General features: G+C 34.8%; 4 protein-coding genes and 2 long non-coding RNA genes across 12 annotated transcripts; 2 read left to right on the forward strand and 4 right to left on the reverse strand.

Moving 5' to 3' along the window:
- Positions 1-39,080: 39,080 nt before the first annotated feature.
- LOC141448255 (uncharacterized) lies at positions 39,081-55,081 on the reverse strand. Of its 2 annotated transcripts, XR_012454925.1 has the most exons (4): positions 54,541-55,081; positions 48,084-49,690; positions 44,039-45,664; positions 39,081-39,193 (listed from the first exon to the last, which is right to left on the reverse strand). It is a non-coding gene; the product is annotated as an uncharacterized lncRNA (long non-coding RNA). The 2 variants fall into 2 exon arrangements; XR_012454924.1 differs by lacking the exon at positions 48,084-49,690.
- A 16,965-nt stretch (positions 55,082-72,046) lies between these two features.
- On the forward strand, positions 72,047-158,564 carry CycH (cyclin H). Of its 3 annotated transcripts, XM_074116503.1 has the most exons (7): positions 72,047-72,126; positions 154,285-154,477; positions 154,554-154,747; positions 154,836-155,037; positions 155,607-155,835; positions 157,546-157,657; positions 158,173-158,564. In XM_074116503.1, the coding sequence occupies exons 2-7, from the start codon at positions 154,361-154,363 to the stop codon at positions 158,324-158,326; spliced, it is 1,008 nt and encodes a 335-aa protein (XP_073972604.1). In that variant the 5' UTR covers positions 72,047-72,126; positions 154,285-154,360; the 3' UTR covers positions 158,327-158,564. The 3 variants fall into 3 exon arrangements, with proteins under 3 accessions (XP_073972604.1, XP_073972602.1, XP_073972605.1); XM_074116501.1 differs by lacking the exon at positions 72,047-72,126 and having other exon boundaries at positions 154,231-154,477; XM_074116504.1 differs by lacking the exon at positions 72,047-72,126 and having other exon boundaries at positions 154,233-154,477; positions 158,191-158,564.
- Positions 124,921-139,675, reverse strand: LOC141448257 (uncharacterized). Its single transcript, XR_012454926.1, has 2 exons — positions 139,067-139,675; positions 124,921-127,234 (listed from the first exon to the last, which is right to left on the reverse strand). It is a non-coding gene; the product is annotated as an uncharacterized lncRNA (long non-coding RNA).
- A 6,653-nt stretch (positions 158,565-165,217) lies between the features above and the next one.
- Positions 165,218-183,949, reverse strand: LOC141447918 (homeobox protein HMX3-like). The gene is made up of 5 exons (XM_074115849.1): positions 183,702-183,949; positions 181,855-181,967; positions 170,850-171,004; positions 165,854-165,990; positions 165,218-165,774 (listed from the first exon to the last, which is right to left on the reverse strand). Exons 1-5 carry the CDS (start codon positions 183,947-183,949, stop codon positions 165,555-165,557), a joined length of 873 nt encoding a protein of 290 aa, XP_073971950.1. The 3' UTR covers positions 165,218-165,554.
- A 1,576-nt stretch (positions 183,950-185,525) lies between these two features.
- LOC141448272 (dynein regulatory complex protein 9) lies at positions 185,526-192,633 on the forward strand. The gene is made up of 10 exons (XM_074116556.1): positions 185,526-185,541; positions 185,912-186,023; positions 186,182-186,270; positions 186,812-186,981; positions 187,068-187,169; positions 187,454-187,582; positions 187,661-187,772; positions 188,982-189,188; positions 190,602-190,733; positions 191,298-192,633. Exons 3-10 carry the CDS (start codon positions 186,235-186,237, stop codon positions 191,499-191,501), a joined length of 1,092 nt encoding a protein of 363 aa, XP_073972657.1. The 5' UTR covers positions 185,526-185,541; positions 185,912-186,023; positions 186,182-186,234; the 3' UTR covers positions 191,502-192,633.
- Positions 192,634-192,907: 274 nt separating this feature from the next.
- Positions 192,908-242,159, reverse strand: LOC141448259 (uncharacterized). Of its 4 annotated transcripts, XM_074116510.1 has the most exons (30): positions 241,931-242,156; positions 241,524-241,673; positions 241,064-241,184; positions 239,827-239,921; positions 239,598-239,710; positions 239,161-239,308; positions 238,436-238,567; positions 237,892-238,056; positions 237,301-237,444; positions 237,089-237,220; positions 236,679-236,796; positions 236,420-236,601; positions 236,262-236,331; positions 235,917-236,122; positions 235,677-235,816; positions 203,773-203,900; positions 202,448-202,679; positions 201,666-201,782; positions 200,113-200,420; positions 199,813-199,928; positions 199,611-199,727; positions 199,454-199,533; positions 199,235-199,370; positions 197,796-197,914; positions 197,524-197,701; positions 196,609-196,876; positions 196,073-196,417; positions 194,777-195,054; positions 194,227-194,346; positions 192,908-193,357 (listed from the first exon to the last, which is right to left on the reverse strand). In XM_074116510.1, exons 3-30 carry the CDS (start codon positions 241,077-241,079, stop codon positions 193,121-193,123), a joined length of 4,440 nt encoding a protein of 1,479 aa, XP_073972611.1. In that variant the 5' UTR covers positions 241,080-241,184; positions 241,524-241,673; positions 241,931-242,156; the 3' UTR covers positions 192,908-193,120. The 4 variants fall into 4 exon arrangements, with proteins under 4 accessions (XP_073972611.1, XP_073972610.1, XP_073972609.1 ...); XM_074116509.1 differs by lacking the exon at positions 241,064-241,184 and having other exon boundaries at positions 197,524-197,686; XM_074116508.1 differs by lacking the exon at positions 241,064-241,184.
- Positions 242,160-243,793: the final 1,634 nt, after the last annotated feature.

Below are 243,793 nucleotides of genomic sequence, written 5' to 3' on the forward strand. Positions count from 1 at the left end.
GCGATAAATCAGAACAGTAGCAAACTCCTTGAAAGCGGAGTATTGATCCGACTAATTTTAGGAGCTTTTTTACCGCGGCTAAACTGATGCGTGTTCACAGGCAGTTCCATTAGGGCAACTGGAACTATTCGAGCCGCAGACATATACTTAGCTTCCTGTAAGAGGGAGTCGTCAGGATGGTAACTTCCTCCGACAACTAGACTTCCTCTGGCCCAACTGGATCCTCGTAGGGGGTAGAAGCACACCACCCCCTCGGTATCGTGGTAGGGCGTGGTACGGCCATTCTAATGCCAACGGCTACTCCCAGATCTCAGAGGCGATATGGATCGCCAGACGAACTATTATCAACTACTCGCCATCAGCTCAATAGAGACAAGGAAAGCAATACATCATGTCATGTTGTTGGACTGCCTCGCCGAATACATTACAGCGAAAAGCACAGCGGTTGTACTAAGAGCGGTTCGCCTCGTTTGCATTATTATATGGTATCTAGGTCTGTTTGATTCAGCTTCACTATTTTTTGGTCTTCTATAATTGAGCTTCTATCGATATATTTTGAGCATTGTTGTGGTCAGCTCTATTGTTCCGGTCCTGAGAAGAAGTACATGGAAGGAACTTCCGCAGAAGTACATGTTTTAAGTTCCTCTATTTCAAAGTTCAATTTATGTCTGTGTGTTGGTAGGTAGATATGTGTGGATGTAAATAACGTTGTTATGACTACGCTTGTCCCATGTCACTTGTATCTCCTGAGGGTTATGGTTTATAATAACTGAAATCAGCTGATCTTGTTTCTCTTCAAACTGACCTAATTAACCATCTTGCTCTAGAATATTGATGTCTAAGGAGCCAATTATCGCCACTCAGTGTTCAGCTCTCACTTCCAGGCAAGACAATTGGCCGGCGATTATGCAGAACAGCTGGCACCCTCCCTTTGAGAATACAAAAGTTTTTTTGTGCTGCTACATTTTTCAGATCCCTGTCTCAGGTATTGTTTGTCTCAGCCAAGTTTTTTATCTTCTCAATAACAGATGCGCCCACAGTGTAATAATTTCTGAACTAATATATTTAATTGTTGGTGTTTAACTGCAGACAGGAAGGAAGCAGCTCCATTTGGATGGGCGACTCTCTTATTAATTATCCACTAATATCTGGAGTGGCCCTACACCCTAGACCTATAGTTTATAGTTTAGGGCCATAGTTTTGTGTTTATTTTCTAAAAAATAATGAGAGTGGCATTCTCAAGAGAGGGGTTGTCTTCAATAACTTCCTGACAAGACGATCAATTCTGTGGAGGCCGTCGAACATTCGATAGACTTGTGTAGATAAACAGAGAGACTTCTAACATTAGGGCAAATCTAATGTGACACCACTTCCGCTATCTGCATTCTACTTCCTGCATACCCTTCTAGCGGTGCCAATTCTCTTCAAAGCAAATACTAACCTAATCCAGCCTGAAACAATACACTTCTCCAGCATCTTAGTCTAATTGCCTCCTTCTTGAGGTCTTCGTGAGAGGAAAGTTTTAGTTTAGGTAAACTAAAAGCAACATTAAATTTGTTATAATTTTTTATTTAGATATCTAATTGTTTATTTTTAGGTTTTAAACGTGGAGCACTTAGTAATCACTGTTCGATGTAAATAAATACCGATATATAATGTATGGATAAATAATTTATAGCGAAAGGCGGAGAGTGGGGGGCTACTATTGCCCAGGGACATGAGGCACAAACCAGCCTACATACTGGCTGGAGGTTACAACATGTCTACACATGATGAGGCAGTCGGAGAAGGGAAGTTTATTATTGGTCGGCCAGCAGAAGGTTATCTATCTCTTTCTCTCTTCTTGAGAGAGGTTCATGTATTGGAATTTATTTATAAGGCCATGTTGGGCGCTTTGGTATGCCAGCTGTGCTCGTCCGTTCGGCAGCCTTGTACACATGTTGGGTGCGTGCATTGTGTGGCACCGCGCACGTATGCACGACGCAAGTAAGTATGAGTTAATTATATGAGCCAGGTAGGTAGATATGTACGTTCAGGGGCGGTGCTGCCAGACTGCGCCATCTTGGAGCTACACACAACACAGAGAAAAATAACTTCTTTTTTCCTTATATATTTTTACATATATATATATATTTCTTCTTCTTTTTTTTATTTCCTAATACATGAAGGCGTAGAGACGATAGAGACTGTAGCTTCATCTGACTGTCCAAGCACGCTTCCAAATCCACCACCGCAGATAGTATCTCTCTCCTCAGGTATTATTACTTATTTTAAGAGCTCTTGTTTGGTAGAAACTTATCAAGTAACCAAGAAGATTATCTAATATGAATCCTCCGTCGAGAAATACTATATAGAAATCTAACTTGTCTAAACTTATGACTAAAAAATGTTTTCTACTCAACTAGAAGTGAATGTTACCCCACCAAAGTGGTCCAATTGGGCTGGGATGTACCGACAACCGAACCAAGGCCTTAAAATATACCGGAAATAAATAACGATGAGACTCACACGATTTACTTCTCTCGCAGTACATTTATTAGGATTTCTGAAATTTGCGGATCTCTCTAAAAATCTGTTAACCTTAACCAACCCTAGGTTCACTTCATGTTGTATATGTTCAATGGCATAAGAATGTATATACGAGTATATGTATACATATAGAACAGTTTTGTATGATTAAAAGGAACATGAGGTTACAGCTCCCCATGAACCCCCTCTTTAATATTCACAGAGCTGAAGTATTAACCAAAGTGAATGAGATGAAATTCCTGGTTCAGGAAAGCGCCACTTCCGGCTGAAATTGTACAAAACTTTATTATGGTATCCTCTAATGATGCCTGAATAAATGATCGAATTTGAACTTTCAGCGATTTTTCATTTTGGAGGGACGATGACGCACAAAATCACTTCTTCTTCTCCTTGTCTAGGAATCCTCAGGAATGGTTGTTCTCAGGGAAAACCAATTACAACAGATTCTGTCCCGGATTCTCTGTAAAACTTATCCAGACATTTCATCAAGTTCATTTCATTACGACGTGGCTAACTTGGCCCCAAGAATTTTTGGAAATTATGAAATTCGGCTGGGTAACTGCCATCATGACCAGTCACACCCGTTTTGAAAACTTCTAACAAATATGTTTACGTAGACATAAATATTCAATTAATTCAACAAAATTTGCAAAAGATCCTGAATTAAGGAAAAACAATAAAGCCAACTGTGAGTGCTGAACAATACAGAACATTAGTCCAAAACCATTCACGTGTAGGATATCAATCGATCTATAAATAGGATCGATTTATTTTTAATGCTCCCCACTTCATGAATGCTTCATACGTAATTGAAAAGAGAGAGTTGAGTTCAAATAAGAAAGACGATGTTCTATAATCGCCTACAATACCTCTTCATTGGTACGCCACACACGGAATCCGTAATGTGGTTTTTCATCGGCACCGTTTGTAGCAGTGAATGTGGTGAATTATTGAAGCAACAATACGATCCATTTCCTTCATCATAAATATCCTTAGATGAACTTCAAACTAAAAATTAAAAATAGTTATCTCCGAATTTGAATTTCGGAGTACAACTTAAGTTTCTTAGTGTTAGATTTCTGAATCTTTAACTGTCCTGGTACTCTTAGAAGGATATCACGAAGGGGCGTCAGAAAGTTGAAATCAGCAGCATTGGTCTTGTCCACAGATGGAGATGACGGCTCTAGTCCCTGAGCAGACTAAGATCCAGACCTTACCAGGGGTTGTATTTGTTGGACGATCAGGGGCAGGGTACAGGGCGACTTGGTGAACTCAATGTTCTAATGTAGTTCAATCAATGCTACTCATTCAAGAAACCCAGAGCTGGATATAAGAGGACTTTAAGAGAGACTCACTTACAGGAATCGTGCACTCCCATGAAAGATTGTGTAACAGGCGCAACCAGGAGCCCCAACTTAAAATGAGATTGTTTGGGATGTTTCTTTTAGAAGAAAGAACCTGTAAATAAGTCCAGTGATCGTCCTTGATCCACTTTTTTTCCAAAAATATGAGTTCGTACTGGAATCTCAAAGTACTCCTTCTTCACAGAGCCTCCATGAGAGATGTTTCTCAAAGCTCAGGAGCTCTACAGTAAATTTGTATAAAATGGTGCGCTTAAAATATTAGGAGTTCAGTTATTCTCAAGGTGGTCAAATTACCACCCTATCAGCACTCGACCTTATTTTGTAAGGTTCTAGACTGGAGTCTAGACTAAGGTTAGAGTTTTGTTGCCAGGCAATGCAGCCAAAAGAGGAGTGTGGAACATCCCAACCTCACAACAACACACTGTGCAGACACCCCTGACATTCGTACGATACACACAGGAGAGAACTTCCCCTTATTTTACGCGGTTCTGGGTTTCGTCACGGATAGTTTTTGCATCGTTCCAGAAGTATGTATCAAATCACAAACCAGTACCAGGCGCTATAGAAGAACTGTTATCATTGGACTTTTAATTGTGCAATTCCTTAAGGCAATCAACAACCTTTCATCTGTCGCTGATCGCTTACAGAACGTTGGAGCATCGAGCAAACCAACATGGAGAGTTTGGGTGAACAGGGCCTGACATCATGAGGTCATTCTGGATTCTCTCAAGAATTCTATCGTCTCATCACATACCTCTCTAGATGATGCAAAGACATAAATATACACAACACGTGTGTATTAACACAAATGGAAGAAGAGGAATTCCAGAGAAACCAATAATTTAAAATCGATTATAGATTTTTTCTGCAACCAGAATCAAACTACACCTGATAATGAAGTGTATAACATTTCTTTAAAGGCGAATAGGGAACTGTCGGTGAGACTGCACAACGTGGCCTTCAATGCATTCTGCTTTTTATACTGCTATCTTTGTAAAGTATCTAGCGCTAGTGATAGATTCAGTGACTGAACAGATCAGAGATTGGAGAATGTTTTATTTATAGTTAGTTGCGGTCATTTGTCTCACCTTTGACCTTAATGTTATACAAAAGTTAAATATTGCCCTTATATTTCACAGGACGGTCATGATTACCACACCAGCTTAAAAGCTCGAACACCGCAGGTTCATCCAGATCATCAGATCAGAGACTGGGAATCGAAAAGATCTAGTTCTAAAACTCAACATATTCGTGACTCCACCAAAAGTCACGGGTCGCGGAGATTACCCTACATTCAGCCTATTATTCGTCTTTCGTTTCCTTAACTTGGGTGGTAGATCTGTAAGATGGATGGAAACGACACTCTGGGGGCATAACTAAATTAACCTCCTCGTCAGAACACCATTAAATTATTATTTGTACTTATAATATCAACAACCTGAACTGTCTCAAGTGAAAGAGTTCACATTAAATCAACTATATTAAGTGGCTCTCTCTAATTAAGAAAACTCCTTGGAAATATAGTAAAAAGGCCTAATTTTTATTTCTTCAAATTCATGCGGTCTTTAATTAATGTATGAAATGAAACGAAAGAGCACTACTCGCTAATAATTGGTTACGCTGCATTGCCAACATACGTAGCTGCAATCTGTAGTGAAATTTAAATAATGTTTAAAAATAAAACTGCAATCCATTAATATGTTCCCGCAGGATGCAAATACATGAGGAGGTTAATTAATACAGTTTGTGAAGCCGCCAGAGTGCATTTAGAACAACTTTATGTTCTCTCGCTTGTCTTGATTCATCTGATCAATTTATGCCAATCGTTTATACGCGCAATCTATGATTTTATTTCAGAATTAATGAAAGTCGAAATGGCCAGTTTTCTTTCGCTTCGAAATTCCATATCGATTATCAGTTTATACAAATAAAATTTAGAAAAAAAGAAGATTTATGATGGGAAATATTTCCAAACCAGAAGATAGTAACCAAACCAGTCTAGTCCCTGAGACATAGAAACTCAAAATTCAGTGAGTTTTGATGAATTCTGATCAGTTATTTAAATTCACAAATATCTGCAAATTAAAGAACTCTCGTAGTCGAACTGAATTATTTACACATCTCACTCTTCTCAAGTGTTACACGATTCTCTTTCGGCAAGTTTCGGTTTCAATCTTGCTTTACTTGCTGAGAGTGAGAGTGTATGTGTTAGTAAACTAGAAACATACAGCTTCTGAAAAGAAGTTTCAATTTTAGCTTTTAATTTGGATATTGTACCAGAAACAGATGCACGGTTAGCCCATCTTCCTAGAAGTAAGCTCGAATGGAAATACAGCATCATTTTTCAGGAGCCTAATTGCGAGAATTCAGGGGCAAAGTTGTGAAAAACCAGAATTTCCGTTTTCAGATACAGGGCTTTCGTCAGTTTTTCTTATTTTTAAAAAAAAATAGCAAATAAAGGGAAAAGTCCCGAGTGGATTTTGAACAAAAAAACATTGTCAAAGTTTGAAGGTTCTTTATGGAAACCATCAGATCCATGCCCGGAAATAGGGCGATTCTAACTCCAACGAGATAAGAAGTTATCTCTAGATTGTTCCATAGTTTTAAATCATCTAACTGTACCAAAACCAATTAAAGGATCTTATCCAAAGTTTTATCCTTCTCAGGACTCAAATTTGGGCTTCAAGTTGAACTTCAATCAATGTAGCCCAATAGTGGCAACTTTACCCTAATTATTTGCTGAATAGTTTCCTCCAAAATCCTTGGCAATAAGACGAACTTGAATTCCAGGTTCCTTGGTGGAGATTAACTTTACCAAACAAGAAGATACATTGCCACTATTAGGTTATACGTATAAGGTATTTTTCGTTAACATTATTGAGTCCGGATGGTCTTCGGCAGGCAGAAAAACTAAACACCATTCTCCATGAGTAATTTCCAAAATAGAGGCGCTGTAATTTAGTAATAAATAGGTGGGACAAGTGTAGGGTCGCTAGTTTTAAAATAGAAATAGAAAGGGCTGCTCTAACATACATTAAATAATTTAAGGAGGTAGTCTATTTGAAATTAATTGGATATCGATTAGTTTAATCGATTTTTTGCCTAGAAAAATAACTTGTGTACATCTGCGAATAGTTTTTAAACTTCTCTTCATATTTTGGAGTTAATTTGAGGGTTACTTCCTGTATTTCGCTACCCAGGCGCTTCCTTTAAAAAAAGGCTCGCCGAAATATTAACATATTTTTTGTGTTTGTAGTGACACACACACACACAAACACCTAAAAACAAAAGAATACGGTGGCGCCACCCGAGAGCACAGTAGATCGAGGGGGGCCGAGGTGGCCGGCGTGATAATAGCTCCCAGACCCTCATTACTCCAGCGATATCTTACCCTCGATGGCCAATTATTTAAATGCTCTCCCAGTTCGGAGAGAACAAAAAACCATGGGCCGAGATTAAAACAAAACAAGTCAATAATAGTCAACACTGGTACCCCTTTTTCAACCGAACAGAAATAATTTTCTTTTATTATTTTAACTTGTACTAAAGAGGAGAACTAAGTAATATTTATGTAAATATTGTCAGAGTAGAGATTTAGGTATCTTTTGCGATGACACCGGAAGCCAGCTGTTCTGTAAAAACTAGACGCTGCAGCAGCACAGCAGCCCAAGTACATCTTCTTGTATTTATTGGCACCGTAACCATGCCAAGTCCAAGGCTCAACTGGCGTTACCTACAGTTTCTGAATCTTTACTAAGAATTGTGAAGAAATGTCTAATAATTAAGGCGTCTGGAATATCCATTTACCAAATTAGGAGTCGTGGACAAGCAACGATAAAACGTATTTTACTACAAAAAAAAATCTTTAAAATACTAACTATAATCGAATGGTTAGGCCGGGAATCAAACCCAATACCACTTAGCATTGATTGTCCGCCTCTAACCGCTTGGCTGCCGTGGCTTCTCGGATTGGCATAGACATTGCCACATTCTCTTCATCGTCTAGAAAAACTCCAAATCCAAATCAGTGTCTCAGTTCAATGTTGAAATGAATCGGAAAAAAACGTGACCAATGTTTTAGACGCTCCTTTTTTTCTCTTTTATAATATGAAGCTATGAGTGTGATTGTGTACAGCAACTAAGCGAGATTACCTTCCTCAATAATCCACTGCCTTGCTGATTGTGTTCAGCAACTTCATTACTGATAAAAGACTGTTAAGTTGTAAATGAAAATTATGCCAATAACTCATCAATATGACAATAAAGAACAAATCGCACTAGGCCAAGTCACCCCACGTCAGAAATAAACTTCTAGCATCCTCTAAAGATGTCGACTGCGTAGTACTGCGGTCTTTGGGACAACTATTCTCGTGTTTAGTATCATTTTGCAAGCATGCAGTTTGTAGATTGCATGTATTGAGCCTATTTTCTTGTGGTTAGAGCTGTCGTTCTCGGTCGGAACCTGATTTCTTAAAGTCACCCCAATTCTTGAGTGTTTAGTGGCGCTGAAGGTCGGCATTTTTAAGAACTTTTTCTATTTTTGAGATTAAATAGCTTCTAGTACAAGAATGATGAGAATTTATTTTTAATTGAGAATCTCAGCGACTAGAATGCACACCAGTTTCATCTAAAATTAGTGGATAGCAAGAACTCGTAGACATGCAGCGTGCATTTCTGCAAGAACAGAACTGCAGACAAGGCCATCACTGAAGATACTAACAATTGATTCTATGCTTTTACTCTTATACTATTGATTGTATGCTTCATTTTGAATTAAATCATGACACGTGTGTGACCAACGAACATGGAATTGTTAATAGCGGAAATTCTAATTATTAAAACATTAAGTCATTAGGTTTATGTATAAAAGAAATCAATGTTTAATAATTGTGTTCAATGTATTTTGTAATTACATGTGTAATTCTTACATAATAATAAAGCTAAATAACAAAAACAAAAAAATCATTACTCGCATAATGAATATCCATTAATCGAAGTCGATGTTGATGTTCGACGTAATTGCAGTGGTCGATCCTCCCACAGATAGACATGTGGATTTAATTAAAGCTCTAATTAAGTATTAGTCTTTAAATAACTCGTTGGGTTTTGCTTTTATCTATCACTTCAACTGCAATTCGACAGTGCATTCAATATTAGCGCTTTATTTTATTTTCCAAGCTAAAATATTTTCTATCAATAAAAGAATATTATTTTTCAATTTTCATTAATTTAAATGCGGGAAGTAGAATCTCCTTTATTTCCATTTTCGTAGTGCCAAGAAGAGCTAGCACTGACTAAGGTTTCTGGTCTGGTAATGTCTGATAACTAAATTAGAATTAGAGTCTAATTATGGTGTAATGAAATCCTGCTTGGCGGCACTTCTGTATTACTCCTAGCCGACGCAAAAGAATGGCACAGAATTGTGGGTGTTCGGAGAGCTTTTTAGAGTGTTCGCTTCAAGTCGGCGGCACCCAAAATCGCCTATTCTAACGTAGGAGTTAAATTTTTAGTCCCCGTTGATTTGAGGAAGGAAAACAAAATTTTTCAATTAAAATGTAATTAATTTAGAGTCAGTGTGCGTTTTTCTTTGTCAAAATCACTCCAAACATGTATTTCCGATTACTAACCTGAATGAGGAAGTAGTAAGATCAAGAAAATTTGAAATGGGTACAGTATCGCTGAGGGCAGTCTAACTCCCAAAACAAGGACGAGTTTTATTTGGTAAAAATGGAGAGTTAGTCTAAATGAGATTCCAGAGATAAAATGGAGTAATGGTCGGTAATGGAGTAGTTTGGCTTGCGATAGTCTTAGTTTACATTCTCCTCGATGGATCGCAGAGAAGGCGCCCCAGCTAACAGGGAGGTAACTATCGGGCAAACTAACCTTCCTCTCCCAACCTGTCCGTGCAGGTTAGCAAAGTACTTCAGACTACAACGATCTTAGTTCTCTCAAAACTATAATCAAACTAATAGCTTGTTGATCATACACAAGAAGATCCTCGTCCTTATTTATTCCCGTAAGCAGCTGAAAACAAAAAAAAAAAGCTGCTTTACCAGTTGAGTAAAGCTATCCAAGCTTGCACACCTTCTAAACAACCACTAACTCCAATTACACTGATGTTATTATCAAACTATCTCTTTGTGTATGTGTCCGACCACAACATTTTACTCCAAAAGATCGATCTACGCTGCTTTTACAAATTATATATATAAATATATATCGATTTACCATGTATTTAGTGTGGGTGTAGTTACGCCTCTCCCCTCAACTACTTCGGCCGCTATGATTACAGCCGAGGACAGTGCGGAGTGTTCTTTAAACAGCACATCTACCTTTCTCTGTAACAATCACTGTTACCTTACTTTAGCTGATCGGCAAATATCGACTTCGTCATCCTTGCATTCTCTGACTGCAGTAAGCTGAAGCATTTAGACCGAGTCAAATTTTCCGGAAATTTGTTTTGATTTGAAATACAAGTTAGGAAGTCCGATAGATCTAAGAAATGTTTTAGTACAAGATCGGTAAGTGTTGCACTTCCAAAATCCCTGTAATAGTGTCTAAATCTGGAGCATTTTCCCAAGAACATTATCCTGGAGTTCCGAATAGGTGGAGAGATCAAGTTTCTCTCAGAAGTGTAAGTTAGGTGCAAAATGCGGCCTCATTTTCTCTTGTAGCAAAGCCATTTCTGTGCAGACCGAGACTTTTCACCTTGTTCCATTAGAGGGTCGTGGTATCCTGTTGAAAATGTTTTCATATTATTAAGCTGGGATACCCGCAAAGTTGCCAAGTCCTTTGAAGAAATAGTTGGTCCACTTCCTCTACTAATCGGCTGTTAACCGCTTTATTATCAGCAAAATTAATTCGGTGTAGTCATTTAAATATAACATAATAATCGATTGTTACGAAGCGATTATGTTATTAAATGTTTATGTAATTAGTAAAGGCAAATATAACATTATCATTAGACCATAATTAATGCTGATTAAGCTCAATAATTATAGTAATGAAGTCTATAAATCTTAAGTATAACTAACATATAACATAAGTAATGCTTAATTATTATGTATTTTGACTGCTAGGTTCCTACAGTTGTTTGCCATGAGCGGGCCAAAGTTGTTGAGATTTTATTAGGTGCCATTGGAGGAAGGGAGTTTCGGCAGAAATGCATGGAGACGACAGCTACTGTCTTCAGGTCTTCTCGGTTCTGGAGTCTGCTCATGCTCAATTAAAAATAGTGAGTTAGAGCAAAGATCTGTTGTGAACACGACTTTCTCAAGATTCGAGCTCACTCAGCCTATTTAATCTCGGAACTGAGTTCAGGTTTGAGCTCACACAGCCTCTTCAATCTGTAATCGATAACCTGCGAAAGCTGTTATAATCAGTGGCCATTATACATCTAGCGGCTCTGTTAGAATGGATTACACTTTGACGAACAAGTCTTACCCACATCCTAGAGGCTTCTATCATTTTCAGCCTCTGTGATATTCATTACGTCTTCCAGTGATACGCATTACTATTTGAGATCCTCATCAGCTACTTGTGCAGGAACTAAGTGCAAAGTAATGGATGAAGATACCGTAATCTTGTGAACTAATTATCACAGAGTGCACAAGACGCTATTACTTTCTGCCTTACAGCTAGAGTTGATTACAAAACAATATGGAGCATTAGTATTCTAACCTTTATGCTTTTGAGTGCAAAGAGTTATAACCTACCACCACGAATAGAGAGAAGGTAATGGCAGCCCCATTAACTAGTTATATCCATAGAATAGTTTACGGACCGTTCGCCATTAGTTAAACTGCTATGATACTAAATTGGTGCGTCTGTCCACAGTTCACGATTCACTTGAAAAGCCAATTCGGTATAACTTCCTCTTTCTGTAATTAGAACCATCTATTTCAGATATCTTCTAGTACTTGGCTTCTTGACTGACCACTGCGAGCCCAAGGTTTTAACTAACTTGCAATGTTTGTTTGCAGAAATGGCTGTAGTAGGCTTGCCTCTAAGGTTTCAGTTTAGTTCATTGCATCCTTCTACCACTTACATAATATTGACATAGGTTATGGCGAGCGTCCAAACACCAAGTTTAACAACATCGCTTGACTGGAAACGTTAATCTACTGAAAGACTTCTACTTCATGTAGATTTTCATCGTTTTGAGACCCTTTAAATACGAAAAAGTTGTTTGACGACTTGAGCCCTCCGCGACTCAAGAAACTGAGACTTTAAAATGGATGTTCATCCAAGTTTCTGCGTGGGACGCAGTACAAACTTCACTGATCCACTTCTAGAGATTGCCTCGAATACGGCTCTTACAGTTTCCTCTATCCTGGTAGTACCCAGGTAGAGATATAACTTTTATTTGGAACATCTTGCAGAGAAAATTCTGGGCGAGAGAGCCCTTCCGTTCAAAGTACTCCTTTAGTATAAAGTATGGAACTACCACTTCCCCGCCTGATGTGGATTGAGTGTGTTGGCTCTGATCCCATGTTTCCAAAAAATCCAAATTAGTACCTCTTGCAAGAGGAAGCGTGCGAAAAGGTACCTATTCACTGGGATCCTTTTAGAGGTTCTCAGTGGTTGACACAAGTTAGTGTGGGTCAGCAAAACACAAAAACGGATAATCGGAGAGAGTTGAAATTGCCAAGACACGAGCCGGTAGTGAGGTTTCCGATAAAATGATCAAACTAAAAAGTACCATTTAACTGAATCATTTTTTAATGTTTTGGGTTTCCAACGAATTCTAAACGATTCTTATCCTGTCAGACTGAAGCTTGTGTACGGCCGAGAGATCGGCTCTTGGGGAAGAAAAACGCAGACATTCCAGCTTTATCGGGGGGGGGGGGGGGGGTCACTATCCAACTTTACTCTAATAATGCGGACAGGACTAGAGGGATGATTCAACTAGGGCTTTTCACGACACATTTTCTGAATCGAAGTGATATAGGCTGGTGGACTCCCACGGGAACTAATCTAAACTAAGTCCAGTATTTAGATTAGAGGATGCAGATAAGAGATGGAGCATGTTTTCATTGAAGTGTGCGCTACTGGTCATGCTCTGTCCAGGTACCAAGAGATGAGAGACCTCTCTCAGGTGTGGTTTAAATTGGTTTTATTATTCTTATTTCGTTGGCTGAATTAATTAAAAATGGAAGTATTCAAATAGAAGGAGTTTAATAGCCTATTGTTGATCACATCTCTATTGGAGCATTGGATAAAATATTAACTCTTATAATAATAATAAAATTAAAAATAAAACAATGTCTCTCCCCTCCTCTTGCTTTACATATACACGAACATATTACATATATTAAGGCGGGGCTTTAATGTATTGCAGGGCATGGGCGCAACCAGGTGGGGTCTGAAGAAAGTCAAGATGGCCTCCTTGCCGACCGACCGAGCAACAGGAAGTCCTGTTTAACATTCGGCCACTCGTCAAGCTCAAACGGAAATCCACGGCTAGCCAATCAAATTTCTGCATCTGGGATTTTTATTTTTGCCTATTTGGATTTCCTGTCTTTTGACTGAGAAGTGCACATGTCTTTTTGATTTTAATAAATCTTCAAAAAGTATTTTCTTGAAATTAGTTTGATAAATGAAAATAAGAAGTGAAAATTCCAAGTCGTTGGTAAAAGTGTCGTGTCCATGCAAAAGGGAAATACGAGTATATTTTGTTTCCGGACAACCTTGACTCGACTCTCGTTAGCGGTCACTCCATGGATGTCTAAAGATTATTAAAATTAAACCACTTGTGAGGACCATATTCCGGTTACGGATGTTCAATTTACTAACAAATCAAGTCGTTTCCGGTAAAACCTCATATTTAACCAATTTCCTGTGAGCAACTCCTATTGCATTTATTTTAGAGAATATCGAATTTCTTTTAATCTTAATCGATCTTCAGCGATGGGGAAAAACGTTAGCCATTTAAATAGTGGTTTAATCTTTGAAGACCCACTTTCTACATTTTTACTTCATTTTCTTAAAAAAGATACTTTTTTTACAGACCCCCAAAGCATAAAGAACGGAAAGGAGTAAAAGAAGGTTCAATTTATTTAAATTTTGAAAGGACAAGTATAAACCACCAATTTGTGTAGGTTTTTTTTAGATTTTTAGATTTCATCTTTGCTTGATGTGGGCGTGGCTAGCTATAACTAGCTGGCTTCCTATTGGCCCCAAAAAAGTCTCCATTTCACAACTTCATTTCTTCACTCTGATTTGACAATTTTTCAGGCACTATTCTCCCTAAATACACTTCAAAACATTTTTTTAAACAATTTTCCCCCCCTAGGTATTTGATGAATTTTCAGAATATGTAATAAAAATAATTCACCAAAAGTCAAGATTTTGCTTAGTTCATATTTTCTGATTTGTGTGATTAATGCAAGCGGAAATGGAAAAGTTAGAGAATATTAATTATTACATCGTAAAATAAAAAATAAACCTAAGCATCTTGATGACTTGCAAAACCGCCAATGTCAAAGACTATTTGCATTTGGCTGCCATTTAACTAAACTAAATTGGTTGTGTAGCTGTTCACTCCTAGTTAGAAACATTTAGATCTATCAGCTGTTAGATGAACAATTAAATGAAATCTAGGGTGAACTTGCGATGAATGGTCCAGATGGAAAAACAGCTGCTTTCTTCCCGTACGATAATGTTTTTTTTTTAAAAAAAATATTTTCCAATTAATGCGACATAATGTTGAGCTTGCTTTTATTTCTACGCAAGCGTTTTATTAGCCATTGAAATCATACCATTTATAATATTGCTTACCCACTAATTATTTAGAACTGAAGTTATTATTTCATGTTTAAAACATTGTCCTTAAATGATTACCCCAATTTTAGCCGAGCTATAGTCTATAGTTGTTGCGCGATGGCGTTAAGACTGCGAGCTACCTGACCAGGTAGACAACGGCTAAAAGTTTAATGAGATAAGCGAGCAGAATCTAGAATTACTTCCGTGCCTAGTAGATAATGATTCATTACTCATTATTTAATAATTGCATTGGGCGACCGCAGAGCTATCTGCTGCCCAAATTGTTCACTAATGATTACCCATACTGTTTACTAGCACACTATAAATCAAGGTGTAATTTAGTTCGCTTTGCCAGTGTAGTAGTATTACTATTCTAACTAGACAGGAGTGTGTAATACGTACATCAGACTGTTCGGTGCAATATAATTTTCGCGCGATTATTACATTAACGAAATTGCAGCTGTTCCAAACTGCTATCATTGTAATGTGTACTGTTGTAGTTATTATAGTTGGTAATTTCACCAAACTATTGCCTTTAAAAACTACATTTACACCGGCTCTGTTTTGTTGTTTACACATTTAATGTAATGTAATTACACATTTTTATTCGTAATTCACTGGTTCATTCATGGAATCGTTACGAGTCTGGGGTGGGATTGCTTACAAATTTATTTCAGTATTAAATTATACTATTCGGATGTAGCCTAAAGAATGTCCTTTAACTTAGGTCCTTTAACTTTAACACGTCCAGTAACTTATTTAGTAGTAAAGTCACTGCCCTTATAATCTAGCGTTCATCGTCTAGTTCCTGCAATAACTCAGTCGGAAATGAATATCTTTGCTTTCACATACATAGTCTTCTTAATGGATGTTGGCTCCTCCCAAATAGTCATTAAATGTATTTTTGTGTTTTCATTAGGAACGATTGGAATCTATTGGGGGGGCCACTTGTACCGTGGGAAGATTTCCAATAACAAGAAGTTATCTGGCGGTTTTGCTGCTTAAGTTGAACTCAGCTGATGCTTATTTCATTCATATCTCGCCTGTTATGTTTATTTCTCTGTAGAGACGGCTTAAACCATGCTCCCGAAGCCAAAGCTAAATCCATGGTAGAAATCCAGGTCCGAATTGAATCCATTTGAAACTGGTACACTGCCGAAGCTCCACTGACGTCATCTCGTCACACCTTAAACCAGCCGTCATCAGATGGGATGTCTGGAAGACTATGTATGTATGCCCTGTGACGTTGTGCTGTCCTTAAACCAGGGCTCCAACCCGTGGTCTGAGAGAGGACCGTCACAGATAAAGCCTCGTCAGCCTTGTCTCTAATCAGCTCTGTAGATCGTCGCCCACCAGCTGAACTCTATAAGAGCCCTAAATGATAATTCTGTCAAAATGTTCTTTGCAAACTTATAGATAAAAAAATAGATAAGAGTTTCAATGCAAATTTTATTTCATTTATTTATTTATATTTTATTTGCTATGGTAGGAAATTTATTCTGAAAATACTGTATCTTTGGCAACAAAATATTTTTCATTTGTGAAATCGACAGCGATGGGCGATTACTTTGCTGTAATGGGTGAATATAGGCAATAATTGGAGAAGTCCCGAGGGCCTAGCTAGGCAGAGCTCAAGCACAGTCGGGCTTTGTTCTCCCAGCACTGCAATTACCTGGCTGGTGAATCGCACATCTAAATGCATCCGCGACACGCACAGCAGATCAATCAGAGGCATGCTCTAGCTGCACAAAGCGCTGTCCACGTTAATGTCCCAACAACAGTAGTGAGTATGAGTGGTTTTGTCATATAATTATTGATAGTATTCGAAGATAATTCGGCACAGAGAACATTGAACGTATCTCTGGAAGAACCTGTTCGCGTGTATTTCAGAGGGATTTGGCTGAGTTCAGACGGGCACAAGTATTAAATCAATCTTCAACTGGAAAGACTAACTGTGAAATAGTTTGAAGAATATGAAGGTGGTGTTTATAAAAATAGGCTCATCGAGCGATGGAGGGAGGTAATGGAGGAAGGGGTTGGTTCAGGGATCATGATGAACTTCCGTGCAGAGATTGTAATGTTGTATGGTACCTGGACCAAGCAAGCAGAAAGGATCTAGATGATCGACTATCCTTAATCCCTTTTTATTTGGGCTGGAGACTGGTGTTCCATCGGTGTGCCCAAATATCGCGATGTAATCGTCCACACAAAATCAATGTATCGATTGCAAAAAAAAAAAAGAGTTTTTCATTTACCTTCTCTAGCGGTGACTTTAGGAATGATACATATGGTCGCAGACTAGGCCGTCCGAATGCACATTGTAAAAGGGGGAACGAGTCCAGCATGCAGATTTTTGTTAATTCTGACTGCAGGAAAGTATCTGTCGCGAATATGTGCATTTAACGTAAGTTGCATTTCCTTCCTTTACTCGCAAATTTATTTACATTGGAATGGTCTTACTAAAAAGCCATTGGGGTTTTTACTCGGGAAACATTTCTTTCCTTTAAATCGTGAATGCAGCAGACTAGTCTGTACGTCACATCCGTCGTGAAGTAAACCCTAATAAGTAGGAACCTCGAGCTTCTACCTGGCATTCGCATAATTGAATAGATTATTGCTGGGCAAAAAAGCTGGTATTTTGGGCCGTTCAGTAAGAGTGTCCCATCTAAGTGGCCGGCCGACTGCTGCTACAGCTGCTGTTACCTGCACTTTGTCACCAACCTGCTTGGCTTCATCAAGGCAGGCTCATATTATACCCCTCCTCCGCTAGTGTCTCCTCTACTGAATTCGCTCTTCTGAAAACTGTCTCCAAGTTTTGGACGAACTGTACCTTCACTTGGAGTCCTCCTTGGCTTGGTCGGTCGTACGTCCTCTTTTACCAGGCTAATGGCAGGGAACACAGAGAGATGACCTTCATATCAATGAAATTTAGTTTTTTGGTTGTTCACAAGTCAGTAATAAATTTAAAGATCAATTTGATTTGAAGTATAGTTTTTTAAGTGTTGTATATTTCATAGAGATGGGTAATTTTTGATTACATTTCATTACATTTTACGGTTTGGATGGAACGGAAATTCCTCTAAAGGGAGTGAAGGTGCACATAAATGTAAAAGTAACCCCAAGAAAAATAACATTGTAGTTCTAGCCTTAGTTTCCCGTAAGAAGATCTCGAAATCGAGTCCCGTTGTCTATTCGAGGATTATTTTTGTCTCCCTTCAATTAAAAGGAAACCCTAATGAATACAAAGGAAGGGAACCTCATGAATAAGTTCTAAACAAATGCTAAAGCTTTTAGCCCTTGTGCATTGCCGTAGATTTGATCACTGGAGGAGGGAATTATTGTTGTGAGGACTAGGGTAAAGGCCAGCCAGGCTGGACCTCAGACTATTGTTCTAGCTAGAAAGACTAGTAAGATGAAGTGGTTTGCCCTGAGAGTGCGCTGAAGTAAGAAGTGGGCTGCAGACTGACACAGAGGTTAGAAAGGCCAGTTACTCTGACGGTGATGAGGTAGAGACTCCTCGAGTAGCCTTCCCTGAATACTAATCAGCATCACATTGGAGTATCCCAGAGTTCTTCCCCTCCCCTCGGCAAGTGTGAGAACCTCTGACCACCACACCCTCAGTTCCCCTTTTCTCTTGGTTTCTCTATTTATTATTTCTCCATAAACATTTTACCCAGCCCCACTTCATCCTCTTCACCATCTCAAGTAATCATGTAGATTGCATTAAGGTAACATTCTACCTCACATCACATCTCAAAGATACCATTGATACAATTGTCGTTCTGGCTATTTCTGTTCTGTGTTCGCTCTCATCCTGCCTCCTTCAGGTGTCCTTAGCAAGAATCAAAACTTAAAAAAGAAACGATAAACTCTAGAAATACTACTCGTATCACATAGAATGTGACCCATACATTCTAAAGGAAATCGCTAGTTGGAGGTTAAGCCCTGCCTGAAAAAAATAGGCGATTACTTCACTCTATATAAAGTAAAATTAAAGTAATCGCCTACTTTTCCAGGCGGGGCTTAACGTCCAATTAGGTGTAATTTTTGTTGAGTGAGCAATTATTTCCCGTCTATGAAATCAAATAAAACGGCATACAGATCAAGATTGACTGGCTAAACATCTATCTACCTTAAAGAAGAAGATTGTCTGTTCTCAGTCTCTGAGTATCCAGATAATGGAAAACTAGGAAAATTTTGTAAATATGTTGTGGTGCGAGAGAATCTTGCCTGTTGCACCAAGTGGCCCGTGGTTTAATTGAGTTTGACACCCCTCTAGTGACTAGACCAACACTCCTCCCTCTACATATTAACTGGTCTTAACAAAATTATTATTAATTTTAAACAACTAATTTAATAAAATTGATTTGAATTCAGTAATTTATGTAGAATTAAGTGATTTTAATTTAAATTTATTTGGACAAGGAATACTGTATGATTACGTAGTGTATAAATTAGAATGACTTTGTGGCCAATTTGTTGATACTTGTAACTCAATGGAGTTACAAACCGGGTGAGGGGGTGCCCAAACTCAGGGCAAGGCGGGGTGCGGCCATCTTCTAAAAACTCTCACAATAGTAACCAGAAAGTGACAAAGTTTCTGCTCATTCTAAACTCCGTTATCTTGGAGTATGCGCCATACTGTATCTCCGTCATCTTGTTCCTCTTTGCGTTCGTATGTGCTTCGTTTTCCGGTTTTGCGCTCCGGATGGCGGCAATAATCTAATAGAATACACGAACTTGTGTGTTATTTCCACCACCCCCTCTTTTCCTCCTCTGTTAAAGAGAAAACAACGAGTAAGAGCGAATGAGAACTGATGCAGACATTTAGATAGTTCCGAAACAAAATTAGTCTCCATTTCATAGCCCTGCCGCCATCATTAACTGTTATTGTTCACTGTTCCTGCTTGTCCATCAGAAATAAAATAACAAAAAGTAACAAAGCAAATGTCAGAGTTTATTTAGTGTGCGTTCAATAAATTAGCCATCACTGCCAGCCATTGTAGTTATAGTTATGAGTAGATAATTTCAAATTTATATTTCATTTTCATGGCGCCCCACATGGCGGGAAAATTAGTGAATCCCATGATTAAGTTGTCACACATGTCGCTGGAGAGCTGCGTATTAAATAAAAAGTAATTTTATCTTCAGGGCGTCTTTGTTTATACGAAATATCGTAAATGTCGCCACTTTTAGAATTGTTCATTTCAGTTTTCCAAAAATACCCTCAGCTGTCCTTGGCTTTCTGTTTCCACTACAATAAAGAAGTATCACAAATTTTTGTAAGGAATTTACCACTCAAAGTAGGAGAGGATGGAGTGATTTGATGGGAGAAATAGTGGGAAGAGAACCAGGAGGTTAAAGTGGCTGAAGGATGGGTGACCACCCAAAGGTGGCTATTTAGGCTTTCTGAAGTTCGAAAAGAAGAGGATGACTGTTATAATGAAAATTATTGGGGCAGATAAGGCTGCAATTTGACCCTTGAAGATCTAGCAAGAGCTTGAAGTGAGTCCACGTCGGAGAAGTAGAGGGTAGTTTTCTTGAGTAGAGCGGTGAAGATGATTTACCAAACAGTAAATAGTGACCAGAAAGAACAAGATTTTGGAATACATGGGGAGAAAATTAAATTAAGAGTTCAAGAAGTGAGAATTGGATATGCACTTCTCGTCAGATAATCGTCACCGGTGGAGGGAAATGCACTTAGGACCTGCAGAGGAAGTTGAGGTTAAACTGCAGGGGTTTAGTGAACCAAAAGGTGAACTCTAGCCAATCAGCACACACCCTCACTAACGCATTTATCTTACCTCATCCCAAAGTAAACATCGGAACCCTAAAATACCGGAGGGATATAGCGAGGGATCTACCTTTCAACAACATTAAGACTTTTCCGTACGGAACTTGAAGTTGGTGGGATAGAAGTGCTTTCTTAATTTTAATTCTTTTTAAAAATTACCATTTCAAAATGTTTATTAATTTAGTTTTGTGAAAAGTTAAAAACTAAAACTTTAATTTTGGACTAAAATACAAATTTTGGAATAACCCAAATCTTTGAAGAAACGCAAACATTCTTCTGCGTAGAAATAAATTCTCAAACTCATACCGGAAGGAAATGAACCAGTAGATTTTTACCACATTGCCACTTTCACGCCTACAAAAGGGCCAAAGAGTAACTGACCCAAGATCGGAACTAGAGGTAATAGAAAGATGAGGTCATGGCTGTGAACCGACGGAAAAATCGGTTCAAAATGTTTTACTAGGTTTCCCTAGAAGAAAAAGAAAACCTTAAAGGGTGAAAGTCGCCTTGTTCCGGACGGAAGGTTGTCGTGGAGGGCACCGTCTTCTTCACCAATTAGTAAAATATTAAATAAATGGCTGTTTCATAGTTGATTAGGCCCTTAAATAACGAAATAAAGTCGAGGTAAAAAGGCAGAACGGACATTAGAGCAGGATCTGGGGACGAGGGTTGAGTTGGAAGGGGAAGGAAAGTGGTTGCCATGGAGACCTGTCCCAGTCTTTATTGATCACCCCAATCTTCTAGTTTGTGCGCGGCACCCCTCACAAGTCCTACACAGACTGACAGAATGACGAATATTGTTATTGATGGCATTTACCCGTGTTTATGTATCTCTAACACGCTTTCTGCAACTACATCTGTAATACCGCCATTAACAGGTCAAGGAGTCTGCCTGTTCAACCGCGCGCCAAAATGTGTCCAAAACTAACTTCCATCTCAATATCTCACATAAATACACCATGCTTATATCCTGTTTCTAAATGAAATGCCGGAAATGGTTTAAATACTCGAGATGAACTGTCATCGAACTGCTAAGATCTTAAAGAAGAAGAATGGTATTGTGAGAAACAATTTAAGTTACCCAAAAGTTTCTGATGGTTTTAGTCACTTGCTCCCTAGATACTGCAGCCAAATCGACCCTTGGAAGGATTAGTATCCCGAGGGACTCGATGTATTTTGCGAAGTACCTCTTTTGTTTTAAAGCACTATCTTAAATTACAAAACAGGATATTAGGGTTCGTTTTCTGCTCCCCAAAATTGCAGTATGCACCCCTTAACACATCCTTGGTGGGTTATGACTGTAAGAGCGAGGAGGTGGGTTATGGACAGGAAAATGAAGAAAAGACGCTTCAATGAGTCGCTGCGAAGAGCCGGTAGAGTTCAGAGATCGACTCTTTGAGGGAACGAAACTCCAGTCTTTCAGTCAGTTTGGAATGGTGACGCAGATCCGGCGGTAAGCTTACTGTCGTGCGTACAAATGGAGCTGGTTGCGTGTGCCACATCACAATAATTATCTATTGTTTTACTTTAGTCAAGTCTAGCTTTCTTTAACTCGGACAAACTACATAATAATGGACGATTTGTACTAATAAAACAGTAGTAATTTGTAAGGCCATGCTCTCCCTTGTATAATAATCCTCCCCCATAATTCTACGGTAAAAAAAAAAAAACAAAATAGAGAGGCTCCCGCAAAATAACAGCTGTTTTCATTAACATTTTGCCGCGCAATTGTCTTCCGTTCTTTGTGTAGTTTTCTTGTCAGCTTCCGTTTAGTTATGAATTCTTATCCTGCGGTTTGATTTTCTGTGTTTTTGTGGAAGGTAATTTTGCCCTCTGAATCTATCCACAGAATTATTATTATTATTATTATTGAAGAAGAACAATGTGATTATTCAGCACAAGAAACACAATAGCAAACTAATTAATGTAGAACTGAGTTGCGGTTTTACATTCTGCTGTTGCAGTACGTACTTTAGTACTTTGTTTAGAATGGCACGTTTCGTGTGAGGTTCGTAATTACCACACTTCTCACCAGCTGGGCGTCCTTGCTTGTACACGAGATATGTATAATCATTAACAAACATTCAGGCTAGTTGCATCTCAAGTGCAATAGTGCAATGTGGCCGTGAACAATGGAAAAACCTACGGACCCACACACAGATGCTCCGACATGTCATTCCTTCCTGTGAAGATGGAGATGCTGGTATCGATCGAAACTGCATTCCTGCATTTCGTCATCAATTACACCACTCTGAAGTGGCGATAATGACAGCGATTGTGGTTTCGCTTACTTCTAACCACCTGTTTTTATTTTCCAAGAGAGTAAATGCAGCAAGATCTTGAAGAAGTATAAAGAAAAACCTTTCATCGTTCAACAACCGTACCCAGCCATAATCGATGAAGAAATTTCTAACCAGCACGTCAATACTCTCTATGCTTCAAGGATTAAGAAATGCTGCGAGAATCACCAGCAGCAGAATTGATGAAGTCTCCTAGTGATGATCATGATCATGAGCTCCAGACTCACAATTAACGTCTAGCAAGAGAAGACGACCTTCTGTTCCAAAAATAAACCTACAACCTTGATTGAACCACCTTCAAAGAATTGATGTTAACAGAGAAAAATAGACGAGAGAGTTATTTGGACTCCACAATTAAGGACTTCCACAAGATAACAATCTGAGGTATCAGTTTTTCGTTGTAAAAAGTCAGTGCAATCAAAGAATCTATCTTTTGGCCAGGACGTATTCAACTCTGAGTGAAAAGGTTGAATTGGACCAAAGGGAAAGAGACAGAGTAATGGTGGTGCTCAAAATGAACATCTCATTGCAAGCGTTACTTTTTTCTTCATAATAGAAACTTCAGTTGTGCTTCGATTTCACTTTTTGATTAAGATCTTGGAATTATTTAAAACACCGATTGGGGATTGATGCAGAAAGGGAGCTTTTCGAATTCGATTGAATGTAGACACAGTTTGGCCGCTGAAGGGGAGAGATTGAATATAGTATTGAATTAATAATTGAATACGAATATCGATGTTTGCCCGCGATCTGGACAAACTTACACACACACACACACACACACACACTAGTCCCTAGTATTTATTCATAAATCGATTACCATTTCATTGTACATTTGTTCCTATTTTGAAAGTTATTTATGCAAATCATATGTTATTAAAAACAGTTCAACGATAAGACCAGAAAGATAGTAATATTATGGTGAGCCTGTGTCTTTCATGGTCTTAGATTTATGAAAAAAACAGAATTTAATTTGAATTGTAAAGGCTTTTGCAGATGGAGAATATTACGAGAGATGTTGTTACAATGAAAGATATTCAAAGGACTTTCTCTTTGACGAAATGAAGGACTAAACGAGAATCGCTGCGCCGAACAAATATCAGAGATTCGACCAATGGCTGGTTTTAAACCTCTTCATCATGTCTCGAATTTTGATCACGCTCAGCATATTTGGCTCAGTAACACGCGAATTGTGCACTGTGAAGCACTTGAAGATCAACAGGTAAATGTACTCGAAGTGAAGAGGAAATCGTAGGAACGTTCCAGTAACCACTCTTTCGAACAACCGGAAGCTCGAAATCAAATAGATTTAGGATCAAATAGGCTGTGATAGTAGAAAAGGTATAAGACGCTATCAGCTTCGAAATTCAGTAGGTTTTCAGAAAGAAAAGGTCTCGAACTCCACGACTATTTGGTGTCGGCCACGAGAGTTTTTAAAGTTTTTCTGCGCTCCTAGCAGACATTTTGTTGTTTCATTAAGAAGAAAAGTGAAAAATGCCGTCCGAGGAGGAGGAGGAGGAGGTGAGTAGAGGAAGTAGAATGGGTGGTTACTAAGGAGAATGTTCCTTTATAATCTTGGACTGCTCTTATCGTCCAGAGAAGAGGAGGGGCCAACAGGCTCTCACTCGGTGTGTACGTGGACCACAACTCCAGCGCAGAGCTGTAATCATGTGTGCCGAGTGGATCATGCACTCTGTATCGGCTGGATCTCTCCGCAACAACATGGAGCCGGAGGAAACAGGATAGGGGCATAATAATAGGGATGCAGAGATCGTGTCTCGCAGCCTCCTTGCTCTGCAGAGGCCCGCGGCTCCACAACCGCACCAAACGGATGTATTCACTCTCTTTAGCTTTCCCTCCTTCTTTCACCAACTTCCTCTCTGTCAGCTTTGACGCGCCTTTATCACTATCAAAAAAAAAACTTGTGCGTACATTAAAATAAAATCTTCAAACCCAAAGAGTTATAGCCACAACAACACTAACCAGGTGGTATCTCCTCTATCTCCTCAGTCTGATGAAACAGCCCAAAATAACTAAACTAACCCTCCTCCCTACCATCTACTTTTTTACTTCACGAAAGTTCGTACAATAATGTAACAATTATGTGCATATTTGGTACAGAAACACGCGAATTGTGCACTGTGAAGCACCTGAAGGTCAACAGGTACAATGTAAAAAGAAATTGCACAATATGAGCCTTAATTAATATTTGTTTAGTTATATTTAATAAGCAATGGTATAAAGTTATAGTATAATAAGGGTTTGAGGGAAATAAGGGGTATCACTGGAGAAGAGTAGCATGAATGCTAAAAGGCTTGAAAGAGTGAGAATGGAAGAAATAAAAAAGAAAAAGAACGTTTCGAAAAAATTTGCTGCTGAAGGTGCAAGAATGGAAGATGGAAGCATGGCTGAAGAGATGAAAAGATCAAAATCTCCAAAATCCTGGAAAGCCGAAGGAAGAGGAAGAAAGGGAAGACCTAAAGAAAAGTGGTTAGATGGCGTTCGAAAAAGCCTCCACGGTCACGGACTGAGAGAGGAGGATATCTGGGATAGATCCAGTTGGAAGCTGAAATTAAGAGGATTACCTGGTTGAAGAAATCCTCAGCATTGAGGAACTCCTAAAAAAACTATTTTGCCAATGTACCAATGTACCATATTTTGAGTGCACATTTTTGCACTCAATTCTTTTTTTTTTTTTTTTTTTTATTCCGGGTAGTTTACAACCTATGCGGTCATATTCCCGATACCCAATAGCCAGCGCTCTCTATCTTCCCAGTCTCCCTCTCTCAATCCCCTCGCTGCCATCGCCTGTTCCACACCCTCCATCCACCGCCTCCTAGGTCGGCCCCGTTTCCTCCTTTCCTGTGGAGTGAAGCTGTGGATTCTCCTGGGCCAGCGATCTTCATCCATCCGCATTAGGTGGCCATACCATTTCAGTCTTTTGGTCTCTATTGTATAGAGAATGGTCTTTTCGACTTTGGCTTTCTCCCTAATTTCGGAGTTGGGAACTCGCTGGAGCCTGGATACACCACAACTCCTCCTCCAAAAGTCCATTTCCAGGGCTAACAGGCTACCTTCAGCTCTTCTGGACAACGTCCAGTTTTCTGCTGCGTATGTGGCTACACTTTCCACAAATGAGTGGTAAATTTTCCTTTTTGTTTTTATTCCTATTTCCTTGCTCCAGAGGGTCGCGTTTAATGCATTCATAATTTTCTTGCCATTATTTACTTTGTGTTCAATGTCTGTCTCACTTGTTCCTGTAGATGACAGCAAGTACTCAAGATATTTAAATTCCTTACTTGGATATAGCATCCAGCCGTCTATCTCTACCGGAACGGGAGGAGCATTGAACACCATGTATTCAGTTTTCTTTTTGCTAACGCTTAGTCCCCATCTGGAATACTCGGCTATTAACTTCCTAAACATGTAGCTCACATCCTCTGCCTCTGACGCTATTATTACCTGGTCATCGGCGTATTGGAGGGAGTGGATAAACTTATCACGAACAGGTACACCCATTTTGCAGCAGGATCTTTTCCAGTGTTTGAGCGCTTGTTCTACATATATGTTGAAAAGAAGAAGAGGGGATAAACAGCAACCCTGCTTCAGTCCCTTATTTACCGGGAAACTTGCGGAGATCCGCCCACCTACTTTTACTGCTCCACTTGCATTCTTATATAGCCCTTGAATTGCTCTAATGAGGTAACTTTTGACTCCTACATTATGAAGAGCATCCCACAATTTGGCTAGTGGCACAGTATCATAGGCCTTCTGCAAATCCACGAAGATCATGTGGAGTTCCCGATCACAGGCTAATCTTTTTTCGATGAGCATTTTGAGGCTGAAGATATGATCGATACATAATCTACCAGCTCGAAAACCTGCCTGCTCTTCGCTAATAACATCCTTAACTTCTTCCTCAAGTCTGCTGTTAAGGATGCGCCCGTATATCCTGCTAAGAGAGCTTGTTACTGTGATTCCCCTGTGGTTGGAGCAGTCTTTCCTTTGCCCCTTCTTAAACACTGGGGTTATAAGTCCCATCCTCCACTCTATTGGAGCTTCTTTTCCTTTCAAGAGTTCGGACATGTATTCTGCAAGCTTAGTTTTTAAGCTAATTGGTCCTGCCTTAATCAGTTCTATGTAGATAGATCCGGGGCCAGGAGACTTTCCATTCTTCATTCCCTTAAGTGCTGAGTCTACTTCTTCAATAGAAACCGTAGGGATTTCCTCACCGTCCAGTTCTGTAAAATAGTCGGAGTTCGTAATAAAATCTGGTCTGTCCTCACTAAACAAATCTGAGAAATAATCAACCCACTCTTGTTCCTTAATTACTGGAAAGCTGTTTCTCACTTTTGATCCTTTCATTCTCTTAAGGGTACGCCAAGCTTCACTAGTTTTTTGCCCATCGATGTAGGTGTCTATATATTTACAAGAGTTTTCCCAGTAGATCTTCAATGCCTTTCCTCTTTCTTTTTTAACTTTCCTTGAGGCCGTTCTATACTTTTTTAAATTCACCTCATCTCTGCAGCTCAGCCAATTATTATATAGTCTTTTTTTCTCCCTGACAGCTTCTTCCACTTCTTCGTTCCACCAGTATTTGTAACCGGTGCATCTTTCTTTTGTCGTAATTCCGACTGCTTCGGAAGCCGCTGCGTGGATATTTTTACATATCTGCTCATATGGGTCTCCATTGTCAATACAATCTAAACTTTTCAATTTCTCTTCTAGCCTGTTACTGTACAATGTTTTGACTGAGTCTTGATGTTGCATGCTTTCAATTGAATAGTGAACTATTTCTTGTGGATTATTACTCTTTTTGGGATTTCCGGGGTTTTTAGACGAGTGGTTATATTTAAATCGAAACTTTCCTTTTAGAAGAAAGTGGTCAGATCCACATTCTGCTCCCCTCATCACCCTGACATCTTCCACTTTTACCTTACCAGTTTTCCTCAACGTAATATAATCAATTATTGATTTTAACTTCTTAGTTGGTTGGTGCCAGGTATATTTGTGAATTTCTTTGTGACTGTAAAAACCATTTAATATACTCATATTTAACTGTTCACATAGACTTATTAATCTACAGCCGTTATCATTCTTAACATCCTCTCCGAAATCACCAACCGTCTTATCCCCATTTCTCCTTCCAACTCGTCCATTAAAGTCTCCCATACAAACAACAACCTTACGATCTGGTATTTTCTCAAGCACATCGCACAAACTGTCAAAAAAGGTTTCCTTTTCCGATTGCCTAGAATCATCTGTTGGAGCATAAATCCCAATAATTTCAGTCTCCTGTCCAAACATCTTCATTTCTACTTTAATAATTCTTTCGTTTATACACTCATAGTTACACAAATAGCGCTTTAACTTTTTATGAATCAATATTGCAACACCAGCTTTAGCTCGTTCACCTTTATCCACTCCACTGTATATGTGCAAGTAATCTCCCACGGTCTCACTGTAGGTTCCCTTAATTTTGGTTTCTGTAAGGACTGCAACACCTAATTTTTGTTTTTGCATTTCTTCAAGCACTTCTTGTTTTTTTGTGCTCAAACCTTGGACATTCCACGTGCCAAAAAATACTATCCGTTTCCGCGCCTTTAGTCGTTGCCGATTAAAACCATCCAGCTTATTTCTATTGGATCCGAATATCTTCTATTCTATTGGAGAAATTTCTATTGAAATTTTAATTCTAATAAAATTGCTAATTTTGTTTTAAGAACGTGATTCATACAAAGGATCTCTAGGTGTAACTGGTTCCGAAATTCCTCGCGCCAAAGTTCATTCATGTGACGAACACACGATTGCTATGTTTCCTCAATAATTGTTTCCATTTTGACATTAATCATGGAAACAAATACTCGTCGTCGTGGTGTAGAGTGGAAATGTGGCCGGCTTGTTCACGCTGCATTTTCCGGAAAGAAAATTTAAATAAATCCTCTGTTTATGAACTTGTAGCTTTAATGTTTTACTGCCATTAGATATATGTACATATATATATGTTAATGTAGGCAGCCAATGGAAAATTATGAATGAAGTAATTACAGAGTTGGCTGAGCCTGGGCAAGTGTGATTCTCGGCGCCATTAGTGTTCTTGTCTTTACCGAACAGTCCGCAAATTAATTGCTTTCATGCATACGATTATTGAGGACAAAGAAGCCACGAAATCAGCCAGGAATGGTTTTTATTTTATTTAATTAAAACGAGATACACAGATCGTTCCACTCTTTACAAAATGGCCGATTTTTTTACTAAACGATCATGGAAACTTTTCATTTATGGTTGTCAAAACGATTTAGTAAGAGGAACAAAGTAAAAGATTTCTAGTCCGCAGTTAATCTTTTGCAATCTAAATCATATTTCAAGCCTATAAATAACAACAAATGGAAATTATTTTGTTTGGAGTCTGAAATTGTGCGTAATGACTAAGGAACGGATTTTTATGTATTTAAAAATTCCAAATATTTAATTAAAATATGCATTTATTTTCGTCAATTATGTGGAAAATATGTGATTTTCTTAAAATATTTTCTGGAATATTTAAGTAAAATGGACATTTTTTTTATGAAAATGGATTTTTTTTGGGGGGGGGCCAGTTATAATTATTTATACAAGAAAAGAACATTTTTACAATTTATAATAATTTATTAGGAACAAAATAATTTGTTTTTACAAGTTATAATGATTTATACAACAAAGAACATTTATACTATTTATAAAAAGATGTGTTAAATTTTCAATTTTGGAAACTTCACTCTTCGAAATTGTTTGCAACCACATGAAATTTCAAATGTTGGAACGTAAAGTGACGACGATCTGGGACTTGTAACGACTAAAAGACCGTTCAACATCTACAGATGTTATAGGTGCCTTGCTGAAAGAAGTTATCTCGTTGGTTGTAAAGGGTACACGATGTTCTGAGGTGACTTCTGTTCCACTGATAATATCAGAAATCTGGCAGATGGTCTCCCACCCTTTGTTCTTGCTCAGTACTCTACCAGTTTTGATCTGATCAGATCTCCCTTACTCCCAGGTATTCCTTCCACCTTTTCGATGACTTTTTTAACGTTGGACACGTTTTCTGTCAGTCGAACATTTTGGGACTCAAGTTGGGTAATGGCTTGTGCAAGAAATATGCAATTGTCAGAATTGAATGCAAGGTCGTTCCTTAAATTAGGTTTCTCGAATAAAGACTTGGCTGTATTTATCGCTACTGCTTCGTCTTCGAGATGTGAAAGGACATTCTTGATTTTATTGTAGTTTTCATAGTAATACTGAGCTGCTTCCAGCCAAGTACCCCATCTTGTCAATATTGGTTCTGGTGGAAGGCACAAGTCTGGATAGAGATCTTTTAGCATTTTAATGCGACTTGGTGCTTTTAAGAACACTTTTTTAACCGAGGAGATTAAGGAATCTACGTCACTGAACAAAGATCGGACAGTTTCTGCTACTCGATGCAAGGCATGAGCAATACACGTCACATGAATTATCTTAGGATAAAATACCTGAATAGATTGCCCAGCCTTGACCATGTTGGGGGCAGCATCAGAGAGAACTTTTTCGTTCAAAACTCCACTGGGCCATAGGATATGCATTGAGGCATCGAAGAATCGTGAAATGGTAGAATGATTGCATTTTTCGAGAACCGCACAGTTCAAAAGGAATGGCTTTGAATCCACATCAGCATCACTGTCAAGTTTTCCAATAACTGCATTGGCAATATACCTGCCCTCAACGTCAGTGGTTTCATCAATTGACACCCAAATCGGTCCATCTTTGATATGTTCTCGAATTTTGGTTAGTGTATCTTTATAGATATCTTCCAGGTAGTTTTTCCGCAGAGTGCTCTCGTCAGGCATTTTTTCCCCAATATAGGTCTCTAAGAATACTTTGAAATGAGGATTTTTAAGTTTGTGGAAAGGGATATCTGCTCTAACCAAAGCCCGACACAGATCTGTACTCAGAGTAGACTTACTTGATGATGGAGATGTAAGGAAGGCTTGATAGGACGTCCTCTCTTTCTTTCTGTTTTTATTCTCTATGTGCGATCCGGTGGCAATATGTTGGGTGACTTGGGAACGTCACAAGCAAGAAACGCGCTTGTCACAAGCTGTGCAGTACAAAATGTCTCCATCACTTCGAAAAAGTTCTGCTGGAAACTCGCGAAGATATTTAGCAACCAGTTGTTTGTTTGAGGCCGATGTTCGTGGCATTTCACCCAAAAAAGAATACACTAAGTGACCGAACGAAATGAATTGGACACTTCAACGAACGAGCTGAAAGAACAGACAACGTCAGACAACTTCAAAGAACTAACAAGTGCCCGTCACTGTTTAGCAGCATTCTGTGTAAATTACAATAACCATTGTACCCACTGTGATTCACAGCCCTACAGTCTGTGGTTCACAGTTCCTGTCAACCACCTCCCAATTATGAAAATATGCCCAAAATGAAAAATATGAAAAAATATGTACATATTTTGATTAAATATGTAGAAATATTTATTTATTTTAATCAAATATGTATTAATATGCGATAACATCCAAATATGTGGAAATATGTGAAATAAAAGTAGACTCAAACGGCTTAAAAAGTGTCAGTATGAATACTTCTAGTTGAAAAACGTCTGTAAATTGCCTAGAAAAAAATATGTAAATACATACGAATCGTTCCCTAGTAATGACTGATATTTTGGTGCAGGTGGACCATCCTCGGACAGTACGTATTCATACTATGCTGATATTTTGGTCAGCAAAAAGAAAAATCTGCTGGAACATCTGAAAACCGTACATTGAGTTCGGATAAAGAAAAGCCAGCCAATTCCCTTCTTTTTAGAAGTATTAATGGAGTTTCACTAAAGTTTTAGCCTCCTGTTCGGAGGCTAGTGTTAAATAAAGAAATACAAGTTCTGTGTCAAATATTGAAGAGAATAAATAATTGATAAACAGTAATTCTACCGCCATTCTTTTACTCTAAATCTGCGCGGGAATCAGCTGTCAAGCGACCGTTTCTTCCCACGCCGAAACCGCCGACATGCCCGGACATGATCAGTCTTACCACCCTCAATCCCCATTGTCTAGAAATTAACAATTTATTACGCATGACTAGTTGTTGAATATTTTTATGAAAACCAGTAAATCGTCTTTATTGAATCTATCATGATAAGGGGGTCAACTAGTGTCACAAATTGATTGAAAAATTACCAGCACCAACAACATTGACGGCGACTTCATGACCAGCGGTGGACGTCAGCGACGCCAGCCAACTACTGTTCGGGGAGAGGATATTTCAGCATTGAGAACTTGATTTAGAAGGCCTGAACTCGTGAGTATCTACCATTGCTAAGTAATAACCTGCGCAAATTGGCGGTGCCTCTAGTCCTATCTTCTTCTTCGTTTCTAACAATTCTAACACCTAATTAGGATCCCCTCTCCTTGAATAAGATATTCAAAGTGAGTTACGAATCAAGTGGGATAAATCTGTGAGAACGACTTTCTCTTGCCTAGTAAAATCTCCTCATTTAATACTTGGAATTTTTACTAAAAAGGATGTTGAAACTTCAATATGAGACCAATCCACTGCCTTCAATATCTAATGAAATGGTAGTTTGAAGAAAGTGTGCTCCTCCAGAATGCCACTAAACCCAAAGTTCTCTAAATAAAGATTCAAGCCAAATTTATAGGACTTAGGTACTTAGCTAAGCCCTGACACTCTGCCTTCTGTGCAGACAAAATTATGGCGATTTGAAAAATCTGTTACAAAAATTGGAAGTTGCTTATCTTTCATCTTCCGGAATTCCGGCAAAACATTTAATATTCAAGTAGATGCTGAAATGAACACAAAAGGAGCGTTTAAATTCTGCCCTTGACTTAGAATCAGACTTAAATGAGATTTCTCGGAACAATGGCCACATACCTCTATCTCTGTGGCGCAAACGAAGTGTAGACATCTAAACTTGAAAAGGAGCCGCAAAATAAGAAAATCTATTGAATATACCTAAAACTTTATTTTCTTTAATTTTGAAACTTCAGTGAAATATTAAATGTTTTTTTTAATCATTTATATTCAGCTACAATCTAGGCATTACGTTATAAGCAACAAGGGCAACAATAAGCTACATAGTCACATAAACATTCTGAATACCAAAAAAAAAAAAAATTGTCAATAAGATTTAAAATAATTATATTTAATGTAAATAAAAGATTGTTACGGTAGATCTTAGGCCAGTTTGCAATACAAAGGGCAGAGAATTTACTTAGCAAATATTTTATATAGGAGCTATGAATTTGCATGAATGCAAAGAGTATTCCGAGTTTAGAGGAGACCCTATGAAACCAGCGAGAGAACTAACTGGGCAGATTTTGTCCTGAAGCTTAACTTTGGGTTTCCAAAAATCATAGTTGGGATGCTAGAAGATTTACGGTTTTCCAGACTTGGAGTTATATTGAATTAATTACAGATTCTGCCTACAGAATAAATAGTTGCAAACAAGAAGTATGTTGATTACAACTTTTGATAACTTTCCCTGATAATTTTGATAACACTGGCTGGAGAAGGGACGAGAACTCCTTTTGGAAGTTTCAACTTCGGATCGTCTAATCTGAAATGCGCAGAAGAAAGAATCTTCTTGAAATCCTTGCCCTTTAGCTTGGGTCGGTCTAGCAAAACAAAAGGAAAAATACCTTTCTATCGACAGCAATAAGTGGAAATTTCTAATGACCTTGACAATAATGATTTGAGATTTACTTACGTAAAACGGCGGAATGAAACTAACAATCAGGAAATCAACGATCTCAGCTGGTAAGCATCTTCCTGTGAAATGTTAAGTTCCAACTGAAGATGGTCCTCTTGCAAGTTGCCTCGCATATTGTCCGTGAAGACATTGAAGACCGACTGAATCTCGTCAGTGTTCTGGATTGCAAAGAGATCGTTTAGCTCCATTCCTAAAAGCTAATTGGATTATTTGCATGGAATTGTACTCGTTAAACCTGTAATTGGATGTAACGATTCCATACTCCATTAATTCTAGTGCAATTTCGGCGCCGCCATTAATCAAACTAACTTCCAATCCTCTGAGATTACATTTCAAACAGTTACTTCCTTCCTAGTTACAGCTCATTATTTACACCTTTCTATTATTTAGTAAATTTCTTAATTTATAGCTGTATGAGTGTGTAAATACACTTTCTTGCACTCACACTCCTGTAGTTACAATCAGCTGATTTAATTAGAAAATTAGATTTGATAGAGCAATTACTAAATGGTAATATAAATTATTGTTACTAATTATAATTACCGTAATTAAATGTAATAAAAACTATATTTTGAACGTTCAAAGTCTAAACATCTAACTATACAGGCTCCAATAATTTATTAACGTTTAATTTATTATTATTGTTTAAAATCATTTGTTTAAATAATTTTCTAGTGAACAAAAAAGCTTTTTATAAAACATGCTATCCATTGATATGGTGATCGTGAGAGGGGAGATTTAGCACGATCACTTTTTGATCGACCAAAGTAGCTCTGCCCTGCTCGGCGAGGAAATAGTTGAAACTCTCTAATTAGGAGAGGAAAAGAATGTTAAATACATTATCCGATCTGCTTAACATGGGTTGGATTGCAGAGAGGGTTAGCTGATTGTTCTCTGTAGATCTAAAGATTAAGAAGTTGTGTGTGAGGGAGGATATTGAAGGTTTGGCTAGAAGAAGAAAGAGTCGCTGATGCCCTTGGGTATTGCGGGTATGACAACCGCCTGGTTCCTAAAATGGGCAATGGGCACTAGCGAGGGTACTTTGATTAGCTATCGGCTTCTTGACCCAGACAGCAATTCTAACAATGTTGCGCTCTTGTAGAATCACTGGTGGTACACCATGGTCAGATCCACGTCACCAAAGCAGCTAACTCCCCACAGTAACGATATGTGGGCAGTTAAAGAAAGAAATAACTTAGGTCGGTAGTGAGGGCTTAGCATCCAATTACCACTTGAAGGATTTGACAACTCGTAGCGAGCTAGAACCTCGTAGTAATAAGAGATACATAGTCATTAGACTATGACTTTTGGAAAGGAGGATGCAAGCTGACTATGGTGTGATGCTTCTGAGGAGTTGGGAATTGAACATAATGCAAAGAGTTATAAATAAGAGAAGTAATAGCCAGAAAGTGGTGCTTTTAGGAGTCAATGTTGAAGCTGGTTTTGATCACTCCTCTGGCCAGGTTCTTCGAGAGGCCTGCCAACACAACTCTTTCAAAAATAAAACCTATTTAGCTTTCTATATTGGGTGTAGTTGTGCTATGTTGGCGGACCTGGCTGGCTCACCCCGCCCGCACCCCGCACCATCACGTGGCGCGCTTTACACTATCATTACCGCACTACACACAGGCGGGTAGGTCTCCTTGGGGGAGGGGCAGTATGGCTTCCTCGATGGAGGGTTGGCTCGGTGTGTGCCTGTATCTACACACAGCCTCACTCACACCTTGAGCGGATGTAATATGTATGCCGAAACACGTACTAAGCCGGCCTCAAGTTGCTCATTCGCCTTCCCTACCTTTCTTTAATTCTTTATTTTCTTTTTTATAATTAAAGGTTCGCCAGCAGACCGCGCTCCACCGCTGTATCGCATGTTTCCACTTTTCAATCTTTAAAAAAACTATGAAGAAGAAAAAATCTATCGAAACCAGTTTTGAACCTTCACTGACGTCTCTGCTGGATATTACTGCCTTTCTCATGTAGATGATTGTCCACTCTTTGGTATAATACGAGTATTCCGTCCATTGCCCATTACTCTGACTCCTTTTTAGCGTACTTTTTTTTCTGTGCCTGTTCGACTTGCTCTTGTCAGAATCAGTCGCTGAAATTTCTTGGGGTTGTGGAATGACCATGGAAGTAAGCAAGAGTAGCAAGTGGGAAGACGTTTGGGTAAAGGAGAGAGTCGAGTATCCGGGGCGGGGCAGTTGAATAGTTTCCGATTGGCCAAACTAAATGTGTAGAAATTTATTTTCAAAGCAGCATGAAAAATAGGTAAAAATTTGAAAGTTTAGAATCTAATATTTATGAATTACCTCACAGAATTTAGCTTTTAAAGAGATTTCAAGAGTAAATCGTCCACGGTAAAGTTCAAGGCTGCCACGAACTACAGTTTGAAGGGAAGATTTAGGAGTAACAGTTCTATGAGAAATGTCGAGGTCTTGTTGGCTACAGGAAGTGGCAATCGGCAGGATGTACCGCGGCTTTTTTTTACCCGCCCCTAATCCAATTACGCCGCTAAAGAATAAATTTCATATTCTCTTTCTTAGTTAAAAGAGAATCCTAAAATGTAAATTATATTCGTGGTAATAAAAAGGTAATTTACAGGAAGGAAGCATGGCGACACTCACAGATCCAACAGTAACTGAAAACAAAATGAAAAACCAATGAATCTGGCCTTCTATCCAAGTACAAACGAAATTCTGTGGTGACTGCCTGGAAAGTAACAGCAAAGTTGGAAAAACCGAACTGGCCAGAAGAAAATTTATATTTCTGGTGAAATTCAAGATGGAAACCTGCACGATTACAATACATCCTGTTTGTAGGGTTAAGACAAAATCGAGTAAACACATTAGGACAGAAATCTGTCTAAACAATACTGTAATCAGCTGATAGAGGCCGGATTAAGTTGGCTGTGAGGCACTACTTTTAAGTAATTTAAATTTATATTAAATTAAATTTAGATCAAAATTCTGGAATGGAATTTATTCCATCGAAAAACGTTGAACAGATGAATTCAACTAAAAGGGCAAATTGATACTCACACGACTGGTCTTGTCACAGTGTACCATCTTGAGACCTTCAATTTGTACAAGAAAAGATAGCAAATGTCCTACCAAAAGATGGGAACTTTGTAAAAGGCAGAACTACATAATACGAAATAAACCAAGTTTGTATATATGTTATTTTTAGGTACATAAAAGCTAAGATATAAAAAATATGTATTAATGTTTTTCAAAACTTTTCTCGATTATTTAAGTTAAAGATTTTAAAAGAACGTTGATTGCCTTAATTGTCGACATAAACAAATGAAACTAAAAAGATTTTTCTGCCGACGGGAAATAAATTGCAGCCTGCAGTCTGCTGTCAGTGAAATAGAAGAATCTAAGATGGAGAAGGTGTCGCTCGTTTCTCACTCGGAAACTGTAAAAAGGAAACAATAAAGTGTGTAAGCTAATGTGAGAAACGAGAGTGTACACCAAGATAGGATAGCGTTTTATTGCTTGGCCGATTTAATGTAAATAAACGCTAGTAGATTAGCTGTATTTTCCTTAATTAGGTGTACACAGAGAACTCAGTAATAATGCCGAGTGCTACTAATCACTAATATTAAATTTATTTTGATTTAATTGTTCACAAATTTGATTCCTGTCTAATGTGAGAGAACGGAAATACACGTGCAGAAATAATCTGCATTCCATTATCTGCAGACAATGCAACTCTCCGACAGAGATAAGGATAATTAAAATGTACTCGTAATAGAAGATAATCAGTGCTTCTTACAAGAGTTTCGTAGATAGTGTGTGTAATTACTTGGAAAGGTTACTCTCTCTCTGGCGCTATTGCAAGGCCCAAGTGATGATGATGTTGAGAGAGGCTGTATTCTAGATGAAGACCAAATGGCACTGCTGTCACGTCATCCCATCCCCAGCGAACTCAATGGTAATAAGTAATACTGTCGGTAAACACTTTATGTCAGAAATATCTTCATTATAAAAGCAGATGGTAACCGGCTAACCAAGAAATCCTTACTTTACAGAAAGAAATAGAATTGGATAGGAGACTAAAGAAGAGAGCGTAGATTCCTTGAGGTTTGATTGGAGCAGAGGGTGGATTTCTTGTTTTCAAGAGGGGAGCCACAGAGGCTTGAAGTACTATGGACTTTCCCCTCGTTGTCATTGCGATATGGTCACAAAGGGTGCCAAAGGCATCATACCAAGACCTGGTGCCTCTTCCTGACTATCTAATTTGTGTAGGGGTCCAGGTTAATCAGGAGTCTGTGGGTTAAGGAGTCTATTTTCCATAACTTCATCTTCTTATAACAAGAATCCTCTTTTATTTTACAAGTTTCAAGTCCTCCTCTAGACTTCAAGTATCTAGTTGGACATGGTGTCATATTCTGGCCCTAAGTAAGAAAAATTCAATGGATGGAAGGGTTCTCCCGCCTGAATTTGACTACAAATATTGTTAAACAATAGTCAACCATCAGTCCTTGGATTCACAGTGGCGTCAGCAAATATCAGAAACGCTGCAGCCATGTTGTTCTACAACTGGCCGATCCTCAGCGTCATCAGCGAAGACAACTTCCTCTGATTCTAGACATTCTCCTAAAACTGCTTCTTGTATTTTTTTTTTTTTGCGTTTATTGTGCTATAATCAGCGCTTTAGCGCTAAAAGTAACAATGATACAATAGAGTAATAAATGATAAGGTAACGTGTGGAGAAGTTACCCCAATGGTAACACTCCAAAACATTATATGGTTAGTCACTCTCTTCACTTGGGAGGAGATCACGAGGCCACTGTCTTTTAAGACATCTTGTCCGGGTTGTCAGGAAGAGTTCTAGATGAAAGATTTTGAGCTAGAGGATTTATATAAGATTGCAGGCTGAAGTAGAGTTTTCTGTATCTTGTTTTCAGTAACTTGGGTGACAAAAGGAATGTTAGGGTCCAGTGTGTACCTATAGTCCAGGTTGGGAGACGTAAAGTGGAGCGTTTACTATAGTTCGAAGTATTTTAGATTGTAGCGATTGAATCCTTTGGAGATTGGAGCGTTTGGTTGAACCCCACAGCTCTATTCCATACGGCCAGATGGGTTTCAAAATAGAAGTATAAATCAGTCTTATGTTGTCCAGAGAGAGTTTTGATCTATCGTCTAAGAGTTTCTTAATTCTTGTAAATGAATTAAAATTCCTCCCTTTATTTGCAGATACAATGTATGAGGGGAACTGGGAATAATAAATAGCTACAATTATTCCTCTCCCCTCTCGAGAGACTTCTTCTTTTTCTCTGAAGGCACAAATACAAAACAACAACAAAAAAAAGATAATTTAAAAAATATCGTCAATAGTAATAACTAATAAAGAAATGTTGCAATCGCAAACGGAACAAAAAACAAAACAAAAGGAATTAATTCGTCATACTGACTCCATTCAAGGATAGAATTGATTGAATTCATTAGAATATTTTTTAATCAAATTGGTAATTGGTTTTTGAGTTGGTGAGATTATGGATCCCTGTTCAGGCCATTCCTTGAGGACCTTGAGCTTGGATAGATAGAATATATTTGAAATAAATACCCAACTTTAACCATTACTTGGTACGTTGTTTGTGAGCTCCAAGGAAATGAGAAGAGCTAGAATCTCTGGCTAGACAACCTCGAGTTCACCAACTACAAATACGAGTACAATTCACCTAAAAATAGACAGACATTAGGAATTAATTATTAACTAATAATACTATCACATTGACACAATGCAACCAAAACATGTACAAACATGAACACTAAAATTATGTTATAATATATATTATACTGACATGTATACTAACACATTTAAACCGACCCGCAGATTAACTTTTACAACTTCAGCTGAAGATGTTACACCACCACAACCCGGAGCACAGCTACGAGAGTCCAGAAATAGTGACTCAGTATTTCCAGCCGGAAGACAATAGGTTAACGCGCTAGTTTTAAATGAAAAGGTTCAGAAAAAAAGGAAAAATGGAAAATCAACCATAGTTCTACCAGAAATTTCTTATTTTCAGTTCCTAATTTGGTGTTACAAAGTTGATGACCTGGCTTTGGTAGTAAGCCGCACTAAGTTCGGACGAGTAGCTGCTGGTAAACTTCGTCGTCAGCCTCCTGCACTGTCTTTTCGCCACTCATTATGTACCCAATCTGTGATGGCCCGCAATTTTTTAAACGGCTTTTCCTGCCAATCTTGGTTTTGATTTACTCAGGTTTAGTTAGGGCAACCAATGTTAATATGGCAGCCATCTCTCCATATTATTGTCAGAGTAACTCAACTTATTTGCAGCAGGATCATTTGTACCGGAAGTAGACTTTCAATAAAGTTATTTTTTATAAACCTTAATTTCAGCTTTTATTAAAAATGTTCTCTCTAAGAATAATTCACCGTCTTCCCTAATTTTCCGGATGGCGAGAAGTTACCACATTCCAGTGAGGTGATTATGGTAGGAAAACCGACGTTTTGGTAGATAAATGAAAACCGATAAAGGGTTTTGATGATTTTGTTCTTCACTACATCGCCATTGCAGGTATCATTACGTTTTAGGATCAGAATGTAAACAGTATTACTCCCTGTGACGGCAAGAGCTGCAGTCACCCTCGGCCCTTATTTTCTGCCTTTTTATTTCCCAGCTAGGGAATGAAATGCAGCTAGTTACAGATGTAGTGGCGGTCCCTGGAATCGGCACTATTCAAGCCCTTCCCTAACAAGTTGGACTTCCATACAAAAAAGGTGATCAAACCTTAGGTTAATAAGAAATTGTCCCTTTTTTTTGTGGAAAATATAAATGTAATTTCCTTTACAGCTACATATACCTGTATCGATATAATATGGGAAAGGTATGTCATGTAATTGATGTTAGGGTGTAGTCAGGGATCCATCTTTTGTAAGAGCTACGAAAATCGTTCGACCAAAACTATCTGCCATTAACTGTTCTCATGGGCTCATTCTACACATTGCATTTATGATAATCTTAACTATGATGTTTATTCTTTTTTCTGGACCAAAATATAATAGAGATTCAATAACGGTAATCACTCCGTTATAGAAGAAGATAGGAGAAGTCAGCCAATTGAGCATCTATCCAGCATCATTTTCTTTGATTTAAGATTAGTATAGTGATCCTTGTGGGTGGTACAATGTGCAGATTGCAAACACAGGACCAAACTGCATTACCATGACATTTAATTGGTTTAAATAGAATTAAATATATATGTGCTTATCTTCAGGCAGAATAAAGATGATCATAAAAGTGTTTTGCAAGAAATGGAGTCAGATGGAGTTGCTGATCTTAGTTTGAGAGAGAGGGCAGATATGGAAACTAACCGAGGGCCACCTGAACAGGAAATAGCACCAACATGATTGATAGAGATGTATCAGCTGTTAACTCACAATTTACTTTTGGTAGTAATATTTCTCTGGGCGCTTTCTTCGATATACTGTGCGGCCCCTTTATGTTAAATTAGCCAAACTCTCAAACTGCATCAACCGGAAATCAAAGACTTGCAGCTTAGGGCTAGAATTTTTCGGCGGAAATATTGTCAGAATGATCCAGAATCAGGCTATCCCATGGGAACAGTCTGCCAAGCTCACCTCTCACCAAACTTTCCCAACAAACGCATCCCAAAGATGTATTAATACATCTGTATCATATTTTATTGCGTAAGCGAATATTCGTAGCACGTTTTTGTGAACAAAATACAAAATATAGAAACCTCTACTCGGTCTGATTGCCGGTTTACCGATTTTCTTAAAAATTGCTACTCTTCTAAAATTACTAGATATCCCTCAAGGAGTGAAACTGCTTCGTGTGCTGAAATGGAATTTTAGAGCCACTCTTTTAACTGGTGTTCCCTGAGGACCTCTAGAAAATACTAAATTTGTGTGGAAAATGTTTCAAGCAGAATTTCCAGGCATTTAAGCGGGGAAATTCAAGGAAAAATCTACTCCCTGCTAAAGGAGGAGGAGTAAAGGACAAACGAACTTCTATCTGCAGGGGGATTTGGCCAGGAATAGGAGCGGCTGTTTGCAGAAAGTAGCTGTTTGCTCCAAGCGGGTAGCTAAGGGTCTGCCACAGAGTGATATCCCTCAGGATTCAGGGCCCAACACAATGAGTAGCTATTATATATTCTGTTTTGACCAAGTTGCGCCTAGTTTCAAAACTAAAGGCGTTTCTATTAGCTGTTTGTAAATAATTTAATTCACACGCGTTCAATATACAATACTTTTGGAGTTTTTGTTTCCAAGTTAGACGGTCCAACTTTCCAACAGCCCAGCTAGTTGGAGCAAGTGTCTAATAATTCAGTTTGGCTCATCAGATATTAACGACATCATTAATGAAAGTGATAAAGAATTGATAGCTGGATATTCGAAATGTTATTTCAAGTAAGTTAGAATACTGAAGTACACCAGCGGGGGAGCGACTCTCGAACATCGACTATTCACAGACCGGGGGGAGTGGCTGCAGCTTACATGAATAGATAAATAAATGAAAACAGAGAACTAAAACAGCTGTTTAAGGAATGTATTTTTGAGTAGGAAATAACCACTTATACCAACTGTATCGTACGAAACCAAACAAAAAAGCAAGACCAATAACTTTACAATGCTACCAACCCCAACTGTGTAAACTAAAACAAGAAATAAAACAACAAAAGAGAAAACTGTATGAAAGTTCTGCGTACATCGGCTCAAAGAAATCGGCCATGAAATAGAATAATTTATCTTCACCTTCATATATCTATAAACGTCCGCTAAACAACAAAAATATATAACATCACTGGGAATATTTTTGGCAATTTACTATTCAAAAAGGAAATCGCCGCCGACTTTTAGTGATAATCACAATCACTTGCGTCTCTGTGAATATTCAAATACTGTGAGAGGAAATTTCAGCAGGTTTTCTTTGTCGAGGCTGAACCGCCGAGAAAACATTGTTCGTCCAACAGCAGGAAAATAGTGCAGTTTAGTGTCGTCAAAGTAACTTTTCTATTATTGCACCCAAACTCCTTTATATGGAGCAAGGCCCCCGATTGCAAAAAAATAAATATTGTCGTCAAAGTTTTATGGAGCCAATGAGGTTTCTTTGTTGTAGTCTGCCACAGAACTATATTTTTGAGGCGATTTGTATACGAATATACATTAGCCATGCGAGTACACTCTCGGTCATAGGCTACAACAGAAGCTACTAAATATTCTTTAACTATAATTTCTACCAAATAAATGACATAAATATCTACTGGAGTAAGGAACGTTTCTAACTAATGCAAATTACTGAATAAAGTAATGTTCCTTAGAAATTTCATACGTGTAAGTATTGTACACGTGGATAAGAGCTGTTAAGTTCACTGATCAAGATCTCTCCAGCAGTCTAACCTCTTCCTCGCTACAAGTCCAGCATCAATAAAGATCCCTGCCAAATGTTTCAAACTAAAGATACAGACCCACTTGATTGTAGTGTTATTCTACTGTAGTATTCTAACTATATCCGGTCTTGATTCGAAACAACAAAAAATCTGTAAAAAATATTATATCCATTGATAATGTGGGTGTTACAATGGTTGGTGAGCCCCCCCAAAAAACAATTTCTATTTGGTGACATTCTTCAGTAAATCAATCAATCAACACCCTCTGCTGTTGCTGAAGAAGGACACCCAAGGCGTTCGGAACATCGAAGCAATAAAGTTCTCTTTCTTTTAAAAATTAAGATTTTTAGGCCTCCCCCATCATTCAACTATTGGCAAACATCTAATTGATTATTCGACCAAAATAGTTTATCCCCCAAAATATCTTGGATATAGTCAGCCGTAAGAAGTACGTCTCTGCAACCAACCTAATTCCCTCATTGGCTAAAAAACCAAATTAAATTTGTTTCTTTAAATTGAATTTACATTGCTGCACCAAGTAGAGGTGGGAGGTGACAATGACAGCTACTACTATGAGAGTCACAAACACTACAATAACTACATCATCTACATAACTAAACAATGTAGCGTAACTAGCCTCTCTAACTTAGCGCAAAAACCAGTCCAGGGGTGCGGCCGCTTAAAGTGGTTGATATTCGCCATTGTATAGTTGAGGCTGGGATGGGAAGAGTGGTTTCATTATAATAAACATTTACTACGCAAAAATCAAATCAATGCATCTGGGATATCTATTGTGTTTGACTGCTTTCACCGCGCCTGACACTTAAGGTGACATTGGAATGGTTACTGGCCCCTTCAGGGTAGTCAGTGCGTTTGTTTGGTCCCTTGAGGAAAGTCAGTGCGTTTGTTTGGCTCATTGAGGAAAGTCAGTGCATTTGTTTGGCCCCTTAAGGAAAGTCAATGCATCTGTTTGGCCTCTTGAGGAAAGTCAGTGCGTTGTTTGGCCTCTTGAGGAAAGTCAGTGCGTTTGTTTGGCCTCTTGAGGAAAGTCAGTGCGTTTGTTTATAATGCGAAACTACACACACGCATACACATACACTAATAATGTTACAAGATCGAGTCAACAAAACACGCCAAATACTTACAAATTCTTGATCAGTCTTTCATTTCCTGTCGTCGCCCAATAGCGCTCCTTCATACACCAATCTTGGGTAGAATTAAGTCACCAGATGCACTCCGTTGAGTGGACTAATGTCTGACGTTAGCAAGTGCTATAATGCCAAACTCATAGCCTTAAGATCTTTAAGAAAAGCCAATGTTGCTTCAAGAAGATTGTCAGAGTTACGCGCAGTCCCCGTGGAGCTGGAGGCTGTACAGTACCCTTAATGTACAGATTTTATTTCTATCGCTGTCAGAATTCATTCCTCGAATTCCACGATCTGACAAAGTCCTTTACTTCATTATAGAACACCTATTGTAATGAAGAAAACTGACTTTGCAATCACAGTTCACTGCAGCTTTCTGAAACTTGTATTTCCTCCTCATATTAATTACCAGTACTGCAGCATTCCCTCACAGTAATTAGCAATTAGCATCCCTCAGCCGTAAGCACCTTTTTATAAATCAGATCTTCACTTCCTTTGGTTTTTCTGAGAACACATCCTCTCTGAGTATTCCCACCTGGATAATCCTGGAAAGTTGTAAGTCGTGTGAGTGTTCACACCAGACTTTATCTGTCTTAAAGCAATCCCGTAAATCTCCCAAAGGGCTCAGCAGACAAACTGTGCGGTGCCACTCTGGAGACAGAACTTATTTTATAATGTAATTAAACGCAATCTTATTTCTCCTTAACTCAATTAGTTGCCTGCGAGTTTGATAAAGTGGATACTTAGCTGGATGATTAGAGCTGGCCTTGAATAATTACTGCCAATAATTAGATGGTTCACCTAATCACTCGGTAATGAAGAGTGAAGGTGATAACGTTATCAACACTGTAATGCTTCATTAGGACCGACCAATCATTATCTCCGAACACTATATTCTTCTTCCCCTCCTTCTTCTCCATTAGTTAAACTTAGTGTGCAGGTTATGTGGTGGTTATAGTTCGGCAGGAAGATCCTTCAGGTTATGAATTTTGGTCTAAGGGTTCGAATATATCGAGAGTGAAAGGTAGAATAAATTACTTGAATGTTTATTAATTATTTACATCACAAAACAGCTGCAAATCCCAAATACTTGAAGACAAATCGAGTTAATTACAAGTAACCAAAATTAGAGAAACTGCTGTCACGAGTGGTTATTACATTAAAGGAACTAATTTTATTTTATTTAATTTTTTATAAAAATTTACTCTTATTACCTGATCAAGGTCAAAGTGTCCAGCTTTCTGGCACTGGATTTCCCAGCTTCTGCAGCACTTGTCTACTCCTTGCATGTGAGCTGGAGGAATGTTAGACATTCCAACATGTCAGTGTCTGATAGGTGGTTCATGGAATTTTACGTTAGTTGAGATTCTGGCACCTCTATCCTCGCAATTTGGAATATTGCAATCTAAACACAAATCATACCTCCTCCGAAAGTTCTCAATAGAATCCAAAATTATCTCGTCGTCATTGAACTGCCTTAAATACTTGAGAATAAAGTCATTTTCATATTTCTAATCTTTGTAGTTCGCCTTCTGGGTGCGGATTCCAAATATTGGAGGCTTGCTTTAGTTTCGACATGACTCAGTCCGTAATAACTGGATCCCACTCCTTCCAATCTTGCAGCCTCTGCAATAAATATCGAATATTCAATCAATCGAGGCTATGCTAATGTGCAACGAATGAATTTAGAGACAATGAATTTAAGAAAGATAGCGAGTGAGATATCCAATGGTGGTTTTATAGAATAGTCTGGTTTAGTGTACCCACATACAAAGTCCAACTCGAAATCTGAGAAAGAGATTCTGTACGCTGCTCCTTTGTCACTTACTCCTCTCCGATAAAGAATAGAGTGATGGAAGCGAGGACAACAAGGCGACTCCACTGGAGTAAGAGAGCGTCTACCTCCTGAGGGAGCAGTGTCTGCCTTCCGCACTGTTCCTGCTGGGTTTGTTGATATCCTTACCCTACGTGTACAGGTTCGTTCCCTGTAATGCCCCATTTCCGCTAAAATTTCGAGAAACCGGAAGTACCCCTTTACTGAATACCTATTTTTATTCATATTTTCGAAATGGTCCCAAAATTGTCCCTAAAGTTCGCATATCGAGTGCACACATGGAGATTTGTGACTTTTATTTTAATCAACCATTTTTCTATGAAAATTCTTGTGAAGGGATTGTAAGCCATTAAGTCCACTTCCGTCGGAATTTAAAACTAATGTGTTTCAAAACTGAAGTTTACAAGAAATGAGAATTTATTAGAACTTGGAGAACTGTAATAAGAGAACGTCGTAAAATTGCCTATTTCCGTTTTTACAGAATTCTTTCTTCTATTAATTAAAATTTCCTCTCTTCTAACGGCAAATTTTAAAAAAGACTTTTCCATATCTTTGTAATAAATAAAGGAGGTGAAGAAAAAAAAAATAGAAAAATGAAATATGAACATTAAAATAGGAGTCAAAAAGAAAGCTATGCTCGCGTGTTAGACATACATAAAACTGGGACGGATTGTGTAGCTCAAAATATGATTAAACATTTTTTGGTGTGTTTTCATTCGTTTAGAAATAGAAAGCATTAAGTAAGGCAGGATGTAAAGTCTCTAAGAGCGAAGTTAGGGTGCCCCCCACACGGAGGGAGTAATTCCCCCTCTAAGGGAGGTTGTCTGTGACAAGGCCTCTGAGGGAATGGATATCCCATTTTGCATAATATAGCCGTGGGGTGAGTAGGAAGGCTGTCCGCTTATTGGCGGTCGCCATGACAACACACCCTCACAAACAGTCCGCCCACTGCCTTCTGAATTTTATATAAATGTGTATACAACATAATCTGTTCAATAATTCCCGCCCAAACAGAAGGAAATAAAAGCGGGACAAAGAGAGAAACAGGAGCAACCTTTGTTCGCGATATACGCTGCTTTTTAGTTATTAGAGTTAACCTTTTGAATCAACATAATCGATTTATCGCTCTAATCGACCATAATTGCGATTGCTAACTTAAAGTAACAGAGGCCCTGAAACTAATAATTAAAAAAATAATGTGGAGTGGAATTCGCAGCTTTCCTTCGGGACTCTTCTCCCGATGAGGTGACCTGCAGATCAGGTAATATGCACGTACGATCAGGTTGGTGCCGTCTGGAGGTCTCACTGTTTTCTTGAGTTTTATTATTGAAAATAATTTGTCTACATATAATGGGTTATACTGCGTGTACACGGAGGAACTTCGGGAGGTGATTCTGGGCATCATTTGCAACAAAAAATTCCATATAAACTGTGGCTCGATTCTTCTCCGTTTTATAGATATTTTTAATTTTATGTTTTTTCAAGGTATTACTACTTTTTAGCAAACAGTTGCCTATATTTCTCAAACTACTAAAGCTACAGCAATTTCAATAAGCTCATTAGAAAGAAGGTTGAATTTCATTTTAAATAAGCTAATTTATATTTCAAAATAATGAAATCAAGTGTTTCACTTTGTGGCCCAAACATAAGAAATAGCAAGTTTCTATTTTTTTCCAAAAACTTTGACTTCATTTTTCTCAAAATATTATATAAGTTTAAAACGTACACTCTTCATGAAAAACATCTACATACAAACATCTTTCGAAAGGTATACCATGGATAGGGGTTATTTTTAAAATTGTTGCAGAAATTGCTTATTAATTACAAAAAATAGGCATCGGCAATGTGAAAGGAATTCACCTACCATAAGATTATAATTGATCCGAAACATCAAATCCAGTACCATTTTCTACAAAAGTGTAATTTAATAATTAATTAATTTAAGAACTGTATTCTATGAATATAAAATTTACATAATAAATAATATAATAAAATAAAAAGAAGAAAATGGTATATGAGTTTAAATGAGTGTTAGGTACCAATTTCGAAAGAAAGGATTTTCGTTTAACGAGTTTAGATCTGTGTGTTATTCTTTAGTTAATTAGAAAGATATGCTAAATATGTGAATAAATCACAGATTTCCTTGAACTACACAATAAACTTTTGGAATTAACAGGTTGTGAAGAGCTAATGGTTAAGCCGAGAACTTACTTATCGCTCTAATCTAGTGCAGCATGTACTGTGTCTTCAAAGGTGCCTCCTCTGGCTGGCAAGCACATCAGCATTCTCAAATGGCCTCTGTATCTGATCTGGTGGAATGGCTCTGCAGGCCTCAGATATTCTTCTGCTCATCTGATCTCATGCCAGGGACTCCGCTAGTTTTTTTCTTATGTAGAGTATTAAAAAAATAAGGTTTATGCGCGCCCATGACATCAGAGACAGTCGTGGGACCTGATCGAGAGGGAAGTAGAAAGGAAATCGATGTATCGTTCTGGTCCAAACATTCATCAGTATTCATCCCTGGTGGCACCCTTAGACTCTATTTTATCTTCTATTTCCCTCTATTTTTTCACTCTAAAGCCGGGGATGCAGCAATTTTTTCCTCTACTATAAACTTACATAGGAAGATTACATTTTAAAAGCTGTTGGGGATCTATCAAGTGTACAAACACGTCGGGGCATGATCAAACAGTGTAGCCAACTTAGCCTCTAGTCCACATCCCCAGAACTGTTTAAGGTTAGCTCACTGTTCGAAATATTCCCTGGCCCATTAACTCGACTGTGGTATTAATGGAATACGTGATAAAGAAATATATTCTGAAACAGGACATTAATTTAAATAAGAGCCATCCAGGGATGGGTCTTGAGCCAGCTGTAGCAGACCAGTAATTTGTTGCTTCTTTTTAAGTTATTCTGCGCCAGCCTAGTGAAGAGCGAGCCATCTCAATATCCGGCATTAAAGGAACGTCTGGCTAGATGTTCACGATGGCTGATTATTATCATGACGAGGTAGAGCTGTTTGATTGCGGTGTCTTCTACCAACACGCTGTGACGCTGTAGGCAAATTATATTAGTTATGTGCGTACTGAGTCGAATCCGAGTTCTTTTGATGGGTTTAGGCGGGAGGAGGGTTTGTTCTGAAATATTATTTCATTTAGAATGGAATACAATCTTTCTTAATGAGATTGCCACTGAGGATATGTTCATAAGATAAGTTTGGCAACGTGATTTCTTTAAACTATGAAGAAAACAGCTATTATAATGGTCAGGCATCGGTCGGCTGCAACACTGAGAAAGAGGTGCAGGCCAGGATATTCAGCGCTAATCCAAGAAGTGATTACTCTGTAAGTCCACGAAAAGTGGCTTATCAGACATGCGAAAGGCGTTACATTTTGCTGCTGGGATTATAAAAAAGGATAATCAGTTCTAAGTCCTACCATTGAGACTGTCTGGATGGGTATTGTAGATACATTGTCTGGGATTCAGGACAAAGCATTCTATGCGGCAGACTGGCCAACAAAGCGTTGGAACTACACAAATAGGCGTAGGGATTATTGGAGAAAAAAACTCGGGTCAAAGGCGAAAAGTTGTTGAATTATTAGCAACTTGCGTAGTATTACGCCATCAAGTATTCCACACTCCGGAATTAGCTCAGGGTAACAATAGCATGGGAATCCGAAAAGATCTCAGCTTTGCGCTTTTCTGCGTGAGCCTGGTCATCCTTGACCCTACCTCGATGTCAAATACATCTTGGAACCGACAGATATCCTTCCTTCAAAAAAGACCTCTGCAGAAGAGAACAGCTCCTGCCATTTCTTCTGCAATAAACATTTTAATATTATATTAGCAAAAAGTATTGGGTAACTAAATTGGACAGTAAAAGGGTCTGGAACATTTAAAAAATAAGAGTGAAAATGAATTAAAATTATTAAATGATATTGATTTTTATAAAATTTCCAAAAACCCAATGTATTTTTCTTCGTTTTTAATATCTTATGTAAGAATTATTGATGAAAACATTGTTCTAAGGCGAAGTTAAAGTGCTTAGAAGCGCGAATAGCGTTGAGACTCAGTTCGGAATGGAGGAGAATATGAGAAACCAAAGTTAGCTGCTCGCTGGTTTTGAACCCTAATCCTTTAACCAACCCTTCAATTCAACCTTTTAAACTGAAAGTATCGATCAGGAGATTATAGAATTTTATGCATTTACTGTCAGTATGAAAACAAGACAACATTAAGGCAGATAGCTGTCAATAAAGTGGATAGATTTAAAGGCTATAAAGTTGATTGTGGGTATTATGGGGAGATAACAACACAGAGAGTGTAGTTGGGGAGATAACAACAGAGAGTGTAGTTGGCGGCCAGAACTTTCTGCGCGGACTGTACACGGGGTTAAAGTTGAATCTGGCTGAGCTCGCTGATTGGTTGACTTGAGTGGGCGGGCGCCCACACCAGCAGAGTGTATACCCCTCATCAACGAGCTTCATCGGTCTGCATGTACGTGTGCCGCATGGACACGAACCATATGTGTATTATACGAGTATTTCTCCAGCCAAGCCTTCAAATTGCCAACATAATGTATTTATTGCTTCCTTCCTATTGCATAAATAATATTCTTTCACTGGTCAAGTCTGTGTATTCCATTAATTACTCTACAAAATGGAGTCCCAACCAATGTTCCAACCCTGCTAATATATTTATTAGCTAAATTATACAATTCGAATAATTGCATTAATGGCCATTTTAATGTTGTGGCTTGTTTATACTTGGACGAAAACAAAAACTAAAAAATACATTTTTTATGAAAGTAGCGCCTCATGCGATTGTCTCGGCCTCGAGCCCAGGTGCGCCCCTGGGAATAGACCCCACTGCCTTCCCGGGACATTGCTGAAATATTTAACATCTAGATCTAATCGGCATTGGAACTTTAAAGAGAGTTCATGGGGGGGTCGCCAAAATCTGTAAAAATTGAAAAATTGACTCAGTGAACTGGTACTTCCGGATGAGAGATCTAGACCGGAACCTTATCGTAGCGAAATATTCGAAGTTGTGTATTTCCTTTTTAGGACACAGTGAATAACTGTGAATACACGCACACGAATTATCTAAAAAAAATTGCTTTATTCAAACTCAGGGACCTTAAACTCATATTTCCTATGAACATACTTTCTCCTTAAATCAAAGAAAGAAATTCTGCAGGAAGTGAGACAAATGAACAAAGGTGTACCAAAGTGGCCGGAATAAATAACTTAAAGTATTGTCGAGTTAGCAATGCCTACGAAGTAGAAGTGATTTCATTGTGCCATTCGCTTGATCCCTTCCTTGTAGACTTTTTGACATCTTCACGAAGTAATCATTCGATATGTAGTTAACAAGGCTTCTACTTAATGTAATCAACTTATGTTGTGACAGCTGATTTAATATTTGAGCAGTTCAGATAAGTATGTAGATATTACCTTTGTAGTCCTACCTGGAAAATAGTTTTCACTATAAACAATGAAACGTCAACACAGTTTTATGAATTTAATGGTTGAATAGTATCTGCTTGTTTATCCCTAACAATAAATAAAAAAATTGAGGTTGAATTTGTGGTCGTACCTGCATAGATAGGAAAGCATTAGAAGCGTGCCTAGTTTGGAGTTAGGTGATTGGCGATTGAGGCTGCATAAATGAAGAATGCCACAGATCTGGCACAAAGACTCAATGAACAAGAGATAGCTTTGGTCCAGATGGGAGCTCCATTGGTCAATTGCTGTCCAAAATCAACGCGAAAAGGATTTCCTGTCAATATTTGGACCGAATTACAAAGAATCCCACGAGTTTGTGCGCGAGAAAACTACATCCAGAGAATAGATCACAATCTATAGATAAATCTGTAGATGAATAACAAACGGAGCCAGAGGATTTCTCCGTACACTCCACTTTGTACATGTTCTTTACCTTTAATGAAGATCTCTAAAATTAGAGATTCTATTTGTCTGAAGGAATGTAGGAAATCTTATATTTTAGCAACTTCCGAATGGAAAACATAGATATTTATCGCTGATGTAGCAACGATTCCTCGTTTTTTACAATTAAACACTTGACCGGCCAAGTAATGTGCCGTCATAGAGTGCGAATTATGTGAGCGGTCTGTTCTAGAAGTTAGAGAAATGTCGGATGAGAATACGAGTTGAAAGAAAAATCTAAAGCGAGGGGCGAGCGGCAGTCTGAGGGCCGACATGTCGCAGTAGGAGGATCTTCCCAGTCTGTATCCTCTCCGCCAGCAGACCCTGAGTTCGATGGAACAATGCCGTCCTGGCTCCTCTCATTCCAAACCATTACATTCCCTCCACTAGATGCAGGATCTGCCGCGCACCAAGCCAGTAGTAAATCCTCCAACATCCTAACCAACTCATGTGAAAACTTCTTTTTGAACAATTAGACAGAATAATTGTGATTCGACTGGCGTAGCCGCCCCTTCTGGTCCCTCCTGTAGTCTCCCCGCTGGAGGGTTGGCACCCCTCTATACTCTTCCACCCCCCGCCCGCCTGATACTGAATCGTTCGCTCTTTTTCCCCGTTCCCCCCTGACTTCTTTTCTTTATCTTTGTTAGGCGTACATCATTGAGAAGACAGATAGGGATAGACGACCTTTTTACTCTGCTATTCTTCAGGGTACGCTGTTCCCCCTCTAGAGAAGGCAGAAAATATCAGACTCTTTTTTATTTTATCCGCTGAAACACTCTGCGACTAATGTGCGCACTGTTTGAACAGCGAACATCTTCCACTTCATTTAAAATTTTTCCGGAACGTACCTCTCTCTCTCCCTACCTTAATTGATCCAGCAATCAAATTGGGGTCACTTTTTTGTTCCCAATTCTAAACTAGTTTTGAGCTAATAAAGAAAGTATGCAGTCAAACGCGACTGCGCATTCAAGTCCAACACGGATCTGGTTAACTTTCTAGAATGCAGAAGCTGATGGAGAGGTTGGAAGGCGAAAGTCTCCACGAATGAGTATTTCGCAGCAAGCTCGAATTCGGCAGTAGGCAGCCCATCTTTGCAGCTTCACATTTAAAATACCATCAATACAGAAATGCCAACTCTCACGACCTACACCTAATTTAACTTCGGGCCAAACATTTCCCTTCCAACTCCTAATTTATTGGACATATTTAATTCTTAGAAACGTTGTTAAGTTTGAAATAAAACATGTACATTGCACTGAGAGAACATTTACTCCAAACTCATTCCCTCAATTGTCTTACAAAAATGATTCAACTAAAAGTTACCTAATATGTAATGTGAGCACGAAGTTCAAAGACGCTTATAAGAAACATTTTCTGCAAAAAATAAAATCGATTTAGTTATCTGATACTTTCGATCTCAGAATTTGAACACGCATAAGCTTCCTGAAATGTCCGTACAGCTTCACCGTCAGTAAGTGATGGAGCAGACCTCTTGAATAGCTTTCCCAACTTTGCACAACTTCTCTTCAGCGCTGAACGGCCCAAATAGAAGAATTTTAGGAAAACACGATGTTACAGTTTCTCGATTAAAAGGAAATACTTAATAAACGGCTAATTAACCGAGCGGAACGATTCGACAACGTTCCAGTTGGCCTTAGTTTTGGCCATACAATGGCGAATAGTGTACCAACTAACTAAAATAAAATTTGTTGAGAACTACTTTGCCGTTGTGTATGTAGAGAGGGAAATACCGCAATAAACCTCTCTCTTTCTCACACACTATGGATTTCCTTTTATTTATGGAATCATAAGGTCTTGTGTTTCCGACGGAACTTAACTTCGAAATTTGGCCACGATCGCAGTTCCAGCGGTTCTGGCATGTAAGAAGTACTTATATTAGATTAATTAAAAGAAGTTAATTGCGAGAAAAAGGGGCATATCCGGCTGAGTGTCCCGAGTGAATCAGTTGGAGACCCGACATTCCGGGCTCCATATCCTGTTCACAATTCATTCATATTCATTTTACGTTTCGTGCTCGTTAATTAGTGGGGTTGTAATTTGTTTCTTATGTTTCATAGTTATCAAAGTCGCTTTTCCACGGGATCGTCAGCGAATAATCAGCTGCTCCACTGCACTCTAAGAAAACTGAAAGTGGCAGACAGTGAAAACTGTTTTCCCTTAGGTGCTTCAAAGTGGCCATTTCAGGGTAATAGGCGATCTCATCCCACTATACATACTACTAATAGGAATCAGCTGTGTTTCCTACATTCCCAATCGTAAGAAAAACAGCGAAGGGGAAGCTAGATCTAACCTGAAACATGTTGGGGTGGCGAGGGGATCAGCCCGAGAATTCCCCATCTTTCTAGACAGGAAGTTCCTTCAAATAACTTTGTTCATTCAAACTGATATTTCCGGTAAAAATTCAACTTAGAAAAAGTGACAGATTCGCCATACTTCCGCTTCATAGTGTAGTAAGAGAAAGTAAAAACTGACGTCACGATGACGTAAAGCAACTGGAAGGTCATGTGAGCAAGGTTGCAAACATGTGTGAGTCACATTTGCGTCGAGCGCGAAGCGGGGACTCACAAGTACAGACAGGTAGACATTAATTGGACTGTTAATTGAGTCGTTAATGTGGATATAGTTCTCGATAAGGTAACTAGAAATAGGAAGTAATGCTAAATTTGTCAAACAAATAGAAAAGAACGAGTATTACTTACGACTCTTGCCTAAGGTGGTTGCTCGGAATCCAAGGTGGAAAAGAAACTAAAATTCTGTGGCCAATGATGAGGGTTTGTAGAAAGGGTAGTCAGGGTTGTGAATGGCTCACTGGAACTGAATGACTCTGAAGTGAACACAGTGCAGCGTGGCAGAACAACGTAGCCGGCCGCAAGGCTAAACACGAGTGACATTGTGCGCCGAGTATAAAGAACGATTTAGGTAATTCTAGCGGTCGGGAATTCACTCTCTCTCCTCTGCGGCGAGTAATTTGGCTGGAGCGTCATTACGCCCCCTGAGAGCGCAATTTGGAGTCATCAGGTCTCCGTGCTAAGGGCGTTCACTACCACTCTCTACAGCAGAGAAGACGACACCACCTTTTATATCTATGTAATAATTGTAATTGTGTCTGTGTTGCGTATTATAAGTGAATTTCACTACAGTGTGCGTGCATGTAGGTACATCAAGTCACCACCTGCAATATGATGTGCAACACCCTTACGCAGACAGACAAACTGCCGGATTTCCGGTCTGTGTGTAGCTCTGTCAACATCCACCTACATCTGTATGATTACAAAGCTGGCCTACATCCTCCATTAAGAATATGACTCGGCAATACCATCTTATTTCACGATCAATCCAATCAATAGAAATGATCTGGAGAAAAAAATTAAAACGCCCCTCTCCAAAAATATGGAAACATCTAGTCACTCACACGATTTAACTTTATCACGCATTTGTCTTCGAAAATACACAATTTATATGAGTGCAGCTCTAACAGTACACCGGAAATTAATGGAAACTACAATATACTGGGCTGTGGCGCTTGAAGGCAAGGTTCCGCCAAGGAATTGTTACCCCAAATGATATTTTAATTTAGTAGAAATAATACAAGTTCACCTTCTATTGTCCATAATCCTCTAATATATGAGGTTACAACTGGCAAACTCTTCTGAACAAAAGAAAAACAACAGAAGGTCTAAGTTTGTTGTCTAATTTTCACTGCTTAATTAGGTATTCGACACAAGCTGTACACAAAATTGTTGTCTATCAAGTTCGATAAACAATAAATTCTTGCATGATCAATGGTGCCAAGCTAAATTATTTCCACAACAATATAATCGAAACAATGGATGAACAATCGAACATTTCCAAATGAAACAACCAAATGTATCCACCACGTTCGTCTGAACCAGAAAGAAATTATAAGGTAAGTATTCTGAAAGGGAAAGAGTGGCGAACAAAGTAAGCAATCGATTTCGATTTAATGTCAGTAATTAGGAAGCAAGCCAATTGGTTGTAACTCTTTAAAGATGTAACTCAAAGAGGACAAAAGATGAAAGGTGGACCAATTAGTGCAGATGTGCTGTTAGCGTTAGAAACTATCGTCAACAGGCCGCTGCGAGGAGGATTTGCCACTAATTGACGTAACTACTGAAATATTAGGCTATTTAAAGCCTTTTTTTCGTGAGATCTAAAATATGGTTGACTGGATGGGGCGCTATTTGTTTGCAGGAACAAAACAATGGAAGATTGGAAGAGAAACTATTTCATTCTAATTCTGTGTTACATTGGCAACAATGATCAGTCGAACAGTTGGTCTTTGGTTAGGAGACGACAGATGAAAAAAGAAAAGTCTGTAGTGGGCGGGATGGATCGCTACTGGACCGCAATCACTTCTTCCTGGACAAGTGCTGAATTGCTGCAATCCAGTCGGCACCAACTGCTGGAGTTAGCAACAAAGTAACTTGTGCTGGTCAGTCTGCAATTAGCTGGAATTACTGGAGAACCAACCAACCGTCCTGCACATTTCATCCCTCATTAAGATAACAAAACAGTTAGCCATTCCACTTTCCATAACTTTCTATTTTCATGTCAACGGAAATAGTTGGCAATGTAGTTGGATCCGCTGTCATTTGTTCTACCGGATTAAATACATTTTATTTCACTTTTTAGTGATTTTCACGAAAATGGATTTAGATTTTCTCGGAGCTCGCAAGTGACATCATCACTGGTCTAATTTATATTTGAATTATTCTTCCAGGAAGCTACTTTTAGGGCAGAGGGCCGATCTCCTACAGTATGAGGCCTGATTTTGGCGGAAATTGGTGCAATTTTTTCATGGAGATGATCCCCTTAGGAAATCGCTCATCCTTCCAAAGGAAGATTACTTTCTACCGCCAGAACCAAAGCGCATTTTTTTTTTTTTTAATATTTACAGGAGTACCAATTTGTGTATTCTAACTCCTACACAGTTATCGCATATATACACAGGATAGTAATAGAGTACAAATTTAATTAGAGGGAAAAATAAATAAAAACCTCCAAAAGGGTACGCCGACCTTTCAGTGCCACTTGCATTCCAGACTAGTGAAGTATTTTTCACAACCTTCTTACCATCTCCTCACCCGCAATTATAGAACTTATTTTTACTTTATTGTTAATGAGCACTTAATAAAGTCTAAACTAGGAATTTTTAATAGAATGTTTTTGACGGTTTCTTCTACGGTTCCCAGGTTTGGGGTTTCGAAGCTTCACAAACCCCAGAAAATATGCAAAAATTAAAAAAAAACTGCTCTGCCCGTACATCCCAACTTAATTTGGAAGTTATGCATCGTCAGAGAAATATGCGGTTATTTTACTTTCATCTTTTAAATTTTCTTATTTATCTTAAAAATTATTGCAATTATTTTTAAGACTATTATTATAGAGGCAGTAATTTGTACAGTTCAGAATTGCAAACAGAAAACTTAGGCCATGCTTTAAATACCTGTTTGCCCATAATTATTATAGTAATGTCTTTTCAACTAAAACCATGTTATTGCTTCTCGAACAGAAGATAGCAGCACAATGCTACCAACTACGTGTGGGGTCTTCAATCGAGCTAACTGATCGATTAATGTAAAGTCATTTTATTTATTTAACGAAAATATCCCATCTATCGATATGAACTAATGACTGAATTACGTTTTTTCGTTTCCTTAAAGATGGATCTTTTAAGAATGCGTAATTAAAGGTGCTGCTTTATTTTGCATTATTTGACTTTTATTGAGAATTGGCTTGAAGAAGACGTAACCGAACAGTTATTGAGAAATTTTTTCAGAATTTGGTTTAATTAAATAAAATCATTGAATAAAAATGGAAGGTTTTCTTTTATAACTATTAGAAACCCCATGAGAATACCGGAAACCCAATGATCTTGGACTGCGGAATGCTCTCGTCCCTGGGAGCATTTTCTAGTCCACTGCCAGCTTCTGGACGGTGTTCTATCGTTTCAGACAATACTGAACCATCACCATCACCGAACACTTTATTTATTTACTTAAAATATAAAAATAAACTGAAAACCACAGCAATGTACTTCCTGTAGAGACGACGTTTTTAATCATCAGACGTTGACACAAAAAATGCCTCAATTCAGACTTCCGTCTTGTTGCTTTTATCTTATTTTATAACAAAATTAGTTATATTAATCATGGCCAATGTCAGCTGTTCGGCCGAAATATTTATTTTATTAAGTTATTAGCTACACGCGAATCTTGGCCCTCCCCCCCTCGTCCACCGCCCCGAGAACATGTGCACCGGAAACTAATGACCGCTAATAGATTTTATTAAAATAATGAAGTTATTATTGCCACTTCTTGGAGGCGGCATGTTTACAATAAGATTGGTCCAATTACCTGATTACCTCATCCGGCGAAGTGGTCAGTCTGAGAGCTTGTCGCTAGCCGATCTACCACCCTGTGCGAGCACGATCTGCAATATAGCTTCCGTCCAGCCCTTCACGCCATCTTATATCTTCTTCAGTTTGACGTCCTGCATAAGTCACTAGTCATTTTCCTTCGACCATTCCCATTTGTCCTGAATTTGGACGTAAGTTCATTGAGCTCATACCGCCTTCTCAGTCGGCTCGATTTCCGCAATTCAAGTTAGTATTCTTTACTTCAAATCAACGAATTCAAGTCCCCTGTTCACGAAAACGAGTCTCAACAAATTATTCTCTTTTGATCCACCATTATTCATAACTCAAACATTTTATAGTTTTCGTTTGAGATTTGGTATTTATGTATTTGCTACAATCGGATCGAAAAAAAAGCTGCAAAACAAATCAAAGAGAAAGCCATTCAGTTCAATGGTTCTTCTGAAGGACTAATTTTTATCTAAATTATTGAACCCTTTTTTAGAACCTAATCGAAAGCCTATTCGTGCTTTCTGCCATTTTGTCTTTGTTTTTTTGGATTCAAATAGGGTATTTCCGGTAAAAATTGAACTACTGCACGATTAAGATCTCTTTTCTCGACCCAGTAGAGTAAGAAAGAGTATTAACTCGAAGTCCATCTGTGGACAATCTCTGCATTGTTTAGAAAATTAAAATAACTTTAAATAGGAGAAATATTTTTAGTAGTAATTTAATAGCTGGAAATCGAAATGGTAGAACTTCATATGACTTGCTGTCTCTCACCTGCGCCCGAGACCTGCCTCTCACCTGCCCCTGACTTACACGAGAAGAAGATGTTTCGGACATCATCATTAACCAAGCGGTACATCATCTGAATAAGGTAATTATTTTACTGGCCCTTGCATCCAACAACAAGCCCTATCAAACCACAGATCCGCGATCTTTTATGTTTAACCTTTTAACCCTTTCGTCCATGAATACCACACTGGAGTTCTTTTATTGGTTAACTGATGGATTCCAAGTCTTGCAAACCAGACTTAGCATGTGGTCTGACCTCTTCATATATGGGCACATTGTAACTGAAACACTGCGACATAGAGCGGATACATCTGCGCCTCTAGTCTTGTAGTGCTTTGAGGAGTCGAGTTGGTCTTACACAGAAGAGTGCCCAACTTCAAGTGGATCGTCAGAGCGACAATCAAGCAGCAGTGCTGCTCTCTGGTGTGAACGACCACCAGACTTCCACTCAAGCGCACTTCAACCTCTTTTATGTCTTGTCCGCTTTGTATCATTGTTCCAGTGTTGTTCACTTCTTAATAATCATGAATGGACGCAGGCCACATCTTTTGTTACAACATCACTGCCTTCTGGATCGCTCCAAATAAAGCATCAGATCTAAAGTACAACCCTCTGACATCCTCTTACAATTCTTATTGAGTACATTTATGCTGCACTACAGGCCTGCATCATCTCCTGTAACTTTTATTTATATTCTTTCACCCCTCCTAAGAGAGTATTATTGCAATCGAGCAGATTTCAAATTAGTGTTTTTTTCATTTGTCTTTTTATCCAGTGGCGAATTTTTCAATAACATTCCAAGTAAAGTAGCTGTTTCTATGCTGAACTCTCCTCAAGAAGAAACCTACCGAAGAAGTCCCAAAGCCAACCACCAACTTAATGGCTCGTATACTAAGTTGTGAGCAAATTTAATAACAAGAGAAAGTCGATTCCAAGAAGAGCTTTCCCGAACTCACCACCTGAGCAGTTAATTTCTGATCAAAGTTCTAAATCAAGCATCTTGATGGCAATACTTCTTCACACTACATACTGGCAGAAGCAAAAATGAACATTTTATAGAATGTATTTCCGCTTTTTCTGTCGTTTTTACCAAAAGTACAATATAGAAAAAATGAAATTAAGCAAGAAAATGTTTTAATGTTTCATGTTTTTCTTGAGAAAATTTTTTATTGCCCAATTTGATTCTTCATCAAATACCTAGGGGGGGGGGGGGGAGGGAAATTAGTGAAAAAAATTGAACTTGTATTTTTCATAGAAATAATTCACAAAAAAGAATAGGCCAATCACTGTGAAGAATGGAAGTGTGAGAAGTAAGTTGGTTCAAGAGCCAATCAGAAGCGAGAACTGTTTATTAGACCACGCCCACATTTCATGTATGTCACACCACGCCCTCTTTAGCTCATATTAAATTGGAAGATCTGTATTTTCTTTCTACTTTCTATTACTTTTCACAAACAAAAATATGAGCCAGTTTTATTTAAATTGAGAATTTTGTTGCTACAGAAGAAAACAAGAGCAGAAGGTACACACAGATTAATATAACAGATAGGTAAATAACTATTGTAATAATAATTCCTTAATAAATGCAGTCCCTTTAATTAAGTTTTATAATAAAATTCTTGTGAATTAAAAAATAAATAAATCAGTGATGTATGTTGCTATTTGTAAATTTTATTTGGTTTTTTGTTTTAAATAATTAACTTCATATTAATTATTTCTATCTTTAGCGCCTTTTTTAAAAAACCTGAGCAAGAATAGTTTGATACCTGCTATTACAATCAATCTTAGTTAAATGGGTGTTACTCCTTGCTGAACAAATATTTTGTCATTGAAATTGCCAGCTTAAAGGATCTGTGACATCTAATACATTCTAAACAATATTAATGAAAATTTAATGCAGTAAAATTACTTAAATGATATTATTGTAATAAAATTTGAATTAAACGAAACTCCTGTTAAGAGATAAAAGAAAAATTAAATTGCGATTACAGTACTTCACCCTAAAAGGGCAAAGAGGAATCAAACTGCGAACATGGCACGATTGCAATTCCCCGGCCACTTCTTCTTCCTGCCAAGTTTTATTAAAATATTGCGAAGACAGTTTGAAATCTGCGAACAGATTGCAGAGATCTGTATTCAAAGAATATCTCCAGGTGGGACACCTAATACTTCACATTTGAGCCAATAAAGTTTAAATTTAAAATTTCAAAGTTCAGATTCACTAATTGTTGGTCCAATAATCCTCTTCCCTCTTCGTCTCCATAAATACTCTTCAACCTGAAAGGTGAATTACTTTTTCATTGACTTTATAACCTCAAGTGGTCTCTAATTTCCACTTCCTTCACAGGGGGTTCACTCATTACAGAGGTTGAAACTCAAAACACTTCCGCAATAGTTTTTCTTCAAAAGTTTTAAGAGAATTATAAAAAAGGTAAAAAAATCACAGAGCCAGTTATTCTCAGGAGTACTTGCTGGAATTCTGAACCTGAAGAGGGATCATGTTGTCCAGTCTTCTTGGGGGCAGTACAAAGAGACGACTAATTCTGTATCATGGGTACGCATGGGATGTTGATGAAGTAATTGACTTGTATTCAGCGAGGATGCTCATTTATATGACATTGTTCGAGTTAAAAGAGTCACGTGGCATCCCCTTTCTGTCAGGTGGTCGATGGCTGGGAATCATCATTTACCTATATTATAGTACTCCACCAGGGTGGACTCGCCAACGTACCGTATTTGCCTATTAGCATGGCGATTCTCAAAAATTTGAAAGGTAAATCCACGGAGTGTAGTGGGGCGGTTCTGAATGGTCGGCTTAATGAAAGAATAAGAAGAGACAGAGAGAGAGAGAGTGTGAGAACAGACATCCTGGAGGCGGCAACACCCCCAAGCACTCGTTTTTGGATTAACCTTGGAGCAAGATTATGCCCCCCCTCCACCGTGAGGGGCACACTCCGCAAACTAACTGGAGTCGGCAACAATAGCAGTGTAACTAACCGTTATATCTGCACTTCCTTCTTTATTCTAATCCCTGAGTGTGTGTGTGTGTGTGTCATCAGTCAAGTATCCTGATTGGTGATCACCATCATTGTAGTCTGAGGACACGAGCCACTGAATGAACGGATGGTCGCGTGCTGCTCTGCAAACTGATCAGATAAGCGGAATGTTATTTGATAATTAACCTTTAATACCACCGGAAATGTTCCTCTTTCAGTCAAGGAAGTTGGAGTTGATGGAGAGCTAAATAAAGTAACACAACTTGATGAATCACAGAACCACTACTATACTCATATTGCTATAACTTTATACCATTATACTGCAAATCGACATGAAGATAATAAGTGAATAACCTTTGAAACTTTTATCAATAATCACAAAACATGTGAAGTCGAAGCGACACTCTAGAAGGAACATTTATCTGTCTATTAGATTTCTATAGATATGTTATTCAATTAATGAAATATTCAATTATTCAAAAATTGTCTACTGGAGGGTTGGTCCAACCAGTTTAGACAATCAGGAGGATCTTCTCCAAGGGCTCTCAGCCACATCCGTTCTTTAAAGTGCAATTTCCGATGTGCAATTGACTTCAAACTCGGAAATTTTGCAACCCAGTTATCCCTGGTTTATAATGTTAAGGTAACAGGATTGGATATCATACAGACGAAACCCTACGATAGTCTTCCACAGGGCTCCTTACTCGTATTATCCTGCAGAAATGTAAAAACGGTAGATTGATGCGCCCACTAAGTTCAAAGAAAGCCGTTGGAGGAACTTCCGCTCAATTTAAAAAAAAAATAAAAAAATTATTTTGCTTAGTATTTCCGGTTGAAGGACTTTTGCCGCTCTCTGTCAAATGCCACGGGTAACCCAATTGGAATATACAATTTCCATTTCCAGCGATTTTTAGAATTGAGATATATTTTTTTTTTTTACATATGTATATCATCTTATAAAACCCCCATTTCGAATTCAAGGGGGCCTCAAAACAACCCAAAATACTTCTGGGGAAAACTCAGTTTGGACACGACCACAATAGCTAAAGATGGGGTATCAAAAGGGTTTTAAACTAATCTAAATTAGCGGAATACCCTGGTTCCGGTATTGACCGGATGTGAACAACGGAACCTTCAGACGTCACATACTTTCCTCGCCCAATGTTCACCTACTTGGTGAACTTGCAAGGCTACCTGCATGATGCATAACAACTTTCACTACAACCATCTTGCTGTTCACAATCAAACCAATTTTACATAAACTACACAAGAAGAGATATTCAATAGTTATTGTTATATCTAGTGAGCAATGTCATTGTCGTTGATCGATTCTTCAGCGCAAACAAGAGTGGAGGCCACAGGTAGAAGAGTGACGTAATTCGGTGTCATTTGAAATTTTACATAAACTACCAACAGGCTAAATTATGCATACCTCTTATCCGTCCTAAGTTCCTAATTTCATGCTAACTAATACAAATGTTTGACTTATGACCCATAATTTCATAAAAACATGGCACCCACTAAATTATAAATGTAAAAATAAAAACATCACAACAACTTCAGCTGTGTTAACATAAATTATAAACTCATTACAATTGCTAAAACTGTAAACTAGTTTGTGTAGGTAAACAATATTCAGATAGCAGTGGAAATGGTGATCGATTCAGGGAGCAGTGTAGTGGAGAGAGAGCTTTCTGCAGTCTGGGGACTTCCTACTGTATACTAGAGTGTGTGCGTCACTCTCCGGAAGATTTGAGGGTGAACTCTACTGGGCTCGAAGGCTGGGTCCAGCAGTTCAATGTCTCGCAGCCACGTAACATCTACTTTTGCTCTCTTCAAGTGATTTTCTACCTGAACCATCCATTTTGATGGAAAAAGTGTTTTTCAGAGGTCATGCGGGGTTAAGAAAATTCCTAGAATTTTCCGTAAACTTCATTACAGATGTGTAACTTTCACTTCATTCAGTTTTTCCTTTTTTGAAAGGAGTTCTAGAGTGATTCTGCGAGAGAAGAAGAGAAGCCTTTCTTTTGAGGCGTAATTAGAGGTCAATTAACTACTATTGGTTAAGAATGCAACTCCTGAAGAAATGGTTGGGGGGGGGAGCAGAGATCCGGAATCAAACATTGGATTGTTTATCGTCAGATTTTTCGATCATCTGGAAATCAGCTGCCATCTTGACGCTGATCACTCATACAGAGCGACGCTAATGGTCGGAGATTAAATTTAATTGCATATCCCTCACCTAATTACAACTATCTAGCTTCTAGCAGCATACTGTAACCTTTAATTACCTCCATTTCCTGCCCAGCTTCACTTTGAATATTGTTATTACGTAAACTGTGTTAAAAACATTTCAGCCACGGCTTACAGTATCGATTTAGTTCTGTATTATGCAATATAATAATTTTTTTTTTTTTTGTTATAACATTACTGAACACATACTCACGACCATTCTAATAATCGCTCAGATAAGACATATCTGCTAGTGGGGCATATCCACAATATCGTGTCAATACTTGCAACCGAATACTTCGCAAATTTTACTTTTTTAAAGTTTTAATCATTCTGTACTTAAATCTGAGACCTCAACTCTAATTTAAATTGACGTCTTGATCTCTTTGGCATCTAAGCAACTAAATGATGTACTGAATTGCGTACCACTGCGGACAAAGTCCGGTTTCATGATTAGATATGGATTACCTTCTTCTCTCTTCTTATGATCCATAAGTTATTTTTGCAGAAACTGGCAGACTGTTGAGACCAAGAAATAGTATAAGCACTTTTTGGGAGAGGAGCAACAAAGTTTTTGCACCCGAGCCCAAGGTGCAGATGGCCGGCCGAAGGAATGTACCCTAGAGTATTAGGGCAAGCTTGGATAACTAACTGCTTGTACAACATCCTTCAGAAGTGCCCTCTATACCACTAAAAGTCTTTTTAAGGATTTCAGTAGGTGCTGGTCCATTAGAATTCACCCTAAGCTGGACAAAGTCACTGCCTACATCCTTAAAATAAGACCTCCTTCACTTGATATTTGCTCTTAGCTAAGTCCAGTTGAGACTGACATCAGCAACAGAATTGGAACTTTCCTCCCAAGTGCAATAACTCCTCTCCAAACTATAAGATCAAAGTCAATTACTATTATTTTTACTAAATACTGCAACATCCAATGAGAACAATATTAATTTTAGTAAAACAGATTTAACTAATAAAAAGATGATATAAATCTAGAAATATACCACCCTTCTTGATTTTATTCAAAAAATATAATATACTTCTGTAATATTTTATGTAAAATATTATAATTAATATTAATAACAATAATTTATCGGGAACAGTTCGTCAATAATTATATTGACTAGAAGTGTGATTACTATTATTACGAAATCATTAGATCTTTCGTCATTAAATATGACTTCTTATTGGGAAAGAGAATAGTGCCATGGACATAGACTAATAAGACGTCACACTTAAAGACGTCACACTTAAAACGGCCAAATAAAAAGTTGAAAAGTGGCAGACTCGCCGAATCAGAGCTGAACTAGTTTTCACAAATATCATTCTTCGGCAGCAGCTCAACATCCTAAACCTCTAATAGAACACCTATCTTCTTTCGCTTAACCAGGTAAGTAGATTGAAGAGAAGTTGGCCTCACGATCTACGAGGGACACCATTCACTCAAGTAATTCTGAAATTGTGTAATCAGGGACTTGATGCAACCATTGAGCAAGTTTTCAATTTAATAAAAGAATTTCTTTTTTTTTTTTTAATTATAGAATTTAGCAATTTTATTATTGATTTAGTTATGTTTCAGTTAGATGTGAATGAAGAGACGATCGAAATTCTAAAAGGTCTATTGTGGCTCTCTTAAGTTAAATTATAATTCTAAGCTATAACTGTTATTATATTTAGTTATGTTAGTGAAGGATTTTAAGAGAAATTAGTTGTAGTTGATGCAGAAGTTGGGATAGTTCACCCTCACATCTTCCATGAACTTCTTCTGGATTTATTCTGGACTCAGGGTTTTCTTGTAAGCGGAAGTAATGAGCGTGCTCAATGTTCTCACACCAGAGTTCATATTTTAATATAAACACTTGCTTTTTTGTTTTTGTTTTTGTAAATTTCATCGTGGAATCAATTGGTCAACTGGTTTCTCAGATCTCATACCACCCAAATTTCGAATTATTTTTTAGGCATAAATTTACTTCCTTTATTTTTTAGGAAAATTTAATTAAATTTGAGGAAAAATGGGAATCACAGGAAGTCGGTGGGGATCCCCTCCACAATTTTTCTTTTTGTTCAAAGTTTATTGTAGTTTAATTGAAGGCAAAGCCTTTATAAGATGTAACCTGGCCAGTATCTAACTACCAGCTGACGTCTAAATTGTAGCCTGCAAGTTTGATATTTGGAAGTTTTCGAGCTTTACACTCTGTGGGGGAAATCTACGTAGTTTTTTCAACTTTAAAATCGAAAACATAATAATTAGGGTGGCTGGCCGAAATGTCCGCCCAAGGACCGTTCTTAGATGGTCTGACATTCGCGGCCCATAATTATCTTCAAACTCCAAACGAAGTGAAACCTCCTACGCAACTTACCTCTCCTTCTTATTCATTTCTTTATTTTTAAACAAAATGGACACCCTTTCACAAAATCATATCTTTGACCTTTTGCATATATTTTGCTTTTCTGTGCATATATAACTAATTTCTATTGGTTAATGTATTATTCATGACACGCCACGTTTGTACTGGTATCAGAGGACTTACAAGTATTCTCTGATCACGGAATACCAACTGGAAATCACTTAAGCAATTATAACACTTGGCAAAGCATGACAGAAGAAAAACGCGGGCAGTAGTCGAAGGATTTTCTCTCCCCAAGCGACTCCTACGACTTCCTGAGACTTGGTGAATAATACCTAGTTGTTCTATAACTAGGTATTATTTGTATCTTTTTCTCGGAAAATTCGACCATTGGCGAGTAGAGTGCTGTTTTCTGCTGATGTGCTATTTTCCGGAATGTACTCTTGTGTACTAGAGAGGCTAATTGAGCGGCTAAAATAGAGACTGGAAAACTCATTTCTGCACGGGAAATAGCTCTTTACTGATGGTCCACTTCCTCGAAAGTGACTCCTAGGCTTTTCGGTAAATTCCTGTTTCGCAGATTTATAACGTTCCTTTTTTATATAGAGCAACACTTCCCTGTAAAGTAGGATTGCAGTAGATTACATGATGTGGGTAAAAGTGAAATGTTACTTAAATGTTCGGAATTGGAAGAAATTTCTAATGAAATTTGTGAGTGAGTAGACTGTAAGAGGAAGTCTAGAGTTCCCACTGGATTAGTTTATTGGTTATGCAAAAGAGAGGAACCGAAGTAAAAGAAGCCGTGTTGGCAGACAGACAAACTCGGAGGGGAAGACAAATAAATAACTGAAGGAATTAAGGAGCGGAGAAAGACTGGAAGGCAGCAATGCTAGGAATGCAGTGCGGACTATTGTTCTTCAGCAGGTGGACGGCGGCTGCGATGTCGCGCTGACAGATCCAAGCTTGGTCGACATACTTGCCAGTCCAAGGGCTTGGTGAGCTTTTTATTGTTGGTCAAGAGTTGCGGTTCTTGTTTTTGTTGATGTTTACAAAGCTGCAGGCGCACGGTCCAGCGGGGTTTCTTTCCAGACGTCCTCTCCCCTCACACAAGAATGCCAGATCCGCGGCTTTCTCTTCCATGCAAAACTTATTCGCGCACCAACAAGAAACAACTCTAATTAAACTTTCCAAGAAAACAATTTATTATTGATTTTAGATTAGAATGTTAGTGTCCAAAGAAATTAAAAACACTGTAACAAAACTCACAGTGTAGCCAGACCACCAAATAATCAGATTTCCTGTTCCAAACGTCCTGATTTGAAATTAGTTTTCGCAAAATAATGTACCGAAGGTCACTCAATGTACAATATTAATCAAAAAAATTAATAATTCAACATTAAACAGGTTCACCAACCTGTAAAACAACAGGACTGAAGGAAGCATGACTTCATAGTTCCCTTGAACCCTCGAAATCAATTATTCCTTGGGGGTTCAAACTAAAATACTAAGCCTAACATCCTCCCTTTGTCCAAGTTCAAATGTGACTTGCGGATTTCCCGAGAAAACTGAACCAACAAGTCCTGAAAGACTTCCGGCCTGCCGCACATTATAGGGAAGCTAATCTTAGCCTCTTCCTTATGGAGTGGCATGTTCCAAATAAGTAAAACACATGTGGGAAGTTTGTTTACGTAGTTTACAGATAATCAAGGAATCCATTTTCGAAAAATTACTTTAAAAAAAAGAAGTGAAAAATATATATTTTGTAAATTGTTACAGATGTTATTCAAGCGATTATTCAGATGAGTCCCTGAATATTATAGAAGGACTGTAGTAGTCTTATCAAGGCATCCGGAGATTTCGAACCTAGACCTCTTTTTTCAGACACACTATAAGGCTCCTAGGGTTTGAAGATATTATGGTTGGCCGATATCCGGAACTGTAATTTCTTTTGGCTTTCTCTTCCAGAAGTTCCAATGAGATCCAAATTTTGGTGGAACAGCATGTTTGAACGTTCCCTGGTCAAGATAATAACCTGTGCGCACAATGTACTGTTCAGCGAATATTAATACATATACATGAGACTGCCAGTTTACCAGGCTGAATGTTGTCTCCGTGAATAGCAGGTAATCACTGGCACTTCGGGAGAAAAAATGCTGCCAAGAACTCACCGCCAGTTGTCTTAAAAATAGTTTTTATCTGGACAGAACACTCTCTCCGCATGTTAACAGTTTGCCATCGCAGTAATGTTTAAAACTAGAAACGTTTGGTCTGCAGGTCAAGTTGTCACAAGTTCGCGTTATTCAGATATGCCTGTTCGTACTGCTGAAGACCAATCCGAAATTTAAATCTTTAATTCAAGAGAATAGATGAAATACTAGAGTTTAAAAGTTTTCTTTTATTATTATTTTTTTTAAATATAAATTTATGTTTTTGGTATTTCTTAAACATTTGGGGATAAAAGAAAGTAAAAAATGGATCTAATTTTTGTATTTTTAAAATTAATTAAAACTGTCCGGTAGGACAGTTGTATAAGGGTTGATCATCAAAAACTGCACGAAAAAGCGTAACGTTGAAAAACACCCAACTTTGACAATTTTTTTCTCTTTTTCTATAAAAGATAAAATTCCCAAATTTTCTTTAAAATATAGGGCAAATCCTCCTTTATGACTGTAATTTTTTTGCAACAACCTAGATTTGATAGATATTGAGAAAAAAGATGCTCAAAATGAGCAAAAACGGCATTTTCAAAAAATGTTCTTGTTCTTGTTCTTCTTGTTCTTCTTCTTGTTGTTGTTACCTTTTTTGTAAACAACGTAGCGCCTAAACGCGTGAACAGATTTTCATGAATGAGATGTCATTCGATTCGGAATTTTATGTAGATGTGCCTTTGGGGGTCGCGACGCTGTACATGGAATGGGAGAGGAGTTAGCCCCTTTTATGTAAGGCCCCCTCCAAAATTATTATTACTAATTACTCTGTAAATCTTGGCCAGATTTTGATAAAATTTGGCAGGATGATAGGGTTAGGGCTTCCTTACGTAACATTAAAGCGACGATCTGTTGTTACACTTGTTATGGGGAAGTATAGAAATTGTTTCAAATTACCGACACGTGAACTGCTTTCCATGAATGGTAATTCGAATCGAAATTTTGTACAGATTTGCACTTTGAAAGTATCGTCACTATGCCTCATAAGGAGGGGAGTTTGCCCCACCCAAGTAAGACCCTTTCTAAAACTATTATTACCAATATTTCTATAACGGTTAGTCCGATTTTGATAAAATTTAGTAAGAAGAAGTGGTTAAAGCTCCTCTACGTGGCTGTGAAGTGCCATCATGCTCTTACACCTACTAAGAGGAAGTATTGCAATCGTTAAAATTTTCAATTAGTGAACCGATTTTCATCAATGAATTGTAGTTCGATTCAAAATCTTTGCCTCTTTGCCTTTTAGGGAGAAGTACTGTAATCGCAGTTTATTTTTCTTACTCCTCTTAAAGGGAAGTACTGAAATCGCAGTTTAATTTTGCTATTTACGTACAAATTACCTTCCTATTTTATTCAAAACGCTTTCTCAAAAAAATTGTTATTGAGGATGGTTTGGGGACCGCAACTATAATCATTCTTTAAAAAGATCTATCCAGTGGTAGTAACTCCGACTTAACACCTTTTCAGGTTATAATGATAAAATTAAATTTATTATTCCCAATTTTAATAAAATCTGAAAAGCAGATATGTAACTTTGCAAAACATACAAAAAAGAAAATCTATCCAAAAGGTACAAAAATCTCTTCAACAAGAACTTACAGTTTAAAATGTTAAGTATAAAGGTTGATTAAACGCCAAAAGGTACACAAATCAGCTAGGACCCAACATTTCATTAATACTTCATTGATATTATTTTAAGTAATTTTACTGCATTAATTTTCATTAATATTTTTTTGAATTTATTAGATGTTTCACAGACCCTTATGCTGGCCAGTTCATTCATTTTCTTTTTCTTTTCTTTTATGATTTAAGTCGCGTCAACATCAAGGTTATTGGCGCCCGGAGCTTTTTTCAGTGCACTGCCGGCCTCCGGACAGTGTTCTCTCGTTACAGACAACTCTGTCCATCACCCGGACAGTGAGCTGTAAGAAGCTCTTAGAAAGAGAAAATCTAAGGGTCAGCAGCTGGATTCGAACCCGGAACCTCCACGTGGGAATCCAATATGCTAACCGCATAGCTAATCCCTTCCCTTTGTTCATTCATAATATTTTATTTTTTTGTTATAATTATGATAAAATGTATATTATATTTTCGTAATTAAATAGGTACTTTATTTTAGCTTTATTCCAAATTTTTCTTCTGATTTATCTTTATTATGCTCTTTATTCTGAATAGTCACATATATCGTATGTATGTACATGCACGTTAAAGTAAAAAAAGACAAAGGCAGAGTCGGCTACTATTTAAATTTGAATCACGGATTTAAAACAATATTTCAGTCTAGAATTCGTCTTTCCGAAGTATTTGTGAGCACAAATAACGCGTAGGTAATATCAAGTAAATTATTCAACAATAATTATTCATTTCTCAATTGTAATTTAATGTAGTCCCTCTAATTTTACTTATAGTAAAATACTGGAATAATTATGTTAGCTGTCATAAAAATATGCATATCTTATTTATCTTATTACAGTCAATCTAAGTTAAATGGTGTTCTACTTGAACAAATATTTTGTAGATTTAAATGGCCAGCATAAGGGTCTGTGAAACATCTAATAAATTCAAAAAAATATTAATGAAAATTAATGCAGTAAAATTACTTAAAATAATATCAATGAAGTATTAATGAAATGTTGGGTCCTAGCTGATTTGTGTACCTTTTGGCGTTTAATCAACCCTTATACTTAACATTTTAAACTGTAAGTTTTTGTTAAAGAGATATCAATATAAAAATGTTTGCAAGATACAGGCCGCGCTTTCCAGCGGCTGTATACAGTACTAAAGAAAGGCTGCAGCATACCAAAGCTACAGCAAGTTTTATTGAAGAAAACTTTCGCAAAAGTTTGACTTTTTTGTTCATTTATTTTTATTACTATTTACTTGTTTTTATTACTATTTATTCGTTGGGATAAAGAAGTGGTATTTTTTAAAACATTTCCAATAGAAGTAGGTTTCCTTGTCAAGCCATTTTTGATCGCTTCATCTGATTTAGATAATTCTTAATTCCAAGCTTAACTTAATTTCAACTTTTACTTAAGATTAAGCTGAGAGTTGGCGGCCAGCGATTGGTGGGGAGGGCGAGCTATGAGAAATCGATCCACTCGCAATTCTTCATAACGCTGCCATCTGTGGACTGTAATAGAAACTTGATCTGCTTTATGGACACTGGCTGAACTGCCCCTATCTGCTTGTACAAGAACTAAATGCTGTATTTTATTTGTTACCTTCCCTTGCTGCACCAGTAGACAAGGTATTATTATTATTATTGTATATTTTCCAGTTTTTGCCGGACACGAGGTCCATGAATTTGAAAAAGTGGATTTAAAAATTGGTGAGTGAGTTTATGTAAGCATATAAAGCTTTATATTCGTGAATTCTATTTTGCATTTTACAGGCACTTTTGTTATTCAGCGATTATTAAAATATAAAAAAATTTATTGATAAAGATCATTATAGATATAGATTTGATGGTATGAAAGGTAATTTATAATAAATCAGAACCTAATTTGTTCATGAATTATTTGAATTAAAAATATCATAACATACACATGGAGTTATACTGTTTACTTTAATTTGTTTTTAAAAAAATCCGTTTTAGGAACTTGTAGAGTTAGGATTTGGTATAACCTACTCGGTAAGGTTACATTTCTGGGTGTACATTATGAATTGTAGATTATTGATAAGAATTAAATATTAAACAATATTCGGAATAAATGGAATATTTATGACTTAGAACCTGAAAATTGCAGAACGAAAAAGTCGGTTGTATGTTTTTCCTGTTTTTGCCTCGCCAAGAAAAATTTAGTAAAACTGACAATTTAGCAAGACTGTAGAAAACGAGTATAGTCATATGAGTGTTACAATAGAGTTGTTACCTTGTAAAGCAAGATTCATTAAAATGTAAAATATTTAAATCCTAACAATAGAATAATGAATTTTCAAACAGTAGAATAAGAAAAAGAAAATGCGGAATAAGACCCACGGTCAGATGGCGAAATATTTCCAGGCTGAGTTGACAAGTGATCAAGTGAATTTCCTGGAATTGCGCCCTTAGCTACTGATTGCGGGGTTGCCAGATGGACGCCCTCTACGTTGTCACAGGTCAGGTCATAACCAATTTATCTCATTATTATTCCAAACATTCAGATCTAGCAATTTTTGTTATTTTAAAAATTAAAAAACGAAAAGTCGTAGAGGGGTCAAATTTCGTATTTGGTTTATTTACCCCAATGAGTCGCTTCATTGAGCTATTCGAGAAAATCAGCAAACTAGAAGTGCCACTTTTTCCGTTTTTGGCGTTTTTTCAAAAATGGATTGATTTATGTTCTCGAAACTAGTTTGCTAATTCCACAAAGTATGTATATCTTTAATATTGTTTAAAAAACATATATTGAAAAGTCATTTAAAGGCACTTGTGAGAGAATGGAGGGGTTAAATTAAATCTATAAAGTGTTTTTTCCAATGTAACATGCGGTCGCTCCACAACCAAAAAAAAAAAATTAAATTATATACGTGGATACAAACAATTCCAAATTTTAAAACAATTGGCTGATGTAAGTGTACTTCTCCGAATCGATTTTTGAGTTTTAAAGTATTTCCTCGATGACGACCGCGATGAAGTTGTATGATAGCGCAGAGTTTATCGCAAGTTCTCAAACTAACTGCGGCGAGAGCCAGTCGTGCGAGAGTACTTTCTGCTATTTGGTGAGAGAAGAGTGAAATCCATTCGAAATGGAGTTTCATCAGCACCATTTCGAGTCCCCGCCTCCTGAATAGTGATCTTTGAAAAAAGCTCAGTGAGTCTGTCAGAGAAAAGTCGCAGTAAGCTCAACCCTTCTTCACCCATTGGAAGTAGTGCCGCTTTACTTTTTCTGATATTTGAGGTTGTTACTGAAACACTTACAGCTGTAAGGCGTTCTCTTAAAAGAGTTCTTAAGCAAAATCCGCTTAAGGTTTGAGAGCTAGGCTTTTCTATATTCCGCTTCTATACCTAAAATTTTATTTCCTACCTCCAAGGAAGTTAACAGTAACTTAGCAACGAACAACTTCCAGTCGGAAGTTCCAATCTACCTCATCTGTGTTTTAAGATTGTTGCTGAAGTTGGTGTATAACATACACTGAATACATATCTACAACCTTCATTTTAACCCTCTATAGGTTACTCTCTGGGAAGTTACTGTTCATATCAGTGCAGTGCAACTGTAATGTTTCAAAAGTTATGAGATGGAAGAAATCAGGAGAGTTGGTTCCTCAAGGATTAAGTCGGGCGCCTTAAATGCTCAGACTTTATAACAGAATACTCAAGTCTGTGCGAATCATTATTTTCTCTCCTTATAACAGATTCCTCAAGAATTATTTCTCTATTCTGTTGGGAATATATTTGCTGTCATAGTTCCTTACTACAAAAGCGCAGGAATTGCGTTCATCCGCTTGTTACAGCAAATACACGTTTTGGGGCTTCTGGAAGATCAAAAAATTCTTTTTAGAAAATTTCTAAAAGTCATCATTTAATGGTCTGGGTTTTCTGTGATTGTGCATTGCTACTGCTGAGAACAAATAAAAAATGAATATTGACTGATGCAAACTAGACATACTGTACGGCAACTAACGCCGTCTCTAGGACTCCTACGCACGAGAAGTAGTTTGGTAAGTTTTGTAGGTATTCTGGTTGGATCGTATTTTGGTTTTTCTATTCTTCAGTTCAACAGCAACATCGACCGAAGTCAAGCAACAATGACTGGAAGTCAAGCGCCATCCAGTGAAGACAATGAGCTAATGAACCTCTCAGTGTTCTACCGATTAATATTTTAATGTATTCTGTATAAATTACTGACGACATAACGAGCAACCGCAAGAAGAAAGGTTACAAACAAAAGTTATGAAAGCAGTGGAGGACGCGCGAGGGGTATGTTAATGCTGATCTGATGTAACTTCACTCGCTAATAACAGATCCAGCTGGTCAAAGGTAAGTGATCTGGTAAGGCCTCAAACTCCACTATCACTCTACCCGAACATTTTAGGAAAATACACTTTTTCGGAACCTATGAAGACTTCTCAGCGGATACCTTGATATTGGAAACGATCGCTGTACTTCCTTTTAGTTAGCGTAAGAATACAGCTTTGACCTACTGTCCTCAAGAAATTTGCTTCACTTAGTATTTGTGCGATAAAATTGTGAAATTGATTTTCTGGAAATTTGTGGTTTAACTTAAAATGTTACATCTGCACGCCTGCTTTCAACATGGCCAACATCCGAGATCATTGGTAGTGGGAGCTTGCTTGCACCTGCGGTATCTGTTCTCTAGTTGTAGACAACGTTGAAGAAATGAGAGGTATTGTATCGTTTTATTTAACATCTTTTATATTTCAACTTTAGGTTGATAATAAAGATGGAGCAAGAGTAGAGTGACATAAATATTGATGACGGGTCTGCGCAGGAAGCCAGCGCCTACACGCCTTAGAACTTTCATTCCGGTTTACCTGCACCAACATGTACTCACATGGTTACATCTATATATAGTTAATATTTATTTAATATTAATAGAAAATAAATTCAAGTATTACATTAATACAGTAGACCAGTTTAATAACGTTGGTTATAACAATAATACAACCTCCCACCAGTTTATAAATAATGTAAACAGTGCTCTGACTGCCTTTCCCTCCATTCAGCTCAGTACGCACGCGCACAACTCTGTTGGTTAACAATAACAACAAAATCAAATAGAAAATTATAATTTTAAATTCCATTAACATTGTTCTGTATGTTATGCAAAAAAAAAAATGTGATTACGCCTGCGCTTTTTGTCCGTCTCTTTTTGGAAGGTTAAGTAAATATTGTGTAAAAGCCATTTAGTAAGAAGGCTAACTAGTTTGCAACGTTACTCGAGTTATTTTTGCCTGATTTTTGGAATTTGGAAATTTTTACTAAAATATTTCTTCTTGTTTTCCTTCCGTAAAAATATTTCAAATTGTGTGGATTTGTATGTGGCCCTAATGTTGGGCGAAAAGCGGAAAACTGGCAACTAGCAACAGGGGGGCTCCAAAACTCTAGCGATCTCAAACCGGAAGTACCGCAGTACCGAAGGATTACGACCTTTTCTCGTGAATGGTCTTTCAGCGACATCCTCGCTAAATTACAACATAGTTCTATTGCATGAAGTACCGAATTTCACTTATTCAAAATTGTAGAAATTTCCAAGCCAAGTGTTTGTAAAGGGTAGGATTGTAAACGACCAAAAGTGAGCAAACTTGCAAAGGGATAAAATAATTTTGGGTTTTCTAAATTAAGAGAACTAAGAGAGAGCAAGAAAGGAAGTTCTGCTTTAGTAGGGAAGTTTTACCAGAGGCTGTTGTAGCTATTCTCAAATAGAAATTAATGCCAAGATAATAGTGATAGTTGGACGAGCAACCTAGACTTTGCTTAAAGTAGCCCTAGCAAATAAACATAGTCCTTTGGTACGTAGAATCTGTATTTGAAGTTGATCACCATTTTCAGTCTGTCAGTTGGTGCTGCAAATATACGATCACAATGGCAATATAATGCCAGCACCTGATCGTGCCTGTATAATTGGCTGCCATTAAACAATTAAAGTGCTAAATAGACTCTAGTGCGCACGCATAAAATCAGGACACATTCGTAAATCAGCTGGAGTAATCAGTAAGAGTTACGCTATTCTTATTTTGCATTCTCAGCTGACATTTAAAACTCAAATTGTGTCCAAATTGGGACATTGTTAAAAGGTAATAAATTGTGTGTTAAATAAGCTAGTTTTGTTTTAGAAGAATTTATTCTCTGTAGTGTTAGTTGATTTAGAATTCTAATGGAGTGATTCTTTCTTTATTCTCCGTTTCCATACATTTCATGACCTTGGTGTGTACTAATACAAAACTGTTTGCTAGAAAGAAAATTCGTTGGACTTTTTATGGCCTTAATGAAATATTTTCTTTTTGTTTTCCACATTCTTGGCCAATATCACTCAAGGAAAGGGTTCACAAGGTTGTTTCTTTTACCCCTATTAGAGGAAGTAAGGAGTTTTCCAAATTTTCATTCTGAAGTTTTTAAAGGGAATGTCTCCCAGAAAGTGGTTTTTGAAAGCTTGTCTGTGCGGTCAGCGTGTGCGAACCAAGTAGATCTAGATGGAAGAAAGCCGGAAGCGGAATGCTGATATTTGCATTGACATGTTTGGCCGATCCCCCTCCAGAAGACCTCACTTCTCTCTAACGATTTGTTATTGAGGTTACCCGGGAAATCGTTTCTACGATTTTCTTTAAAGCTCTGACATAACCAGGTCGCTGGGAATTTCGAATAAAATTTAGATGAGGCCAACTGGTGATGTTAGGCTTCTTTTTAAAGTTTCATTTCGAAATACTGAGCGCTGTTACTGTTAATTAGAACTGAATAGGTTTCGAAAATTAGAAAGTTAGAGAAAATGGCAGAACTTTGAGGATTATGGTGTAAGAAAGTCGAGGGAAGGTTCTCATCAAATCTTTTTAAAAATATTGAACCCACCAGTTCAGTTTTCGGTTTTTCAACGTTAAATTTTTAAAGTTAGATGCTGCGATGGCTAAGTACGAGTATTATCACAAGCTGGATACTGTAGAGAGGCTGGACATACTGGCCTTGGCTGTGTCAAGTATAAATCAAACTTTGACTGGATAAAAGCTATGTTTTGCTTGAGATGGCTGGAACATAAACTAGACTGTGGAAGGGGGGAGGCCCAGCTGTAGATTTCCTCCCTCTTTGTTGTCTAATTCCAGGTTTCACCGGCTGCCTCGCAGTGTGTGTTTGGCCGGCACCTCACAGCCCTAATTACCCCATGTGACTGGGGTATTTGGCCTAACGGACCGCAATCTGACAGAGAGACCACAATTAGACTCAAGACTGACGCCGTCCAAACCGCCCCTCATACTCTTCTCCATCGTGACCTCACTTCAAGTCTCCCTTTATTCGCTTTCAGTTTTCACGTTTTAAAAGGATTTTACGAATTAGGTCTGCCTAATACCGCTTAGGTCTCACCAAACATCCGTCTTCAAATTAGTGGTGGAAATCCCCTAAACAGAACTACCATTCACCAGAAAGTTTTTCTTCTTCATTTCTTTTACGTTTTTCCCAAAATGGTTTCAACGCTTCTTTTTTACACCTGTGCTACATTTTCTCCGGGCTCCGAAGCCTCCACAGCCGCAAGTGACGAACTTCCTTCAGAAAGAATTCCAAATAAAGAATGTTGGCTTCTCTGTAAGATTACATTTCTGAGTAATGTACGGTTACAAACTATAATTTTGGTAATTATTAAATATGACTGAAGTTTGAATTAAATTGGTGAATGAGAACAGCAGTAAGAAAGAGTCGTGTGAGGGGCTTCTTAAGATCCAATCTTTCTATTTGGTTTTTACCAGGTAATGAGTTTATATTAGTTTGATGGAATGAGTGGGTTTAATGTTGGATTGATACTTATTTAGTTTCAGCGGCTTGCAGAGTCTGCCATTGGGTCAAAACCAAGTTCTCTTCATCGTTCTGATGGGTCCATCGTGACTTCACTTCCACAACAGGAACAATGCAACTCACAATGTCTAGGATGATAAGTTAACCAACTTCTAAAAAATAACAATTACACAAGTACATAAACTTAGTGGATGTTGATAAATATTTATAGTTAAATTACAATAAACGGCTTTTTGTAGGTGCTAGCAAGCACTGAATGCTGGAAGAAGGTTGGTCACGATCAGGCCGCTCCACTGTCATCGCTTCACCTTCCAGAGATCAAGAAGGCAGATGATGCCGACCTTGACCTCACCTAGTTTCAAATTCCGCCTTCACGCGATTTAGTCCAAATAGAATCTGATATACACTCCCAATAGCTAGTTATAAAAACTGTCAAAAGGCGCGCTTTTCTTCAATCAAACTAGCGGCGATTTCGATATCCTTCAAGCTGGGAGACAATTCTTACTGCAACAATGGAACCGTCCTTCAGAGCAAAGTTACACTTGCACAATCCCTTGAGTTGAGTTTATTGTGTTGCCTGAATTCCAGAAATGAATTAAATTCTTCAAACGCAAGTGCATGTTTACTGAATTGGTTGTTCACTTTTCTGAGATATTTTCGAAAATGGCGCCTTGGATTTTCTATTAGTTTCTTATGTGCAATCCAGGCACACATCAGTTCTAGTAAAATTCATTTTTGGGCAGTTGGCAGGAAGTGGTAGGACTTCGCTTCAAGGTTATGTTACTTTGTGGTTTTAGAAGTTTTGCAATGTTGGTAACAATGTTCATGACTTAAAAGAAACTGTACCAGAGTCGCTTGTTCGCACCAGCTGCTTCAGGTAATACCATCATATAACTGCCGTTGTTTTTAATCGCAATTTTATTTGTCTTTTAATCGAAAAGAAGTACTACGAATTAAGTCGATAAACCAAATTCAAAGTATCCAATCTTAAACTGCATTGGTACTTCGTCAGAATCCAGGGCTGGATGAGTTCCTTCCATCACATTCCATGGATTATTCTGCAGGTAGTACACAGATCAATAAGGATGCTTCCCCTTTCCAAACCACGTTCCGCTCTGTAAGAGAAAACACAAACAAAAATTACGAAAAATCTACCAATTACAAAAATTATATAGAAATGGGATTTACTTTACATCGAATACTCGTATCTATCAAATAGCAGCACATTCCTGAGTGTAGAAATGTGAGGTAAGCACAAACGTCACGGTTGGCCAAAGAAAACTTGGGCGCTTAAGAAAATGGAATCAACGATAATAACTGCACTACAAACATTGAAAGTGACAACAATTAGTAAAATTGATTCGAATTCCCTTTGAGTAAGCAGCTGGTCTACAAAACGTAGAAACACATTTCAGAAACAAATCATTTCTAGCCTACAAACTTATCTTTCTTTCACCAACTCAGACAGGTACAGCTCCCAACAAAAGACAAATTCGTTGAAATGTCAAACCTTTATATCCCGTTAATTTTAACCCTAAATATCTCGTTGTCTGCACGATAGATATTTACTAAATTTTACACATTTATAGACAATAGTGGTCTCCGTATACAGGTAAAATAAAAACAAAATCTATCGAGTAGTTTTCAAAATATTTGAAGTTAAAGTTTTCACTTTATACAACGGAAACAAATTTTAACCCTATATATTTCGTTTTCTGCTCGATAGATTTTTACTAAATTTTACACATTTATAGACAATAGTGGTCTCCAAATACAGATAAAATATAAAGAAAATCTATCGAGTAGTTTTCGAGATATTTGAAGTTAAAGTTTTCACTTTATAAAACAGAAACAATGTTTAAACCTAAATATCTCCTTTTCTGCCCAATAGATTGATACTAAATTTTACACAATTATAGACAATAGTAGTCTCCATATACAGATAAAATATAAACAAAATCTATCTAGTAGTTTTCGATATATTTGAAGTTAAAGTTTTCACTTTATAAAACAGAAACAATGTTTAAACCTAAATATCTCCTTTTCTGCCCAATAGATTTTTACTAAATTTTACACAATTATAGACAATAGTGGTCTCCACATATAGATAAAATATAAACAAAATCTATCGAGTAGTTTTCGATATATTTGAAGTTAAAGTTTTCACTTTATAAAACAAAAATAAATTTTAACCCAAAATATCATTTTTCTGCTCGATAGAATTTTACTAAATTTTACACAATTATAGACAATAGTAGTCTCCATATACAGATGAAATATAAACAAAATCAATCGAGTAGTTTTCGAGATATTTGAAGTTAAAGTTTTCACTTTATACAACGGAAAGAAATTTTAACCCTATATATTTCGTTTTCTGCTCGATAGATTGTTACTAAATTTTACACATTTATAGACAATAGTGGTCTCCACATACAGATAAAATATAAAGAAAATCTACCGAGTAGTTTTCGAGATATTTGAAGTTAAAGTTTTCACATTATAAAACAGAAACAATGTTTAAACCTAAATATCTCCTTTTCGGCCCAATAGATTGATACTAAATTTTACACATTTATATACAACATTGGTTTCCACATATAGATAAAATATAAAGAAAATCTATCGGTTAGTTTTCGAGATATTTAAAGTTAACGTTTTCACTTTATAAAACGGAAACAAATTTTAACCCTAAATATCGCGTTTTCTGCCCGATAGACTTATACTAAAATTTACACATTTATATACAACATTGGTTTCCACATATAGATAAAATATAAAGAAAATCTATCGGTTAGTTTTCGAGATATTTGAGGTTAACGTTTTCACTTTATAAAACAAAAATAAATTTTAACCCAAAATATCATTTTTCTGCTCGATAGAATTTTACTAAATTTTACACAATTATAGACAATAGTAGTCTCCATATACAGATGAAATATAAACAAAATTAATCGAGTAGTTTTCGTGATATTTGAAGTTAAAGTTTTCACTTTATACAACGGAAACAAATTTTAGCCCTATATATTTCGTTTTCTGCTCGATAGATTTTTACTAAATTTTACACAATTATAGACAATAGTAGTCACCACATACAGATAAAATATAAACAAAATCTATCTAGTAGTTTTCGATATATTTGAAGTTAAAGTTTTCACTTTATAAAAAAGAAACAATGTTTAAACCTAAATATCTCCTTTTCTGCCCAATAGATTTTTACTAAATTTTACACAATTATAGACAATAGTGGTCTCCACATATAGATAAAATATAAACAAAATCTATCGAGTAGTTTTCGATATATTTAAAGTTAAAATTTTCACTTTATAAAACAAAAATAAATTTTAACCCAAAATATCATTTTTCTGCTCGATAGAATTTTACTAAATTTTACACAATTATAGACAATAGTAGTCTCCATATACAGATGAAATATAAACAAAATCAATCGAGTAGTTTTCGAGATATTTGAAGTTAAAGTTTTCACTTTATACAACGGAAAGAAATTTTAACCCTATATATTTCGTTTTCTGCTCGATAGATTTTTACTAAATTTTACACATTTATAGACAATAGTGGTCTCCACATACAGATAAAATATAAAGAAAATCTACCGAGTAGTTTTCGAGATATTTGAAGTTAAAGTTTTCACATTATAAAACAGAAACCATGTTTAAACCTAAATATCTCCTTTTCGGCCCAATAGATTGAAACTAAATTTTACACAATTATAGACAATAGTAGTCTCCATATACAGATAAAATATAAACAAAATCTATCGAGTAGTTTTCGATATATTTGAAGTTAAAGTTTTCATTTTATTCAACGGAAACAAGATTTAACACTATATATTTCGTTTTCTGCTCAATTGATTTTTGCTAAATTTTACACATTTAAAGACGATAGTATTCTGCATATACAGATAAAATATAAACAAAATCTATCGAGTAGTTTTCGAGATGTTTGAAGTTAAATTATTCAATTTATAAACGGAAACAAATTTAAACCTAAATATCTCGTTTTCTGCTCCATAGAATTTTACTAAAATTTACACATTTATAGACAATAGTGGTCTCCACATATAGATAAAACATAAAGAAAATCTATCGATTAGTTTTCGAGATATTTAAAGTTAACTTTTTCACTTTATAAAACGGAAACAAAATTTAACCCTAAATATCGCGTTTTCTGCCCGATAGACTTATACTAAAATTTACACATTTATATACAACATTGGTTTCCACATATAGATAAAATATAAAGAAAATCTATCGGTTAGTTTTCGAGATATTTGAGGTTAACGTTTTCACTTTATAAAACAAAAATAAATTATAACCCAAAATATCATTTTTCTGCTCGATAGAATTTTACTAAATTTTACACAATTATAGACAATAGTAGTCTCCATATACAGATGAAATATAAACAAAATCAATCGAATAGTTTTCGAGAGATTTGAAGTTAAAATTTTCACTTTATACAACGGAAACAAATTTTAACCCTATATATTTCGTTTTCTGCTCGATAGATTTTTACTAATTTTTACACATTTATAAACAATAGTGGTCTCCATATACAGATAAAATAAAAACAAAACCTATGGAGTAGTTTTCGAGATATTTGAAGTTAAATTTTTCACTTTATAAAACAGAAACAAATTTTACTCTAAATATCTCGTTTTATACTCGATAGATTTTTACCAAATTTCACACAATTATAGACAATAGTAGTCTCCACATACAGATAAAATATAAACAAAATCTATCAAGTAGTTTTCGAGATATTTAATGTTAAACTTTATACTTTATAAAACGGAAACAAAGTTTAACCCTAAATATCTCGTTTTGTACTTGGAAGATTTTTATTAAATCTTACACATTTGTAGACAATAGTAGTCTTCATTTACAGATAAAATATAAACAAAATCTATCTAGTAGTTTTCGAGATATATAAAGTTAAAGTTTTTACTTTATAAAACGGAAACAAATTTTAACCCTAAATATCTCGTTTTGGACTGGAAAGATTTTTATTAAATCTCACACATTTGTAGACAATAGTAGTCTCCACATACAGATAAAATATAAACAAAATCAATCAAGTAGTTTTCGAGATATTTAACTTTAAACTTTTTACTTTATAAAACGGAAACAAATTTTAACCCTAAATATCTCGTTTTGGACTGGAAAGATTTTTATTAAATCTCACACATTTGTAGACAATAGTAGTCTCCACATACAGATAAAATATAAACAAAATCAATCGAGTAGTTTTCGAGATATTTAACTTTAAACTTTTTACTTTATAAAACGGAAACAAAATTTAACCCTAAATATCTCGTTTTTTACTCGAAAGATTTTTATTTAATCTTACACATTTGTAGACAATAGTAGTCTCCACATACAGATAAAATAAAAATAAAATCTATCAAGTAGTTTTCGAGATATGTAAAGTTAAACTTTTCACTTTATAAAACATAAACAAACTTTAACCCTAAATAACTCGTTTTGTACTCGAAAGTTTTTTATTTAATCTTACACATTTGTAGACAATAGTGGTCTCCACATACAGATAAAATTTAAACAAAATCTATCAAGTAGTTTCCGGGATATTTAAAGTTAAAGTTTTCACTTTATAAAACGGAAACAAACATTAACCCTAAATAACTCGTTTTCTGCTTCATAGATTTTTACTAAAATTTACACATTTGTAGACAATAGTAGTCTCCACATACAAATAATATATAAACAAAATCTATTAAGTAATTTTCGAGATATTTAAAATTAAAGTTTTCACTTTATAAAACGGAAACAAACTTTAACTCTAAATATCTCGTTTTCTGCTTCATAGATTTTTACTAAAATTTACACATTTATAGACAATAGTAGTCTCCACATATAGATAAAATATAAACAAAATCTTTTAAGTAGTTTTTAAGATATTTAAAGTTAAACGTTTCTCTTTATAAAACGGAAACAAATTTTAACCCTAAATATCTTGTTTTATCCTCTATAGATTTTTACCAAATTTCACACAATTATAGACAATAGTAGTCTCCATAAAAAAATAAAATATAAAGAAAATTTATCGAGTAGTTTTCGAGATATTTGAAGTTAAAGTTTTCACTTTATAAAACGGAAACAAATTTTAACCCTAAATATCTCGTTTTGTACTCGAAAGATATTTATTAAAACTTACACATTTATAGACAATAGTGGTCTCCACATACAGATAAAATATAAACAAAATCTATCAAGTAGTTTTCGAGATATTTAAAATTAAAATTTTCACTTTATAAAACGGAAACAAACATTAACCCTAAATAACTCGTTTTCTGCTTCATAGATTTTTACTAAAATTTACACATTTGTAGACAATAGTAGTCTCTACATACAAATAATATATAAACAAAATCTATCAAGTAGTTTTTGAGATATTTAAAATAAAACGTTTCACTTTATAAAACGGAAACAAACTTTAACCCTAAATATCTCGTTTTTTCCTCTATAGATTTTTACCAAATTTCACACAATTATAGACAATAGTAGTCTTCATATACAGATAAATTAAAAACAAAATCTATTAAGTAGTTTTCGAGATATTTGAAGTTAAAGTTTTCACTTTATAAAACGGAAGCAAACTTTAACCCTAAATATCTCGTTTTCTGCTCGAAAGATTTTTACTAAATTTCACACAATTATAGGTAATAGTAGTTTCCACATACAGATAAAATATAAACAAAATCTATCAAGTAGTTTTCGAGATATTTAAAGTTAAAGTTTTCAGTTTATAAAACGGAAACAAAATTTAACCCTAAATATCTCGTTTTGTATTCGAAAGATTTTTATTAAATCATACACTTTTTTAGACAATAGTAGTCTCCACATACAAATAAAATATAAACAAAATCTATCAAATAGTTTTAGAATTATTTAAAGTTAAAGTTTTCACTTTATATAACGGAAACAAATTAAAAAACACTAAATATCTCGTTTTCTGCTCGAAAGATTTTTACTAAATTTCACACAATTGTAGGTAATAGTAGTCTCCACATACAGATAAATTATAAAGAAAATCTATCGAGTAGTTTGTGAGATATTTGGAGATAAAATTTTCACTTTATTAAACGGAAACAAACTTTAACCCTAAATATCTCGTTTTCTGCTCCATAGATTTTTACTAAAATTTACACATTTATAGACAATAGTGGTCTCCACATACAGATAAAATATAAACAAAATCTATTAAGTAGTTTGCGAGATATTTGAAGGTAAAGTTTTCACTTTATATAACGGAAACAAATTTAAACCCTAAATATCTCGTTTTCTACTCGAAAGATTTTTACTAAATTTCACACAATTGTAGGTAATAGTAGTCTCCACATATAGATAAAATATAAAGAAAATCTATCAAGTAGTTTTCGAGTTATTTATAGTTAAAATTTTCACTTTATAAAACGGAAACAAATTTTAACCCTAAATATCTCGTTATCTGCTCCATAGATTTTTACTAAAATTTACACATTTATAGACAATAGTGGTCTCCACATACAGATAAAATATAAAGAAAATCTATCAAGTAGTTTTCGAGTTATTTAAAGTTAAACTTTTCACTTTATATAACGGAAACAAATTTTAACCCTAAATATCTCGTTTTCTACTCGAAAGATTTTTACTAAATTTCACACAATTGTAGGTAATAGTAGTCTCCACATATAGATAAAATATAAAGAAAATCTATCAAGTAGTTTTCGAGTTATTTAAAGTTAAAATTTTCACTTTATAAAACGGAAACAAATTTTAACACTAAATATCTCGTTTTCTGCTCGAAAGATTTTTACTAAAATTTACACATTTATTGACAATAGTGGTCTCCACATACAGATAAAATATAAACAAAATCTATTAAGTAGTTTGCGAGATATTTGAAGGTAAAGTTTTCACTTTATATAACGGAAACAAATTTAAACCCTAAATATCTCGTTTTCTACTCGAAAGATTTTTACTAAATTTCACACAATTGTAGGTAATAGTAGTCTCCACATATAGATAAAATATAAAGAAAATCTATCAAGTAGTTTTCGAGTTATTTAAAGTTAAAATTTTCACTTTATAACACGGAAACAAATTTTAACCCTAAATATCTCGTTTTCTGCTCAATAGATTTTTACTAAAATTTACACATTTATAGACAATAGTGGTCTCCACATATAGATATAATATAAACAAAATCTATTAATTAGTTTGCGAGATATTTGAAGTTAAAGTTTTCACTTTATATAACGGAAACAAATTAAAAAACACTAAATATCTCGTTTTCTGCTCGAAAGATTTTTACTAAAATTTACACATTCATTGACAATAGTGGTCTCCACATACAGATAAAATATAAACAAAATATATTAAGTAGTTTGCGAGATATTTGAAATTAAAATTTTCACTTTATATAACGGAAACAAATTTAAACCCTAAATATCTCGTTTTCTGCTCGAAAGATTTTTACTAAATTTCACACAATTGTAGGTAATAGTAGTCTCCACATATAGATAAAATATAAAGAAAATCTATCAAGTAGTTTTCGAGTTATTTAAAGTTAAAATTTTCACTTTATAAAACGGAAACAAATTTTAACACTAAATATCTCGTTTTCTACTCGAAAGATTTTTACTAAATTTCACACAATTGTAGGTAATAGTAGTCTCCACATATAGATAAAATATAAAGAAAATCTATTAAGTAGTTTTCGAGATATTTGAAGTTAAAATTTTCAGTTTATAAAACGGAAACAAACTTTAACCCTAAATATCTCGTTTTGTATTCGAAAGATTTTTATTAAATCATACACATTTATAGACAATAGTAGTCTCCACATACAAATAAAATATAAACAAAATCTATCAAATAGTTTTCGAGATATTTAAAATTAAAGTTTTCACTTTATAAAACGGAAACAAATTTTAACCCTAAATATCTCGTTTTGTACTCGAAAGATTTTTACCAAATTTCACACAATTATAGACAATAGTAGTCTTCATATACAGATAAAATAAAAACAAAATCTATTAAGTAGTTTTCGAGATATTTGAAGTTAAAGTTTTCACTTTATAAAACGGAAGCAAACTTTAACCCTAAATATCTCGTTTTGCACTCGAAAGTTTTTTATTAAATCTTACACATTTGTATACCATAGTGGTCCCCATATATAGATAAAATATAAACAAAATCCATCAAGTAGTTTGCGAGATATTTAAAGTTAAAATTTTCACTTTATATAACAGAAACAAATATTAATCCTAAATATCTCGTTTTCTGCTCCATAGATATTTAATAAAATTTACACATTTATAGACAATAGTAGTCTCCATATAAAAATAAAATATAAAGAAAATCTATCGAGTAGTTTTCGAGATATTTGAAGTTAAAATTTTCACTTTATAAAACGGAAACAAATTTTAACCCTAAATATCTCGTTTTGTATTCCAAAGATTTTTATTAAATCTTACACATTTGTAGACAATAGTGGTCTCCACATACAGATAAAATATAAACAAGATCTATCAAGTAGTTTTCGAGATATTTAAAATTAAAGTTTTCAGTTTATAAAACGGAACAAATATTAACCCTAAATATCTCGTTTTCTGCTGCATAGATTTTTACTAAAATTTACACATTTATAGACAATAGTGGTCTCCACCTATAGGTAAATTATAAAGAAAATCTATCGAGTAGTTTGTGAGATATTTGAAGGTAAAGTTTTCACTTTATATAACGGAAACAAATTAAAAAACACTAAATATCTCGTTTTCTGCTCGAAAGATTTTTACTAAAATTTACACATTTATAGAAAATAGTGGTCTCCACGTACAGATAAAATATAAACAAAATCTATTAAGTAGTTTGCGAGATATTTGAAATTAAAATTTTCACTTTATATAACGGAAACAAATTTAAACCCTAAATATCTCGTTTTCTGCTCGAAAGATTTTTACTAAATTTCAAACAATTGTAGGTAATAGTAGTCTCCACATATAGATAAAATATGAAGAAAATCTATCAAGTAGTTTTCGAGTTATTTAAAGTTAAAGTTTTCACTTTATATAACCGAAACAAATTTTAACCCTAAATATCTCGTTTTCTGCTCGAAAGATTTTTACTAAATTTCACACAATTATAGGTAATAGTAGTTTCCACATACAGATAAAATATAAAGAATATCTATCAAGTAGTTTTCGAGTTATTTAAAGTTAAATTTTTCACTTTATAAAAACGGAAACAAATTTTAACCCTAAATATCTCGTTTTCTGCTCCATAGATTTTTACTAAAATTTACACATTTATAGACAATAGTGGTCTCCACATACAGATAATATATAAAGAAAATCTATCAAGTAGTTTTCGAGTTATTTAAAGTTCAACTTTTCACTTTATATAACGGAAACAAATTTTAACCCAAAAATCTCGTTTTCTGCTCGAAAGATTTTTACTTAATTTCACACAATTATAGGTAATATCAGTCTCCATATACAGATGAAATATAAACAAAATCTATCGAGTAGTTTGTCAGATATTTGAAGTTAAAATTTTCACTTTATATACCAGAATCAAACATTAACCCTAAATATCTCGTTTTCTGCTTCATAGATTTTTACTAAAATTTACACATTTATAGACAATAGTGGTCTCCACATACAGATAAAATATAAAGAAAATCTATCAAGTAGTTTTCGAGATATTTAAAGTTCAACTTTTCACTTTATATAACGGAAACAAATTTTAACCGAAAAATCTCGTTTTCTGCTCGAAAGTTTTTTACTTAATGTCACACAATTATAGGTAATATTAGTCTCCACATACAGATAAAATATAAACAAAATCTATCTAGTACTTTTCGAGATATTTAAAGTTAAACTTTTCACTTTATAAAACGGAAACAAACTTTAACCCTAAATATCTCGTTTTGTACTCGAAAGATTTTTATTAAATCTTACACATTTGTAGACAATAGTAGTCTCCACATACAAATAAAATATAAACAAAATCTATCAAATAGTTTTCGAGATATTTAATATTAAAGTTTTCACTTTATAAAACGGAAGCAAACTTTAACCCTAAATATCTCGTTTTGCACTCGAAAGTTTTTTATTAAATCTTACACATTTGTATACCATAGTGGTCCCCATATATAGATAAAATATAAACAAAATCCATCAAGTAGTTTGCGAGATATTTAAAGTTAAAATTTTCACTTTATATAACAGAAACAAATATTAATCCTAAATATCTCGTTTTCTGCTCCATAGATATTTAATAAAATTTACACATTTATAGACAATAGTAGTCTCCATATAAAAATAAAATATAAAGAAAATCTATCGAGTAGTTTTCGAGATATTTGAAGTTAAAATTTTCACTTTATAAAACGGAAACAAATTTTAACCCTAAATATCTCGTTTTGTATTCCAAAGATTTTTATTAAATCTTACACATTTGTAGACAATAGTAGTCTCCACATACAAATAAAATATAAACAAGATCTATCAAGTAGTTTTCGAGATATTTAAAATTAAAGTTTTCAGTTTATAAAACGGAACAAATATTAACCCTAAATATCTCGTTTTCTGCTGCATAGATTTTTACTAAAAATTACACATTTATAGACAATAGTGGTCTCCACCTATAGGTAAATTATAAAGAAAATCTATCGAGTAGTTTGTGAGATATTTGAAGGTAAAGTTTTCACTTTATATAACGGAAACAAATTTAAACCCTAAATATCTCGTTTTCTGCTCGAAAGATTTTTACTAAAATTTACACATTTATTGACAATAGTGGTCTCCACATACAGATAAAATATAAAGAAAATCTATTAAGTAGTTTGCGAGATATTTGAAGTTAAAGTTTTCACTTTATATAACGGAAACAAATTAAAAAACACTAAATATCTCGTTTTCTGCTCGAAAGATTCTTACTAAAATTTACACATTTATAGAAAAATGTGGTCTCCACGTACAGATAAAATATAAACAAAATCTATTAAGTAGTTTGCGAGATATTTGAAATTAAAATTTTCACTTTATATAAGGGAAACAAATTTAAACCCTAAATATCTCGTTTTCTGCTCGAAAGATTTTTACTAAATTTCAAACAATTGTAGGTAATAGTAGTCTCCACATATAGATAAAATATGAAGAAAATCTATCAAGTAGTTTTCGAGTTATTTAAAGTTAAAGTTTTCACTTTATATAACCGAAACAAATTTTAACCCTAAATATCTCGTTTTCTGCTCGAAAGATTTTTACTAAATTTCACACAATTATAGGTAATAGTAGTTTCCACATACAGATAAAATATAAAGAATATCTATCAAGTAGTTTTCGAGTTATTTAAAGTTAAAATTTTCACTTTATAAAAACGGAAACAAATTTTAACCCTAAATATCTCGTTTTCTGCTCCATAGATTTTTACTAAAATTTACACATTTATAGACAATAGTGGTCTCCACATACAGATAATATATAAAGAAAATCTATCAAGTAGTTTTCGAGTTATTTAAAGTTCAACTTTTCACTTTATATAACGGAAACAAATTTTAACCCAAAAATCTCGTTTTCTGCTCGAAAGATTTTTACTTAATTTCACACAATTATAGGTAATATCAGTCTCCATATACAGATGAAATATAAACAAAATCTATCGAGTAGTTTGTGAGATATTTGAAGTTAAAATTTTCACTTTATATACCAGAATCAAACATTAACCCTAAATATCTCGTTTTCTGCTTCATAGATTTTTACTAAAATTTACACATTTCTAGGCAATAGTGGTCTCCACATATAAATAAAATATAAAGAAAATCTATCGAGTACTTTTCGAGATATTTAAAGTTAAACTTTTCACTTTATAAAACGGAAACAAACTTTAACCCTAAATATCTCGTTTTGTACTCGAAAGATTTTTATTAAATCTTACACATTTGTAGACAATAGTAGTCTCCACATACAAATAAAATATAAACAAAATCTATCAAATAGTTTTCGAGATATTTAATATTAAAGTTTTCACTTTATAAAACGGAAACAAACATTAAGCCTAAATAACTCGTTTTCTGCTTCATAGATTTTTACTAAAATTTACACATTTATATACAATAGTGGTCTCCACATATAGATAAAATATAAACAAAATATATCAAGTAGTTTTCGAGTTATTTAAAGTTAAACGTTTCACTTTATAAAACGGAAACAAACTTTAACCCTAAATATCTCGTTTTCTGCTCGATAGATTTTTACCAAATTTCACACAATTATAGACAATAGTAGTCTTCATATACAGATAAAATTAAAACAAAATCTATCTACTAGTTGTTTTCGAGATATTTAAAATTAAAGTTTTCACTTTATAAAACTGAAACAAACTTTAACCCTAAATATCTCGTTTTCCGCTTCATAGATTTGTACTGAAATTTACACATTTATAGACAATAGTGGTCTCCATATAAAAATAAAATATAAAGAAAATCTATTAAGTAGTTTTCGAGCTATTGGAAGTTAAAGTTTTCACTTTATAAAACGGAAACAAACTTTAACCCTTAATATCTCGTTTTCTGCTCCATAGATTTTTACTAAAATTTACACATTTATAGACAATAGTAGTCTCCATATAAAAATAAAATATAAAGAAAATCTATTAAGTAGTTTTCGTGATATTTGAAGTTAAACTTTTCACTTTATAAAACGGAAACAAACTTTAACCCTAAATATCTCGTTTTGTACTCGAAAGATTTTTTTTAAATCTTACACATTTGTAGACAATAGTAGTCTCCACATATAGATAAAATATAAAGAAAATCTATCAAGTAGTTTTCGAGTTATTTAAAGTTAAAATTTTCACTTTATAAAACGGAAACAAATTTAAACCCTAAATATCTCCTTTTCTACTCGAAAGATTTTTACTAAATTTCACACATTTGTAGGTAATAGTAGTCTCCACATATAGATAAAATATAAAGAAAATCTATCAAGTAGTTTTCGAGTTATTTATAGTTAAAATTTTCACTTTATAAAACGGAAACAAAATTTAACCCTAAATATCGCGTTTTCTGCCCGATAGACTTATACTAAAATTTACACATTTATATACAACATTGGTTTCCACATATAGATAAAATATAAAGAAAATCTATCGGTTAGTTTTCGAGCTATTTGAGGTTAACGTTTTCACTTTATAAAACAAAAATAAATTATAACCCAAAATATCATTTTTCTGCTCGATAGAATTTTACTAAATTTTACACAATTATAGACAATAGTAGTCTCCATATACAGATGAAATATAAACAAAATCAATCGAATAGTTTTCGAGAGATTTGAAGTTAAAATTTTCACTTTATACAACGGAAACAAATTTTAACCCTATATATTTCGTTTTCTGCTCGATAGATTTTTACTAATTTTTACACATTTATAAACAATAGTGGTCTCCATATACAGATAAAATAAAAACAAAACCTATGGTGTAGTTTTCGAGATATTTGAAGTTAAATTTTTCACTTTATAAAACAGAAACATATTTTACTCTAAATATCTCGTTTTATACTCGATAGATTTTTACCAAATTTCACACAATTATAGACAATAGTAGTCTCCACATACAGATAAAATATAAACAAAATCTATCAAGTAGTTTTCGAGATATTTAATGTTAAACTTTATACTTTATAAAACGGAAACAAAGTTTAACCCTAAATATCTCGTTTTGTACTTGGAAGATTTTTATTAAATCTTACACATTTGTAGACAATAGTAGTCTTCATTTACAGATAAAATATAAACAAAATCTATCTAGTAGTTTTCGAGATATATAAAGTTAAAGTTTTTACTTTATAAAACGGAAACAAATTTTAACCCTAAATATCTCGTTTTGGACTGGAAAGATTTTTATTAAATCTCACACATTTGTAGACAATAGTAGTCTCCACATACAGATAAAATATAAACAAAATCAATCAAGTAGTTTTCGAGATATTTAACTTTAAACTTTTTACTTTATAAAACGGAAACAAATTTTAACCCTAAATATCTCGTTTTGGACTGGAAAGATTTTTATTAAATCTCACACATTTGTAGACAATAGTAGTCTCCACATACAGATAAAATATAAACAAAATCAATCGAGTAGTTTTCGAGATATTTAACTTTAAACTTTTTACTTTATAAAACGGAAACAAAATTTAACCCTAAATATCTCGTTTTTTACTCGAAAGATTTTTATTTAATCTTACACATTTGTAGACAATAGTAGTCTCCACATACAGATAAAATAAAAATAAAATCTATCAAGTAGTTTTCGAGATATGTAAAGTTAAACTTTTCACTTTATAAAACATAAACAAACTTTAACCCTAAATAACTCGTTTTGTACTCGAAAGTTTTTTATTTAATCTTACACATTTGTAGACAATAGTGGTCTCCACATACAGATAAAATTTAAACAAAATCTATCAAGTAGTTTCCGGGATATTTAAAGTTAAAGTTTTCACTTTATAAAACGGAAACAAACATTAACCCTAAATAACTCGTTTTCTGCTTCATAGATTTTTACTAAAATTTACACATTTGTAGACAATAGTAGTCTCCACATACAAATAATATATAAACAAAATCTATTAAGTAATTTTCGAGATATTTAAAATTAAAGTTTTCACTTTATAAAACGGAAACAAACTTTAACTCTAAATATCTCGTTTTCTGCTTCATAGATTTTTACTAAAATTTACACATTTATAGACAATAGTAGTCTCCACATATAGATAAAATATAAACAAAATCTTTTAAGTAGTTTTTAAGATATTTAAAGTTAAACGTTTCTCTTTATAAAACGGAAACAAATTTTAACCCTAAATATCTTCTTTTATCCTCTATAGATTTTTACCAAATTTCACACAATTATAGACAATAGTAGTCTCCATAAAAAAATAAAATATAAAGAAAATTTATCGAGTAGTTTTCGAGATATTTGAAGTTAAAGTTTTCACTTTATAAAACGGAAACAAATTTTAACCCTAAATATCTCGTTTTGTACTCGAAAGATATTTATTAAAACTTACACATTTATAGACAATAGTGGTCACCACATACAGATAAAATATAAACAAAATCTATCAAGTAGTTTTCGAGATATTTAAAATTAAAATTTTCACTTTATAAAACGGAAACAAACATTAACCCTAAATAACTCGTTTTCTGCTTCATAGATTTTTACTAAAATTTACACATTTGTAGACAATAGTAGTCTCTACATACAAATAATATATAAACAAAATCTATCAAGTAGTTTTTGAGATATTTAAAATAAAACGTTTCACTTTATAAAACGGAAACAAACTTTAACCCTAAATATCTCGTTTTTTCCTCTATAGATTTTTACCAAATTTCACACAATTATAGACAATAGTAGTCTTCATATACAGATAAATTAAAAACAAAATCTATTAAGTAGTTTTCGAGATATTTGAAGTTAAAGTTTTCACTTTATAAAACGGAAGCAAACTTTAACCCTAAATATCTCGTTTTCTGCTCGAAAGATTTTTACTAAATTTCACACAATTATAGGTAATAGTAGTTTCCACATACAGATAAAATATAAACAAAATCTATCAAGTAGTTTTCGAGATATTTAAAGTTAAAGTTTTCAGTTTATAAAACGGAAACAAAATTTAACCCTAAATATCTCGTTTTGTATTCGAAAGATTTTTATTAAATCATACACTTTTTTAGACAATAGTAGTCTCCACATACAAATAAAATATAAACAAAATCTATCAAATAGTTTTAGAATTATTTAAAGTTAAAGTTTTCACTTTATATAACGGAAACAAATTAAAAAACACTAAATATCTCGTTTTCTGCTCGAAAGATTTTTACTAAATTTCACACAATTGTAGGTAATAGTAGTCTCCACATACAGATAAATTATAAAGAAAATCTATCGAGTAGTTTGTGAGATATTTGGAGATAAAATTTTCACTTTATTAAACGGAAACAAACTTTAACCCTAAATATCTCGTTTTCTGCTCCATAGATTTTTACTAAAATTTACACATTTATAGACAATAGTGGTCTCCACATACAGATAAAATATAAACAAAATCTATTAAGTAGTTTGCGAGATATTTGAAGGTAAAGTTTTCACTTTATATAACGGAAACAAATTTAAACCCTAAATATCTCGTTTTCTACTCGAAAGATTTTTACTAAATTTCACACAATTGTAGGTAATAGTAGTCTCCACATATAGATAAAATATAAAGAAAATCTATCAAGTAGTTTTCGAGTTATTTATAGTTAAAATATTCACTTTATAAAACGGAAACAAATTTTAACCCTAAATATCTCGTTATCTGCTCCATAGATTTTTACTAAAATTTACACATTTATAGACAATAGTGGTCTCCACATACAGATAAAATATAAAGAAAATCTATCAAGTAGTTTTCGAGTTATTTAAAGTTAAACTTTTCACTTTATATAACGGAAACAAATTTTAACCCTAAATATCTCGTTTTCTACTCGAAAGATTTTTACTAAATTTCACACAATTGTAGGTAATAGTAGTCTCCACATATAGATAAAATATAAAGAAAATCTATCAAGTAGTTTTCGAGTTATTTAAAGTTAAAATTTTCACTTTATAAAACGGAAACAAATTTTAACACTAAATATCTCGTTTTCTGCTCGAAAGATTTTTACTAAAATTTACACATTTATTGACAATAGTGGTCTCCACATACAGATAAAATATAAACAAAATCTATTAAGTAGTTTGCGAGATATTTGAAGGTAAAGTTTTCACTTTATATAACGGAAACAAATTTAAACCCTAAATATCTCGTTTTCTACTCGAAAGATTTTTACTAAATTTCACACAATTGTAGGTAATAGTAGTCTCCACATATAGATAAAATATAAAGAAAATCTATCAAGTAGTTTTCGAGTTATTTAAAGTTAAAATTTTCACTTTATAACACGGAAACAAATTTTAACCCTAAATATCTCGTTTTCTGCTCCATAGATTTTTACTAAAATTTACACATTTATAGACAATAGTGGTCTCCACATATAGATATAATATAAACAAAATCTATTAATTAGTTTGCGAGATATTTGAAGTTAAAGTTTTCACTTTATATAACGGAAACAAATTAAAAAACACTAAATATCTCGTTTTCTGCTCGAAAGATTTTTACTAAAATTTACACATTCATTGACAATAGTGGTCTCCACATACAGATAAAATATAAACAAAATCTATTAAGTAGTTTGCGAGATATTTGAAATTAAAATTTTCACTTTATATAACGGAAACAAATTTAAACCCTAAATATCTCGTTTTCTGCTCGAAAGATTTTTACTAAATTTCACACAATTGTAGGTAATAGTAGTCTCCACATATAGATAAAATATAAAGAAAATCTATCAAGTAGTTTTCGAGTTATTTAAAGTTAAAATTTTCACTTTATAAAACGGAAACAAATTTTAACACTAAATATCTCGTTTTCTACTCGAAAGATTTTTACTAAATTTCACACAATTGTAGGTAATAGTAGTCTCCACATATAGATAAAATATAAAGAAAATCTATTAAGTAGTTTTCGAGATATTTGAAGTTAAAATTTTCAGTTTATAAAACGGAAACAAACTTTAACCCTAAATATCTCGTTTTGTATTCGAAAGATTTTTATTAAATCATACACATTTATAGACAATAGTAGTCTCCACATACAAATAAAATATAAACAAAATCTATCAAATAGTTTTCGAGATATTTAAAATTAAAGTTTTCACTTTATAAAACGGAAACAAATTTGAACCCTAAATATCTCGTTTTTTCCTCTATAGATTTTTACCAAATTTCACACAATTATAGACAATAGTAGTCTTCATATACAGATAAAATAAAAACAAAATCTATTAAGTAGTTTTCGAGATATTTGAAGTTAAAGTTTTCACTTTATAAAACGGAAGCAAACTTTAACCCTAAATATCTCGTTTTGCACTCGAAAGTTTTTTATTAAATCTTACACATTTGTATACCATAGTGGTCCCCATATATAGATAAAATATAAACAATATCCATCAAGTAGTTTGCGAGATATTTAAAGTTAAAATTTTCACTTTATATAACAGAAACAAATATTAATCCTAAATATCTCGTTTTCTGCTCCATAGATATTTAATAAAATTTACACATTTATAGACAATAGTAGTCTCCATATAAAAATAAAATATAAAGAAAATCTATCGAGTAGTTTTCGAGATATTTGAAGTTAAAATTTTCACTTTATAAAACGGAAACAAATTTTAACCCTAAATATCTCGTTTTGTATTCCAAAGATTTTTATTAAATCTTACACATTTGTAGACAATAGTGGTCTCCACATACAGATAAAATATAAACAAGATCTATCAAGTAGTTTTCGAGATATTTAAAATTAAAGTTTTCAGTTTATAAAACGGAACAAATATTAACCCTAAATATCTCGTTTTCTGCTTCATAGATTTTTACTAAAATTTACACATTTGTAGACAATAGTAGTCTCCACATACAAATAAAATATAAACAAAATCTATTTAATAATTTTCGAGATATTTAAAATTAAAATTTTCACTTTATAAAACGGAAACAAACTTTAACCCTAAATATCGCGTTTTCTGCTTCATGGATTTTTACTAAAATTTACACATTTATATACAATAGTGGTCTCCACATATAGATAAAATATAAACAAAATATATCAAGTAGTTTTCGAGTTATTTAAAGTTAAACGTTTCACTTTATAAAACGGAAACAAACTTTAACCCTAAATATCTCGTTTTCTGCTCGATAGATTTTTACCAAATTTCACACAATTATAGACAATAGTAGTCTTCATATACAGATAAAATTAAAACAAAATCTATCTACTAGTTGTTTTCGAGATATTTAAAATTAAAGTTTTCACTTTATAAAACTGAAACAAACTTTAACCCTAAATATCTCGTTTTCCGCTTCATAGATTTGTACTGAAATTTACACATTTATAGACAATAGTGGTCTCCATATAAAAATAAAATATAAAGATAATCTATTAAGTAGTTTTCGTGATATTTGAAGTTAAACTTTTCACTTTATAAAACGGAAACAAACTTTAACCCTAAATATCTCGTTTTGTACTCGAAAGATTTTTTTATAAATCTTACACATTTGTAGACAATAGTAGTCTCCACATACAGATAAAATAAAAACTAAATCTATCAAGTAGTTTTTGAGATATCTGAAGTTAAAGTTTTCACTTTATAAAACGGAAACAAACTTTAACCCTAAATATCTCGTTTTCTGCTCGAAAGATTTTTACTAAATTTCACACAATTATAGGTAATAGTAGTCTGCACATATAAATAAAATATAAAGAAAATCTATCGAGTAGTTTTCGAGCTATTGGAAGTTAAAGTTTTCACTTTATAAAACGGAAACAAACTTTAACCCTTAATATCTCGTTTTCTGCTCCATAGATTTTTACTAAAATTTACACATTTATAGACAATAGTAGTCTCCATATAAAAATAAAATATAAAGAAAATCTATTAAGTAGTTTTCGTGATATTTGAAGTTAAACTTTTCACTTTATAAAACGGAAACAAACTTTAACCCTAAATATCTCGTTTTGTACTCGAAAGATTTTTTTTAAATCTTACACATTTGTAGACAATAGTAGTCTCCACATATAGATAAAATATAAAGAAAATCTATCAAGTAGTTTTCGAGTTATTTAAAGTTAAAATTTTCACTTTATAAAACGGAAACAAATTTTAACCCTAAATATCTCGTTTTCTGCTCGAAAGATTTTTACTAAAATTTACACATTTATAGACAATAGTGGTCTCCACATATAGATATAATATAAACAAAATCTATTAAGTAGTTTGCGAGATATTTGAAGTTAAAGTTTTCATTTTATATAACGGAAACAAATTAAAAAACACTAAATATCTCGTTTTCTGCTCGAAAGATTTTTACTAAAATTTACACATTTATTGACAATAGTGGTCTCCACATACAGATAAAATATAAACAAAATCTATTAAGTAGTTTGCAAGATATTTGAAGTTAAAGTTTTCACTTTATAAAACGGAAACAAACTTTAACCCTAAATATCTCGTTTTGTATTCGAAAGATTTTTATTAAATCATACACATTTATAGACAATAGTAGTCTCCACATACAGATAAAATATAAACAAAATCTATTAAGAAGTTTGCGAGATATTTGATGGTAAAGTTTTCACTTTATATAACGGAAACAAATTTAAACCCTAAATATCTCCTTTTCTACTCGAAAGATTTTTACTAAATTTCACACAATTGTAGGTAATAGTAGTCTCCACATATAGATAAAATATAAAGAAAATCTATCAAGTAGTTTTCGAGTTATTTATAGTTAAAATTTTCACTTTATAAAACAGAAACAAATTTTAACCCTAAATATCTCGTTTTCTGCTCCATAGATTTTTACTAAAATTTACACATTTATAGACAATAGTGGTCTCCACATACAGATAAAATATAAAGAAAATCTATCAAGTAGTTTTCGAGTTATTTAAAGTTAAACTTTTCACTTTATATAACGGAAACAAATTTTAACCCTAAATATCTCGTTTTCTACTCGAAAGATTTTTACTAAATTTCACACAATTGTAGGTAATAGTAGTCTCCACATATAGATAAAATATAAAGAAAATCTATCAAGTAGTTTTCGAGTTATTTAAAGTTAAAATTTTCACTTTATAAAACGGAAACAAATTTTAACACTAAATATCTCGTTTTCTGCTCGAAAGATTTTTACTAAAATTTACACATTTATTGACAATAGTGGTCTCGACATACAGATAAAATATAAACAAAATCTATTAAGTAGTTTGCGAGATATTTGAAGGTAAAGTTTTCACTTTATATAACGGAAACAAATTTAAACCCTAAATATCTCGTTTTCTGCTCGAAAGATTTTTACTAAAATTTACACATTTATTGACAATAGTGGTCTCCACATACAGATAAAATATAAACAAAATCTATTAAGTAGTTTGCGAGATATTTGAAGTTAAAGTTTTCACTTTATATAACGGAAACAAATTAAAAAACACTAAATATCACGTTTTCTGCTCGAAAGATTTTTACTAAAATTTACACATTTATAGAAAATAGTGGTCTCCACGTACAGATAAAATATAAACAAAATCTATTAAGTAGTTTGCGAGATATTTGAAATTAAAATTTTCACTTTATATAACGGAAACAAATTTAAACCCTAAATATCTCGTTTTCTGCTCGAAAGATTTTTACTAAATTTCAAACAATTGTAGGTAATAGTAGTCTCCACATATAGATAAAATATGAAGAAAATCTATCAAGTAGTTTTCGAGTTATTTAAAGTTAAAGTTTTCACTTTATATAACCGAAACAAATTTTAACCCTAAATATCTCGTTTTCTGCTCGAAAGATTTTTACTAAATTTCACACAATTATAGGTAATAGTAGTTTCCACATACAGATAAAATATAAAGAATATCTATCAAGTAGTTTTCGAGTTATTTAAAGTTAAAATTTTCACTTTATAAAACGGAAACAAATTTTAACCCTAAATATCTCGTTTTCTGCACCATAGATTTTTACTAAAATTTACACATTTATAGACAATAGTGGTCTCCACATACAGATAATATATAAAGAAAATCTATCAAGTAGTTTTCGAGTTATTTAAAGTTCAACTTTTCACTTTATATAACGGAAACAAATTTTAACCCAAAAATCTCGTTTTCTGCTCGAAAGATTTTTACTTAATTTCACACAATTATAGGTAATATCAGTCTCCATATACAGATGAAATATAAACAAAATCTATCGAGTAGTTTGTGAGATATTTGAAGTTAAAATTTTCACTTTATATAACGGAAACAAATTTAAACCCTAAATATCTCGTTTTCTGCTCGAAAGATTTTTACTAAATTTCAAACAATTGTAGGTAATAGTAGTCTCCACATATAGATAAAATATGAAGAAAATCTATCAAGTAGTTTTCGAGTTATTTAAAGTTAAAGTTTTCACTTTATATAACGGAAACAAATTTTAACCGAAAAATCTCGTTTTCTGCTCGAAAGTTTTTTACTTAATTTCACACAATTATAGGTAATATTAGTCTCCACATACAGATAAAATATAAAGAATATCTATCAAGTAGTTTTCGAGTTATTTAAAGTTAAAATTTTCACTTTATAAAACGGAAACAAATTTTAACCCTAAATATCTCGTTTTCTGCTCCATAGATTTTTACTAAAATTTACACATTTATAGACAATAGTGGTCTCCACATACAGATAATATATAAAGAAAATCTATCAAGTAGTTTTCGAGTTATTTAAAGTTCAACTTTTCACTTTATAGAACGGAAACAAATTTTAACCCAAAAATCTCGTTTTCTGCTCGAAAGATTTTTACTTAATTTCACACAATTATAGGTAATATCAGTCTCCATATACAGATGAAATATAAACAAAATCTATCGAGTAGTTTGTGAGATATTTGAAGTTAAAATTTTCACTTTATATACCAGAATCAAACATTAACCCTAAATATCTCGTTTTCTGCTTCATAGATTTTTACTAAAATTTACACATTTATAGACAATAGTGGTCTCCACATACAGATAAAATATAAAGAAAATCTATCAAGTAGTTTTCGAGTTATTTAAAGTTCAACTTTTCACTTTATAAAACGGAAACAAACTTTAACCCTAAATATCTCGTTTTGTACTCGAAAGATTTTTATTAAATCTTACACATTTGTAGACAATAGTAGTCTCCACATACAAATAAAATATAAACAAAATCTATCAAATAGTTTTCGAGATATTTAATATTAAAGTTTTCACTTTATAAAACGGAAGCAAACTTTAACCCTAAATATCTCGTTTTGCACTCGAAAGTTTTTTATTAAATCTTACACATTTGTATACCATAGTGGTCCCCATATATAGATAAAATATAAACAAAATCCATCAAGTAGTTTGCGAGATATTTAAAGTTAAAATTTTCACTTTATATAACAGAAACAAATATTAATCCTAAATAACTCGTTTTCTGCTTCATAGATTTTTACTAAAATTTACACATTTGTAGACAATAGTAGTCTCCACATACAAATAAAATATAAACAAAATCTATCAAGTAGTTTTCGAGTTATTTAAAGTTAAAATTTTCACTTTATAAAACGGAAACAAATTTTAACACTAAATATCTCGTTTTCTGCTCGAAAGATTTTTACTAAAATTTACACATTTATTGACAATAGTGGTCTCGACATACAGATAAAATATAAACAAAATCTATTAAGTAGTTTGCGAGATATTTGAAGGTAAAGTTTTCACTTTATATAACGGAAACAAATTTAAACCCTAAATATCTCGTTTTCTGCTCGAAAGATTTTTACTAAAATTTACACATTTATTGACAATAGTGGTCTCCACATACAGATAAAATATAAACAAAATCTATTAAGTAGTTTGCGAGATATTTGAAGTTAAAGTTTTCACTTTATATAACGGAAACAAATTAAAAAACACTAAATATCACGTTTTCTGCTCGAAAGATTTTTACTAAAATTTACACATTTATAGAAAATAGTGGTCTCCACGTACAGATAAAATATAAACAAAATCTATTAAGTAGTTTGCGAGATATTTGAAATTAAAATTTTCACTTTATATAACGGAAACAAATTTAAACCCTAAATATCTCGTTTTCTGCTCGAAAGATTTTTACTAAATTTCAAACAATTGTAGGTAATAGTAGTCTCCACATATAGATAAAATATGAAGAAAATCTATCAAGTAGTTTTCGAGTTATTTAAAGTTAAAGTTTTCACTTTATATAACCGAAACAAATTTTAACCCTAAATATCTCGTTTTCTGCTCGAAAGATTTTTACTAAATTTCACACAATTATAGGTAATAGTAGTTTCCACATACAGATAAAATATAAAGAATATCTATCAAGTAGTTTTCGAGTTATTTAAAGTTAAAATTTTCACTTTATAAAACGGAAACAAATTTTAACCCTAAATATCTCGTTTTCTGCACCATAGATTTTTACTAAAATTTACACATTTATAGACAATAGTGGTCTCCACATACAGATAATATATAAAGAAAATCTATCAAGTAGTTTTCGAGTTATTTAAAGTTCAACTTTTCACTTTATATAACGGAAACAAATTTTAACCCAAAAATCTCGTTTTCTGCTCGAAAGATTTTTACTTAATTTCACACAATTATAGGTAATATCAGTCTCCATATACAGATGAAATATAAACAAAATCTATCGAGTAGTTTGTGAGATATTTGAAGTTAAAATTTTCACTTTATATAACGGAAACAAATTTAAACCCTAAATATCTCGTTTTCTGCTCGAAAGATTTTTACTAAATTTCAAACAATTGTAGGTAATAGTAGTCTCCACATATAGATAAAATATGAAGAAAATCTATCAAGTAGTTTTCGAGTTATTTAAAGTTAAAGTTTTCACTTTATATAACGGAAACAAATTTTAACCGAAAAATCTCGTTTTCTGCTCGAAAGTTTTTTACTTAATTTCACACAATTATAGGTAATATTAGTCTCCACATACAGATAAAATATAAAGAATATCTATCAAGTAGTTTTCGAGTTATTTAAAGTTAAAATTTTCACTTTATAAAACGGAAACAAATTTTAACCCTAAATATCTCGTTTTCTGCTCCATAGATTTTTACTAAAATTTACACATTTATAGACAATAGTGGTCTCCACATACAGATAATATATAAAGAAAATCTATCAAGTAGTTTTCGAGTTATTTAAAGTTCAACTTTTCACTTTATAGAACGGAAACAAATTTTAACCCAAAAATCTCGTTTTCTGCTCGAAAGATTTTTACTTAATTTCACACAATTATAGGTAATATCAGTCTCCATATACAGATGAAATATAAACAAAATCTATCGAGTAGTTTGTGAGATATTTGAAGTTAAAATTTTCACTTTATATACCAGAATCAAACATTAACCCTAAATATCTCGTTTTCTGCTTCATAGATTTTTACTAAAATTTACACATTTATAGACAATAGTGGTCTCCACATACAGATAAAATATAAAGAAAATCTATCAAGTAGTTTTCGAGTTATTTAAAGTTCAACTTTTCACTTTATAAAACGGAAACAAACTTTAACCCTAAATATCTCGTTTTGTACTCGAAAGATTTTTATTAAATCTTACACATTTGTAGACAATAGTAGTCTCCACATACAAATAAAATATAAACAAAATCTATCAAATAGTTTTCGAGATATTTAATATTAAAGTTTTCACTTTATAAAACGGAAGCAAACTTTAACCCTAAATATCTCGTTTTGCACTCGAAAGTTTTTTATTAAATCTTACACATTTGTATACCATAGTGGTCCCCATATATAGATAAAATATAAACAAAATCCATCAAGTAGTTTGCGAGATATTTAAAGTTAAAATTTTCACTTTATATAACAGAAACAAATATTAATCCTAAATAACTCGTTTTCTGCTTCATAGATTTTTACTAAAATTTACACATTTGTAGACAATAGTAGTCTCCACATACAAATAAAATATAAACAAAATCTATTTAATAATTTTCGAGATATTTAAAATTAAAATTTTCACTTTATAAAACGGAAACAAACTTTAACCCTAAATATCGCGTTTTCTGCTTCATGGATTTTTACTAAAATTTACACATTTATAGGCAATAGTGGTCTCCATATAAAAATAAAATATAAAGAAAATCTATTAAGTAGTTTTCGTGATATTTGAAGTTAAACTTTTCACTTTATAAAACGGAAACAAACTTTAACCCTAAATATCTCGTTTTGTACTCGAAAGATTTTTTTATAAATCTTACACATTTGTAGACAATAGTAGTCTCCACATACAGATAAAATAAAAACTAAATCTATCAAGTAGTTTTTGAGATATCTGAAGTTAAAGTTTTCACTTTATAAAACGGAAACAAACTTTAACCCTAAATATCTCGTTTTCTGCTCGAAAGATTTTTACTAAATTTCACACAATTATAGGTAATAGTAGTCTTCATATACAGATAAAATAAAAACTAAATCTATTGAGTAGTTTTCGAGATATTTGAAGTTAAAGTTTTCACTTTATATAACAGAAACAAACATTAATCCTAAAAATCTCGTTTTCTGCTCCATAAATTTTTACTAAAATTTACACATTTCTAGGCAATAGTGGTCTGCACATATAAATAAAATATAAAGAAAATCTATCGAGTAGTTTTCGACCTATTGGAAGTTAAAGTTTTCACTTTATAAAACGGAAACAAACTTTAACCCTTAATATCTCGTTTTCTGCTCCATAGATTTTTACTAAAATTTACACATTTATAGACAATAGTAGTCTCCATATAAAAATAAAATATAAAGAAAATCTATTAAGTAGTTATCGTGATATTTGAAGTTAAACTTTTCACTTTATAAAACGGAAACAAACTTTAACCCTAAATATCTCGTTTTGTACTCGAAAGATTTTTTTTAAATCTTACACATTTGTAGACAATAGTAGTCTCCACATATAGATAAAATATAAAGAAAATCTATCAAGTAGTTTTCGAGTTATTTAAAGTTAAAATTTTCACTTTATAAAACGGAAACAAATTTTAACCCTAAATATCTCGTTTTCTGCTCGAAAGATTTTTACTAAAATTTACACATTTATAGACAATAGTGGTCTCCACATATAGATATAATATAAACAAAATCTATTAAGTAGTTTGCGAGATATTTGAAGTTAAAGTTTTCACTTTATATAACGGAAACAAATTAAAAAACACTAAATATCTCGTTTTCTGCTCGAAAGATTTTTACTAAAATTTACACATTTATTGACAATAGTGGTCTCCACATACAGATAAAATATAAACAAAATCTATTAAGTAGTTTGCAAGATATTTGAAGTTAAAGTTTTCACTTTATAAAACGGAAACAAACTTTAACCCTAAATATCTCGTTTTGTATTCGAAAGATTTTTATTAAATCATACACATTTATGGACAATAGTAGTCTCCACATACAGAAAAAATATAAACAAAATCTATTAAGAAGTTTGCGAGATATTTGATGGTAAAGTTTTCACTTTATATAACGGAAACAAATTTAAACCCTAAATATCTCGTTTTCTACTCGAAAGATTTTTACTAAATTTCACACATTTGTAGGTAATAGTAGTCTCCACATATAGATAAAATATAAAGAAAATCTATCAAGTAGTTTTCGAGTTATTTATAGTTAAAATTTTCACTTTATAAAACAGAAACAAATTTTAACCCTAAATATCTCGTTTTCTGCTCCATAGATTTTTACTAAAATTTACACATTTATAGACAATAGTAGTCTCCATATACAGGTAAAATATAAACAAAATCTATCGAGTAGTTTTCGAGTTATTTAAAGTTAAACTTTTCACTTTATAAAACGGAAACAAACTTTAACCCTAAATATCTCGTTTTGTATTCGAAAGATTTTTATTAAATCATACACATTTATGGACAATAGTAGTCTCCACATACAGAAAAAATATAAACAAAATCTATTAAGAAGTTTGCGAGATATTTGATGGTAAAGTTTTCACTTTATATAACGGAAACAAATTTAAACCCTAAATATCTCGTTTTCTACTCGAAAGATTTTTACTAAATTTCACACATTTGTAGGTAATAGTAGTCTCCACATATAGATAAAATATAAAGAAAATCTATCAAGTAGTTTTCGAGTTATTTAAAGTTAAAATTTTCACTTTATAAAACGGAAACAAATTTTAACACTAAATATCTCGTTTTCTGCTCGAAAGATTTTTACTAAAATTTACACATTTATTGACAATAGTGGTCTCCACATACAGATAAAATATAAACAAAATCTATTAAGTAGTTTGCGAGATATTTGAAGGTAAAGTTTTCACTTTATATAACGGAAACAAATTTAAACCCTAAATATCTCGTTTTCTGCTCGAAAGATTTTTACTAAAATTTACACATTTATTGACAATAGTGGTCTCCACATACAGATAAAATATAAACAAAATCTATTAAGTAGTTTGCGAGATATTTGAAGGTAAAGTTTTCACTTTATAAAACGGAAACAAATTTTAACACTAAATATCTCGTTTTCTGCTCGAAAGATTTTTACTAAAATTTACACATTTATTGACAATAGTGGTCTCCACATACAGATAAAATATAAACAAAATCTATTAAGTAGTTTGCGAGATATTTGAAGGTAAAGTTTTCACTTTATATAACGGAAACAAATTTAAACCCTAAATATCTCGTTTTCTGCTCGAAAGATTTTTACTAAAACTTACACATTTATAGACAATAGTGGTCTCCACATACAGATAAAATATAAACAAAATCTATTAAGTAGTTTGCGAGATATTTGAAGTTAAAGTTTTCACTTTATATAACGGAAACAAATTAAAAAACACTAAATATCTCGTTTTCTGCTCGAAAGATTTTTACTAAAATTTACACATTTATAGAAAATAGTGGTCTCCACGTACAGATAAAATATAAACAAAATCTATTAAGTAGTTTGCAAGATATTTGAAATTAAAATTTTCACTTTATATAACGGAAACAAATTTAAACCCTAAATATCTCGTTTTCTGCTCGAAAGATTTTTACTAAATTTCAAACAATTGTAGGTAATAGTAGTCTCCACATATAGATAAAATATGAAGAAAATCTATCAAGTAGTTTTCGAGTTATTTAAAGTTAAATTTTCACTTTATATAACCGAAACAAATTTTAACCCTAAATATCTCGTTTTCTGCTCGAAAGATTTTTACTAAATTTCACACAATTATAGGTAATAGTAGTTTCCACATACAGATAAAATATAAAGAATATCTATCAAGTAGTTTTCGAGTTATTTAAAGTTAAAATTTTCACTTTATAAAACGGAAACAAATTTTAACCCTAAATATCTCGTTTTCTGCTCCATAGATTTTTACTAAAATTTACACATTTATAGACAATAGTGGTCTCCACATACAGATAATATATAAAGAAAATCTATCAAGTAGTTTTCGAGTTATTTAAAGTTCAACTTTTCACTTTATATAACGGAAACAAATTTTAACCCAAAAATCTCGTTTTCTGCTCGAAAGATTTTTACTTAATTTCACACAATTATAGGTAATATCAGTCTCCATATACAGATGAAATATAAACAAAATCTATCGAGTAGTTTGTGAGATATTTGAAGTTAAAATTTTCACTTTATATAACGGAAACAAATTTAAACCCTAAATATCTCGTTTTCTGCTCGAAAGATTTTTACTAAATTTCAAACAATTGTAGGTAATAGTAGTCTCCACATATAGATAAAATATAAACAAAATCTATCGAGTAGTTTGCGAGATATTAGAAATTAAAATTTTCACTTTATATAACCGAAACAAATTTTAACCCTAAATATCTCGTTTTCTGCTCCATAGATTTTTACTAAAATTTACACATTTATAGACAATAGTAGTCTCCACATATAGATAAAATATGAAGAAAATCTATCAAGTAGTTTTCGAGTTATTTAAAGTTAAAGTTTTCACTTTATATAACGGAAACAAATTTTAACCGAAAAATCTCGTTTTCTGCTCGAAAGTTTTTTACTTAATTTCACACAATTATAGGTAATATTAGTCTCCACATATAGATAAAATATAAACAAAATCTATCGAGTAGTTTGCGAGATATTAGAAATTAAAATTTTCACTTTATATAACGGAAACAAATTTAAACCCTAAATATCTCGTTTTCTGCTCGAAAGATTTTTACTAAATTTCAAACAATTGTAGGTAATAGTAGTCTCCACATATAGATAAAATATGAAGAAAATCTATCAAGTAGTTTTCGAGTTATTTAAAGTTAAAGTTTTCACTTTATATAACCGAAACAAATTTTAACCCTAATTATCTCGTTTTCTGCTCGAAAGATTTTTACTAAATTTCACACAATTATAGGTAATAGTAGTTTCCACATACAGATAAAATATAAAGAATATCTATCAAGTAGTTTTCGAGTTATTTAAAGTTAAAGTTTTCACTTTATATAACCGAAACAAATTTTAACCCTAAATATCTCGTTTTCTGCTCCATAGATTTTTACTAAAATTTACACATTTATAGACAATAGTAGTCTCCACATATAGATAAAATATGAAGAAAATCTATCAAGTAGTTTTCGAGTTATTTAAAGTTAAAGTTTTCACTTTATATAACGGAAACAAATTTTAACCGAAAAATCTCGTTTTCTGCTCGAAAGTTTTTTACTTAATTTCACACAATTATAGGTAATATTAGTCTCCACATATAGATAAAATATAAACAAAATCTATCGAGTAGTTTGCGAGATATTAGAAATTAAAATTTTCACTTTATATAACGGAAACAAATTTAAACCCTAAATATCTCGTTTTCTGCTCGAAAGATTTTTACTAAATTTCAAACAATTGTAGGTAATAGTAGTCTCCACATATAGATAAAATATGAAGAAAATCTATCAAGTAGTTTTCGAGTTATTTAAAGTTAAAGTTTTCACTTTATATAACCGAAACAAATTTTAACCCTAATTATCTCGTTTTCTGCTCGAAAGATTTTTACTAAATTTCACACAATTATAGGTAATAGTAGTTTCCACATACAGATAAAATATAAAGAATATCTATCAAGTAGTTTTCGAGTTATTTAAAGTTAAAATTTTCACTTTATAAAACGGAAACAAATTTTAACCCTAAATATCTCGTTTTCTGCTCCATAGATTTTTACTAAAATTTACACATTTATAGACAATAGTGGTCTCCACATACAGATAATATATAAAGAAAATCTATCAAGTAGTTTTCGAGTTATTTAAAGTTCATCTTTTCACTTTATATAACGGAAACAAATTTTAACCCAAAAATCTCGTTTTCTGCTCGAAAGATTTTTACTTAATTTCACACAATTATAGGTAATATCAGTCTCCATATACAGATGAAATATAAACAAAATCTATCGAGTAGTTTGTGAGATATTTGAAGTTAAAATTTTCACTTTATATACCAGAATCAAACATTAACCCTAAATATCTCGTTTTCTGCTTCATAGATTTTTACTAAAATTTACACATTTATAGACAATAGTGGTCTCCACATACAGATAAAATATAAAGAAAATCTATCAAGTAGTTTTCGAGTTATTTAAAGTTAAAGTTTTCACTTTATATAACGGAAACAAATTTTAACCGAAAAATCTCGTTTTCTGCTCGAAAGATTTTTACTAAATTTTACACAGTTATAGACAATAGTAGTCTCCATATACAGGTAAAATATAAACAAAATCTATCGAGTAGTTTTCGAGATGTTTGATGTTAAAGTTTTCACATTATAGAATGTAAACAAATTTTAACCCTAAATATCTCGTTTTCTGTTCGATAGATTTTTACTACATTTTACGCAAAAGTAGACAATATTAGTCTCCACATACAGATAAAATATAAACAAAATCTATCTAGTACTTTTCGAGATATTTAAAGTTAAACTTTTAAAGTTAAACGTTGGCTGCCATTGAGATGGCGGCTACTTTACTCCGCTGGAAGGGATTTGCCGTCACTGATGTTAGGTTCTTCACGGATAGCCAGGCTGCAATTAAAGCTCTGGCCTCTCCTAATAGGAACCAAATCTCGGTCAATTCGTGTCATGCTGCTCTCAATTTGTTAGGAGCTTTGAATACTGTATCTGTTGCTTGGTCCCCTGGTCATTCTGGGATTCCGGGTAACGAACTTGCTGATGAAACAGCAAAGGAAGGAGCTGCGTTGATAACAATGACTCCTCAGCCCATTATCCCTGTATCCTATCGACGTTGTAGAACAGAGGTGGAACAGTGGATTTTGAAAGAACATCGGAAACGGTGGAGATCCCGAACTGACTGCCGCCAAGCTAAGGAAATCCTTGGCCTGTCAAGAACGGATATGGTTGGTTTTAGCAGGTCCCGGATCCGCCAGTTGGTTCAGGTGTTGAGTGGACATGCGAATTTAGCATATCATCTTTTTAAATGTGGCCTAATCCAGTCGCCAAGTTGTGCTGGCTGTGGTGAGTCCGATGAAACTGTGAGGCACTTTGTTGAGGTGTGCCCAGTTTATTCTAAAACTAGATTTCTCGTCTTCGGAGGGTCAAATGTCTCCCTACCGGAGATTGTAGCATCTGGTAAACTTAATGAACTTTCTAGGTTTATTCAGTGCACTGGGAGATTGAGTCGTCAAGCTCCCTAGTGTCCTGTTGCTACTCTGTTAGGTTATAATATTAGCATCTGGTAATTTTTAGCCGGATTTGTTTTTAAACCCCGGTATCTCTCATGAGATGAGGGGTGGGCGGGGAACAATGGGCATCAGGATTGCCTGCGTTCCTTCCCCTTGTTTGGTGGAACCGCCCGTCTTAAACAATCTAAATCTAATCTAATCGAGTAGTTTTCGAGCTATTGGAAGTTAAAGTTTTCACTTTATAAAACGGAAATAAACTTTAACCCTTAATATCTCGTTTTCTGCTCGAAAGATTTTTACTAAATTTCACAATTATAGGTAATAGTAGTCTTCATATACAGATAAAATAAAAACTAAATCTATCGAGTAGTTTTCGAGATATTTAAAGTTAAAATTTTCACTTTATATAACAGAAACAAACATTAATCCTAAAAATCTCGTTTTCTGCCCCATAGATTTTTACTAAAATTTACACATTTATTGACAATAGTGGTCTCCACATATAGATAAAATATAAAGAAGGTCTATCGGGTAGTTTTCGAGATATTTGAAGTTAAAGTTTTCACTTTTTAAAACGGTAACAAACTTTAACCCTAAATATCTCGTTTTCTGATCGTTAGATTTATACTAAATTTCACACATTTATGTACAATAGTGGTCTCCACATATAGATAAATTATAATCAAAATCTATCGAGTAGTTTTCGAGATATTTGTTGTTAAATGTTTCACTTTATAAAACAGAAACAAACTTTAACCTTAAATATCTTGTTTTCTACTCGATAGATTTTTTTTAAATCTTACACTTTTGTAGACAATAGTAGTCTCCACATACAGATAAAATAAAAACTAAATCTATCAAGTAGATTTTGAGATATCTGAAGTTAAAATTTTCACTTTATAAAACGGAAACAAACTTTAACCCTAAATATCTCGTTTTGTACTCGAAAGATTTTTATTAAATCTTACACATTTATAGACAATAGTAGTCTCCACATATAGATAAAATATAAACAAAATCTATCAAATAGTTTTCGAGATATTGGAAGTTTAAGTTTTCACTTTATATAACAGAAACAAACTTTAATCCTAAAGTGTAAGCAGTGAATATTCCTAGTTTTCTGCATTTACACTCCTTTTGTGAGTACGATTCTAATGAAAACAAAAAATTCATATGGTCTTGACGCTCAATAAATGCCCAACTTTTTCTGTAATTTGGTGACTCCTTAATTCATTAATAATTGAATAACTGCAGTTGAAAAGTTTTAAATAAAATCGAGAACGAATTTTTTAGACATTAATGCAAAAATTTCATTGTTTGCAAGAAACGGTTTTGAGGCTCTATTTTAAACCAGTTTCATATGAAATTTAATGCTCTTTCGTTTGGTATAAGCAGATTTTTTGTAGGATAAAGAATAGAAATGTTGCGACCGTTTATGTGGTGGTAGACATGCATATCGACGGAAAAGTTAAAAATGCAAATATCTTGAACCCTATTGAGAATCGGGCCTAATAATGAACAGAGTAATTTTTGTTGCATTTGAGCAGCTGAATCACCTCCCCACATTTCGACGTCTCCTCCGTGTACACCCAGTATAGTGAAGAAAATCTCGAATTTTGGTGATCAAGTCCTCTTTAAAATAAAACTTTTAATTAATTTCTGGTCATTTGATTAAGTTTACAGTGAATTAAGCACCAATGATGGCATCGATATACGAGATTTTAGAATCATTATCAGCCGTGATAACTCGATGGATGTACGAGCTATTACGAGTATATTGCGGTCTGGTCTCCTACGCACAGCGCTTCCAAACCTATCTCTCATAATTTTAATGCAAAATGCATGTTGATGGTTCTTTTCCATTTGGAATGTTTACAAAATAAAAACTAAGGTAAGCTTGGCAGGGGGCTGTAGATTCTGTCTGTACACGCGAGGTAATTACTTAGACAAGCCCCGGCTATACTATAATGTATTGCATTACTTTATTACTAAAGCTGTCTCCCGCTCCCCTCTCTCCTACCCCCAAACTATAATATGGATAAAAGCTTTTTAATTTTTTAAACTACCCCCCCCCCGTCATGGAAATCAGAATAAAGGGTGAAATAATGAATTTTTATCTTAGAAAAATTTAATTTCTCAAGTATTTACATTGTAATAGCCACGGAAGTTAAATATCTAGGAAGTCTTGCCGACAGCACTTGGGCTAGGTATAAGGGTGGTTGACTGGTTTCACGATGTAACAAGTTGGTGAGGATCAATATTTCCGGGGAGCAAGTTCTAAAGATCAGCAGTTTCAAGTCATTGGCTCATGCTGGATTTTTGTTATAATTTTTCAAGATTAATTCTTTTTATTTTGAAAATGATATTTTCTCGGAATATGAATGTGTAAGGAGGGTAGTGGATGGAACGGCGGGTGTTGGCAGGATGGCGTTGCGGTTCGTGATGGCGCGCAGTTGGTTGGATTCCTGTTTATGACACGCGATCCGTGGTAGCAGAGTCCACGCCACGTGAAGACCGTTACCCTCATATCCTCTGCCAGACACATGTCGCAATGAGCAGCTCCTAACCACCATCTTCAAGGCACTCCTAGTGCTGATGGCAGAGCTGAGTAAGCCAAACTCTCAGCCGCTCTCCCCCTTGCCATAACACTCGAACATCACATTCTCGTCCTGGAAGATTCACAGATTTGAAATTCCTTTAAAGTGGAGGAATGGTTTCTGCAGAATAATGTTTTTTGGAGTTCTTAGTGCGTTCTGTGTCCCCCCTCCAGATATATTGTAGTTTTGGTAAGTATAGTTTATCTAATGACAATTTATGGGCACCATTACTGCCACATAATGTGTAAGTACAATAGTGCGATTGCAGAAGCGCACATCTTATCCTCCTAGCCTCAGCCTTATCCTCCTAGTACCGCCTGGCAGCAGGAACAGGAAGTGAGTGTTCTCACCGGATATTACCAAGAGCCGCTAAAATAAGAAATATTCTTTAAAAACATTGCAATTTTCAGCCATTGAAAGCGGTCATTTTCTTTATTCTCAAGGAGATTAAACAGAATCAGAAATACACCGCGATCAGCTGCCATATTGGGCGTTTAGATTAATTAAACGATCTTTTGAGAATATCGCTGATTAATGTCGACATTCCTTCCAGTTTGATAATTCCAGTAAAAACTTTGTCCAGTAGCCAGTAAACAGAAAATATTGGCCTTGAAGTAATCAATGACTTTTTTTCTATGTATTCAATACATAATTAATTTTCCAATATATAATTTAATAATAAACCTTGAGGAAAATTAAGATAAAGCAATGTTTATTTATCAGCTCAGTGATAACGATTTCCAGAAATAGCGTATTCATGGAGGTGTGAAGCATATTTAAAGTTTGATCAGCAGACGAGAAAGGAAGCTGTTCTCATTAATAACAATGACGTGTTTAAAATAACATTTAAATACAGTAATTATCTGAAAATACTAATTAGCTGGCCATGAAGTGTGACGTCGCTCTCCGGTGCAGCTCGCATGCAGCAAAGTGATAATTCTGGTTTTAGCGCCCTCTGGTGGCTCCTACGCCAAATATCAAATTTGAATTCTGCGATTTTTCTGTTATCGAATTACGGCGGACTGGTACGTACCAGTGCGATTTATCGAATTGAAGAGAGTTCAATCGAATATTTCCGGCGATGAAACGAAAGAAAAAATTGGCAGGAGAAAATGGCAGTTTTCACGGGGGGGGGCAAAAGAAAGAAAACTGTGTGGTCGGCTTGGGAAAAAGAGCTCATTCGCTTGCACGATTTAGTCGGCTTTCCTTTCTTAGCGATTTCCGGTGATAAGATTAATATGAACAACTTGATCGTAAAGATCGCAATAATTCCTTTTTCGAAGTCTAACTGACGTTAGGCAAGACAGAGGGGTGTAGTGCATGAGTAATGTAGACCACTTCACGCTTCTGTGTAATTAATAATCGTCAACAGCGCTGCGCCTGTAATTATATCTAAGTCTGTATAATTAGAGACAGCAGTTTGGTAGCTTGGCTGATCTAATTTATTTAAAATAAATAATCTAAGAGAGATCTAAGTGAATTAAGTGAGAGCAGCTAGCGCCAGATCGCCACAGTGGCCTGATTATGAAGCTAGCTGTAGAGTCTACCTCGCCAATAGTATGTCGCCGTTCTGCCTGAACCTGATCCAACGGTTTCAACTGTTAGGCCTTTACCTTTATTTGCTGCAGTTTCTCTTCTCTACTTGTGGTCTCATGCATTAGGTCCCAATGGTTGCAGTTTCTCTTCTCTACTTCCTTCGAATGTGATCTCTCATGGAGTCAGAAGTGCATTAGGTCCCAATGGATGCAGTTTCTCTTCTATACTTCCTTCGAATGTGATCTCATCATGGAGTCAGAAGTGCATTAGGTCCCAATGAAGATGCAGTTTCTCCCAGGTGAGAAACAAAATGTCCAAAATAGCCGTAATATTAAATATTCGGCTTGGACATATTGATCTTCAGGACTAAGTTTTCGCCTGAAATCGCTACTTCTCTGAACTTGTTATAGAAATTGTTTTTGTTTAGTTTTAAACTTTATGCACTAATTTAAATGAAATATTTGGGGGGTCTTTACAATATTACCAGTAAATGATTTAAATAATTACTTGAGACGTCTCCAAGAGGATTCGTCAGGTCTGCCTCATGAAGGAAGGGTGAAATAATAACAAAGTACTATTTAACTACAAATACGTGGATAGTAAAAACTAATATTCAACATATTTAGAAAATAAATAACAAAAAGGGGCATATTTCCTCATAAAGCACATAATTTCGTAGCTGAAGGTTGGAATCTTGATAAATCCACGCTTTGACAATAGTTTTGAACTCAACCAGCAACAGCGCTCCAGGACTCAGCTGTTCCGCTTAGAAAGGCGAGCCCTTCATACTCTTTACTACGATGGAACTTTTGTTTCTATCTAACGGAAGACCAGGGAATTTGACCACCAATTAACCGTTCCATTATTCTGTCCAGCCTCGTTCTCCCAGAAAATCTTTACACCAGTGATTCCAAAAAATTAGTTTTTCCTAAAAATTATAGAAAAAAAAAAATGGTACTCTGGTTCGAATAAAGGAGGCCTTGTCTGAAATAGTAAGAATTTAAAAGAAAGTCCACTTATAGATTAATCGCTAGGAGATTGTAAATGACTCGTGATGGCTCGCTCTCTTTTCTCTCATCAAGGAAGACGAGTGCTCAACTAAACCCACACTGGAGCGTTCTTGAACGGTTCTAATGTGAAAAGAAGCTTCTTTTCCACGGGTTCCAGGCTGAGAGAACAAAAAGTTGGCCGTTAGATACTAATGAAAGAATTTTCTTCTCCTAAACAATTTGATTATAGCAAACGCTCTAGAGCTGGTACAAGTTTCTTTGACAAGTTTTAGATAAATGCAGTGAGGCTTTAATAGATATTTGAGGGGATTTTATTTGTATTTTAGTCTTAAGTGAGAGGAGACTGTGGCGTCCAGTGGAGGAGGTAGCAGGCCACGCCCCTTGCTGGATTCCCTCCGCCCTCTGCACCCACCCCGCTCACTGACACTTCCCCTACTTCCAGCGCGTTCTTGCCCTTCACCAGTGGGAAGGGGATAACTAACAAGGACAATATCCCCGTTCTTTTTCAAATTCTTTGAGACAAAATATTTATGTGTGAAGGCATTAATCAGAAGGTAGTTATTTCTGAAATGTGAGTTGGTATTCCTTGACGCAAGTTAAATGTTTCTGAAAGTTGGAGTTTGTACTAAAAAATAGATGACTTCAATGTTGCCCCACTTTTTGCAGACGGTCACTATTATAATGAAGTATTGTTGAAGGCAGCATGACGTAGTCCGCGTTCCTGAATCCTCTTTAACTCAATCTCTAGAGCAGAGGTGGGCAATAAATTTTTCAAGGGGGCCACATGGGAAATTGGGATGGTTTTCGAGAGCCGGGCTAATATACTTAACTTAGTTCTACCCTTGGTAGGCAAAGGATGTGCGGCGGGTGGCGCCAGGCTTCTCTGCGGGCAAAAACATCTTGCCGCACCCGAGCTGCGGGACGCCAGATGCCTAGAGGTTTACTCTAGAGACTTGCAGAAAAATAGGAAACAGTCGTTGTATACTTTTTCTGGAGAAGCAGGCAGTGGTGACCAAACGGCATATTGGCTAAAATGGGCTTACTTTGAGGTTTCACTGCTGAAATGTTCGGCTCTCAATTTGAATCCTCAATTTCGGTAATTTGAGACATCATGAGCGATTAGAGCAGGTGAAAAATTATTCTCTTATATTTTGAGGTCTTTGAATTAATAAACAGGGGTCACAAGGCGGTTTATTTGCCTGGTCACGCACTCTTTGCATTATTCCACCAATTACTGAAGAAGTCTTTGTTGTAGTAGTGGGGTGTCCACGTCATTTCTAAAAACTATAACTTAGATAACAGTACTAGAACTTCCTTTATATTCTAATCTAAAGATAAATACTCCTTTTGAACAGCTGGATGGGCCTAGATAACTGTCGTGGGACTCAGACATGTTTTGGTATCACTTAACATACTAATAGGAAGCTTCCGTTTGTAGATAGTCACAGCCTCTCCCAAATCCCGCCAGGACTAACAAGGCTAACCTAAGTGAAAAGTCTCTAGATTTAGGTAATTATGGGAACCGGAAGAAGACAAAGTAGCCTTCAAAGTCGCGTGAGAGAACCGTACACTAGGAGGAGAGCTTAAACTTCGCGCTTCCTTTAGAACCCGGCTTGATTAATTCCAGAAATAAAGAGAACAGATCTACTTTGAGCAAATGGCTCGTGAAGGAACCACTAAGGAAGTCTCCATCAGCATTCATTACACTGGAATAGCAAACAAATTTAACCAAATTCTTTAAAATGATAGGAAAATATCCGGCGCACGACTTACCCCGGTTCACTTAATTAACTTTTCTTGAAACTTGCAGGTTTTACTAAACGGAAGTGACATCACTGCTTTTAAATTTCCACCGCTAGAAACAGAATTCTGAGCTTTTTGTTATCGTTTCAAAATTTGTATAATGGATTAAAAGGAAGAGGCCAGCTTACTTATAATATGAATCAGCAGCAATAATTCCGATCAAATTCACTCAGAACCAAAGAATTGCAGGCAGAATTCTCGTGCTGCACAAGCGACCCAGCGGAAGTGGACTTGACTAAAATAACTTCCTGAAACAATAAATTCCAGGACCGAACAGCATGGTCAGTCATTTAGCCAATTACATGTTTACACAAATTAGCCGCCCGGAGCGCTGTAATTACTACACTTAAATACAATCTAGACTCAGCTGGCACAATTACCTCCTAATATATTAACTGTAATCAAAACACATCGTTTATCTCTGCTAGAGTGTTAAATAATGTGGTAATTTTTTGTTGTTGTTAAATTGTTGTGATGACATTGTGTTTATGTATTGCTCGGCCAGTTATTTTATTAATCTTGTAATGACTATGTTAATGCGTAGCCTTCTAAATCAGCACTGCAACTGATTATATTAATCTTAACAGATTATTCGCATACCAGATCACGTGAACATGCTTCTAGACTAGAGTGACTTTTCGGCCTGGCTTTGCCGTCATTAAATTCACCTTTTTGGGAGTAAAAGTCCTCCCAATAACTTTCTCAAGACTAGTGCCAAATAGTTTACTAGTTGAGGTTATTTAAAGCAGAGGGGTTTTATGTATTCCGTTGAACAAGATACCTAGAATATCGTTGACATCATAAAATTTCTTTTTGCACTAAGAAGTTTGTCCACCGTAGGGAAGAAGATCTGTGAGGAGTCTGCGACTTACTTTCCAGCAATGAAGCTTGAGCGGAGAATCGCCTTCCGTTAGCTCTTTTTCCAATCCCTTATTTGTCTTGATAATGCATTTCTATTGATTATTCTTAGCTTAATTTTATTTAAGAATTTTAAGGAAATATAGTGTATTTAGATAATGATCATCTAGTAGTGAAAAACTGATCTCATTCCATCACCTTCTTCGTGGTTACACTGCTAAAGCTCATCATCGTCCCATTGGCTGAGAGTTTTGCTAAACTCCTAGAAAGCTTAAATGTGACAATGAGGACTAGGCCTTGGATTTTATTTAATGGTTAATAAAAGAAATTTATTGTAAAGTATGTTTGCTAATCGCCGCCTCCTAGGACACCTAATTTGGTAGTTGGACGTAAAGCCCGCCTGAAAAAATAGGCAATGACTTTTTACTTCTTTTTTATTTCAAAATCAGTTGAAGAAATCTGTGTTGTATGGCTGCTATTTCAGTATCGGAGCTTATTGAAGCAATTCTGTCTGATGTGTATAGAATAGCTTATTGCTGAACTTGTTGGTAAGTAATGCTCGGATTTATCTAAGCATATTATTTATGTAAACATTATCAAATTACTTGAAAAATAAAATTATTCTAAACTAGATCAAGGTAACATTGGATTTAGCCATAGACACTTTGAGATCATCTTTAAAATTTGTACTTCGATTCAGCTGCTGATCGATGATCCATTGGCAATCACTTTTGCGTCAGCTAGGTAAATACCTCGACCCACTTAGAGATTGGATTATCTAGCTAAATGTAGTACATATGGGGCACTACACTAAGGTTAATAGTACTGTTGGGGTTGGCTCTGACCTATTGAAGATATATTGTCTGGTAATTGTTAGTTGGGATTGCAAGTATCTGATATAACTCCACAATTACCTCCTGTCAGGTCGGCTGAGAGTGCACTGCCGTCCTTAGGCCCATCTCCTCCAACCTGCTGCTCACCTTCTTCTTTTTTAATTGTTTCAAGTCTCGAGATTGAACTTGGTATAATAACTTTCCCACGGCCAAAGGAGACGGCGTTACATCAAACTTAGAACTGATGTTAACCTAGAACATCATTCTTTTCTTTGTGAAACAACATTATCGCTTTAAAATTGTAAAATACGCTTTAATGATGTGCAAATATTCATCATGAATTTGATTCAATTGAATTACAAAGGCTTCATCAAGCTACATACTGCAAAGAGTCTCCGTTCGTCCTACTGATTGAGTAGTAGTGACATTGCCTAGTAAATTGGAGAATCCTGCCAAAACTCTACTTAAGGACGGATCGAAATAGGAGACTTCTGCGGAGTCAGTAGTAACCGCGGAGTTTGGATTTTGGTGGAATGTGAGAAGTGATGTCACAGTGATCCTCCGGAAAACTAAAAAATGCGTCCTGTAGATTCGAACCCCAAATTCTTTCAGCGCATGTACGATTCCTTGCCCCGAAAGTATTCTAGCTTCCATGGATCAGATGGGTTACGAAGCTGTGGAATTCTCGCCACTCGAGAGTAATCAAAATATACAGATGAATAGTTTTTTCACAACCACTTGAGTATACAGAGTGCGCAGAGACGGCGTCAGCCGATTTGTGCCAGTACAATCGGGATTGTCCTGGCACAAACTGAAAGAAATGAGATCTCTGTGGACAGAACAGATCAGCCGTTATGCCCAATGAGAAAGAGAGCGCATACAAAAAGCGACTAGAAACTGAGCAAAACTTATAATTATTTCTTTTCCCCTTCAAACCCGTTTCGTATTCTTTACAAACATTAATTTGTAACTTTATAAGTAGAAGTAAGAATTAAGCGCAGTCCGCAAAGTCCACCACCACCAGCTACAAACATCATTAATTTTTCAATTTGAGCATTTGAACTTCAGCGGCTGGTCGCAATGTTGAACTCAGCGAGATGTTCTAGAATTGCAAATAAAAAATCTCTTTACACCCAAAAGTGAAAGTATTTCGGTCTTTTAGACATTTTATTTTGAGTATTAGGTAATCGGACATAATCGTTTCGAGATGGTTCAGAGCTCGGAAAAGTGTTTTTCACAAAATTTTCCCTCTCTGCAGTGCGTGAGTCCGATAGGGTTTAATGGCAAATTAAATGTACTGGTGAAGTTACAACCGTTTTGCCGACAAGGCGTTCGTTTGAAATATTCTATCTTCTTTACAAAGTCACCAGCCAATTACGCGTATACTAGTAACTTGCATTATCAATGAAGCAAGTTTTGAAGTTTCAACAATATTTCTCACTCAAAGAAAACAAATAAGAAGTAACTTCTACAATTAGCTATATTTGCTTTAGTTTTACTCTTATGATGCATCTGGTCATTGCTAATAAATCTAAGCCGCAATTATGAGTGATTGTAAATAAAAATGCATGTAAATGCAGAGAATGATAAGTGCATTAAATAAAGTTAAAAGAAAACTTATGTTTACAATTTGTTTGTACGGCAAGGAACATTCTGGACAAGTTTTGGATGATTTAGTGAGTGAGCTGAGCGATGCCGTGTGCTCACTTCAAACCTAAGGATGACTGGGAGCCGCGATGTAGGATGTGATGGAGGCTTGTGGCTGCAGAGGAAGAGACAGGATCAAATAGATCTTGGTGCGGTTTCAAGCCATACAATATTGATGGGACAGCCGCGATCTGTAATAAATATTGAGACCAATCTATACTGGTAAGAAGAAGACCTAGCGAGGTAAGGGTGGAGCGGGGAAGATGGATGTCCGACAGGAGAGACCGACCTCCTTTCTCGACTCCATCACCACAGCTGGTTCGCCTTCTACAGCTCTACACATTCCATTCCCAGTTTATTACAAACACAATTATGTATTTAAATGATTACATTATTATTAAAACTGTAATATAAATATTGTTATTAGATAGATTTCATGCGGACTAGTCAATTAGAGCGCAAATTTGTTTAAAAAAGAGCGCAGTTTAGGTTCAAAAGATTCCGCACCGAGAAGGTTCTAAGTCTTTGGAACCAATTTCTGGTGCATCCTGCAACGTGTACAATGAAATGCAATCGTTACTCCTATGAGTCCCTCATGCACACTTTCGGAGGAAAGCATAGATTGTATTTGGTCGAATGGTTTAGTTCAGCTTAAGAGCGCAGCGACGCTTTTAAAGACGCTTCACCATTTTGTTGAAAGAGTATTGTTTTCCTGGGGTTCTTAGGAAGTCGTGACGTCCAGCTCTCTTCAACACTACCATTTTATTGACCGTAGGAAATAAGGTCAACTGTATTTCTAATACACATTCCGAGTTTTTTAAAAAATCTAATCATTCGTGGTAAAAGGAAGTCGAGTGAGTGGTTTATTCAGATTTCTATTTTTAAATAAATCCCAAACCTTTTAATTACGTACGGCCACAAATCAACAAGGGTTTCCTGGAATATCCAGACACGTGTTACACGAGAAGTCTGAACGCTCCAGAAGAATTGCTTTTACTTTTTAAGCGATCCGAACACAATTTATGAGCGCCCTGCTTTGAAAGTGTCTGTACCTGCACCGATCAGAGAACCAGTGTTGTTTTATTGCCCAAACTCTGGAACTCATCTTTTTTAGGCGGGGATGGAGGAGCCCCATTAATATCTCGCACGGCGCTATCCCATCTTGATAGCAATACCACGCTCCAGAAGACGAAGGAGAAAAATAACACATTCTGGGCAATGCAGGAAACTCGATCAGTAATTGTCAATTTATATGCACAATCGATAAATCTAGTGGCCTCTCGAGCCGCGCAAACAGGTCTTATCTCCGGCGGTGGCATTTATTTATTATTTATTGCCGTCCGTATATACATACATATATATATATCTGTATCCTTTTTATGATATTTACATACAAACACACAGAGGAGCCTCGGTGTAGATTATTCCTGGAATCTCTTTTTCTCCATCCTGCCGGATATTTACTTGAGTTCTATCTGCAAACCCACAACCCTTCCTTTCCGTAATGGAGAGTTGCGCATCGAATCCGGAGCCACTTTCTCGTCCCGCAGTTTGCAGAGTGAAATTTTCTCGATCTTAGAGTTTCATCAGTAACAATAATAATAATAATAATCAGTTTAGAAAAATAGCACTTCTGCTGACCAACTTCCTTCCACATTTACAATGTTCCGGCAAAATAGCGAACTTCTCTTTCTAGAAAATCACGTCTAACAGTATTTTGGACAACCCAATACAAATAATCATCGGTTTAAATAAGGAACAAATTGAAGGCACAGCCTTTATTCAGGCCTAACAGATATTCCTTGTTGGTTGAGAGAGAGCGGTAGGCATCCCTCCAATGCGTCATCAAGTTGAATGTGGGATCTTAATTTTGCTATATTATAGCTGAGAACACAACTGGGAGCCGAAATTGGTTACACTCGGCGAGAACGTCAGTTCATTCAGCGAGGCTGGTGGATTGCTTGCCGGAGGCACCTTAAATCTCAGCCTAATCTCTGCACAAGTGTGATGAACCAATCTTCATGAACACCACCCAAAGTCGTTTAGAATTCTAAATAAGAAGCACTGATAATCGTGAAAAGATTGAAGATCGGAAATCCTGATTTAATTACAATAGAACTAATAATTAGAGAAATGCCAAACTGAATGGACCGAGCAGGTAGGGGGTAATTATAGTGAGCCAATAGCTGAATTATATAATAGGGCCACTTGTTGGATTCAGTATCAGCCTAAAATATTAAATGACCGATCAAATTGAAAGTGACATTTATTGTGCACGGAGGGCGCCCAATCTGGCCGCGGGCTGACTGTAATCTCAACCGTCTAATTACACGTTATGGATTTAATGATTATACTCACTGCTCACCATCACTGAAAACTCACGTACACTAATAAATACCTAGTGTTTATAAACGAAAATAAATAAAGAATGTAAGCCGTGAATTACCTACCAATTTGTTTTAAACTACCCGAAAAAAGTAAAGGTTATAATACTATATTTACATGGAAAGCGGCCATATTTATTAATTTCCAGCCACTGAGCACCATAATAATACTAATATTATTATTATGTTTATATAAATTAAGATAAATTGCTGTAATTTAGTACGTGGACTAAAATGTGGTTGGTAACCATTTAATTTTATACGTTGTACTTTCAACACTTTAGAGGTATTAATGACAAGCGAACGGTGCGAGCTTTGGGTTACTTTCGTTCATTTTTCTTCTGGTTCATTGTGGTTTTAGCGCCGCATTCACACTGCCCATTGGTTCACACGGGTGTAGTCACTTTCAGTTTACCTGGTATCAATTTATAGCAGCTGATTGTTTCAGGTTGACTGTTGACTGAAAGTGCTGTTAAGAAGTAAATAACAATTGTGCGTTGCAGCATCAAACTGCTGGATGTAGCCTTTGGAAAGAAAATGGCACAATCCAAGCAAGAACGGATATTATTGCAATACTGGTAAAGAAGAGTAATCACAAAAAACAGTAATTGATAAATCTCTTTTATTTAAAATAAGAAATAAAATCACAATCAGACTTCTACTTTTTTAATTTACACAAACAGGTAAAAATTCTCTACTGTAATTAGTAATTTATTGCATTTTGTACAATTAAATATACATTCTACATAAAATGAGTGAATACAATGAACCCCTGAGCGTCACATCCGCTGGTGCGAGGTGGAACTCTCGAGATATTAACAGGGACAGGCTTGATCCCATGAGAAAATCACGGACTAAGAGACGAGGTGGGTTGAGCATGTGGGCGAGGTTGCCTTAGAGCTACAGGATGTTCAGCTAAGCAACCGTGAGCGGATTCGTTCGCAAATAAAAGGTAATCGGGGTCTTCAGTATTGGAAACATGGAGAAGTGACTATTAGTCTGAGGTCTTATAATTGGAAGTATTGGGTCTCTGGAGTTGGACAGAGTTCACGATCCACATACTGCCGCCCTTTCTATTCATGTAGGGCGTGATAATGTTCAATAAACAGTCAGTTTTGTATGAGTGTTCGCTGTGGAATTCCGCGTAAGAGGACATTGATTGCCTTCTTGCTTTTCCAGTCGATTTGGAGATTCAAAGTTGGTCTACTATCCGGGCAGGACCAAGATAGACGGCTGGATGTTACTACTTCCTCTTTATATCTGTACAGTCTGGAAGGTTTGATGTCTTAGTGTAAAATGTCCGTGCACTATTACGTGTTTTGTTTAATCCGACATCCAGCCATGAGATGAAGGAGATCCTGGGAGGCTTAACGGGGTCGTAGAGTCTGCAAATTGTAGCGATATCAGCCGCGTAGATAGTGATATTAGGATGGTTAGGCATGTCTGAAGTGTAAATTTTGTCGCTAGGATTCCTCATTAGATCGTCAATTAGAACAGTTTAAATATCGGAGGATTTCACGTCTCGTCGCGCTCTGAAGTAGCGGTCGAGGCGTAAGCTCCAAGAATAAGTTACTAGGAGTTGTCTTAGCTTAGAACCCAGGATGTCACTTAGTTAAATGTTATGCCGCCTTCGAAAAAAATAGTTTTTTTTTTAAAGAACTGAAGCAGTTATCTATTCCGAAAGCACTGAGTTGAGAATGAGAGGCCAAAAACCTAATTCTGGGATAGAATGGGGTATCAGTTCTAAAAATTAACTAATTTATGCTTTGAGCGTGTTGTGACACGCACTTTTCTGCACAACCGCGCCAAAAAGGAAGTAAAATTGGCTACGTGTTCTCATTTTCGCAACAAAAGCGAGGTTAATCCAACATCAGCGGTTGATAGATCACGTTGGTAGAGAGAAATCGACTTCTTCTTTAATGTTTCGGTCATAAAATAAACTTGCTAAACACAGTTACAACGTGTGTCGCAATGTATGTGTATCAACATGTGTCAACCGCTCAAAAATAGGGAAAATTGGGCAGGTTGTGACGGATAAAATAGACGATATGTATTTCCGGTTTAGAAAATTGGTTAGCTTTAGAGTTTACTTTCTGTTTAGGAGGTGAAAAAGTTGGGCAGTATGAATGGATGTAGCTCTGGAGACAGGTTGCCGTGAGATGAAGGGCAGGCGGTGGTGGAGGCAAGATGGCCGGCCACCCGAGGTTGCCAAGGTAACCACAGCCCGCACAGCTGGGCGGCCTGCAGACTGCCCGGCAGGTCTTAGAACCCCTCCTCAACAGAAATCTGACGAGAGTTCCTTCACTGCTGAGGTCGATATCGGCCCAAATCCAAAAAAGAAAAAAAAAAACATCTCTCATTTCTGTGTAACTTGTATACTTTAGTCTGCTATCTTCCTATTGGCAGTATCTATTTCTTTGAGGTCGCTGCTGGAAAAAGCCAAAAAATTGAACAACTTCAGTATGTCTGCCTCTCTCTTTATAATATTAATAAGGATTGCGTATTAAAATTATTAACTTAAATTTCTAATATGAATCAAACCGATCAAGCGGAAGCGTCACTTCATGTGAATTCCGTCTGGCAAGAGGAGGTCGTGTGAGTGGTCGAATTCCCAGCTATGACATCATCATTGCTTAAGTTGCCAAGATTTTGTGACTATGAACCTATCACCGAGATTAAACACATAATTTTATAAAAGTTGGACAATAATTGATTTATAGAAAACAAAAACAGCGCTAGCAAGACATTATTTCGCCATTGTCGCAGGTGCGTACAATCTTCCAAACGAACTAAAGTTGAGCAGATTTTTGTCCTTTTCGAACCACCTCTGGGGGCGGTCACTCCTTCTGAATGTGAACCTGAACATTCCGACTTGGCTTGCTGAAAGTGCCTCTCTCTATCCATGCCGAGACATCTCTGCTGTAAAAGGAAAAAACAAGTATTATTCATGATTTTCAAAAATAAAATTTGGTAGACTTTAATATTTTGGTATCGTTTCCTGGCTTCCTTACCTCGCCACGATAACGGAAGAAGTTAATGGATAGACCTTAACGGGTTCTTCTCCATCATCCTTGGGCCCATAGCCCATATTCCGGCAGCTATGAGTAAAATGAATGGATACGAGGTGGCACCAACTTTCCTAATGAGACCAATCCAGTAGAAGATTAAGTCTAAGGATTCCCCCTTAAGGAGTAGGAAGGATCTAAGGAACCTAGTGGGACATATTACTGGAAATGCATTAGTTTGTGCTCGTAATTCAGCTCACAGTGCAAAAGTGTAAGTTATAATGTGACGCATTACTTTCGGCACCTTTTTGTACTCAGTCTGAGAATCTTTAGAGTAATTCCTGAAGGAGAGGTTCACTGCCTTTGAAAAAGTATTGTAATAGTGCCCTTTCTGTCACCGAACAGCAACAAAAAGTGTTTGGGAAACTCGAGACGCCTGGTCTGATCTTAGGGATCAATTTGGACCACTTTCAATGAAGCTGTTGATCTTATAGAAAACTCCCTAAAATGGAAAACCTACTTTAAACTATAAACTCATTTGTAGTATATTTTTTTACATTAAATCACAAAAGTTCTAAATTGAAACAGATAGGATGCTGATTGGATGCTAGGACTATTTCCTCTCATTAGAAAAACAAAAACCAAAAAAAAAAGTTAATTTGGCGGCTATTTAGTAAGTTGTGACTTATTAACAGGAACTGGGAGGTTGGAGTAAATAAATTGCTAAAGAAGCGGCCAGTGTTGAAGTATCAAATTAGCCGTCACTTCCGCCAAGATATTAATACAGGATATCATAATTTGCAAGGAAAAGAGAGAAGAATGGATATATCTATAAAAAATAATGATAATAATTAAAAAATGTTTATGGAGACCTTTCGGCGGCGCAGTTAATTTAATCGTTTCTTGATGAAATATTTGAAATTATTTCAAATTTATTATCGCTTAATATATATTAAGAAAATAATTTGAAAAAGCAAACAGCAGCTCGTATTAATCGGCGGATTGTTAGAGTGTTATCCGTTTCTGTTTCATTGGGTGCCTGTCGTGTCAAACAGAAATTTGGACATTACAATCAGTCAGCTGCGATCGGGTGGCATCTGCTCAACTGGCTAAAATTTCCGCTCTTTACGGCGCACCATGTTTTAGTGAAAATAAAATGTTTTTCCGGATATTTGCCAGAGACCATCAGACTGAAGTTGTCGTTAAGAAGATTGAACTTTTGGTGGGCTAACAAGCAGCAATTTGGCGCACTTGAAACTATTTTGGAAATAATCTCTGTAAGAAATCTACCTCGCAAACAAGAGTCAATTTATCTCATAATCTTTAGTAAAACATAACTGTCTATCAGTAACATATCTTGGTAGTACAGACTATTGTTCTATGTCTAGGCACACAACAGCTGTGCCACTTCCAACCCACAGGCATGTGATAGAAGTTCTCACTACCTAGAACAAAGAGGAACTATAGGCAGACTGGCGAGATGCCTTCAACATTTCTTCAGCCATTTCGACAGCTGTTCTCAAGAACCCCGGCTACCTATAGATCCTCAATCTATCAGCAGTAACTGTTCTCTTTTTAAACAATTTTAATATTCTATGTTCTTGGCATATTTATCTTGTTTTCTAATCAGATACTTAAAAGGTATTGAGAGTTCATCTGTCCTACCCTAAACCTCAATCTGTAGCAGTTAGAGACCCTTAAGCTATCTGAGAGCAACTCAACGGAAGGATTATCTAGGACCAGGAGTTCTCGGCCAAATGATTGGTATTTCCGCCTTCCAACACAAACAGTCCCCCACAGGTTGAAACTACAGAAATAGCGCGACAGTCCTTCCCAGCGACAGCCTCACCTATATTGGGTCTATTTCTACATTTTGCGTTCAACGGACTGCACCAGTTTCGCTAGAGAAATCAGAACATATCCGCGATTTCTCTGCTCTGGAACTTTTCTATAAAACTATAAGATCCTACTAAAAAGATTGAGGGTCTGTAGGTTACAAAAGCTAAGAATCCTAGAACAGGACAATCTCAGCACTGTGACTGGCATAATCTCTAACACCTCAGACGCTTAACCCGAGAAGATGCACCCATCAATTAAACCTCGTTGTACGCGTGTGATGGAGGTGTCACTATTGAATTGATTGGACAGGGGTACGCGAAGGGACACCTCCAGGAGTCTCTGAGAATTTGCGGTCAGTTAATGTTATTCCATCTAGAATTAGTGGGAATGGCGGCCAAAGCTGAAGAAGCCGTTTTAGACGCCGAATAAAGCTGAATGAATAGAGACCCAGAATGGAATATAGTAGATGGAGGGAGGGAGAGTGTTGAGGGTAGTTACCTTGACCTCCGTGTTGGTCCAACTGCAGAGAGCTACTACGGAGAGAGAGCTCTCCGTTCAGTGTTGCTAAAGGAGAGAGTTGGCAACACCACCTGGCTTCTAGTCGGCCTACAATCTGCGCCCAGCTGGCCCAGAGTGCTGTTATCACTCCACAGATGTGACTACTCTGTCCAGCCTCAGAAGGATGCGCCATCCAAGATTACTGCAGTACTCGTCCACACAAATCTCGCACTGATTTGTTTAATTCATAAAACACTTTTTTCAATGAATAAAAAATGGATTTCTGAAATCAATCTTAACTTGATTTTCCACTTTTTTAAGATTTCCTCTCAAACTTTGTGTGGAGATTAAAAATGACATTTCCAGTAAATTTTGCCGTTTTACAATCAGAACAATTTTGGTAAGTAATAAGTAAAATACAATCAGATGTTTAGAATATGAATAAAATTTATGTGAGCTAGAAGTTAGAGAAGCTGTAGTAGTAGGAGGATGTCTCGAGAGTGTTCACGCCACGGTATTCTTGTCAATAACCTTTCGAAGGGGAACTTTTATGCTTGTGATTCTCAACTGCGACAGTTTTACATCAAGAGAAGGTGATGTGAGAATCTCTGCATTATCGTTTACACCTTTTACATGATAAGTGTAGATCGTGAGGCCATCTTATTTCATTCTCTTTATACCGTTAATGGGAGAGATTTTTAACTCGTTACGGCTGGTGAGCTTTGATATAAAACAACGGTCAACCATCTGTCGGCGTGAAGTGCAAGGTGAACTACTTGGTCCACAGTTTAGCTGATGAAGATGAGAGGTGAGATTTTTCGGTCAAGTGAAAAATGCCATATAATTTCATTTGGTAAAGTTAGTTTTGATTCACCAGATCTGTAGGTGGCCGACTCAATTCGAAGAGCTATTATTCCGCGCTAAGAAGATTGCAATGGGGAGTTAGGATCGTGGAATCTCTGCGAAGGTAAGAAGGTTTTTTATTGAAAGTGAAATCAATTTCTTGACAAAACTTGAAAAAATGATTTTTGGTTCCTGATTTTGGTTCAATTCATAAAACCGGAGCGGAAGATTTGCGTTAAAAACCAGTGTGCCAAACATGAATGCAATTCTTCTCTACCTGCTGCTCTTCGGCCGCCAAAATCACGTATTACAGGAAGTAAATAATGTTTGAGTGAGCCAACCTGTTTGTGTTTTAGTTGGCAACCATATCCAAGTAAATGGAGAAAATGGAGCACTTATAACAACAACAACAATTTTCTTTCACTATTTTGCTCTTGAAGTAACTAGTCTTCAAACTTTTCCATTTCCTTTTACATTAGTAGCGTAAGAAAAACCTTTATTTTTAATATTTTTATGATTAATTTTTTTTTATTGCATAATTTGATAATTCATCAAAAATATCAATTGGGGAAAAAGTTAATTTGGATTTATGCTAGAAATATTTTGGCGTAAGTAATTGACCAATCGCAATGAAGAATGATGGCGGAAATGGTGGTTAAAATTGATAGTCCAATCAAATTGTAGGAAATAATAGTCGACACGTTCACATCAAGTATACCTCGCCCTATTCATTGAAAATATTATATTTGAACATAATACACACCAATCACTTTTCTTTCCAGAATGTTTACTTCCTCTCACTGTTGAATGAGGCAATTACGTATTTTGAAAGTGCTCACCAATAAGTACGAGTATATTATGCAAAAAAAAAGAAAAAACCAAATGGCCGAATATCTCCAAAACTGAAAAATATAAAAAGAATCAAAACCTGAAGGTTTCGTTTAGGTTATCAAGAGATTTAAAATGATGTTTTCTTTTACTTTCCAACAAGTATCAACACAACTTAGTGATTTTGGATTTAAGAATTTTGAAATTTATGCGAAAGGAAACCAACTGTGTCACACTCATTTTACTGAAATCAGTCGAACTCTTATCGATATAATTGCTAACATTCAGACCGTCTTAGCAAATCGAAAAGGAAGGGTATTCTTCCTAGAGTCTGATAGGGGGTACCATCCTTTCTCTACTCCCACAACTTGAGAGGAATATTTCAAATTACTACTTGTCCACACGATTAAAGGGATTTTTGTTATAACTAATTGAACAAAGTGAATGAAATTAAATTAGTAAGTTAAATTAGCAGTTGTGTCTGTCTGAGGATAACTTGATATCGATAATTCGCCGCGACCCTGTGTGTACCCCCTCTCGGCCCCCCCTTTACTGCAGCTCGAGAACTTCATTTTCTTGGAACTTACATTTTGCACAGCATTTGCATTAACCTTATGTTTACTTCAGAATTACTACTTTTCAAAAGAGTTGCTAAAAATTACAAAAATCTTATCATTAAAATAGCACTTCCGACAGCCATTTTCTGCAAATTTGAAATTTAGATTAAATATGTAATAGGTAATAAGTGCTATATTCACCAATGAGGAACGTTCGAGGAGATCCCAGCCACTCAACACTCTAAAAGTTGTTAAGTAGTATGAGCTTTAAGTGTGCCAAGACAATTGTTTAGGCCATTTTCGATTAAATTTCAAAAGAGCTGGAAAACAGTTCATTCAAGCTGGCTGATTCGGACAGCACCTAAACCTGTCATCAATTTTGAGTTCCTGTGATAGTTTTTTAATAGGATGAAAAATAAATGCCAATTTCGGTCATATTTTGTATTTTTTATAGTGCGGATCTTTCGACCTGTAAATAAAAAATACAAAATATGGCCGAAATAGGCATTTATTTTTTCATCCTTTTGAAGTAATGAATCAGTCACCAAAAATGATGAACAGTTAGTTTTAGTTATGCTGACCAGCCAGAAATACACAAACAGTTTTTCGGTTTCGGGAAATCTTAAACTGACATTTCCGATAAAGACTCGAAATAAAGGTGAGAGGAAAAGTGAAAAACTAGTTGAACTACTAAAACACTAAATAAACAGCCAGCTAGTTAGATGCTTGGATATGTCGGCGGCTCTGTGTGTGCGTTAACTGTCGTGTGTCCCGCTGGCAGCAGCACTGTCCAGTCGTACTGCCCACTTTGGGATCACCAGCTATTATAATTAAAGAGTAGCAATATCTTTTGGTGTTTTAGGGGCGATTATAATAGTTATCTCAAGTCCAATAGCCGATACAGAATAGAAAATTTTGAAAAACAATTTTAATACTCTCATAATAAAATTGATACCGTTGATCACTAAAACATCGACTTAGAGCGGCTGCTTCTTCCGTTAATTCTTGACACACAGTTCACAGATCTTTAACACAGATCTGACTTTCCACAGTTGCTGCTGGAAAAAGATTGCTAACCACGCGATGAGCGATGGCAAGAACTATAGATGATTATAATGCAAAAAAAGGCAGACTTATTAAGAAATGTAGCAACTATGAAGGGTCTTCAAGAGCCAGCCCCTTAAGGAACACATTTAGAAAACCACATTTTGCAGAAGTAAGCACGACTGGCCCAAATTGGAGTGTTTAATTAACACTAAAGCCCGCCAATATGCATATTGTTCTGTTTATATCGACTTTTCTGTAGTATGATCAAACATTAAATATATGCCACAACAGGATCAATCAGGTAGTGGAGAACTTCATTGTATATGTTAGACGAGTGCCCTGTTATAGGTTACATGAAAATTAGAAGTAGGTCCGGTGGAAAAAGGTTGGACCGAAACGCGAGCTGGACAACAGCAAAATTACCTTGGTGATGGAGCGGCAAGAAATCTCGAGATGGGGAATGAAGTAACCATCATGGACGGGAAAAGAAAACTACGGGAAAGAGAGTTAATTGATGAAGGGTAAGGATCTCTGAAATACTGATAAAGTACGGGAAATGGTGTCACCAAAAATTATTTCATTTTAAAATTTACAAAAATAAATCTTTATTTGCCAGTTTAATAGACGGATGAGGGGAATATGCATGTAAAATAGTTGCATCATGGCCACCTTGATCAAGACTTACTTCATTCATGATAAAACCTTTTTTATTTTCACAAACTGTCCGAGCGACGTCAAGGTTGGTGGGTGAACTTGCCAGCACTTCTAACCACTCGGTTTCCGCTTACGGTTCATTTACTAGAAAATTATAATTATAGCTTTCAATATGTTAATCGATTTCTTTTGAAACTTTCAATTCATTAAGTGTAAAATATCGATTATATTTCTATTTATTTGTTATTTAAAGTTTATCCTAGTTTTTGGAGGTTAAATCTAAATCATTATTGGTTTGGTCTATGCAAAGCGTTAGTGAGTGTCGTTATTCTATAAACCCAATGTATTCGCACGACCACTACCATAATAGTTTTCTTCAGAATGCGTCTTGCTAAAAGTTACGAGAATAAAGGGCTTCTACGAGAACGTGAAGGGCTCTTTAAAATGAATTTGTACCAAACTATTTTCATGAACAAACCGGAAGAATGCCAGACGGTAAGAAAAGACAGAAATCAAAAATCAAAATAAGCACTTTACATGAAAGCTTTTCCTTCAAAACGGCCCTCAAATTAAGTTCTCTGGAAAATTGTTTCTAATAAATGTTACCGATCTTCTTCCAGTCGGAAAATTAGAATCAAATTTCTATCAAAGTTCAAATGCCTGAGTATATCAGTTTTTTCAATTTAATCTAAACGAAGATCTGTTCGAGATATCGAACTGTCAGCGATAATTTGCTTTGAAGTTCCGCAGAGAGAAACCAATTCTTGAGAAGTTCTCTAACCATATCGCCGCCGCTTCCTTTTCAAGTGCAAAAAAGAGAAGGTGTACCAACCTCCAAACTGGCAGAGTTCCGCTTCAATTTTTCTTAAAGCTTGCAATTTGTATTAGCTGGGGAGTTTCTCTGCATTAGGTCCTCAATTCTGAGTATTAGAGAGTACATACCAAGTGGAGAGAGAAGTAATGCTAAGATGGGCATGTTAGGTTGCACAGAATGGCAGAATATTCGAAATGGTTGCATTAGAGGTTTGGTTGGGTGTGAAGAAGGCTCTAAGAACAATTAAGTTCATAAATCAAAATAGTTCAAATAGTGCAATATATCTAAATGTCCCTTTAGTGTGATGTACGTCTCCATTTCCCCTCACACCTCAGAAAAAAATTTCACAAAAATTGGTTTAGTTCTAGAGAGAATAGTTAGTGTGATTTCCGTCCAACGAGCGTGATACTTCCTCCTTACAGGAAGTAGTGAAATACTAGCCAGTAAGAGAAAGTATGTACTAAGCGATAGACTGGAGTAGTGGGGGTAAGTCTAAGATATGCATATGCATGAGCAGGTTTGGTCAGCTCGCTGCTATTAGCCGTTCTGAAAAAGTAGTCCTGGTCGACCGACCTCAACAAACATTCCTGCGTCAATAACTTAAAATGGAGGGCAAATATTGATGCTATTCCTCAAACTTCACTTTCTTCAAGAAATCCGGTGTGAACGTTCACACGCTCCTCTCCAGCAATTATTAACAAATGTCCCCACCTGAATGGATTGCAGTTACCACCTAGGATGCTAGGATGAGCCCCCAAAATATATATAAGTTTCTTTAGATTGTTGTAACTAACTTGCAGCGAGCAAACACATTCAGATCTTGTTAGATCTATCGGATTGCATAACACGCTTAAGAGACTCCAAGTCCGAACTTCACCAGCCAACCGAGACGCAAGACTCTAATCTCGTGAGATTACTTCCTGTTTAGCAAGCTTACGGGAATCTTTGGAAGACTAGTAATACGAGAGCCCATCGAATATGAGTCTCCAATCTGTTTTTTTTTCAACTAATAATCTCATGCACTTCCAAGGTGAGATTTTTTGGCCGGATGCGACCCTCCGCCATGATTTCGCAATCGCAGTTAGTGTGAAGAGATGTACAGTTAAGGTATTAACATTCATCGATAGACTCGGTAAGGAGTAAATTATTAGCAACTTTACACTTGGAAGCGTACTTTTATTTATCTGTTTTGGACTGAATGCGATAATTGAGGAGGAGGTGCGGACTCCAGTATATTGAAGAGGCTGTTCGCTGAGCAAGAGTTCAAAATGCGACTCAGGAACCTTGCCATTCATTTCACAGAAATAAGTGAAAACGTTCCCATTTCCCACTCTTTTCGTGACTCGGCGCAGATAACCTGCCTTTGGGAAAACCATAAAACACTAGAAAACGACTAAATTCGGCCGAACTGTAGGAGCGGAAGTGGCTGCCTTGGTTTCCTTTACACTCGGCACACTTCCTGCTCACAAATAGTATGGGTCCTAAGAGAATACTATTGAGGGCATTAAGTACGGCTCTGAAGTGCCAGTTCAGTACAATGTATGGTCATCACCCATTAAATATGTAACCAAACTCCAAATTGAAAGAAGAAAAGAATTTAATTACGCAATCTGCGGTAAGTGAGAGTGGTTATTGCAAGAAAACGCCATCGCCTTGGCTTAGGTATTCTGGTTATTCTGTTTGGAGTTGAGGGCATTGCAGCAGGGGAGTGGACATGCTCCATGGATCTGGCCGAGTGACTAGCTGCCGGCCTACGCAACCAAACCAGCCGAACTCCAGAGAGTGGAAAAAAATATTTTATACGGTTTAAGAAAGAAAAGAAATTCAGATCTTGATGGCAATAAATCATTTAGAATTGTTCCATTTGTGTGGGGCGGCACTCTGGTCGGCTGGCGGGGGGTGGGTGAGACAGTCTGGCCACACCCCCTTCTGCACTCACACAGTGTGCGAGGGTCGCCACATCGCCGCCCTACAGCCTGAGTCTAAAACACACATTCTCGGGCCTCGGAAACTTGAATATCTCATGAATAATAATATCTTAGCCTGTAGAGGCAGCACTGCGCTCACACACACTGCCATCACAATCTACTAGCTCTCCATCTCACATCCTGTGCGATCGTGTGACACCCATATCGGGCCATGACTCGCCAACACTTGGCAACACTGGCTCCCACTGGCCACTGCGCCAAATGTTCCCAATTGATTTTACGACCGCAATCCTTCCCTTGTCAATAGTTAGAGAAAATAAACAACCCGTCGGCCTACAAATTCCCCATTTTTTCGATTTTATAATCGAAAGATTGTTTAAAGACAGACTAATGCACAGGAGATCGAAGCTAATTTGGGTTAATATAAATGTCACTAACTGAGGAGTGCTACCTACCGTCGTTGTCTTAACGATTAATAGCCATGCTGGTTCCTTGGTTAGTGGACATTCGAGCTAATATCGCACTGGTGAGGCGGAATCGCTTTCGTCAGATCTACGATATAAGTTTTCATCCAAAGTATCCGTTTTGAGATTGTTGTTAATAATTTTTTGAAATTATTCCGTATAAGAGTGTGACCAAATAAAAAACAAAATGGCCTCATGAACGTTTCTCCTATTGAGCAGGAATGATTCGTCTTTAGGAGGGAAACCAAGAGCTCCCTGGGCCCATATACACTACGAGCAACAGAGCGGAAATGAAAATGGAGTTTCCAGCGTGAGTCTGGTAAGTTTTAGAACTGTCCGAACAGATCGACCAACGACCTTAACCTTCCCCTTAATTCTGTTCTATTGGCGAATATGGTTGCATTTGAATGAAGTTCACACTACTATAATTAGAATGTGAACACGGTAGCACATTGAACTAAACTAATTGAAGCTGAGAGAGTAGATTTCCTTTGAGGACGGTTGTGCAGATCGCACCTAACTCAATACTTTCCCTTTTAGTCTCTTTCCCTAGGATTTCCTTTGAACGTTGCGCCTACATGGTGAAGTTCTGCCAGTTTTATTTGAAAGATTTTTGTTTTTTAACTTCTGCGAAACTGTGGTCACTATTTTTTTAAAAGTACTTTTTTACTGGTAGAATCGAGCTTAAATTAAGCAACAATGTAAAGTTTAAAGAATATATTTAAGTGAGAAATTTAGAAAGAAAAAGTCGTGTGAGTTATTCAGTTTTTTTTATCAAGTTTCCAATATTTGAAAAAGGTGGAAGGATCAAATGGAATCGTTGTGTGGCTAGCAGAGTTGGTGCAGACTTGGGAGCTGTTCTGTCGCTCCACTAGGGAACAGTGAACGGTACTGCAAAGGAGGTTTCAAGACTGCTTGCTGTTGTGACGTCGGAGCAGAGTTTGCAGAAAACAACAACAACAATAAGAGAAAGTTGATGAAGTCTTGTGATTAGAGCGGCGAAATTAGTTGGCCTAACTGAGGCTAGAGAAGAAGGTTAGGCCGTGTAATAACAGTGTGCAGAGAGTGCCTACTGACCTGAATGCGGTCCCTAGGTACAGCCCGGTAATCACAGAGTAGAACCTTCATTCTGCTCCTTTGGTCGTTTCTTCCAGGTCTCTCCAAACGTACAATAAAAAGAGAGCACACTAACCTGCAGGCTGTTCCAGAGCAATTACAATCTACAAGAAAATTTCCCCCAAAAGATCCTAGTTCAGCGCAAAAAAAGTAACATGTCGAGGGAAGGCCTGCTTGCAGACGTTTCTATTTTCTATACAGGAACAGAGGCGCCACCCAGCCACAAAGTATATAATTCATGCCTATTTCCTGCGTAATTCACAAAGACAATCTTAAACCTCCGCTTCCTTCAGTTACATGGCGATCAGGAGGCAAGTTTCACATTTAGTACTTCATTAGCCCACCCCAGCAATTAATCTCGCCACACCCACTTTGCACTTCTTATTACTGTTTCTTATCAACTAAGAAGAAGTACGGCGATCGAGTCAAAGTTTAAAAGATTTCACCGGAAATGCAGTTTTGGGCCCCATGTTAAGTGACTGACAGTCTGACTAAACTCTCTCGATTATTCCATTCAAACTCTCCCGTGAAAAGTTCCAAGTACAAGTTATCGATCTACAAATGCGATATTCGATACAAAGTTGAAAAGAAAAAAAATCGTTGGAGCCTTTAAAAGTAAAAAAGAAAGAAATCGATTCGGCGAGTGGCACTTTCAGTTGAGGCTAAGTTATAAAAGTCAGGACCCGTGGCTTCTCATTTTTGAGTTGGAATGTCCACATACACCAGTCTTGTGAAAGGGGATGATAGTTCTTCTGAGGAACCAGTCTTCTGAGTATGCATGCAAGAATGATTCACTACCAATTGGCCAAATAAGAAAATCAGCGAACAGCCTCTCATCTGAGAAAAATGTGGAGTTTAAATTCTGATGGGTTTGAGCTCATGCAGGTGTGCAGGGTCATGAAGTGCAATCGAGTGCACTCTCAGAAAACCACTGGACTCCGAAAAGGATTTCCTGGTAAAAACTCGATATTGAACATTTGACACGAGCAAAAACCAGCTTCCAAACTACTTCTTATTTACAATACTAAGTAAGAATTAAAAATACCCGTTTACACAAGATATGGGGGAGAGTATATACTCTACTTTGGACTTGCAACTGCTTATCACTAGGAACAGAACTTCTAGATCTTAGAAGGATGTTCAACTATAGAGATTTACCTTGTTTTAGCTTAACTGTCCCGGTAGACGTGGAAAATTCTTCTGCAGTTCGGCTCCTTCGACGTCAGCACAGAGAAGACAAGTTGATCGTATTAACCGGTTGTATGTTTTAAAAAAATGCGGCACATTCTTGTTGAAGAGAAAGAAGAGCAATTTGAAGGGACGACGTAGAAGTCGAAGAAGAGTTGGCCGACTGCCGTTCACACTGCGACTAGTCCAGCTCCTTCCTTGGTCCTCCATTCTCCACTTTTCCTACCGTCATTTTATTTTCCAAAATTACATACACACAGTGAGGGGCAAGTGGCGGGTAGAGAGGCTGTTATTATAATAATCTGAGTTTAATATGGAGCTGCGGGGAGCGGCTAACTACAGTGCCGCACGACCTGGGACAATAAGCAGTTATTAGGAGGTACTTTCGGACGGAGAGAGTAGATTGGCGGCCTGCAGGCCAGACAGAGAGAGCGTCTCACTCGCAGCCTCCAAACTGTTGGCTTATTATCGGTAAACAGTGCGCACCATCGAGGATACCACTACGTGATTAGAATACCACCAACTGGCCGCCCCCTCCCCTATTCCTCACTTTTATTTACATAAACAACCACTCGCACGACTTTCTCCTCCCGCAACCCCCCCTCCTCTCACCCTTCATGAAGTTGCGGTCGCTTCTTCTGTCTCTTCTACTTCCGATCCTTAGCAGGCCGTGAAAGCGCGACAGACTGGGTATCATATGCAATCAGAATCTTCACTTCTTAGACCATATTTATCAATTTTAAGGAAATGCCTTGATGAGGACTTCTTTAATTCCCACCTCTTTTTCCTTTTTTCCCAGTTCGACCTCAAATCTCCTTCCAAGTGCTAAGTGTATATAGAAGCTGTATAATCTGTACATCGATAGACCCTCCAGGCTATCAAATAGAACCTATAGAAAAGTATATAATTCTCACCAAGACTTCGCTGGAAAGCGTCAGAGGAGCCGCAGATTAGGGTAACCACCCTCACAAGAGAGGAGCACTCCTCCCCCTACAGCTTCTAACTACTCAGCTTCTAAAGTTCTTGTTAGTCAGCAAAGATCATTAATCCAAAAGTCAGCTATTCCTGTCTAAGAATACTGTCGGACTAATATCATCTTGTTTAACAAAGATCTGCACGCGCGCTCACCTACAATGTTCTGAAGGAAAGAAAGAGACCAAAACCTTCTGAAAAAAGATAACAATGTTTGACAATTGGTTTCGAAATGAACAATAAATTATTTCCTAATCGATATAGATTTCAAGAAAAAATGTAGAACGTAAGGATCGATTTGTTTGTTCGCTAGTATTTACACAGAGTTGAAAGGTTGTCTGCTAGGTTAAGAAAGTATGGCTTTTCACTATGAATTTATGATGGAGGCCACCCACTCTGTAGGATGTCCGTGTTCTCCAAACTGTCTGAAGTACATAGGTTCACGTAAAATGAACTCCCCCGCCCCAGATGTGATGCAGTAATATATATTTTTTTTTTTTAATTTGAATTTCAAAAGATCCCTGAATAAGAGGACGTGAATTTTTAAAAGCATAAAATGTTTTCATAACAATGGATATGGTATTTTTCCAAAGCCTCTGATTAATGGCCCAGCCAGCGACAAACTAAAGAGACCGGAAATCATTATTATGACTTCTATCCTTCCTCATGCTTCAGGACTTTAGCGTTGCCTCGAACAACTACTTAAATCGGAACTAAAGTTGAATGCCTTCTTGAATTTAGTGCACCAGTCCTCTATACTGGATGATTGCGGCCAGCAGAGAACAGTGCGAGACAAAATTCAGAAAAAATCCTGAACGAGATCGCGCTGTAAGTAAATAATTCATTTAAATAATTTATTACAGAATTATATTAATTAAATATAATTACGGTATTTAGTAGAAACACTTTAAGTTAATATAAATATTATTAACAGACGATTAGCCTGCTGGGGGGGCGGGGGCGCTATAAATAAAATTGAAGAGAGGGGATTTAATTACAGTCCTTGAATTGAGCAATAAATTTATAATAATAATGGGAATGCACTGTAGCCGCTTGGCAGCTATGTAGAGGAGAACTATATGGACTCCTGGACTCCTGGTTCCACAATCAAAGCTCCTCAAGGACCATTTCTAAATTTCAACAACTCTCAAGATACTCAGAAAATTTGAAAGCTTTTGAATTCATCTACATCAAGTGTGTTGAAGGAAAGGAAGTTTGAAGATTAGAAGTTAGGGGAGAACTGACTTTCCTACAACTGGGACGAGATCTAGAAGTTCTTAAATGTTTTGTAGAGGAAAGTATGGGTGATGACTGACAATGAGAATGGGATAGTTCAGAATCACAACTGAAGACTGCGTTAGTTGAAGCGATATCAAGAAGAAAAGCGCTGTTACTATCTGGACTAAGTATAGACGAGCCAATGCCCTTGATAGAGGTCAAATTTACAGTATTACAGTTCTGGAGAGATGTTCCACTTTGCAAGTGCATGAAGGCAGCGAGGGTCATCCTACGTAGGTGTAAAGTTCGAAGTTTCAAATTACGATTAATCACTCGTGAGGAATACTGAATGTTTAGAATTCCAGTCACCAGAAATCGTAGATCTTGTATTCAGCCAGTTTTCGCAAAGATGGCTATTTAATAAGAGAGGCTATCTGTGTGAGAGAATGAGCTATTAGGAGACTTATGAATATGTGAGCATCCTTGTCTTTATGAAAATATCACATAGAAAATGATCGGCTAGTGCAATGTTAAAGGCGCTAATGACCGTGGTACTGCAAACTCCATTTAGAATAGAGAATCCTGTACCATCCTACCTCATATATGCCTATAAAGAATTTCTGCTAGAAAAATAATCAAAATAAAAATTGAATTATAGATCTACGCTAGAAAAATCGTAAACGCCATTTTTGTAAATCTATCAGAGAAACAATTCGTTGCAAGAACAACAAACGGTGCTGCCTAACTCCGTGAGGTTGCTAAAACACAGCTAAATGGAAAACAATCCATTTAGTAAATTTGCACTTTCGGAATGTGGAGTTTTCTGAAATTCGGAATTTCAACAGCACATTTATCACCTTAGTTACGTTAAGGTACAATTCAATGAATGGACCTGACCTCAGGAGACCCCTCTTTACAGTGTAAACTTCAAATCGTAAATCAAGTTCAACCTCGCTTAAAAATCATTGAAAACAATTAACTCTGACAACCATTACGGAATGCGTACAATGCATCTCTATCAAACTACCGTATACATTGGGTATAGAAGTATTAAGTGCGAAATATCACTATTATCTAAAGTTTAGCCATCTTGGAAAAATCGAATAACAAATATCTGAAGCTGTTTAATACTGAGTTAATGAATGGTTAGAACAGCAATGCTGCTAGATCCGAGTTGATGCGGCCGCTACCTGGAACGCTACTGCGTCCAGATCTGTGTGAGTTCCAGTCAAGTAGCCAGTCCGTCTCGCCAACTAACGTACAATTAATTCCTCATTATTGTTAGCCGCGTCTTTCTCCGGCCCAAGTCCATCTCATATCAAAACAACTTGAAATTGTTTCTCTTTTTTTGACTGCTATCTGTAAGGCCTTGCCAGTCACCTCCTCATCACCTGTTCGCTGCTATCTAATGCTCATGATATTTGTCATTAATACTCAAGGAGAGTTTGACAAGTAAATTGCTAGCCTTTACTTCAAGGAATTCCTACCTTACGTCAGCTTACCCACTCCGTCTCCAAGGCACTTTGTATGTAGGGGCTACCGCCAACTTTAGATCAATGCGAACTCTATTTCTCTTCAATTTTTATTCATTCACATTCATCTATTTTTGAAGCAGCGGGATATCCAGAATGTCGATCCAAGACGAGTAGTGGAATTCTTTACAAAGTTTTACAAAGCCATACCGTTGTTAAATAGCAATGGAGGGGATTCTTCAGCTTATTGGTGACACAAACCAGGTCAAACTCTCAACCGTTTACGAGAAAGCGGCCAATTTAAAATAATGCTATAGAATTTTTTTCCTTAACTGGTGAGGGATGAGAACTTTAATCAGAGCAATCTGAAGAACATTGAGTATCCCATTAGATGACTTCATTTTACGCATTGTAAGGCTAATTACCGATTGATTGTCTTACACTATCTCTGTGTCTTTCTGGTGTCAAATCTTTTAAAATATTTATCTTTCATTCTCTACCAGTCCAAGCCGCACCTCCGCTTCTATCTCAAGGCGACGAAATTCAACAGAAAGTAATACAGAATTATTTTTTAAAATATTTATCTTTCATTCTCTACCAGTCCAAGCCGCACCTCCGCTTCTATCTCAAGGCGACGAAATTCAACAGAAAGTAATACAGAATTATTTTTTAAAATATTTATCTTTCTTTGTTTTCTTTTTAGTTCTTACGAAAAATGAATGAGAAAACAAATAAATGGAATAAGGTACAAGAACCACGATAGGAAGTTTGTTAGCACAGTCATTAGAATGAGGTTTAATCACAATTATTCGCCGCACCGTCTAGCCAGGACTGGTGTGGAAACAACGGAAAAGTATTCGAGTACTTCTGGGATAATAGAGACGCCAACCACCTAATCCTGGAATGTGCTAATAACTCTAAAGGAAGAGAACGATTGTGGAGAGCTGTTATAGCGACTGGATGTCCTTTACCTGCCAATCTAAATACTATTTTTGCATCTGATGATGGCAGCATTTACGCAGAACTCTTTCGAGTTCATATAAAAAACAACAAGATAACTCTGGAAATATTCAGAATACAAAAGAAGCTTCGAAAGAAGAATTTACGAGTAATTGGCTGATTTGCTAAGCTCGAGAGGCCAATAACAAGGAGAGAGAAAAAAAAAATTACATCCATCTGACTTTCTCAAAAATCAGATTTAAAAGAAAAATGAAAAATCTATTTAGTAAAGTGATATTTGCGGATACCAATGTTGATCACCAATCAGATTTGGTACCATCAAAGCGGCATGCCTCTAGTTCGAACTTTCAATGGTTTTTGTTCTCACACCTTGATCTGACTTTCCGGAAAGCAGGAGGGCAGTCGTTCCGTATTTGCGCTGGTGAGGAACATTTAGGAGCCTTTCTTGTGTTGCAAAAGATTTAATTCTAGCTGAAGGAAACACAACTAACCCTCAGACGAAAAGATACCTAGGTAGTCTCTTTGTAAGGTAGGTCAGTAAAAGAACGCTTCTTACAAAAGTACTTACGAACAGACCGACAGATAAAAGCTCGAGGCTACAAAGCATAATAGTACCATCAGGTAAAATCTACACCATTGATCTCGAGACATATGTAATCATTTCTAATTAATACCTACTGGTGTTCTTAATTATATCTCGGAGATGTAAATGTTTCCGGTTTTAAATAAATTCTCTTTGGCTCGGCCTCACTCAGAGAGCGCCAGTTTTCCAAGTGCTATCCTTCTTTGTTCTTCTCAAGATTTATTACGAACCTAATCATTTATTTAACTTTATAAACCGAATAAATATATATTAATAATTAAAGCGTGTTTCTGTTTGTAGAGTTTTTATAGAGCGGCCATTAAAGAAATACTCCCTGAGGGGAAAATACTGAATAATTACCACAACTAACATAAGTGTGAGTTTGACTGGTGAAACGGTCTACTGTAATGGTAAATGTAAAACGGAATGAATGAGTAATGTCAGTATTACTTCTCCACGGCAATGTTTATGTACTTATAATTAAAAAAAGACAGAATTCAGTGTGCATTCTTTTTTTAATGAGAATTTTAATAAACTTTTTGCCAGCTAACACTGCTTTTATTTGTTTAATTCAAGGCAAAACTACTTATTTTGTTAGTTTCAAGGTCGCATTAAATCTCAGCTGGAAAGTGCGCGAAGAATTTATGATGATGATGAGTAATGAATAAATCCATCAAATATTTTTTCAAATCGAGCGAATCCATTTCCTTGATTTTAGGCGACAATCTAAATTTATTTTAAATTCTTTTTATAAATTCTCGATAAATATTACAATGACTCGTTCGTCACAAATCTAAGGTATTATTTTTGGAATACAATTGCGATAAAAGGAAGTCGGGTGGGTATTCTTCACCAACAGATTCCCTCACTTCCGATGGAAACTCAGTTTGAAACGCACTACTTCCTCGTGCTAAGAGTATGTGGAGTTGAAGCGGCCAGTTTGAGTCGCGGCTCAGAGAATAGAACGAAATAATTCCATTTATCACAATTACTGTAGACACATGCGACCCGCTATTTCTTACAAAACATTTTCTCCACTGTCGTCTAAACGTATTTCCCCTGAAATTGGGATTAATTCATTATTTATCATGTTCACTGTTGGACGAACTTAATCAATAACTTATTTGAGTGTTCGAGGAGATAAAATGAAAGTTGAACATTGCTGACTGACTCTGATGGGAGGCTGAAATTCTGATATTGAAGAAAACGGGCGATCGATCGCTTAGTGCGGATTTTCTGCAAAGATTCAGTTTGTCGCGAATTTCTTTAAACCAAGTGCAATAACCTGGAGGCTGTAACTGCTGTTTGTAGCTTTTCCAAATAAATGCCATTAAAATCTCTTTTAATGGAGAGGTGGGTACGCTTTCATTTGAGCGGATGGTAGGGCCAAGCCACTTACGTACAGTTAATAAAGGTTACATTTGCTGTTAGAAGTACCAGGTTATAGCTAGAAGTCTCTGTTTGATGAGTTCCCTAAGGTTCTCTAAACCTACGAACAGCAGGTCTGTAACTTTCATTCCATTATTTTAATCAATTTCTAGGTGTAATCTTTTTAGAGTAGTTTTGAGAGACAGCGAGAGTTTCCCCCTCTCTAAAGGGTCCGCTCAGAAGTTGTAGTCCTCCAGAACCTCGAGAACTGCACCAAGAGGAAGTTAGGAACTTTTCTCCTCAAAGTTTTTTGCTAACAGATACTTTCCGCCAAAACTATGTATGGCCGGATTTGTCTTGTTGCGATCCGTGAGGCAAATAAAAAATTCCTTTATCTCAGTTTTGGGCTATAAGATATTTAGTCGGCAAACATTACCCTGGTGATGGTTTTCGTGAAATAGGAACATTTTAGTCCTCTGCTCTATATTGTTGTGTATTGAACGTAATAAGTAAGATGAACGTCTAAAAATAAGGCGAAACGTCGTGAGTTATTGATAAGGTTAGGTTAGGTTAACGAGATGGTAACCATAAATAAAACTCGTTTATGAACACATGTGACATTTAATTGGTGCATGGTACATTTGGAGGACGGGGATGGCGAGAGGCTGGAAGTCCGGCGGCCATACTGCCCGCGGCCATGTCGCTTCCCCCCCAACACTCGACTACTTGCCCAAGCAGTTCTTAACATATCGTGTGAGCAGGCAGCACTGGCTTCATCTAAACCTACTGCAGCTAACAAAGCAAACCGGGCTATCTACTTGCGCGGTCCTCTCCTATTAAAATAACGTTACAAACAGGTAACCTGCGGCTAACCAAACCAGCACATGCTTACTTAGTACGCTGATACCAAACTTTACTATTTACGTTTTTGCATAGTCAATCTTTAGTATTGCTTTCAGTTTTGGGTCATTTCTTGGGTCAACAAATGGTTGGTTTCTTCTTGGGTCAAGAAAAATGGGTAAGAAAATATGTACTAAAGATCCAACTGCTTAATTTGTCGAGAAATTTACTCTTTAGAAAGGGCTTCTCGAAAAAAGAGAATTTAAGGGAAGTGTAGTAAAGCTGGGCTTGCAGAGTGCCTGCTGATGTTGCGTTAACAACAAATTTAATCCTAGCTGATCTAGAACTCTACTTTCCTCAAAATAAAGTCAATCCAATTTTTACCCAATTTTAGAAACTGGAAAGCAAGTTGTTCTCGTCCGTTTTGGAAAATGGATCATTTAGGATTAATTAGTACACATTGATGGCTCTGGTAAATAAATGGAAATAAAAACCATGTTTTATTGAGTAGCAGATATTGGTGTGCCGGAGGTGTGACCAGCTAAGCAGCAATAAAAGCGATTTGAAACACCTTTGGGCGGCCGTTTACGACGTTATGGGGAAAAAAAAAAATTTTCCATTTGACTGTAGCAAAGAGCACCCTTGACAATTTTCTGTAACGGCAGATGAATTATTTGTTGCAACACACAAAAAAGATGGTGGCGGAAGCAGGCTCGCAACGGAGTTACTATGGAAACAAAAACAAAAAATTAATTTCAGCAAAAATCAGGGTAAACCAAACAAAATTTCAAAAGGCGATATTTCTAAAACCTGACGCGTTGTTAAGGATTTGATCTTCTTCTGAAGGAATTGATTGGTCATAAAGCAATCAGAAACTCGAAGGTCATGTTAGAAAATTAGAAATCACAGACCTCTGACCACAGAAGGTTAACCGAAGACCACTTGAACAGTCAAGCTTCTAGAATTTGGAATAATTGAAGAAGCTACCAAAACCATTTTATAGGCCTTGGGAATCTGATCATCAATATTTAAGAAATGAGGTCGTGGAACGATGTAAAAAATAAATAGGGTACCGCACAGGTACCTTAACCGTATGATTTTAGAAATCAGTTTCCTATACAAACGGGTTTTAGTGCCAGTTTCTTAATATTGGTGTGTAGTTTCAGAATGGCGCAGTTGGAGTTTGAGTTGGAGAGAGAGTCGTGTGAGTACCCACGCTTTCATTTTACTCGATAGGAGGAGGCGGAAGCTGGTGCACACAAATGACCGGAAATAATAAATAAACACTCATATAACGTCACAGCACTTACAAGATTACTTTGTGACAAGGTAGTGCTGTTCTTCCGCTTCCCTTGTTTTATCAGCAGCAGATCTCAGAGGGAGTCTGTCGTTAGAGTATACTTGCACTCTCTCATTACAGAATACCGACACTCTCAGAGCTCCCTCAAAGCCCCTAGCCTGAGGTTAGTCTGGCTGTATGTACATAAGTGACTAGCTGGCTCTGAACCATTGCTCACTGTATATTTACGTAACACACGATCATACATATTATTATTCAATAATTCTAAATAATCTTCGAATTAATTTAAACGGAGCTCAAACTTACCCCTTGATGGAGAGAACAAGTCCGCCTCTAAACTTGAATTAAGACCGGAACTGATTCCGAAAACCTCATGCACCGATCTCGTCTATATTTTTAATTTTTGAATCTATTAATCGATTGAAATGCTACGGAAGTAATCAGACATTGTCTTCATCAAAATTGCTTTTCTTGCCCTCAAGAAAAAAGTAAACAAACCGATTCTGCAATCTCATGAAAACCCCAATTTTGTTTAACTAAATTGAACATTGTGTTAGAACAGATTTTTGGGGGAGGGCTTACTGCATGAAAATATTTGATAAGTGAACATTTTCAACGAAATCAAAATAATAACTAAAATATTGAGAGTTAGAGGCAGTAAGATGCTCCACTGATTGCAGACACTAATGATAAGAGTTCCAGTCGGCAGATAGTGTTACAGCCATGAAGAGAAATATTTAAGGCAATCTGACACTTTGGTTGTTGGCAGCCCTTCATTACCTGAGTCGCTGCTCAGTTCGGCGAGCACAACTCGATATGGCCGGGGGCGGAAATTACAATCCTCCTCCAACCTGCTGGTAGATACTAGTGGACTGTATTCCTAGACCTGTTCCTCATATTTCTTGATGGCTGTGGTTACCCTTTATAACTCAAGTGCGCCCTACTACCCTCATCTCCTAGTTCCCTTCACAGACTGAACCAGCAACTCTAGACCTAATTAGAATTACAAACCAACAGTAGAAAACTAATTGCCGATCAAATGTAAATGGAAATTACCGCAGGATCCGGTTGTAAATTTAGCCAGTCCTGAATTCTAGCTGATTTGATCGATAGTCCACCCAAGTTCATCACTTTAGTTAGCCATAAGTTTCAGTTCAGAAAGAAGACGACTTTGTGAATGAATTCCCTAAGAAGTACCCTTGAGTTTGAAATAATCGAGAGTAAGAAAAAATATGGCGTAAATACTTCTATCGTTTTCTTCCTTTTTTGTACTATAATTTTGTTATATCTGGAGCTGATCTAAAATAAAACTGATGCCAGACTTATATGGAAGCACCGTTCCAAACAGAGATTCATGAAAGCACTTGGTTAGAGAGAACCAGTCATATTTTAGGCATTAAATACCAAATTGACCAAGTCCTCAACCTCCTAAGTCAGTTTCAAAGGAAATCGCTTCAAAGCGTTGAATGGATTAAGTCTGACTGGCTAATTTAGGTTGCTCTAAGCGAGGGTTCCATCGTCGCACAATAACAGAACCAATTAGACAAATATCTTGGATTCCCAAGAACTAACTGTTTTCCGCTCAAAACAGCCGCAGTCACTGTAGTGGCCTTATTCAGTCTTCAACTAAAGTACATGATCTTGAATATGTGACCTAAGATAATCAAAACAGTCTTCAGTTTCCAACCTACAAAGCCCGCATTAAAACTCAAATTACTTTTATCTTTAACACTTTCCAACTTTGATGTTATTGTTTATACCGCGGCGAGTCTCGGCGCCAGGAACGTGAAGGCCTCACGCTCGTCCAACATCTCGCCTCGCACATCCGCCATTAACTGTTTCCATTGTGATCTAATTGTTACTTCAATGAAATATTTATTTTGAAAACTTTCGCAACAACGCTCAATATCTACTGTGAACACTCATCTGCTATTCTTAAGATTCTAACTTGCGACGTTAAAGTTATATTACATGCTTTTTCATTTCAAAACATATCTCCTTATTCCTTCTCAGAGAATTGCCGAGAAAAATGTTTCCAGTAAAAGTGTAGATTTATGTATTCGAGTTACACTGAGATAATGAGGCCACTCATCTCTCGAAAATAGAGCTTTAAAAGGAAGTTTGATTCCACATCTCCTCCAGAACTGCTTTTAGAAGCAATTTTTAATGGGTGCGAGTGGTTGCTAAAAATATCAAAAAAAATAAAAACTCGCAATAAGCTAAACGTTACATTTCAATGAGGACCCCTTCCAGATAAGTTAGCGATCAGAATTCGTCAACCAGTAAGTGAATTAGTAACTATTTTAGATTTTCTCTAACTTTGTATCATAGCTCCTAGATCTCTAACTTTCATTGAGTTCTGTTCTAGGAAAAGACGTTTGAGCCATTTCTGAAGGAAGAGGTTGGATTAATGTTTCTTTTGCGCATAATATAGTTTTACAAACTAGTTTAGGAATTGTTGGTTACAAATTCGAATTTAGGAGGCAGTGGAAGAACGTTGAGAGTAAGAGGAAGTCGTGTGAGGGTTTCACGCTTTTTTACGTAAATCTCTGCGATAAAATAGAATCTGAATACATAATAATTGTAGTCCACTTGCTTTGATTTAAAAAGTATAAACAATTTTATCTTAATAAACCTAAAGTGTTACATCGCCATTTAGAGTTTCTCATTTTACAACCTGCCCGCGGTACTGATTAGCATGATGTTAGGACGCAATAAGAGGAATGGTTAATTAGAGAGGGGGAAGTTAAGTGGAGCAGCGGTTAAGTGGAAATATGATTTAATAGCGGTTGGGAGCGGTAGAGGGATTTGGGTTCAGCTTCGAAGTGAAGACCATTCATAGAAACCTGACCAGCCGAGTGTTGGCTGTGTTTCCATTCGAGTGGTCCATTGTGGGGCCACTGGACGTGCGTATTTCCTGCAAGGTTTAATTGTTACCTTCCTGCGGCTAGGTTATTGATGATTTCCACCCTGAATGAATCTCTGTCTGCATTTTTTGCAGCTTACTCACATGGAGTGGATAATTACCGAGCGCTCTCTTCAAGGAGGGTAACCTTCCAAAGGGCGTCTGACAGGGGTAACAATTAAGAATAAAAAAATCCGTGTTGTGATGTGGCAAAGGACGCTGACTGACCTGGGAGCCACCCCCGAGCCAATCTGGGAGATTTATCGCTTATTTGGCGGATCTAACCGCCCCCACATACTTTCAGGGCTAGTGTTGCATGGCAGCCAGCAGTATTTCAAAACTTCCTTCCACCAGCTACCCACCCCATCAACCTGCACTGCTCTCCTTCCGCTTTCTTACCACCGCAATCTCCTCTTAATTACTATACTGGGCAAATGTTAATAAATTTCAATCATTACACACACACACACACACAGCCTTTTTTATTTAAATAATTTATTTCCACTGATTTATGAATAGTTGATATTCTCTCAATCTTTGTAAGGGAAGTATTGCAATCGCACAGATTTTCCACTTTGAGTTTTCACTGAAAAGGAGTTTTCCCAAACAGGATGTAATTGTATTACTGGGAACTTGTCTATAATGCACCATTACTAGCTGCATTATACTCCATGTTGGCTATCACTTCCTCAGATTCATTTCATTATTAAATTCCAATGTCGATTAAAAAAATACTATATTTTTTTTTAAAGGATATTTCATATTTTGAAAAAAGGGGGATTGAGAAAGTTGGGGACCAATTCAAAATATTAATTTTGAATTTCAGTGGGATGTGACTGGACTTCCGCTCACTAAAGACCTCCTTCAACTGCTACCTCATCCTGAAATGAACCTAACGTTTTCTTTACATCAGGACTCGTTATTTCTTCATTCGTCCTCAACTTGCTTATCTAGCATCTCTATCTCCATCTATTTTATGCGTTCCTGCTCATCCATACTATTGTTATATTTTCGCCGATAAAACCACAATCCTCATATCACATTCAAAGTATAATTGAACTCAAGCAAAAGACATGCAAAAGTAACGTTGGCATTAAATCGCGAAGCTCCCCTTCCCGTTTCTATAAACGGATCGTCAATTCCTCCAGCTGATGATGTGTGTCACCTGGGACGGTTCCTAGATGAGAGATCGTTTTACTCTCACATAGGATTCTGAGGTCAAAACAGGTTTCAGACTTCTCTCCAAAAAAACTCGGTAATCGCTTCTGTAATCTTGGATAATATCAATCGCCAACAAAAGACTGCCGAACATAATACAGACAGGAAGTGTTCGGTACTGCTAATGTTAATAGTACCAAAACCCTTGTTCAAAATTCCAACCAGACCTAAATCCTTTGCCACATAACTAACTCCCCGTTCTGTCTTCATCACCACAGATCTCAGCATCATCTTCAATTTCGTCTTTTAACACAGATTTCACAATTAGTTCCAAACACTTTGTTACAACTCCTCCTCCAGACCAGATTCCAATACATTGAAAATATTTTTATTTATTTAATTCTAATTTAATTTAATTTATTTATTGTTAAATTTGGAAGATTTTGGAAGAAGAAGCAAAAAAATTTCACTAAAAATTTGGTTTCCGTTTGTGTGTTACTGGATACATAAGTACGAGAGTGCTGAACAACTGATTCCAAGACATCTAAATGTAAGCACGCCGCGGGCTGCACGTATTGACAGATTTCATTAATAATTCATGCAAAAGACCGTGTAATTCTGTTCTACAATGTGTAGTAGATGGCATTACAGTCAACTATGGCGAGTACCAGCCCAATCCACATCTCTAGCAAACAATTCTATCGCATTCTAATTGTCGAAACTGCGCTGCACCGTCTGCCAGTCGATCTTAGGATAAGCCGGCAATCTGCTGCCATAAAAGCCATCTTTTCACGTTTTTATGTGACATAGGGTTTTAAAGAACAGCTATTTATCGTTATTTGATTGTTATGGTATAAATATTACGCAGAATTAATACATAAATAGCATGCTAACTTAACTGTAGTATCGCAGTGACAAGGTGCAAATAAATTAGAAAAAAACGTCCACCTGATCACTCGGAAGGAAAAATGTGAACACTGGCAAGACTTACTCTCACCATGCACTAAAGTTCCTTACAGCGGATCACAACTGCCCGCCCGCGGGGGCGTGTGTAGTTATATAGTAAATAAAATAAACAATTTAATCTGAAAAGTTGTTCTTTAAATCGGCCTTGGCTGTGCTGAATTATTTCGGCAAAAATTAATTTTAGTTTAATTGCTATTTGGCACCTGGAATAAATAGAAGAAGGAAACGCGTTACATGAACACTCAGAACGGTATAAACATTCTTCTCATTATTAGGACAAAATGTGTTCCTGTTTCCCTAGTAATCATAGCGGATCAACAGAGTTGGCGTAAGGGAAGTGTATGATACTGGTATTGAAATGGAATTGAAACACAGTTCTCTTCTTTCTGCCCATCTCAGATGTAAAAACTGTACTTGAACAACTAATACCATACTTCTTGCTGTGTTCAACAAGAATTGGCATTTTTCGAAGGATTGTATAACAGTTTTGTTTCATTAATAAACAACCCCACGAGTACAAAATGTACTTGTTTTCATTAATCCGAATTAAAATACGGATAAAAATGTGTTTAAATCTTGTGGATAAGGCTCCTTCCTGAGTTAAAAGGAAGTTTTCACAATCTCCTCTTCTATTTCTCAATGTACATCCAAGGACTTCAGATAGAACTTTTGTTTTTATAATTAGAATTTGAAATCATTTTAAGGCAACTGCCAAGAGGAGTCCTAATAGAACTATAATTGAGAAATGTAGATATAATTGCTTGTAAGGAGGAATCCAAAGGAGCGGATAAAAAGCAGTGTTTGAAAAAATTGGCCATTATCGCTTATCAAAAGACCACAAGTTCTGAACAAAAGACTTTGATTAAATGGAAGTTGTACTTGCGAATCCAAGGGAAAGCGCAAAGTTGGGGCTCAATCCAATACGTTTTCCTTAATCTCCGAAGAAAAATATATGTATATATGCATTTAGGCAAGTTTCGAAAACCTCTCCTAAGACAATGCATATACTCGTATGACTCTAAATATAATTAATTACAAAAGGATCCCTCTATCTAATATCATAAGCGATTTATTTTCAGTCTTTCTGAAGAGAGACTGGAGTTGTGTAGTTTTGGCGCTACTGAGCACGAAAAGTGTATCCAAGCCTAGTCTATTGAGTTTTTGTGCATATATCTATCCACCGAAAAAAAGAAAAAATCGAATGTGTCATTTTTATGGAGAGTGCTGTGACAGACTGTACAAGTTAGGATATTGAGAACTAGAGAAATTCGTGAGAGTGTTCTCATCAATTTTTTTTATTTACTTTAAATATGACTTTTGTTAAGTTCAAATGAGTTTTTAGCTATCGATTGTATTTCTGTTACAATCGATTGTACTAGATGGAATTAAACCTTTCATTGTTTCTATAACCTGACCCTAACCTGTGTCTTCTCAATTGTGTTTTAGTATGAGTGGTCGCTCCTCCTTGTGTAAACAAATGGAATACTTTTGAATTGAATTCGAACTGTTTTTTTTAAGAATCATGTTTCTTTCATCATCCCAAAGAAAGAACTGGATGTTTAAGGATGAAATGGAATTACAAACATTGAGAGTCGCTGCAAACAAAAAATATGTAGATAAATTTAGTAATATTTTAGAGGTATGTATTATTTTCTTTTTCATCTTTAATGTTTAATGACATGTGGAATGACTAAAGGAAAATATGTCAATTAAAGCCAGCCGCAGCGCAAGCAATGTTAAGTGCTGAAGAGGAGAGAATATTTGTAAGATTTTACGAAACTCAGATGCGGGAATTGTGTAAGAAATTTCAGCCTACCATGCCGCGCAGTGTTATTGGCACAGCTTTTCATTATTTCAAGAGGTTTTACCTAAATAATTCGGTGATGGATTACCATCCTAAAGAAATATTGTAAGTTCACACTCCGTTGTATCGTTTTCATCATGTAAATTTTCAAAGTTTTTCCCTTATTAAAAACATGGTTTTTATCTATGTGCAGAGTTACATGTGTATATCTGGCTTGTAAAGTTGAAGAGTTCAACGTTTCCATCATTCAGTTTGTCTCAAACATTAAAGGTGACAGGGAGAAAGCTGCAGATATCATTATTAACAATGAACTATTATTGATGCAACAGCTAAATTACAATCTTACAGTACACAATCCTTTCAGAGCTGTTGAAGGCTTTCTCATTGATATAAAGGTGAATATTTTTATTTATACAATACAATAAATAATATTAATAACCCAAGGTTAGCTATGCGGTTAGCATATTGGATTCCCACGCGGAGGTCCCGTGTTCGAATCCGGCTGCTGACCTTTAGATTTTCTCTTCCTAGGAGCTTCTTACAGCTCACCGTCTGGTGCTGAGCAGCGTTGTCTGTAACGAGAGAACACTGTCCGGTGGCAGTGCTCTGAAAAAAGCTCTGGGCGCCAACATCCTCAGATGTGACCAGATACTTTTAATCTAGTCTGAATTATTCATACTACAATCAAGGGAATAAATATATATTCATACTTCATGGTTTAATTAAAGCTGCTTTCACGTGGGTATTATTAGTGAATGTAATGTCTACATAATGGAAAGGACAATTCAGTTTACAATATCTTCTGTCTGTATAGACTTAATATTTTCAATTTACTTTGCAGATTGTACTTTGTTCTGCCGGCTTCCGGTCAATGTTCTCTTTTTTACACTGTCAACATCATTACTATTGAAAACAATAAATCTATTAATTATCCTACTAATATTTTTTGTTTTTCTTTTTACAGGTTCGAAGCCGACTAAATAACCCAGAAAAGTTGCGTGGAGGAATCGATGAATTATTAGATAAATTATACTTGACAGACGCCTGTTTGATTTACTCACCATCTCAGATTTCGTTGGCTGCCATATTACATTCTGCGTCAAAAAATCAAGAAAATCTGGATGCGTATGTAACTCAGACACTTCTCGGCGGCGATCCAACCACGCTGTCCCATCTAATTGAAGCTGTGAGAAGTGAGCATTTCCTTAATAGTCTTTCTTGTTAATTATTTTCATTTTCTGTTTATGAATCTTTTAAAGTACAGATTCAGGGACGCTCCTAGATGTATTTGGACGACCCAGAACATTTGATGCATTTTATGTCCTCATTTTGTTGTCAGGGAGAAAAATGAACTAAGAGGAAATCTTGTGCTGACGTAGTTGAAGTGAGGAAAGGAAGTTAAAACCTTTTTTGCGCATGTTTGCATTTCACTCTTGGATGAGTTTTGAGGTTTTGGTCTGTGATCATCACTCTAAATCAGAGATCAGTTCTATACTTTTCGCTAAGCGGGGCGTTCATTATCGATACAAACCGGGTCGAACAGTCTCAGTGGACCTACCTCTTCTAGAGCACTAGTGGAGACATATATCAACCATTAGGAGGAAGTGGAATATTCACTTTACAGGACGATATTCCTTCTAAACATCAAGATGGATGTCACAGGATGAGTATGTCAGAAAAGAGCCTTCGTGGCACCAGGCGCTTCCTTTCCGAGGTAGATGTTGGGCACTTCCATGGAAAGCCTGCTTAGGTACAGATAGTTGAGGAGGATATGCTCTCTCTTCGTCAGGAACTGGTTACCTAGGGGTAATAGGTTGCGGATTCTCCATTCCCTTGCATTTTACCTGGAGTGCCTGCATGGTTACCAGTATTTGAGTGGTGTGTAATATACCCTTCCTAGAATTCTCCCATTTGAAATATCTGAGGAGTGCGTAGTGTGAAGTGGAGAATTGGATACCAGAAAGTAGATATTCCTGACTGTCGGTAGTACTCTCTGGGAAGCTTCGTTCCCTTAATTTGTTGGAAACAATCTCAGAACTTCTGAGGCTTGTTTTGGGTGGGCAGCAGGGAGTGATAATCTCCAGATTTTACTTCCCGCTCTTCTAATGGCTTCTTTGGAATGCTTAGGATGTTTAGCAACACGTTTGATTATACCCTATCTAGAGTTCTCTGTCACTTTGGTTTGGGTGAGTCTATTTCTAACTTTGATTGATTTTACTCACCACTTTCTAGAATATGAACGAATGAACGAAAATCACTCACATTGGTTGCTCTAAGTTTCCGATTTTCTATCTTTCAATAATATTTGTAATTGCTTTCCTTAATGCGAAGAACGCGATATTTATTTTTTCTTTTGTAATCAAACAGCAATTAAGTAATTAATTAACAAGATTCCCTTGAAATGTGATGATTCTCTCATTTTATTTTCATTCTTCATCAAACTTGTGAAACAAACTTGATACTCTACTATAAGTGATACCAGAACACTCTCTGCAAGTAAAATGTATTTCCAACATAAATTATGTTCAAATAATGCCCTGATCATAAATATGAAGTCAGTAGGTGGAGAACCGGTACTCCTTCCGACCCATCAATAGTTTTTGAATTTAATCGTCTCTGAAAAACAGTTTTACTTCATATGAACTATTTATTGCTATTGTTTAAGCGGTATGCAAGAAGCAGAATGTAGTAGGCCACAGTTCCGCGAAACAATCTTTGAGAACTGAGCGAGAGTTAGTTTTACCAAACCTCTGCCGTGTGGATTGAGGCCAGTTACTCAGAAGAAGAAGCTGTACTATTTTTCCTCAAGTGTGAGTGAGAGAGAGGGAGAGCTTGATCGAGGAGGGGTGGGGAAAACAATTACTGTTCATTTGGAGTTTACGTACGATTTTCGTCTGTTTCAGAAATAAGAATATTGTGCAAAGTGACAGACAGTCCGCAGAAAGAAGTCGTTATGCAGCTAGAAAAAAGAGTGCAGATCTGCAGAAACGAAGAAAACAATCCTGACAGCCAGATGTAAGTCTCCTGAAGAAATGTTTATTGCTCTCTGTTTCATAACTTTCCACTTGTGCAGAAGCCCTTGGCAGTAGAGAATTCCAAGTATAGCTGCGCCCAGGACATTAGTTCAGGACGAACCTGTATTGATGCTGGGTTTAGTATTCTTAGTAATTAGAGTTACAGTAATAGTAATTTTAATAGAAAACTTGTTATCTACCTCTTGGTCGAACGCAGTACGGAAGGGTTTGAACTAAAACGGCCTTGCCTCCCGGATTTTCTGGTTTGTGAATCTTGCACCTAAACTTCCAGTTGAATGAACTCATGGTTGGCTCCGCATTGCTGGAAAACATCATTTCATCCGTCACAGCGAGCTTATCTTCTTTATACTAATCAGCTTGGACATCATTCAGATAATGATATCCATGTCATTCATCATCAAATTGCGAATGAAATGAGTGAATCATATCGTTTAGAGAAATATATGTATTCTTATATGTAATACTGTTAACAAGGTAAAATTGTTATTAGCCTAGTTCCTTATATACTTTCAGATACAAAGAGCGAATGTTGGAGCTGTTGGACGATGATGAAGAGCGTGCCGCTAGGAAACATGCCAAAGCTAAGAAACATGGCCAGAACGAGGGCAAGCATCTGGGAGTAACAGCTATCAAGGCAGAAAAACCTTAATATGACTGAAGATGGTACCACTGAAGATTATTAAGTGAAATTAGAAGAAAGGCAGAGGATACTGAATTAGCTGGGGATCAGTGATATCACCACTTCTAATCATTCTTCTCTTGGAAATATTTCTTAACTATGAAAACTGTGATATGTTACTTTAGCTTTCCATTTTCTAATGATCAAGTTATAACTTATTTTAAATGGCAGATAAAGAAATAAACTTATTGGAATGTTTGTAAAACTACTTTTTTTCTATGCGTTCTGAAATACGCATTCGTGGCTGCGCTTTTTTACTCTTTCCCTTACTTTACATCTTTTACTTCCCTTCACCTTATTTACTTTATTTGCAAGACGAAAGACCTGTAGGTCCTGGAGTCAGGATTTCCATTCAGTAAATAAGTTACAACAATCTAGATAAGTAACTTTTTTTTTATTGTTTATTCAGTTACAATCAACGCCTTTTATTGCGGTAAGTTACAGTAAAACCAAAAGATCAGCCGGCCAGCCTCTCTAAAACTAGCCATCACTGTATCTTGTACTATAGAATTGTCGCTAGCAATATTTGGCTCATCAAGTCTGTATTGATCAAAAACTTCAAAATTCTATCTATACTACGTATATTAAATGTATATTTGGCCAAATAAAACAATATCTTACAACTTTACTCAGACAACTTAAAAAATAATTTTATAATTTGTATTGGAAATATGTAACAATAAAAAGTGATCAGTCACAACTCATCGATTGTTCGATATATTTGACCCTCTGAGCTCTGATGACAGAAAGAACTATCAATTCAAGAAACGGTTCAGTTTTTAGCCATTCGAATTTCAATTCCAAATATTAATATGTAATACAATAAATTATGAATCCGGATTTTTGAGCCTTTTTTATCGTAAATTTACTAATAAATTTATAGCCTATTTCCATCTCTTGTGAATTTCGGCCGAGGGGAACTTTCATAAAAGTTTCGGTAATTTTACCACCTTTGTTATCGTGTAAAAGATTGTAAATAAGTACGATGAGTAACTGTTGAGTTATTTGTCATGTTCCAATATAGTTCTTTTGAAACTTGAATCTTAAACTGTGATCTGTGTTTTAAGTTAACTGAATTTGTTCCTGTAAATACAAAAGGGGATGGTAAGAAAAATGGATATTACTAACCAATTAGAATTATAATCTAGTATTTACTTAAATAACAGAACTGTTTGTTTACAAACAACTATTAAACTAGAGGAAAAAAGATTTACTGCCCTGATAGAAATAAATTAGATTTAATGGTCCTGATTTTCGCTCTTACTTACAGCATCTGACATGTAGAATCACAGGGGAATTTGAAAAACGTGTTGGATTCTGTAATCTTACCGAAGCTTTAATTTTCTTAAAATCATTAAAATGTATTACTAAAGATTAACTAAAAAAATAATGAAAATATTTCTATAACTGAGACGAGAAACACTACCAGGAAAATTTGAAATATATACAGAAGTTATGAGTGATAGTATTTTTTACAAGAGATGTGCACAGTCAGTTCACACGCTAATGAAATAACGTGGAAGTAACAAAAAAAGTAGATCGAATAATATGATTTTGAACAAGTTCAGTAGAATACTTATCTTAAGGTAAGGGATCCCACTTAAAGCATTCACATTTTTGGGAATTACTTGTAATTGAGTATTAAGTTGACGTATAAGTCTGTTCTTGATGGCAAGTTACTTAAGGTGAAATATTAAGAATGCAGAAGTCATTGAATTATTGCATATTGAGAATTGTTTGAATCTAATATGGCTAATATTAGGTTTATCTACAAATGCAAAACCAAGTAAACAGTTTTCATTAAGTAATTTTTTAATTTTATTCCTGGCCAGTCTTTAAAAGTTAAATTGTGAAGTGCTGTATCCTGGTGGCTGTTTTGAAACTATCAAGTAAACGAAAGTCGATTTACCTACGATCTACCGGCACTTTTCCAAACTATTTCTTTTACCTTTTAAAGAAGTATTTTTTTTTTGCTAGAATTCAAGGAAGTTTTTACCTCTCATAGAGAACTAGAGTTTTAGTTAATGAAACAAATATATATATATATATATATATTTTTTTAAGAAAGTTATCAGATGAAGGAGTTTTCATTAGTGAAGCAAGGTAAAAAATGAAATCTAAAGCTGCTTAATTATTGCAATTACTGATATGTATTTGTGACAAAAATAAACGTTACTACATCAAGATTCTTGTTTTTATAAATTTGCAATTTGATAAACTAATTTTGCAGCTTACTTAAGTAAACAGTTCTTAGCTCAGGTCTGGTAAGATTCCTTTCCGGGATACGGATTTTCTCATCTACTCTTCCTTTTGTATCTTTAAAGGAAAGATCTGTTACTGTTAATTCACGACCCTTTTTGAAAGGCACAAACTAAGAGCAATAACAAAACGGGTTGATGACTATAAAATCAAGCAGCCCATGGAAAGTGTCCCCAATGATGGCTTCCAGGCTTCCTTGGCTGCTACATAATTTGGCCGACCAGTTCGATCTTTAACCACAATACAAGGTGACTTTCTTTCTCCCAAACCAGCTGCAATCTGATTTCAGGATTATTATTAATCTGCTTATTTCTTTAAAAAATATTTTATTACAAATGTTAACAAACTCAAGGCCCATGGTGACAGACGTCAGACTCCTTACTGGCTAATATAAAATATGAATATGATATTTGACGAATTTTTCAATTCATAATTTACCTAGAATGGAGTATCTACTTTGCTCACAATTTATATGATAGTTTTTTTTTTTTTTTAGATTCTGCTTTTTTATTGCATTTTAACTCGAATGGAAACACTTCAGTAGATAAATAGGTCGGCGTGAACCTGATTATCTTATGGATGATTTGACTGCAGATAACAATTATAATAAACACTTGTAATCAAATTTATAGCTATAAGCCTCTGAGGCGCCATTTCTGAAAATTTGCCACCCACAGATTGTCACTACGAATCAAATACGTTGCTAAAATTTTGAGTTGAGAATGTTTGTTTCACAACTTGGACATTATTTTAGTGAGAGTATTCTCACTCCAGACTTTTTTTTTCTTTAAACAAAAATTAAAACGACAATTTTTTTTATACCTTTTATTTGATATAACAAATATACTTCATTTTATTTATAAATAATTTCAATAAATATAATTTTATAAAAACAAACAATGCAAATCTAATATATATTTGTTCTAATTTTTTTTTTAATTACAAAAAAATAGCACCATTTGTAGAAATAAATCTGCATAATTCATAACAATCAGTTCGGACTGCAATTTCCAGTCAAATCATTAACATTGAAGAACCACCTTCAATTATAATTTGATATAATGAATTCATAATCAATTACTGAATCCAGACGGCCACATTAAGACAGCTTAACAATCTTTATTCCAATCTATTTAATAACCTGTTAAATATATCCACATTGTAAATTTGTTAGTAGTAAAGAATTCCTCTGATTTCTCAGCTCATTATCTACAAACTCGCAATGCACCTCATACTTGTAGGTAGCACCCATGTATTTAGATCTAGTTTTAATAACTAAACAAGTTATGTATTGTGCTATTTATTTACATTAATCTGTTCTATAAATAATTTAAATGAAATGTTCCGACTTTCAATATTAGGATATAAAAAAAAAAAAAATTTCTTTCTCAAAACACAAATCGTAAACAAACATTTCACCAGCTGGTAGTTGGGGTTTCGAAATGCATCCGCTATACACAGTAAGTAATTATTCCTTTGATAAGCATCAATGGATTTTGATGAAGGGTAAACTTCCAAAGGACGCCTACAACTTCAGTATGAAGTTGAAGGCAAATTTCAATAGTTTCTGGAAGCCAATCAAACATCTCGTCGGTAGCACTTTATGGATGAGTGGCGTGCGCTTATTTTCCAGAAACTGTTCTTGATGAGGTGAACAGAAACGCTTCAGAAGTGCTGAATCTGAGGATAGAGACCGTCCTAAGTGAAACTTAATATCCAAATTAATATCACCCTTTATTTATTTAAACAACTTTTTCACAATTACAGGACCTTGGCAATCTGAAGCATTAAATGAAGACAAACATTAAATGAAGCCAATAAGTACTAATTCTAAGTTTAATGAGGATTTAATGGCGTAAAGTGTAAGTAAGTTGTAAGCGTCCGAACGAGATGTTTTCTGACATAAGTGAACTCAGTCTTTCATATTTCCGGGTTCGTTAATATAATACTCTGTAGGTGTTACTTTATCCTTAATTCTTAATATCCTATCATATTTTTAATTTGATTTCTTTAAGAATAACAAAATAACCTTAATGAGCAAGCTTTCTAATTGGCACATTTACACCTAGAATTATGAGCAAAATATATATTATACAAAATATATATATACATAAATATATTACATTAAAACTGTCCGGTAGGACAGTTGTATAAGGGTTGATCATCAAAAACTGCACGAAAAAGCGTAACGTTGAAAAACACCCAACTTTGACAATTTTTTTTCTCTTTTTCTATAAAAGATAAAATTCTCAAATTTTCTTTAAAATAAAGGGCAAATCCTCCTTTACAACTACAATTTTTTTGCACCAACCTGGATCTGATAGATTTTGAGAAAAAAGATGCTGAAAATGATCAAAAACGGCTTTTTCAAAAAATGTTCTTGTTCTTGTTGTTGTTGTTGTTACCTTTTTTGTAAACAACGTAGCGCCTAAACGCGTTTTCATGAATGAGGTGTCATTCGATTCGGAATTTTATGTAGATGTACCTTTTGGGGGTCTCGACGCTGTACATGGAAAGGAAGAGGAGTTAGCCCCCTTTATGTAAGGCCCCCTCCAAAATTATTATCGCTAATTACTCTGTAAATCTTAGCCCGATTTTGATAAAATTTGGTAGGATGATAGGGTTAGGGCTCCCCTACGTAACATTAAAGCGATGATCAGCTCTTACACTTGTTAAGGGGAAGTACAGCAATCGTTTCAAATTATCGAATCGTGAACCGATTTTCATGAATGAAGTGTCATTCGAATCGGAATTTTGTACAGATTTGCACTTTAAAAGTCTCGACGCTATGCCTCATAAGGAGGGGAGTTTGCCCCACCCAAGTAAAGCCTTTTCTAAAACTATGATTACCAATATTTCTATTACGCTTAGTTCGATTTGGATAAAATTTACCACGAAGAAGTGGTTAAAGCTCATCTACGTGGCTGTGAAGTGCCATCATGCTCTTACACCTACTAAGAGGAAGTACTGCAATCGTTAAAATTATCAATGAGTTAATCTATTTACATCAATGAATTCGATTCAAAATATTTGCCTTTTAGTGAGAAGTACTGTAATCGCAGTTTATTTTTCTTACTCCTCTTAAAAGGAAGTACCGAAATCGCTTTTTAATTTTGCTATTTACGTACAAATACCTTCCGATTTTATTCAAAACGCTTTCTCTAAAAAATTGTTATTGAGGATGGTTTAGGGGACCGCAACTATAATCATTCTTTAAAAAGATCTCTCCAGTGGTAGTTACGGTTCCGACTTAACACCTTATCAGATTATAATGATAGAATTTATTATTCCAAATTTTAATAAAATCTGTAAAGCAGATATGTAACTTTGCAAAACAGACAAAAAGGAAAATCTATCCAAAAGGTACAAAAATCTCCTTAACAAAAACTTACAGTTTAAAATGTTAAGTATAAGGGTTGATTAAACGCCAAAAGGTACACAAATCAGCAAGTAACTTGTCGTTAATACTTCATTCATATTATTTAAGTAATTTTACTGCATTAAATTTCATTAATATTTTTTTGAATTTATTAGAGGTCACAGACCCTTATGCTGGCCAGTTCATTCATAATTTTTTTTTTTATTGATTTAAATCGCGTCAACATCTGAGGTTATTGGCGCCCGGAGCTTTTTTCAGTGCACTGCCGGCCTCCGGACAGTGTTCTCTCGTTACAGACAACACTGTCCATCACCGGCCAGTGAGCTGTAAGAAGCTCTTAGGAAGAGAAAATCTAAGGGTCAGCAGCTGGATTCGAACCCGGAACCTCCACGTGAGAATCCAATACGCTAACCGCATAGCTAATCCCTTCCCTTAGTTCATTCATAATATTTTATTTTTTGTTATAATTATGATAAAATGTATATTATATCTTCGTAATTAAATAGGTACTTTATTATAGCTTTATTCCAAATTTTTCTTCTGATTTATCTTTATTAGGCCCTTTATTCTGAATAGTCACATATACATGCATGTTAAAATAGAAAAAGACAAAGTTAGAGTCGGCTACTGTTTAAATTTGAATCACGGATTTAAAACAATATTTCAGTCTAGAATTCTTCTTACCGAAGTATTTGTGAGTACAAATAACGCATAGGTAATATCTAGTAAATTATTCAACAATAATTATTCATTTCTCAATTGTAATTTAATGTAGTCCCTCTAATTTGTCTTGTAGTAGGTAAAATACTGGAATAATTAGCTGTCATAAAAATATGCATATCTTATATTCCAAATATATAACACTGTGGTAAGAATACCTAGATTGAGAATTGAAATAAAAATAAATAAATAAAATAAACAAAATCATTGATGAATGTTGGTGTAAGCATTTTTAAAAAAAGTTTTTGAATTTTTTAGCCTCATATTTTTTTTTATAAAGTTTTTTCTTTTTAACCTGTGGTTAATAGTTTGTTGATTAGATATTACAGTCAATCTAAGAAATGGTGTTCTATTTGAACAAATATTTTGTAGATTAAAATGGCCAGCATAAGGGTCTGTGACCTCTAATAAATTCAAAAAAATATTAATGAAATTTAATGCAGTAAAATTACTTACATAATATGAATGAAGTATTAATGACATGTTACTTGCTGACTTGTGTACCTTTTGGCGTTTAATCAACCCTTATACTTAAAATTTTAAACTGTAAGTTTTTGTTAAGGAGATATATATATAATATGTATATAGCATATAAATCTAATTAAGTATCTAACTCTTATACAACATGACATAGAAAAGTTATCAAATATAAGTTTACAAATGATTGAGAGCACGATGCTATCGGAGCCAAAATAATAGAATACGAGTATTTCTATGTAGAACACGGTGTTCGTTATATCTACCTGAATGTTGGCTCTGAAACCCTCCAAATGCTATCTTACCTTCCTCTCACCGTAACATTATTAGGAAAATAAATTTGGCTGAATTCAACAAAGAAAACTATCTTGGACTTTGTGGAAGTTCAGGTGGGAGCTTGGCTAGCTCAAGAGGACTGGGACGCCTAGTGGTCGAAGGTACACTGTTAAAGTGATGGTAGAGAGGCACAGAGGCAGCCATATTGGCGGGAAGAGGCTGGCTCGAGGGCGGTAAGTAGCTGGAGGCTGCCATGAGAGGCGATAGTCCGCTCTGCACCACCCCGCTGTTCGGTAGGTTGAAGAACCTGCGAACAGTATTAAGTATTTACCAAACGAAACTGGAGATCCACTGATCCACATCAGCAATACCGCATCTCCTCTTACCAAAGTCTGTCGCCGACGAATATCGGTCTGGGAGCCGCAACACCCAAGTTGCTGTAATATTGCTGAGCTAAGAGTTCCAAGTCATTCGTATATTTCCTTTTCCACTTGGTTCGTCGGTTTTGAAACCAGATTTTTATCTGAAAAATAAATATTTTGAATTATAAAAATTTGCAAGTTAAGATTAATATTAAAAGATTATGTATTAAGTGTTATTCTCATTTAGAAAACGATGATCGTGTAGCTGAACGAGCGATGAAGGCCCAGTAGGACATGGCTTCAGAAATGCACATTGCGTTAGAAAGATCCTTCGCAGCCCGACACAACCAACACCTCCTGAGACTTTTGTACTCTGGCAGTTGCCAAGCATGGTGCCTTGCAGTCTTCACTGTTGTTCTACTTTCCTATCGTTAGAGGAAGTACAGCCATTCTGTTCACGTTTTGAAGTCCCCTGAGTATGGAAAAATTGTATCTAGAAGTTGACTGATTTTTCCAAGAAAAAAGATCGGCATTGTCAAATCTATTAATTTCCAGCACAGAAAAGTTACAGTTGATTGCACGTATTTTGTTTATTCAAAAGATTATTTGATTGGTCCATCCTAGCTTATTACATTAAATCCTACAACTACGTTTATATGGTAAGGTGTTAAATTGTTTACAACTTCCTTAAGAGGTAGAACGTTCAGGACAAAGTTAAAAACTCTCATTTCTCCAGGTTTTATTGCTGCATTTTTTTTTTTGCCTAATTTTTCAGGGCGGGGTTTAACGTCCAACTACCAATTAGGTGTTGTGGACGGAGGCGACTGGCAAACATACTTTACTGTAAATTTCTTTTAATAATCATTAAATAAAATCAAAGGGCTAGACACTGGGAATCGAACCCAGTACCACAATGCATATTAGCTTTACAGGTCTCGCCTCTTAACCGCTCGGCTACCGTGGCGCCCTTTATTATAGATTATTTAAAAGAGATCTTTTAAATTACAACAGCATCAATTTCTTTTATTAGTTTCTTCTCTTTAACTTCTGATATAAAGGTAATGAAAACGATGTCAGTCTAGAAAATATTGATTTTTCCAGACTCTATAGTTTTCTCGTTTTATGAGACAAAAAGTGACCTAAAAACAGAACAAAACTGACCTAAAAGACATTTTTTTTGGGAATTGATTAATACAAAAGTTATAGTAGATCTACGCGTGGATATCTGTAAACGACGTTTTTGAGAAAATCTTTATTACTTCCGGATGAGGGATTTTGACTTCCAAACTTAACTTTCCAAAGAGTCTCGTGGGAACAAAAACTTTGGTTCGAGCTTTCTGCAAGGTTTCCGGTGTAGAGAGCTCTCGGTTACGGAAATACACCGACTTTTTCATTTTCAAACTCAGCGGATGTCAAATCGGACATTTCCGGTCAATGTTTCTAACAACAACGCAATACTTCCTCTATCGAAAGTAAAACAGAATTATGTTTCGCGCTTATAGATTTAAACGACCAGATGTTCAGTGCCGGAATGGACAGTAGAGAAATGGAACATAAATAATTTGCAGACAGTTTGAGCATTGAAGAAATTGCGGGGGGGGGAGCACCTGTTAATGAGTCCTGGGACGGAGTTGCAACTCTTGCACTTGATTAGAGGGGCGAGAAAAGACTGCACTTTGGCGCCGCCACTCTACCCCGTGTTGCATCACCCTCTGCAATACTAGTCGGGGCTAAGCACCTCCTAGTTATAGAGTGATTCATTAGGAACCCAGTCCAGAATCTTCTCTTCTCAGACACTTCCGTAAACCACTAGGAATCACCCACCCTCTCAAATGACAAAGCCAAACAGACTTTCTCTCCCGATCTCTCTCCCTTTGGACAGTTTTTTTTAAAGAAAAAGTGAAAGTTATTTCCGAAAGAGATTGTGTGGCAGACGGTCAAGCATAATATTCGCCAAGTTCTCAGGCGGATCCACCCCTCTTAATCAGAATCCTCAAATCTCAGATGTAATTTTGGGGCCACACACTCCAGTTTCTCTTGCCTCAATTTATGATTATTTTTTCTTGAAACCTAGAATTTTTTCTGCCAACTAAGTTGGCGCCTCACTTCTTCAGAACCCCACTAAAATCAAGATTAGAGAATGCGTCCATTCAAAAGCAAAGTAATATCCTAACTAGCGCTACGCCTATGGTTAGATGCTCTAATCACAGCACATTTGAAGTATTTCATTACTGAATTTGGCCTGCAAGTTTCATAGCCTTAAATGTTTAACCGTACATTACCAACACAATACTAGAGGAAGTTAATCGCTTCCCCACTCTAAAAACCTTGCTTAAATCAAGTTTCCGGAAAAGGCACGTCCGCAGGGTGTTACAAAGTTTGAAAAAATTTCGGAAGAATTGTTTTATTTCCGGTCTGTTAATTCTCTCAAATTTGAGAATTTGGTATTATAATTATAATTCTTATTATTTACAATGGGCATTCAATCCTTACATTACCAAGAAATCGCACTTCAGGCGGAGGCCCAACCGCGCCACTTGCCCAGATTTGCCTTTCAATTGATTTTCCTATGGAGAAATGTAGGACTATTATTGTAGCATTTTTAAAGAAAACAGCGAGAGGTATTTTCGAGAAAATAAATTAAACTGGAAAATCGATTAAGAAAAGAGAAGTTTCCCGGGCTAACCTTGGTTTGAACACTATTTTCCTCACACTTTCTGAGAGAAAATAAATATCGTTTCTGTGAGCAGCTCTGATAGCTTACATGAATTTTGTGAAAAACATTTTCAATAAACCTGATGTATTACTATTTGCAAGAAGTGAGAGGTACTCCTTTTTAGTTGTTAAATCTTACTTCTAGGGTGCTGTATGTCGCCGGTCTTATTTAAGATCTATATGGATGTAAGCTTGAAGGAATGGACTAAGAAATGTTGCAAGATAGGCGTACAGGTCGGGGAAGGCATGTACCTTCACAGCCTTCTATTCGCTGACGACCAAGTCATGATCGCAAATGATGAAGAGGACATCAATTATATGGCCAGAAACCTGGCAGAAGAATACAGGAAGTGGGGATTAGAAATAAATATAGAAAAAACGGAATACATGACTGCATCCCCACACAATGAATGTGAAATTGATGGCCGAAAATTAAATAAAGACAGCAGCTTTAAATACCTGAGCTCCTACCTTCAAGTGGACGGAATATATCGAAAAGAGGGTGACAAGCGCAAGGAAGGCGATTGGAATGCTGAATTCTATTTTATGGAGCAGCAATGTCCAGATCAGCACCAAGAAGCATATCTATGAAGCGTTGGTTCAAAGCATCTTGCTCTACGCATCAGAAACATGGACAGTCAGCAAGAAAATGCAGAAAAAGATAGAGGCGACTGAAATGGATTTCTGGAGGCGTTCCGCGAGAATATCCCGCAGAGAGAGGAGGTGGAATGCGGATATAAGAAAAATAGTGGAGATGCACAGCACAGTGACGGAAGAAATTGAAAAAAGGAAACTCATATGGTTCGGCCGCGTGTTGAGGGTGCCAGAAGGTAGAATGCCGAAGACGGTGATGCAATGGAGCCCGCCAGGTACGCGAAAAAGAGGCAGGCCTAGGAACAGGTGGCAAAATGGCATCGAAGAGCTAATGGCTGGACGAGGGCTGTGCGAGCAAGACGCGATGGATAGAGTGCGCTGAAGAAATGGTATAGATTGAGTAGGGTATGAAAGTTGAGCCTGCAGTGCACTTATCGGTATATGTGTGAAGTGTTTCCTTTAATGTAGGGAAATTGGTCTGAGGAAACCTCAAGGTTGAGGAAAATCCTAAAAAAAAAGAAATCTTACTTCTCAGTTCCCCTTTAGGAGAAAGAGGAAGCAAAAAGAAGCATAAGCCAGGGCTCTCTCTACATACATCGGTATAATATATCAAGCAGGAGTAGCGGCTCATTACGATAATGAGGACATGAAATTAATACCAAACGATGGATTTAATAGAAACTAAGATTCGTCTAGACAAGTTTAGGTGGCGCCTACACCTAGCCCAACTAGACTTACATGAGTAATGTCTTCCCTAATTACTGAGGACACCTTTGTTGATCGGAGACCCTCTCTGCTCGTAACATGTGGGAACCAGCTGGCTGCTTCTACATCGCTACTTAGAGTATCCTTGTTCAAATTTTCATTTTCAACAGTGAATAAATTATAGGCAAAATTCAAACGTGGACGAGCTTCTCTTGGAGATGATCCACGTACCGAACGGCCCAAAACTGTAACCTTAAATGGAAATATTGAGAAGTTGTCCAATAATCTCAGAGATTAGAGGTGTAAGAGATAGCTGGCTTTAAAGCCATGTCAGGAGAAAATGACAGAACATCCGGATCAATACATAAATATGAGAGGGCTATAAAACGTTTGTGCTCCTTAATTCCAATTAAAAACCAATGTGAACAAGTTTGGACAGTTTTAAATACAATTCAAACAATTTTAAGTAATTCAATCGCGGAAAACCATAGCAATAATAGCAGAGGGCGGAAGACGGAAGTCAATTTCTTCTGATGGTTGGGTCAAGTCCAGAGTTTTCTGGTATGCAAAAAGTAGAACGGGCCAACACTATGTAAGCCTTTTAGACCAATGATGAAGTTATTTACCGTAGATCGTAAAAGTAAACTTCTTCCATCAGGACAACGATGACAAGAAAACTAAGTGATTTGAAGATATAATTTAGATGCATTCCCCTTATTCACCAGATGTGGCACCCACTGACTATTAAATTCTCTCAGATTTAAACGAAGTGGAGGCTGAAAAAGCGTTTCAAGTCAAATGAATAGTTGGTAGTAACCTTGAATAGAACAAACGTGCCTCAGCGGAAAATAAGTAATATAATCCATTATAGAGATATGAACAATATACAGCCACAATGACTCTGTTCCAGCAAATTGGACGAAGTGTGGAGCCACACTATTATTTGCAATTTTGAACTTAAAGAAATCGCATTTTGTGACCGCTAGGCTCAAATAAGTTAATATACCTGAGTTTCGGTGAGTTTCAAGCTGCGAGACAGCTGTCCTCGTTTGGCAACTGAGAGGTACTTGTTGGCTTCGAACTCAGCCTCAAGCGCCTTTATCTGTGCGGAGGTGAAGGCTGTGCGAGGCCTCTTTTTGCGCTCCTGGTCAGCCCTTTCTTCTGCAACATCATCATCGTCAGAAACAGTTACTTTACACCAATATACAAACCAATTTGGTTTAAACATAAACCAAATTAAACGAGCTGCACGATCTTATATTGCAAGCCACCACAGTATTATACAATTCTCTTTATTAAAAGAAATATTTCATGAAAAAGTCAAATAAATAAATCTATTTGGACTTATTAGAAGTGAAAGGAAGGGAAGGGATAGATGCAAAAGTGCATCTATCATAGGCCTATAATTTACATATACAATTTATAATTTCATTTTGAGGGCACAGTTGGCAAAAGAGATGTTAACTTGACCATGTTCACATCGTGTGAGGTTATTTTTGCATTTCAATCTTTTCATATTTTAAGTAATCTTATTAAGTTGCATGTAAAGAGAATGCAGTTGGTTAGTACAGTAAACAAAATGCAACTATTTTCTCAAGCCGTAATAAAAGAAAATGTTTTTTTTTTTTGCAAACTGTTCCATCTCGTATATCTGCACAGCATCACTTCAGGTCTTCTTAATTTCTGGGAAGCAAGGACATGATCGGTCTCAAACGGCCATAACATCTTGTCTTACAGATAAGATTCGCTCTGGTCGGGGTTCTATCCACGTTCCGCAACGATATGGTCTACTAAACATTATTATCGGAACTTGACGGCAATGTAAAAATTCAAACATCCAAGTTCGGCGTGTTTCAGAAGTCCGCTTACAAAACTGACAAAAGCAGTAAATAATCAGCCCAATTATAATGTTGTAGGCCGATTCTGAGTGTACGGGTAGGTACATTTCTAAGCTGTACTCTGGCTGCTTAATAAATTATTATAATATAATATAATTGGTTAGAAATCAGTTTGTAGATGATGTTAGAAGATGTGAGGAAGCTGTTGGTGAGACAGAATGAATGTGCTTGAAAGCCCAACTTAGTGATCCTGTTGGACAAGATCTTGTTGATCTGAGCAGTGGCTGAGATGCTGAAGAAAAAAAGGGAGGCTCGCCGCCTTCCGAATTCATCATTTTCTATTTTATTTCTAATAACAAACAATCCAGAAATATCCGCTGCAACTCAGCTGGAAACTGCTCATCTATTTAAGTACTACTTTGTTCATATTTAAAAAAAAACTTTACTTAGAATTTATGCAATTAATAATAAATTTGTGAAAACACGTGTGCTAGAGGAAACAGCCACATGTTCTATAAAACTGTATTTAAAGTAATCAAATAAATAAAAAAGGAATACATTTTAAATGGAGTGAGGAGAGCGGATTGGGCAGATTTATGCCCCCTGCTCGAGAAGTTAATAAGAGAGATGCTGTCAAAGCAGTGACGGCAACGATGGGAGCATTAAACAGTCTCTTAATGGGCACCGCTGATTGATTTACTGGCTCGAGGGGCCGAACATACTCCGAGCGCTTGTTAACAACCTCTGGCAACCTGACAAACCTCCGAGGCTTGTTTATCTCCGGTCGAAACTAATTATCTCTGCAACCCGCCTAGTCACCAATCATTAGTCGATTAATGCAGCTCCTTCTCTATTAATCTCAATTCTATTGGCTCTGCCACCTCCACATTAGTTCACAAAGTGATAAAGAGAACTGTATTGATAATTTGGTCCGCCATATACACTCTACCAAAAATTGTTCGGAGCCTTGAACTTTAACCCCGATATGTATCATTCTATAGTTTCTAAATATTTAATCTGCACTTTAACGAAGTAATTGTCTGCCTCATCTGTATTAATGTTGGTACACTTGGAGAGCTAAGCAAGAAGCGTCCCCTTTCTGAACAAAACTAACTGCACCTGAGCTCCGGCCAAACTAAACAATAACAGTGATTTAAAGATATTTCGTTTGTATTATGGAAGCAATTCATTAACTTTCTTTACATGCCAACTCTTTTTATAGTTTGTTTTCTCTGATCGAATGTGGTACCAGCGAAAATTAAAAGCGACCGCAGGATTGTACATTAATTGAGTTACGTTTGGACCTGGCTAGTGCTAGTGCAGTGAATAATGCGAGGAGACCACACTGGCGGCACGTCTCAAGTCAGCCACGCTCGAGAAACCTGGGAAAGAAATTTAGATTTAACAAAATAAAAATGAAGAATCCAGAGTAACATTCACTTCCTGTGCTCATTCATTTTGAATTTATTTTTTCAGGCGGGGCTTAACGTCCAACTACCAATTAGGTGTCGTGGACTAGCAAACATACTTTACTATAAATTTCTCATATTAACCATTAAATAAAATCCAAGGCCTAAGACCGGGAATAGCTAGTACCACAATACTTATTAGCTTCGCAGGTCTCGCCTCTAACCGCTCAGCTACCGTGGCGTCCCATTTTTAAACTTATTTACTTCTTCTAATACTACCAGAGTGAGCTTAAAGAGAACCATTACCAGGGCCGGCATCAAGAACCGGCTCACCCTGGCACATCCACAAAAACCTGGAGCCGGCCCCTAATTCACAGGGTTGCCTGAATTTTGAGTTTCCATTGCAAAATTAATGGAAGAATAAGAAATAATTAAGCCAGAGGTGGAATAAATACACAGGGTAGCCGAATTTCAAATTAACTCTAAAAATTTAATGGAAAAATAAATTCCATTCTAAATTGAAATTTGAAAAATCACGGGGAAAGATTGCAAAAGAATGAAGAAAGAAATCTCAATTTTTCCAGTCAAACTAGCCGAAAATTATTTATTTTTCATTAATTCTGCAAACGTATGTTCAAATGCACAGTCCAACTGTGGCTTAACTAACAGTACTTTAAAGCAGAAATCTTAACCTTTCCAGTCAAACTAGACAAAATTACTTATTCTTCTGTTAATATGGCAATGGTAATTTCAAATTCGGGCTACCCTGACTGACCATCTTCTTTTGACTTAAGTTGTTAATACATTGAAGAGTAATCTCAGAATCCCCTGTCAAACTAGAAGGTAATTCCTTATTTTTCCATTAATTCACAATCGTAACTTCAATTCCGAGTTACCTTGAATTTACATTGCACGTCTGGCTTAATAATTAATGCAATGAAGAAGATATTCCTTTCTTTTGTTTATATCTAAAGGAGAATTACTCATTTTTCTATTAATTTTTCAATGGTAATTCAAAATGTAGGCCACTCAGCGTGTACAATCCACCTTTGTCTTACTTATTAAAAGTATGAAATCACCATCTTATCAATCAAATGAGACGAGAATTCCTTATTTTCCATTAAGTTGGCAATCATATCTTCAAATTCTTGGCTACACTGACTGAATAACCTATATTTGGCTTAGTAATTCAAACAAACAAAAATCTCAATCTTTCCAGTCAAACTAGACGGGAGTTTCTTATTTTTCCTTTTATATCTCCTTAACAAAAACTTAGAGTTTAAAAAGTTAAGTATAAGGGTTGATTGAACGCCAAAAGGTACACAAATCAGCAAGTACCCAAAATTTCATTTATACTTCATTGATATTATTTAAGTAATTTTACTGCATTCATTTTCATTCATATTTTTTAAAATTTATTAGATGTCACCGACCCTTATGCTGGCCATTTTCATCTACAAAATATTTGTTCAAGTAGCACTGTAGATTGACTATATCTATTTTATATATATCAATCAATCAAACTATTAATTACAGGTTAGAAAGAAAAACGTTATAAAAAATAAAAAAAAATATAAGGCTAAAAAATTCAAATACTTTTTTTAAAAAATGCTCACACCAACATATATTAATGATTTTGTTTATTTTATTTATTTATTTGTATTTTTAAATAAAAATCGTCGGTTTAAGAACATTCTTCGATTAAAGCAATTGTTACTTTATGTACTAGTCAAACGTTTTTAATAATAGGTAATAATTAATCTGGCTTTATCGCAAATAATATAGTTTTCTTCAATTACATTCTCAATCTAGGTATTCATCCCACAATGTTGTATATGTGTAATATAAACAAAATAAGATATGCTTATTTTTAGGACAGCTAATTATTCCAGTATTTTATTATAAGTAAAATTAGGGGGACTAAATTAAATTACAATTGAGAAATGAATAATTATTGTTGAATTATCTACTTGTTATTAACTGTGTGTTATTTGTGCTCACGAATATTTCGGTAAGACGAATTCAAGACTGAAATATTGTTTTAAATCCAAAAATATTGATTCAAATTTAAACAGTAGCCGACTCTTAACTGTCTTTTTCTACTTTAACATGCATGTATATGTGACTACTCAAAATAAAGGGCATATTAAAGATAAATCAGAAGAATAATTTGGAATAGAGTTAAAATAAAGTACCTATTTAATAACGAAGATATATTATACATTTTATCAAAATTATAACAAAAAAATATAATGAATGAACTGGCCAGCATAAGGGTCTGTGACATCTAATAAATTTTAAAAAATATGAATGAAAATTAATGCAGTAAATTTACTTAAATAATATCAATGAAGTATAAATGAAATTTTGGGTACTTGCTGATTTGTGTACCTTTTGGCGTTCAATCAACCCTTATACTTAACTTTTTAAACTGTAAGTTTTTGTTAAGGAGATTTTTGTACCTTTTGGACACATTTTCCTTTTTGTCTATTCTGCAAAGTTACATATCTGCTTTACAGATTAGATTTTTTTTAAAATTTGGAATAAGCAATTCTATCATTATAACCTGATAAGGTGTTAAGTCGGAACCGTAACTACTACTGGAGAGATCTTTTTAAAGAATGATTATAGTTGCGGTGCCCAAACCATCCTCAATAACAATTTTTTTTTGAGAAAACGTTTTGAATAAAATAGGAAGGTATTTGTACTTAAGTAACAAAATAAAACTGCGATTTCAGTACTTCCTTTTAAGAGGAGCAAGAAAAATAAACTGCAATTACAGTACTAAAAGTCAAAGAGGCAAAGATTTTGAATCGAACGACAATTTATTGATGAAAATCGGTTCACTCATTGATAATATTAACGATTGCAATACTTTCTCTTAGTAGGTGTAAGAGCATGATGGCACTTCACAGCCACGTAGAGGAGCTTTAACCGCTTCTTCGTGCTAAATTTTATCAAAATCGGATTAAGCGTTTTAGAAATATTGGTAATAATAGTTTTAGAAAGGGCCTTACTTGGGAGGGGGAAACTCCCCTCCTTATGAGGCATAGCGTCGAGGGTTTAAAAGTGCAAATCTGAACAAAATTTCGATTCGAATGACACTTCATTCATGAAAATCGGTCATGAAAGTCGATAATTTAAAACGATTGCTGTACTTCCCCTTAAAAAGTGAGGGAGCTGAACGTCGCTCTGATGTTACGTAGGGGAGCCTTAACCCTATCATCCTACCAAATTTTATCATAATCGGGCCAAGATTTACAGAGTAATTAGTAATAATAATTTTGGAGGGGGCCTTACATAAAGGGGGCTAACTCCTCTCCCATTTGATGTACATCGTCGAGACCACCAAAAGGCACATCTACATAAAATTCCGAATCGAATGACACCTCATTCATGAAAATCGGTTCGCGCGTTTAGGCGCTACGTTGTTTACAAAAAAGGTAACAACTACAAGAACAAGAACAAGACCAATTTTTGAAAATGCCGTTTTACCTCATTTTCAGCAACTTTTTTCTCGTAATATATTAAATCTGGGTTTGGCCAAAAAAAATTACAGTTCTAAAGGAGGAATTGCCCTAAATTTTAAAAGAAATTTGAGAATTTTATCTTTAATAGAAAAAGAGAAAAAAATTGTCAAAGTTGGGTGTTTTTCAACGTTACGCTTTTTCGTGCAGTTTTTGATGATCAACCCTTATACAACTGTCCTACCGGACAGTTTTAATTCCACTCATATCTTCAAATTCAGGATATCCTATGAGTAAAACCCGCGTTTGGCTTTATATTTATACAATAAAGTAGATATCTTAATACTTCCAGTAAAACAAGATGAGTGCTCCTAATTTTTCCATTCATTTTTGGCTTAGTAATTAAATGTATAAAGCAGAAATCTCAATCTATCAAATCTAAGTAGTCGAGAATTTTTTTTTTTTAATTAGTTCTGCAATCATAAATTCTAATTAAAGGTGTATAATCAATTTTTGTCTTAGCTATAAATTTACCGAAGCTGAAATCAAATACTTTTGTTCAGAACTAGACAAAAATTACTTATTTATTTTTCCACTCATTTTCTAATGGCAATTCGAAATTCAGCTGTGAACTGGATTGTAAACAAAGGGTACTCCTAATTTGAAGCTACGATTACGAAATAAAAGGATAAATAAGGAATTCCCGTCTAGTTAGCCGGATGGGTACAGATTTCTGATTCAGTAAATTAATAAATAAGCCATAGGAGAAACGTACAGACAGAGTAGCCTGAATTTTGAGTTACGATTGGATAATTAAGGAATTCTCGTCTAGTTAGCCGGAAAGATAGAGGTTTAAACTTTAATGAATTATTAAATTACCAGAGGAGTTTTATGACCAAAAATATTAGAATTTCTGCTTCAGTGTATTTATAATTAAGCTAGTGGTGGAATGTATAAACAGCAGGGCCAGCGTCAGCACCCCCCCGGGGGCCTCTAGAAGCACTGTGGACCCCGAGTGGAAGACCCAGAATGGAACAAAGGGGCTCGCTGAGGCTTTGTCACCCAAGAGCCCACAAAAACCTGGGGCCGGCCCTGATCATTAGTACCAATTTTATTTACAAATGTTGCGAATTGAATAAAATAGCGCTTCTACTTCTTTCCTTTTGACCGTTGCTAGAAGTCCACTTTGCCTTTTTTTAAATTGAAAATTTAAACTTGTCATTTATTAGATCATCCTTTATTATTTGGAGTCTTGGTCACTGGGACTTGTGTTTAAGACAAAGAATGTGTCAGAAAGTACGAATTCCAGAATTGCCTTTTAAACTTTGTTATGTCATTGTATCTATATTGAACTTAGTCTTGAAAAAGTCATTTTTCTGGGGAAATTCAGTTCAGATCAGTTCAGTTTAGTTCAGATCAGTTCAGTTCAGTTCAGATCAGTTCTGGCAAGATTGCTGGCTTTTCTCTCAAATTCTATGAGTAAATTCATTTTAAGGACAGGTTCTGGGGCTCGACATTCGCCTCTAAAGTTCTCTGATTTTAAAGGACATTAAATACAGGAAACATTTATTAAATTGTCCATGTTTGAAGTAAACTTTAACAATTGTAAGAGAAAGCCGTGTAACCCTTCCGCCCAATGCGATGTTCAAAGCAGGAAAAGAGACAGAATAAAGTAAATATCGATTAATTGGGGAATTAGAGGCAGGCTGTGAGTCGATAAATAAACGCGCTGTGAGTCCAGAATGGCAGGTGTGTCAACCTCGTTAGTGGGTAATTAGCGGCCCTGCCAAAAAAGTTTTATTTTAGCCTTACTAGACAGAGTACAGTTTGGCAGTTCTATTAACTTCTCTAATTTATCTCCCAAAAAATTAAATAAACATATTTCTGAGAAAAGTGGAGCAATGTAAGTTCCAGTGAGTTCCGGCCTTTCATTGTGCACTGATTATTTTCTTCATGTCTACAGAAGCTGCTCAGTAATCTTGGAACGGTTCCGAATCGATATACAACAATCGGACATTGCATCTTCAGCTTTAGAAATTTACCTTTTTCATAATTTTCTCCGGTGACTACGAATATCGGTGATCGTAAACAATATATTTCCCAACGTTCGAATTTGAGTGTACCCTCATGGTCCTTCAATTAGAAGCTTTTCGCTCTTAAAGTTCATAAAAACGCTAAAGTTCAGCGCATCTTTGGAGAGCAGCACGTGGTCAACGAGCTATGCCAACCGCTACGCTGGAAACTCATTTTTAAGGTCAGCAGCCCGACTGGTGAGCGGAAGTTAATGTTAGTGCAGATGGAAATTAGAATGTTCTTTCCATGAAATGTCAGATTATTAGAACTTAAGAAGATGCATTGAGCCTCATGGAATATGAAATACGAATATTGTTACTTTATTTCACACCGTCGTTTCAAAATAAAGAAGAATTCTACTACCTATTGAGTTACCGGCACAATGTCGTCAAGAGTAAATTGAGGGTTGAATTGAGTAAATAAGTGTCCAGTTCTCCAAATAAATCCCTTTTAGGCGGAAGTAGGTACGTTTGTCTAGAACGAAATTCTCTCTTCTCGGCTGCAATGATGTCACGAAGTGATTGGTTCTAAGGGTTATGTTTCTAAACTGGCAGTTAGGGCTAGCATACTGTTCCACTATTCTCTTCCTTCAATTGGAAACGGTCTTAAACTGAGTGACCTTGCAACCTTGGGCACGGCAAGAGCAGAAAACACTGCTTCGGGGAGGATAATCAACTTCGAGTCAAGGAGGGAGATTGAATGTAAGATTGAATTGCGAGCCCCGCTTTATTTTTTCTTCGGATCACACAAATGCTGGAATGGAACAGATCTAATTTTGGTAACGAGATGATTTGGTTCACGAGTTGCCGCCATTTAGCTTGACATGCACACGTGTGCACACGTTATAAGGGCCATCCTGTAAGAATGCCAACTGACCAAAAAAGAATGGTCAAAGAAGGAACACATCATATGGTGCGATTTCCTGCCAGCTCGATTATACTTACCCACACACTCTCACCCATGAAATATATAAATCGAAGTTATTAATAGCGTTTTCATTTTTTATTGAATCAAATTAAACTCAATTAGAAAAGTATTTAAGACAAAAACTTTGATTAATAAAGTTTCAAATTTACTAAAAACAAACTAATTCACGTTCATTTAGTTGTGAACACCAGCCAAAACGGTTTGCCAATCTTTTTGAAGGAGCTCTAACATGGTCCATTTCATTTTATAAACTCTAAAATGACTTTATCAGCTGTACGATAGCTAAGTGTTGTGTGGGCCAGATATTATTCGGTCTCGATGTTTATCGGTTCGTCACTTTGTTCAGATTGAGTCCTTAGGCCTAATTACCCTTCTAAATGTGAGCACTTTGTGAATATTATTTAATCAACAATTATTGAAATGTGTATTTCAAAAATTAGTTATTGTAAAAGCAGGGCCATTAAAAACCTTTAATGGTAGGATGAAATTACTTTGTTAAGGCGGAACTTTCTTATCAGGGTAATAAACCAATCACAAAAATTTAACGAATGACATGAAAAACTTAAGTCATACTCGGAAGATTTATTGTACAATTACTTCTCATTTTAAATAAACTTGGTAACTTTGAGAATTAAAAAGCTTTTAAATTTCTCTTAAGATGGTGATACTGGGAGTTGAGTGCTTCAAAAACCTTGTGGAAACCTTGGAACCAGTGACTAAAAAGTGAACGTAAAGATGAGAGCCAGACCCTAGAGGTTAAAACGCCTCAAACCCTACCGTTCACAATTATTTACAAAGTGCATTCATATGTTTAGTTCTACTTTCTAAGGTAATCTTTCATTTTTAGAACTACTTAAGCAGTGATTCGTGTGTGAAGCAATTACTACATTTTATATGAGGGACTTTCAACGTTGGAAGTTTGGAAAATCAGATACGATAGTAAAATCTTCGAAGGTAAAGTGGCTGGAGGAGTCCTAGTCTGGGGGTGCTGTAGGTGCCCTCTCATGTACTATGCTGTAAATTCCTGCTTTCCTTACAGGCAGAGATCAGGGAACTAAGTGGAGTACTGTTTCCTGATCGATCTTGTTTAAGTGCTGAGGTTGTCTCTTAAACTCTAAGTTCTCTCATCAAACACTTGGGCGAGATGGATGGTTACCCCGCACAACTGGAGGGTCTCCTGTGTCTTCTAGCGCAGTGACAAACATTTGTCAACCACTAAATTAGCTGAACATCTCCCCAGGCCCTAATTATCGCGTCCCCTCGCCAGCGGAGCGCCTCGCTTCCAAACTAACTGATTTATAGCTCGTACAGTTTATTTTAAACTGGCAACACATGTCCACTGCCGCCCTGATATAGTCTACCACATCCTCGCTCTCAGACGGTCCTGTTTGGTAATTTGAAGTGCGATTGGGTATGTATATATAAACATAAATTTAATGGTGCATATAAGATAACACCTCATGTCCCATTATAAAGTAATTTGATGTTTAATACGCTTTCTTATTTCCGTATCAAAGAAGTAATAATCATCTACTCATAATTTCTCTGACTGAGATAAGAGGACGTAATGTGATCGTAAGTTTTTCACTGAAATATCCGAATGGAGGTCCTCCAAGCGATAAAAATTGTCTTTTAGAGAATTTCAGTTTATTACTGCCCTCTAAATATATATCCAGTAATATTTCAAGCATTGCTGGAATTTCAAAATGGAAGAAAAAAGACGTGGAGATTTTGTAAACAGCTGATTGTGTATTCCCAGCAATTTCATCTATTTTTTATTCTTCTTCCTCTCGTTTCCGTTATTATTTCACTTTCAGCTTTTCCGGATAAATTGTATTACTATTTGTATTAAATTATTTAATTTGTTTACAGAACTATTCGTTTTCCGCTTTTAACAAGAACCCCTTGCAAACGAGTTGTGTGAATTCGATTTAGTAATTCGAAAAGTCATCGTTTACCCATCTCGAAATGTCTTGCACTAAATCCTTTTCAAAGCAACTTCCATTTTCAAAATTGGGAAAATGGTGGACATCGTGATGCTAAAACTACTTCACTTACGCTTTCATCAACAGTTCGGACCTAAAGAACGAATTCTTTTAAACCGCGTAGAAGTTTTTCTAACCTAATGCAAGCAGCTAGTTGCCTGGAATTCTGTTGTTAGTTTTGTATAAAGAATCACAGTTATTCAACTCATTGGAAAGGAATAAAGAAACCCTCCAAACCTATAGATTAGAATTTCTCGGAAAAGCAGGTCTTAGAGCCCAAAACGATGGTGAAAACACAAACAGCTGGGCTACCTGTGGTTTGCTGATCCTCTTGAGAGGAGGTGGAGACCTCGTCCTGGGGTCGGTCCGTCTCGCCAACCAACTCCTCGCCGTCACCTGCAAACACATCAATGTCATACCTGCATCTTCAAGTACACAATATTAATTTTTAAATTACAGGTATTTCTATTCTAAAACAAAATTAGATTCTTCGTTTAATGCCACCGTGCCATCATCTATATGAGACCTGTTGACATTTGTATTATAAAACTTAAGTTCGCATGGGAGTAAACTTTAAAAAAGTAAATCAAAATGGGAGTTTAACGTCGGAAAACCTCACGCTTTTTCTAAAATCTATAATTTCCATTTGAAATATTTGTCCAGAAAAATGCGATTACTTCTATAGCAATGAGCGGCAACGTTTCTTACAAGTGGATCATTTTTCATTTTTTTCACAAAAATATTTGCTGGTGGGTCACATCATTTCCATTTTAGTTTACATAATATCACACAGTACAGAAAATAAAAGAAAAGTTCAAAGTTCAATGAGATAATATGTGCAACGGTTTTCGTGATTTGTCAGTAGATGATAAGCGATTAATAAGTAAGCGCCAATGGCCTTCATCACTTCTCACCATACTTCTGAGTTCATGTCAACTTCTTGTTATCGAGCTTAGCGGAAATTCCCGTTTCGTGTCTCCTGGGAAGGAACGGTTTTTAGAAAATGGTCAGTTTTTGTGGGTGACTGTGAACCGAATATCTCGAAAAGGAAAAATTGCTGGATGCTGAAACTTACTATTTTGATTGTGATTGATACAGAGGAGGGGGCCGTTATTTTGGGATCGAAATCCCTTTTCCCTCCTCCAGAATGGAGTCTTCACTTTTTCAGACTTTCTCTGAAATCCTTCAACGGTTTTCTTTTTAACATTCTTACTCATTGTATTGACTCATTTTCTTTTACAATTCTTATTTGACAGCAGTAAAACTCTAAGAGCCCTTTTAGGATGGGGTGGGGGCGGGTTGGCCCTCCTCTAAAGTGCCTATTACTGCAATGTACGGTTCTGTATCTAGCATGGGTTGCTGGAATTCCCAAATTTCCCTTCTACTACTTCAAATTAATTTACAAAACGCATTATATACGCTAGATCTTCAACTGTTAAAAAAAATCGTTTTTGGGCTTTCTGAGGAGGGGTTTTCTCCCAAGGGCACTTCTTACTGATGGTCTAATATGCATTTTTACATTGTAGATAATGTTATTAAATAATTTCATATATGTTATGAAATGTTTTCCAAGATTCGTAGTTTGAATAAATGCAGCAGAAAGAAGCTCGGAAACTGCAGTGAGATGAAGTGGAGAGTGTTCACTGCAGATTTAGGAACTTTCTCTAGCATTTCGTCGGAGTTGTAGAATTTTCACCAGTTATCGTGGTGTAACATTTGGAAGTGCAAATTGATTCTTTCTCTCCAACCCGCCGCCCTCTATTATGGCCGAAACGTGTATAATGTTGAGGCTTGTCCAAACAAGCTTATAAAAGCTACGCGCTACCCACGCGGTTTTTTCACGTACCTACAGCTGCGCGCCCCACAGTTTTTACGTTCCCAAAGTCCGTTGAAGTGATTGGTACAAAATGTTACTATCCAGCTGAAACTCGGAAGTTCATTGAACTTCTCATTAAAGTTCGAACTTAATGTTTCAATCACAAGAAAAGTGCACTTCCCTCTAAAGATTTAATGTACAATTTGATTAAACTGGATAACATGTTGTAAGAGGAATACATACATACGTTTCTGGAATTCTGTGAGAATTGAAGAATGGGAACTGCAGAATTTGCTGAGAGAATGTTCGGGGCGAGATTTTTGTCTACTGACTGAGGAGTAACGTGCAATTGCCTCTCTCTTCAGCTAGTACACCGACTGAGGGCTGCAGCAGAGATAAACACTCCGACTTACCTTCAGTAGTGGGTGTCTGCGGCTGGTGCCAGCTGGTAATTCTCTGGTGGAAGCCCCTGGTTGAGTAGATGAGCGTGGTGTTAGCGTCGGACCCGTTCTGGCCGGAAGACAGCAACGTCTCTATGGTGAAGGGTACCCGTTTCTCGAGCGCAGACACACTGTTGATGTTCAGCTCCATTGTTGAGTGCGTGCGGGGGTCGACTTGTTAATTACAAGTACTACACTTAGGTTTCGAACATTACACAACACGAAGTCGAGGTGGCGGTCTTTTTACGCCCAGCGGTCGTTCTACTTAATGAGGTTGTTAGTATGCCGCCTTTTGGCCGGGGTGGGAGACCTCTGAATGGGGCGGAGCCTCAGACCGCCTTCCTCCAATGACGTGTCGACGGGGGACAGGTTGTTGTGGGGCGGAAAGAAAGACTGGGGACAGCGCAAGCTTTACTTTACCACCAAAATAGAAGCAAACAGCAATGAGCAGTACGCAAATAGTTGCAGGACAGCAACCAATCACATCACTGTTTCTCCGAGCTCCCCTTTACCACCCTACCCTTCTCCAACTCTGGCTCATTCGTTACTCCCGTCGAAACAATCTGGGGTGAGCCCTTCAGTGTCTAATCTCACTCCCGGTTTAATAATTGTTAACAAACCTAAGGTGTTGCTAGTCCAAATATTTCTTAGAATACGCCCATCAGAGAGTAATGTTGCAGTCCTTCTAGTCGTTATTCCAGCGGTAATTAATAATTACATCAATTAAAACAAATAGATGGAATTATTATAAATTACTATTGTAAACACCATACCTTTATTTCAAGATGCAATCAAATTACCTAAACTGTAGCAAAATGCTGCAGTAGCCTCAAGACCAATAAAGTACTGTAGAGTTAGTAAAATCTAAAACGTGGAGAAACTCAAATGACCGGAAGCTGAACAGATTGTTCACTTTTTTGAGATTTTTTCCAAAAAGTTTCTAATAACTTCCATTAATATGCGCGCGCGCGCACACACACACACACACACTCACAGAGAGAGAGAGAGAGAGAGAGTGATAGAGGCGAATTTATCAGTTGCTTATGAACCTTTATCAAGGAGCCTCCATGTAGGGTTTCTAAAGTAGCCAGCAAGCACTTCTCTGAAGGGAAGCCTTTAAAGCAATTTATGTAAATTCAAACTTCCTAGTTGGGTGATGTCTAGCTGTTCATCACAGCTCTCCCGAGTTCCGGGTAACTGTGTAGGCGTACCATTAGGGGACGTGAAACAATCGCATGAGAGGCGCACAGCTTTCATCATAAAGCCCAACATTTTTTATTGAAAAGGCACTTTTAGAGAGTTAGATTTCATCAACCAACCTAGATCTCACCTATCTTTTTCTTAATGAACAATGTTGGCTACAAACTTATCTTTTTGCAAAAAGTTTCCAAGTAAATAGAAAATTTATGTAACAAAAAATGAGAGAAAACTTGAGTTCGTAAACTGCAAGTAGTGTGAGTATCTCACCTAATTTGTAGCTTCAAAACTCGGAATACGCAAATATTAGCGAGTAAGGTACATTGTGTCCGCCTTGTGCATGTTTTTATATTTCTCTGATCTCAAATCAAATGTTTAGATTTGAATTTATGGATATCAGATTCTACGATGCAAACTGGCGTTTGAACTGAAGTTGGAGAGGGAATAAGTATGCTCGATACGCGCGTCTCCAGGACAACTAGTAAACAGCTACTAAGTGATGAAGTGCAAATAGCTTGACCGAGATGATGCACCGAGATAGATGAGGTAAGTTGAGCTAGCTACGTTATTCACACTGTGAGCAGCCAAAAAGCGGATCTTTTTAATTAATAAATTCTTGGAAGTAATATTAAAGTTGATTAAAAAATATTGCTGTCGTCGGAAAAGTCATTAATACTTTCGAGTGAGATTTTGAAAATGTGATTTATCTACAGTTGTTAGTTGCCTACTTGTTGAACTTTGCTAACATTTCATTTATGTTCTGAAATCTGGTTATGTGAAAATATTCTCACTTAGCATTCCTCCGAACTTTATCAGTCATACATTCAATCCATACCTTCAGCGAATAAAGAAATACACATTTTAGTTTGGATCTTATTCTCAGAGATACATATGTTATATTCTATACTGATTGTAGCGGAGATTTGGAACAGCTGTGAGGTCACAATCTTCAACTGGATCATTTTTATCAAGGTCAACTATAGTTTTGAAATTCCAAGTTTCAAGAAAATTTAATCTTGCAAATTGCGGTAAGAGCAAATTGCCTGAGCGTTCACACCATATTTTTGTTTCTATATCCACTGCCTACTAGTTTTGTCAGAACGCTGTGTTTGAAGTAAACAATATGATTAAAGGAAATAAATCAGCTGTGCGACTAAATACTGAGAACTTTGGTTACTACTTCCAGGAGGTGCTACGAGTTCAGGGAGTGTCTCATCACAGCCAGCCCGTTACAACGAGATGATCGACGCTTGCGACCAGGAGGACAAGGCCAAGGTATTTCCTAAACCTCCCAAAGAGCGTTTAACTAATGTTGAAGCCACTGTGCAATTTTGCTTATTTCCATTTGTTTCTAATGTTACTTAGTTATTAAGAGGCTCAGTCTCCACACTTTGCCACCACTGGGCTTATCTACCAACAAAGTAACCCTCTCGTCCTTCAATAACGTTCAGATCACGATTTCAGTGCCCGGATTTCAACTAAAACTTACGGATCGGAAGCGACACGTTACAAGAACTGAATTCTGTTAGTCATAATCATAATTCTTGAACTTTGGGAAAAAAAAAAAAAAACCCTGTGAATACTTATGAAAAACCCACTCGAGCGCAGAATGAGGTCAGGAGAGTGAAAACTCCCTGAAAGTTTATTTACATTTACACAGTTACAACTGTAAATATAAAACAATTGGCTAATATACTGCAGTAATATTCCTGCTAATTACTATAATTTCTACCTAATCAATGCAATTCGAGATATGCATAATTTCTTTCTGTCGTAGAATTAATTAACCATTGTTGAGTTAATTTTACATGTCCAGTTGGTGTTCACCAACGATCACGAAGATAAAGAAAAACTGAAACGCTTTTCGCATTTCGAACGCTGCCTGATGATAAGCGTGCTGGAGGAGTGCATCAACAAGTTGGTGATTGTAGGCGCTGCAAGGCTCCAATACGCCTCAAACTCCAACTTTGAACCGATCAGCATCAGGTGAATCTGGTATCCATCTCTGACAGAACATTCCCAACTGGGCATTCTAAACCTATGTTAGATACTGACATATCATAATATTGCAGGTTGGGTAACAAACATGTCAACATGGTGTACGACCTGTTCACTCACGTACTCATTCCAGAATCAACGGAGAAGTTAAGAGAGATTAAATTCCAAAGGGAAAGGTATCTGTTAATTAAATTAACAACTCACATGTTATGGTTTTACAAGCGCTTGTATGATTTTTTCCGCTCTCTAGCTGTTTTCACAAGCATCATTAAAAAGAAATATCATGAATACAAATTTTTATTGTATTCGATGTTTAATTTATTGTCAAACTCAAGGGAAACTTAACGCTATCCTGTGTTAATATCGTTTAAGAATTAAACATTATTGGCATTAAAGAATACTTTATAAATTTCATTTATTTAAATAAAATCTTCCTTTATAATAATGGCTCATTTTTCAGAGAGTTGATAGTGAAGGTACTGTCACTAGTCCGGGCCGAACTAATTGAGCTTGGTGAGATCCACTCTATATACGCCTACCTTGCCGTGGACAACCATTGCAGACTGGAAAATATTAGTATTGCCGATCAGTTAGTTGCATTCTTTTCTATTCTAGTTTACTTTATAATAACAAATCTCTGGATGATGAGTGTTTCTTTTTATACAAGATATCGGAAGAATGTCTTTCGTTTGGACGAAATCAAATTACTGTTCGAGAAAATTCGCAAAGACACCGCCCACACGGCCAACGATCAGGAGATCGAAATTGAAGAGAAAAAAGTAAGTTTTTCCACTTTTCTCACCACAGAGAGCCTGCTTGATCTGGGCGTGATCCTTGTGATTTGTGTTTTCCTGTACTGAGCAACAGACTCATCTCTTCGCGTGCGAGATTTTGCGATGTCATGGCTTCATTGTGGGTATTGAGACGCCCACAGGACCATGTGCAGGAAAGAGGGCTTCTGGGTCTGCAGGGGAGTTAAGATTAGTGTATTAGTGTATAATTTAAACGTCCGGTCACAATTTCATAGAGAATACTTCTTGACACTAGAGGGAAGAAACTCATTTGATAACGGTGAAATCGACAAGCGTCTGTTCTCTTTCACTTTTTCGTCAACTTTCTGCGCCAAATCTTCAATAATGACTGAAGGTCGCAAAATTCGTTCCACATCATGAAAATTCGTGAGGCCATCTAAAAAAAAGCTCTAACCCATTTCCGTACGTCATTATTTTTCATTGCTCATAACGTTTTCTCCATCTTCACTTCACTGATCTTACAATGAATCTTCGCCTTAGCGGGATTTTCATTCGGTGGAGGCATTTTAAATACTCACAAAAAAACGAAAAACACGGTGAAATGTTTCCTCAATAGCGTCTAGCTTTTTCCTGACAAATATAGGTACACGCGCGCATGCGCCAAATGCAGACCGCAGTTCTGCAGCGGCCGAATTTCAAATACGCCTCTTATATGCTGTATGTCCATCTTAAGACCATCTCATAGGTGACATGCAGGGGCATCTGCCCCCGATGTATTCCATTGTCTAATTCTTCGAGGATTCGTTTGGTTCCGCAATAGCCTGATCTATTGTTTCTCTGTTCAAGACGAGGACGAATCAATTTTACAGGAATGGCTTGGATTTTTCTTCAACTATTGTAAGCCCCCTAAAGTCAATAAGAAGGAAGTGCGTAATTACTCGATATTCTTAGAACTTTGCCAGGGTTTGACCTGATTTTTACTATTGCTCTTTCACACCCCGTCTGGTGCTCACCTAAGTAAGGTTCTGAACGTATTGATTATGCCTTTCGGAAAGTATGTTCAAGTTCATTTTTCTACGTATATAACTAAAGTATTCAAGCTGGTTTTGTGCCGCTCTGTGGTATTAATTGTTCCAACCAAACCCTTTCAGCTTTAAGCTTAGCCAAAGATCTCTTCTGCTTTGCCCGATGCATTTGAATAATTAATATACTTCCTTTTTTCAAATTTTTCTTCAGAAAGAACTGGATCTATTTAAAAAGCTGGCCTTAACACAAATGATTTACAACTGTAGATGGCAGAGTGCACGTTATGACCAGAACAAAGCTCTAATCGAGCGACGAATTCGAAAACTGCAAGAAGAAATTGATTTTGTGGACAATAAGACGGAAATAGAATACCGAGTGCACAAGGAGATCTCCAATTACCTGGCCATTGCGACCAAGGTAACTAACTCACGGTACCTTTTTTTCAATTGATTTAAGGCGCGTCATCATATGAGGTTATAAGCGCCCGGAGCTTTTTTCATTGCACTGCCGGCCTCCTTGCAGTGTTCTCTCGTTACACACAACACTGACCATCACCAGACAGTGAGCTGTAAGAAGCTCCTAGGAAGAGAAAAATTTATGAGTCAGGAGCTGGATTCGAACCCGGGATCTCCGTGTGGGAATCCAATACGCTAACCGCAAAGCTAATTCCTTCCCTAAACACGGTACTACTCTGTCATTTGTTGCGGTGACGGTTTGAAATCTAGCAACATAATGATACAGGTTTCAACTATAGTACTTTGGAAGTCAGGGAGCAAAAACGAGTTGGCGACCCTTCTGTGGCCCTCAAGAAACCTATTAAAGTAATAAAACTTCTCTTTTAACCATCAGATTCTTGCCTTGTTAGATTTCATAAAATTATCTAAAGCTTCATATAGCTGACTTAATTTTCAAAAAAATAATTAAAAATTTTTAAAAAAACTAAACAGAAGTAAAAATGTATTTACTGCTAAAAGATTCCGACACACAATACAAACTAAGTTTAACTTAGGAAATCACATCATAAAATACACAATAAATCAAAGGAACTATTTTGGAGGTCACTTCACTTTCTTTTTTTCGCAAAAACCTTGATTAATTAACCTTCATATTAACCATTGTTGGCATTTCTGTCTTACTGCCGTATTTAACAATAATGAAATAGTTTCTAAAACTGATTTAAATCGTACAGTTATGCGAGCATTCAGTGTCGACTAGAGATGAAAAAAAAAAATTACCCTGTGCCAAAGTCTCGTCGATAAGATGCCCATCTGAACGAAAAGGTATTCTTTTCAGATAGGAAGGTAGTTGACACAGCCTTTCATCTAAGATTTTTCAAACGATATTTCGTATAACTTCAAGTTCATTTCGTATGGATTTAGTGATCACAAAAGCAGCATCTTAGCTTCAACAAATTCTCCGGCTGTTCATCATCCTACAGACCGAATCAATCACATTGAGCTGTAAACAATTTGCCTAAGTAAAGCGGTAAGTTATCCAGAGTTCGATTTAGAAAAATATTAATCTAATTTTGTCATTTGTTCCCAAATTCTGAATTTCAAATTCACTCTAAAATGTTCTTCTTCTCCTTTGAGAGGAAGTATATACCTCGAGCAATGTTTGAAATTTATTTTCAACGGCAATTCATTTTTCAGCCACACTTGTGGACGAAAAGTTTCTTGGTCTAGTCTAGGATATTATCAGTCTTATTGCCTAACTCAAAAACGGAAAATTGCCGATTGCAAAGTTAATATTTCGGTTATGTGCTACTTTACTGAACTGCGTTTTCATTTTTTTCAAATGCATGTTTTAATTATTTTCAACTTTTTGCAGCAAATAGAACAGGACGTGATCTACTGGAACAACCTCTACCGGAAGGACATTGCCAAGATAGAGATGAACACCATGAACATCGAGAGTAACATTGAAAAAGCAACCCTCCATCTAGACCTGACAGAGCGTGCTGTAAGGACTCTCCATCAACTTTGCAATTTAATCCTACTCAGTCACAACTTTCTTGGTCGAATTCGTACACTCTTTTTCCTCTCTATGCAGGACTATCACAACTTGGATCATAGAATTAAAATGTTTTATTGAATGTATTACATGCATTTTACTACTCATTTTTTTCTAAAAATAATATTTTTTTCTGAAAATAACAAGATTTAAACTGATAATCCCTCCAACTAAACCTGCCCCCAAATCCAAGGGCAAATACATTTTCGAGATAAATATTTTATCATTTAAAAACAAAAGAGATCATTTGTGCTTCACTTGATGTAAGTCGCTACTTAAATACGGGGAATAGTTACAGCATAGAAGCGCTGTCCACATTGAAAGTGGTTTTTTCGAAACAAAACCACGGCGCTGCTCCCCTCTATACACCCTCTCAACCAATAATTACAATCTAACTCCAAATAACTACGATGAAACTTAAATCCATTTAATCTAAGTAACTTCACGATTTATCAATTTATCATGGTACTTCACAGTAACAGACTAAATTGACAGAGGCATGTTTGCTTGCAGACTAAAGTGGAAGAGGAGCATCTGAAGGAACTAAAGAAGGAGAAAGAGGAGCGGGAAGCACGACTCATCATAGAGAAGCTGCGCGAGGATTGTGCCACCAAGATTCAGTCCTGGTGGCGGGGCACCATGGTCAGATGGGAGTTCGGCAAGTATTGCGAAATCATGAAGAAGAAATTTAAAAAGCAGAAAAAACCTAAAAAATAAATATTTACAGAAAAAACAATGCGTAAATTGTACCAATTTGGGCATTTGGCTGTCTGCCTGCGGTTAGGCCTATTTTTCGTTCTATGAATTTACATTGAATAAAAACAACTTGTATCAGCACAAGCGTTTTCAAGGTTTAAGAGTAGATTAAAAATTTTGTAGCAAGAATCTTTTTTTTGCTCTCTTCTGGTGTGAACACCGATTTCTTCTTTACAGTTTAAGAGGAGCTTCTTCAGCTCACTGCCCAGCGTTGTCTTTGACGATAGAACACTGTGCGGAGGCCGGTAGATGTTTTCTACTTTATTCTATGAGAATGTTCGGTGTGAGATATGTTAGGAGATAGTGCTTGATTAATTATTAGAAACCGCTAACACAACCTGAGATTTGCTTATTCGATACGATTATAAAAAAAATAAGTAATATATTTAGCTTCCTTTCAGCAACACCAAAGTATTTTGCAATTTTCATGATTTAGAGGCATCTTTTTTATTCAGTGTGCTGCTACTTTATTCTGTACTTTAAAATGAACAAAAAGTTCTATAAGTCATGATCTACATTGGCAATTATCTAATCAGAATTATGAAAATAAATTTTTGTGTTGATCCGTGAACTTCAGATACAATTTATCATCTAAATTTGTCTTCCTCTACTAAATATTTGGTTTTTAAATTAATATAATTATACCAATATAAAATTACTTACTTTACGATAGAATGGTGTCATGTATCGCTCGGGTTTATTGTCTGCCCGATTTTATAAATGTCACTCGTTACTTCTTCTACTTTTTCATGTTAAACGACGTTTCATTAAGTTTTTATTTTTATTTATTCATAACTGTATTTTTATTTATGTTTAGTTTGTACAAATTAACCCATCTCTCTCCTCGTAAGGGAAAACAGAATCAAAGAAATAAAATCCGTGGAAGTTAAGGATTCTTTTCACAATTCACATTTAGTTTAATAAGTTCTATGAAAGTGCCAAAGATTGTTGTCTATCTTGGGAAAAAATCTTTCTGAACCATCAGTAAAATTAATATTTAATCAGAATATACATTTTGTATATTAAATGTATAATTTTATTGAAATTATATAACAATTTATTCATAAATATAAATAAAATTACTTTTCCCTTCTGTCTGCTTTTTATTTTCTTCAACTAACATCAATTAGAAAAATTAAAATTTATAAGAATTAATAACAATACTAAAAAAAGAAAATTAAAAAATCAAAAACAACAAAAACATAGAAAAGTAAAGATACTGTTGCTCAAGAAAAGCACAAATAAAAATATTTTCTTAACAAATGTTAAGAAAGTAAAAGATGTTTAGAATAAATACTAACACACAAATCTTAAACAATCCTAAAATATATAATACATAATTAAAATTAATTCTCTTAACTATTGCCTTAACTTTTAATTCAGTTTATTTACATTACTTTTAGCCCGAACCTCCCTGATCCGATTAACCAACCACTATTTCCAGTCTTAATACCACCATTATTAGACAGCTACTTTTATCGATTAGGTTATAGACTGAGATTAAATTTACAATCTCATACATATATATGAGATATATACTGTTTTAAATAACATGATAATGTGCGGTTATGGTAGTTATATCATTCTGCGGGGAAGAGAAAAAAATCTGGAACTACGGTATTGAGATCGAACGACGGAGAATGTTCTAAAGCTGATGGTTTCACTCCAGTATCGCTCTCTGAACATTTGTGATCTCTTAGCTGATCTTCATCTGTGAAAGTTTCTGCACAAGAGTGGCAAGTCCTGTCAGGATCGAGTGAGTGTACTACCGTGTGAACCTCTAGATCAGTTTTTGACGTATATTTCTCTAGACATACCTGAAAAAAAAGAAGCGCTTTCTCAGATAATGGCACACGTACGAAATAACTTAAAATATTTGCAATCAGCATATTAAATCACGAAGAGACACATGCCGACTAGATGAATCAATTTCGTGATTTCGATCAAGCATCAGAAGACTACTCTTCATAGCCGATCTTACGCCATCTTGAGGTCTTTCAAGCTTACATTCTTTTCATAGCACTTTAACCTGATACATGGTATTTAGTGCGTACTCTCGCGTTAAAAAACCGTGAGGATTAGAAGCTAGGTTAGCAACATGCAATGGACGAGTTGGGCGCTTCAGCCAATAATAAAGAAAAAATACATATCCAGGTTTTCAATGATCGAAAGACTTTTCTGCGTCTTTTTTGTAACCTATGGCTCTAAAACAAAGATAATCAAAAGCGGATGAGTTTAGGCTGGTTAAGAATGTAGAATGATTCTGAGAATTTTTTGAAGTGCTCAGGATTTAAGATGAATTTAGGATCAGGAAAACTTAGAAGCAAGAGAACTGTTTGGTTTGATAGTGTATGCTTTATTAAGGCTGGCGTATTGAGATAACTGGGGCTTGTGCTTCTAATATAATTTCTCCTAACTGAATGGGGGAAACACGAGCACTGTATAGTCCATGAAAGTGTCCTCGTGAAAGATCGAGCATGAGATGGGTGAGAAATTAGGAAGTTGATCTGATCTGCAGAACTGTGGAGACTGGCAATGGTCAAGCCAGACACAAACTAAGCGTAACTAGTTCAAACATCAAATAACTAGTTTCGAATCGTTCAAAATTAACTTCACCTTAATAATTAAAAATTAAGAATAAAAACTAAATCCATCAGTTGCATAATTAATAAACATTAAAACTTACAATACATTGATACAACTCATCCTGGTGAACTTTATTTAAGTGCTCATTGAGTTTTTCTTGGCACTGGAAACGATCCTGACAGAATGTACAGATATTTTGCTCTACTTCTCTGCAGTTCATCTAAGACAGTAATCACAATTTGTAGTCCATTAAGATAATCAATCAATCCGATCAATATAAGAATTTATAAGGCATTTGAGTCGACCCCCACTTACTGCTATCAGCTCCTTTTGTTTTTTAATTGACAGTACTGATTTTTCTTGTGGGTAAAAGCATGTTACTGCGAAGTTTATTGTTCTAAGTCAGCATAGAGTGAGACAGAAGCATAACTGAAGTCAAATTCTTAACAAAGAACCGATTAACCCCCCCCCCCCTCTGGATGGAAAGTCGAAAACCGAACAAGAATATTGAAAACACGCGTACAAAAGGATTGTGTAGTAATAGCATGACGAGACACGAATCAACTTTATAAGGTAATATAGATATTTGCCAAAGCATATCTCAAAGAATTTGAAAACAAAATGAAATTCAGTAGAATCTTAAAGGTTACCTGGATACTTTCAGTACCGAGAAGAAGTGGTGTAGTGATCAATTCACGTCCATCATTAACATGCTTTTTGCCCAAACAACGAATACCTTGAAGTAAATTAAATTTTGTATCGCTTGAAGTGCTTCTAATTGAAGTTTGCTCTAGTGATACTACAAAAGTGGCAGGATGTAAACCATTTTCGTCAGCAACTGCTTGTATCACATATTTGGGTACTTCCTGTCTACTAATTAACTTCCTGCCATCTTGTTCAAAACTCGTTAATAAACATTCGCCCTCATCTGAAATTAAAAATAGCAGTTGACTTATTTAAAACAAATGTAAGTTGGATAGAATTTATATTGCTTAAAAAGATCGTACCGAGAAATGCAAACATTAATAAATTACGATGTCTAGGATTTCACTGTCTACACATTGTCTAACACAATAATTTGGCGTTAAAATTAATAAAAATTGATGGCTCGTTCGTACCGACACTTTTTGCCCGCAATTTGAACAGGAAATGTAGTACCTAACATTTGTTAAAACCAACAACAATGTTGGCAGTCGTGTGAGGGCACACAAGGTTGGTTCAAAAGCATGTTCAGCAAAACGTGGACTCAAAAAAATTTACCTTAAAGTGAATATTTTTCAAAGCACACCACATCTGTGGAATATACAGTATGTATGTGGAGTACAGGGTCGGGACAAAAAAAAATTAACCGCTTAAGCAATGGTGAACAAAATGGTCACTGAAGTAAAAAATTAAACCCTTGAAAACCGATTAATCCACAAAACACATTGAATACTGATGGTTTAAATCAAAATTTCAAACCCGTAAGATACGGGTTCAACCTCATAAAATTCGAAACCCATCTCCCTCGTTAAATTTTAAATATTTCAATATTCTGTCCAATTTTTGAAAATTCTGCGCCGCCAGTCACATCTTTGCCTCCGTTTCAAACATGAGTAGCCAGCACAAATGCTTAAGGCTGCTCAAATTGTTCTGGGCAAAAACAAAAAGAAAACTTTAATCCCATACTTATTTTGGTACGTGTTAGGTAAATGTGAATTCAAGCAAATGTAATATACATAATAATGTGAACATTTCAAGTTCAAGCCTAAACAGGGGATTCATAAGATAATGTAATTTTAATATCAACAGAAATTCAAAAGAAACAAAACTTAAGAAAACAAAAATGAATTCATTGAGATTGAAGCTAACAGTTGCAATTGAATTTAACCAAGCATTGAATTTTGTCAAAGTAAAACCTATAACGGTTCTGTTTTTAGCTTACTATGGCAGTATTAAGAACGTACCACTTTTATTATCTTTATTGGCTAAAGAATTTAACTGAATATTGGTGATATTGTTAAGAAATTCATTAGTAGGATCATGTGCAATAGCATCGTAATGCATATCTGTATTTTCAGTCATCTGATTAACAACATCCATTTCTCGACAAATATTCTCCGCAGCAACACTAGCTGACTGATCTTCTAAATCTGCAGTATTGTCCACAACGGATGTAGTTTTGACCATTGCCGCATTAATCTTTGGTCCTTTTTGTGTAAGCTGTTTTATATGCGACTTAATATGTGTTAATTTGTGACCGGATGTCCTAAATTTTGCATCACACAGAGGACACTCATACGGTTTTACCCCTAAAAAAAAAAGTGAAAGAACGATATAAATAGCTGGAAAATCTTTCATCGGCTCACTATCTTGTCAACAAGAGGAGACCTTAACTCTTCATTATATTGAACTTAATAATTATAATCGCTTAACTTTTGATTATTTCTACAACCTCTGCATTCATTCAGTTATGGTAAAATTCATTTAAAAATTAAAAAACCTGTGTGCAATCTATGGTGGACCTTAAGGCTGCCGGAAGTAGCAAATGTCTTCGAACAAATGTAACAGCGGAAGGAACGATCTTTAGTGTGTGTTTTCATATGGCAATCGGCTGTTGATTTAACATTAAACGTTTTATTACATCTTGGACACTCATAAGGGCGTTCTCCAGTGTGAATTCGAAGATGACGTGCCAAATCGGATGGCTTACGAAAACTCTTTGGACAATAAGTACACTTATTGTGATGGTCACTTTTAATTTCTTTCTTCTGTAAAAAAAAAAAATAAATAAATAAAGACGATGTTAGCTTCCAACATATTAAATCGTAAAAGTGGAATGAAGTCGTTTTCAGGAGAAAAAAATATCCATTCAATATTATCCTTAGAAAACATTTTCATAAATGTTAATTCCGGATATTAATCAAAAATTTTATATAGTTTTATTCACATTTTTTGGCCGAAAAAGGAAAACGTTGAATAGCGGTAAGGAACACATACACACAGACCAATTATTAAAAAATTATTTTGAAGGGAAACCTCAAAATGATTTTTCAAGCAAAATCTAAAAATAGGAGATCTGGACGCTTCCGATTCTTTCTTTTATCCTCGAGAAAATAAAAAGATGAACATTTTGAATCTGAAAAAAAGTACTATTTTTTAAATGACTAAGTTAACAAAAAGATTTTCCGAAAATGTATTTATAACGGTCTTAAAATTTGGAAATTAGTTAAAACTGAGTTAAGAACAACACTAACAAATTTTTTATTGGGAATAGTTTTATCAAGTTCACCTAAAAAATTATACACCTCAAGATAAAATATCTTAAATGGATGGATGCACATGAGTTATTCATATTATTAACAATGTTTGTATGTATAAATAAAGTTAAATTTACCAATTTATTCAAATTAATTACCTTATCAACTTGTAATATTGTTTGTAGAAGCGCGGAAACATTTTCTTCATTTTTATTATATAAAATTAATTTTTTCTTGCCCCTTACAGTTGTTTCGCTGGACTGTACAAATAACACATTCTTTTTCTCCAATTGGTCATCTTTCAGCTCTTCACCATTATTGCTGTAAAGTACCCTTCTTAGAACAAAATTATGAAACTGAAATACTGTTTTATTTTCTTACAAAACCAAACATCAAATATAAATAAACGGAAAGCAATAAGAACGTTTACCTTCCTTCTTTAAGATGTGACGTGTAATGTTGATTCAATTCGTCGTCAGTTGTAAAAGTTTCATTACAAACGGTGCAACAATGAAATTTCGCTTCGGCGCAATGCATTTTAATATGGCGCTGAAAGAATAAACAAATAAAGTAGTATAGAACAAAATTTCATTGTAAAAAAATCAAGCTTGTACCAACTTTGCCAGATTTACTTTCAAAACTCAAATTCCATTTAACTGCTTCGCAATGCCTACTTAAAAAATCAAACTGCGATAGTTCAATGATGGATAATATCTAATCCGATCAATAAGATCGATTCGAATAGTAACACAGAAGCACTTTAAATTCTTCAACTTAGGCCTTGTACCTACCTATCTTCTTACATCCCAAGGCAGTCAGAGATTACTGTGGATTGCCTCTTTTTCCTCACGAACTCTACAAAAAGATCTGGTACAAGCCTCACTATGTGGGGGCTAGGGATGAGGGAATGTGAGAGACGCCAATGAAACATATTGCCACTTCCCAACCATCAAAACAGCATTGATTACTTCAACAAATAAAGGACTTGAAAATCGATCTTTAAAAATTATCAGAAAAATTACCCAAAGAACTTCAAATATGTAAACGAAAAATTTCTAGGCTAATGGAGGAAAATAAAAAAGATAAAAGATCAGATTACTTCAAACTTCTTCTTCTTATGGTGCTACAATCTTATATTAGGACCTCATTGAAGAGTGAGTGCCCATTCTCTCTAGATTCGTATCAATTATTTTTTCCCGAGGCAGGGTCGTTGGCGATACGCTTAACTCCCAATCTGGAGGACCAGTAGCATTATTTCGGAAAGCTCGCTCCTAAAAGAGTTGCCGTCACCTTGGCTAATAAGTCTCTTCTACCCATTCGCGGAAAGCCATCTGACTCGACTTATTGGTGCTGCCGTTGACTGAAAAGATCGTTCTTCCACCACCACCCTGACTATGTGACCTGCTGCAATCAACTTAATTTGTAGATCATTTTGCAATTAAAATATGTTTCCAGAAGGCACTACGAGGAAGCGATCTACTTTACCCCCACAGATTACTTCATTAAATAGAGAAATCTCATACTCCTCTCAAACCCCTTTTCTCACCAATGTAAAGATTGATAATTATCCTGTTACAGTGGATGAAAATTTATTTTCGATTGTCAAGAAAATGTTTGAATCTATAGGAATTGAATTCAGAGAGGAATGATCGTTAATGCAAACATTATTTACATGAGCAGGATTAATCAAAACTTCTGCATCCGCTTTCTTTTCATATCAGATACTATTTCAGCCACTAGGAATACTAATGTACACATTAATATATGCTGTCATAAGATCTGTCACAAAGAGTTAAGAGTCAAGCGAAATTGTCACACATGGCTATCCGTCAAACTGGCTAAATAGGACGAAAGCAAACTCGCTCTTACCTCATACTCACCGACACTCTGAAATACTTTATGGCATGTAGCACACGCGTGTTCTACTTCTGCTTCACTTAAATGCATTGTTTTATGAATATTTAAGTCAGCTAAAGTTTGGAATTCTAAAGAACATGTTTCACACCTTAAAATCAAAACAGGAAATTAATGTTTGAATGTTGATTCCATTTTTCAAAAAACTGCAAATTAAATATAAAATTTAACAACCTAAGTAAATCGGATGATTGTAAAATTGTACCGAAACTTGTACTTTCAATATCAGAACTGTTCATATCCAAGTTGGTATTCTGCAAAACCATAAATTAACTTTAGCTAAAATAAGAAAACTTCTGATGTGTAGAATAGAATTAAAAAACTAACATACTGGAATAAAAAGGCAATCTTCAAAGTGTTGGCCATATAATGACAATGAATTCTGAATATCGCCAAATGACTGGTGTAAATGAGCATTACCTTTATCACTGAAATCTGCTATTTTATCCTAAAATTTGTTAATTTTTTTAAGTTTTAAATGTAATCAAAAAGCTTGTGGTAAAAAAAAGAAGAAGTTTTTGCTAAACTCGTACCGCAGCAAGTTCGCATTGATTAACTTCTGTTACTTCAGACTGCTGATTCGCTCCAATCGGTGACTGGTTCTGATTCTGGAGTGTTTGGTCCAAGCAAAGCAAACCATCTTCATTTTCTAACCCAAACAGCAATTATTACAAAAAAATAAAATAAAATTTGAGCAATCACCAAGTTGCAAATCAATTAACATTATTTTTTAAAAGAAGAAAAATCCGAGGTATGCTAAGTCTTAAGAAGCTTCATATTTTAATATTTTATTTTGGTTTTCAAATGTTCTAAGAAAGAAAATACAAACTTACGAGAAATAGCGAATCGTTGGCTGTGATTGAGAGTACTAACGATATCATCAAGTTGGGATGCAGCTGTTGTTACTGAACCGCTGCTGTTAATCACCGTAGTTTCTTCACAATTCCTATCCCCCTGATCCGTTTCACACAAACTCCTCACTTTCTTCAAATTTCTTACCACTTTAATTGGTTTTAATTTTGGATCTTCCAACATATGATTGATTAAATGTTTTTGGCATGCTGAATAAGTTTCGTAATCACTTTTACACAGAGGGCATACATATACGCAGTTAGTTAGGTGAGAAGACTCTACATGACGCCTACAATAATAAACCGAATTAACTTTATTGTTAATGTTAGCTTAAATGCTTAGTAATATAATAAAAAGTAATATTAATGGAAACAACCCTTGATGTGCCCCCTTATAAAATATAGCAAACCTATGAATTGCATAAAAAGAAAATTAAAACTACATACGACATACATATAGTTTAAATAACTACATTCGAAAGTATTGGCATAATGCTATATTTATAGTAAGCTGTATCCATATAAGAACATCAAGTTCCTCTGGAACAGTATGCTGGTTTCTGGAATAAATAAGAAATTCTACGAACAAGAGTACTGCTTTAATTATCCTAATGCTACCCAATTCTGCGTGGTGAACCTACATCATATGCGATCTAGAGATAATCTAATACATAAATCTTAGTCGTACCCAAGTTGTTGAGGTAGCCTTTGCCACCCAATCAGTGATAACACAAACCAAATAGCAAGTTTTAATATGCAAAAACTTGACTTAATAATTTTAAACCTTTAATCCTTTCAAATACTTTGCGAAAAAATTCTTTTATTTTAAATTTAAAGCGAAATCCTCAGTGAAAATCAATACTGCGAGTTTGACCAGAGCGCAATACTTTCACTTACAAGGTATAGTTCCGGAAAACTATAATTGCTCTTTATCTTTTTAATTTACCAAAAATAAGTATTCAAACGTGAGGATTTATTTAAAAATATTTGTACCACAATATTAATAATAATATAAGTAGTATGTGGCACAAAAAGTATTCATTTCGTTGCTTCAAACTTTTGAGCAACACTGAAAGAAACGCACATCTTTTTAATCCAAGATATAAGAAGAAAAAAGACTTTCAACAGCTAATTGACTCACCCTATCACAACAAAAAATTAATAATTGCAACGCAATTTCTTTGGAAAATGCTAAAGTACAAACAATGTGAAAACCATAAACACGTTTTTAGCCACTCTTTTAAGTTACTGAGAAAAAGCGGTACTTTTCAACATATTTTTTATCATTTAGCGCTTTATGGATTTGAGTTTACATGAATTATTTTATAAACAGAAATTCTAGATCGCTGCCACTGCTAAGAATTTGAAGAGAGGCTAAAACGCCACGCACAAAAGGCCCGATTCCATCAAGAGTTCCAGTTTTAATTATATGAAAAAACTGATGAAAAATTTCAGTATATTTCTTATAAGAGAAGATATTCAAGTGCCTCTTAAAATAAAAGCTTTTTCCTCACCTGTTCGACTCAAATAATTACCTGAGACTGCTTTGTAGTAAGAAATGTTTACCACAATCATCACACGTAAAATGCTTTATATTTAAACCCTCATGTTTCAAGGAGTGGGTCTTTAAAGCGCTCTTGGTGCTGAATTTCCTGCCAACAGAACGAAATTAATTATAAATCACAGTTTTTGGTTTTCTTGTTATCTTCAGTAATTTTTTTTTCTCCCTTACACAATAGAAAGCTTGCAAACATGCTGATTTTCAATTTGGGCAATGTCTCAAAATTACTACGTTTGACAAGAATCTCTGTGTGCGTAAGTCTGTTAAGTACTGATCACCGGAACTCCAAAACGGAAAATCACGAAGCGCCCTAAGACTCATTGAAACATTCTCGAGGAAATAAAGAAAATGAAATAAAAACTTAAGTAAATTGGCACTTTACCGATTAATGCATATTTTTGGCTAAATTTCCGACAGCTTCAAAACTCAAGTGGAATGTAAACATTGAGCTATCAACTTTACTTTGAGAGAGTGTTTAAACACTGACATACGTGCGCACAGAGAGCTTCCCAAGACGTACAGTGAAAACTCAGTGCAAACTCAAAATATAAAATCTGCATTATTACAGTAACTTTCTCTTATTTAGAAGAGTAAAAGAAAGTAAAGAGAAAGGCAATAAGATTAATAAAGATGAAATACATATTTGAGTTCAGTTAATCTGCGGAGGTATTAGGAGAAATAGATGAATGTATTATTTGAAGTTGAAGTGATGGAAATCAATCAATGTTAAACATCTAAATACCAGTGAATACTAACAAACTGCAGTCGGCGCATTTGAACGGTCGCTGCCCAGTATGGATTCTGTAGTGCATTCTTAAATGATTTTGTCTTTTAAAACAAGATTTACATTCGGGACATTCGTAAGGCTTCCCATTACTTATATTACCATCTTTATTATCTTTACTATTACTATTATGATTGCTGGTCACAATTACTGTCCCACGGTCAGTTTCGCCTTTCATTGATAATGGTATTATCTCTATTTCACCTGAAATGAACACAATTTCAACTATCAACGAATTGTAAGTTTAATTACAGTTAACTGTTTATAACGAAGATATCCGTCATGAGAAAAGTGTAAAATTTTGTGTTATGACGAGTATATTCGTCACGCGTTTTCAGCAGTGACCATTAACAGTTAATTTTGCAATTTTAGGTAAAACTAAAATATATTCGTAAACTGCAAGAAGTTTGGAATATTTTGAGGCCATCTCGAAATAAAAGGAACTAATAGATAGATATAGTATGAATTAGTCTTCGTAAATGTATCTTTGTCTTTTATTAGTCATCACTGAATCAATAACGAATTCCTATATTGGGTTAGGCTAGACTATACAGTAAGTGGCGCTTAAAAAAACGGGATGAGCATCCTTGTGTTCCCTATTTACCTGTATTCAAGAGGCGGAGTTTTTTTTATGGCTCATGTGCGGGGTTCAAGATTTAGCGATCATCCAAATTGCGTCGTGGGCTACTAACCTGCCAAGATATTTCCCTGCATAATTATTTGTATTTTATCATCTGGTCAGGGATTTCATTTGCATAAATACCTCTTTAATGTTGCGACCTACCCAGGATAATTGCAGCAACCCAATTTCATATCAAACATACTCTGGGTTTGACGAATATATTCGTCATCGCTTAATTTGTACGACGCACGTAGGGGACACATTTTCCAACGAGGTCGAAACAGTTAACTGGTTAAAGAAAAAGTATGAAGGTAGTAAACAAATAATTGAATTATTCTAAGAAAAACAATATTTTGAGATATACATCACAATCATTGAGATAAATCATTATTAGTGGTGGCCAATAGCAGCCATTCTCAAAATGTGTGGCATGGAGAAGAGCATTTAAGCATGCAGAAGGAAGAGTGATACGTTGAAAATAGGTGGCTGGAAGGATGCTCTTGAGCTTCTAGAGAAATCCAGTGTGCCATAGCCGATCGAAAGCCTACTTCACATCAAGGAACACCCCAGAAAAACACCTTCTTTTCAAGGGAGGTTGAGATTATATCTACAACTCGATGTCACTGCTGTATGGTGGAGTGAAAAAAATAAATAAAAAATAATAATAATAATTACCATTTTCTGAAGTGAGAAAAGGAACACTGGGCACTTGTTGGGATGATTTTGATTTCATATACTCTTCTTTATCAGAAGATTTATTTTCTTTGGGACTATCAACCAACTTCCCTTCTTTTATGTGTGTCCTGTTATTAATAGAATTAGAAAATCAGAACTAACTTAATTAAAATTCTTCTTACCACGAACACATCAAAGCAAACTTCAAACTCTGTGAAGCCGCAAATCAAACTGACTGTTGTACGATCTGAATGAAACCTTTTGCTGGTCAAGTGACTCTCAAACATAATAAGTTTAACACTAGCAACAATTTTTCCTTCACAAAATTCTATATCGAAAATTTGACTTTCTTCTACTAATGAAAAAAACAAAATAACAATCTTTCGAGATATTTTTTCTTGCCTGTTTTTGATCATGTCCTGGTTGAAATTCTTTTAGGCTTGACCAAGAAATCATTTCTTTATGTCTCGGATTCTGGAAAAATTGGTGAGATTTCTGAAATCTGCCACCAGCTACAGTCAAAAATGCTGGCGGAATCTCTAAAAGCCAAGGATTATAAAAGCTGACGAGGTTTACAGAACGAAGTTTGCTGCTAGTGTTTTTTCTTTTATATATATGTGTGCCCCAGGCTATATGGATAAGGACTTTTTCTCGGAAACTAAGATAGCTAGAGAAAAACTAAAAAATACGTGCCCCTTAGTTTTTAGTTAGAAATCCAAATTTAATTTGTTAATATTTTCGGTGCTTCCAGAAGCGAGATACAGGCACCAACTTCATTTTTTCAAATGGGAAGGTGCGGTTTTTATTTCAGAAATAGATACCTCTATTTTTTTTAAGAAAAATTTACTTGAACGGTTTTTTTTCTGTAAGGATTTTCACAAGTTATGAATGAAACGTGATTCTTATAAGAAATTTCAAAATGATATTGTTATAAGTTTTTTGATTGAATAAGAAGAAAAGTACTATTTTATTATAAATTTTACACCTCATTAATATTACAGATCTTGCTCGAAATGACCTCCACCATTAGAGATGCATAGTGCTCTTTCATGCCAATTGTCCCTTACTGCCAAAGAAATTGATTCGGCTTTAACCGAATTACAGGCATCTATTATCCTCTGCTTTAGTTCATCTACAGATGCAATCCCGGCTTGATTCTGATACACCTAGATTTAGAAATGCTTTAAGATAAGCAGAAATAAGAAAAAAAAGAAAACAGTTATGAATGATCTTCTTGTTTTTCAGGTATCCCCAAAGGAAATAGTCCATAGGTGTCAAATCCGGTGAACGAGGTGGCCACTGAATCGCCCCCCGAGTCGATATAACACGCCCATCAAATTGCCTATCGAGATATCTCTTTACGTGCCTGATGATGTTATATCGATACGGAAAGCGATTCTGCTTTACTGAAAAATACTATTTAAATTTGTTTTACTAATTTTTCCCCCATAGGTATTTGATAAATTATCGAATAATGCAATAAAAATTGATATCGTAAAAATGTCCAAAATAAACATGTTTTGAACATTATATTTCCGGATTCATACTTCTAATGTAATGCAGAATCAAAAATGTTAACAAAATATTTCCCTGAAGTAAAAGAAAGTAAAATCTAGATCATTGAATGAAAGTGAAAGAGCACCATTTTATGTACAGGATAACTGTGCTTTTATTGGTGAGGGAGTGGCTTACTCCGTCACTACGTCATCAGCTACTTTACACACCCCGTTCGCCAATGAGATTAGCCAATCATTTTTGGTAATTATTTCTAGGAAAAATACTATTTAAATTTGTTTTACTAATTTTTCCCCCATAGGTATTTGATAAATTATCGAATAATGCAATAAAAATTGATATCGTAAAAATGTCCAAAATAAACATGTTTTGAACATTATATTTCCGGATTCATACTTCTAATGTAATGCAGAATCAAAAATGTTAACAAAATATTTCCCTGAAGTAAAAGAAAGTAAAATCTAGATCATTGAATGAAAGTGAAAGAGCACCATTTTATGTACAGGATAACTGTGCTTTTATTGGTGAGGGAGTGGCTTACTCCGTCACTACGTCATCAGCTAGAGCCCGCCTACTTCACACATCCCATTCGCCAATGAGATTAGCCAATCGTTTTTGGTAATTAATTCTAGGAAAAATACTATTTAAATTTGTTTTAATAATTTTTCCCCCATAGGTATTTGATAAATTATCGAATAATGCAATAAAAATTGATATCGTAAAAATGTCCAAAATAAACATGTTTTGAACATTATATTTCCGGATTCATACTTCTAATGTAATGCAGAATCAAAAAAGTTAACAAAATATTTCCCTGAAGTAAAAGAAAGTAAAATCTAGATCATTGAATGAAAGTGAAAGAGCACCATTTTATGTACAGGATAACTGTGCTTTTATTGGTGAGGGAGTGGCTTACTCCGTCACTACGTCATCAGCTACTTTACACACCCCGTTCGCCAATGAGATTAGCCAATCATTTTTGGTAATTCTTTCTAGGAAAAATACTATTAAAAATTTGTTTTACTAATTTTCCCCCCATAGGTATTTGATAAATTATCGAATAATGCAATAAAAATTGATATCGTAAAAATGTCCAAAATAAACATGTTTTGAACATTATATTTCCGGATTCATACTTCTAATGTAATGCAGAATAAAAAAAGTTAACAAAATATTTCCCTGAAGTAAAAGAAAGTAAAATCTAGATCATTGAATAAAAGTGAAAGAGCACCATTTTATGTACAGGATAACTGTGCTTTTATTGGTGAGGGAGTGGCTTACTCCGTCACTACGTCATCAGCTACTTTACACACCCCGTTCGCCAATGAGATTAGCCAATCATTTTTGGTAATTATTTCTAGGAAAAATACTATTTAAATTTGTTTTACTAATATTTCCCCCATAGGTATTTGATAAATTATCGAATAATGCAATAAAAATTGATATCGTAAAAATGTCCAAAATAAACATGTTTTGAACATTATATTTCCGGATTCATACTTCTAATGTAATGCAGAATCAAAAAAGTTAACAAAATATTTCCCTGAAGTAAAAGAAAGTAAAATCTAGATCATTGAATGAAAGTGAAAGAGCACCATTTTATGTACAGGATAACTGTGCTTTTATTGGTGAGGGAGTGGCTTACGGTGTCCCTACGTCATCAGCTACTTTACACACCCCGTTCGCCAATGAGATTAGCCAATCATTTTTGGTAATTATTTCTAGGAAAAATACTATTTAAATTTGTTTTACTAATTTTTCCCCCATAGGTATTTGATAAATTATCGAATAATGCAATAAAAATTGATATCGTAAAAATGTCCAAAATAAACATGTTTTGAACATTATATTTCCGGATTCATACTTCTAATGTAATGCAGAATCAAAAAAGTTAACAAAATATTTCCCTGAAGTAAAAGAAAGTAAAATCTAGATCATTGAATGAAAGTGAAAGAGCACCATTTTATGTACAGGATAACTGTGCTTTTATTGGTGAGGGAGTGGCTTACTCCGTCACTACGTCATCAGCTAGAGCCCGCCTACTTCACACATCCCATTCGCCAATGAGATTAGCCAACCGTTTTTGGTAATTATTTCTAGGAAAAATACTATTTAAATTTGTTTTACTAATTTTTCCCCCATAGGTATTTGATAAATTATCGAATAATGCAATAAAAATTGATATCGTAAAAATGTCCAAAATAAACATGTTTTGAACATTATATTTCCGTATTCATACTTCTAATGTAATGCAGAATCAAAAAAGTTAACAAAATATTTCCCTGAAGTAAAAGAAAGTAAAATCTAGATCATTGAATGAAAGTGAAAGAGCACCATTTTATGTACAGGATAACTGTGCTTTTATTGGTGAGGGAGTGGCTTACGGTGTCCCTACGTCATCAGCTACTTTACACACCCCGTTCGCCAATGAGATTAGCCAATCATTTTTGGTAATTATTTCTAGGAAAAATACTATTAAAAATTTGTTTTACTAATTTTTCCCCCATAGGTATTTGATAAATTATCGAATAATGCAATAAAAATTGATATGGTAAAAATGTCCAAAATAAACATGTTTTGAACATTATATTTCCGGATTCATACTTCTAATGTAATGCAGAATCAAAAAAGTTAACAAAATATTTCCCTGAAGTAAAAGAAAGTAAAATCTAGATCATTGAATGAAAGTGAAAGAGCACCATTTTATGTACAGGATAACTGTGCTTTTATTGGTGAGGGAGTGGCTTACTCCGTCACTACGTCATCAGCTACTTTACACACCCCGTTCGCCAATGAGATTAGCCAATCATTTTTGGTAATTATTTCTAGGAAAAATACTATTAAAAATTTGTTTTACTAATTTTTCCCCCATAGGTATTTGATAAATTATCGAATAATGCAATAAAAATTGATATCGTAAAAATGTCCAAAATAAACATGTTTTGAACATTATATTTCCGGATTCATACTTCTAATGTAATGCAGAATCAAAAATGTTAACAAAGTATTTCCCTGAAGTAAAAGAAAGTAAAATCTAGATCATTGAATGAAAGTGAAAGAGCACCATTTTATGTACAGGATAACTGTGCTTTTATTGGTGAGGGAGTGGCTTACTCCGTCACTACGTCATCAGCTAGAGCCCGCCTACTTCACACATCCCATTCGCCAATGAGATTAGCCAATCGTTTTTGGTAATTAATTCTAGGAAAAATACTATTTAAATTTGTTTTAATAATTTTTCCCCCATAGGTATTTGATAAATTATCGAATAATGCAATAAAAATTGATATCGTAAAAATGTCCAAAATAAACATGTTTTGAACATTATATTTCCGGATTCATACTTCTAATGTAATGCAGAATCAAAAAAGTTAACAAAATATTTCCCTGAAGTAAAAGAAAGTAAAATCTAGATCATTGAATGAAAGTGAAAGAGCACCATTTTATGTACAGGATAACTGTGCTTTTATTGGTGAGGGAGTGGCTTACTCCGTCACTACGTCATCAGCTACTTTACACACCCCGTTCGCCAATGAGATTAGCCAATCATTTTTGGTAATTATTTCTAGGAAAAATACTATTAAAAATTTGTTTTACTAATTTTTCCCCCATAGGTATTTGATAAATTATCGAATAATGCAATAAAAATTGATATGGTAAAAATGTCCAAAATAAACATGTTTTGAACATTATATTTCCGGATTCATACTTCTAATGTAATGCAGAATCAAAAAAGTTAACAAAATATTTCCCTGAAGTAAAAGAAAGTAAAATCTAGATCATTGAATGAAAGTGAAAGAGCACCATTTTATGTACAGGATAACTGTGCTTTTATTGGTGAGGGAGTGGCTTACTCCGTCACTACGTCATCAGCTACTTTACACACCCCGTTCGCCAATGAGATTAGCCAATCATTTTTGGTAATTATTTCTAGGAAAAATACTATTAAAAATTTGTTTTACTAATTTTTCCCCCATAGGTATTTGATAAATTATCGAATAATGCAATAAAAATTGATATCGTAAAAATGTCCAAAATAAACATGTTTTGAACATTATATTTCCGGATTCATACTTCTAATGTAATGCAGAATCAAAAAAGTTAACAAAATATTTCCCTGAAGTAAAAGAAAGTAAAATCTAGATCATTGAATGAAAGTGAAAGAGCACCATTTTATGTACAGGATAACTGTGCTTTTATTGGTGAGGGAGTGGCTTACGGTGTCCCTACGTCATCAGCTACTTTACACACCCCGTTCGCCAATGAGATTAGCCAATCATTTTTGGTAATTATTTCTAGGAAAAATACTATTTAAATTTGTTTTACTAATTTTTCCCCCATAGGTATTTGATAAATTATCGAATAATGCAATAAAAATTGATATCGTAAAAATGTCCAAAATAAACATGTTTTGAACATTATATTTCCGGATTCATATTTCTAATGTAATGCAGAATCAAAAAAGTTAACAAAATATTTCCCTGAAGTAAAAGAAAGTAAAATCTAGATCATTGAATGAAAGTGAAAGAGCACCATTTTATGTACAGGATAACTGTGCTTTTATTGGTGAGGGAGTGGCTTACGGTGTCCCTACGTCATCAGCTACTTTACACACCCCGTTCGCCAATGAGATTAGCCAATCATTTTTGGTAATTATTTCTAAGAAAAATACTATTTAAATTTGTTTTACTAATTTTTCCCCCATAGGTATTTGATAAATTATCGAATAATGCAATAAAAATTGATATCGTAAAAATGTCCAAAATAAACATGTTTTGAACATTATATTTCCGGATTCATACTTCTAATGTAATGCAGAATCAAAAAAGTTAACAAAATATTTCCCTGAAGTAAAAGAAAGTAAAATCTAGATCATTGAATGAAAGTGAAAGAGCACCATTTTATGTACAGGATAACTGTGCTTTTATTGGTGAGGGAGTGGCTTACGGTGTCACTACGTCATCAGCTACTTTACACACCCCGTTCGCCAATGAGATTAGCCAATCATTTTTGGTAATTATTTCTAGGAAAAATACTATTTAAATTTGTTTTACTAATTTTTCACCCATAGGTATTTGATAAATTATCGAATAATGCAATAAAAATTGATATCGTAAAAATGTCCAAAATAAACATGTTTTGAACATTATATTTCCGGATTCATACTTCTAATGTAATGCAGAATCAAAAATGTTAACAAAATATTTCCCTGAAGTAAAAGAAAGTAAAATCTAGATCATTGAATGAAAGTGAAAGAGCACCATTTTATGTACAGGATAACTGTGCTTTTATTGGTGAGGGAGTGGCTTACTCCGTCACTACGTCATCAGCTAGAGCCCGCCTACTTCACACATCCCATTCGCCAATGAGATTAGCCAATCGTTTTTGGTAATTATTTCTAGGAAAAATACTATTTAAATTTGTTTTACTAATTTTTCCCCCATAGGTATTTGATAAATTATCGAATAATGCAATAAAAATTGATATCGTAAAAATGTCCAAAATAAACATGTTTTGAACATTATATTTCCGGATTCATACTTCTAATGTAATGCAGAATCAAAAAAGTTAACAAAATATTTCCCTGAAGTAAAAGAAAGTAAAATCTAGATCATTGAATGAAAGTGAAAGAGCACCATTTTATGTACAGGATAACTGTGCTTTTATTCGTGAGGGAGTGGCTTACTCCGTCACTACGTCATCAGCTACTTTACACACCCCGTTCGCCAATGAGATTAGCCAATCATTTTTGGTAATTATTTCTAGGAAAAATACTATTAAAAATTTGTTTTACTAATTTTCCCCCCATAGGTATTTGATAAATTATCGAATAATGCAATAAAAATTGATATCGTAAAAATGTCCAAAATAAACATGTTTTGAACATTATATTTCCGGATTTATACTTCTAATGTAATGGAGAATCAAAAAAGTTAACAAAATATTTCCCTGAAGTAAAAGAAAGTAAAATCTAGATCATTGAATAAAAGTGAAAGAGCACCATTTTATGTACAGGATAACTGTGCTTTTATTGGTGAGGGAGTGGCTTACTCCGTCACTACGTCATCAGCTACTTTACACACCCCGTTCGCCAATGAGATTAGCCAATCATTTTTGGTAATTATTTCTAGGAAAAATACTATTTAAATTTGTTTTACTAATATTTCCCCCATAGGTATTTGATAAATTATCGAATAATGCAATAAAAATTGATATCGTAAAAATGTCCAAAATAAACATGTTTTGAACATTATATTTCCGGATTCATACTTCTAATGTAATGCAGAATCAAAAAAGTTAACAAAATATTTCCTGAAGTAAAAGAAAGTAAAATCTAGATCATTGAATGAAAGTGAAAGAGCACCATTTTATGTACAGGATAACTGTGCTTTTATTGGTGAGGGAGTGGCTTACTCCGTCACTACGTCATCAGCTACTTTACACACCCCGTTCGCCAATGAGATTAGCCAATCATTTTTGGTAATTATTTCTAGGAAAAATACTATTAAAAATTTGTTTTACTAATTTTCCCCCCATAGGTATTTGATAAATTATCGAATAATGCAATAAAAATTGATATCGTAAAAATGTCCAAAATAAACATGTTTTGAACATTATATTTCCGGATTCATACTTCTAATGTAATGCAGAATCAAAAAAGTTAACAAAATATTTCCCTGAAGTAAAAGAAAGTAAAATCTAGATCATTGAATAAAAGTGAAAGAGCACCATTTTATGTACAGGATAACTGTGCTTTTATTGGTGAGGGAGTGGCTTACGGTGTCCCTACGTCATCAGCTACTTTACACACCCCGTTCGCCAATGAGATTAGCCAATCATTTTTGGTAATTATTTCTAGGAAAAATACTATTTAAATTTGTTTCACTAATTTTTCCCCCATAGGTATTTGATAAATTATCGAATAATGCAATAAAAATTGATATCGTAAAAATGTCCAAAATAAACATGTTTTGAACATTATATTTCCGGATTCATACTTCTAATGTAATGCAGAATCAAAAAAGTTAACAAAATATTTCCCTGAAGTAAAAGAAAGTAAAATCTAGATCATTGAATGAAAGTGAAAGAGCACCATTTTATGTACAGGATAACTGTGCTTTTATTGGTGAGGGAGTGGCTTACGGTGTCCCTACGTCATCAGCTACTTTACACACCCCGTTCGCCAATGAGATTAGCCAATCATTTTTGGTAATTATTTCTAGGAAAAATACTATTTAAATTTGTTTTACTAATTTTTCCCCCATAGGTATTTGATAAATTATCGAATAATGCAATAAAAATTGATATCGTAAAAATGTCCAAAATAAACATGTTTTGAACATTATATTTCCGGATTCATACTTCTAATGTAATGCAGAATCAAAAAAGTTAACAAAATATTTCCCTGAAGTAAAAAAAAGTAAAATCTAGATCATTGAATGAAAGTGAAAGAGCACCATTTTATGTACAGGATAACTGTGCTTTTATTGGTGAGGGAGTGGCTTACGGTGTCACTACGTCATCAGCTACTTTACACACCCCGTTCGCCAATGAGATTAGCCAATCATTTTTGGTAATTATTTCTAGGAAAAATACTATTTAAATTTGTTTTACTAATTTTTCCCCCATAGGTATTTGATAAATTATCGAATAATGCAATAAAAATTGATATCGTAAAAATGTCCAAAATAAACATGTTTTGAACATTATATTTCCGGATTCATACTTCTAATGTAATGCAGAATCAAAAATGTTAACAAAATATTTCCCTGAAGTAAAAGAAAGTAAAATCTAGATCATTGAATGAAAGTGAAAGAGCACCATTTTATGTACAGGATAACTGTGCTTTTAATGGTGAGGGAGTGGCTTACTCCGTCACTACGTCATCAGCTAGAGCCCGCCTACTTCACACATCCCATTCGCCAATGAGATTAGCCAATCGTTTTTGGTAATTATTTCTAGGAAAAATACTATTTAAATTTGTTTTACTAATTTTTCCCCCATAGGTATTTGATAAATTATCGAATAATGCAATAAAAATTGATATCGTAAAAATGTCCAAAATATACATGTTTTGAACATTATATTTCCGGATTCATACTTCTAATGTAATGCAGAATCAAAAAAGTTAACAAAATATTTCCCTGAAGTAAAAGAAAGTAAAATCTAGATCATTGAATGGAAGTGAAAGAGCACCATTTTATGTACAGGATAACTGTGCTTTTATTGGTGAGGGAGTGGCTTACTCCGTCACTACGTCATCAGCTAGAGCCCGCCTACTTCACACATCCCATTCGCCAATGAGATTAGCCAATCGTTTTTGGTAATTATTTCTAGGAAAAATACTATTTAAATTTGTTTTACTAATTTTTCCCCCATAGGTATTTGATAAATTATCGAATAATGCAATAAAAATTGATATCGTAAAAATGTCCAAAATATACATGTTTTGAACATTATATTTCCGGATTCATACTTCTAATGTAATGCAGAATCAAAAAAGTTAACAAAATATTTCCCTGAAGTAAAAGAAAGTAAAATCTAGATCATTGAATAAAAGTGAAAGAGCACCATTTTATGTACAGGATAACTGTGCTTTTATTGGTGAGGGAGTGGCTTACGGTGTCCCTACGTCATCAGCTACTTTACACACCCCGTTCGCCAATGAGATTAGCCAATCATTTTTGGTAATTATTTCTAGGAAAAATACTATTTAAATTTGTTTTACTAATATTTCCCCCATAGGTATTTGATAAATTATCGAATAATGCAATAAAAATTGATATCGTAAAAATGTCCAAAATAAACATGTTTTGAACATTATATTTCCGGATTCATACTTCTAATGTAATGCAGAATCAAAAATGTTAACAAAATATTTCCCTGAAGTAAAAGAAAGTAAAATCTAGATCATTGAATGAAAGTGAAAGAGCACCATTTTATGTACAGGATAACTGTGCTTTTATTGGTGAGGGAGTGGCTTACTCCGTCACTACGTCATCAGCTAGAGCCCGCCTACTTCACACATCCCATTCGCCAATGAGATTAGCCAATCGTTTTTGGTAATTATTTCTAGGAAAAATACTATTTAAATTTGTTTTACTAATTTTTCCCCCATAGGTATTTGATAAATTATCGAATAATGCAATAAAAATTGATATCGTAAAAATGTCCAAAATAAACATGTTTTGAACATTATATTTCCGGATTCATACTTCTAATGTAATGCAGAATCAAAAAAGTTAACAAAATATTTCCCTGAAGTAAAAGAAAGTAAAATCTAGATCATTGAATGAAAGTGAAAGAGCACCATTTTATGTACAGGATAACTGTGCTTTTATTGGTGAGGGAGTGGCTTACGGTGTCCCTACGTCATCAGCTACTTTACACACCCCGTTCGCCAATGAGATTAGCCAATCATTTTTGGTAATTATTTCTAGGAAAAATACTATTAAAAATTTGTTTTACTAATTTTTCCCCCATAGGTATTTGATAAATTATCGAATAATGCAATAAAAATTGATATGGTAAAAATGTCCAAAATAAACATGTTTTGAACATTATATTTCCGGATTCATACTTCTAATGTAATGCAGAATCAAAAAAGTTAACAAAATATTTCCCTGAAGTAAAAGAAAGTAAAATCTAGATCATTGAATGAAAGTGAAAGAGCACCATTTTATGTACAGGATAACTGTGCTTTTATTGGTGAGGGAGTGGCTTACTCCGTCACTACGTCATCAGCTACTTTACACACCCCGTTCGCCAATGAGATTAGCCAATCATTTTTGGTAATTATTTCTAGGAAAAATACTATTAAAAATTTGTTTTACTAATTTTTCCCCCATAGGTATTTGATAAATTATCGAATAATGCAATAAAAATTGATATCGTAAAAATGTCCAAAATAAACATGTTTTGAACATTATATTTCCGGATTCATACTTCTAATGTAATGCAGAATCAAAAATGTTAACAAAGTATTTCCCTGAAGTAAAAGAAAGTAAAATCTAGATCATTGAATGAAAGTGAAAGAGCACCATTTTATGTACAGGATAACTGTGCTTTTATTGGTGAGGGAGTGGCTTACTCCGTCACTACGTCATCAGCTAGAGCCCGCCTACTTCACACATCCCATTCGCCAATGAGATTAGCCAATCGTTTTTGGTAATTAATTCTAGGAAAAATACTATTTAAATTTGTTTTAATAATTTTTCCCCCATAGGTATTTGATAAATTATCGAATAATGCAATAAAAATTGATATCGTAAAAATGTCCAAAATAAACATGTTTTGAACATTATATTTCCGGATTCATACTTCTAATGTAATGCAGAATCAAAAAAGTTAACAAAATATTTCCCTGAAGTAAAAGAAAGTAAAATCTAGATCATTGAATGAAAGTGAAAGAGCACCATTTTATGTACAGGATAACTGTGCTTTTATTGGTGAGGGAGTGGCTTACTCCGTCACTACGTCATCAGCTACTTTACACACCCCGTTCGCCAATGAGATTAGCCAATCATTTTTGGTAATTATTTCTAGGAAAAATACTATTAAAAATTTGTTTTACTAATTTTTCCCCCATAGGTATTTGATAAATTATCGAATAATGCAATAAAAATTGATATGGTAAAAATGTCCAAAATAAACATGTTTTGAACATTATATTTCCGGATTCATACTTCTAATGTAATGCAGAATCAAAAAAGTTAACAAAATATTTCCCTGAAGTAAAAGAAAGTAAAATCTAGATCATTGAATGAAAGTGAAAGAGCACCATTTTATGTACAGGATAACTGTGCTTTTATTGGTGAGGGAGTGGCTTACTCCGTCACTACGTCATCAGCTACTTTACACACCCCGTTCGCCAATGAGATTAGCCAATCATTTTTGGTAATTATTTCTAGGAAAAATACTATTAAAAATTTGTTTTACTAATTTTTCCCCCATAGGTATTTGATAAATTATCGAATAATGCAATAAAAATTGATATCGTAAAAATGTCCAAAATAAACATGTTTTGAACATTATATTTCCGGATTCATACTTCTAATGTAATGCAGAATCAAAAAAGTTAACAAAATATTTCCCTGAAGTAAAAGAAAGTAAAATCTAGATCATTGAATGAAAGTGAAAGAGCACCATTTTATGTACAGGATAACTGTGCTTTTATTGGTGAGGGAGTGGCTTACGGTGTCCCTACGTCATCAGCTACTTTACACACCCCGTTCGCCAATGAGATTAGCCAATCATTTTTGGTAATTATTTCTAGGAAAAATACTATTTAAATTTGTTTTACTAATTTTTCCCCCATAGGTATTTGATAAATTATCGAATAATGCAATAAAAATTGATATCGTAAAAATGTCCAAAATAAACATGTTTTGAACATTATATTTCCGGATTCATACTTCTAATGTAATGCAGAATCAAAAAAGTTAACAAAATATTTCCCTGAAGTAAAAGAAAGTAAAATCTAGATCATTGAATGAAAGTGAAAGAGCACCATTTTATGTACAGGATAACTGTGCTTTTATTCGTGAGGGAGTGGCTTACTCCGTCACTACGTCATCAGCTACTTTACACACCCCGTTCGCCAATGAGATTAGCCAATCATTTTTGGTAATTATTTCTAGGAAAAATACTATTAAAAATTTGTTTTACTAATTTTCCCCCCATAGGTATTTGATAAATTATCGAATATTGCAATAAAAATTGATATCGTAAAAATGTCCAAAATAAACATGTTTTGAACATTATATTTCCGGATTCATACTTCTAATGTAATGCAGAATCAAAAAAGTTAACAAAATATTTCCCTGAAGTAAAAGAAAGTAAAATCTAGATCATTGAATAAAAGTGAAAGAGCACCATTTTATGTACAGGATAACTGTGCTTTTATTGGTGAGGGAGTGGCTTACGGTGTCCCTACGTCATCAGCTACTTTACACACCCCGTTCGCCAATGAGATTAGCCAATCATTTTTGGTAATTATTTCTAGGAAAAATACTATTTAAATTTGTTTTACTAATTTTTCCCCCATAGGTATTTGATAAATTATCGAATAATGCAATAAAAATTGATATCGTAAAAATGTCCAAAATAAACATGTTTTGAACATTATATTTCCGGATTCATATTTCTAATGTAATGCAGAATCAAAAAAGTTAACAAAATATTTCCCTGAAGTAAAAGAAAGTAAAATCTAGATCATTGAATGAAAGTGAAAGAGCACCATTTTATGTACAGGATAACTGTGCTTTTATTGGTGAGGGAGTGGCTTACGGTGTCCCTACGTCATCAGCTACTTTACACACCCCGTTCGCCAATGAGATTAGCCAATCATTTTTGGTAATTATTTCTAAGAAAAATACTACTTAAATTTGTTTTACTAATTTTTCCCCCATAGGTATTTGATAAATTATCGAATAATGCAATAAAAATTGATATCGTAAAAATGTCCAAAATAAACATGTTTTGAACATTATATTTCCGGATTCATACTACTAATGTAATGCAGAATCAAAAAAGTTAACAAAATATTTCCCTGAAGTAAAAGAAAGTAAAATCTAGATCATTGAATGAAAGTGAAAGAGCACCATTTTATGTACAGGATAACTGTGCTTTTATTGGTGAGGGAGTGGCTTACGGTGTCACTACGTCATCAGCTACTTTACACACCCCGTTCGCCAATGAGATTAGCCAATCATTTTTGGTAATTATTTCTAGGAAAAATACTATTTAAATTTGTTTTACTAATTTTTCCCCCATAGGTATTTGATAAATTATCGAATAATGCAATAAAAATTGATATGGTAAAAATGTCCAAAATAAACATGTTTTGAACATTATATTTCCGGATTCATACTTCTAATGTAATGCAGAATCAAAAATGTTAACAAAATATTTCCCTGAAGTAAAAGAAAGTAAAATCTAGATCATTGAATGAAAGTGAAAGAGCACCATTTTATGTACAGGATAACTGTGCTTTTATTGGTGAGGGAGTGGCTTACTCCGTCACTACGTCATCAGCTACTTTACACACCCCGTTCGCCAATGAGATTAGCCAATCATTTTTGGTAATTATTTCTAGGAAAAATACTATTAAAAATTTGTTTTACTAATTTTTCCCCCATAGGTATTTGATAAATTATCGAATAATGCAATAAAAATTGATATCGTAAAAATGTCCAAAATAAACATGTTTTGAACATTATATTTCCGGATTCATACTTCTAATGTAATGCAGAATCAAAAAAGTTAACAAAATATTTCCCTGAAGTAAAAGAAAGTAAAATCTAGATCATTGAATGAAAGTGAAAGAGCACCATTTTATGTACAGGATAACTGTGCTTTTATTGGTGAGGGAGTGGCTTACGGTGTCCCTACGTCATCAGCTACTTTACACACCCCGTTCGCCAATGAGATTAGCCAATCATTTTTGGTAATTATTTCTAGGAAAAATACTATTTAAATTTGTTTTACTAATTTTTCCCCCATAGGTATTTGATAAATTATCGAATAATGCAATAAAAATTGATATCGTAAAAATGTCCAAAATAAACATGTTTTGAACATTATATTTCCGGATTCATACTTCTAATGTAATGCAGAATCAAAAAAGTTAACAAAATATTTCCCTGAAGTAAAAGAAAGTAAAATCTAGATCATTGAATGAAAGTGAAAGAGCACCATTTTATGTACAGGATAACTGTGCTTTTATTCGTGAGGGAGTGGCTTACTCCGTCACTACGTCATCAGCTACTTTACACACCCCGTTCGCCAATGAGATTAGCCAATCATTTTTGGTAATTATTTCTAGGAAAAATACTATTAAAAATTTGTTTTACTAATTTTCCCCCCATAGGTATTTGATAAATTATCGAATATTGCAATAAAAATTGATATCGTAAAAATGTCCAAAATAAACATGTTTTGAACATTATATTTCCGGATTCATACTTCTAATGTAATGCAGAATCAAAAAAGTTAACAAAATATTTCCCTGAAGTAAAAGAAAGTAAAATCTAGATCATTGAATGAAAGTGAAAGAGCACCATTTTATGTACAGGATAACTGTGCTTTTATTGGTGAGGGAGTGGCTTACGGTGTCACTACGTCATCAGCTACTTTACACACCCCGTTCGCCAATGAGATTAGCCAATCATTTTTGGTAATTATTTCTAGGAAAAATACTATTTAAATTTGTTTTACTAATTTTTCCCCCATAGGTATTTGATAAATTATCGAATAATGCAATAAAAATTGATATGGTAAAAATGTCCAAAATAAACATGTTTTGAACATTATATTTCCGGATTCATACTTCTAATGTAATGCAGAATCAAAAAAGTTAACAAAATATTTCCCTGAAGTAAAAGAAAGTAAAATCTAGATCATTGAATGAAAGTGAAAGAGCACCATTTTATGTACAGGATAACTGTGCTTTTATTGGTGAGGGAGTGGCTTACTCCGTCACTACGTCATCAGCTACTTTACACACCCCGTTCGCCAATGAGATTAGCCAATCATTTTTGGTAATTATTTCTAGGAAAAATACTATTAAAAATTTGTTTTACTAATTTTTCCCCCATAGGTATTTGATAAATTATCGAATAATGCAATAAAAATTGATATCGTAAAAATGTCCAAAATAAACATGTTTTGAACATTATATTTCCGGATTCATACTTCTAATGTAATGCAGAATCAAAAAAGTTAACAAAATATTTCCCTGAAGTAAAAGAAAGTAAAATCTAGATCATTGAATGAAAGTGAAAGAGCACCATTTTATGTACAGGATAACTGTGCTTTTATTGGTGAGGGAGTGGCTTACGGTGTCCCTACGTCATCAGCTACTTTACACACCCCGTTCGCCAATGAGATTAGCCAATCATTTTTGGTAATTATTTCTAAGAAAAATACTACTTAAATTTGTTTTACTAATTTTTCCCCCATAGGTATTTGATAAATTATCGAATAATGCAATAAAAATTGATATCGTAAAAATGTCCAAAATAAACATGTTTTGAACATTATATTTCCGGATTCATACTTCTAATGTAATGCAGAATCAAAAAAGTTAACAAAATATTTCCCTGAAGTAAAAGAAAGTAAAATCTAGATCATTGAATGAAAGTGAAAGAGCACCATTTTATGTACAGGATAACTGTGCTTTTATTGGTGAGGGAGTGGCTTACGGTGTCACTACGTCATCAGCTACTTTACACACCCCGTTCGCCAATGAGATTAGCCAATCATTTTTGGTAATTATTTCTAGGAAAAATACTATTTAAATTTGTTTTACTAATTTTTCCCCCATAGGTATTTGATAAATTATCGAATAATGCAATAAAAATTGATATGGTAAAAATGTCCAAAATAAACATGTTTTGAACATTATATTTCCGGATTCATACTTCTAATGTAATGCAGAATCAAAAATGTTAACAAAATATTTCCCTGAAGTAAAAGAAAGTAAAATCTAGATCATTGAATGAAAGTGAAAGAGCACCATTTTATGTACAGGATAACTGTGCTTTTATTGGTGAGGGAGTGGCTTACTCCGTCACTACGTCATCAGCTACTTTACACACCCCGTTCGCCAATGAGATTAGCCAATCATTTTTGGTAATTATTTCTAGGAAAAATACTATTAAAAATTTGTTTTACTAATTTTTCCCCCATAGGTATTTGATAAATTATCGAATAATGCAATAAAAATTGATATCGTAAAAATGTCCAAAATAAACATGTTTTGAACATTATATTTCCGGATTCATACTTCTAATGTAATGCAGAATCAAAAAAGTTAACAAAATATTTCCCTGAAGTAAAAGAAAGTAAAATCTAGATCATTGAATGAAAGTGAAAGAGCACCATTTTATGTACAGGATAACTGTGCTTTTATTGGTGAGGGAGTGGCTTACGGTGTCCCTACGTCATCAGCTACTTTACACACCCCGTTCGCCAATGAGATTAGCCAATCATTTTTGGTAATTATTTCTAGGAAAAATACTATTTAAATTTGTTTTACTAATTTTTCCCCCATAGGTATTTGATAAATTATCGAATAATGCAATAAAAATTGATATCGTAAAAATGTCCAAAATAAACATGTTTTGAACATTATATTTCCGGATTCATACTTCTAATGTAATGCAGAATCAAAAAAGTTAACAAAATATTTCCCTGAAGTAAAAGAAAGTAAAATCTAGATCATTGAATGAAAGTGAAAGAGCACCATTTTATGTACAGGATAACTGTGCTTTTATTCGTGAGGGAGTGGCTTACTCCGTCACTACGTCATCAGCTACTTTACACACCCCGTTCGCCAATGAGATTAGCCAATCATTTTTGGTAATTATTTCTAGGAAAAATACTATTAAAAATTTGTTTTACTAATTTTCCCCCCATAGGTATTTGATAAATTATCGAATATTGCAATAAAAATTGATATCGTAAAAATGTCCAAAATAAACATGTTTTGAACATTATATTTCCGGATTCATACTTCTAATGTAATGCAGAATCAAAAAAGTTAACAAAATATTTCCCTGAAGTAAAAGAAAGTAAAATCTAGATCATTGAATGAAAGTGAAAGAGCACCATTTTATGTACAGGATAACTGTGCTTTTATTGGTGAGGGAGTGGCTTACGGTGTCACTACGTCATCAGCTACTTTACACACCCCGTTCGCCAATGAGATTAGCCAATCATTTTTGGTAATTATTTCTAGGAAAAATACTATTTAAATTTGTTTTACTAATTTTTCCCCCATAGGTATTTGATAAATTATCGAATAATGCAATAAAAATTGATATCGTAAAAATGTCCAAAATAAACATGTTTTGAACATTATATTTCCGGATTCATACTTCTAATGTAATGCAGAATCAAAAAAGTTAACAAAATATTTCCCTGAAGTAAAAGAAAGTAAAATCTAGATCATTGAATGGAAGTGAAAGAGCACCATTTTATGTACAGGATAACTGTGCTTTTATTGGTGAGGGAGTGGCTTACTCCGTCACTACGTCATCAGCTACTTTACACAACCCGTTCGCCAATGAGATTAGCCAATCATTTTTGGTAATTATTTCTAGGAAAAATACTATTAAAATTTGTTTTACTAATTTTCCCCCCATAGGTATTTGATAAATTATCGAACAATGCAATAAAAATTGATATCGTAAAAATGTCCAAAATAAACATGTTTTGAACATTATATTTCCGGATTCATACTTCTAATGTAATGCAGAATCAAAAAAGTTAACAAAATATTTCCCTGAAGTAAAAGAAAGTAAAATCTAGATCATTGAATAAAAGTGAAAGAGCACCATTTTATGTACAGGATAACTGTGCTTTTATTGGTGAGGGAGTGGCTTACGGTGTCCCTACGTCATCAGCTACTTTACACACCCCGTTCGCCAATGAGATTAGCCAAACATTTTTGGTAATTATTTCTAGGAAAAATACTATTTAAATTTGTTTTACTAATTTTTCCCCCATACGTATTTGATAAATTATCGAATAATGCAATAAAAATTGATATCGTAAAAATGTCCAAAATAAACATGTTTTGAACATTATATTTCCGGATTCATACTTCTAATGTAATGCAGAATCAAAAAAGTTAACAAAATATTTCCCTGAAGTAAAAGAAAGTAAAATCTAGATCATTGAATGAAAGTGAAAGAGCACCATTTTATGTACAGGATAACTGTGCTTTTATTGGTGAGGGAGTGGCTTACGGTGTCCCTACGTCATCAGCTACTTTACACACCCCGTTCGCCAATGAGATTAGCCAAACATTTTTGGTAATTATTTCTAGGAAAAATACTATTTAAATTTGTTTTACTAATTTTTCCCCCATAGGTATTTGATAAATTATCGAATAATGCAATAAAAATTGATATCGTAAAAATGTCCAAAATAAACATGTTTTGAACATTATATTTCCGGATTCATACTTCTAATGTAATGCAGAATCAAAAAAGTTAACAAAATATTTCCCTGAAGTAAAAAAAAGTAAAATCTAGATCATTGAATGAAAGTGAAAGAGCACCATTTTATGTACAGGATAACTGTGCTTTTATTGGTGAGGGAGTGGCTTACGGTGTCACTACGTCATCAGCTACTTTACACACCCCGTTCGCCAATGAGATTAGCCAATCATTTTTGGTAATTATTTCTAGGAAAAATACTATTTAAATTTGTTTTACTAATTTTTCCCCCATAGGTATTTGATAAATTATCGAATAATGCAATAAAAATTGATATCGTAAAAATGTCCAAAATAAACATGTTTTGAACATTATATTTCCGGATTCATACTTCTAATGTAATGCAGAATCAAAAATGTTAACAAAATATTTCCCTGAAGTAAAAGAAAGTAAAATCTAGATCATTGAATGAAAGTGAAAGAGCACCATTTTATGTACAGGATAACTGTGCTTTTAATGGTGAGGGAGTGGCTTACTCCGTCACTACGTCATCAGCTAGAGCCCGCCTACTTCACACATCCCATTCGCCAATGAGATTAGCCAATCGTTTTTGGTAATTATTTCTAGGAAAAATACTATTTAAATTTGTTTTACTAATTTTTCCCCCATAGGTATTTGATAAATTATCGAATAATGCAATAAAAATTGATATCGTAAAAATGTCCAAAATATACATGTTTTGAACATTATATTTCCGGATTCATACTTCTAATGTAATGCAGAATCAAAAAAGTTAACAAAATATTTCCCTGAAGTAAAAGAAAGTAAAATCTAGATCATTGAATGGAAGTGAAAGAGCACCATTTTATGTACAGGATAACTGTGCTTTTATTGGTGAGGGAGTGGCTTACTCCGTCACTACGTCATCAGCTACTTTACACACCCCGTTCGCCAATGAGATTAGCCAATCATTTTTGGTAATTATTTCTAGGAAAAATACTATTAAAAATTTGTTTTACTAATTTTCCCCCCATAGGTATTTGATAAATTATCGAATAATGCAATAAAAATTGATATCGTAAAAATGTCCAAAATAAACATGTTGTGAACATTATATTTCCGGATTCATACTTCTAATGTAATGCAGAATCAAAAAAGTTAACAAAATATTTCCCTGAAGTAAAAGAAAGTAAAATCTAGATCTTTGAATAAAAGTGAAAGAGCACCATTTTATGTACAGGATAACTGTGCTTTTATTGGTGAGGGAGTGGCTTACGGTGTCCCTACGTCATCAGCTACTTTACACACCCCGTTCGCCAATGAGATTAGCCAATCATTTTTGGTAATTATTTCTAGGAAAAATACTATTTAAATTTGTTTTACTAATATTTCCCCCATAGGTATTTGATAAATTATCGAATAATGCAATAAAAATTGATATCGTAAAAATGTCCAAAATAAACATGTTTTGAACATTATATTTCCGGATTCATACTTCTAATGTAATGCAGAATCAAAAATGTTAACAAAATATTTCCCTGAAGTAAAAGAAAGTAAAATCTAGATCATTGAATGAAAGTGAAAGAGCACCATTTTATGTACAGGATAACTGTGCTTTTATTGGTGAGGGAGTGGCTTACTCCGTCACTACGTCATCAGCTAGAGCCCGCCTACTTCACACATCCCATTCGCCAATGAGATTAGCCAATCGTTTTTGGTAATTATTTCTAGGAAAAATACTATTTAAATTTGTTTTACTAATTTTTCCCCCATAGGTATTTGATAAATTATCGAATAATGCAATAAAAATTGATATCGTAAAAATGTCCAAAATAAACATGTTTTGAACATTATATTTCCGGATTCATACTTCTAATGTAATGCAGAATCAAGAAAGTTAACAAAATATTTCCCTGAAGTAAAAGAAAGTAAAATCTAGATCATTGAATGAAAGTGAAAGAGCACCATTTTATGTACAGGATAACTGTGCTTTTATTGGTGAGGGAGTGGCTTAAGGTGTCCCTACGTCATCAGCTACTTTACACACCCCGTTCGCCAATGAGATTAGCCAATCATTTTTGGTAATTATTTCTAGGAAAAATACTATTAAAAATTTGTTTTACTAATTTTTCCCCCATAGGTATTTGATAAATTATCGAATAATGCAATAAAAATTGATATCGTAAAAATGTCCAAAATAAACATGTTTTGAACATTATATTTCCGGATTCATACTTCTAATGTAATGCAGAATCAAAAATGTTAACAAAATATTTCCCTGAAGTAAAAGAAAGTAAAATCTAGATCATTGAATGAAAGTGAAAGAGCACCATTTTATGTACAGGATAACTGTGCTTTTAATGGTGAGGGAGTGGCTTACTCCGTCACTACGTCATCAGCTAGAGCCCGCTTACTTCACACATCCCATTCGCCAATGAGATTAGCCAATCGTTTTTGGTAATTATTTCTAGGAAAAATACTATTTAAATTTGTTTTACTAATTTTTCCCCCATAGGTATTTGATAAATTATCGAATAATGCAATAAAAATTGATATCGTAAAAATGTCCAAAATATACATGTTTTGAACATTATATTTCCGGATTCATACTTCTAATGTAATGCAGAATCAAAAAAGTTAACAAAATATTTCCCTGAAGTAAAAGAAAGTAAAATCTAGATCATTGAATGGAAGTGAAAGAGCACCATTTTATGTACAGGATAACTGTGCTTTTATTGGTGAGGGAGTGGCTTACTCCGTCACTACGTCATCAGCTACTTTACACACCCCGTTCGCCAATGAGATTAGCCAATCATTTTTGGTAATTATTTCTAGGAAAAATACTATTAAAAATTTGTTTTACTAATTTTCCCCCCATAGGTATTTGATAAATTATCGAATAATGCAATAAAAATTGATATCGTAAAAATGTCCAAAATAAACATGTTTTGAACATTATATTTCCGGATTCATACTTCTAATGTAATGCAGAATCAAAAAAGTTAACAAAATATTTCCCTGAAGTAAAAGAAAGTAAAATCTAGATCATTGAATAAAAGTGAAAGAGCACCATTTTATGTACAGGATAACTGTGCTTTTATTGGTGAGGGAGTGGCTTACGGTGTCCCTACGTCATCAGCTACTTTACACACCCCGTTCGCCAATGAGATTAGCCAATCATTTTTGGTAATTATTTCTAGGAAAAATACTATTTAAATTTGTTTTACTAATATTTCCCCCATAGGTATTTGATAAATTATCGAATAATGCAATAAAAATTGATATCGTAAAAATGTCCAAAATAAACATGTTTTGAACATTATATTTCCGGATTCATACTTCTAATGTAATGCAGAATCAAAAATGTTAACAAAATATTTCCCTGAAGTAAAAGAAAGTAAAATCTAGATCATTGAATGAAAGTGAAAGAGCACCATTTTATGTACAGGATAACTGTGCTTTTATTGGTGAGGGAGTGGCTTACTCCGTCACTACGTCATCAGCTAGAGCCCGCCTACTTCACACATCCCATTCGCCAATGAGATTAGCCAATCGTTTTTGGTAATTATTTCTAGGAAAAATACTATTTAAATTTGTTTTACTAATTTTTCCCCCATAGGTATTTGATAAATTATCGAATAATGCAATAAAAATTGATATCGTAAAAATGTCCAAAATAAACATGTTTTGAACATTATATTTCCGGATTCATACTTCTAATGTAATGCAGAATCAAGAAAGTTAACAAAATATTTCCCTGAAGTAAAAGAAAGTAAAATCTAGATCATTGAATGAAAGTGAAAGAGCACCATTTTATGTACAGGATAACTGTGCTTTTATTGGTGAGGGAGTGGCTTACGGTGTCCCTACGTCATCAGCTACTTTACACACCCCGTTCGCCAATGAGATTAGCCAATCATTTTTGGTAATTATTTCTAGGAAAAATACTATTAAAAATTTGTTTTACTAATTTTTCCCCCATAGGTATTTGATAAATTATCGAATAATGCAATAAAAATTGATATCGTAAAAATGTCCAAAATAAACATGTTTTGAACATTATATTTCCGGATTCATACTTCTAATGTAATGCAGAATCAAAAAAGTTAACAAAATATTTCCCTGAAGTAAAAGAAAGTAAAATCTAGATCATTGAATGAAAGTGAAAGAGCACCATTTTATGTACAGGATAACTGTGCTTTTATTGGTGAGGGAGTGGCTTACTCCGTCACTACGTCATCAGCTACTTTACACACCCCGTTCGCCAATGAGATTAGCCACTCATTTTTGGTAATTATTTCTAGGAAAAATACTATTAAAAATTTGTTTTACTAATTTTCCCCCCATAGGTATTTGATAAATTATCGAATAATGCAATAAAAATTGATATCGTAAAAATGTCCAAAATAAACATGTTTTGAACATTATATTTCCGGATTCATACTTCTAATGTAATGCAGAATCAAAAAAGTTAACAAAATATTTCCCTGAAGTAAAAGAAAGTAAAATCTAGATCATTGAATAAAAGTGAAAGAGCACCATTTTATGTACAGGATAACTGTGCTTTTATTGGTGAGGGAGTGGCTTACGGTGTCCCTACGTCATCAGCTACTTTACACACCCCGTTCGCCAATGAGATTAGCCAATCATTTTTGGTAATTATTTCTAGGAAAAATACTATTTAAATTTGTTTTACTAATTTTTCCCCCATAGGTATTTGATAAATTATCGAATAATGCAATAAAAATTGATATCGTAAAAATGTCCAAAATAAACATGTTTTGAACATTATATTTCCGGATTCATACTTCTAATGTAATGCACAATCAAAAAAGTTAACAAAATATTTCCCTGAAGTAAAAGAAAGTAAAATCTAGATCATTGAATAAAAGTGAAAGAGCACCATTTTATGTACAGGATAACTGTGCTTTTATTGGTGAGGGAGTGGCTTACGGTGTCCCTACGTCATCAGCTACTTTACACACCCCGTTCGCCAATGAGATTAGCCAATCATTTTTGGTAATTATTTCTAGGAAAAATACTATTTAAATTTGTTTTACTAATATTTCCCCCATAGGTATTTGATAAATTATCGAATAATGCAATAAAAATTGATATCGTAAAAATGTCCAAAATAAACATGTTTTGAACATTATATTTCCGGATTCATACTTCTAATGTAATGCAGAATCAAAAAAGTTAACAAAATATTTCCTGAAGTAAAAGAAAGTAAAATCTAGATCATTGAATGAAAGTGAAAGAGCACCATTTTATGTACAGGATAACTGTGCTTTTATTGGTGAGGGAGTGGCTTACTCCGTCACTACGTCATCAGCTACTTTACACACCCCGTTCGCCAATGAGATTAGCCAATCATTTTTGGTAATTATTTCTAGGAAAAATACTATTAAAAATTTGTTTTACTAATTTTCCCCCCATAGGTATTTGATAAATTATCGAATAATGCAATAAAAATTGATATCGTAAAAATGTCCAAAATAAACATGTTTTGAACATTATATTTCCGGATTCATACTTCTAATGTAATGCAGAATCAAAAAAGTTAACAAAATATTTCCCTGAAGTAAAAGAAAGTAAAATCTAGATCATTGAATAAAAGTGAAAGAGCACCATTTTATGTACAGGATAACTGTGCTTTTATTGGTGAGGGAGTGGCTTACGGTGTCCCTACGTCATCAGCTACTTTACACACCCCGTTCGCCAATGAGATTAGCCAATCATTTTTGGTAATTATTTCTAGGAAAAATACTATTTAAATTTGTTTTACTAATTTTTCCCCCATAGGTATTTGATAAATTATCGAATAATGCAATAAAAATTGATATCGTAAAAATGTCCAAAATAAACATGTTTTGAACATTATATTTCCGGATTCATACTTCTAATGTAATGCAGAATCAAAAAAGTTAACAAAATATTTCCCTGAAGTAAAAGAAAGTAAAATCTAGATCATTGAATGAAAGTGAAAGAGCACCATTTTATGTACAGGATAACTGTGCTTTTATTGGTGAGGGAGTGGCTTACGGTGTCCCTACGTCATCAGCTACTTTACACACCCCGTTCGCCAATGAGATTAGCCAATCATTTTTGGTAATTATTTCTAGGAAAAATACTATTTAAATTTGTTTTACTAATTTTTCCCCCATAGGTATTTGATAAATTATCGAATAATGCAATAAAAATTGATATCGTAAAAATGTCCAAAATAAACATGTTTTGAACATTATATTTCCGGATTCATACTTCTAATGTAATGCAGAATCAAAAAAGTTAACAAAATATTTCCCTGAAGTAAAAAAAAGTAAAATCTAGATCATTGAATGAAAGTGAAAGAGCACCATTATATGTACAGGATAACTGTGCTTTTATTGGTGAGGGAGTGGCTTACGGTGTCACTACGTCATCAGCTACTTTACACACCCCGTTCGCCAATGAGATTAGCCAATCATTTTTGGTAATTATTTCTAGGAAAAATACTATTTAAATTTGTTTTACTAATTTTTCCCCCATAGGTATTTGATAAATTATCGAATAATGCAATAAAAATTGATATCGTAAAAATGTCCAAAATAAACATGTTTTGAACATTATATTTCCGGATTCATACTTCTAATGTAATGCAGAATCAAAAATGTTAACAAAATATTTCCCTGAAGTAAAAGAAAGTAAAATCTAGATCATTGAATGAAAGTGAAAGAGCACCATTTTATGTACAGGATAACTGTGCTTTTATTGGTGAGGGAGTGGCTTACTCCGTCACTACGTCATCAGCTAGAGCCCGCCTACTTCACACATCCCATTCGCCAATGAGATTAGCCAATCGTTTTTGGTAATTATTTCTAGGAAAAATACTATTTAAATTTGTTTTACTAATTTTTCCCCCATAGGTATTTGATAAATTATCGAATAATGCAATAAAAATTGATATCGTAAAAATGTCCAAAATATACATGTTTTGAACATTATATTTCCGGATTCATACTTCTAATGTAATGCAGAATCAAAAAAGTTAACAAAATATTTCCCTGAAGTAAAAGAAAGTAAAATCTAGATCATTGAATGGAAGTGAAAGAGCACCATTTTATGTACAGGATAACTGTGCTTTTATTGGTGAGGGAGTGGCTTACTCCGTCACTACGTCATCAGCTACTTTACACACCCCGTTCGCCAATGAGATTAGCCAATCATTTTTGGTAATTATTTCTAGGAAAAATACTATTAAAAATTTGTTTTACTAATTTTCCCCCCATAGGTATTTGATAAATTATCGAATAATGCAATAAAAATTGATATCGTAAAAATGTCCAAAATAAACATGTTTTGAACATTATATTTCCGGATTCATACTTCTAATGTAATGCAGAATCAAAAAAGTTAACAAAATATTTCCCTGAAGTAAAAGAAAGTAAAATCTAGATCATTGAATAAAAGTGAAAGAGCACCATTTTATGTATTGGATAACTGTGCTTTTATTGGTGAGGGAGTGGCTTACGGTGTCCCTACGTCATCAGCTACTTTACACACCCCGTTCGCCAATGAGATTAGCCAATCATTTTTGGTAATTATTTCTAGGAAAAATACTATTTAAATTTGTTTTACTAATATTTCCCCCATAGGTATTTGATAAATTATCGAATAATGCAATAAAAATTGATATCGTAAAAATGTCCAAAATAAACATGTTTTGAACATTATATTTCCGGATTCATACTTCTAATGTAATGCAGAATCAAAAATGTTAACAAAATATTTCCCTGAAGTAAAAGAAAGTAAAATCTAGATCATTGAATGAAAGTGAAAGAGCACCATTTTATGTACAGGATAACTGTGCTTTTATTGGTGTGGGAGTGGCTTACTCCGTCACTACGTCATCAGCTAGAGCCCGCCTACTTCACACATCCCATTCGCCAATGAGATTAGCCAATCGTTTTTGGTAATTATTTCTAGGAAAAATACTATTTAAATTTGTTTTACTAATTTTTCCCCCATAGGTATTTGATAAATTATCGAATAATGCAATAAAAATTGATATCGTAAAAATGTCCAAAACAAACATATTTTGAACATTATATTTCCGGATTCATACTTCTAATGTAATGCAGAATCAAAAAAGTTAACAAAATATTTCCCTGAAGTAAAAGAAAGTAAAATCTAGATCATTGAATGAAAGTGAAAGAGCACCATTTTATGTACAGGATAACTGTGCTTTTATTGGTGAGGGAGTGGCTTACTCCGTCACTACGTCATCAGCTACTTTACACACCCCGTTCGCCAATGAGATTAGCCAATCATTTTTGGTAATTATTTCTAGGAAAAATACTATTAAAAATTTGTTTTACTAATTTTCCCCCCATAGGTATTTGATAAATTATCGAATAATGCAATAAAAATTGATATCGTAAAAATGTCCAAAATAAACATGTTTTGAACATTATATTTCCGGATTCATACTTCTAATGTAATGCAGAATCAAAAAAGTTAACAAAATATTTCCCTGAAGTAAAAGAAAGTAAAATCTAGATCATTGAATGAAAGTGAAAGAGCACCATTTTATGTACAGGATAACTGTGCTTTTATTGGTGAGGGAGTGGCTTACTCCGTCACTACGTCATCAGCTACTTTACACACCCCGTTCGCCAATGAGATTAGCCAATCATTTTTGGTAATTATTTCTAGGAAAAATACTATTAAAAATTTGTTTTACTAATTTTCCCCCCATAGGTATTTGATAAATTATCGAATAATGCAATAAAAATTGATATCGTAAAAATGTCCAAAATAAACATGTTTTGAACATTATATTTCCGGATTCATACTTCTAATGTAATGCAGAATCAAAAAAGTTAACAAAATATTTCCCTGAAGTAATAGAAAGTAAAATCTAGATCATTGAATAAAAGTGAAAGAGCACCATTTTATGTACAGGATAACTGTGCTTTTATTGGTGAGGGAGTGGCTTACGGTGTCCCTACGTCATCAGCTACTTTACACACCCCGTTCGCCAATGAGATTAGCCAATCATTTTTGGTAATTATTTCTAGGAAAAATACTATTTAAATTTGTTTTACTAATTTTTCCCCCATAGGTATTTGATAAATTATCGAATAATGCAATAAAAATTGATATCGTAAAAATGTCCAAAATAAACATGTTTTGAACATTATATTTCCGGATTCATACTTCTAATGTAATGCAGAATCAAAAAAGTTAACAAAATATTTCCCTGAAGTAAAAGAAAGTAAAATCTAGATCATTGAATGAAAGTGAAAGAGCACCATTTTATGTACAGGATAACTGTGCTTTTATTGGTGAGGGAGTGGCTTACGATGTCCCTACGTCATCAGCTACTTTACACACCCCGTTCGCCAATGAGATTAGCCAATCATTTTTGGTAATTATTTCTAGGAAAAATACTATTTAAATTTGTTTTACTAATTTTTCCCCCATAGGTATTTGATAAATTATCGAATAATGCAATAAAAATTGATATCGTAAAAATGTCCAAAATAAACATGTTTTGAACATTATATTTCCGGATTCATACTTCTAATGTAATGCAGAATCAAAAAAGTTAACAAAATATTTCCCTGAAGTAAAAGAAAGTAAAATCTAGATCATTGAATGAAAGTGAAAGAGCACCATTTTATGTACAGGATAACTGTGCTTTTATTGGTGAGGGAGTGGCTTACTCCGTCACTACGTCATCAGCTACTTTACACACCCCGTTCGCCAATGAGATTAGCCAATCATTTTTGGTAATTATTTCTAGGAAAAATACTATTAAAAATTTGTTTTACTAATTTTCCCCCCATAGGTATTTGATAAATTATCGAATAATGCAATAAAAATTGATATCGTAAAAATGTCCAAAATAAACATGTTTTGAACATTATATTTCCGGATTCATACTTCTAATGTAATGCAGAATCAAAAAAGTTAACAAAATATTTCCCTGAAGTAAAAGAAAGTAAAATCTAGATCATTGAATGAAAGTGAAAGAGCACCATTTTATGTACAGGATAACTGTGCTTTTATTGGTGAGGGAGTGGCTTACGGTGTCACTACGTCATCAGCTACTTTACACACCCCGTTCGCCAATGAGATTAGCCAATCATTTTTGGTAATTATTTCTAGGAAAAATACTATTTAAATTTGTTTTACTAATTTTTCCCCCATAGGTATTTGATAAATTATCGAATAAAGCAATAAAAATTGATATCGTAAAAATGTCCAAAATAAACATGTTTTGAACATTATATTTCCGGATTCATACTTCTAATGTAATGCAGAATCAAAAATGTTAACAAAATATTTCCCTGAAGTAAAAGAAAGTAAAATCTAGATCATTGAATGAAAGTGAAAGAGCACCATTTTATGTACTGGATAACTGTGCTTTTATTGGTGAGGGAGTGGCTTACTCCGTCACTACGTCATCAGCTACTTTACACACCCCGTTCGCCAATGAGATTAGCCAATCATTTTTGGTAATTATTTCTAGGAAAAATACTATTAAAAATTTGTTTTACTAATTTTCCCCCCATAGGTATTTGATAAATTATCGAATAATGCAATAAAAATTGATATCGTAAAAATGTCCAAAATAAACATGTTTTGAACATTATATTTCCGGATTCATACTTCTAATGTAATGCAGAATCAAAAAAGTGAACAAAATATTTCCCTGAAGTAAAAGAAAGTAAAATCTAGATCATTGAATAAAAGTGAAAGAGCACCATTTTATGTACAGGATAACTGTGCTTTTATTGGTGAGGGAGTGGCTTACGGTGTCCCTACGTCATCAGCTACTTTACACACCCCGTTCGCCAATGAGATTAGCCAATCATTGTTGGTAATTATTTCTAGGAAAAATACTATTTAAATTTGTTTTACTAATTTTTCCCCCATAGGTATTTGATAAATTATCGAATAAAGCAATAAAAATTGATATCGTAAAAATGTCCAAAATAAACATGTTTTGAACATTATATTTCCGGATTCATACTTCTAATGTAATGCAGAATCAAAAAAGTGAACAAAATATTTCCCTGAAGTAAAAGAAAGTAAAATCTAGATCATTGAATAAAAGTGAAAGAGCACCATTTTATGTACAGGATAACTGTGCTTTTATTGGTGAGGGAGTGGCTTACGGTGTCCCTACGTCATCAGCTACTTTACACACCCCGTTCGCCAATGAGATTAGCCAATCATTTTTGGTAATTATTTCTAGGAAAAATACTATTTAAATTTGTTTTACTAATTTTTCCCCCATAGGTATTTGATAAATTATCGAATAATGCAATAAAAATTGATATCGTAAAAATGTCCAAAATAAACATGTTTTGAACATTATATTTCCGGATTCATACTTCTAATGTAATGTAGAATCAAAAATGTTAACAAAATATTTCCCTGAAGTAAAAGAAAGTAAAATCTAGATCATTGAATGAAAGTGAAAGAGCACCATTTTATGTACAGGATAACTGTGCTTTTATTGGTGAGGGAGTGGCTTACTCCGTCACTACGTCATCAGCTAGAGCCCGCCTACTTCACACATCCCGTTCGCCAATGAGATTAGCCAATCGTTTTTGGTAATTATTTCTAGGAAAAATACTATTTAAACTTGTTTTACTAATTTTTCCCCCATAGGCAGGAAAGAGCATGTCCATGCATCTCTAATGGTGGAGGCCAGTTCGAGCAAGATCTGTAATATTTATGAGTAAAATTTATAATAAAATAGTACTTTTCTTCTTATTCAATCAAAAAACCGTTATAATATTATCATTTTGACATTTCTTATAAGAATCATGTTTTCATTCATAACTTCGAAAATATCGCTCACAGAAAAAAACCGTTCATGTAAATTTTTATTAAAAAAAAATAGAGGAATCTATTTCTGAAATAAAAACCACACCTTCCCATTTGAAAAAATGAAGTTGGTGCCTGTATCTCGCTTCTGGAAGCACCGAAAAAAATTTACAAAGTAAATTTGGATTTCTAACAAAAAACTAAGGGAACACGTATTTTTTAGTTTTTTTCTAGCTATCTTAGTTTCCGAGAAAAAGTCGTTATCCATATAGCTTGGGACACCCTGTATATACACGTATACATATAAAATCAGATGTTAGGAAAGTTCGGCGAACAATTTGATGCTTAGTGACTTTAAATGACTATAACTACATCATAATAAAATCATTTGCAAGCGCACGAATTGTTAGTCACCTAGTTTTAAATTATTAAAATAATCCACAAGATATTTTTAAATAACAATGTAGAAAAATTTGAAAAGAAATGATAAACAAGCTCGACTGAAATAGCTATACATCTTGGCACACAAGTGAATGTTACAGACTAGTGGACCAGCAGAAGGATCCATCTGCAGGCAAATTTTTTTCTATCTAAAATGAGAATAATTATGAAACTTACTTTTTATGCATTTTTAAACTATGACTCGTCGCATATAGCTTATCACAGATATTACAGAGATAACATTTCAAACCAGTATGGCTCCTTAAATGTACTGCCAATGATGAACTAACAGAAAAAGCTCTTGGACATAGCTTGCACTAAAATAAAAAATAATAATAATAATTTGATTGATTAATTAATAAATAAAACTCGTCATATGTATATAAAGTGAATTATTCTATTATCTTTGAAAATTACTTTAAATGGTTTTTCTGCGTGACTTTTTATGTGAATTATCAGTTCTGAAGGTTTCTTAAATTCTTCCAAACAATATGAACACTGGTGCCATATTGAAGATTTTGAAGGTTTTTCATTGGCATTTTGCTTTAAGGCCTTATCATCGCTTTTCAAACTGACTTGAGGTACCACTTCATGTTCCACTGTTGTTCTCTTTCTTTCATTTTCTAACAAAAACCATACATTTATATAAGATGATTTTTGAGAAGTTTATGATGATTAAACTTTAAATTACGAACAGACAACATTAATATCTATGGAACACAATAATGGAGTTTAGAATTAGCCACAGACTACATTTGCTACCTTTGTTGGAAGTGTCACTATGTTGTTGTTGTTGAGGTTTAGGTCTTTCAGGTTCTTTATCAACGTCATACTGCAATCAAAGGTAAATTTTGATATACATGACAAATTTTATATTTATTACAGATATTTATATAATATTACAGTTTCAATAAAATTACCGAATTTCCCGCTGTTACTGAAATGTTTACTTCTTGTTTTGCATAAATTCCATGCACTTTTGTCATATGCGCTCTTAGACTTCTCCCTTTACCGAAAATACACGTGCAATGCGGACATTTATGAATTCTCCCTTCAGCAACGGATATGGTATGTAATTTAAATATATGAGCTTGCAAGTTGCCTTGGATGAAAAAGATATCAACAAGTTATATTAATAAAATACTCACTAATTTGTATAAGTTGCTTGTTGAATATTACCTTTTTGGCTGAAAGTAGCATGGCAATGTTTACATTCATATGGTTTTACGCCTGTATGTTTTAGCATATGTATTTGCAACGAGCCTTTCTGACTGAAGGCGCGAGGGCACAATTCACACTGCAATTTAACATTTTTTTAATTTAATTTTATTATTATGATTATTATTATTTACAATCTACAAATTAGAGGGAAACAGAAATACTGTTTAAAATATAGTAGACGGACTATTGCCTAAAAGGCATTTTGTTTTCTGATATTAACGTCCGAATTTTAGATGATCCTAAAACCATATTTCTGGAGAAAGAAGCAATCACACTGAATTTCAAATATTGCAACATATTCTATTTAATTAAATCTGGCGTTTTATTTTCTATTACGGTAATGCCAAAAATGATAGTTATTACTCTACCTTATACGGTCGCTCACCAGTATGAATTCGACAATGCCTAGACAGCTGGCTCGGTTTATCAAAAGCTTTTTCGCAAATCTGACAAACATAAGCTTTCTTCCTTCTTCGCTTAATTTTCTTTGATGGAACAACCTACATAAAATGGAAATTTTATAATCAAGTCAAAAGATTATGTATTTCATTTTTATTTGATTTTAAAAAAAATATTTTACCCTATGGTAATCTTTACAATGATCTTTTAAGGAAGTACTTGTAAGAAACGTTTCTTGACAATTCAAACAATTGTACTGTTTCTTCCTTTGCGGCAATGTAGGGTGTTCTGCTTTGTGCTCAATCATATGCTCACTCAAAAACAACTAAGGACCAAAATAACTTGTCTGATATTAATACTTCCAAGAAAAATTATGGGTTACATATTTTTTCATACTAATAACTTTCTAAAGCATCTGTTTTCAAAAATTGGTGCTCTTTTAAAATGATTCCAATACCTGATTTTATCAATTATATTTAAAAATTACTGAAGAATAATAGCTGGGGTCTGAAAGCCTAAATCGTACTAGAGTAATCTTTCTTCAATAAATACTCATTTCTGTTTTTTATTTTGCCATTCTTTAGTATGATGTTACTTAAACCCATTCAACCCACTTTTTTGGTGTCTTCAAAAAAGATATATAAAAAACTCTTTAACCAGGGCAAACTTTCAATTTACTCATGCTAACCGTAAAAGAAAGAATATAGTAAATATAAAATTTATCGATGCCTTTTTGTCCGTTAGTGAAGTTTCACAATAGAAGCTAACTCACTTGACTAGTAAATTCGTCGCCACATTCTGGACAAAACAAACTTTCTTCTTTTTTGTGTAACATTATGTGGGCTTTTAGTCCAGCCACTCGGTTAAAACTTTTTTTGCAAACCGGACAATATGGATTATCAACTTCATGTGTAGCAGCATGCAATGAGAGATTCAACTGCAACACAAAAAAAAAGTGTTTAAATCAAATGAGTCGATCATATATATGTTAAACATCACAGATGTATTACTAGTACATAGTAATTGCTGCATTAGCCGAATTGCACTTCATTAAGCTTTCTGTATATTAAACACTCAAACGCAACGTAGAAGAGTAAAAAAAAAGTGTACAAAAGGAAAAAGGGTAAGCAGTTTTGGAATATTAAAATTACAACGTTTTTGTTTGCGTAGTATCTAAATTTGGCTAATTTATTTGTACAGTTATCATTAGAGTTCCACTTTCAGTGTTTTATTTATGAAAAGATTCTCAATGAGCGTAATTTCAGCGTGCTTAATAAAAATGAACATTCAAGAACTTGCAAACCAAGATCACTCACCTCATAATTAAAAGATTCCTTACACAAATGGCACTTGAATGGTTTCTCAAGTAAATGTGATTTATTGTGTTTGTTAAACAGTTTCACTGAATCAAAATGCAATCCACAAGGTACGCAAAACTTTTGAGTTAGCTTAAACAAAAACATTTGAAACATGTAGAAGACTTTCAAATTTCTAATCTACATTAAACTTATTTAAGAGCAATCTATATAAAACTTAGCTTCAACGCCGTAAATATAGAACACTTGATCGTATCTGTGCAAGTCCCCCCCCCCCCAAAAAAAATCCTTTGGCACTCTGTTTAAATATTTTGTTCTTCCTATTTACAGAATCTATCCACTTCATTCAACTACAATAACTTATTCACACCACCTCCCATCAAGATTCGTCCATTCAATATTACATTGGAATCAATGACAAGCGATCCAATTCTTGTGTCGTTAAACCAGACAATTATTGATTTTATTTATTATTTTTAACAAAGCTTATCTAGAAAAGGAATTCGCGAAAGAAATAGTACTCAGTTCTCACATACAGAGATTCCGGGTTTAAAATTATGTACGGCTACACAAGTTGCCTGGAAAAATGTTTCCAACGAGATGACAATGTCATCAGAGTTCCTGAAATGTCTGAATTCTAAGATATTGGTAAATCTACATATAATTCTTATAATTGATTAGATACTCAGTACGACCAAGTAGACAAAGTTTATCTTACTACTTACTGAATTGACGACAGCACCATCCAAATTGTCAACTTCAACAACTGCTTCTCTTTCCTCACCAGCAGCAATCTTTATCTGATTTTCATCATCTTCGTCTTCGATTTCAATTTTGCAATGTAGCAGCTGCTTCTCGTCCACACTTCCAGATCTTAACATTTAATTATGAGTAATTAATAATAATAAATGAAAGCGATGCTAATGACCGCAGTTTTCTATACGCAAAAAATAAGTCAAGTTTATTTCACTAGATAAATATATAGTTTACAATTGAAATATTTAATCGGTTTGTTTTAATTTTACATGTTGTTATTAATAACATCCAAATAAGGAGAACAAATTGAGTATGCTCCAGGCGCTAATATTCTCATGTTCTTACGCTCCTTCATTTATAAAAATATGTATGTACATGAAAGTTTTAGATAAATATTGAATCTTACACTGAGCTCAATGAAGAACTGATTGTTAAAAGCTTTGATTCGTCTATACTTTCAACTGGTTGTGTCAAAAACTGGTCTTGTGATAAAAATAATTGTTGGCTCACAACTGGCAACTAGAATTATATTTTAATATTTAAATTTATTAAGACATTTTGTTTCGAAAAAAACATAAAAACAACAAAAACGTCAACAACAAAAAATATATATATATATATATATATATAAATACCGGACTATTGTTCAGTAAGAAACCATTAGCTACTGAAGGTTGATTCTCCTGTACTATTTGCATAAAAAATACCTTATTCCCATACAACGCAAGATCTGAAATCACATTAGATTTAAAAAGACATCTTTATATTTAATATTATAATATAAAAATTTACATCATAAAAGCGTTTAAAGTTTAACTATCACAACTATTGTACAATGCACTGCATTAATGTTCGACCTAACTCATTATTTCTGTTACTATTGATAGTTGGGGATGATAAGGATAACTACAAAAGTTTAGTAGTAAATACTAAATGTTTATAAATATAACATTTATTTAAAAATTGAGGTAATGGTATTGAATGGCTATTTAAAATGGTTTAATAGAACCTACAACTGTTTTTCATCCATTTTGCTGAACTAGAGTTACAAAAATATCCGGACAAACTAACGTTTTTATTTGTAGGCACCTTTTAAGGTTGGGTAGCATTCCTCTCTGCCTAACTAAAGAGGCTAGCACTGGATAACCAAAATTATTATGTAAAAGTAGTATCAATTTCTTCCCACTTTTCGTTGATTTCTTTTGTTTCCGTTAGCAGTGTGGAAACATATACTCGTACAAGGATAACATGACTAAACATTCAATGCGAAAGACGGAGCTGGATTCTTGCTTTAAATATACATATCGTGGATCCGTTGGAACGATATAGCACTAGTTTTAACGATCGAGGTTAAATCAATTCTTCTGACCATCAAATAATCTGATTTCAAATAGAAATGTCCTATAAGTGGTACTACATATATGCAGACTCACAGGCAGACTGCAATACTTGCAATAACAAGCATTCTTATTGACAAGGTCCGACGTAAGTGAGTGTCGCACCATTCGTGCAGAGTCGGGTTGGGAATTCTGCTTGTAATGGATACCGAGCCATTGTGACAAATAATGATGGGGACGGGGAAATAATGATGCTGAGCCACTGGCTAAGAAAATGTACAGCCACAAGCACCGTTGGAGTTTTGTTCTCCAAACGACAATGAAGGCAGTGATGTCTGCAATGAACCAAAGCCAAGCTGTGGAAAAACACTGGAATTCGCTTGGGAACCTGATGGTTGTATTTTTCCTAACTTGCCCTGAAACCAATCTTGATACGTTGCACAATAGCCACAGGCCCACTTCTAACGAACTGGGGCGGTACATACTCCAAAAGCATGGAGTATCAACGAATGGGAGTAAATTAATATAGACTTACCAAAAAATTGATCCATTCAATGCCGAACCATTAAGAAAATTTTAGGTAGTAAGCATAGCAAAATCTTTAAACCTCGCTTGCAATTGAAAAATGTTAGATTGCCCAGATATTTTCGCAAACCCTAATTAGTAAAAAAAAAAATTAAAAAAAACTTTTTCTTTTTACTTCTAAACATTAAAAAACACACTTCAAATTATTATCTCTATTTGTGAATAAAAATTGTATTTCTAAACAATTGCTCTTTGGAATCTACGTTCTTTTTCACGCAGAATTATTAATTGTAAGAGCTAAAATTAGTTCGCCCGGATAATACTACTGTACTTATTATTTTGTCAACGTTAAATAAGCATTTATTATATCCAATAAACAAAATGAAACTACGTGAAATATTAAAGATAATACAATCTAAATGATAACATGATTTTATGATGTATTTAATTAATTAAATTTGAATAAAAACCATTGCTATTTGTCTGGGCAGTTCCATGAGTGTAGATAACTGGTTGCGATCCAATAATCTGCGTGCTAAACACACCTGAACTATCTATAATACCCATGTTGTTCACATCAACTGTATCCATTTTGAATTAATAAACAGCGTTTCTTATATCTGCAAATAATTGGATTGATTATTAATTTAATAATGAAAAAATTATCCAAATCTAGTAACCAACAAATCAAGTGATCAATAGATTCCACAATACATCCCATTAAAAGATTCAACACTAAAGTTAAATAACATAAAGTCAAGTTTATGTAAAATTATTATTAATGAAACAAAATTTAAAAAATAATCAGTGTATTCTACACATTCACACTACTTAAGAATTAAGAAAATAATTATAGGCTTATTGAAATGAAACATACCTCTTCTTGAGTAAAGTGTATTTCCTAAATGTTTCATTAAAAATCATTTTTTACCTAAACATTTTTCCAAGAATTATTAGATAGTGTAACATTAACTTTACCATTTAATAACACCTAATTATTAATACAATTATTCCCTTGAACTCCAAAACGCTATTCACATCTAAACACCCAATACTAGTACTAAATGAAAAAGTAAACGAGAGTCAGCGGATTAACCATATGATTATAATTGTTTCCTTTTTCAGCACTGGCTGCTTGTAATAGAAGCTAAATTGCAATACTTTATCAAATTCTGTATAATACATACATATTTAATATTACAAACCAACATTTAGTTAAATGAATGCATATTTTTATATTGGTGTTTTTTTTGTATGATATGAAACATCCAATATAAAAAGAGGACTTACAGAATACATTAGCGCGTAATTTGATTTTGAATGATGTGATTCTGAAAGTATTTTTTCTAATATAGAACTTAAAACGATAATATTTCATCCAGTTGTAAAAACCAATGTACCCTACAGTTGTACGAAATTGCATAGATGTACCCTACAGTTGTACGAAATTGCATAGATTTCGCAATTGTAGAAAGAAAGATATTGATACCCAAAGTTTGGGCATTTTGCAAATCCACAAAATTTCCAAACCTTATATCTTCTCTAATATAGCATAATATAGCTCTCTAATATAGCTTAAAACGATAATATTTCGTCCATTTGTAAAGATCAATCTTGCGTACAATTGTACGAATTCGCATTCTCAACTGTAGAAAGCAACTACCAAATTTGAAAACCTTAAGTGTACTTAAGAGCACTCTTGCTTTGCAATTAAAAAAAAAAAAAAACAAACAAAAAAACCATTAATTCAAACACTATACTTTTTATAGTTATGAAATGTTAAATGTTTGAATGTTTGCAGTAGTGGTTCCCAACAAGTTAACATAAAATAAATAATAGTAATTCTGGTGAGACAAGCTTCTCTTTGTTAAATCGCAATATCTCAGGAATTTCGGATGTCCAGAAGAGCAAATTTCCTGAGATTTTTTCCATTTAATTTTTGGCATTTCCTCAGGAACCACCCCAGATAAATTTTTAAAACTGTATCGTTACTACTCCAAACTCACAATTTTGTGAAAACCAGACATAAAAAAATTTACTAAAAAAAATTACCCTAGAAGAGAGATTAATGCCAATTAAGTCATTATTTTTTCGTCTTGTAAGTATTGTTAATTGTTTTTAGTGTCTCATTCATCAATCCAGAAGGAAGAAAGAATAATGCCAATTACAGTCTTAATTTAAAAAAATAATAGTAATACTGAAATTGACAATATTCATCATTACTTCTGGTTTAATGAATCAGTCACTTAAAACATGAACAATAAAAATAATTCTCTTATATTAAGTCTCTATAGATAAAATTGTTTAATGATATTGTGACGGACTAGACACCTCAACCTCTAATATGACATTAGTAGTAGCGAAATGGGGATTCTGGCACACCTAAAATGTGCACCTTTTTTGTGCAAGATGGCCGCCATCCCAACTCCGCCCACAACCTACACCACCCATACTTAATGAATAATCATCGAATTCAGCGAGAGTTTAGGCCACGCCCCCCTCTTTATTGACTAATCATCGAATTCGACGAGGACTTTAGGCCACGCCCCACAACCCCTCCTTATTGACAATAAGGGCCCCATTTCACAGCAAAACCATAACCCAAAAAAATTTCAACTCTCAATATCTTCTCAACTAATGGATCTGTCCTCAAGAAAACTATAGCATACTACTCAGTAAAACAGAGTGTGTAAGATCACAAAGTTTCATACGAATAATCTATTGTTTACTGTGGGAATTA

This window comes from Rhodnius prolixus, unplaced genomic scaffold, assembly GCF_049639745.1.
Source record: "Rhodnius prolixus isolate KJV_2025 unplaced genomic scaffold, Rpr scaffold_13, whole genome shotgun sequence".
NCBI lineage: Eukaryota > Metazoa > Arthropoda > Insecta > Hemiptera > Reduviidae > Rhodnius > Rhodnius prolixus.

Excerpts from the sequence above, each read along its gene's own strand:
- LOC141448272 (XM_074116556.1), top strand. The coding sequence starts at position 186,235 with ATGATCGACGCTTGCGACCAGGAGGACAAGGCCAAG. Across the intron at positions 187,583-187,660 it reads AATATTAGTATTGCCGATCA|ATATCGGAAGAATGTCTTTC; the intron begins GTTAGTTGCATT and ends TTTTTATACAAG. Across the intron at positions 190,734-191,297 it reads TAGACCTGACAGAGCGTGCT|ACTAAAGTGGAAGAGGAGCA; the intron begins GTAAGGACTCTC and ends GTTTGCTTGCAG.
- CycH (XM_074116503.1), top strand. The coding sequence starts at position 154,361 with ATGTTTCTTTCATCATCCCAAAGAAAGAACTGGATGTTTAAGGATGAA. Across the intron at positions 155,836-157,545 it reads TCTAATTGAAGCTGTGAGAA|AAATAAGAATATTGTGCAAA; the intron begins GTGAGCATTTCC and ends CGTCTGTTTCAG. Across the intron at positions 157,658-158,172 it reads AACAATCCTGACAGCCAGAT|TTCCTTATATACTTTCAGAT; the intron begins GTAAGTCTCCTG and ends TTATTAGCCTAG.
- LOC141448259 (XM_074116508.1), bottom strand. The coding sequence starts at position 241,644 with ATGGATACAGTTGATGTGAACAACATGGGTATTATAGATAGTTCAGGT. Across the intron at positions 239,309-239,597 it reads AGTTCTTCATTGAGCTCAGT|ATCTGGAAGTGTGGACGAGA; the intron begins GTAAGATTCAAT and ends TTAAATGTTAAG. Across the intron at positions 193,358-194,226 it reads ATGAGTTGTATCAATGTATT|GTATGTCTAGAGAAATATAC; the intron begins GTAAGTTTTAAT and ends CTTTTTTTTCAG.
- LOC141447918 (XM_074115849.1), bottom strand. The coding sequence starts at position 183,949 with ATGGAGCTGAACATCAACAGTGTGTCTGCGCTCGAGAAACGGGTACCC. Across the intron at positions 165,991-170,849 it reads TGAAACTCACCGAAACTCAG|ATAAAAATCTGGTTTCAAAA; the intron begins GTATATTAACTT and ends TTTATTTTTCAG. Across the intron at positions 165,775-165,853 it reads TTCGTCGGCGACAGACTTTG|GTTCTTCAACCTACCGAACA; the intron begins GTAAGAGGAGAT and ends TACTGTTCGCAG.